A 272,239-nucleotide genomic window follows, 5' to 3' on the forward strand; every position below is an offset into this window, starting at 1 on the left:
TTTTGTTCAAAACTGCTTATTTACCCCATAATGTTAAGTTTTCTCTATTATAAATTTTATTTGAAATAGTAACAAAATAACAGCACTTTATTTACAACAGGTAACATCACCCAATTACAGGAAACATTGGATACTTCAGTAATCTTCTCTGGACCCATAGTCAAGCTTAACAGTGAAATAATAATTTAATAGCAACTAAACAACAAAAATGCCTGCCATTTCTTATTACGAATCCGCGAATTTGCATTCCACTGGAAACCATTTTGTAATGTGAGGTACAGATCCTTTACAGGAGTATGGTTGGACTCCAAGCAGACCTTTTAGGAACACATAAGATCAAGGACCAGGTGGGCCTTTGGAGCTCTGTGGGCGTGCCGGAGAGCGATGGCCTGTGGCCAAAGATAATGCATTGAATGTACGGTGCCATGGTGGTGCCTAGGCTCACGCATGCGGCTCTGCAGAGCTGCACTGCGAGACAACGGGATCGAGCTTGTCGCTCCCTTTGGCTCAGTACTGTTTCAGGCGGAAATTTTCACTATATTGATGGCGGCCAGAGAGGTGCTTCGACTCAACCACAGTAGCAAAAGAGTATTCTTCTGCTCTGACAGTAGGGCTGCAGTTATGGTGCTAAAGTCAGTGCGTACGCGCTCCTTGTTGATAAAGGAGTGCAAAGGGGTACTGAGGAAAATGGCCGAAGTGAGGAATGTCACGTTGGTCTGGGTCCCGGGTCGCACCCCTTAAATACCAATACCAAGATCCTTTACATTGGCAAGTCTAGGCAGGATGGTATCATCCATAGTGTAATTATGGACTATAGGATTTTTTGTGCGGTGGTAAGAATCCACATTACACTTGCTGATGTTACGATGCAATTTATTTTTATTACACCACATAGTGACAATATTGATGTTGGCCTAGAGAGTCATGCAGTCCGGTTTTGATGCAGTGATATAGTTTTAGGTCATCCGCATAGGCAAACTTGTCGCAGATGATCAATAGAAGAAGAATAGAAGAAGATCAATAGAATTGAATAGAAGTGTTCCAAGGTTAGAACCTTGAGGCACACCAAGAATAAGCCCTGATCTAAAGCCCTTATAAGCTTTATAAGAACTAAATATTTCGGTAATTTTCAACTGAATAAGTCTGACCATAAAGCCACTCATACTTATATCTAAAAACAATCTACACATTTCCGTTTCAGTTAGTTTTGGTTAGTTAAATTAAATCTGAACAAAAATACCGGGTCACATACATTGCTTATGATATCAAAGATTATCATCTCCTTTATCGTTATTTTAGCAAAATAAACTTTTTCTTTACTATTCCGGATAATTCACACTACAACAGCAACTACAAGTGCTACTTTTTTGAATTAACAAAAACTGTTCGGGTTCGAGAAACGTGGCGGTCAAATAAATTACCAGAAACACTGAATTAAAAATTTAAAATTTATTTCGTCCAAACAGCAAAGTCACTAACTATTTGCACTATTCACAAGACTAATAATTTATATACTCTTTAAAAGATACAACAAGAAATGTGGAATTTTCAAGCCCTCTTCCCGAGAAGCGGCGCCTTTGACCTCGCGCCGTCCTCAACCTACGTCCGAGTTCTTGGAGCTTAGACGGCCGGGCTCAGACCATTCGGCTCACTCGTCACAATGCGTAAGTAAAAACAAAATAGTTATATATTTAGTTTTGGCTAAAAAGAAACACTTACCTTGGATCACAGAAAAGACTAATTTTCTAATAAAAATTAAGAAGTAAAGAAAATTTAAGTACAAAAATAAGAAAACACCTAAAAATCAGCTTAAAAATTTTACTAACAAAGTGATCCATTGGGAGAAAAAAGCATATATAGAACATTCTTTAAACAATAAAGACAAAAAAATATTTTTGAAAAAAAATTAAATGTGATAAGAAGTACAAAAAACACTAGAAAAAAGATTCCTCACCAACTATCAGATCCAGATTTAAGAAACAAGTCTTTCATTAACTACATTCCAATTTCAAATTCAACATCGCCAATGAGCTACTACTATGAAAACTCTCCTTATCCTCAAGATAAATTTCAGTTTTCTATAGTTTCAGAATCGCAAATTAAAACTAGAGCGGTTGGTCATTATATTAAAGTACATCTGCCATCTTGTAAATATTTGCATCACCCATTCTGTTTTTCCCTCTCTTTGGAAAGTAGCTAATATTGTCCCTCTTCCTAAGATTGACAACGCCCAGTCGTTTAGCAACTTAAGACCCATTTCCATTCTGCCAATATTATCCAACGTGTCCTACAAACTCAAATAACAAATTACTACTCGATTATTCTAAGGCTTTTTCGTCACATTATTCTGCACACTATTTTTAAATACTTAGGTTTTGGGGAGGCATCCGTAAATTTAATTAAAAACTACTTAACAGGGAGAAAGCAAAAGGTGGTCCTGAACTGGGTCGAGTCTGCTTGCTGCTAGACATAAGAAGTGGAGTTCCTCAAGCCTCAATTTTAGCTCCTGCTCTATTTATTATTTTCACAACAAAATTCTTAGATTGTCTCGAGTATTGCAAAGGACAATGCTGATGACAAGCAGCTCTACCACTCGAAATCTTACAATGGATCTTGTTTGACAGCTAATTCGTCACAACGTATTGAAAAGATTCAAAAATGCTACCCGAGGTTTATTTACGGCATCCGTGGCGGAAGACCTATCAGCTACAAGCTGAAGGAAGCGGATTGAACGAATATGAAGACGCGGCGCTTGATCCATCGCTGTTGTCTTTATTTCAAAATAATTAAAACTATACTTTATGACATCTAAAAGAAAAAAGAAAGATGATCGGATGAGGAAAACGAAAATCTGTAAGAGATATTTACCTTCCATCAAACGCCGAAGCGTAGAAAGTTTTACTTATCCATGGATGTATTAATTTGTGGATTTTTTTCCTATCAATTGAAATATCTGTGATTGCTTACCGTGTTCGTTGGGCCCTTATAAAAACTGTCCGCATAGAAATCGGCCTATGTAAATTTTTGACTTGATTATATTTTTTTCCTAGAAACTGTTCATCTGACCCAAAAAATAAACATGTTATTTGGAAGACAATTTAATATGCTTTAGTATGAGTTTAATTTGTCAAGAGTGCTGATCTTTTATATGCGTAGCTAGAGTTAACCAAATGAAACGTGTTCATGCAGAAGTTATAGTGATAGTAACAAACTTGTTATAAACTTAAATTAATTGCCTTTGCAACATTATTCATTTTTAACCATTTGGGTAGAGTTTAATTGTGCTGGCCTGATACATACTACACCCCAAAAATCCGTTCGAGTTATCGCTTTAATCGAAAGTGGACTTCGCCAGCAAGCTGTTGCTCTACAACTGGATATTTCAGCTTAATGCGGTTCAAGTGCAACAACAGCTCCATGAAGTTCAAAGAGTGGTTATTAGTCTGTGGACAGTGAGAGGAAGACTGAAGGAAAATAACCGGATCCCAAAAACAACCGCGATTGGTCGAAAACCTACTCCACCTCATCGACAAGCACGCCTACGTTTTTTCAATCAATCAATGTCGACGAAAAGAAGTGTACCGAAGACCAGGACAGCGATTTGCAGAATGCTGCAATGAAGAACGGAGCCCTTATGGAGATGGTTCCGGCGCGAACCGACCCTGTCAAGGGTGAGGATGTTTGACATCTGCTAGGTATATGCAGGATATTTTATCAGATCAAGTGGTACCATAAGTCGATTACATTGGAGAAGAATTCATTTTTATGCATGAAGTCGGTTTTCTAGTTATGGAGTGGTCAATATGCAGTCCCGACCTCAATCCGATAGAAGATTTATAGGATAAGCTAAAACGGAGAATTCGAGCTAGACTTTGTACCCACACCTCGATCCCAGAGATTATTGTTGCAGTAGAGGTAGAGTGGCTTAATATTCTACAAGAAGCAATAGTGAACTTGATTAGATCTATGCCTAATCGAGTAAGGGATGTTATTAGGGCAAAAGGTGGTCATACCCATTATTAAAAAATAAGTGTTGAGTTGCTAATTGTCAATAACCCTGTTTGTTTTTAGTAATAAAAAAAAGTTAATTTGGCTCGTGCAGTTATTTTACCATGATAAAACTAAAAAGCAGAAATAAATTTTAATCAGTTTAAACTCGTATATTAAATTGTCTTTCAAACAGCATATTATTTTTTGATCTGATCAGTAGTTTGCAATGGTTCGATTTATATGCACGCAATTTTATTTTTCATACCGAGAATATACAAAAATGTGCAACAAGTTTCCTGGTTAGTGTTGTTTTTTGAGTGAGTTTATGATAATTCAGTATTCAATGCAAAATTTTCAGAAAATATTTTGTTAAAGTTGATAAACGTAAACCAGAAAAAATGGATGAGGTAATGATAAGATTTAGCCTCTATTTTCGCTTTTAATGTTATTGCTACAAGTGATAAAAAACACCATTATTATCTGCCATTTTAATTACTGCAGAATCCTACAGCGGTGGCAAGACAACTTTTTCCTCGCGTAAAACGAAAGTTTGTTTCAGAGCTCAGGTGTCACAAAATGCGATATAATTGCTAAACTGATTATAAAATGCTATTTAAAAGCGCGTCCTTATGTATTAATAATATTTATTGGTCATATAGTAATGAACTTCTCTCTCGGGTTGCCGCAGTTTGTCATTTTAAAAGTGTTATCTTTAGGCACTGCGATGGGCTTGCATCGAGCAGTTTTGGGGATTTAGGAGCACTCTCGTAAAATTACGCAGCTGAAGTTACCGTTTTCCTCGAGTAAATACGGTAATTGATTTTCCTTCACAATGTGGTTTGCGTTCATCATCAAAGTTACTTTTGATTGTTTACTCATTATTGATTGTTTTCCGGTAATCCAGAAAAAAACATCACTTCACACTCAATTATGAGAAAATCGAAAAGCCTTAATTGATAAGCAATTAATGAATGAATTTAAAAAAGTCACCTTGTGAATCTCGCAAATATAGAACAAGTAATTGGAGATTTACAAAAATCAAATAGTATGTTACGCAACAAGTTTGATAAACGCCATTTTAGGTACAAGTTTGATTTGGTACGAGCAGGACAAGTTTTTAATAAACCAGAGGTTGAGAAGTTTATCAATGTGTTGCATATATTTTATCCACGACCAGTTTTTAAGTACAATTTTTCAAACCAGCACAAATACACTCACTGAGTGACGTGACGTCTTAATTTGACACTTTGCTAATTACAATTGCGAATAATTCGGGCAGTATCTTTGTTTCGATCGGTTGAAAATATAAATAAGTAAGTAAAAATAATAGATACTACCAATCTTTCTTCTTAAGTTTGACTTAAGTCCGAAGCTCGAAAAATCCTTGTTTAAGTTATAATTGTAAATATGTAATGACTCGGATAATGTCAACTAATTAAACATAGTTCACAAACTCTGATTATTTAAATAAAGATTTTGTGGGATAGTACACAAAATATGCAATATTTGTTATTTATTTTAATTTTCAATGATCGAAGAAGGAAAATAGGGAACTTGAACATAATTTGAAAAATATTGCTTTTATTTTCTGATCTTAATTTGTAATATTGTTTTTGTGTCGCTTCCATACAACAACTTTTACACCACCCAAAAATAAACGTAAATGATATAATTCTCAGCCTATAACCTGAAAATAGGACTATAATATGACGCCGCATCTGTCGAGAAGCAGCAGTATGACGTCACGATCATTCCCGCGCATTCGGTGTCGTTTAAAAGGAATAGCCGGGTGTTAGAACTTGAATTATTTATTGCAACTTGATTATTGGATTTTGACTTTTGAAGTTTGGTGTGCGTTATTTCTCCACACAAACAAATGCATTAAAGAAATAAAAACAAATGTTCAACTTCTCTATTATAAAAAAAAAACTTATTGACGATCTGTCAGCCATCATGTTGGTTGTTGAATGCCACAAGGCCATTGGTTAAAAGCGAATTTTAAATCACGCGCATGCCCAATTTTTTTTCATAGTTCATAGTTTTTCTGCATAGGTCCTTTATTATCGGCATAGACCGAGCGTCTATATCTCTAGTAGGAGGACTACCTTTTATATTTTTGGATTTGTAATAAAAAACTATAAGCTACCAACAAATATGACTATTGCTTCTCAAAATATTCACCCTGATGATTAATACACTTTTACATTCGATAAAACCAATCATGAAAGCACTTTTCCTAAATCGATTCGGACACCTCCAAAACATGCTTTTTAAACACATCAATCGCTTCTTGTGGAGTCAAAAATCGTCGCCCACGTAATTTATTCTTAATGTATGGGAATAAAAAGAAGTCATGAGGTGCTAAATCAGGACTATATGATGGATGGCTCATCAAATCAACGTTTTTAATGCTTAAAAATTTCTTTGTTTGCACTGATCGGTGAGAACGAGCATTGTCGTCGTGGAGAGTGATTCGTCTTAGGCGGCTGGTTTTTCTAATTTCTTCGAAGACTTTCGGCAAACAAATGGTTGTGTACCATTCAGACTATGTTACCTTTCACCAAAGAAAGAGTTGCAATGCGGCCAGTTTTCCTGAAACAACAGGCTATCATTTCTTTCTACGTGTTTCGAGCACGAAAAACTTTTGTGGGCTTTGTCTAGTTCTGAAAGACCCACACAGTCGACTGCTGCTTACTTTCAGGTTCATATGCATATATCCATGATCGCACCGCCATCTTATTTTTTTAGAATTTCCTTTGACCAATCAAAAGAGCCTCTTTTTGAGCTGATGTCAAATTGTGTGGAATCCAACGCGACCAAATTTTTTTAGCGGCCAAATGTTCATGCAAAATTGTATGTATGCTAGTCCCACTAATGCCCAAAGATACCTCAATCTGATGGTAAGTCACATAAGATCCTGCAAAATCAGTATCCGCATTGCATCAATGTTTTCTTAGACAACCACCGATTTTGGACGACCTTCACGAAATTCATCCTTAAGAAAACTACGACCACGACTGAACTTCGAAAACAAGCGATAAACAATAGTATGAGATGGGGCTTTAACTCCAAAAGTCGAATTAAGTTCATCTATGCATTGTTGTTGAGTTAGTCCACGCATAAAGTTGTAAAAAATTATTGCCCGAAAATGCTCCCGATTAAGTTCCATTTTTAACCGTCTCAATTTTTTTAATTTATCACAAAAAACACTCTTTCGCGAAAACATAACTGAGTAAACCTAACCTCAAAATGTCAAACTTCTCTATAAAAACGTTAATGGCCAGATGGCAGGACTAATTTAAGAAAATCCCGGAATATAAAAGACAGCCCTCGCAGCTACATGGTCCAAAACAACAAACAAACAAAATCAAAAAAGAATTTTAAAAATCTATTCAATATAAATTCACACCGTCGAGTAAAAACACCAACAAATAAAATGCAACTCTGGTTGCATTCCCATCGCCTGCCCACATAATATTGTTCTGTACAATTCTAGAGTATATCTAAACACAAATTTAATTAACACGTTTCACCGTTGGACCCAGGTTGGGTCGTAATTGAATGAAAGTAATTACATTTTCTTCATTCACTGAACTATGAGAATTCTGATTCGGACGGATTTCTGTTAATTTTTCCTTGGAAAGCAATTATCCCCGGCGTTGGGACACAGCTTAACTAATCTGACTTGACATTGTTCCTTGCATGTATCTGGTAATCTATGTGCTCAATAAAAAGGTACTTGAACGTGATTAAAAAAGCTTCTTGAATACGGGAACGATATAACTTAATTATGGGAAAGCTGAATACCGAATGATCGACGGTCGGTGATTAGGTCCAGTCTGATTTATCTAATTTTAATTTTTTGAATAGCGCAGGTAGAACTGAAACTTAGGCAACACTGCACTCTCCATGATTATTTTTTCTTAATAGTGTCCTAGTTTTAGACCCATTTATTATATACTTTAATTAAATTATACAAACAGGCTACTACAACTACAGGCCAATTAGGCCAATTAGACCTGTAGTTGTAGTAGTTGTAACATCACCATCAGTTAAACTTTCAACAAGATTAATAAAAATTTGACAATATCATATTGCCTTTAAAGCTAGATATGTTATCAAAAATGCGTTCGAACTAATCAATAAGGTAAAAGACATTAAAATTCCTCCTAAGGCAATTTTAGTTTCCATTGACGTCCAAAATCTATTTCCTAGCATTCCACCGATTGACTTAGTAAACATAATAGACAATATGCTTACTCAAAGTCAACGCTATTATAAAACAAGACTTGTTAAAGAGTTTAATAGCTTGATATGTGTGATATGTTTTGAAATGCGCTTGTTTAGAAGCTAAAAAAGAAGTCTCCTGGCAAGCTTTAGGCCTAAAAAGGCGATGACAGGGAGCAATACAAACTAATAGTTATTAATCCTCAACCTCCGAAATTATATTCTTTAATTAAATTCAAAATAAATAAGAACTAAAAGTTCAGATTTTCACGAAATTATATATTATGACATGCCAATTGTTTCGACAATACCGCGTCTTTATCAAATGTGCATTTGATAAAGACACGGTGTTGTCGAAACAATTGTCATGTCATAATATATAATTTCGTGAAAATCTGAACTTTTAGTTCTTATTTATTTTGATAAATGGATTTTCATCACGTAAAAGCCACCTCAGTTCAATTTTTAATTAAATTACACAAACAAGATATGCCAATTAGGCCTGTAGTGTCTTTTGTAACAGCACCATTATGTTATCAAAAAATATATTAAAATTCCTCCTAAGGCAATTCTAGTTTCCTTTGAAGTGCAAAATCTATTTCCGAGCATTCCACCCATTGACGTAATAAACATAACAGACAATATTCTTACTCAGAAACAAGTCATATTATACTGTAAATATTATATTATATTATAAAACAAGACTTGTTAGATAGTTTAATAGCTCATTTAAACCAAATTTATTTTGAATTTAATGGTCACCTTTATATGGCTAAAGAAGGATTCATTATAGGAAACCCATTTAGTCCACTACTTGCAGAAATTTTCATGGACAATATAGAAAATATTGGATTTAAATGCGTCTCCGTTGTTAAATTTAAATTTATAATCCTACACCAGTAATTAAGTATACTGATTATGTGTATATAGATATCGTAATATTATCAACTAATAAACAACTGTGAAAATCGGAACATTTTTTGTTCTAAATTAGTTGTGTTAGTTGAGTTTTCATCAAGCAAATGTCACCTCAGTTAAGTTCATCTAGAGTAGTTGGACTTAATCAATTAGAAACTTGATAAGTTGAATGTAAATTAGATTTACCTGGATGCCAATTGCCTTTAAAATTAAAAAAATAATAATAAATTTTCTTGAAACTTTACTATTTAGAGTAGGAAGTAAAATACCCAATTATGCACTGATTTGGTATGCATACAGTAGCAAAACATAAGCTCCATTAAACACTGTCGCACAAAGAATATTACATTTATAAGAAACGTGATAAAAGTTATTATGTTATTTAGAGTCATTGTTTAATATCTACCCACTATCTACTATCACATTTTTCATAATTACTAAGACACACAAACGAGACCTAACACAGGAGATGAAATTATTTATGTACCAATCCTAGTTCGAAACACTTAATGTTTTTACAAAAATAATTAAGTTCTTGCTATAGTCATTCGTGTTGAAATCAACTCTAAAGGTTTGATGATTTCTAAAAGTTGAACAAACAAACCACTGGTGTATGTTACTTTACAACTCAATAATAATTAATATTGGTTACTGGAAACTGATTATTTCGAAAATAAAGCTAATGTAACGCGTCCATACACATTTTTTGTTTACATTCTGAGACCCCCCACTGGCGTGAGGAAGGAAGGAACTCGATTACAAATTAATAACTTTGGAAAAAGTGTTTTACATAATAAGGAAGGCAATCTTGAGAGCAGGCCACTAATCTCGACCCACGTCGTAGTAAATCAGCACGCTAATTACTAAGTGGCTGTTTTTAATTGCAAATATTGTAATTTCGATTAGCGGTGCCTTCCAAAACCCCACCGTTGCCTCGTTATGCAAACAGAACACCTGATACCCTTTCTCGAGCTGTGATCTATCGATTCCATGTATTGGGTGGTTGTCGAGCTATACGCTGCCAGAGATAATGGCCGTATGCATCATAATAAATAATAACTAAATCTGTTATACCTGTCAAACCCAAATTATCAATTGTCGTTATGTTATAACTTGATTAATTAAAAAATAATATTTCAAGTTATAGATATTTCCGACGCATAGAGAACACTAGATTACCTACAAATTGTCTAACAATGGATATGCTATGATAATGAGTAGGATAATTTTAATGAATGACACATTGAATAAGGTATTGGTTTGCCCATCATGTTTACCTGGTGAATTTTCAAAAGATCGTAATTTAACAATCACGTTATTAATTAAGCTGAATCGAAACTTAAAGAGTAAATGACTAACTAGGGTACTCCTCGGCAGTACCGATCAATCATTTAGTTATATCCAGAGTGATATGTGATATGTTCGATAACCTATAGACATTGATACATAGATCCTTACGGAAATCTTGAAATGCGCTTGTTTAGAAGCATGACAGGAAAAAATAGCAACTAATAAGTATTAATGCCAACCTCCAAAATTATATTCTTTAATTAAATTACACAAAAAGGATATGCCAATTAGGGCTGTAGTTTCTTTTGTAACAGCACCATCAGTTAAACTTTCAACAAGATTAATACAAATTTTAGAATATAATATTGCCTTTAAACCTAGATATGTTATTAAAAATTCATTCGAACTAATCAACAAGATTAAAGACATTAAAATTCCTCCTAAGACAATTCTATTTGCATTCGACGCCCAAAATCCATTTCCTTGCACTCCACCAATTGACGTAATAAACATAACAGTCGATATTCTTACTCAGAGACAAGTCAACCCTGTTATAAAACAAGTCTTTTTAGATAGTTTAATAGTTTGTTTAGACCAAATTTATTTTGAATTTAATTGCCACTTTTATATTGCTAAAAAGGGATTAATTATGGGAAACCCACTTAGTCCACTACTTGCAGAAATTTTCATGGACAATATGGAAAATATCATATATAAACATCATATGAGTAAAATATTTCTTTGGCGGTATAGATACGTAGATGATGTCTTTGCTTGTTTCACTGGAATGGAAAGACAACTGCAGTCATTTTTCAATCATATGAAGTTCATACATAAGCGTATACAATTTACTGTAAAGACGGAACTAAATAACTCTTTAAACTTTTTGGACCTAACTATAACTAAATTTCAGAACAAATTAGATTTTTCCATTTATCAGAAATCAACAGAAATTTTTAAAAAATAATTAAATATTATAATACAAATAGCATTCAACAATGATTACGAACCCTCTGTGATAGATAAAATTATAATTAAAAAACAGTTTGAAATAACTCTTCATTTCCCAAAATTTTTATCAGATGAGGTAGAGAACACTTAAGAAACGCATTAACGAACATAAAAGAGCGTATAAAAATAAAAGTTCGGATTCTAACTATGCCTTACATTTAAATTCAGAAATACACAAGTTTGAAGATAATTTTGATATTTTACATAATGAAACAAAAAGCAAAAATACTCACTTAAATGCGTCTCCGTTCAATTTAAATTTATAACCCTACACTGATTTATATATCGATGTCGAAATATTGTCATAGCTGTTAAGTAATAAATAACTGTGAAAATCTAACTATCTCTAACTAAATCTAACTGTGAATCTGAAAAATACCTCAGTTCAATTGATAATAAGATCTTTAAACGAGCTTGTGAGAAAGTTTTAAAAATAAAACAAATTCTTTACGCGTTTTTTTTAATTATAGGTTCACTGAATCCATTTTTTTTTAGTTCCTACTTTAAAATACCCAATTACCACGAATACCCACTTTACAACGTTTCATAAAGCGGATGTTTCCAGGCAACGCGTCGCTAAAACTAGCTAACGGTTGCAGAAAAAGCATAGTATACTACACGTTGATAAAGTCTAAAGTGTATACAATTAGTATATTATGCACAAATTTTATAAACGTAAAAGCGAGTTTGAACTTAATTAATTAATTAAAATATATTAAAATTACTTATATTAACACCCATTAAAAATATGAAATATGACTGCGTTGCTCTAATTAATTTTCCGATTATAAAATTTATCTCGGATTTTGTAACGACGTGGTCTCGGATCAATTTCGTAAAACCGATAAAGAACTTTAATACATGGTTGTGTTTTCATTTTGTACCGTAGCGTACTTATTACTTTAAATAAGGCGAGTGAATTAACTCCCTTTATTTAAAATTATCGCCGAATAAACACTTTCGCACCAGTAAATAAGCAAAATGGCAACACGATATTTCTAAACTTACTGGAGGAAATTTTCATTGAATTTAATAAGGCTGAGGGAAGTAATGAAATGCAGAAATGACGCCGACCCCCGACGCTGCGTTACATTCGAGACGTCCGATGGAGACCATATTTTATCTTATTAATTAAATTAAATAACGTATATAATACCTATGTCACGTTGAAGGATCGATCAATAAAATAAAGGTCTACACGGTACTGGTACATTTGAAAAGGGCTATTCAATGGTTCTTTGAATCAAAAATTGCTGTGGTGGAACCTCCACTATCAATGAGCTCAACATTGAGCTTATTGATTGGACATTTTCCGTTTTTTGGTGGGTGGGGGTGGGGAGGGGAGTGTTGCAGTTTTAGCAATACTGTCCTCGATTTTTGGGAAACAAAATATGGCGCTTCTCAGCTGCCATTGTTTTTGAGAAACACGGTAAAACAGAAAATTTGATCATTGCAGTTACCCTATTTATACGTAATTGCTGGGAAATAATTTTAAAAATACGTATAAATATTTACACTGTTGATTGACTTCCCTAAAATATATCAACATTTCGTATTTTACTACGATATAGGCTGTTTAAAATACAAAGGGTAACTGCAACTTTTCTGTTTTACCCTGTTTCTCAAAAACAATGCCAGCTGAGAAACGGCATATTTTATTTCCCAAAAATCGAGGACAATATTGCGAAAACTTTCCCACGGCTGAGCCATCTCACTTCAGAAAAATAAATGATATCTTCATTTTCATTTTCATTTTAGAAATGTTCGATAGTACATTTTCCAAATTTACAACTTTTGCGCAAAGTGCATGTTGATGGATTATGCCATGAAGTGGTAGAGGAGGCTATAGATATTTAATTTTTTCAAGCCTAGCAAACCAGTATTCCGATCCGTCATATTCTTTGCACCGTCAGTTGTCACATTTTTTAAATTTTCCCACTTGAAAAATTTAAAACTGCGGTAAAGCACCATGGAGTGATATTATGCGGCTGTATTTCATCTGTAGGAGTAGGTAATAATAACCAATATGTGTATTTGAATATATTAAGACAGCATCTTGTTGCTAGTGCCCAACAATTAAATATGGGTTGCAATTATCGGTTCTATCATAACAATGATCCAAAGCACACGTCATTTCGGGTCCACTGTTGGTTGCTTTACAACTGCCCAAATGTTATTAGGACACCACACCAATCACCAGACTTAAATGTAATTGAAAATTTGTGGTTGATATTAAAAAACAAAGGACCCAGAAGACTACAAGCCGTTACCGATAAAGAGGGAAGCCTGACTAAACATTAGCAGGAGTATTTCAAATTATGCAGTTGGTTTTCTCTATTGATTTGGTTATATTTTATTTTGCATCATTTAAGCTGTGACGTTAATATTGTACATAATTTAATTAAATCTTTGTTAATTGTTGTAAGTAAGGCATATTTAAGACAAAAAGTAATTCACACTTTTTTAGAATGCTCTTTACTATCTTAATTTCAATAAGTTGTTTGTTTTTTTTCAAATAAATAAAGAGACATTCAGACCAGTTAGTTTTTGTTATAGCGATTGCATCATTTAAGCTGTGAGTCACTGTATAATACCAATAAATTAAAAATAACATTTATTTTCCATTACCTATTGCAGTGAAACGTCATACGGTTGTCAATATGAACGGGTTTTTAGTAGTAAACTCAGTAGCAAACCGGTGCAATGAAAAAATGCTACACTAAGTGAGCTATTGTACTCGCTAAGGAATGGACACTGATTTGCGCAGTAAAATAGACTTTGCACTATGTTTCTGTTAGCGTGTATTTTTGCCACGCTCTAAATTTGTTGATTTTTTGTAAAATTATCTTAATGCTTTGGCGGGCCACGCAAAATTTGCAAACGAATGCATGCGGTCCCTGATCTAGGCCAATTATCCTCGTAAATGCCCAAAGATGAATTCGTAAATTATGCGAAAACTGTCTGGTAGATGGTGGAAATCAGTTTGAGCACTTTTTTTAAGTTTAATATTTTTTTTTTATTCTATTCGTATTTTTTGTAATAAAATAATGAGCTTAATAACAATAATATTACGTTAACTGGAATAAAATTAAGTTAGAAAAAGAGTACTTTTTTTTTAATGTAAAAAGGTACAATAACTATAACTTTTTTTATAAGCGAATAAAAAACGCAATCAAATAAAAATTATATATATCCAGGGTGTTCTGAGTACGCCGATGGATTTTACGTAAGAAGACATATAAAATTCAATTAACTGTTTCACCATGTATCTCAAAAGCAAAGCGAATTGTTAGTGTTTTTTTTTTCCTGAAAGAAACATGGTAACGTGCCAGAAAATATATGGTTTTTAAGGTTAAGCAGGTTATTTGTGTTTAATATTTTTTCACCTTTCTGTTAAAATCAAGTGGTGAGGTTAATTCAATTTTTTTAAATAAACAAATGACAAATGACTGAACGAAATGAACTGAAAAAACTTCGGCTCGTTGGAAATAGTATATTATGCAACAAGTTTGACAAACCCCAGAGGAAGTTTATCAATGTGTTGCATACTCTTTCAATGACCATTACTTTTTAGTTACCGCACGAATACAGACATTAAGTAACTAAAGTGAGTAAAGAATTGGCAAAATTTGAAATATCATCCGTGGCTAAAATCTACCGAAAACATAGGATCCCACGCAAGTCTGTAAATAAAGTACAGGAAATATCCGAAGTGACTTGCGGCTATGGGTAACACAGTTGGCGCCTTAAAGTGACACTTTCCGCCCGTTTTATCAGGTATCATCAAAACGCATCTGCTTTGTGATATGTCTAGTTCTTATCGACGCCGTCAGAGCGGGTTTTTTGATATATAATAACAGAATAATAACTCAATCCGTTCTTACCATAAAACATCAAAGAAAAACATAAGTTTCGACAAGTTTATCCACTAGCTAATGCTAGCACGAAAAGTTTTCATACTTTTTTCATCAATCAACGAATAACTGAGACAAAGTGAAGTGAATACCACACATTATATACAAAAATCGCGCAACGATCATATATTTCAGGAATTATTAGACTTAAAATCATGAAATTTATTATAAGGGGGTTTTTAATTAGGCCGAAACCAATGGATGCATAGGCGACGTTGCCACATTTATATATTTTTTTTAATCTGTTATTAAACATTCTTATTTTAAATAGACAGGGTATATTTTTATTCAATTTTTGTATTGCCCTTAAAATTCTCAGTATTTTTTCATGTAAAATACTATTACTATTAAAAAAAAACTGTACTTATTTTAATAAATGACAATGTCCTAAGGGGTCAGCTCTAATAGTTATTGCTCGAATTTTTGCTTTTATCCACTCTTCTAAGTCAGCCAAGGTGTTGGATTTGGTTTTTGGGTGACCCCAAAGAAAATTTAGAAAAGATTTGTTTCAGGTACTCTCTTACATGGTGAGGTGCCCGTCTTGTTCAAAACCATATGCGGTTACAATCATCGTGTTCGCATATAGTAAAGCTAATTCATAACCTAAAGGGCCATACCACTTATCCATCCTAGTTAGGAACCCCCAATACTGAAATATTTTTTCACATAAAACATGATGAGATAAATATTTTCTTTTGGGTTTGCCCGACCCATTTCCTCAGCAGTAAATTCAAAAAATTGGAAAACTCAAATTCCCTTATTTTAGAGGTATTTTGTTTTGTTCCATATTATAGTTGTTAGGAACCATGTTGTGAGAATATAAAACAATCACATTTAGGTGATTAAAATGTAATGATACAATTATCACTTACTGCAGTTCATTTTGTCATGAATTGCTGAATTACATGTGATAAAAAATAATGACTACTTTCCTGTTTTCATATATTGTAAACTGATTACAAGTTTCAAGTTCATTACAGCGTCACAGAAAAAGTCTTTAAAAAAAATATATCAAAAAATCACTCTATAACTGTTGCTTGGTAAACTGTAAAGAATAATAACTGGATTTGTTTTCTTCAACTTCAAGTCCCATATTTCATCACAAATATCGCCTAAATACTTTTTATGCCGTTGATGCCTATAAAATAAAATAAAACATTAAGTTTTTTAAAATATTTCTGCTCTACTAATCTTCAATACAGGAAAAAAACAGAAACTTACTTTCTTGAACACATATCAACAGACGGAAGAAAAGAATTTTCAGATTCAAGATTGAGAACAGAAGCTAATGTCGTTATAACATCTGATTCTAGATTAACACCTAACACTGCTATAAAACCTGTTAGTTTCTTAAACAGCCCATCTAGTTGGGATCGAACCTAAAAAAATGTAGTCACATAATATAAAACACACTATCCGATTCATTTCATCAAATATTACCTGATTTTCATATCTTTTTCTTGTATTGGAAGATAATTTCTCAACTGTCACAAAGGAGATATCAACAATCCTATCAGGTTCATTTTTTTCAATATACCCTGTTTTGCTTTCAGATCTCGAAATAGGTACAACTGCATGGGTGTTATCATGAAATGCTTCATTATTAGGTTTAAAAATTTTCTGTGCTGTTTCCAGCAATTCGGAAACTGTATACCTCTTTTCCTGAAATCTATTCTCATTCTTAAAATCAACATAATATATTCAGAATAGCTTCAAGGTCTCCTTACCTGTCTTTAGTATCTCCATCGTAACTTTTTACTCTAACAATTCCATGTTCATTGTCACTTAATATTATAACATGAGCCATTTTAACAAAATTTACTTTTTCTTGTATCTCATCATCTCCTACATCATGTACAACAAAGCATCTTATACCAGCATTCCACAACGATTTTTGGATCTGAAATTAGTGTATTAGCCTCGTTTAATATGTGTAATCATAAAAACAAATCCACAATGTGTTACAGCAAATTGTGTAGGAAACGATATACACTAACAATAACCGTTTAATGTTAAAAAAATATAATTTATACCCTTCTGGTTTCCTTCACCAAATTGGAAGAACTAGTATAAGACAATATAATCACTACTGGATCTGTTTTGGGCAACTCTTCCTCTTTTACAGATTGTTGTACTGCTTGCACAATTTTATCTACACGGATGGAGATACCCACGGCGGACTGGCTGACTTCTTTTTTTAACTTATTACCCTGTTCCATAACGCCTCGATAATATGAAATCATTGAATCATACCGACCCCCGCATGCTATAACTTCTTTAACATTGTGTTTGTGCTTCTTTTTTAGATCACAAGAAAATTCGCAAATCATGCCTGAGTATTGCTGGACATTGTATACGAGTCCCGGGGCAACCACAATATCAAACTGCAATAAATAATCATTGGTTAAAGTCAAGTACTTTATATCCAAGAGGCCTGATAAGCTCTTAACATTTCCTGGTTGATACATGTTTACCACTTGCGCATTTTACTAGGATACGTAAAAATTTTGAAATATTATCTCACAATATGTGCAGATCCCATTCAATGTTCAGCAAAAAAAGTAGATATCCCTATTTACAAATAAAATGGCGCAAAGTGGGTGAGGCCACTGTCTTAGCTAATAGCTACATGCATATAGCACTAGATAATATGGCACTATAATACGGTAAAAATTAATGCGCCGCAGGCGGCATTGATATTTGCGTAGAGAAGATAATGTAATTATCCGGGCATGCCTCTACACCTCCTCACCCACAAACTTGCACTTTGCGCCATTTTCTTCCTGAACTATTTTTACACAAGTAACTCATTTGCCTAGGCCATTTAACGATATCTGTGCATATTTTGGCAAAATACTGCCAGAAAAAGGCCGCTTCTGTCAGTTGTTGTACACCGCAAAGTCACTGCTTAAAAGCGAGATTTTAAATCTAGCACATGCGCATGATCTCAAAAATTTTTCATAGTGGCCTCATAAATGTCTGTGTTATTATTGCCTACAGAATTTCACACAGATGCAAGCAGTTTGGGTTATGGAGGAATTCCAGAAACTTGAAGCTCAGCCCAAAGTGGTTTCCGCTTTAGCAAAAGAACTACAACGTGCTAATACCATTCTTATTAATTTTCGTACTTGTTGTGAAATTACCAATTGTAATTCCATCAAGGCAACAATGCTCAAAAAGGATTTATTGCCCCGAATCGCCCAATGGTAGGTGTATTTACAAGACTTCAATTTTGAAAGAGTGTATTGTAAAGGCAGCAGATTACTCCATGTGGATCGCCTTAATAGAAAACCCAATGTACGGAGAATCATACATCAAGATTGGGCCTATAAGGAACAATTAGCTAGCGAAGAAATCCGAAACCTAATACAGCAGCTTAGAAATGGAAAGGCAGAGCGTTATATGAGTACCATCAGAAACCTCCTTAGAGTTGACACCTAGATAAAATCAGAATGGTCGAGCCGACTATAGAAAATATAATTGGTTTTAAATACTACAACGCAAAAATCTACAAATATGACTCCATCGCAACTTTTGTTGGGGATTCAACATTCAACACCTTTGATTCAAGCCTTATTGAAAAATTTGTCGAAATATTTGACACCAGTTCGTAATCGTAGTTTGGACAGACAGCGTGTAGCTGAGAAGCTTGCATCAAGTTCCATTTTGGGTAGCAGGAAACAAAAGCCTAGGGATAATGTTGCATATTGCACAGGGATTCGCAGATGCACATCAGCAAGAGCGATTATGAGTTTTTGGGACAGTATGAAGTTTTGCAGTGCATGAAGGTTATAATCAAGGCTGCTGAGGAACAACTTAGAGCATGGCCCCTATAATAGACTCAATATTGTGATATGCAAGGGATTCTAGAATTCATGAAAAAAGAATGATGAAAATGATTCCAATGAGGGATTATTTTAAAATTCTTTTTCTACGTTTTTGGTCTTTGTCTCTGAAGTAACAAACCAGGTGTAAGATTGCGGTCTTCACAAATATGTCCAAATTAATTTTTCTTTTGGTGTTTGCCTTGGAAGCAGCAAAGCTAGGTGTAAGGCTACGGTCTTCACAAATACGTCTATTGGTCAGGCAGATATTCTTCCTGCTCGGGTTAACTTTCCGCTTTCGATTATTTATATTCATGTAATAAACGTAAATGTGATTGGACTGTATACGTGTTTTAGCTTTTTTTTATTAATTTCTAATAATATATATAACTAAAAACAGAAAATTTAAAATTTCAGCAACAAAAACAACTGCCAATTATTGTCAATAAGCTACAAAAACTAAAAATATTTAGAATACACGTTTTATTGCTAAATAAGATAGTCAGTGGCCAAGTTCTAGCCAAAACAGTAAAAGAAAGTTACTCCTTTAAATTTTCATTATTATAAAATAATCTTGAGTGCACCGGCTGGGGAACTTAATAATAAATTTACTGACCTTAACTCCATATGATTCCGCATTTTGAATAATTAGTTTAAGATCATGTATAGCTTCCTTGGCCATCGAGCAAGCCTCCCCAGTTTTTTTCTTTGTAATTGTTTGAAAATGATTTGACAATTTGGATACTTCATATTCTGAATTCAAAAAATTCATTAACAAATTGATCATGTTATCTGAGAGACCATGACCAACGAAAAAATTCTGAATTTGATATTTGGGTATCTTTTCATACTAAAAGCAAGCTGCAATTAATTGACATTACGCGAAATATTATCTAATGATTTGGCTTTACCTTGTTTTCTAAAAGAATGTTAAACACTTCTTCGTGCTTTTCTTTTATGCCGCAATGTATAAGCACTGCCTTTAATAATTTTGCGTGATTTAACCTAATTAAAATGTGTTTATTTCTGGCACCTGGAAGTTCATTAATAATTTCATAAACTGTGTAGAGCACTTCTGCATCTGACAAAAGGTTCCCTGAAAATTAAAACTAATGTGTAAGCACCAAAGACATAAACCCAATTATCTTGTACCCGGTGTGGGTGTTACAATATCAAATGCGCATTCATAGTATTCCCTGGGCATGAAACCAACAACATTTTTTTCTTCATAAACCCTTTCCACAGAATATCTTCTTAAACACGTGATATAGTACCAGGCAACATATCTTGCAAATGGAACCCTGAAAAATTACATTGGCCTTCAATCAGTACCACTTAGATCACCTACCTAAGATCATGTGGAATTGACACAACATTACCAAAACGAGTCATGACTTTTACACAGGATTCAGTATTTTCATAATATTTACTTTTGGGCATAAACAAAGGTGTAGACAAATGTTCCCCACCATGTTTCTTGAAAATCTATAAAACCTGTCATAAATAGTTGGTTCAATTAGAGTCCTCAATAACATGCTTACTTTTACACAAAGTTCCATCACAAACTCATACAAAGGCCAATATTTTACCGAATCTGAAGACTGATCTTTATCATAAGTAATATCAAGAGCAGGAGACAGAGTCTGCTTCAAACACGCTGATATAAGGTACTTATAACCTAAAATATTATTCTTAAGAAAGATCACAACTAATTGGAAAATATATCCAAAAAATAATAAATGAATGCTCACTTTTTAATTTTGGATCGCTTAGTGTATTGACTACCATTTCTTGTAACTTCCTCTCTTCAAGCACAGGAGGTGGAATATACGGAGACTGCAACAGTTCTTGGGACGTTGGCCGTTTTGAAATGTCATGATTAAGTAGGGCTCTGTGTTTTACTATACAATTAATTTTCAAATTTCAGAATATTTTACATTTTAACCTACCTTACCAGATGAAGAGCACGTTCATTCTTTGGATTAAAATCATTGGGAAAAATTATTTCTTTTAACCTTAATTTACCCAATAATTTATTTCTTTCCATTGCAGTCTTCAGTGGTTTGTAACACATTTCAAAGAGAATTATACCTACAAAAAATATTTTAATAAGGAATAATCAGGACTATTGACAACTACATTTAATTGTCTACATTAAAAACTTGGTAAAATACCAGTAGAACTTATCCAGAATTCCAACAAAGTAAAAAAAAATTGTTACATGATAAGAATTGTCATATACTGTTATATGAGAGGAACTTTTAATCAAACTCTATACACACATTTTTAAATACCTATTTTCCAAATTTGTTAAGAGATAAAGTTTTGCAAATTAAGTCCAAATCTTGCATATTAGTAAGAAACGCTTACAAAAAAACTGAATGAACCATACTACCTAAACTATATATGTCGACTTTTTGATTATATATAACTTTTGGAAGATCCAGAATTTCAGGAGCCACATACAGGGCTGTACCAACTTGGCCAGTTTTGCTTTCCTCTGTAAGTTCGTCTCTTACCACATCCGATAAGTTTTTAGACATGGCAAAATCGCCGGCGGTTGATCGAATAGCAATCGTAGTAGCTAGACCAAAATCCCCAATTTTGACATGATCATGCGAATCCAAAAAAATATTTACAGGTTTGAGATCTCTATGAATCATACCACGTTGATGAATATATGCCAAACCTAGAAACAGATAATACAAATACATTTTCAAATAATATTAGCGAATACCTCCGCGCAAATCTATCAATCTACACAACAGTTAACTATTTGAAGGAATACACTCCTTTCTTATAAATGATAATTAAGTCCAAACTTAATAAATGCCATTTTTTACCGTCAACCATTCCCGTAAATAATCCCCAAACCCTATCCTTATCTAAATATAACTATTTAAGTCAATACCCTCCTTTCGTGTTAATAATAATTATTTCCAAACTTAATAAATGCCGTTTTTTACCTTCAACAGTTTCCCTAAATAATCTCCAAACCCTATCCTCGTCTAAATATAAATTATTGTCAATTGCGGTCCTTAATGTACTTTTCTCACAAAACTCCATTTGAATATACATATAGGCCTCTTGTTTTATTATTTCCGGGACGATCTTAATTTGTTTTGCCGATTTTATAGATGCACTAGATAATTCTGATTCTGATTCTTCTACCGATCCTTTTTCAAATTGTATGCTTTCAGAATCAGTGTTAGAACTCTTGCAGACACTAAAAATTAGAGGTAATTAAAATACAGCAGGACTTCTATCATCTCAGTAACTGAAAAGTTTTTTACCCCATGTGTCCTCGCCAAGCTTCATCTTCACTACTAGAAGAATCATCATCAGACGAACTTACAAAAAGTGCCTGCGATTTACTATCATATGTGATAGATATTTCAAAGTTTTTCATAGGAAGACCTAATTTTTCCAGATCATCAACGAGGGACGTCTATAAAAATATACACTGCACATCATTCTATCCACCAGAGCCATAAAACTAAAGATAAGAACATCACACCTAGCTTCACCTCCCAAACCACATATTTAAGTCGGATTAAATTTTAGTTTGTTTCAATTCTCTTGAGATTTCAATACCATCGGATGTCTCCAATCAAAGTTTTGTGTTAATAACACAAATACAATTATGACATTTCTTTTTAAATATGAATTTCGCTACCACCGTGAAAAGAACTGGAAAACTTAAACGATACACAAAAGATGAACCAGAATTGATTGATTATATTATTCCAAAATACTGGCAACAAAAAAAATCCTAATTTACAAGAAGATGAATTAAATAATAATGTTCCTTTGGTCAGCATTTGTTCTTGAACTAAAATAAAAAGAAATAGTATATAATTTTCCATTTCTTATGAACAGAATATTGAATTCTTGCAATATATATAGTCCGTAGATTGCAATGTTGTATAAATGGCGGAATGGACTTTTATGTTGTATATCTCAAGATTATAAAGTCTGGCAAAAATAACCAGCGGCGCCCGTTAAATAAAAACAGGTAGAATTTTGGGAGGATTAAAAAGTTTTAAAAGTTTTGTAGTATGTTGTATAGTGTGGTTATAACTGGAATAGTTAAACGCGTCAGAAGGATATGAGACTCGAGACTTAGTCTTTAGGTTTGCAAAACCCAAATTTATAATAAATAAATATGGTAACACCCTATATAGTTATTGCCTCTTTCTCTCTTGATTCCAAGAGTCTTGGTGTAATAAAGATACATTTACTTTTCCCTAGCATAGAATATATTTCGTTATCAGTATAGAGTCTACTTCCATCTAGTTTTTCACACTATACACATTATGAGGTATTCCAAATATTAAGGAAAAATTAAAAATTATTTTTCAAGATTTTGATGAAGTCGCCGTGCTTTTCCTCGTGTTCAGTTATTTTCCGACAAAATAAACATATGATTACTTCATTCTATACTTATAATTAAAATTTGTTTTTTAAACACAAAACTGGACATCATAGAAGAACATCCCGCGCGTTTTACCTGGTTATTTTTTAATTCTTTGGGAATGTTAGTTTTTATGTTGGTCTCAGCTGAGGTTGTAATACTGCTATTCATCTCATCTTCGGAATCACCTTTCATAGTCGTAGTCTCTATCCAAGCGTTATAATATCTCACTACATTTTCATGAAGAGTTCTCGATAACAACATAACTTCTCGGCCAATTTTTTTATTCAAAACTTTTTTTTGAGGATTCAGTTTTATCCTTTTTATAGCGTAAAAGCGTCCATCCAATTTATTTTTTACCTAAAATTGTTTTTTAAATGTTTAGATATTATTTATAATTAAAACACCCACTTCAGTAGGCAGAAATAATAACAGAAAGTTAATTTAATGTGTTCTGAACACATTTCTTTCTAAAAACATAAATAATAATGTATAAAGCAGCATACTTTCTATACCTTTAAAACATCGCCAAAAGCGCCCTTTCCTAAAAGTTCCATAATTTCAAATTCAACATCAATTCGGGACTGGCCACCAGTACTACTTTTGGAAAGAGCTGATATATTTTGATGTATGTTAGGAGATATAGAACGATCCATGGGTAAATTTTCAATAACCTCCGCTTCTTGAAAGCTAACTTTGTGTTTATTAAAAAACGAATGATGAAGAAGCTGACTCGCAGTCGGACGAGCTCTTTCGTTTTTGTTCATACATCTGGAAAATGAAAATAATGTACATTATGTATTATCAAATGATAATAAACAATCAAAATTGCAAAACTGCAATATTTGTGTGCAATTATTAATAGGCTCTTTCTTAAGTTTCAGGTGTGTTTTTCAATATGTTCACAGTTGGGAACTATTCTGCTTATATTATATATTATTATTATAATCTTACTTATTGATGTTGCAGACAGTTAAAAATAGCATTAATTATATAGAGATAAAGTTAATTTTTCTTCTATTTACTTTTCTAATAGATCGACAAGCTCAGTCGATAATGTATTGGAAACATTAATCTTCTCAACGCAACATAGAGCTTGCAACAATTTTCCAAAATCATATATGTCAGATTTTTTCCCATAATTTCCATGTACCGTTGTCAATAAATCTGACAAACGCCTATGGATGCTATATTCTGCAACTTTAATACAACCTACAAAACACATTTTATTTTAAAAAACTAGAAGAAATATTTACTAACCTTTATAATCAACCAAAACGCACGAATCTGTAAGATTTTTATGAACAACATTATTTCGATGCAGATATTCCAAAGCCAGCAACACCCCCTTAGCCAAATATCTCAAGCAGTCGATGCCAGGTTCAATATTACGTTCCGTGAACAACGAAAAGCAAGTAACTCCTAAAATTGAGCCTAAATTAATATAACTCTAATCAAAACTAAAAAACGAAGCAGTTTTACCACAAACAAACTCCTTCAGTAAATGAACATTAATATATTCACCATTAATTTCATATTTAAAACCTAGATAGTGGCTCAAATTGACGTGTCTCAACTTTGCAATGTAATTCACTTCCTGGTCAATGCTAGAAAGCTTTTGTGTAAGGGGCAATTCATATTTATTTTTAATTTTCCATACTAAAATCTCTAAGGCCTCACCAGTATCTATATCCATTCCAAAAAATGATACATATTCTTTACTAAAATGTCCTGAAAAATATGTTACATGCATTTAATTAAGCTAGGAAATGGGTCTTTGGCATATTGAAGCCTTGGCATATTGGAAATCGTTTTATCCGTATTTGATAGATATTTGGATTTAATTTAAAACTTACCATAAAAATAATCTCTGTGTAGCAAAGAAATTGCTAAAATTATTTCTGAAATTTCTCAAATGGAAATGAACTTTTTACACTATGAGTATAAATTGAGAAGTCTTCGGGATAGCCAAGAAAAAATAACAATTAAAGATTAAACAACAATTTTAATTTCCAACAATCCCTGTCAGTAATGCAATTGGTCGCTGGTGTAAATAGTCACTTGTAGCAGCAATTTTCAAATTTGGGATACCAATTCAATCTTCATCTTATTAACTGAGTGTTGAAATAATATATCATAAAAACAACGGGTAAATTTATACTGTGTCTGGGTTAGGCGGAAAACTTTTCAATGTATCTCATAATTTTTCAAAAAAACTTCCGCAGGATAATTGTTGTGGTATTAACCACTATTTACAAATCTTCAGCATTCCTCCTGACCTTAACTAACCAAAACTAACCAAAAATCTCTCAACATCTTCTACTTATCAAAGACAATATTCTGTTTGAGATACTAGGAGTTTACAGCATTCCATGCATATGCGGCGCAGGATATATTGGAGAGACAAAGCAAAAATGATTGGCGAAACGTCAGCAAGTTCGATTTCTCAGGAACCCACTCAGGAGGAACCCAGAAGATTTGTAAATAGCATTTTGGGTCTATTTTCGGCCCTTTATAAACATATAAAATAAAACACCTTATACATTTTAACAATTATCCATAAAAGATCATTTCCGGTATGGTTCACATCCGAAATAATTCAAAAAACACCAATACAACAGTTCAGAGTCGGTTTTAATCCAATATAATACGTGCAGACCGTAAAAGAATGATTGATGTCGCATATAAAAACCACATATTTAAAGCCGAAAATGCGGTCACAGAGGTTCCGAGACGTTAATTGCCAGAAATTTTCACATACAGGGAAGAGAGTTTACACCAGCCCTGAAGAGATTGTTAATGCTTTTGGTAATTTTTTTGGGGGTATACAAGACTCAACAACAGATCCCTCAGTTGAATGTATTTTTTAATGCATTTATTACTGTTGATCACTTAACTGATGACACTATATTAAGAGCATCAGCACGAGTTAAGAACAATCTTGTGGTCCTTATAAAGTTCCTTATTTGGTTGTGCGAGATTGCGCACATGCTTTAGTTAAACCCATGTCTCTTATTTTTAACTAAGCCCTAGCAACAAACATCTTTCCAGATGTCCGGAAGGAGGCCAGAATTACTCCCGTCCTAAAAAACGGACAAGCATCTGATATATCCGATTACAGGCTTGTATCGATAATATCGCCTTTTGCGAGGGCCTTCGAGATGTCGCTGCATGATAGTATTTTCTACCAAATGAAACACTCGGTAAACCACAGACAACATGGTTTCTTTAAACGTCGAAGCACCATCAGAAAATTTGGCTTGCTTCACGGAATTCACTGCTAAGGCTTTGGGCCACGAGAGACGAGTGGATGTGCTATACACTGCTCCCTAAATTGAGGATGCTTGGATTTTGTGATTATCTTGTAGCATTCATAAATTCATAAAAACTAACCAAACCTAACCTACCCATGAATACAGATAAATGTTTTGCAATAACATTTTCAGACTGATACTATAACTTTTAATTATCACCTGGATAACGTATTATTAAGAAAATATCTCAATTTTACAGAACAGGGTGTAACATTTGACACAAAACTCTCCTTCAGAAATCATATCGATGAAGCCTGTAGAAGTGCAATTCAGTTGCTAGAATGCATAGTGAGAAATTCTAGAGATTTCGACTGTTATACTATAATTATGCGCGCTAGAAACTAAAGTACCGTTCAACAGTGTAGCAACCAATATTTGGTCAGTACAACACTCAAATCGAAATGCTACAGAGAAAGTCTGTGAATTTTCTTCATTCTCACTTTCAATCTGGCTAGGGGACTGCCACAGAGTGATTTATTACTAAGTTTAAAGTTCCGTCACTGTTAAATGAATGAACGATTGAATGAGTTGCTAAGTCAGCTGAACTTTCATGTTCCTTCAAGGACTGCAAGAGCATAACCAGAATTGCACCTAGTAACTCCAAGAAGCAATGTTTTTGATTAAAAGTCCTCTCTATCAGTTGAGGAAATCTTTTAATGACTTCTACAATGACATTTTTGTCTTAGTCGTTCACAGTTTACCATATTAATTACTAATAAATTTCAAATACTATAATGGATTATATGTTTCACTATTACTTTGCTGGAGTGAATATAGCTGACTACTTATTCTTAAGATGAAATTGTCTTCTAAATTGATGTTAAGCTGTTAGACAATAAAGATTATTATTATTGTAAAGATTATTATTATTATATGATCTGCTTTTTTAAAAATTTTTACTTTATAGCTTCTGTAGTATTTAACTGTAGTATATAACCCAAATTTGGACTGTAGGTAATAGTAGGGTTTATATCTTTCGTTCTAAGAATTTATGGAGTGATATTTTCTCTCCTGAACTTTCCATAGGATGTAATATACTAAATGAATTTGTTTGGCTTTGAAAATTTTATTCTCTTATGGTTTTTAATTTTTCAATATTTGTAGAAGTTTTAAGAACTATTATTTTTTTACTCTAATTCTTATAAGTACTTATTATGTTTACTTTTGCATTGAGTCTAAGAATTTCACTCGTTTTATCATATTTTTGCAATTTTACTGTAGCGTACTTATGACTTTAAATAAAAGTTCTATATTGTATTTTACAAACTACTACAAAGTTATAAAAATTATCTTACTTAAACAGTGGCCTCTTCTAATGGTTCTGCCACTAAATTCCATCAAAACGGTGCTTTTATGATCAGAGTGTGAATCATTTTCCAGGCAAATATGATCCGGACTTCTAAAATTCGTATTTTTTACTCAACAACAAAACATCCATATAATTTAGATTACACAAACATTTTGAGGTTATTTAAGAGGAAAGAGATGATTACTTTTAATATAACACTGAGAAACTGGAGAACTATACTCTGTTTCTTAATGCGAGAGATGCGAGAGAGTCATAAATCATTGAACTGTAAAACTTTGTGGTCTTAGTCGCATTCCGTCGGTCGCCGTTGTACCTATGATTGTCAAGGGTTTCGAGAGTGGCAAGTAGAGGAACAGGTAGTTGACGTATTTGCTTTAGTGTTTTAAGTTAAAATTATAGTTACTTTCTGGCAAGTTGTTGGCAAGGTTTGTTCTTGAAAGGGACTGCACTTTCTAAAAATGAGAAATTTGTTCAAAGCTCTTCGTCATCTCAACTTAAATTTAGCATTCTGAGTGGCAAAAATTGTTGAAATGTGATCGAATATGACTGCAGTTGAAGAGTCAACAACATATCAATATCAGGTCACCCAAGAGACGCACAGGAACTAAAGAAAATGTAATAAATGAGGATGAAAAGCAGAAGAATAATACACTAGTTTTACCTTGGAGAAAATAATGTCTGAAATGAAAGAGGATGATTTCATTCCACCAATGAGTAAAAATAAATTACGGAAAACTGACTAAGTGAATTAAATCCTTAAGAATTGGTATGGGCGCAAGTAAAAGGGCTTGTAGCAAGGCATAAGTAGAAGAATGTAGGACGCTGATAACATGCTAGAAAACACTGTAGAGCCCGTTATTTCTCTAGACTGCAATGACTATAGTTCAAACAAAACATTTTTTAAATAATAATATTTATCTGTTTTCATACTATTCTTACTTCTATTTAATCATTTATTTACTTCATCATAGAATAATTAATATCTCAATTATCTGCTCACCTTTATAATTATAATCATGTATAATTATTATTATTTATTATTCCAATAAATTACCTGTAATAATGCCGCTGCCACATTAAATTTATTCACCAAACTCGTCTTCCTATTGTATGTAAATTAGTGCAAATAGTTGCAATTTATCTGAATTTTACTATATAACCTTTAAGTTGTCCACCCTGTCATTATAAATTTATATTTTGTTTCTCTCTTGCATTAAGAAGCAATGTATAGTGCCTAGGGCAAAAAGAAAAAACATTTTGTTCATTTCTAAAACATTAAAAATTGAATCCCTTCAGATTAAATTTTATAAACAACAACAAAATTAAAACAGAAACATTTGGCAATTTACCTAAAATCAGCAGAAAATTTTCTGGGAATGTTTTCTTCATTTTCATCATCAGATATTTCCTTCCGTATTTTCGATTCGGCCATCAACATTTCTTGTCGTTGCTGAACTTCTTTGATTATATTTTCTTTCTTAAAATAAAACATTATGATACTCTACTATTGAAGGCAAAATATAAGAATCAAGTTTAGTATCATATGTTATAAACCTTAGTATTACTTAATTTTAAATTGATTAACTAAATTTTAAAAGTGGATGAACACTTACACTACGTATCTAAAACTTATTGTATAAAAAATTACATGAAATAAGGGTATTTAGTGCAAATGAAAACAAATAATGCAAAATAATCCTTGTAAAATGTATACAGCTGCCAACAACTTCAAGAATAAATATGATTTGATACAGTTATTATTGAAATGTTGAATTAACATTGTAAATTGAATTAATTTATTCAAAAAATGCATTCACTCTTTTGGGCATCCAATGGTCAAAATGAGGTTAATTCAACTAGTCATGCTTAAAAATGTAAAAAATTGGACAAAATATTTTCAGCAGTTTTGCAGTCATTTTATAAAAATCAATAAAAAATATTCATCCTGAAAAGTGACAAGTATTTAAAGTTAAAAAGAACCTTAATATTGTTATGTTAAATAAATTCCCTACTATAAACGTCTAGTCTAAAAAATTTTATAAAATGTATCCAAAAAAAGAGGACATAACAAAAGAACAGAAAAGTAAATAATGTAAATAATGAACATGGCCTACTATCTATGTAAATTTCTATATGTATCAGCATAAAAATTTCATTTTTAAATATTACCATCCGATTTTGTTCCAGTTCTTTCATTTGCAATTCCAGTAATTGCTTTTCTTGTTGCTTCAATAACATTTCATCATATAAACTTTTCATAGCAGGTTTGTTGTGATTATATAAAAACTCGTGGCCATACTGACACAGCTGGTATATCATTTCTTCCCCTTGTAATTTTTTAGCTTTATACTCAAGCTCTGCTTTCAATTGAACCAGTAAGGCAGAAGATATACCTCTGCTATTTTCAAGTAATATATTGGGAACTCTGCAATATTTACATTTTGGTAATTAAGAATTTGAAAAAGCATATAAGTAGTAACTCATTTGGATAATTTTCAGAACATATAATATGGAGATCCAATTTCACATAAATCTCTCTAGGACCAGAACTTCCTTGAAATGGAGTTAATGTAATTGACAGATCTAAAGGAGTCCATTTATTCCAAGCTGCTTTCTTTCGTTTATCTTTTAGATCATCTGCATATATTGCCTAGGAATATTACAATCTTAAAATATAATTAGAAAAATTCATTGCAAACCTACTTGGAGTGCTTCAAATTCATTATTCTGCCGTTCTATAGTTTCATTTAACGACATTTTAATATAACTAATGTTAATTTCTTAAAGATTTCATTTTTTTTATTCATCCATTTAATACTGCTTTATTAGTGTTTTGCATTTAAATTTGTAAACCAATTTGACATTTTGGGGTTATTCTTCTTCTTTTTCTATGACATCATGCTTTCCAAAAGATTGCCGCCCATTCACAAGATGAGGGGGTATTACTGTAGTCAATATTTTCTGTAAGCAAATTCACCAAACTAACCAGAACAGTGAATATTAAACAATGTCTTCACAAAATAACGAAGTTTATTTACAGGGTTACAATTGTTACATTTGACCGGAAAAAGATGTTTCTGAACCTGGCCAAAAAAAAAACCATTGCTACCAAAATTTATCAATGATCTTCGGCACGAACTTTCTTTGGTTGCTTATCTCTTGTACCATAGATTATAAATTTAGCAAGACTTATACAGCCCAGTCTAAATGACTTGCATGAGCCAATTTGAGAAATAAGAATCAATTCTCGAATATCGTATATCATATGGAAGACATATTTCGTATTATTTAGTTTTTCTAACTGCAGTTTTCATTTCTTGTGCCCAGAAAGTCTTTTTTGAGACAAAACTATGACACTTCTTTTCTGTTTTTATCTAAGAATCTATACGCGACAGGCGTACAGAGGGTAATGATTTTCCGCATGCGCATTGCGGATGCCTCCATATTTCATCCATTAACCTGCACTTTGCGCCATTTTCTTTCTAAACAGCGATTTCCACATACTTAATTACTTCTTATTACTTTTTTTAAATAGTTGCAAAATAAGTTCTTGTATTATCGGCATAGCCCGAGCAAGGCGTTTAATTCTAGTATCTATATGGTTCCGATATATCTCATTCTATTCAAAATCAAAATTTTCCCTTGTAATCGTCCCCAAAAACTTTGAAATCGGTATCCACAGTGTGGATTTACTGTTTTTAGTGTTCAGTGAATGTTTTAAAGTCATAATCATGGTCGGCTCCGTCGTTTTTTCCTGTTCACGCCGGTATGGCGGCCGGATGGATCCGGATGGTCCGAGGGGGAAGCGGAGGAGGCCGTTTTTTGTAATCGGTCAAAGAACCATTTTTTTGTTGAAATTCCATTTTGTATATGTAACAAATCCGGAGGATAATGGATTGGCCCAGACCCTTCTTTTAAGAAGGTATTATTTAGGATATTTGAATAAGGTTCATAATTGTGTAAGCTGGCCGAATGACCTTATGTAGTCTTGGCCATTAGAAGTAAAGAAGAAAGAAGAACCATACATTATTGGTTTAGATTGTTGGTAATTACAATTACATGAGTGCATAATTTTGAGCGGACATCAATTTTTTAATAATATAAACTGTAGGTCTCCGGTGTAACCGCGTTAGGAGTTTTTTTATATTTCTTAATTACAACATTTTTTACTTCCGTCTTTCAGATCTCGGTGCAATCCAATGGTGTCGGTGTGTATTTGAGTTGGCGTCTCTGTATGTGCGATTGCTAAATTATTTTATTCTTTTAAAAATTACTTTTACAACATATTCCAACAGAATATTGGTTGAATTGTTGCTGCCTAAGGTGGTTTCTAAAGGGTTAAAACCAAATGGTCTAAATGACCTTTAAAAACTTCTTCATTTTTATAAATGACTAAAGCAGGTCGTGATTGATTACTGCAGAGATCTTGATCCACAAAAAAAAACAAAATGTACAGCGGGAGACTATTAATTTAATTTTTTGGAAAAGTATTTCCTTAAGGGATGTCTTGCGCACTATTTGATGAAACATTACGATCTGAAACATGTAGAATCAACAAAAGGTTCAATGAATGTTCTTTTTACTAGTATATGATACAGTAATGGTATACAAGATAAACAGACACCGTAATTACGCTAAAATTACATCTAGTTACAGTTTTAGACATGGCTCGCGCATGCGCATATTGAATAACTACTTCGATATTTTTTATGTTGATTTCCAAACTGTCTGCATTGTCAGCATAGGCCAAGCCGATATATTTACTAACTATATGGAAAGTTCATGCACCAACATGCACTTGATGCCATTTTTTATATAGTAATCTGGGCATATTTTGAGAAAGTGAAATCTTTTTATTTTTCCCTTCTAAATATTTTTTGATGTTACGAATGTCCTATGTTATCTAAATAATAACTGACCTGTATAATTACATCCAGTGCTATATAGTTTTAACACACACAAAACAATATTGCCTAATTGTTCCACCTCGGTGGTTAATAATCGTTTGTTGGAATGTTTTTATTTTAAAACATTTTCAACCCTTAATTTTTTTTACGGAATACTTTGTATATTAATTTTTGTTTTAGAATTATTTAAATAAAAAAATGACAGTCATAATTGTGATTAATAATATAACAGTCAACCTCGGTAAAATTGATTAACTGGAAAACTATTCAGCAAAATGTTGCAGGAGAAGTTGAAAAATAAACCAAATATTTTACATTTTTATTAGTGAAACCAGGCACAAATAAATTCTTTTTTGTGAGACCTAGAGTAATAATAATTAAATCCTAAGTAAACTAGATACAGATTAAACTTATACTACATATGTACACGCAAACAAATAAAATAAAATTTTGGAAATATACAAAACTCTAGATTTGAACTGACAACCTTCACTTCAATTTTATAAAATTAGCTTTTAAAATAGCGACTTTCGTTTAAGTGTTCCTAAAATATAGTTTATTAACACGCAATTGCTATTTTAAATAGTAACATAAATTATAATACTTTTTATTCTACTTGTAAATATTTCTTTCCATTTTGATTCAATTGAAGTTTGAAAAATATTTATGTCCTATTTTTGTCATTGGTCAGAAATCACAATTTTCTGCTTTAAAATTCAGTTAAAATTTCATGAAGAAAGTATATCTAACTAAAATTAACCGTTTATTGGGTATGGTTATGATTTCAAATTGGTATATACTAACACTGCCGATTTCATTGTATTTGCGTTTGTAAACTTCAAGGCCATGTGAACCAGCCAAGCAGCTCTTTCGAAAGAAAAAAAAATTGATTAATAATAGTATTAATATTGGTATCTATCAACAGCTATTTTTCAAATATTAAGTTTCGGAGGTTGTTCCTGTAAGAATCAAAGCTCAAACAAATATCCGAGTACCTGGTCTAAAAAGGAAGTCATTCTCATCGACTGACTTTCCCAGGCCTTTAATACGCTTGTGCAACAAACTTGCTCCCTTTAAACAAGTCATATACTGTTGTTGCTTATCACGCGTCCATAATTTCAACATTACTTTTGCAGCAGTACGAGTTTTTGATATATAAATCGTTTCTACCCCCTGCTTTTTGATAAGACTTGTTTCATAGTGACAAAAGTAGTCCAATTGTTGTAAGGGGTCCACTTACCAAATAAAACTCCATGAGCTAAGTGGTCAGTTAGGTAATTTCATAATTTTACAAATAAACCAAAGGTATCTAGAATCTAATATACCATCCTGGGCCACCCAGGTCTACTAATTTCAATAACAATGAGTTACAGCAAACTTAGTGAGGTCAGCGCCATATTCAACTATAAGTAATTTTCTTTGTTATTTGGTATTATTTGATATGATCAAGTACAGTGAAAACTTCCTAACTCAACAAGCTTACTATTGCATAACCTTTTTTGAAGATTTAATGGGATATGGGACTTCTTACAACTACTGCAGGTAGATTAACTTTGGATAATGTGGATATACTTACAGGCTTAGTTTAGCTATAAATATGTGGATGTCTCCACCTATAGCTATTTTATTTCATATTGTCCGAAACTGCTGCTATAAACTACCATTACTATCTAGTTGTTTTCAGGCAGCCTTCTATATCACAAATAACTGTTATTTTTATTAATAATGTGGAGGTTTTAAATTGAGTCAACATTTCAAGCAAATGAAATAAAATAAAAAATTGTGATTTAGCCTATGTATTCTTCGATATAAGTAAAGTAAAAAATAAAATGTTATCAATTATTTCCTTAACAATGAAACACAGTTACAAATTTTCGATTAACAATGTGTTATCTTAACAATCTTATATTACACTAAATACTAACCAGTCTTAACAATTCACACAATTTGCAGCTAAACTTTAAATTTCGTGTTTAGTCAGACAAAAAATAAATGAGCCCCCGCCCCCCTACCGAATGCACAAGAAATGTTTTGCTTATTGGTATGTATTAAATTTTTTGAGCCATTCAAGCTTTCGTTGTTTGTTAGCATGGAAAATAAAACGGCCCTATTCGCAGTGTGAACTAAAAATGCAATGTTAAAAAAATATATCAAATAATATTTGACAAGCCAACATTTCACAAGCTTACTGCGACATATTTCATATGTTCATTTCTTTTTTTTCGGCTAAATTTTTAACTTAATGACTTTCACTTTTTTACCAAATATTTCATTTGTATAAAATTTCTTGCAAGCCTCATTGCGTTAATACTAAAAACAGTTTAGGCCCCTCGCAAACATAGTCACTTGTACCACTGTGCGACAAATAAGCTCGGTTTTTGACTCTGTTTCTCTGTAGTCGGTATTAGTCACAGTTTCGAAATGGAATCACTCGCCACAGTGGCCAAGAATTAGCAAAGACCAGAGACAGACAAAAATATTGTCTCAAATTTAGAAATTTTACTCCTTGTCATTTAAAACATATTAAAAAAATATCTAATCGAAAAACAAGATGCTTAAAAGATTTCTGACTAGTAGATAAATGAATAACTTCACATTGTGCTCTCCAGTGGACCCATTAATACTCTTGTTGCTCAGAAAATGAAAACCAGTACCTTTCGCCATTCCAATTTTAAAGTGCATAAAAATTGAATTGAGCTGAATCAGATTTATTTATTTGTTTGTTTGTTTTTATTCTTGAAATCATCTTGAAGACACAGACAAAAGCTTGTCGTTTTTGAATAAATCCAATAGATATGATATAATATTTATAAAAATTAATTCGGTTTCCGTTTTGTTTAAAAAAATAGCTGATGAAGTCATATCACATTAGGGACATTAAAAAATTCTTACATCAAAAAAAGCGCAATTTCTAATCCTAATCAATGTGTCAAAGCCTATTTTTGAAAAACAGCTTCCTTTGATTTACTGAATTTATTCCAAGTTAGACACTGCATACATTTATATAATAAGCAACTCACAAATTTCGGTTTCTGTGGTTCTGTTGGAATATAAATTCGAATGCATATCCCCAATAGTTGGGATGATTTTCAATTTGTTATAAAAAATAGCAATATCTAAATAATGTTTCAAGACCTAGTGATGACTCGGAATAGAATGAAAAAACACTTTCATCTAGAGTCAGTGAATGAATGCTTTTCTGGAGATTATGTATGGTCCAGATAAAAAGTTGCTAATACCATGTAGATTCGGTTTGTGGTGAGTCCAGCGCTCACAAGTGGTGCATTTGTAAGTGGCCTAAATTAAAATTATTATATTACAGATCACTAAAATAAACATAGGTACACGCGAACCTTACCAACAAACAAAGTATTTCCCTTCAAAGTATTTTTCACAAATTGAAGCAATAAAAAAATTACGTCTTTCGAACAAACTTGATATCAATCAATAGGGACCAATTCTTTGAAACATTTAGTAAACGAACCTTTCTTTCAATCACACAAATATATTACCAATATTTTCTCTATTTACATTCATTTAATAGCCAGTGTTAAGCGGATTCCTGACTCTCATCAATCATGACCCTTACAAAAACTTTTATTTGGTAAATGTTATCTCCAGGAATTGCTACGAATTTTATACAAAAATTAATTCTAAATTCACCACTTTCCTCTAACATGTAATAGTTTAATTTTATCGTTGAAGGCTGCAGAAAAGACAACTTCAATAGGGTCTGATAAAAACAGTAAAATAAAGAGGAAGGAAAAAAATATCTGACGATAAATCGCACCCAAGGATAAATTTAATTAAATAATGTGCCAAAAATAATCATGTTATGCATCATAAATAAAGCTTTGGTAAACTATAACCTATAAAGGGCTTATTCACAACTATGTATAAACTTCCTCCTTAGATTTAGTTGTTTGTACAACATTATAGCAAAGACAAACATTGATTCACTCTCTTTAATCCACGTTGTCTTGAAATATAAGTCGTACGTAACCTGGTGAACCAGATAAAGGCGAAGCACAGAAGGGACACACCGCCTGGAATCCATTTGTTCCGTGCGGGATAACCACATTTGCCCAATACCTAATAAAAAAATTACCAATTGTATGGTTCACAAGTGTGAATAATTTAGTTCAGAGCAACATGTCAACATCAATCTTAGTTTTAGTGTTCCACTTACAAAATGTTTATTGTTTATTATTATAGCATTTTAATTATCATTACTTAATATACCGAGTGCGACTGGCCGGACCTCGTAACTCGCATTTGAGTAATTTTCCCTTCATTATTTGAACAATTAGAGAACCACTAGGTCAATCCGTTAGCAAAGCTTTAAATCGGCCGAAAAATTGGTAAAGTGTCAATAATGCAGTGTTGTTGTATAGATGTTACCTCATAAGTGACGTTTTTTCACAGTTTTTTTGATTTTTCATTTTTGAAAAAAGGATGCTTTCCACTTACGAAGTCCTGGCGTGTAGCACTCAATATGTCTTTTTTAATAGGGCTTATAGGGTATAACACTGAATATCGATTCAGCTTTATCCAAAACCATAAGTAAGTATTTGAAAAAGAAAACCATTTTATTTCCAATTTGCAACCTACACAAAATTCTTACTCACTTTACAGTCTTCTCTGTGGCCATATGTCCGCAAGGATTAAACGCAAATGTTGGTAATCCTGAATCAACATAAAATGCTGGCTCTAACCCCATGAACACTTTAACAACTGGGCCCAGCTAAAAAGAAATCATTTATGGATGTATGGACCGATCAAAATATAATATCAAAAATTTACCTCCAAACAAATGGGACACTTTCTTGCTCCAGAATCTCGATCTTGGCCCCAATCATGCAGTCCCTGAACATGGCCGCAATTAAGGTAGACGTAAGGTTGCTGTTGATTTTCATTTGGAGAAACTCGCCTGGGTATTACTAAGGTATTCAAGCCAACCGGACACTGGGGTCGCCCAGCATTTATTTCGTCTATCACTCGTTCAAGGTCGTGTTTACTCTAAAAAAGGAGTAGGTCATAATGTTATAATATTTTCAACTAGTTGAAATCATACTGGTGTTTTTTCTAAGCCCTCCGCAGACCGCCACAGTAGGGTAGCTCCGCATAAATCAATTAAAGTTCCATCTTGAAGGATATTGGTTTCATCCTCAACCTTAAATGCATGTTTATAGATTATTCTCTTTATTGAAATATTTCGTGATACGTACCACTTGGCCCCTTTGTTGAGCTGATCTTGACTCTCTTCTGGTAAAAACACCACCTCCAACTGACGTTTCCAGCCACACACCACATTTCGCATCTCCTCCACAAAAGCCACCCTTTGGATGCATTACTAAAACGCCATTTGTTGTTTGACCATCAATTTCCCTACCGTTTTCTTGCCATTTACACGCCTTCTCCTAAACGCATTTTTAAATCAATCTGAATTCAACTTTTTTAGAACTACTTACCCCTAAAAAAATATTTCTAGATGTATCGAAACCGGCCGCATATATTCTAGCTATTTTGGGGTTGTTTCGTTCGCACAAGATTCGACATGCAAATCTCGATATTGTACTCTGATTTACTTTAACCTCTCCAGTTTTATCGCCAGGAATTGTGTCCATTACAACGAAATCTATAGCTGATTCTGATGACCTACCTATCTATAAATTAAGTTCCACGTCAACTTTTGAATAATAAAATGTGGCTAAATTGTATGTATTAATTTTGTGGCAAACAAATTTTATTGTATGCAGGTTTTGTTTAAATTTTTTTTGCGACTTTTTCAAGTAACCACATCTAGTTTCTTGGCAAAATCGCTACAAAAATGGATGTTTCAAGTTCAAACTAAATTGGTTATTTGTCAAAAAAATCTATTCCTAGTCTTTCAGTTCTAATTTTTCAATGGAATATTAAAAAGGACACAGTTTTGGTTAGTTTTATTTTTATGATAATATCCTTCATTACCATAATGATTGTTTTAATAAATGGTAGCTAGCTAATTGTGCAACAATTTATCTTGACATATGAAATATTAATTTAATTAGCAAAAGGGGCCACTTTTCGCAATTTTTGCATTAGAAAAAACTTTGGAGGCAGGACACCTAAGACATCTCTAACTTCGTAATATATTGTCTTGTACCCACAGTCTACTATAAAAAAGGTCATGACGTTTTTAGACATAAATATTTTGGCAAAATATCAAAGAATGAAATTAAAGAGACATTTTTCTGTATTTAGCTGGATTTTCTCTGGAACTCCTTTGCGGTTTACCCGTCGGTCTGCACATTCCAATAGTTGAAACGAATTTTGTATGTTTGACGCAATATATAAATCATATTTGAAGTGTTTAGAGAATGGATTATTCTTATCGCGTTCCCAAACCGAGAATATTGATCCATTTGCGATAACGCTCAGGTAATAACATTCTTGATATTTTTTATGTAGACAATTTAATTTGGTATAAATTAAATTTTATTTTTTTCGAAATGTTATAACAATGCTAATGAACTATTAGCAAACAAAATTCATATTTAGTCCATAAAACAAGAGCACAATACAAACCATGCCCCTAAAGAAACTGTTAATATTCCCCCAGTCCCTATCAAAATTAATAATTTTTTTCTAGTTCTTGGGGACAGTGCTAACAACCAATTTAAAGTTATCTAGTCAGAGTAAGGATCTGGACCAATTTTTTAAAGGAATGCATGAGACATATTTCACCTCACTTGGTTCTCTAGCATGTGCGTATATCAGAAAACATGTTTCACTAAATGTGTAAAAATCAACCTTTTCGGCCAAAACTTACTTGAAACATATCCGTGTCTTCATCGTTCATATATTCGACTATGACAGCGTGATTTCTACTGAGTGTATACGATATAGAATGCTGCGTCGTATCAAGAATCGCTTGGGACGAATGAGGCGTTTTGACAACATAATGCCGCGATTTCTTCACGCCGGTTGCTACAGGTCTCTTGTATAATACAAATTTACTACGACGTCTGCCTCTATCACCTTGAGGTAAAAACCCATTATAACTGAAATGTAACCAGGTTTTTATCAAATAGAGCACACCTATAGGAAATCAGAAAAGCAAATAGAAAATCACAACAAATTATTCTTTTTTGGACTATTATACAGGGTTATTCAAAAAGAAAGAGCAGATTTCAAACAGTTATTTTTTCGAAACTACCAAAGATAGAAACATGATTATAACGTTAATGGATAAAGAAAAGTGTAAAATTTATTACGTTAAAAGTTGCAAAGTTCCAGGACGTTGGATGGGAAGAGGAGGAGAAGATCAACTTTATCGTCAGTAGTCTCCCAGTTCTCCAGATCTCACTCCTTGCGATTTTTATCTCTGGGGCTATGTAAAAGAGTCTATTTTTATCTCTTTTATGCCTTGCCCTATGCCCTTGAAGATTTACGACATCGAATTATGTTCCTATCTTTTGTAGTTTGGAAGAAATAAATGTTTGCAATCTGTTCCTTCTTTTTGAATAGCCCTGTATTATTGTAACTAATTAACTCAAACATCAAATCGCTTGAACCTCAGTAAACGCCTTTCATTTTAAATATATTTTGGTAATAGTTGCTGCATTAAATAAGACTACGGCACAGTTGTTTAAAATTCTTCTCTACATCCAACTAATTCAACATAGCGTTGTCACAAATGTCAGAAACCCGACAAAACTGTGGAGAGCCTGCACTTATTTCATAACATCAACAAAATGATTCTAGTTTGGATACCGGAAGACGCCAGACTGACGACATTTATTTAGCTTAATAAAAAACCTTCGCAACTCAAAAAATGACTATTAATGTGTAAATAAAGAGCCCCACAGTGGATAACAAGTTATGATGGAAAAACGATTTTTTTCTTCATACTTTAACACATAGCTGCCAAGTTAAAACGCCTATGCGTTAACCTTCTAACAATAACCATATTGAAGATAATAATAATTTAATGAACACAACAGTTTCTTAACAACAAAAGTAATTTTTCAAAATAATTATTTTCATTTTCATAATATCGTTAAATTCAACTTACCCTAAAATGACTAGTTCTCCATATTTGACTTGTTGCTTCGGCTTTTCTGAATGGGCACCATCCTCTATTACAGGAGAATCCGTGCCATCCGATCTATAACAAAATAAAATAGTATTGTGCGGCGTTTCGGCACTTTTTTACGCATATTTTTAAGGAGTGTTGCGATTTTTGCGACACTGGGCTACTTTATATGAAACCAAACACGCCTGAAATAGAATGGAATTGGAAAATTGAGATTTTGCAACACCATTCGTATCCCGACTGCAGTGTTGTAATGTGTTCCTTTTTTTGTGATGCAAATATATATTTTTTAACGGAACACCCTGTATATTTTTTACCTATTCAAATTAGGATTTTTTTACGATTTCCTAAAATATATATAATGGAATATATTTATTTTTAAAAATAATCACAAAAATAACATTTTTCTACAATAGTTCTTGCTACATCTCAATTAAATAGTTATCAATCATCGCCAGTACACATGGCTGTCAACATACAGCCACTAGAGATATGGAGACCCTACCTATGCTGATAATACAGGGATTTATGAACTATAAAAAAAAATTCGCTCTAAACCAAAACTAATGCTATAAGTTGGCCATGTCAAAATGTCACTGTCAAATTTGTACCTGACAACGGAGTAAATAAATTCATAAAATTTATTGTGGTGTCAGTAAATAAAAAAAAATTAGCTATCAATTTTCATAAAGCTAAAAAAAAGTTTTGAGAAGGTCCAGGCTGTCAATAAGTTTGTACAGCCTAGTAAGTGAAATGTAGAGGCATACACAGAAAATCGTTTACTTCGCTACGAAAATATCAATTCCGCCTGCGGCGCATCAATTTTTAGTGTAATAGGGCCACTATGTTATCTAAAAGCTATATGACCGTCACACAACAATATAGATACTACATATTCCTATGTCACATTCAACCTTCTGGCGTTTAACAACAACAATGGCCGCTGACAGTTTGCATGTGGCATTTTTTGACAGCATTAGAATTTTTCGAAGAATGAACGAGTTAATGACGCAAAGTGCAAGTTGGTGTGTGAAAGTTAGGGGCATACGCGGAAAATGTAGGAACATGCCATAGCCACTTAAAGCGCATCAATTTAACAGTATTTAGGACCCCAATATTATCTAAGAGCTATATGAGACAAACAAATTAAACTGATTTGTTTTCGCTCGACCGTTGCTGTGCATGCTTGTAAAAGTCTGTACAAATGTGACCGAGTGCAGTAGGTTTTCTATGGAATAGAATACGTTTTGGTGGATTTTGTATATTCAACGACAGAAAATATGGTGTCATTTATAATTTTCCTCCAAATAATTGTAATTATAATAATTATAAACCTGAAAACGGTGTATCTAACTCAAAATAGTGGTTACTCTGATACAAAGTCTCCCGTTTTGCCTTCGATTTTTCAGGAGAAAGTTCAAACAGTCCGTTAACTGTTCCGTTTAATTTCTCTAAAGCGCAGCCAGATGCTTTGTCTTGTAGGTATCTAAATATATACACAAGAAATCAAATATTTGCACAATGTGCATGTTTACAACAATAAATAATTTTATAACATTTTATATCTTGTTCAAACAAAATGAGATGACCCAAGTAGAGCAAAACTTGCATTTTACTTCCGCTTCACCCTGAATTTAAATATGCAACTGCAATTAGAAAGCAAAGCGCATTACTTTAAGGTATAGTTTTTGCAAGTATCCAACAATGATAATGAATCGGTACGAATTTCGCCTGTAGTACTTAAAACATTTTTTTAAATAGATAACTGTTGGCTTTATATAATAAAAAGGAATGCTGTTAACATTATTAATTATTATTATATGTGACAACGACCGAATGAACTTTTCATTTGTGCTGTTTTTTAACTTTTGAATTAAGAAATTTGACAAATTTTCATTTAATGTCATAGTACCATAAAACAAATTGCAAATTTTCATTTAATTAAGCATTTTAGCATATTAGATCATATAGTGGCCTTATTATGCTAAAAATGTGCCCCGCAAGCAAGATTGATATTTTCATAGAGGTTATGATTTTTCGCGGGTGCCTCTACATTTCACCCAGTAACCTGAACTTTGATGCTAAACGGCTATTTTCCACATTTAACTCGTTTTTCCAAAATATTTAACGAGATAAAAGCATATGTTCAGAAAACACTGTCGTAAAAATGCCGCATCCACACTTACTGACTGCCATGTTGGGAGTGGAACGCCGCATTGGTTGAAAACGAAATTTTAAATTTCGGCCATGCACATGTTTTTTTTTAGCTTTAGGAAAATCTATACTTAGTATTTTTTTAATTTACTGACACCACCATACTTTTTTTCTACTTTCGTCTGTAAAATGCCTAACACCGATCTAGCGTGCGGGAAGCGTCACTTTACACGTCATTTTCGCTTGTTATGTTTGTTTGCCAATTCTTACGGTCATGTCAGTGAATGTATTCGAGCCATTTTAGAGAGTCAAGATTTTTCAATTTAAAATGTAGTATTTAATGCAAATTCCATTGCATATATTTTTTACGTCATCTTCGAATTAAAATTTAATAGAAATACTTTCGTCACATTATTTTGAGCCACCATGTATACTTTAAAATAATTTTAAATTTTGCATCCTAACAATCATTACAGCTTTTGTATTTACCATTTTCTCATAACTTTTGGAACCAACGGGAGAAGTAACTTTGCTTTATCGTTGACTCGCCCTGTATAAATTATACTAGTAATGTACCTAGAAAGGTATTTTTGATAAGTAGTTGATGGATTGAAACGGATTGTATCTTTGACTAATCGGAGATTTTTGAGAGAATCTGGTTCTGATATTACGTTTAAGGGACTTCTTAACCTAAGGTTAAGCCTAGTTTTTGAGTACTGGATATGTCTAAAAAAGTGTTGTTTTCCAGTTCGATAGTGATCTTGATGTTAGGAAATATGGAGTTCATGTGCTCAGAAGGCATTAATGTTCTGCTAAACAATATGTTGGAACATTGAGGCGATAGAGGCGGGGTGACCGTATTATAGCGTCTAGAGGCGATGATGCTAATAACGTGTCTAAGAAAACATTAGCGACGAAGAGACCAAACCGGAGGCAGGGAAAAATTGAGTGAATAGTGAATTGTTGTGTGTAAATAATTTTAGCTATTAGTAACTTTTGAAATTTTTGACGAAATAAATTTTCAGCTTTTATTCTACGCGGAATGACTTGTTTAACTTCATCGTCGCGTTTGGCGAACCCCAACGATTTACAAACAGTTAACATTATATCCGAATCGAATTATTTTTGCCCAAATATAAGGTAAGCAGATGAGCGCTAATCGTTCCAAAGTTAATTAACTCCACTCTTTAAAATAATTAATCCCTTGCAATATTCAGTATTGTAAATAGCAGAACACCAGAAACATAAAAACATCACGTAATCCAATTAAACAAAATATGTACCGGTAATAATGAAATAAAACGGAAAACCAAGAAAAACCGTACTTTGTTTAGAGTACAGACAATTGTGGTTTCGCCACACATTTGGCGTACACTTGCTACCTTGTCGCAAATAAATAGTACTTGTAATTGCTACCTAGTATCATATTCCACGGTAGGTTTAAGGACAATAGTAGAACTGAATTGGTATCTAATGTTTCACTTCGAAAGTTATGCAACTATTTGCTTATTAACAATTAACAACGCATTGAATAAAAATATTCAATGTTTTTTGCACAATTAATTTGTTAAGAACTTTTAGGTCACAAAAGGATTTTCATACCTTAATTGTTAATAAAAAAAATAGTTGCCCAACTAAGTCCTCTAAGCTATTGTGGAGTTTGATACCAAGTGACAGAAAATCACGTCGATTAATATATAATTCGGTTGGCTGCGAATTTTTAAGTAGCTTCTAACTATAGTAGATAGCACTCTCCGGTTCGCACAATCGAACCCGATTCTGTACTTACTTTATATCAGGACTAGGACAAAACCATGACAATCAATATTTAAAAAAAAAAAAAACGTTTTTAAACATTCACGTATATCAGTTTAATATGTTTATAATAAGACTTGTATGTGTAATATATCACAATATGTAATATTTAAATATTGCGTTCCAATTATATGTTACAAAGTACCAAAACAGTTCCAAAAAATATGTGTCAGACTAGTGCGCTCCCCACCTACACCAATTTTAAAACCTAGTATATCGCAGCTAGAGCTTAATTAAGTAGAAAGTGCACCTTCCACCTATATCAATTTTTAAACCACCTAGTATATCGCAACTAGAACTTAGGTAGGAGATGAAAATTTGCTTTTAATGGCAAATGGTCTTTAAATCGCGAGAGCATTTTTAAATATCTTTGTAAATTCCTATTCCTATTCTATCTGATCCATTATGTCCGTACCTATTTCACGGGGAATTTGGGTAGTACCCCGGGCTCAATTGAGCTCCTAATGGTCTTAATCGACTGCCCCTAGTGGTGCGCAGCTCTTTACATGATTGGAGTTGCCTCTTCTTCTAAACACATGATACTGAAGTGCCTTCTTAGATGGTAATGTCCGCGCACGCTAAGACTGATAGTCAGTCACTTTCGGCCTTAAGGTGTTGAGGGTCCCGCAATTAGAACCCTCGACTCCATCAATCCTGGTAGTCTCAAACTGCATTTCCATCTCGCTCTTCAGCACGCTACTTTTGTAAATATAAATGGAGTCCCATTTTAAAAATTTTGGAAAAAAACGCAAATGTTGCTCAAGTTTTGAACTTAAAAAAATATTTGGGATTGGGATGGGATTTTGTTAAATGCAGCCACAAACAAATAACTAAACCTAATCAAAGTGTCACTGAAATTTTAAAAACAATTGAATTTCGGAGTAAAGCATTTAGATAAAAATCATTGATTATTAGAAACATTATTCAGTATGGTATTTCAAAAAGTAATTTAAAAAGACGCCGAGCAGTCATTTCAGAACATTTGGCTGACACTTTTTAATAAAAAGAAATAGCTTGTTATCTCCTGTTGAATTAAGCTCTCAAAAAATCGTTGCCACCTACAAGATGGGCCAAAAATTATTAGCACTTTAGACGTAATTTAATGATACATTGAAATATCTCTTGTGTGTTCAATTATATTGAAAAATTGATTATTTTTTGAATAAGTCATCCTCTATTATATCGAAAACAAGACATTGTTAAGAACAAACAAAGCGCAAATAGAAAACAGTTGAGTTTTTTTTTAAATTTACATCCATCCCCATACCACGTCAAATTTGCACTTTTGCATATCAGACTACTTTTCAGTTTCCAGTTTTCGACACTTATTGAATGTAGATTTGAATAATGTTGCTCATATTAATTCATTTCTAAAATGCAACAATAATATGCGAGTCTGTAGATATATAAATTTCCTTCTCTATAGCGTTTTAATACAAACAACTCTTGTACTTTTTGATAAAACAAAAAATACATACTTATTATATAAAAGAATTCTGTAATTCCGTAGGTATTCACTAACCAAGCGAAACTGCGACAATTTGCCGAAACTTGTAATAATAATAAAAATATATTTATTTTAAACTGCAAGATTTTTTTCATTCAATATATGAAGTTCTTATTATGATTATCGATGTCAGTATTTTTTGTCATACTTACAACTTCATTTTCAAAACAACTTTTCTTCGCTTGGAGTTACTGGTATCAATTTCGGCCGACACTTCCAAAGAGGCGCTTCGTACTAAAGCGTTGCAACTCACCCTCACAGGCATTTTCTTGTTCATAATTTACACAACCACTATTAAACCCAAAGGCATATTAAGCATCATTTGGGAAATTACCTGCCTTTAAGTTTGGTTTACATCAAAAGTGGGAGAGTCGTTACGAATATTCAAGTTTATACTTGTCGTTCCTCGAAATTCTGTCTCGACAAGTTCCTTGCAGTATAGGTTGTTTTGGCGATGCCTACTTTGAGAGCAATGACTGCTTCTTTATGTCATTTCATTATTATTGTCCGCCTTCAGTGTAGATATTTATTGGGCCTTCATAGATAGATATGATTACAAATGTGCACAATCGCTTACCCGTTGTTTTAGATTCTCAATCGAGGGGATCTCGGAAACGGTAAGAGGTACAGGGTAGTTCAAATAAAGTCAAAGTTACTTTATTGTTTAATATTATCATAGTATTTTTAAATTTAATTAACATTTTATATTTATTTAATTATCAATTATTCATTAACTTAGATAAAGTCTTACGATAGAAAGGCAAAGGAATGAAACAAAATGGAAAATAACTATTCGCGAGTTACCTCGTCAAAAGATGGAAGTGACGAAAGTTATAAAGATGGAAAAATGAGCTCGTTCTTAGCGATTAAGGATATAAGAAACATAAAGTTTTTATATAATATAATATTGATAGTTAAAAACCATACTAAATCAAAACCGCTAGAGTTGTACAGTCCGCCTCAATTTTGATCGCGATGGCTTTTGCCCGTGATTATGGATTACCTGCCGACGGCAATAAAACTCGGGTCTGATAGGTATTAAAGGAAAGAACATTAGGGGCGGACTCTCAGAGGTTTTGGCAATAATATAATTTTTTTTATTTATTTAGGTGGGTATAATCTTAAAAACAATGACATTAAATATATACAATAAATTCACAGCTAGGAATATTTATACTTAATTTATTCTAAATGTCTAAATCTAATGCTGTTTCACTATCAGAGACGAGATTGAGATTAATTAATTAATTAACAGGATTTATGTTGTTTTACATAGAAATCTAAGAGTCCTCAATTTTTTTAATGTGCTGTACTGAATTTTTCCAGCTCTCAATTGGTATGTGATTAATTACATTTTTTATCAAATTTGTAACACTTGGACTTAAAGAAGGAGTAACATTTTCTGCTCTGAACTTTGATTTTACTTGGTTCCACAAATACTCTATGGGGTCAAACATGCAATGCTATGGAAGAAGGCTCAAAACAGTATGCTCAGCCCGTTCAGCGAATTATCGCACACATACTGTACTATAATTGCATGTGAATTAAAGACATTCAAAAGTTGCGCTTTTTTCTAACTGAATTCAAAATAAATATCATTTTCTAACGAATATTCCTGGATTTCAGTTTTGAGTAATGAGTGGTGCTTTGCGCAGGCGGCTGTGGCAGTTTGCGTTATCCATAACAATTTTTTTGTTCTACTCCCGTGTGTAAAATGCCTAATTACACGATCTAGCGTGCGGGAAGTATCACTTAAGTTTCGTACACAAAAGCTAAAGGTCGTAGAAAAAGTATAGTATGTAACACGTTCGGTAAATTTGTTGAAGTCAATCGTTTATTAAACACTCGCTCCGCTACGCTTCGCTCGTGTCAAATAAACTCCTGAGTCAAATGCCGTTTACCGCACTTGTTGCATAATATACTATTAAAGGATTGTTTTGAAACCAATTTTCAAAAAGTTTGGCACTTCTATGCTCGTGATAATTCAAGCTAGAATCCTTAATATTCATTGCAGACACCAGCAAGCAATTTGGTTTCTGACCCAGCGTGTATTATGGTGATGCGCTTTCCTTTATTTGAAGGTCGTCGTCTGACAGTTGTGAGTGGAATGACCCCATCCTTTGGACACAGTGTCGTGTGTTTCATCAAGTTAAATTATGGATCTGGTGTCCAATCTATATATTTTACTTTCTTGAAGATAATTAAATCTATGTAATTAAATCTCCTATTTTGCTGAACTTAAATCCCATTTTACAAACAACTCTACGGAGGGTCCACCGCTTATATTTATATTGACTTTTTTAGTTTATAAAACGTAGGAACAACTTCCCTTTGATAAGGACAATATATTTTCCTTCTTATTAGGTTTTGATCACTATTGTCTATACTCACTCACTCACTGCGTTTATTCATTTTCCACTATTAATAACATCCCTTCAAATTTCTTTTAAAGTTTTTTGTTTAATAAGTCCTCTGCTGATTACATTTTTTGAAACCTGTTCTGCATCAAACGACAAATTCCACAAATGGTCAACACTCAAGAAATATTATCAGAAAGAAAGAAATATACCTGGCCCACCCCTGCATTGACACTCAAGTAAGAAAAAAATTTTTGTTAATGTCGATGACGATTGAGACAGACTATACGGCCCTAAAGTAAAATGTATCCCTAAGAGAAGATCAAGAAGAAGAAACCGAAAATTTGTTTCGTTCAAAAATTTAAAAACAGTCACTATTTACACACTGTTGATTATTTATATTTCCGCATTCGCGGTTTCACATTTTGACTGACTGGTCGGGGAACGGTGCTCGATTTTATAGACCGCACCGCCTTCTCAGGATGGGGGTTGAATATTCCTTTGGCGTTCTTGACAAACGGCATCTGGGATCATGTTGGAGGATCCCTTTCTTGACTTTGTTTAGTACATCTCTTTATTTCGTTTCACAACATATTGGACAGGACTACTGTGATGTGTATTTACGTATTTATTTATTACATTTCCAATTTCACACACGTTACTTTTCACAATTAACGAGCCGTTATGGTATTTCGCATAACATAAAATTCCATCCCACGTCAATTCCTTTAAAGTTGGGTTAATCCTTGTCACACAGTTGGGATGCCCCATTGACGGATATTTTTTGTTACTTGGTGTTCTATGGCAGTGCAAATATGATGTTTTTAAGCAAAAGTTCGCCAACGAGTTGCATTCAAGATCTAAATATATCCAATGTAATGTAAGGAGGGCCGCAACTGTTTCTACGAGAATAACAATTTTGAAATGTTTAACAGCCTATCGTCGGCATTTTCAATATTTATTGTAAATATTCCATTATTTATTATGCACACATTTTTTGCTATTTCCGAAATGTTGATTGCTGTTTATTATTTAGTTTTAATTCTTAAATCATATAATTATTTTGCGATAGGTGCAAACATCTTCTCGTTCATTGTACATCAAAATACATTTTATTAAACTTTCTGTGAATTATTTAGCCACATTCTTCGTGAAAAACGGTCGAATTTTCTAAATTGTCAATTGAATTAATTGACAATTTCATGGTTACCTAAGACTAATATGCCAAATAATTTTTTGTAGTAATTTCCTTTTATTTTGGACTTCTTTAATTGTCGTCCAGAATAGATAAAATAAAATAAATTTCCACCGGTATAATCGCACATTTTGAGCGCCCCTGTGTATTACATGAAACTATTACATGAGACCTCCGTAAACTATAGCCAAAACTTCAGCTCTCTGCTAAGTCAAATAATAGCCAAAACCTCTAAATATGAGTATATAGAGGTATTATACAAAAATAACCAGGAATTTGTGGCGGAACGGAAAATCCAAAAATATACTGGGTGTCGAATTTAAAATATCAAAGTTGATGCTACAAACAATCAATAAGATGTTCTCTAGGTACTTAATTAAGATAAAAAAGTGATTGAATTTGAATTTTAAATCATAAAAACAATAAAATTCTTCGGGAATTTTATTATTTAAAAACCGAATTACTTTTAATTTACCTTCGTTACGAAGTTTTGGTGCAGCTTCCCTCAATATGACACAACCTAGAGGGGTACACACAGTACAACACAAAAAAATAATAAATAAAAAGAGTAGTTTGTTTGAAAAATTTTAAAGTTTTCCAGGCTTCTGTCCATCAGGATATTTCATTTCAAGTATTCTTTCAATTATCCCAGCTGCTGTAGATAAAAATGGCAATACATACATATCTGTTAACCTAATTTGGCGCAGTGCAAATGGATAAATGGTACGCCGAAAATTCTCATTTCCTACGTCACTCTTTCTATTAATTTTTGTTAATGAGCACAATGGAGTGCTCACTGCTCAGATTAATGCGCGGATGAACGAAATATGGATGGATCGAATTTCGATACGTGCAGAAAACAAGCGCCTCTATTTACTGATTTTTAGTTTGCATATTGGATTCAGGACTTTGTTAAGTATACTTAACAGAAAAAATGTCAATTCAAGTTTCAGGAACTAATAAATAGTCCTCCGTTTCAGAGAATAAAAAGAACGTTACTAACTCCAATAGCAATAATGCATATAATCAATAAAATATTTATTTATCCCTGAAGAATTGTTTTGGAAATCTAGTTATCAATATCCTAAACCTAGATACAAAGTGAAGGAAATAAAGAAGGCTAGAGAGGATACAAAAAACAAATGTAAATCAATTATCTACTATTTTCATTACTATTGCCATTATAATGGTTGTTGTGACATTATAGTAAGTTCATAACCAGTTTCATTTTTTATTTGTCCATGGCATGATTGAAGGCGGAAGGTCGATGAAAATTGATTAAAAAATAATAATAATAATGATGTCGACGTTATTCGATCCACAGTTACTCTGTCCACAACACTTATTAACAGATGTGTCGAAAAATTGTTCCCTGGACAAATAAAAAAATATATTAAAAACGAAATTCTTATTCTAATATTATACGCTAATTATTACATTACTAATACAATAATAATAACATTATTGATTCGTTGATGTTTTTCTCCTTCTTTTCCGTTTCAGCTTACCCGGCAGGTTTAGGCTTGATATATAATACAACCAAAAATATAGTGCACTTACTGCTTTGACGTTTTAAGTATTTTACAGTACCTTAACCGCAAACCTTCGCAGGACCGTGGTAAAACTAGTCCCAATAGATGTTTATTCTGCATTAAATAGGTCTTGCCTGAGATGGACCGTAACGAATATTTGTAGAAACGTCAATAGACCGTTTTAAATTTGATTAAGCATTTTCGACCAAGTGGAAATGTTTATTTTAACATCGGATATGTATCGTTCTTAAGAGTTTAATCTAAATTGCGATATATTACGGAGGTATTTGACTATGATCCTTCCAGTAAGTACGTATTTATGTACCTGATTCTCGAGCTTTGACCCTGCGAGGCTGTCTTCACCGGATAGTTCAAAGGGTAAGGGTAAGTACCTGTATTATATTTATCCTACAGGTAAGTTTGAAAATAATTATTTTTGTATTGTGTGTCTATCGATTAACACCATTCTTCTTCATAATAATAAATCTTTATGCTAGGTCCAAAAATGGTTGGGTGGAAGATGCCTTATTTTTGTCTGCGAAACACGTCAAAGATTCAAGTGTGTATAACCGCGGAAATATTGAAGGACTGCTTTGAAAATAAACTGTTGTCAAAACTATAGCCAAATATTGTTATTTTGTTGGATAATGGCTCGTATCATTCAGCCCAAATTAGAAAAATTCCAAATCTGCAAATAAAGAAGAAATTAAAGAATTTCTGTACGAAAATGATTTATATTTTGAAGAAAGCTACACGAAAAAATAACTTTGGGAATTATTAAAAATAAAACATTTTAATAAAGACTACAATAAAATACTAATAATAAAAACAGGATTGAGATGATTTGATCTGAGTTGAAAGCGCATATAAGAAAAAATAAAACTGCACCAAAATTTAGTAATAATACCATAAACCAAATTCGACAAGAGGTAGCTAAAATATCAGTACAAAGCTGGTCTAACTGTCAAAAACGAGTCATAAAAGAAGAAAATATTTATCGAGAACGATTAGTTAAAGTGACTAATACTTTATTATTATATTGAATATTTTTTATATTTTATTTATAGAAATGTAATGAAATAGAACGTAATAAATTGTTACTTTATAGTAATTTTTGTATATATTTGTAAGAGTTGCTCGGAAAAAGATTGAAAACATACTTATATCCGGCTTGTTAGTGTAGATAGATAAATTCCTAGGACGGTCCTGGAATGGCTACGGTTAAGGGTCTGCTCGGCAGGGTATTCTATAAGGGGCTGCGGTTTTGGAGTAATAAACAGTAGGCAAAGTAAATCACGTGTTCTGGTTGAAGCAAACCTGCTTGCGTACTCTTTGAAACTATCTGCTTCACACTTATTTAACAAAAAATCAAAGGCTTAAGAAATTGAAGATTCCACACGCTCTCCATCGTGACGGAACTACTTTTAGGAACTAGGAAATATGTTGGGTTTCTTTCCCAAACTCACCCAGTACAAATAATTTGATCTTCGTTCTTTGTTCTTGTCCGATTTCACGTTAAGTCGGTTAAAGACAAAAAAGAAAGGAAAAAATGCCAGTCCGAAAATTAACCTCAGTTCGCCGCACATGTGGGTCAGCAACGCGCTATTCTTGGAAGTTTTCGAACCCATCTATTCGATTGTATTATCAGACGCCTATCGATAATATGTAAGAATGTTTTATTTCTGGGTATGTCGGAATGATACGCAGAATACTAGGTATATTATGCAACAAGTGTGGTAACAGGCATTTTAGTCGAACCACTTCAACCATTTCCGGTATTTTAGTCACTGGTTTGGGAGCGATCGGATGTTTTCTGCAGATATTACGCGAAATACTAATAAGCTTCTTTAGTCAATCGTTTATTAAGCACTCCCTTCCCTGCCCTGTCCCTTATTTTTACTTATATGTTACCCAAAGTCTACAACTTGAGCATCAAATTGGATTTAGAACCAGGTGGAACAATTTTGTATAGTCAATATTGCGTTACCAAATCTGTGAAGTCGCTCGAAATCATTGCCGAATTCGAAATTTCGAACGATATTGGGCGACGGGTGACGTCATCATTGTGTTAACCAATGAAAATGGGTGGTGATAATGCAATTGCGCGCAGTCACAAAAGTTTCGTGTTTTAGTCTTCAATAGGTCATCGATGATGTCAGTTTATTTATAACTAATATTACAGTATTTCAATGTAACAATCTGTAGGAGTCATGTTTTTGTGACCGTAAACACTAAACAGGGGGTTTTAAAATGTAGATACAGTGAAAGCTCCCATAAGCGGACACTCACGGTTCCATAACTTTTGTCCGCTTATGGGAGGTATCCGCTTAAGTATAAATAAGTATAATATAATGACAAGAGGAAAAGGAAACACAAACTGGCAACATTTTTAAACTAGTTATCTATTTATCTTCAACATATATATGGCGTAAAAATAAAAAAAAACAATATTCCTTAGGTTTTTGAAAAAAGTCTAAAATGCTTGTCTGACGAAATTTCACCATATTTTGCTGAAGGAGACAATTTTCGTAATAACTCTATACATTTTTTAAGTGTTTTTGAACTGCATGGCGCTTCCACTTCTTCTGAGTCATTATTTGGACTACCTTCTTCAAGTGGGCCGCGGCATTCTACAGCATTTTCTTCTGTTGTTATGTTATCGTCTAAGGTCATGAAATCATCTACATTCTGGATTTCTGTTACTCCTAAATGTTTTGCATGTCGCAGTAACTCAGCCAGTGTCGCTAAGGGCAGATCGTCTTCAGGATCGTAATAATCTTGTTCACATTCACTTTTTCTGAATCCAGCTTTGCCAAAACAATTCTTCATTATCGAGGAATTTACTTTATTCCATGCTGTTTATATAAAATACACAGCTTCTAACACATTGATATACTTTATAAGCTTAGATAAACTTTAAACATCTTCAATTTTTGTTAAAATATGTTTCAAAATCAAGTGCCGATAATAAAATTTGAAGTTTTGTATAATACCTTGATCCAAGGGCTGACAAACTGAAGTTGTGTTTGACGGTAAAAATATAATTTTCACAATTTTCAATTTCAGTTCACGAGGATGAGAGCATGCATTGTCCACAAATAAAAGAACATTCCTTTTTTGAATTCCCATTTTCCGGTTGAATTGGAGCAACCACTCAGACATGATTTCTCGGGTCATCCATGCCTTTCTATCGGATTTCCAAGTGGCTAGTAGATCCTTAATAGCAACGTTCTTTAAAGCACGAGGACGAGCCGCTTTCCCGATCCCCATACTGTCATTCCACCCACACATGCTTCTCCTTTGAAAGATAGAGTTTTGTCGGGCAATGCACAAAAAAAGGCTACTTTCATCAGCGTTGCACACGTCTTCTGGTTTGTAGCCAAGCAACATGGACGAAAGTTTTTCCAAAAACTGTGACACATCAACTTGATTTGCTGCAATAGCTTCACCAGATATGCATTTAAAACTAACACTATGTCTCTTGCACCACTGCCCTGAGATTGGAATGTTCTGATTTCTAGCTTTCACAAACCACTCAAAACATCTTTGGTCTATAGCAAAACCTTCCTTTTTCAAAAAACCCTTCTTTTGATTTATATTAGTTCCAGATTGCTCATTACTTGTGACATCTCCCTTATTTTTGGCTATTTCAGCTGCTTGCGTTTTCCCAATATTAAACCTCTTTGGCAAATGACGAACTGAACACTTTCTTTGTCTAAAACTTTAACAATTTCCATCTTTTCCTTTTTTTCGGTGCCATTTTACGTAAAATTATAAAATAACTCCAATATCAACTACGAATCTGAAGACAAAACACAACATTAAATGCAGGCTAGCAAACGAAATGTGTAAATGGGGAATCACCTAATAAAAAACGGGGAATTACCGAATTTTATGTAGATACATTGTAATAAACGGAACTAAAAATCGTCCGGCTATTAGTTTCGCGTCCGCTTATGGGAGATTTTGGGTCACTTTCAGGAAAAATCTAATGTCCGCGTCCGTGTATAAGAGCGTCCGCCTATCGGAATGCATTCAACATTGAAAATGATATGCTGAAATTCGGTTCCAGGAACTGTGTCCGGTAAAAAAGGGTGTCCGCTTATAGGAGCTGTCCGCCAGGATAGCTTTCTCTGATTCGAGCGTTTACAGGGTGATTCAAAACAAATGCAAAAAAACAAAATATATTAAACCACAAAACTTGCTTTTTATAAGTTTGGGGATTTCGGGGTGTTGAAGTTCTCTGAAAATTTTTAAATTAAATTAAAACTTCAAATGGCTGATTCCAAAAGACGAGTTCGGAACTGAGGAAGTAGATTGCGAAAAGTGAATAGCGGAAAATATTGAAAATCTATTACTTAAAATTTTCATTAAATGATAAAAATTAATTTGGCAAAAAAAGAAGTTATGGATGGTTTTCAAATGTACAGTGCATCCCTCATTCTTCATTCTCTGTTCCTTGGTCTTATTCAAATATCTGGACTGGACTACTTTCTTAGAAGAAATTTAACGCGCAATTCATATTGAATGTTACAAATAATAATAAAATATATTTTTAATTTGGTTTATTTACTACCTTATTATTTACTTTTTACTTTTTATTCAGTAAAACGTTGTATAGAAATGACTATATTACATACATATACAGAAACTTTTATTGCGACTGCTAAAGTTAAGTAAGTCAACCCAAAATATGAAACAAAGGCTTTCAGTAGGAAAAATCGATAGACATAATCAGACCAGCAAACCACTGCAACATGAAAGATTTAGATATAGGATATAGAATAGATGCCTATATATAGAGTTCCATTTAAAATGTGGAAGTTGTTAGTTGTTTACAAAAATACATACATATATTTATTCCTTGTAAATAGAGAAATACATTTCCTTTTTTTTTTCTAAATTTTGTAACGGTTCTGAGATAAAGTGGCATTCCATAATAAGCGGGCCACTCGGTACATATTTACAAAACTTCGTCACATATTTATTGGCGTTTTTTAATTTTCATAATTTAATTTTTGAAGGATGGTAACACAAATACTGCATTTTCTTTTACAAATTTCACCCAGCAGGCAATTTAAATATAAAGGTTTTTTCCTTCATTTATTTGCATTGCATTTTAATATCTTGATCAGATTTTTAGTTTTGATTTTTTTAATTTGACATTTTTTGAATGTTAAATTCTCACTTTTTACTAAATGCAATTGTTTTCTATTTTAAAAGAATTGCAAATGAAATAAACTTTTCCTGCATAATAATCGGGTAAATATTTTAATTATGATAAAAATTATTTTTAGCCGTAATAATATCAGTTATAGCTCCCTTCCTCACTCCTACTCACATCAAATACTTTGGGGCCTTAGTAGATGCGAAAGTATGATAGCTAATTAAAATTATTCACCTGCGCAATGTAAAATCACGCGAAATCATGCGAAATCGCGTGGAAATCACTGATTTGCGAAACACTGATACAATTTTTAGCATGGTGGTTAACCCCTCGCAATTTATAATAAAATGAATTTTACAATCATCACCTATAAGCATATATTTTAAAATAATCGGTTCAAATCTGTTTTCAAAAACATTTAACCGGTTTGTTCAAACATTTTCAGGACCAGAGATTAGAGAATGGACCCTTTTTTTTGAAACTGTATTTTCTGAATTTTACCAACTTGCAAATATTTAGGGGTATTGTCATCAACAAATATATATATATATATATATATATATATATATATATATATATATATATATATATATATATATATATATATATATATATATATATATATATATGTGTGTGTTCGAAGTGTTTTCGGAGCGCGAGAATTGAAGATGCCAAGTGAGATTTTGGCGAAACGTCTGCAGGATTCCGGTCGGATGCAGGATTTGCAGGATTCCGGTCGGAGTTCAGCGAGCGAACGGATGATATCCCGGAGTATAGTGTCATTATATATATATATATATATATATATATATATATATATATATATATATATATATATATATATATATATATATATATATATATATATATATATAAAAGGAAAAACAGTCGGTCAGTATTGAATCGGAAGATGTTCAGGTGGGATTAAGTTTTTTCTTTTCATAGAATAAATTTTGTGTTTTCCGAAAAAAATTGTTTACTTTTACCTTTATTACACAGAATATTTGCTTTGCTTAATGTAAAATAATGTCGCTATTAAGAAAATTCTGAAAATCCGTAGAATACTTCAATAACAGATTTCGTATGTAATTATGTGTGACATAAAAGCTTCGCTGGGTCACTTAAATCTTTTCAAGGTAAACCTTGCGTAGTAGCGTATCGTTTACTTATATCCTGCAAATGTAAAAACAATTGAAATACCCGTTACAAGTCTTACAGCAGTCGCGCAATTATTAAATCTGCCAAGGATAAATTCAAATTATTTTTTAAACTTCTTGGCAAAAAAATGCGACGTAAAAGCGCCAGTACAAGTTGTATCCCAAATTCGCTATCTTCTAATAGAAACAATTATCAGTTTGGCATTATTGGACTGAATGATATTAAAAGGATGAAAACGACGTTTAATGATAAAATAAAAAATACAAAAAAACGATGGCATTAAGAACGTTGAATGTTGACACCATAAGGTTACAACTGTAATTCGTTATCTTAGGGCAACTATAATGGATATAGGCAACTTCTATATAACACTTTGGTAACACATTCATTTCTTGACCATTTATAGCTTTATTTAAAACAATTGTGTTGGATTATGATGCTTTGGCTGGTGGGTTCATTAATTTGAGACCTAATGCGAAACAACCGGAGAATCTCGTATTCGATTGTGACATATGACACATATCAGCACATATCGCAGTCATTAATTATAAGCAAATACAATTAATTTTTCATCGTTACTCGTTTCTATTTACTTTTTGAGCATACCATGTTTACCTGCCTTTCTTAATTTTTCAGTAATTGCCGGATTTGGCTTGTTTTGGATTAGAATATAATAAAAATAAAAATTCTTAGTAAAATTAATGTTGAGATATTATATCGTAAACGAATAAGTTTATTATCATTTTTAATGAACTTTGTTAGTTTTGGTTAGTTTAGTTTAAAGATGTATTATTAAGTTTTGGTAAATTAATACAATAAGCTAAAATTATAATTAAAATACAAATCAATAAAGTATAAATATATTGAATATATTGAATTATAAATATACTGAATTGAAAAAATACGTTTTCGGTATAACGATATAACTATTGCATAATAAAGTGGCCCTACTACTTTCCGGGCTATAGGCATTTCACACATTAATCTGCACTTTACGCCATTTTCTTTGTAAATAGCCATTTCCACACATTAACTCGCTGCCCAGAATATTTAACGAGATCCAGACATATTTTGAGCAAATACTGCCGTAATAATGCCACATCCAAACTTACTGACAGTCTGTCAGCTGCCATGTTGGTTGTTGAATGCCTCAAATTCATTGGTTAAATATGAGATTAGTTCCTATATTATCGCCCTCTATATCTCTAGTAGCTATATGGACGTAAGCATTCAAATCAGATATCACAGATTTCGTAGATTTCACAAAGATTTCACAGAATTTTAAATAATTTTACACATTTAACCGATTTAAAAAAAATATTTTTAGGTTATGTGAAAAATTTCTGTATTCTGTAGTAATTAAAAAACTACAATATAAAAAATAGACTTAAAACCTCTTTTTAATAAGTGGTAAAGAAAGAATATTGTCAGTGTCACTGTTAAATTAATAAATATAATTTTTATATATTCTCAAAACGGGCATAAAATATTTGAAAGATTATTTCAAAAATTTCTTCAATAATTAAATACTCTCCATAGAAAAGGACATTTAGCAAATAGAAAAAAGCAGCAGGATTTCTGTTGTCAAAAGAAAACTACCTGATATCTTGAGAATAATTTTGCATCCATGAATTATTAGTTCGCTGGATACTGCAAACAATGCAAATGAACATCTAAGATTGGTTTCATTTTATAGGCCTATAACTAACCAAAACTGGTACACAGAACGTCACCCCTTAAACGCAACCTACAAATAACCTAAAAATATTTATTTAATCACATATTGACATTTTTATAGATTTTTTTTTTATTTTAATGATGATTTAAGTAATGAAAATTACTCAGAACTCTAGCATTTTCAAAATTCGTTATTATTTTGTAAAGATATATCACGGATTTCACAGATTTCACGGATTCCATAGAGAAATAATTAGGTAAAAACCGTTGACAATTTTCTTCTTCATTTTAAAAAGACTACGTGCTCGAACATGAGTAGCCTTCATTAACAATATGATAACAACGGGAATGTGATCGGCTTCACGTAAAATAAAATTCATATACTATTAAATTTCCGAGTAAATGACCAGAACCGTTCTAAAATGATGAAACCAAAATAGTTTTTGCGGTTTACACGCATGCAAAACAAATTACAATACTTAACGGGAACATAACAAAACCAAAACCTGGGCCAAAACAAATATTTTACGCCAAAATAACAGTAACGGTTATTTATTTATTTTTACGAGCTTTTGTACAGGCCGTGCGCAAAAAAAGTCTGTATACTCTCTGCTCTAAAATACCAAGTTATGCCCAGTTAAAATGAACGGAAAGTGTCAGTCAGTTTGTGGTACATTTTAGTCATGGAATTTTGACGTTTGTCAGTTCTGAATATAGTTATTTAGATAGTGGCCACCATACTACGGTAAAAATTGATGCACCGTACGCGGCATTGATATTTTCGTAGTAATAAGTTTCCGCGCATGCGCCAACATTTCACGCTCTATCCTGCACACGTGAAATTTGATGTACCAACCAGGTCTGTGAAATCTGTGAAATCATACCATGGTTTTATAATTGTGTCCTTTGAGCGCTTTAATCTAAAAAAAAAAATGTATGACTAAATAACTATTTTTGCGGAATTTCTGGATGTGACGTTTGATTGTACATCATAAAAAAGGGTCATAAAAAATAATTTCAAAACAAGAATTACCAACATTAATAACTAAATGTGTTAAGATTACTTATGAAGAAATTACCTAATTGCTTTGAAGAAAAAAAAAATAATTTTGAAGAAAAAAATAATATTTCGTGTCTGTTTTGAAAATTTATGGAATTTACAAAATTTAGATTTATGAATTTATTTCATTATTTTTATTTATTAATTTATTAATTAAAAAATGGTATTTTGATACTGACAATACCATTTTTTAGAAAAGATTTAAAATGCACTTTTTATATATAATTTCTACGTAGTATTATTTTAATTGACGCAATGCAAAAATTTTCCACATAAACTAAAAAATATTGCAAAATCCGTGAAATCTGGAAGATCATTTAGAAATCTGTGAAATCTAGTGTAAAATTTTGGATGGTGATTTGTCCCCTGGATCTGTACTTTGTTCTTACTAAACAACGATCTCTCACACACTTAACTCGAAGGTCATTGGTTAAAAACGAAATTTTAAATCTAGCGCATGCGCATGTTGAATAGACTTTCCCATTTTTTTTCAGTTGCTTCATAGGCAGGCTATATTTTTAATAGCTATATGGTTCAGACGGTCAGGTCACTCAACGAGTGTACATTGGTGCTGTTTTGCAAAAATGTACCCAAAAACTAATGGTAGTAGAAAAAGTACAATATGCAAGATGTTGTTAAAGACGGCGTTTATAAAACTTATTGCAGAGTTGCAAAGCGAGTGTTCTTAAGCGTCAAAAAAATTAAGATGACAGGATAAGGAATTAGTCAATTTAACATTCCAAAATCGCGTGCTAGCGTGTCATTCTTGCGAACGCCAGTGTGTGCGGAAAAGTATGAAAACCATGCCGCCGACGAAAATTTTCTCATTTTGCTAGATTTTGCTACATTCTTTGTACCACATTGGTTATTTGCGCTATCGCAAACGTTCTTGCCACTTAATTTATGACTAAGGAGCCATTGATGTTTTGGTATAATACACCTATAATATAAAGATATTATGTTTTTCTGTTAATTATATGACAGTTCTATAACTAATAAAAATACATTAGTTATATTGTTCCCATAATAGATCGATGAGGCGCTTTAAACGCTCATTTTTTCAAATAAACTAGTAGTAGAGTAATGGTAACAGATGTTTATGTAACAGAGCTTGAATTTTAGGTCAAATTTGCACAATAAATTAGGTACATCAGATTTTATAGAGTGACCAAAAAACAAATAAGATCATACTGTACAAATTATACATAGTTCTTATGTTTTTAGGCATAATTTTAAAAAGGTAGTTTTGTTTTTATTTCATCTAATGCCTGGGTATCGTTTTAAACATTTTAACTACGAAATTTCCGGATGTGGCACAGAATGCTTAAAAAATAACTTAAGACTCTTTGAAATCTAATTGTTTGCAAAATAAACTAACCAAAAAATGTAAGCTGAATATCAAAAAATTGCAAATTCTGATATTTAAATATTCAAAATTATTGAATAGTCTTACATTCCTAGGTCGTCTGGTATATTTCAAGAAAACGGAAGAACTGTCACTTATGTGTATAATTTCAGGTTAGAATGAATCCACAAACCCAATCATAAAAAAATTGTCAACGTAGTTGTAGTTTATAACATTCAAAATGTTATCTATTGTCAATAAAAAAATAATTTTTTTGTTGCTTTTTGTCAGTCCACATTTATGATTGCGATAATTGCTTTCCATATCGTATTCATCTTGAATAGCTACCTCATTAAATTCTAAATTTCCCAAAATGTTAATCCAAGTTTCAATCAAAATACGAACCTTTTTACCATTTCTGAAGCCGTTTTAAACAGTTTGACTGTTTTTTTTTCGCACTTATCACCGTTCAAATCTCAAATGCCTCTCACTGAATAAAAAGCTGTCCCAAAAGTCGACCCGTGTTTACTAAAATGCATCGTACAATTTGGACGAAAAACACTTTTAAACAAGAACACTTGGAAACACGATATAGTCACTATTTAGCTGGCAGTTATGATTTAAAAGTGGACGAAGAAACCTCGCTTCAAAAAATATCGTAACACGAGGAACTGAACGACAAAAAATGAATATTGATATACACAAGTTGTTTTCCAAAAACATTCAACTTCTCGATAACAATGGCGCTCGTGGCGCCTGTCGATTTCGTGGTGAACGATTTTCTGAAGCGCCTAGCGACCTCTTGGTTTACTTTTGTAAATCTCAAATGGTATAAAGTTTTCTTCACGAATATTTATCTTTTATTCTTTAAAACCTATGTGAATTGGACAGATTAAAAAGAATAAACCGAAAAAAATTAAGACTACCCGAGGATGGTAAACCAGAGAGAATAGTGACATGACCGATTTATTTCCACCAGTTTGGGGCGAACAGTAACGTACTTTTCCTCCTCCTATCGTTTCGTTTGATGCCTTATTTGTACAGGATAGCTTTAAACTGTTTTGTGGAATTTCTATTACAAAACAATGTTAAGTTACGTACCTCGTACTATGTAACACATAGCCATGTTCGGTAGGTAGGAATCTACGCTTAGTTATCTATAAAACAAATAGCTACTAGATGGCTTTGCTAATAATACAAGCACTTTGGAAACCAACATCAAAACATGTTGTAAGGGACATTCAATATGCGCATGCGCAAGTCATTTTAAAATGCACATTCAACCAATAACATCTTTGCCGCGTTCAATAATCATGATGCCCGCTGACAGTGCGTCAATTTGTCGGATTTCAGTTTTGATGTGGCATTTTTTTGAAAGTATTTTATCCACATGTACCCAGGTGCAATTACATTCAAGGAGCAAGTTAAGTGCTTATGAAGATCGCTGTTGACAATTAAAAGGGCGCAACGCGCAGGTTAGTGTGTGCAATTTAGGGAAATGACATAGCCGTCTAAGACGCGTCAATTTTACAGTATTTATAATTGAACCTAGCAGTCGTGACCAACAGAAGTAAAGAAGAAGAAATATTTATGGTAGCTACATGATGGAAACTATCTTCCCTTGCTTGATCTTTTTCATTATCAGTTATTGCCTTGTATTATATTTAACGTTGAGACTAACTTTTCCTCACGATCATTTTGCAAATACGAACGCGATGTAAGCAGTAATTACCTCTTTTTTTCAAAGACACTTCCACAGGCTTCTATAATACTATTTACAAAATTTCTGGATTCCTCCTGCGTCGGTTAACTGAAACTGTTTTAGTTAAGCTCTGAAGAATCCAAAAGGATGGATTATCAAAACGTTAACATTCAACAAGAACCGACACAGAAGAAATCCAGAAGTTGTGTAAATAGTAAATGGTAATTACTAAACTCGTTTGGTATTTACCGGGCATTCGCTCGAAATTCATTTCTTGACGTTTCCCTATATCATAATCTTTGCAAAGTAGACGTGATCAACCTGAGATATGTAAATGGTAATCTTGGCCATGGAAGTAAACAAGATGACGAAAAATGTAAAGAATAAGAAGAAGAAAAGAATTGTAAAGAAGAAGCGCGTTTCCCGCCAATTTTATTATGTATTTGTTTAGAGTTTTAACCTTTTCTTATATGAGTTGTGAAGTTTGTAGTTCGTAAATTTGTTAACGATGGCTGGATTTGACGATCCGGGTGTGTTTTTCAGTGATAACTTCGCTCCAGAGGAAAATCAGGGTGATGCTCATGTAAATTTACAAGCTGCAAAAAAGAAATTTAAAGAATTTATTAGACAATACCACACGGAAAATTTTGATTATAAGTATAGGTAGGTTTCAAATATTGTTCACTCTGTATTTTTCAGCTTCATAACACATTTTTATTTGTTATTAGAAATGCTCTCAAGCGCAACTATAATTTAGGGCACTACTATTTAGAAGTTAACATTGAAGATGTTGGAAGTTTTGATGAGACTCTGGCTGACAAACTTTACAAACGACCTACTGAGAACTTATCTATTTTCGAGGAAGCTGCCAAAGAAGTTGTTGACGAACTTACGGCGCCAAGACCGGATGGAGAGGAAAATGTGGAGGATATTCAAATAATGCTTTCATCAGATGCCCATGCTGCAAATCTTAGGGCCTTGAAGGTAGATGTTTTAAATTATTTGTTGTTGCTTTAACTTTTTTTTTTCAGTCTGATGTTGTTTCTTGTCTTGTAAAAATTCCTGGGATAATTATTAGTGCTTCAGAAATTAAAGCCAAAGCCACAAAAATCTCAATTCAATGTCGAAGTTGTGGAGTTGTTATTCCAAATTTACATGTGAATAGCGGATTTGAGGGTTATATTATGCCTAGAAAATGTTCTACGTGAGTTACAAATATAGCATTAGTATTGTTCCAACATTTCTTTTTTGTACAGAGAGCAAGCTGGGAGAATAAGGAAATGCCCTGTTGACCCATATTTTATAATGCCTGACAAATGTAAATCAGTGGATTTTCAAATTTTAAAACTGCAAGAATTGCCAGATGGTATTCCTCAAGGAGAAATTCCTAGGCATATTTTACTATATGCAGATAGATATTTGTGTGACAGTGTGGTACCAGGCAACAGAGTGTTTGTTCTAGGTGTTTATTCTATTAAAAAAATTAGTAGAGCTTCTCGGGTATATGTTTTTCACAAACTATAAAGTTAGTTCTACTTTATTGCTATTAACATTTTAGAGAGAAGGAAGAGAAAAAGCAAGTACTGGTGTGAGAGCAGCATACATGCGTGTGGTGGGGATTCAGTTAGATGTAGAAGGGGTAGGTTCCTCAAAATGTGGTACAATAACATCAGAAGAGGAAGATCTATTCCGCAGGATGGCAGCATTGCCAAATGTCTATGAAAAACTGGCCAACAGTATTGCCCCATCAATTTATGGAGCTATCAATATTAAAAAAGCCATAACATGTTTGCTTTTTGGAGGTAATTGTGCACATATGTTTGTCATTATATTATTTAAAAAATTATTTTTCACATCCTGTAGTGATCAAACCCAGAAGAAGACACCATCCATTTTGACTGTTTAATCTTTTTATTTTAGGTTCGCGGAAGAAATTGCCTGATGGATTAACTCGAAGAGGGGATATAAATGTTTTACTGTTGGGTGATCCCGGTACAGCCAAATCTCAGCTGCTAAAGTTTGTTGAAAGAGTTGCTCCCATTGCGGTATATACATCAGGTATTTTTTTTTCATCACAAGCTTCACTCTCACACTAAAATTTGAGAATATTCATATTTGTTGATCCAAATTGTCAATTTTCTCAGTAATGAATCAGTTTGTTCTTCGGATTATATATTATACATTATAAAAATAAATAAGAACTAAAAGTTCAGATTTTCACGAAATTATATATTATGACATGACAATTGTTTCGACAACACCGTGTCTTTATCAAATGTCACATCAATCACATTTGATAAAGACACGGTGTTGTCGAAACAATTGTCATGTCATAATATATAATGTCGTGAAAATCTGAACTTTTAGTTCTTATTTATTTTGATAAATGGATTTTCATCAAGTAAAAGCCACCTCAGTTCAATTATACATTATAAACCTTATGTTTGAAATAAAATTGCTTTAAGGAGCCATTGAAACTTTGTTATCATTCTGCTGGGTCGTGTTTGAAATTTATGGAATGCTGGGAAACATTTTAAAACTTTGTTTGTTTATTTTATTTATTGTCTTTACAGGAAAAGGTAGCTCAGCAGCTGGCTTAACAGCATCAGTGCTGCGTGATCCTGCTTCTCGTAGCTTTATTGTTGAAGGAGGAGCTATGGTTTTGGCTGATGGAGGAGTAGTATGTATTGATGAATTTGATAAAATGCGGGAAGATGATAGAGTGGCCATCCACGAAGCTATGGAGCAACAGACGATCTCTATTGCCAAAGCAGGCATTACAACTACACTTAACTCAAGATGTTCTGTTTTAGCTGCCGCAAATAGTATTTTTGGAAGATGGGATGAAACTAAGGTAAGGAAAATTTGGGCCAACACTTTAGCATTGATATATACATATATAATGATACTATATTTCAATTCTTCAATTTTTAGGGAGATGAGAACATTGATTTTCTGCCCACTATTTTATCAAGATTTGATATGATTTTCATAGTTAAAGATGAACATGATAGGAATAGAGATATGGTAAGTAATCGCGTAAATAGATTTAAATAGAATATTATCTGCGACGGGAAGAAATCAGATATTATTGTTGTAATGATAGTTTTTCATTTTAGGTACTAGCAAAACATATTATGGGCGTTCACATGAATGCTGCTCAAATTACGCAGGAGACTCAGGAAGGAGAGCTGTCATTAGAATTTTTGAAAAAATACATAAACTATTGTCGTACTAGGTGTGGACCTAGACTAAATAAGGAAGCTGCTGAAAAATTAAAAAGGAAATATGTTTTGATGAGGTAAGTTGTACATGGAACCCCCTGTATATTATTGATTTTTGGAATTCTCAGGTCAAAATAAGTGTGTTTTAATAACGTGTAGGATACCTAAACAACATGTTTTAGCCACAACATTCCGCGATGTATACCGTGATGAATACTGACTACATGCAACATATTTTATTTTATTTTTAGATCAGGTGCGAGTCAGCATGAAAAAGAAATTGATCACAAAAATTCAATTCCCATTACTGTACGTCAGTTGGAAGCCATTATAAGAATGTCCGAGGCATTGGCAAAAATGCAGCTATTGCCATTTGCTACGGAAAATCACGTTGATGAGGCTTTGCGTCTTTTCCAGGTTTCTACTTTAGATGCTGCAATGAGTGGCTCTTTAGCAGGTAATTATTACAAGCCTATCAGTATACTATTTGTGCAGGTTTGAACAAAACTAACTTAACTACATCTTCCGATATTAAAAGCTATAATTTGCATTTTGATATATGAATAGTTTCAAATGTTGATGTTAAAAGTTCTATTTATTTTTCTTCTTCCTACTGCATATTGCGATTGTCTGTTTTCTCCACATCTTTGCTCAAATGACTAAATATTTGGGAGGTTATCGCTCCACCTTTTCCTAGGTCTTCCAAGGCTGCTGGTGATTTGTCCCTCCATGTTTTCACTATTTGTTCTTCTGCCATATGATCAATTTGTCAATATTAAAGAAGGTGTATTATATTTTCAATTGTATTTGATCAAAGGCTTTCTGCAAGTCAATAAAACACATGAAGGCTGGTCGGTTGTATTTTATTAATTTTTCTGTTATTTGTCTTATTACACAGATGACATCTGTGCAGGATCTTCCTGATCTAAATCCCTGTTGTTCTTCTGCTAGTGTGATGTATTCATTAATTTTGTTCGTTATTATCTTTGTAGTTAACTTCAGGGAAGTACATGGGAAATTTATGCCCCGGTAGTCCTCGAGATTTTTTTTATCTCTTTGAATAAGACAATCGTAACGCCATTCATCTGTTATTCTATGTTTGGAGAACATCTTCTTAATTAAAGCTGTTAATTGTTGGTTAAGCTTTTCACCTCCATACTTGAGTAGCTCGTTTGTGATGTTATCTTTCGGTTCTTTAATTTTTGAAGTGCCGTTACTATATCTTTCTTTTCTATATCGATGCTATGATGCGATGTTCGTAGGAAACATTGCTTTTGAGAGAATAAGAACAATTAATTACATGCAATGTTTTTTTCTACAAACACTATTAAAAGACCAAATTTCAAAAACAAACTCAGCTGTGATTCTTTCTAGGAGCAGAAGGGTTCATTACGGAAGGGGAACAGGAGATTGTAGCTCGAATAGAGAAGCAATTGAAACGTAGATTTGCTATCGGCACTCAAGTTTCGCAGCAAAACGTTATTCAAGATTTTGTCCAGCAAGGTTACCAAGAGAGATCTATTGTCAAGGTTATCCAGGCTATGATCCGTAGAGGTCAACTGCAGCACAGGATGCAAAGGAGAATGTTGTATCGTATTAGCTAGAACTGTGTGGTAAATACTGTTATTCCATTGATGCTGCGATTGATTCCATTTTCTTTTGTTTTTGGCATTGTTTGCAAATTTTTATTGCGGTACATTTAAAATTGAAACAAAAAATTCAAGCTTAGTGGAGCCCCTCAATCTATGGGAGCTCGGGCATTTCCACTTCAGTAACTATTAAATCAAATAAAGTAAAATAAAATATATTAACATTTGCGCATTGGTATTTTGTTTTACATATTTTCATCAGCATGAAAATAATTTACAGAATTATATATAAGGTGAGTACTTGTTTTTCATTTAGGCGTTGAAAAAGGTATTTGATTGCGTTTTAAAAAAATAACGAATAAGTTATGCACAAATATATCTTATCTGTCTTGAAACAGTCAAGTTTACATAATAATATGCTTTTTCGCATATATTTCTCAATTTTTGTTTATAACAATATCTTAACTACAAGTACTATCAAACATTAAACAAGAGAGAAAAAATTATATAATGTAAGGGGTTTATTAAAGAAATTAATTCGCCATTTTCGTGACTTGGGGTCAGGCGCCCATTTGCTGACCTTGAAAAGTAAAAACTTAAATTTAGTGTTTCGTGTCTTATTTCATATACTTCAATTATACCATCTCTTTACATACATTACAAAACAATTTATATACTATAATTTCTTATGTAGGTAAATGGTTAGTTTTTAAAAATAGTCTGTCTTTTATAGAGCAAACAAACCAAATTCACAACATAATAAAAACCGTTGGAGTAACTTCTTTTTATTATTTTATGTAAAAAAAATAACTTTTAACGGGTAACAATTATTAATATATCTTCTGTACAAAGATGTGGAAAGTAAATAAAAATATTTAAACAAAACTGAACTATTAGAACATCAACCCATCAAGTTATAAGAAAAATTATTAAAAAAAATTTGGTTGCTAACAGGAATCTTATACAGGCGTATCTCAAACGGGCGTATTTTATGACATGATCCTTTTCTTAGATGTCATAGGGAACGGAAGAATGCCGATTGCCTCATTTTGGCATAAGTATCTAATCCATGTAATGAATGAAAATCCAAATTATTTATATAAACAAAAAAATCCATTATTTTTTCTACAATTGCAGAAGTGAGAAGTAGGAGTAAATAAAAGGTATCAGTATGTAAGTGTAACACAAAACTAGGTACGTACTTCAAAGTTATCGTGTTTCTACATATCCAAAATTTAGTCAAAAACAACATTGTTCGCTTAATGTTTTTTAAATGGATACTCCGGGTGATTCTCAACACCTTTGAAGAACAAAAATGTAAAAATTCGACCATCTTCTCCTTTATCTAGCAAATCCAATTTGTCCAGATCCTCTTTTGATAGCTCAAAATCAAACAAGTCCATATTTTCTCTAATACGGTCCCGATTACCACTTTTTGGTATAACGATAACGTTTTGTTGTACAAGGTGCTTCAGTAATATTTGGCCAGGTGATTTTGCATATTTTTGAGAAATTTCTTTGACATCTGGATGTCCTAAGATATCCGGAAAATCCTTCAAGCTAAAAAACAAAAAACTGTGTCCATTGTTTTTTGTTTCAACGTTCGCAGTTAAAGCCGACTACAAATGTCTATATCGCCCTAAAATATTTTTAGTCATGTAAGTGGGTTTGTAAAATATTCTATGCAGAAAATTAACCCTTCGCACATGTATTAATCTTAACTCTAGTAAATCTCATTTTTTCGTTAATCATGTAATCATGATAAAAATGACTGCCTGTTTTATGTAAGACGATAATTTAATTATTATTTATTGCAGAAATTGCTACTCTGCTCACAACTAGTTCCTAAAGTAACAAGGAAATCTCGGGCAACATTTCAGCTTTCTAAATATTAAACCAAGCCAAAAATAGGAATTTCAGTTATCCGTCAGCCAAAAAATATGGAAAATAATTAGTAGCCCAAAAACCGTTAGAGATAGATATAGATAGAAATATGCCAAAAATGACCAGAAAGTGACAGTGGAGTGAAAAATTAAAAAGTTGTCGTTACTATTGATACAAGCGGCAATACTGGTATACTTTTATCATAAACCCAGAGGGATACATTATTGATTGGATCTGAACAATCACCAATTAAAATGAAATTGGTTGAACGTGTGAAATGGTGTTCGTGTAGCCGCACCAACTAGTTTTTACATTTTAGGTTTTTTCTTGTATAATTATTGCTAAAATATATTTCAAATTTAATAAGGAAAAATTCGCACGTATATATTAAATTGTAATTTTTGCAAACCTGTAATTGTATTTTGTACTAAAGTGGGCATTTGCTCCTGGACTTCCTAACGGCGAGTATGCAGTAACGGCAACATTTAGCTTTTGGCAAAATTCCCTCAATTTTTTTTGTTGCAAATAAGCATGCAGTTCCACCTGCAGAACAGAGGGCTTAATTTTTGCGCTCTCGTATATTTTTCTTAGTTGATCTTCATTAAAATTCGACACACCAATTGCCCTGGTGCGTTTCCGCTCGACTTGTTCTTCCATAGCCTATAAATTATAAACGCTTTTTTAAAATGTCTCTTTTTTGTTGGTTTCTTATGTGCAATAATATTAACAGTATATGTGGAGGTACAAAATTATAGATATTTGGTGCTTTTTCATATTGTCGTATTACGTAATTACTTTCAAAACTTAAATTTTTAAAATTTCAATTACAAAATTGATAAGTTTCTTCATTTATAATTATAAAACACACTATTCAATTATTCATAAAATTGTTATATTTAACTAACTCAAACGGATTTTAGGAAGGATTTAAAGAAGTTTTCATTAACATATTTTCTAATTTCTTCTATTTCCAATCAATCGGTTGTGATTACATTTTTCCAGTACACTCCTACAAAACAAGTAAATAAATAAATAAATGAAAATAAAAAATATTTAATATATGCATATAGAACATTATAATGAATATAATAAAAATTTTATGTTGCCAAATGGATCAGAAAATATGACCTTTCTGTTAAAGCGTGAACCATGAGTTATTTTTAAGATTAGAATGAAAAAGAAAATACTGTAGAACATAAAAAGTTTTTCCAATTTTACAATTGATATTTTCACTGCTTTTTCTGAACTTTTGAAATATTAACCGTACACGTAATAGACATAGTTTGGTACGTTAATGGAGTTAGGTCTCTATCAGCCACTGTTGCCTTAGAACAATAAGTTTTAGTTTGAAATAAAAACGTTATCCATAGATTCCTTTTTTAACAGTCAATATAAGGTTTTGCCACCAAACATGAGGACAATTAAAAACCCATAGCAATGAATATTCGTGAAACGGATTTTACATTTTTACCTTCCAAACGTCGACGAGATCGCTGTTTTCTAAACTGAACGTTCCATCCTCGTTGACCAACGGGGTCAGGGAGGCTTCATTGCAGTGAAAACTGAAAGGCATATGCACCAAATACAAGTCGACATAGTCAAGCTGTAGTCTTTTTAGAGACATTTTTAAAAATCTTTCCACGTCAGTTGGTCGGTTCCCAAAATTTGGTAACTAGAAAGGAAGAATTTTTTAATTAAAATTTATATAGTCCTGATAAATAAAATATTTTACTACTTCGTACCGCAAAGTGATAGTTCAAATTGTGTTAAAACCTACCTTTGTAGTAATAAATAAATCTTCGCGCGTACCTTTTCCAGAATCAATCCAACTTTTTAAAGCATTCCCTATTGCATCCTCGTTGTTGTAGTTAAACGCAGTATCTAAAATACACGATAACAACGTCGAATCGCGTTTAATTACAGAAAATCTGCGTTGTATTAAAATCATGTTATTAACCGTTGTGTTTTTAACTGCACAACTAAGAAATAGTTTGTTTTCTACACAAGGGCGCAAAAAAAAAATCAAATAAAAGGTACGTACTTTTCAAATGTATTCAAAATAATCCACGGGTACACAGACCAACAATACAAAATCTTTAAGATTTTATTGCAATTTATGCAAAATTTGACGGATAATTTTAGTAACGGAAAAATCACACTCACATTTTTATCCCCAATGTACACATTTGTATTACAGTTATATACTTTTAGGTAAACATCTGAATTTCCCATGTGTCGGGTATTGACTCTGTTTAGCTTCAGACAGCGCTCTGAAGAATCCAGCAGCATGTTTGAAGAAACGTCAGCGAGACAGACTCAACCCCCGATGCAGGGCAAATCCAGTTTCCAAGTTTCTTGGAAAAATTCATAATATATTTATTCCTCATAAGTTTGAAGTGTTATTTACACACCCACACGGTGGTATTGAAGTGTCCATCACCTCCGCACCCCAGCTGTTATTCAATTTCGAAACACCGTGTATACTTACCTATATGTCTGTATCCACATTCTAGAGCTATCGTCACAGCGTTTTGAACTTCCTCTGGTGAAGCTCTCCAGGTACCCAAACCTATCACAGGCATTTCAAGATTTCCCACTAGTTTCAGCGTCTTCATTTTCAGAGGAAAAAATATCGCCGTTGTAATAATAATTGTTCGCGGCCAATTCTATATACACGAGAGAAAATGTTCTATTTTCAATTCATCCTTTACGCTATTCGTAGCCACAGGGGAGAATAGCAAAATAATCTTGACACTATTAATAGTTTTTTGAAAATGATGACGTTTGGGAAACGTTTGTTGTCTAGGCCATGGTTTGACTTTTCTGTCGCATGCAACATCGATCCCGCGAAATTATCGGCTGACTTTTTCCTGTGTGGAGTAAACGTGGAAACCCGGAGTTGCGTCAAGCTGCGCAAGGCTGAAGCTGTTTGCCATCAAGTTTTAGAAAACGTTTAGATTAAATTCCATCGGATCAAGGTCTATTAAAGAAAGGGCCGTACGTTAACACCGTATTTTTAGAGCACAATATGTTTTGGTCCAATATAAAAATTGAAAATGTAATATTTGTCGATATTTTTGAAACTGTTCAACATGAGTTCAATAATAGTAATATAGTATTGGAACAATAATCATTTATAATCGTGTGCGTATCACGAGAGGCACACTGATTAATAAAAATGCCGGATAGTTTTTTAGGCAGAAAATTAAATCTATCAATTCTATACATTATACAGGAATATTTACTTTTACTGTAAAGTTCGTTTACTTTTAGCGGTTCAATAAATTCACTTTCCATTTTAGCGGAGACGATGGAGCTTTTGGATTTAAAATTTGTGCAGTGTATTTTTCTTCCCTGTAATTTTTAGATTTAGGAAATTGTTGTCGAATAGGAGAGTCTCTTTTATGAACCATAATAAGCTTTGGGTTGGACAATTAGCGACGTTTCAATTTCTGAATTTAATTATATATGTCATAATAAGACGCGCAGAGTTTTATTGCACCATAACATCGTTCCTGGATTCAAAGTCTGTTAAAATCTTCAATACACGCGATTTTTTAAATAATATTAATATTAATCCATAGAGAACAAAATTGCTGCTCGATATTGATCAAGGTCGCAGTACCCCTTTAAAAAACCAACTGTTTCGATGTTTTCATTTAGTTGACGAACAAAAACAGTTAATACGAACTGATACCAACTTTCTAATAAACAAAAAATCCCAGACCTTAAAATTTTATTAACAACTAGCATAATATACATCTTGTTATAAAATTCTTTTAATTTTCTTTTGGCGCATTCATACATAGTAATGTTATCCATCTCGTTTACATATAGCACTTGATTATGGATAATATACTGAAACTGTCTAAAAGCTAAATATACATGCGAATCTACGACATCTGCCTTCCACATTCTCTGCTGTACTAGTCCATTGTTTAGTCAATCCTATTGTCAAAAGACTTTATACAGAAATCTATTTAATGATCATCCAAAAAATAATAAATACAGTTTGTTTTGTGGTAAAGGAAAAATACAAAATTTAGCACGTTTATTTTTTTAACTTTACACTACTTCAATACCTTTGGAATCTTTGAACAGTTTCAGAAATAAAAAGTAAGGATAATGCCAAATAGCAGCCCTACTCTAATTGTCAAAATACAGCAAACAAAGATCTCTCCACCCGGACATATACAGCATGTGACATTTGAATAGCGAAAAAGAAAAAAATTAGCCCTCAAAATTTTCCAAAATAATTTTTTTCCCCTACCACATTAGGTAGTTAGTAGTGGACTCATCAACCCCTAACTTCAAAATACATATGAAGTTTTGACAAAAAACAAACTGTTTAATTTAAAATGGTGCTATTTTCTTTTGGAAGGGAATTGTTCCATCAGAGAGTAGAATGGGTAAAACCCCAAAAACACAAAGTTTGAAACAAATTTTGTGTTTAATGTTGAAGCACATCTGAAGATATGTTTTGATGATCCTACTACTGCAGTTAATTTTCATTTCATTTTAAATTCACGCCTATCAATTTACAGCTACAAAATAAAAAAAATCTGTTGCAAAACCAAATTGTCTTTTGCACAGAACTATTTGTCAGTTCATTGATATTTCTGAACCATTCCGTACATTACGGGCATATTGGCTGTTTGCTGACTGGGCGGGCCTGACCATTGTCCTTGGGGCGGGACCACACCATACTGTTGTCCTGCGGGGTATTGATATTGCTGCTGGTATGGATAATTCTGCATGTAATTTCCATAACCTTGAGGATACCAATAACCACCATATCCATAGGAATAGGGGGCTGCTGTTGGTGGACCAGAAGTGCCAGAAGTTGCAGTATTTATGTCAAGTCCTAATCCTCCATTTTCCTTACCCCAAAAACATTTTACATGATGTCCGTTTATTTCGGTATTATGAATGCTTTCAATAGCATGTGTGGCGCTTTCCTTAGTGGCAAACTTAATAAAGGCATATCCTTTATCTTTGAATACTCTTATGTCAGTTATAGTGCCGAAAGGGGCAAATGTTTTTTGCATCAAATCTTCAGTAAGACCACCATTAAATCCACCACAATAGACAGTGGTGTTAGTTGGTGAACTCTGGTTATACACTTCATCAAATGTAATCTGCTTTTGTCTTTGTTGTGGTTTTTCAGTTCTTGGAGGTGGTGGCTTTCTAGTAGACCAGTTTGTACGAATTGACCGAGACCCAAGCCACTGTCCATTCATTGCTTGAATAGCATTTTCGGCTTCAGCCTTCTTCACAAAGGATACAAAAGCATAACCTTTTGATTTTAAAGTCTGAGGATCCCTAACAATGCGGCAATTGGATATTTCCCCAAAAGGAGCAAAGGCCTCTCTTAACGTTTCAGTCTCGATTTCGGGTGATAAATCACCCACAAATATGTGATGATGGTTTGAGGTATCTGTTTTAGGTTGATTTCCAGGACTAGTGGCCCAATTAACTTTCATTTCTTTATCTAGAAAAACACGTTTATTCATTGCTATCAGTGCTGTAGAGGCAGACTGGTGGTTTGTAAATTCAACAAAAGCATAAGGATCATTTCCTGGTTCTCTAATGATTTTACATCCTTTAACAGGGCCAATTTGTGAAAATAAAGTACATAGCAAGTCTTCTGAAACAGAAACATCCAGATTGCCCACATATAGGGTTTTTGGGTGACTTTCGTCGGACATTGTGCCGCCGGAGAAAAACTGGTACAGTTTTTTCAGAAACACTCAATATTTTTGCCGCACATAAATAAAAACCTATTTCCCCTTCGGGAAATCAACTCTTCCCAGTTATTTTTTTGTGAATTAATTGATAAAGAAAAACAAATTGTAACAGTTAGCCAACTTTTCTTTTCACAGACTAATGTGCTGTCGCTGTCAAAAATAAACCCCCAAACACGAGTATTAAAATTCCCTACAAATATATTAGGCAAGTTACCATTTATGTTGGTTAATGTTTTCTATGGTTAAAGTATAGTTTAAGTTTCCAAATTCGCGTTGCGATCTATATATTATTGCATATTGTACCACAAATGAAAAACTGATGTTGATAGGGTGTATTTCTCCATTTCTAACAAAAAAGTCTTAAGATGCAATACAATAAAAGTCCTTTATTGTTATCATTCTTATTCTGATTATTTTGTGAATTCAATCTTGTCAAACGTCATCAAGTGGAATGAATATGAAGATTTTACGTTTATAGATATATTTTGATTTGATATATATGATATATTTTAATAATTACTATAAATCTAAGTCAGCACAGACATGTTTTATGGGTTGCTAATATAATGCCTTATCCAGAAAAAGTCCTTTAATAAGTTTCTATTTATAAAAAAAAATAAAATAATGGCATAAATTAATTAGGCTATAATAAAATAAATTGTTTTAAAATGGTCTATTTTTTAAATATTTCGGATATACTCTGTTTTTTTGTAGTGTTAACTGTTGAACTTTGAACGACCAAGTTCAAAGGCAGTAGACACCATGCAATCCACGTATTTTTAATTTTTTGATGATAGGCATGATGCAATTTTTTCGATCAAAATAGGTTTAATTATTTTGGTAAAAATTCGATTTTTAAATTTTGATGCAATAAAAAATATATTTTATTTTTTGTTATTGTTAAATTATCAAATTTTATGCAAACTTGTTTTTTTTCACTTATATAATCAACTTGTGTGTGTATAAAGAAAATCCACAATCCCTATACTAAAAGTGAGAAAAATGAGAATGTTTGAACTGCCTCATAAAATCAATATGTACTAATTAATCAACTTATGTATTGTTTAAAAGAAATTTCTGTGCAATTTCATTATATTTAGGAACCCTTTTGGTTTACATATATTGAAATACTGTTCTTTAAACAAATTTTTTATTGAGTTGTTTTATAATAGCTTTTAATTTTCGTGATTAATTTTTGCAATACCCACAATTTTTTAAACCAATTGTCCATTGACATTTTTTAAAATCATATTTGGGAGGTGAAACTTTCATCTGCAATTACTTGTAATAAAGCCTTTTGTATATAGGGTCAATTTACATGTCCGCTATAAACTTTATAAATAAAATAAAATTCGATATTTCTTAAAAATTACAATAATCTTAATGTTTATGTAATTGATAATTACATTAGAGCATGTCAGCTAAAACACAATGTAAAAAGTGGCCCTTCTTGTTATACTGATGTTGGTTGCTAAAATCATATTTTATACAAAATAGTTTGTGAGTTTTATTGGTCCAGTTGCAGTTTTGCTGCTCTCTTCTGAAATTTAAAGTAAAATTACTACAAAATATAAACTAATTCTAAAAATTCTACCCTTAATTTTGCGCCTTGTTCATGCAAAATCCTCATATCTTTTTTGATGTCTTGCAGCTTACTGTTATAAGTTTTCATTTTATTAAACATATCTTGAAGATCAGGAGAACCCTGAATATCCAATATACTCGCATACTCCAAGTGAATTTTTGATAGTAAATTTTCCTGTTGCTCTCTAAAAATATTGGCCCCTAATGATGATTCAAGAAATTGATATACAGTGTTATGGATAGATAGCCTTACACCAATTCATTCAACTGTTTTTGTACACCTGCTAGGGGTGGTTGGTAGGCATTAACCATCCCTTCAACGAAAAGTTTTGCTGGTCCTTTATAAGGATTTTCTACAATTGTTGCAGATGATCTACAACATAGTAATTGCAGCCAATGCTAAGGTGAACAAAAGTATATTACCTTATTTCCGCATATTCCATATTTCAAGAGCAAATTTAGTCAAATACATTAGTTTTGATTAGCTCATTTGGTTGGATCTATGAGGAATATAAGGTTCCCAGTCTATGTCGATCCTATGTCTTGACATTGAATAGACAAATACCATACGAGATTGGTTAGTTTTGTTCGAGTCCTTGTAGTTTATAAAAAAAAAAAAGGAGAAGCCTTTAAAATAAACAAATTATTTTAAATGAAAGAAAACGAAAAATTTCTGTGGCGCTATTACCATTTTCTGAAATTGGACAAAAATTAAAAATAATTTTTCATCGACTTTTAAAAAGGTTTGTTTATTAATAATATTCCAAACACATGGTTTAAATTCATGGATAAAAACATCATAGTTTTCCCTGTTGTTATGTTTGAGTTTATCATAAAATTTGGTAGGACGCCACCAAATTGTAATTGTGTAAATTGATGTTTTGTCTTTATTCACTTTGTTCATTTGTGACTTTGAGAATATTTTTTAAAAATTAAAATTTTTGCGGCTTACTGTAATGTAAATTCTAACGTTACTTGCTAATTACGCTACCCACCGCTACGAGTTCTTTTGGCGCTGTAAAATGAATATTTCATTCAGAATTCTTTTTCCCAGCCGCCAGCAGCAAACGGGGAGTTTATTTAGAAAATGGCGTCAGGAAGCTTGGTGGTGGTATGTGGTGAAGTGACAAAAGAGTGAAAAAAATCGGGTGTTTATTTCGAAAAATGTGTGTGTCTTCGATATAGTTTTAAAACGTAACATTTACTTTATAGTGCTTAAAAATGACAGCCAACATGTATCGTGTCGGAGGTGAGTAGTTGATTATAATTAACCGGCTTTGCTCAAAAGAGCTCTTCCTCTATAATAGTCATATTGTGTTTATGAAGCGTTTAGATACCTATGTTCGGGAATAGCTATTGCCTTTACGTAACATGTAACATAATTCTTAATGTGCTATTAACCCTTTTAAATGCAATAAGCTTACGAATATAAAATTGGCTAAAAAATAAACAACGGAGCTGATTAAGTGGCAAAATTAATTAAAACTGGAATACGTACTTTCAATTTGACACCAGGTACATAGATAAGCCCAGGCAAGAGCCACTCGTAGTTCCTTGTTTGTTGAATTTCGGGTCGCATACTATCGCCTACAATTTTTTAATTAAGTAGGAGTGTGAATTTGCTGGTTTAATATAGTTTAGGTACCATTCTTATGCATCGTCTATCTATAGCGGGTATGCATGTATTACTTAAAAATCATATACAAATGATTTTTTTTTATTGGGGATGATGAACTTGAAATGGTCGGTAAACTGTTTGTTTTTGTTTTGAGGTTGTAGAAAATCATTTTAGATTTTTGGGAAATCAGAAATAGGTGTACCTGGTTGGTGTATCATTGAGACAGTCTATTTTTAAAATGGTCGATGAAATGTTTATGACATATTAAAGATCGGTATACAAATAAATTAAAATTAACCCGGAACGTAATGTAATGCAACCTGAGTTTTGCAGATTACGTGTACTTTGAAACGTCATCGACATCGCCGTTCCAAATCCGACGTATTGAAGAATTAAACAAAACCGCGTCGGGAAATGTAGAAGCCAAGGTGATGTGCTTTTACAGACGAAGGGATTTGCCGACACAGCTGATTCAGCTTGCCGACAAACACCAATGTAAGTGATCGTCAATGTGTGTTTTTTTGTAGACTTAAAATTTCGGTATTGGTTAATATTTATATATGTGAATGGGCCAAATATCTTGATTAGGAGCGATCGATATGCCCGCGACTGTACCTGTCTTGTCACACGGAAAGGCCAACCGTGTGTATGTGTTTCGCGAAATCATGCTACGACTGTACCGGATCAGACCGCGTCGCTATGACAACTGCGAGATGCTTGTTCTTTTGACGGGGCTGTACTTTTATAATTATACGCAAAAACTGGACGAGGCAAAATCGTAGGTAGAGCCCAAGCAAGGCGCTTGTGTCATCTAAATTGGGTACTATTCCTTTTGTGGAGGAAGTTTAGGTAATTATGATCCCTATTACCTTGCACATCTGATCTGATTTTCATTCGAACTGCGCAGCTATGGGGATATTTGAAAAAAACATTTTGGTAATAAGAAGCTTTTCAATTGCTCTAAATAATGTCTGTTAAAAAAAAGCATCCGAAAAACAAAAAATTTTGATGTTTTATATTACTGATTGACGGATTCTAGTTGGTGATGCAGTGGTTATTATACCTGTTTTGTATTTAGATTTAGATGTATCTAAAACGAGATTTGAAAGTTATGGTTAGTTGATTATTTTATTAATGTCATCACATAAAATTTGGCTTATATATTCTACTCACATATGCCTTGTGATTTTGGTAATAAAAAATAATTTCTTTTTTGCGATGCCCCGTAATCTTAGCACTGGAACAGTTATTAGCATCTTTCTAACATAAGGGACTAAAGATAAAAGGGGTAGTACTCTAAAAATGAAAACAGCTATCTTTAAAGATAAGAAAAATAACGTGCAATATTGTCGAAAGTGGAATGGGGTGGATAAGTCCCTAAAACAAAATAAATTTCATTGCTCAATCTAAATGAGGTGTGAATTTACCATCACGAGAATGCATTTTTTTATAAACAATTTAAATCGAAAAATAGTGTATATATTTGATCTTGGAGCATAAAACGTAAACTATTGACAAAATGTCAATACTGATAAGAATCTAAATACCAAATAAACGAACATGGGTGCTATTCAATAACGGGCGTTTTTTTTTTTCAAATATTAACAATTTTATATTTAATTTAATTTTGTAGTTAATAATTCCGACATTTTTTAGCGTTTTTGTAACGCAGTTAATAATTTTGCAAAGCAACTTTAAACTTTCCTGGTTTTTTGGGTTCCTAATTAACAGCATTGAAGTTGTTCCAGTCGTTTCTATATATACAAAATAAAGATTTTTCCATTTATGAAAAATTAACAAGGGGCAGCTGCGAATGCTATTTATAACAATATAAAACTACGCCTACTTATTTTGTGATTGGTATCTTGACACAAAAATCTAACGAACTTAACTTAAATTCGTAGATATGTAGGAATAACATTTTTATTATTTGCAAAAAAAAATCACATCTGAAAGTAATTTAATTGATGCATTTATTTGTCACGATTGTGAATCTGATGGTGTAATCAAATTAGAAAAACCTCATCAATTTTTGGATTTTATGGCAAGGACTAAAGCGCAGAGTGACTCGGAAATAGATTGCGACAATTTGTGATTATTACAACAACAAAAAGAACCTTATCTAGATTGAATGCAATTACAGTCGAAATCGCGAAAATGAACCATCAAAATGGACGCATTATACATCGCTAATCGCGTTTAAACAGTTCTGAACCAAAAATCGATTTTTTCATTTTCATTTCATTTTTATTTTAATCGTACTCAGTTGTTTAGATTACAAAATTAATACATAATCGATATATTGATTTTGACTATATGTCGCATTGTATATGTGATAATCAACGGTTTTTCTATATACGTTTTAAATTAAAAAAATGCATGCGTTTTGCGTCATTCCAGACGTCCATGAAATCAACAAGCGTCCAAGTCTGTTCCCCGTTCTCTATCATACATAAACAAATATTTTTTTATGTCAATAGGGACTGGACTACTCTAGACAGTGTAGTCTCCAACTTGTGACATTCACCGCCGGAAAATATTGGTTTAGTTTAATTCAGGTTAAAGCTCAAAGAGTGGCTTTTCAGTGGCTAAAAGCAGATGCCAAATTCGCTCTCATATTTAGGCTAAATGTTCTTATCGTATTATTAATGATAATATCGATGTCCCTCATACCTTTGTAAATATGGTTTGTTGTCTTACGTGGCCTCATTCACTCGTCCAGGAAATGGCAACCCATGTGACCTTGAATGATAGTATCTCTAGTATTTGCAGCCGTTTATTGTCCCGTACTGTCTTTAGATCCAATAATAAAGAATTCCAATTACAAGTGTAATTAAAATATAAAAAATCGAGTTTTTGATATTTGATATTGGTATTCTTTTGAAGTTACGTCATAATCCACGCGTTTTATGAAGTAAATTAGTAGCGATTAGTAAATATACATTATTTTTTATCTATGCACAATATTGACGTCATTACTGCATTAGTTTACCATAATAAACCGTTATAAATAAATAATGGTATTGAATCGATAGTACACGTAACTGACGACACCAGAAGTCGTCGTTAGATTCCTAAATAATAAACGCGTAGAATACAACTTCCGGACTAGTAATAACTATCAGGCTTAATAGCCCCACCTAGAAATGTACCGCCAATATTTATTTTTTAAGACTTTGGCGCGGTTTAGCATCTAAATAAATAAACAAACGTTTGAATTCTGTTCTGACGCCTATTGCGCTGAAACTCCGTTAAAATTACAGTTGAAATTTCGTTTACGGATACGGAAATCTGTTTATAATCTCCATTATTATTATACAAGGTTAGTCAAAAAAGACAGTCGTTTAACATTTGTGAATCATCTTGAAAGAAATATCGTATATTTGAATTTATTTATAAAAACTAACACACAGTACTAGTGGAGAAATAGTATTATATTTATTAATATCACCGTAATCTATAATAATCTGATTATATACAAAATGGTGGAAATTATGACACGCGAATCAGTGATTTCCACACGGTTTCGCATGATTTCGCGCCATTTCACATGATTGCTCAGTTAAATAATTTTAATGAGGTATCATAAGCTACTAAGACTCACAAATTAAAATCTGTGGTGGGAGCAGGACTGGGGAAGAAGCTATCGCTATTATTACGGTTAAACATCATTTTTATCAAAATGCAATTTTACGAATTTTATACAGGAAACATTGGAATTATTCTTAAACTACGAATTATGATATGTGAAAATAGATCGTCCAGATATAACGGAAAAGGTAATTTCATTTTAAATTCTTTTAAATTTGAGTAAAATTTTTGGTTTGGCATTTTTAAAAGATTGCATTTTTTAGTGGCTTTGCCTAAAATTAGACTTTTTGCGCAGGAATTTCATTTTGTCCCATTTCGCTGAATTGTTTCTACCAGAGGAGAGAGAGAGAGAGATAATTTGAACTGTATTTCAACTTTAACGCCATAAAAAGAGCTGGTATAGGGTCTTTAACAATCAACTCCCACTATAATGAACATGAAATGATCTTGTTTGCAAAACTTGCGTTTTCTTAGTATGCCAAAAGAAAGCCAATTTCGTTTTGGTATGGTGATTCCAATTTTAGCTGACTTATAGCTTATGAAGAAGTTTAGGTTTTAAAAAAATTACATTTATTGAAAATTGAAAAAGTCTCACAAAGTGGTAAAGACATTAAAAACCACTCCAATTTGTTTCCTATTTTTAAAGCTTTAGCAATGCAGGTAAATTACCAAAAACTGCCTGCTGGATGAAATTTGTAAAAGAAAATGCAGTATTTGTTTTACCATCATTTATGAAATAAATTATGCCAATTACATAAGTAAAATATTGTAGTTCTCCATTTACAAGGAGTTTGTATTTCCGTGAATGACTATCAACTTCCTTATTTGAAGCGGAACTCTATATATAGGGATTTTTGAATTACTCGGCACATGGCATATTTTATATATATAATACCTAAATCTGATCGTTTGTGGGAAATTTTGAATTTTATGTCAAAGTGGTTTGCAAGTCTAACTAACTAAAACCTTGGTTTTATATTTCGGGTTGATTTATTGAGTGGTCTATATTGATATTTTGAAAATAAATAAAGACATTGTGATCAATAAATAAGTAAATAAATATAAAAATTTGCAACTTTCACAAAATTGTAGTTTTCGAAATGGTAGCCATAAATGTTTTTTCATTGTTAAAATACTGTACCGTTATGTTTTGCTAATTTTCTGTTTCAAAATTAGTGCTTAAAAGTTTTAATCCCATTACGATTATAATAAAAAAATATACAACGTTTTACTGAATAAAAAGTTAGTATGGTAGTAAATGAAACAAATTAAGTAATAATAATACAAATTAAAAGGATATTTGTAACATTCAGGCATCTTCTTAATGTCAATAGAAACTGCAGTTGTAGAAACAACCAAATATGGATTGCGCTTTCAATTTCTTCTGAAAATTTATTTCAACAATAGCCAAGTTATTAGTATGTATCTTTAATGGTTATGAAGATACTTGAACGAGACAAAACGGAAAGAGAATGAATAATTTGTACATTTGAAAACCATAATATTTTTGATTTGTCAAATTAATTCTTATTTCTTAGTGCAAATTTTATATAATAGATTACCAAGGTTTTCCTCTATTAATTTTTCACTACTTACTTCCTCAATTCCGAGATCGTCATTATTTTATGACCCGATATCTCGCTAATGGCTGGCGCATTTCACCTAATTTCTTTAGAGATTTTGCTGAATTCGGCAATGATTTCGCGTGATTTCTTAGATTTCGCCTGGTTTCGTCGAATTTCGTATGATTTCGAGGGATTTCGCGCGATTTCGCATAGTGAAACTGCAAAAGGTTAAATCTTCTTTGACAGTCACAATTGGAAGACACCTTTAAAAAAAATCATTACTTTTTCCTCGTTGACTGCTTAATTCAATATACACATCTTTCATTTGCGGTTTTAAACATTTGCAGAGCTAACAAAACATTTGGAAATTTAAAAAATTGGGAGTTTATTTCACACGACATTCGAAAAAAAAAATCGTTCTACTTGGTTTTTTGGTTATTTAAAATTTTATTTGAAAACTATATATATGATAATGTCGAAATTTTTGTAATCCCGACGTTTCATCATTTCATCGTTCATAATTTTTTAAAGTGTACTAATTTTTGTCTTGCATTTTTGATTTATTTTGTTCCATTGGAAAATACACAATTCTCAACAACTTATAAAAAAATTATTTCTTTTGTTATTATTTAATGGTACCATATCGTATAATCGGAATTTTACCCAAATTTGATTAATTAAGATTGATTTTTGATGGGCGCGAAACTTGGCTTGATAACTATCTTGTTAGGAGATTCGAAGGTTCGAATTGTTAATTACCTATGTTTTGTAATTTTATATAATGGTTACCTATGTTTTGTAATTTTATGTAATGGTTATAATAGCAGTGCTTATTAGAAATATTCCGCGCCAGACTCCAAACATTAGTCATTTTACGGAAATTTTCCGGAAATTGTAAATAATTAGAAAACATATTAGTATTACGCGTGTTTAAAACTGTTAAAAAGCAATTCGCTTTAGTTAAAGTTTGGAAAATGAAGACGCCAATATTGAACCTTCGATAATTAGCGAAAGGAACATCACAAATATTTTGCCAATAAAATTTTCTCGATTATGTTGCGGGCATATTGATGCGGTATCTGCTTTGATAGCACACGTGTCTACGTTCAAAATATTCTACGAATGACACGAGGAATTAATATACCTACTCATTTCAACACTTTTGAAGCCAAAATCAACTATTTTTGGGTAGTATTTCATCATAATATATTCAGAGTTCATTATATTTTCAACAAGATGTAAGTGTTGTTTAACAGTTTTCACTTTGGCTTTGGCAAATAGTGGCGGAAAATGTGTAATAATTTCACCTTAGTTACAGCCTGTAATGATTACAGTAATATGGTTGAGGACCGTCACCTAACACAATGACACATTTTAGAGACTTTTTATTAAATATCATATGGACGACGTTCGTATTAAAATTGTTTATAATTATAATTAATTAATATTTAATACTTGATTTGAAAGAACTATATAAATGTTGAAAAAATTGCACATGAAACTTAGAACCCAAAAATTAAGATATTTTGTCATTCCTCGAAGTTTAATAAACCAACTATATGTAGCTATAAGCAATGTGTAAAATCGTCGAGATGAATATTTATGGTGTAAATGAGAGCGTGGCCAATATAAAAAAGACACAACAAGAATTTAAACAACTGCCTGCTAGTTAACGCACGTTACTTGGATCTATTTCGCCTTATGCATAATAATTTAATATTATTTAACGTAATATTAAATTAATTTTGTTCAGTTTACGTACGTACTCAAAAAAAAAAAACAAAAAATAATTTAATTAATTAATTAATTTTTAATCAGGTCTCTTAATTATTCTCAAATGTGTATACAGTTTTCGTTTATCTTCTTAACAAAGTTAATTTGTTTACAAGTAAATAACGCTTATTGTTATTATTATTATGAATTATAAGGTTAATTTGAAAAGAAATCGTCGAAAGGAGTTAAGAGTTATATTGAAAAGTATCGGAGGAATGTTAATTAGAAAAACCAAAACGATTAAACATTTTTATCCGCGCGGTGTATTAGAAGAACAAATTCTGGCGAATTTTGATATCTTTCTTATTTTCGAATATACCAGGCTTTTATAAAAAATTGAAAACCATTTTAGTTTTTTTGTAATATGTGTTTAATCTACATTCTGTGAAATTTATATTCTGGCAAGTGCCCTGCAAATCACATCAAGTCTTGGACGCGGAGAAGATAATTGTTTTCAATTTTTTCTTATAAATTTGAGATATCCGTATCTTTTTATATACCGGATGTCCCAGTAAGGGCGACCAGGTACGGTATTGGGAACGCGCATTTTCCTAGAAATTTGATTTTATTTTTTAAGTAAATCTACCAAAAAAAGATGCCGAAAATTATTTCCGAGTTTCTGAAGTGGCCCCCTGGGTTCGTAATTGCTATCTTCAATTTTGAAAGTCGGTTTCTAGAGAAATTTCTAGTGTTAACCGCAGTTAAAGTGCGTACTATTTTAAAGCTGAGACAAATTGAAGTCTGTTTGGTTTAATGCCGTTTACTTTATATCTGTAAGAAAAGTGGTGGAGGTAGATATTCTTTAAGCATCAATTAATCTGAAAGATGCGTAGCGTTTGGTTAGATAGAAACCATACTTGTTTTCATAGCAATCTTGATAATTAGAAACGAATTATTTATGCCAAAAGAGATGTATTCATTTTTTAAATGGTCTTTTACACTTTACTACTTAAACACGTTAATAGTCGCCAACAATTGATTAGTGACCAAGTTAGTGATTAAAACTAATTTTTAGTGAAAAAATAAATGGTGATACTAAGTATTTGATAACGGCCAAGCAAAAGTACTAATGGCAGCTACGGGGTAAATTGTTCCCAAAATCCAACTTTTCATTTATTATTTATTCGCCTGGTTGTTAGGCGCTTATTTTCCTATCTAATGACAAAAAGTCATATCGTCGCATTTATTATTTTTCCAGAAAAATATTTTTTTGACGATTGCGTCAGAAAACACCACCCGGCGGCAAAGAATCGCGTCACTCATGCTTCGATTGATAGTTTAGGAAAAGCCCTTTTTAACCACTCCAAATTTATGAAGATGCGTTTTTTGGCGATACGGACATTTATTTAAAAGAATAATCGAACAGCCCTCACTACTTTCCTCGCAGAGATGGGGCAAACGACTAGTACACACTTTAATCATGAGCAATATTAGAAATGTTTGTTTTAAATTAAAAATGTAGAATAACAGTTACGCCTCTGGTGGCGATTTCAGAAACTCGAAAACAATTTCCAGCATTTTCGCTTGGCAGATGCACTATAATTATTAAGAATTGTTGTGTGTGAAGTTTTGACGTTATTTGACAGCGTATCAATTAATATTAATCAATAACATTAACAATAACTTCCAATCGTCTGCGGATTTGGCCGTTTTTTTTTTTTAGTAATAATTCGCCGGATTTGTTGCTTATTTTTCTCGTTCGAACCCAATCAGCGTTTCCATGTTGTTGTAACTGTTGGTCAGTGCTGCCGCCAAAACATCCGGAATTTCGGCGGACTGCTGAAAACGGTCATATTTGGACTGTGGGTGCATGGTGTGTTGCCGCCGACCGACCGCCCCTTGCTAATGAACCGCTGCCCTCGCGTCCCGTCATCTCCCCCCTGGTCTGCCACCACCTCGACCCCGGTTCCACCCACCATCAGATCAATAGAATATGTAAGAATGCGAGACAACGGTGGAAGCGGGGATGGAAGATTCCGCCGGATGGTGATTCGGTGTATATCCGTCGCTCTTGTTTTTCCATTAGCGAATGGAAAATAAATTAACGCTGTTAGTGCAAAGGGTAGACATACACTGTTTGATGTTTGGATTTCTATACTTACCTTTTGATTTGATTTTCGCATTGATAATTTGATGGATCTTATTATATATAGCCTAGGTCTACAAAAAATAACTGTGTATAACAGGACTCGTCATGTTTTTAATAAAATTCATAAAGATCTGCATCTGCAAACTTAACACCTATTCATTTAAACTGCGCCTCGGCAAAATTGTGAATGCAGAATCGGTTGTTCAAAGAGGTTTCCGACGAATATTTTGGTTACGTCCGTGTTTTGAAAAAACACTCGGTCAAAACATTAGTCAGAATCGAGAAAACATGTTGGTTTAGGTTTAGGGGAGATAATGGAAAACTGATCTCATTCTTAGCGGAAAATAAGATCGCTTTCAAAAAAATATTACATTTTAAGCGAAATTAATTTTAATATTTTTAAATTTTACAATTTAAATTTTAATTTTAAAGCAACGTACCAATCATTCCTGATAGTTTTTTAATTAAATCTTTAAATAGCACCAATGGCTGAACTTTGTGATACTTAGTGTACAAAAACACAATAAATGCGGGCGCCCCATTTAAAATAACGAAGTAACTGTTTAATCTCTAGTTTTTTCAAGTTACTACGACTTCACTACGATACGGAACCATTTTGTTTAACCTTTTCAAAACGCAAAAATGTGTGAGATAAATTGTTATGATCACCCTACTAACTTCAGTTTTCACATGTGACCAATTCAACAAGGTAAGCTGGACTCAGTGACGTTAGCAAAAATTTAACGTTGATTGGCGAGAATATTACCGGCACCTCTAAAACACGTCCTATCACAGAAAAAGGGGCAAGATAACTGGGTACTGTTAGATACGTATTTATTAACGTTTTGTTAATCTCTTATTGGGTTTCTCCTGGATATTGTTAAAATTCATACAAATTTGCATTCAGGATTAACATTAGCTTACCTCACAGTAAGGTTGTGGACCAGTCTATTGACTGGTCAATTGACCGAAATAATTTTAGAAATACCATGAAATTTATATTTATTTATTTATTTATTTTTGGGGATTCCCCGAATAAGTATCGAATTCGGATATTCCTTGAAGAGGGTTATAGGTAAATATCACAAACGCATAATAATTTATTTTTTCTACTCCCGCCTGTAAAATACCTAATTACACACCGATCTAGCGTGCGGGAAGCATCACTTTGCCACGTCAGTTTAGTTTCCCACGAATCCGAGCCACTTCGTACATTTCCGGGATTTTACCGCACGGATTTGGGAGCAATCGGATGTTTTCGGAGATATTTCCCACGCTTTGAATTTTAACGTTTGTCAATTCTGATGATCATGTCTGTGAATATATTTGTGTTGTTTTGCGAAAATGTACCCAAAAACGGACGGTCGTAGAAAAAGTATAGTATGCAACACGTTCGGTAAACTTTTTTTTCTACTCCCGTCTGTAAAATACCTAATTACCCACCGATCTAGCGTGCGGGAAGCGTCACTTTACCACGTCAATTTCGTTTCCCATGAATTCGAGCCACTTCGGACATTTCCGGGATTTTACCGCACGTATTTGGGAGCAATCGGATGCTTTCGGAGATATTTCCCACGCTTTGAATTTTGACGTTTGTCAATTCTGACGGTCATGTCAGTGAATGTATTCGTGTTTTGCGAAAATGTACCCAAAAACTAAAGAAGAAAAAGTATAGTATGCAACACGTTCGGTAAACTTTTTAACTCACTCGTTTATTAAAAACTCGCTCCGCTCGTGTCAAATAAACTCGTGAGTCAAATGCCGTTTACGGCACTTGTTGCAAAATATACTATTAAAATAGATTGATAACACTCTACAATTGACCGGTCAATTGAGAAGTGGTCATCAATTGACCATGGTCAATCGACCAGTCGGAACACTACGTCACAGTCACTACCCTGGTGTGACACTTTAAAGCAAATCTTTAAAAAGGATAAAGTTGCAGTGTGAATCTAGTTGTCAGTTACTGTAACTCCCGCACCCCATCCAAACTAATTTTAAAATTGAGTACAATTTTTTCAGTCTCCTTATAGCTTTGTTCCAACACAAATTTCTTGTCGATTAATGTATTTTTTAGTTTGATGTGTCAAGAAATGATTGGGCAACTGAAAATTACCGGCTTTGACATGATTTCCTGTCATGTTGGAACAATCTTTATATTTTATCTGCGAATAACTTCTCTTAACTCCCTATAATTTTAGTATGGTTTTATTAAAATTTTCTTGGATGCGAATACAAAAGTACGTGACACCGCCGACAAGCTAATTAATTATAGTAGCTATTAATTAATTTTAAAGTTATTTTCGTGATAAATTCAAAATTTAATTTAGGCATCTGAATTATTTAATACGAGGTATTGATCGACGGTTTGCAGGATTCATTTCGCGTTGCTGTGGCACGTTCTGTCGTACTGTTTGTTATTTATAAATATGTAGTTATATTTGTAAATCTTATTGTATTTTTTCCATCTTGCACTTGTTTTTGTTCTAAAAAATTACATCCGAGGTCATTCCTGAATTAAGATTTGAGTATTACCCACTTTTTTTCGAAGTTTCAATTGCGGGTTATCAGAGACCGTAAAAATTGATACACCTATACTGTCTGTTATTCTAACAAATTTTGGTGCAATATTCGGCATTGCTGTTACGTTTTTAAATCAACCAACATCATTCGGATTCGTCACGCACGACGGTGAAATTAAATAAATCACTCCCCGTAAAACTTAACTGAACTGAAAATATTATCCGTAGAAAAAAACAATTAAAGTGCGTGCGCACACTACTAATTATATATATATAACGTCTATTATTTATATCGGTCGATTATTTATGTTCTCGCGCCAAGATCTTCCGAAAAATATCACGTTCTACTTTTTCCTTTTTCTTACTTCTGCTCTCTGTTGAACCGTCGTTTCGAAATGGGTGTCGAACTTTCTAGTCGACTCTCGAAGGGTGTCCGTTCGAACATTCTAATTTTTTTCGTCTTGGACAGGGCCGGACCCAGACCGTTCTGGACGCTGCTAATATGTAAACTATTAATATAAATAAATAAAACCGCCTTTATTTTAAGCTCGGCGAAGGAAATACAAGGGGCATCCAGTGTTAAAGAAAACAAGCCAAATGTAATTCTCGGCTCGATATATTTAACCATTTTAAATCGTGAGGTTTATGACTTACGCGATCTTTTCGTTTAAGGTTGTAAATAAATCGAATACAGGAATCCTGTATTTTCTGTAATTTATATTTTGTCAAAACATTCTAGCAGCGTCTATAGACAAAATTACAGTGTGACAAAAAATACATTTCTTCTGAAAATAATAAATATTCCATTTAAAAAGTACTGCAATAAACATTAAAACATTAAAAAAATACAGCTTACATAAGTAATTGGTAATTTCGTATATGGGCTAAGTTTTTTCCATTTTAAATTCATTTGAATCCAATTTATTTGATTTATTTAATTTAATTTAGATTATTTGGGAGAAGGATTTGTTACCCATCATGTAGTTTTAATGTAGTGGCAACGTTATTGCTTATTCGTTTCCCAGAATTATCCAGGATTTGTCTCTTTCAGGTGCCTTAGATGAATCCAATGGAAGCCCGGTTTCTGATTCTTCCCGTTGTAGCGACCAGTTGAGTCCAAAGCAGCGGCATCAAATGAAGCATAGAGAACTATTTTTGTCACGGCAGGTACTTAAATTACATTATTATTAACAAATCATTTGGATTTGTGCTGTGCGTCGTTTGTAGACCTATGAAAGTTTCTGACTGCAATTAGTTGCTGGCGGCACGCAGAACGCCTCCAAAAGAATAACTTATTTGACCTCATAGTTAGGGGGTTTAAAATTTACATTTATGCTTGCACCAGAAATATAGTGCTTTTACAACTGACCCCTTCATTAATCTTGTCCACTGTTTATTACTTCAAAACCGCACCCTGCCGAGCAGACCCTTACCCGTAACCATTCCAGGGCCGCCCTAGGAATTTATCTACTTACACTAATAAGCGGGATATAAGTATGTTTTCAATCTTTTTCGCCGAGCAATTCTTGAAACATGTACATAAAAAAATTAGTACAAAGTAACAATTTATTATGTTCTATTTCAATACATTTCTACATAGTATCATTATTATTAATATACAAAATATTAAATGTAATAATAATAAAGTGTCAGTCACTTAAAAAATCATCACCATCGCTACTGTCGTCACGTAGTTCAATGATCAACTCCGCCACTAATCGTTCGATAAATATTTTCTTCTTTTATTATTGGTTTTTCACAGTTAGACCAGCTTTGTAATGATATTTTAGCTACCTATTGCCCAATTACGCTCACTAAATTTCGGTGCAGTGTTATTTCTTCTTATATGCGCTTTCAACTCAAACCAGATCATCTCAATCGGGTTAAATATACTATGATACGCGGTTGGTAATCTCAAGATTTCATGTCCCCTTTGTTGTGCTATAGAATCGATTTTGTAGTCTTTATTAAAATGTTTTTTTTTTTAAGAATTCCAGAAGTTGTTTTTTTTGTATAGCTCTCTTCAAAATATAAATCATTTCCGTACAGAAATTCGTTAATTTCTTCTTTATTTGAAGAAGTATTTGGAATTTTTCTAATTTGGGCTCAACGATACGAGGCATTATCCAACACAAAACAGTATTTGGCGATAGTTTTGGCAACCCTTTATTTTCAAACCAGTTCTCAAATATTTCCGCAGTCATGTTTTCATGACATTTTCACCTGAATCTTTGACGTTTTCGGTAGACAAAATTAAGGTACCCTTTTTTCCCTTTGAATTATCCAGTGAAAACGGGGCCAAAGCTCGAGAATCAGGCACATAAATACGTACCTATTGCAAGGATCATAGTCAAACACCTCCGTAATATATATTACAATTTAGATTAAACGTTAAAAACGATACATACCACCTACTTATTCGGAAATATCCCGCAACATCATTGCTTAATCAAATTTAAAACGGTCCATTTACGTTTCAAATAAAAATTTTAAGTTTAGAATAAACGTCTGTTGGGATCGGTTTTACCACGGTCCTGCAAAGGTCTGCGGTTAAGGTACTGTAAAATACTTAAAACGTCAAAGCACTATATTTTTGGTTGTATTATACCTGACTATAAAATGATTATTATTTATGTTAAATTAGCAGGTATTTGAATATGCATAAAAAGGTGGACTTTTATTGAGTTACTTTCCCAATAAGTAGTAGTAGAATCCATCCTGAAATGGACTATTATTATTGTGAAATGCTGACTGGTTATATTTAAATGATATTTTTTTGAAAAATATTATGTTATATTACTGGGAGAAAATCATTTGTCTAATTTTGGTCTGAAGCACTACTAAATAATCTGAGATCGTTGCTAGACGTCTGTCAAATGGTTTATGGGCAAACTTGTTAGTCAATAATAGAGCCAGTGATCAACAATGCGAAAATTGAAATCTTTTTATATTGTATTTTCAAAATTTTCTGTACATGTGCTTTGTTGTGGAAGAGCCACCCACCACTCAGTAATGTAAAGAGCTACATTTAGTTCGCGAGCCACGCTTTGCCGACCTTGAGTGGCTCAGAAGAAATTTGTCTGGAAAATTGCGAGTAATTGTCTTTTGTTCGCTTAGGTTGAGACCCTTCCAGCCACCCACATACGCGGTAAATGTTCCGTCACGTTGTTCAACGAAACCGAGGCCCTTTCGTCGTACCTTAACAAAGACGACATGTTCTTCTACTGCCTGGTGTTCGATCCGACTCAAAAGACTCTACTCGCGGATAAGGGCGAAATTCGTGTAGGTAGTCGTTACCAGTGCGACGTGCCACCAATGTTACGCGAGGGTGAAAGTGATGGGCGCGAACTCTCGGAACTCGAAACCTTAGTATGGACGCCAACCCACAATCTTAGTGACCGACAAATAGATCAGTTTTTAGTGGTTTCTCGCTCTGTGGGCACTTTTGCCAGGGCGCTGGATTGTAGTTCGAGTGTTAAACAGCCGTCGCTGCACATGTCGGCCGCAGCGGCCAGCCGAGACATAACTTTGTTTCACGCGATGGACACGCTCCACCGCCATAACTACGATTTAGCTAGTGTGTTGTGTTCTTTGGTACCGTCGAGCGGGCCCGTGTTGTGTAGAGACGAAATGGAAGAGTGGAGCGCGTCGGAAGCCAACTTGTTCGAGGAAGCTCTGGATAAATACGGAAAAGACTTCAAAGATATCCGTCGGGATTTTTTGCCGTGGAAAACGTTGAAGAATATAATCGAGTATTATTATATGTGGAAGACGACGGACAGGTAAGAACATCGACTTAAGATTTTATTCATTTTATTAAGAACTGTACACCCTTGTAAGATCTTTGTTTATTGGTTCGATTTTGATAATTTTTTTTTGTTAGATAGGTCTCTGAAAAATGCAGAAAATCCTTATGTTTCTTGTTCCATCAACCTGAAGTCATGGTCAACTGAGACTTTTTAACAAAAGAAGAAGTACTATTGGGGATTTTTTTTAAAAATAAATTGGCAACGATTCCTATTCAGGGGTACTTAGAATCCAACCATTTTTATAATGTTTCAATACAGGGTGTTTGAAATATCGTTTGCGCCCCGCACATCGTTGTAAAATCTTTGATTAGGTTTGATTTTGACAGTTTTTTTTATTGGATACATTGATCTCTCAAAAACGCACTATAATCTTATTTTATTACATTAACTAGGAAGTCATGGGCACCTGGGACTAAATTTTTGGTATCAAATGTCTAAAGGGCTATTAGGGATTTCTTTAATAATAAAATATCAATGAATTCTTATTCAGGACTGCATAAAACCTAACGATACTAATTTTACTGAATGTTTGTTTAGGGATTTCGTTAAGAATAAAGTGCCAACGAATTATTATTCAGGACTACATAAAACCTAACTATACTAATTTGCATGAAGTTCGAATTCAGGGTTCTCGAAATATCGCGGGCGCCTCGCTTAAGCATTACTCCTGTAGAATGTTTGTTTATGGCTTAATTTTGATAATTCTTTTACGTTAGATAGATTTCACTGAAATTAAATATGATTAGAGAGGATTTGATATGAACTAAACAGACTTCACAACGCCGTTAATTTTTCAATTAAAAAGGATTTTTAATTCTCATCTAATAATGAAAATAACTGAAATATCAAAATTGATTGGCGTCGGCATACTGTTTCCTTTATAAAACCAAGGTTGCCATATTTTTATTTTGTTTACATTATATCTTTCGAATACTAAGATTTATGCTGCTGTTTAAGACGATACTAAAAAGTAAATGTAAAATACTTTTTTATCATTATTTTTGAAATTTGTATAATGAAAATTTGTAAGAACTTAAAATCATATACAAGGTAATCGTTATTTACAAGGTTTACAATATTTATTTTTTTAAAACATTAAAAATTTTAATCATTGGTGTAGTTACTTTTGGGTAGTCTGTTTTCATTTTCATTTTGAAAAAATCTCTAAAATTATTTGTCGATTTTCCGCTTCAAAGAATTGTGTCAGTTAGTCATGACTTTAGTCGGTGCTATACTATCCAGCAAAACATTATCAATTGTCAAAATTGAGCCATAAACAAACATTCTACAGCTTAAGCCTACTTTATGAAAATTAGTATAATTAGGTTTTATGTAGTCCCGAATAAGAATTCGTTAAAGAAATTCGTAATAGATCTTCTCGATATTTGACATCAAGAATTAGTCCCAGTTGACCTTGACTTTAGGTTTTTGAGAGATTTATTCAACAAAAAAGTTATCAAAATCAAATCGTAATCAAAGATTTTACAACGATGTACAAAATTAAGCGGTGCGTAAACGATATTCCAAATACCACGAAAAACATTGAAACATTATAGAAATTGTTTGGTTAATTGGGTTCTAAGTACTCCTGAATAAGAATTCGTTAGCAATTTATATTTTTAAAAAACCCTAAGATTTCGTCAAATAATGAAAACGAAACTAAATTCACAATGGGTACTAAAATACATGGTACATAAAAAAGCAACTAAAAATTAATACGCAACAAAACAAAAAAAGGAGAAAAAACGCAACCTGCTTTTTATGTTTACACTTTTTAGGCAACGTATTGAAAATCTTAGTTGCTGGAAACATATTCTCTGACATTTTGTAGATCTTACCATTATACAGGGTAACTCACTACTTCACTACAACTTTCTCACAGCACCCTTTCCTATTTTAAATGGTTATTTGATTTTTGGTTTTCCGAAAAAATTTCATTTACTGAATATATGAAAATATACGGAATCTCAATAATTTCTTGGACATCTTTTAAAAAAATATTTTAAACAATGGGCCTTTTAACCAATTTATAATTCTTGGGAATCGTTTTTTAGAAAAAATGGGTGTAACATACAGGGTGCATTTGAAGTAGACAAAGTTTTTTTATCTTTCAATATCAATTTCGAAAGAACACTCTTGTGTTTCCGTTAACCATACAAACGATTATCAGGAATTAAAAATGACGTGATGCACAATCTAAACCCACATTGATTAACTAAGTTTTCTCCTATACGTATTTTCAACGTTTCCATCAATCAAACACTAAAGTTCTATCTAGTTAGGGTTCATTTTGAGCAAGCGTTTGTTCTTCCTTTTATTTACTTTAAAAGAGATCACCCGACTTGGAGCCCTAGAATTTTCTATTCCTCGGGTGTATAAAAGAAGTAGGCCTGTATCAAATAGAAATGAATTATTGAATTATGTTGACGATGCATTTACTAATTTAAATCCAGCTTCACAAGGGCATTGTGCGAATAATACCAGAATTTATTAAGTATTTTAACAAAAAATGTTTTCAATTAATAGTATATTACTTACGAGTTTATTTGACACGAGCGGAGCGCAGCCGAGCGAGTTTTTAATAAACGAGCGAGTTAAAAAGTTTACCGAACGTGTTACATACTATACTTTTTCTACGACCGTTAGGTTTTGGGTACATTTTCGCAAAACAACACGAATACATTCACTGACATCACCGTCAGAATTGACAAATGTCAAAATTCAAAGCGTGGTAAAATCCCGGAAATGTCCGAAGTGGCTCGGATTCGTGGGAAACGAAACTGACGTGGGAAAGTGACTCATAGCAAATCGATATAGTATTAAATTTTGTATTACACCATGCAATAATATACAGGCTGGCGTATTTAAAAAAACGAATTTTTTTTGGATTGTGGATATCGTGTATAATCTCTCTCTTTGTCGGAAGTTCAAAAATGAAATATAATACAGGGTGTTTTATTTGAAATAAGGAAGTTAGGTGATGTGAGGTAGATATATTATTTTTCACAATATTATTTCGAAGCATTGCATCGCATAAAGGTTTAAAAATGAACATTAAAGGCAACAGTTTTTGGTTGAATACGAACGTAAAAATAATATTTTTAAAACGTTTTTTAATTTTTTTCTTTTTCGATAAGTTCAATTCAGAATCTCGATTATTCTTAATTGAAAAAAAAATCAAAGAAAATGTTTTTTATGAGCTGATCTTCCTTATATCTTATAACCTTTTGTGTGTTTGTCGAATTCGACAAATTTTTTTCATTCGTGAATCATTAGTTGAATGAATACTCGAAAAAATCCAAATGAAACATATCACCAATCCAGTTCCTTTAATTTTATAATACTTATACTTTGACAGCATAAGTGTTATTAATGATTATCGAGGTTACCAACTGATAGTTTTCAAATTTGTTTAACGTGCAATCAAACGTCACACCTTTGGACGAAATCTACAAATAATGTTGGACTTTTTTTAGATTAATTTGTTTATCATTTAAAGATAATTTAACTAATGGTAATTTCTCAAAACTCAAATTTTTAGATGTACACCGCTTGTTTGGTCCCTTGTTTTAATCTTTATATTTGTTTTTAAAATAACAGTCAATCAATCTTTATATTTATTTTTAAAATTTCAACACAGATCACTAAAGTGGAAGGAAATCACACAAATATACGAAATATATCAGAGACGGTAAACACAGGTACATGGGATTATAACGTATGAAACATGTCTAGAATTTTTGCGAAGAATTCAAAAATTGTCCACGAATATGGAGTGAGTTTGGAAATGGGTCGTTCTACTAAAAATGGTGGATTAATACTAAGTTGTGGAAATGAAAAGGGTATAGTATACGTACAGTCGGAAATTCAAAATAAATTGGGACATGACTATGAAGTGGACAGACCAAAAATACGTAATCATCGCATTAAAGTTGTTTGAGTTATTGAGTCTGAAGTAGATAGCAATGATGAGGAAATAGTAACAAAAATTTCAAAACAGAATAATTGTAATAAAAATGGCATAAAAATCCTTAGAAGAACGAAGGTTGCTAAGGGAAGATTTAATATTATTTTTGAAGTAAACTTAGATACGTACGAAACCTTAACACACAGAACAAGAAATAATTAATATTGGCTGGAATCGTTGTCCAATTTACATTGATTATGGAATTGTTAGATGCTTTAAATGCTGTAAATATGGTCATTTGGCTAAAGAGTGTAAGGATAAAAAACTATGTCCAAAATGCAGTGGTGAACATGACATAAAAGACTGCACTAGTAATGAATTTTAGTGTCCAAATTGTGTAGCAGTCAATAACAAATATGGTTTGAAATTAAATGTTGAACATACAGCATGGGATATAAACAACTGCATGACATATAAGCGCATTGAACAAGTCCAACGTAATAAATTTGTGAAATAGCAATTAGACACTAATATCGGCTTAAGTTCTGGAGTAGTTTGTCAGGGATATCTGAACAATAAGGACAATATAATGGTTCTCATTAATGACTGGAAACCAAAAGCAGTGTTTTTGTCTGAAACTCATGTATCTGAGGATATTTATTACAGTGAGTTGTGTATTGATGGATACAAGCTGGAACAGTGCGTTACCAATAATAGAAGAACTGGAGGAGTGATGGCATTGATAAGGTATGATGTAAAGTACAAATTAAAGAATGTATCTTGTGTACAGAATTATGTATGGATGTTGTCTGTGGAGATAGTGCTATTTAGGTCAAAATATCTATGTAGTGTTCTATATCATCCTCCACAGTGGAAAATGCTAAATTTTTGGACTATTTTTCAAATTATTTGGATGAACTGAGCGATTTCACGGGAACAAACATTATCATGGGAGATTTTAATTGTGATTTGCTAAAAAATACGTTTTATGGTGGAAAGTTATTGAGTATTGTACGCAGAAATGGATACTACCAAACTGTTAAGTCACCCACTCGAATTACAGACAAAAGTGGAACATAAAATACATCTAACACCAAGAATTAGCGATCATAACATACTGTCAATAGAAATAGAAAATACAAGCAACTACGTCCTATTGGAAGTAAATTACAGATGCATGAAAAATTACAATAGTGACCTACCGCGGCAATCGCTTCTTGAAACATCCTGGAATAATAGTATTACAGATGTAAACATATTGGCTGGTACCTTTGTAGATAGTATATCTAATATAATAAACCAAATGTGTCCGAAAGTAAAATTGTATGTTCAACATAAATTTCAAAACAAAAAGTGGATAACCCCTGTGATAAAAGAAATGATGTATCAAAGAGACTGGTTGTATAAAAGAGCGGTACTTGAACAAAATGATGATACATGGCGTGCATACAAAAAAGAGAGAAATCGCATTGTAAGCTGCATTAAATTAGAAAAAGCCAGATATTTCAAAGATATTATTGATAGAAATAAAACAAACTCTAAAGAAATGTGGAAATATGTAAAAAGGCTACTTCCAAATAAAAAAGGTATACTTCCCGATGAGTTGCAGTTTGGCCAGCGAATTGTTTCACTTAAGCAAGACATAGCTAATGAATTTAATAGGTATTTTATAGACAGTGTTCAAAATATTTTGACTGGAGAAATAAATCAGTTTAATACCATAACTATGCAGGACCTAAAAAAAATAATAATAGAATTAAAAAATGTGACTGGTGATGAGTGTGGTATCTCAAAGAGTGTGTTGATTGATGCCTGTGCAGTTGTTGGAAATCGATTGTTGGACATTGTGAACACCTCCCTTACGAGTGGAATTTTTCCGGAGGCATGGAATACATCAATGGTGTCAAGAGTTTAGACCAATTAATACCGTTCCAGTTTATGAGAAGGTTCTTGAGGTTGTGGTGAAACAGCAGCTGCAAAGCTATTGTGACGTAAACAATATTTTAGTGCCTAAACAGTCGGGCTTTCGCTCCAAACATTCATGCGAATCTGTCGTCGTTAGTGTCTGCGATGATTTCTTGAGGGCCTTGGAGGATGGTAAATTTGTGTTGGCTGTATTTTTGGATTTTTAGCGTGCTTTCGAAACAATAAGTAGAACTAGACTGTTAAGAAAATTGTACAAAATGGGTATTCAGGGAACAGCGTATTTAACAGATACGGTACAAAAAACGAAATATAAAAATTGCATATCTGATTGCATAACTGTAGAACATTGTGTTCCTCGTTGGACAATTTTGGGACCATTGTTGTTTCTTATATACATAAACGATATTGTAAATATTTTAGATGATACAAAAGCGGTATTATTTGCGGATGACACTATGATTTTTATTGTGGGTGAAAATGTGGATGAAATGCAAAGAAAAATGAATGCCGATCTGAAGAAAGCTTTTGAATGACTGTGCAATAATAACCTTTGTATAAACACGGACAAGTCAAAATTTTGTATTTTTGGTAAACGACATAAATTGAGTACATTAAATTTCGACGTAAACATTTATATTAACAACAAAAAATTAATTCATGAAAACGAAACTAAATATGCGGGTGTTATATTTGACTCAAATTTGACGTTTCATACACATGCCGATTTCATAATGAATAAATTTCCTAAAAAGATTAATTTTATATCTAGAATGGGGAAAAATTTGTCAATTGACACCAAAATCTTATTGTATAACAGCCTAGTTGCTCCCCATTTAGAATTTTGTTCCACACTTTTGTTCAAGTTGCCTAATTATAAATTAGAGCAATTGCAGATTGTTCAAAATAGAGCCATGAGAAATATACTAGAGTGTAACAGATATACGCCAATTCAAAGCATGTTGAGTGTTCTTAATTTCTTGTCTGTAAAACAAAAAGTAATGTTTAATGTCTATGTATTTATTTTTAAAATTAAACAGCAGTGTGTTCCCAATTATGTTTGTGAAAAAGTTACCTATTTCAGAGACATTCATTCTTACAACACAAGGAATTGTGGTAATTTTATGTTAAGAGAATGTTATTCTAGTCATGTACAAAACTCTATATTACATAAAGGCCTAAACCATTTTAACAATTTACCGCATGATATTAAAAACTGTGATACTCTGTGTCTTTGGCTTTTGGTTTCCGTTTATCTGGAATTTTATATTTTATATTTAGAATTTGTATTTTGTATTTTTTATGTAGCATAATGCTAAATAAAGATTATAATATAATATAATATACAATTATCCTGAATATGTAACAATAATATTTTAAAAAATTAAGTGAATTCAAACCACTTTTCTGTTCTGTTGATATTTTTTTTTTTACATTTTTTTTACAATTTTCTATAAAACTTAATATTTTATTTTAAAATCTAACGGATGAAGGAAAATTTTTTAAGAGATGGCCTCAATATTTTTTTGTCATCATACCAATTTTTCCTAATTTGTTGAACGTCGACTTGTATAGATGTTTATAGAAATGATTTGTTAGAAAATGACCGGTTTTATTTCCTAGGAGACTTTTTCGCGAGTTGTGGGTGTGTTTAAAGGCTTGTTAATTTTTCAAAGAAACTTCCACAGGCTACTGTAATGCTTTTTACAAAACTTCTGGATTCTTCCTGCGTCGGTTTTTGCTGAGTCGAAATTGCTGACGTTTCGTCAATCATCCTGTTGGCTTCTTCAGAGCTTGACTGAAAACTGTTTTCAGTCAAGCTCTGAGGAATCCAGAAGTTTTGTAAAAAGCATCATCAGTTAAACTTATTAATATATTAGAATGATAAATACAAGATAAGAGTGTACACCGTATTACAATTATATTCAATTGTATTCAATTTTTGTAGAATTCTTTGGAGTTCTTCGCTTAATTCAGAATTCTTTGTAATTTTTCGTGGAATTGTTAGAAATTTCTTCATACTGTAGACAGAATTCCTTTACGGTTTACCCATCGTAAAAATGTTACTTATAATGATTTTCCACAAACTTACACACATAGAAAATGGTCAGTGATTCAGTGATATTTTTTTAAATTCACTCAATTTTACATTCTTGTTTCTTTAACGGTTTATATGTTTATTAGTTTTGTTTTAACGCATTCGAAACTTCTAACATTTTTGCAAAAAGTGCAACTCTAGGAAATACAGAAAATATGAAATATTAGACAGAGTATTATTCGTATAATAATCATTCGAATCAGTGATTAGTACTAAATATAGCACTGAATGTGGCCTTATTTTTAGTAAATTATCACACATCAATTTTTTCGAAATTTCCGAATTTGTGTTTCTGCACTTCAAAAAAGGTAACAAGAAAATAATAAGATTGAAAAAACGCATAATAAAGGGTAGTCACAGTTTCATATACCGTAATAAATCACCAGGTCGCTGCGGAAGGCCTGGAAATCGGCTTACAGGCTCATACAAACGGCCTAATTCAATACTGAAATACGATAGGATAATTTGATGTATAGTAATTTAAGTTTTAATTTGAAACCATAAGAGATAAGAGCATCATTAAATTTGGTATAGTTGCTGGTTTAAGACCTTTTAAATTTCAAGTTATCCGGACCAAGTAGCCCAAAAAACTAAACGCTGCCAATTTACCATGCGGCGTTTTGTCTTTTGGCTGCCACCATTAACTTCTTTTTATGACTCTATATCTAAAAAAGATTCGATTGGTGTTATTCCATTGATTTATACATATATTGCGGCCTTGAGGTGCCACATGATGACGCTTTTACTAATTGTTATATTGTCGCCCAACTTTTATCGAGCGGTTTCGCCAAACGCATGAAATTATGAACTGCATTTAAATTTATTATTTAGAAATGCAGGCGATAGTAAAATAAATCGACAAAACCTAACTTTGTTAAAACATGTTTAAATACTAACTCATTGAAACGCAGACACAAGTATTGTGGCATCGAGATATATACGATTCAAATAAAATCTCCTAAATTTATGAGAAACAAATAAATAATTCAGGTTTTAGTGATAAACGGAATTTATTAATTTTATTAATTTATTAATTGGAACGTGTTTGATTAGAGTTCCGTGTTTTTATATGATTGGACGAAAAGATGGGCGAGATCCGTACTCTTCTTCAGAAACTGAAATCTGGACCGAAGCTACAATTTTTGTAATTTTGTTTGGTAATTTTTCAACTTCAAACATACTATAAACCTAACTATTATAAATCTACTTTAAAGCTACTGTATTTAGAGTTCCCTTATTTTTCGAAAAATTGCCTGTGCAGAGAGTCAAAAATTTATTTTTTTTAATACTTGTGTGTGACGCAGAAATTTAAGAGTTGGAAAAAGGTGGACAAGTCAAGCAAAACCGTTCGCACGGAGTTAGTGTTTCAGTAGTTACATTTTTCTTCTTAAAATTGTCCGAAGATTCAGGTTGTATATTCATAACGATACTAAAATTTTAATTTTACTTTTTGAAACAGATATGTTCAACAGAAACGTGTGAAAGCTGTAGAAGCGGAGTCCAAATTGAAACAGGTCTACATTCCTAACTAGTGAGTTCGTATTAAATGTTGAAAGTTTTGCAACCGGAATGTTTAACATCCATTTTCTAGCAACAAGCCAAATCCAGCTGCCCTAAACAATAATAAAGGCATTTTAAATGGGAGCAGTAATGGGAATACAGACTCTGCAGTATCATTGGGGGGTAAAGCCTGTGAATCGTGTAACGGTAAGTCTTACTCGTCATTCAAATACTATTAAATATAATAAGTTTTTTTAAAATATTTTTTCTAGTCACCGTGTCGAGTCAGTGGTACGCGTGGGGTCCTTCGCACATGCAGTGTCGACTTTGTCAAGCTTGTTGGTCCTACTGGAAAAAGTACGGTGGTCTCAAAATACCAACACGTTTCGGTGACGGTACAGACTTTGAAAATGGTGGCAAAAAACGATCTAGCAGTGACGTTGAAGACGAGAAATCAGTTGCCGGGCACAGGCCGCATCGATGTAACATAGGTGGTTGTGGAAAAGGTGAAAAAGCGTAATATTCGGATTTATTGTAACTTTATTTGACCTGTTTTATGGTTTTAGAGTTCAAATTGAAAGCACATTTAGGGAGGCATTATGCTACCGCTCATGGTATCGCGGTTAGGGCAGGTTCGCCTAGGCCGGTCATGAAGACGCGTACAGCATTTTACCTCTTGACGACTCCCTTGACAAGGTTGTCAAGACGACTTTGTAGGCATATAATGCGGCCACGGCATGCAGCTCGGGCACCATTCTTCCCCATTAACATCCAAGCAGTCAAACAGGAGTGCAGCACACAAATGGTAATTAGGAAGATTAAAAATTATTGTGTTTTTATTTATAAAATGTTCTTTGCCTATGAGTTGTTAGAGTTCTATGAAAAGTGCTGGGAAGCTAAAAAAGAGTTGGTTTTCAAATTTTAGGAAATGCATGCACAGTTCCCGAAAGCACTATTTTCAACTACCTATATACTAATTTATAAATAATTCTACAACTTTTTTTAGAAAATAATAGGCAGTTAGCCAGATACCTTTTTTTCAAGTTTGAATGTTTCATGGTGCTCGTTTTACTATTGTGACAACCGTATCTATTTATCTTTATTAAGCGAGATACCGAGTAACAGTGTAGAAAAAGCGATTGGCCGTATATCCTGTGATAAATATTCTACACTGCCATAAGTTGTATATCTCTTTTTTTATTTCAGGCTGGTAAATCATTGCAAGAACTGAGGCAGCTGTTAATTTATCGAAAAAAAAATCGAGGAAGTGTGACTGCTATAGCTACCAGACTGGGGCGGCCAGGTTCGGCCACACCCCAGTGGTTGATTCTGACAGATAAGGTATTTTTTTCTTTTGCACTAATAACAGCCTTAATTGTCTTTTCTGTAAATTTGCGATTATGTTTTCGTAAACATGAATTTTTTGATGTGTAGGCATTGTTACCACAACCTGATGTAGTCGCTTTTCCTAAACCTCCAAAAGCCCCTGACGGAAGTTTACTGTATGAAAGGGTACCAAACAAACCAGAAGCAGAAAAGATTCCTCTTAATAATATATCTCCCTCACTGAAAAGGAAGGCCTATGAAGAAATGAATGGTATTGATAGTAAGTATTAACTTGGATTGAAAAATATTGGATCTTGTTCAAAATTTGAATGAAGAAAAGAAAAATGTTAATTTGTGTTTAAAAGGATGCAATTAAATAATATATAACATTGTAGAAGATTTTGCTGTTGAGAATATACAAATGGTATGTATAAATTGTAACAAATGTTTATTTTTGTTGGCTTCTATTCTGACTTGGATTGGGATGATGGTAAGTTCACATGTTTTTTTTTTGCTGTAAAACATCACTGTGCATGGCAGCTCATTTATTGGCCCTTTTGTGAGTTATAATCTTAATAAGATACTTGATAAATTCATCAGAAAAGATGTTTAAAATGTAATAAGTGATGATATTTTTAACAAAATTATTTAAGATTGCTCAAAAAAAACTAAGTTTTGTGACATATTTTGAGGAAGTGGTGAACAGGTCTATGCGAGTTCTTCTCTACATCTCTTTGGTACCGCCTTAGACTGGAGTATGCATCTGTGATTTGGTCTCCATATTATGCCTGCCATATAGATAACTTTGAAGCCATTCAGAAAGTATGTTTAAGATCTATAATGGGTATCAAATCAAATACAGGCCTTCAATATTGATACTCTTGAAACCAGAAGATTCCAGAGTGATCGGTTTTTTCTCTTTAAGATTTTGAGTGACTGGTGTTATTGTCCAACTCTTTTGCATATTACATAAGCTGTGATGTTCCGCATACGTTACCAATATGCAAGTTATGGAGTTTATTCACCCGTTACTAGAATGTTGAAAGCGTGCAACTGTCCTTGATCTTTTTGTCGGAAGCCTCCGCTCAATTTGTTCTGATGCATTCCATTTGAGTGTTTCCACTTAATTCTTGTTTGTTGTTCTTGTTTTATTCTAGGTGTTATATTGCTACCTTTCTCTATATTTTCCTTTAATAAATGTGAAAGTTTTGTAAATTTAGTAAACCACAAATAAATAAATAAATAGTAATAAAAGACAATATAATTGAAGAAAAATGGCACCATTTGTCAATGTCACCATTTTGTAGAGCCTTATTGAAAGACAATTGTGCTCCGAATATTACCTAATATACCGGTTAAAAATCGTTAACATATTCAAGGGCGCGAATTTTTTCAATATCTATTTTACTCATCATGATGTTTTAAAAACAAAACACATACAATGTCTGCTATGACTACAATAAACTTGTAGGCCATGCCAAGATAGACAACGTATGCACAACCTAATTTTATTACTGGACAAGAACAGGCATTAACACACGTTTTGTCGTGTATGGTCCTTATCTAGTTGTGTGCGAACCCACTCCATTTAATTTTATAAAGTATCCATCCAAATATCGCTTGAAGACTTTGGTAATTTCTCGCTTATTACATTACATTATATCATTAACAATATAACAAATGAACAATGATAGTTTAAGGTAAGACACCAGGCAGCAACCATTATATCAAGAATTTTTGCCACTTGTCATATTGATCATTGACTATCATCTTGCATAAAATAGTAGTTGAATTGTAAAGATAATTTCCAATCTTCTTTGATGACAATGATCTTGGAGTTATTGCTTTCCAATTTGTCACTACAATATTGTGTCAGTATAACTAGTCTAAGGGAGAAGCAAAATAAGAAAAATTTGGAAGGAAAAAAAAATGTGTTAGTTTATTTTAATGACTCTTACACCTTCAAATATTTGTATTACAGGTGCACTAATAAACCCGCCCTCCACAAAGAGGATGACTAAAGAACCCGTGCAGATCGCACGTCATCCAGTGCCTGCTGTGATGGGACCTATGGGCTCAGTGCCTCTTACAACTGCTACTTCTGCTGACCAGTACCAGGCCATGATGGCCGCTGCGCAGGCGCAGCTGCCTCCAGGCTTGGTGTCCCACGGAATGGTTCTTCCACGGCACGTCTCCCACATCAATGGTAAACCAAAAATAGCACAAATGACCCGCACAGGATCAGGCAGAAAGCAAGTTATCAGTTGGATGGATGCTCCTGACGATCTCTATTTTAGGGCAACAGAAAATAGCAAGTACGTTTTTTTTTTTTAAATAGTTTCTTGTTATCAGTTTAACTAAAATGACTAAATAGAGAGAATTTCCATTCAACACAAAAAATTGTTTCTTAGAACCATATCAAATTATTTTCCTTACATAGGCTTAAAAATGTTCTTATTAATGCATATTGTAGTACTCATTTCTCGAATATAAACGTTATTATTGTTATTAAAGAACTTAGGGAAATAGATATCTAATTGTTGGATATTTTATTTTCAGAAAAATGAGGCGACATGTGTCTTTAACAGACCTACGTAGAGCGGCGAGAAAACCCTGGAGGCCGCTTAAAACAAAACTAGTTGAACTGCAGGTGGTAGTCCTCGATTGACAGTAATTGAGTTTGTAAATAAATATTTTAGAATGAAGAGTGCTCAGTGTGCTACTGCACAATAACGATTAAAAAAAATAGGATTTTGGACTTGATTTACCCTTTTCTTATAGCTCTCCATTAGAAACATTTTATTTCTTTTAATGGTTTAAGGTGGTTTATTTATTTTTGAATACAACTGGACGATATACTTTGTGGTCAATTAAAACTAAATAAAACTGTATGCATCGTTTCAAATATTTTTGGAGAGACGTTTTTGGAGCAGTTTTGGAAAAGGACCTCTTTGAAACTTTAGTTGCTCAAGAACTACTTGGTTCACATTGGACACAGTTTATTTGTATTTAAGTAAAATATTTGGTTCCTAATATGTAGACTATTTTTTCATTGTTTTCAATTCAACTTCACTGAACAGACAAATAAGAAAATAAATATATTACATAGTGATCCTTAAATATAATTTATAAATACATTTTGGGACTGCAATAGAGTTATAACTAGGCAACTCCAGTTATAAAAATTTGTGTCGTATGATTATAGCGATAATCTGCCAATAAATTTTGCAAAGAGATGAGAAAAGTGGAGGGTCTCGATCGCTTGGGCCTTTTTGAGATAGATGAGGCATGGGCTGTGTAGTATTGTTCTTATGTCGATTGAAACAAGTAAAGACTGCATTAGTACATACAAACCACTGTGAATAAGAGCTTTTTTCTATAGCCCTATTCTGGCTTTTCTAATTTGTTGATGTTGTGTTAAAAATATTTCTTTTGTACTTTACAGTTACAGCAGCCAAAAGTCTTCAGTAACATTGAACTTATTTGAAGGACATTCAGTGAACAAATAAAATAAAATCAGTCACTGTACCCTGGTTTAATCAATCAAGATTCCATAATTCCCTTGTTTTAAATTACAAAATATCTTTTGTATATAATACTACAATTGGTATTTTAGTGTTATTAATTAAACAATAAGAAAACTAAATAAATTTGTACCTTTTCAATATAAACATTCCATATTTGGATACTTTTGTGGAGAGGTAATAATAATTGACATCCTGTTCATATGTCTGACGGCTAAGGAGAAAGGAATTTGTATTAACAAATTCTGAAAAATTCTCTGCCTAACAAATACTAGTCGCAACGTAATGTGGGGAGTTTCGACCCTATTTTAATTTCATCAATTGAAAAATGATATTGTTTTGTAATCTACGAGTTATAGCAAAAAATACATAACTCATTTTTCAATAAATATTGTTAAAGAGTAAGATTTTTCAATACGAACATGATGCACACTAAAAATGAAATTTTAAACTAAAAGCCAACAAATTTGTTTTCTAAATTATAAGTCAATTTTCAAAGTTGTGGAAATTAACAATTAGTTGAGATACTTGCATAATTTTATTTTTAATATTTTAAATTTGGTAATGGGTACAAATTTCTGCTATGATTATCGAACAGTTTGAAGCGGGCCTTCGTAGCAAAACATCTTGATATTCAACTATGAGAAAATTTTCGCATATTATTTGTTTGAAACATCTTTTCGAACTTAGTTATTTAAATTTAATAAAATTTAACAAATGTGCATCCGGTTTTAAGTTTTCCTCCAAGCTTGTTACAATTCTCAGCCAAAAATTCTGTTAGCAAATAACACAAATGAGAAAAAAAGTAATTCGGTGCTAAAGTTGTAAATCTAGATCCAAATCCGATCACCTGTAGCAATATTATTAACATATTGTAAACATGATTACACTTTGCGCGTGAAAGAATGGAGTGAAAGAGTAAATATTTGTGATTTAATTAATAAGTACACACAATTTTTGTCGTTAAATTATGCAAGTCTATTCATAATTTTTTTATTTATTAAGAACATTGTTGTACAATAAACTATACATACGTAACTGATATATGCACTTTTTTTTTTCTTTAATTGACCGACAATTTTTCCCTAATTACGCTAGGACTAGGATCAGCTACAAGTGAGTAAGAGTTCTGATTTATCTTGTCTGTTTTGTAGGTGGTAGCCAATTAATTGCGTTAAACCATTTGCATCAAATTAGGACTTGTTCTAATTTCAGTGACTTGGTAACTTATCTTTTTATTGAGAAAGCTTAGGTTGGACGGATTTGAAATAGAAATTAAAAATTAATATTTAAGAATTATGTGAAGTCAAGTTTTATGTGGACATGATAATTCAGATAATCAGTGCAGTCAGGTTAGGTTATTTTTCTATTAGTGATATTTTGTAACTTGCTAAGTTATTTTTTAATATTTTATTTGTTTTTATTTGCCTACAATCTAAATCACAAATCTATGTTTTTCGGTAACCGTCAGTCACATTTTCGTCGTAACATTTTTTTTATAATTTGAAGACCAATATTCAAATCCAAACCATTCCACTTTTTAGATGAAATGCAAACAACCGGATTTAGAGGCCGTTTTAGGTTTTTATCGATTCAGCAAAATTCATACAAATTTGCATGTAAGTATCAGACATCAGGCGTATCCAAAACTTTATGACGCCATGTTTGGTTTTGCATGAACGTTCCTGGTTTATGGGTGATATCCTGTGGGTTCTTTTGCAAAATATACTGGAACCTAAAGGGTATTTTTAAACAAATACCAAAAAGGGCCGAATAGTTGTTTAAAATAAGGAGTAGTTTATTATATATATGTTGGATAAAAAAACAATCATTAAACAGATATCACGCTACAAGTATAGCGGAAAACGGTTTTTATTTTTTATATTAGAAACGAAAATAGATGAAACAATAAAATACTACCGAGATGTTGCAAAAAAAATATTCGGAAAAAAAAATTAAGTGCGTGTTGTCAAACAATTTTATCCTGTACCAAAATTTATCAATTATTTTCTAAACAATTACAATTTAAAAATAGTCTATTAATAAACATTTGCAGGCGATAGAATTTCAATATTAAATTCCTTGCGTAAATCGGGTAGATAAGCAGCGCATTGCTGTGGCCCCTTACCTACCTCCAATCCAGTTTGGTCGAATGGCCTTTAGATTTTGTCCCGCAAAAGCGGTTTACTCTATTTAAAAAAGGAGGAGCGTATCGGTTCTCTCTCTCTTTTAAACTGGTCGTATTTTGTATTGAAAAATAATAAGAAACGCTTTAAAAAGTGACAGCAGCCCATTTTTTTTGCATTGCTTTAAATCCTATATATTTTTGGAAGTGGTAAATTGCAGGGGACAAAATAGTTTCTAAATAAAACAAAATTAAAAAAAATATGTCAATGCATACATTCGCCCTTAAATTTAGAAAAAAAAGAACGATAACAGTAGTCTAAATTAATCTCCTCCACTACGGTTGCTTTTAGCCAACGTTTATACAACATACCACCCTTTATTTTAAACAACGAATCACCCCCTCAAGTTCTTCGCATTTGTTTTGAAACACCCTGTATATCGTCTTTATTATTCGAATGGTGTAAAGCCCCATGACACAATTGTTGACGTTAGTTCTCGTCTGCTTATCAAAAAAAAAATCCCCGTTCAACATAACCATATAAAACGACTGGAAGATTCGCAACATTATATATAAATATCACATTCAAAAGGGTATTGTACTATTGAGACTAGGTATTGTACAAAATGAAATTTTGTGTGCCTGTACTGTTTTTGCTGTTTTTTTTGTCGGTTTCATCCAACTGTAATCCTGCGAATCCCCAAGGTAAAAAACAAATATATATTTGGTTGGCAATTTTTTTTCGGAAATTATTTGTCACTCTATGACTAAAAGTAGCTTATTAATAACATTTGTTCGAATTTTACTCGATTAAACATTATTATTATTATTATTAAACACGCTTCACACTTTAAAAAAAGTTGTTTTCTGTTTTACGCACACTTCTAAATTCTAATTAATTTTTTTTATGTTTTTGACTAATAAACCGATCGGTTGTAATAGTCGACGAAATTTAGTGGACTACAGCGGTCAAATCGTTAAGCAAGTTTCATTTTTTTACCATTTTAGCCTTAGATTTTTATTTTCTTCCGACGAAGATATTATATTATTTTGCCCCATATTAAGCTTTGGCCTTGTAAGAAAGATGGACGAGAGACACAAAGCGAAAATAGAGCCTGAAATTAACCAAAACAAGATTTACAAAAATGTTGATGGTTATTGTTTCTGCCTAATTGACCAAATCGTTTGGTAATTGCGGCATAGCAAAAAATTTAAAAGCAGTTTTAAATTATTCACGCTATATAAAGATTATTCAAAGTATCCTATCTTTTAACACCCGAAGTGTCATTCATGCCGGTTAAAGATTTATGGAATAATTTTTGGATATTTAGACGTTAGACGTAAGCTTGCCCTTATCCTCCCTACTTAAGGCTTCGCTTCCGCTTCGTAACTAAACCTCCCGACCCCCGCGCTCTTAAACAAACCACCCCTTTTCGACAAATGAAAAATCATTAATTCAAATTTTCCATCTGTTTCTTAATTAAATTAAAAAATAATTATAGTAATATAGGTATTTCTGTGAAAGTTTTGCTTATTTTTTGTATAGAGTATATTTTTGGTTTTTCTGTTTTTGTTTTTGTTTTATACTTATTCGTTTGGCATGGATAAGATTTATTATAAAGCGACAAAAATCGATCTTAATATTAGTTTTATCTTTTTTTATCGTATTATGAAATTGTCATGCTTTTTTTAGAACAAATGCGGAATAATTAGGGTTTCGTACATCCACCCAATGGCGCTATTTACATTCCCCTCAAAAGCACGAACCTTGCTTCCCGCTTTTGAAATTTACAAATATAGCTATTATAGTGCACTCACTAACCTGCATTTTGCGCCATTATCTTTGTAAACAACGATTTAAACACTTTATTTAACGAGATCTAGGTATATTTTGAGAAAATATTAAACTTATTGATGATCTGTCAACGGCCATGTTGGTTGTTGAATACTTGTATTTGTTTCATAAATTCCTGTATTATCGGCATACGCAAGGCCATGTGCTTTATGCTAACGATTTCTAACCAAGGGAGTGCGATTGAAAAGACCTCAGTCTCTGACTAATATTGTTTTGAATTCAACATATACTCGAAATCAGGAAAGATGGCGACTACGTCTAAATTATGACATCAGCAAATGCCGTAAGAATATACTTGGTGTCATGGCTAACGTAATCGTAATCTTTCCCGAATTCTAGTTATATGATGGTGAAACAGTGTACCAGAATCGTTAGATTTGATAGCACAAAATTTGACAAACTTTTGTTTCCTGTTTTAGAAAAGCCAGGATACGACGCGACTAATCCACCTTGTCGTGTTGTCTGCAGGTCTAAACGAGTTATGAGTTTTCCAAATGAGAAAAATTGTCATTGTGGTCAACATTTACAATAAATATCAGGAAAAATGGAGCACTACGTCATAATGACGACACCAGCAAATTCCATGATACGCTTCATAATGGAACCATCATCTTTCCCGAATACTATTATATTTAGTTTATCAATTTTTGAATAAAATTTTTTAAATACAATTAAAAATCCACAATATATTTATACACATCCCTAATACGAAAATACTTTCATTACGCGTCGTGATTCTGATTTTTTATTTGGTTGATTTGGAAAACAGACTTGGACAGGGCGACGTCAGGTTTAAATTTCTTTTGAACATTCATTTAATGAACTGAAAATAGGAGATAATATGAACGTAATTTGATTTCGATTTCAAACGTTTATTGATATCATAAATAATAAATTAACGCTCCATTTGGTAAATTAAGGATAATTACACATTGATAAGAACCACTGAAGTGGAAATGCTTCCCAAAGAACGCCATCTGGTGGCGAGGTAAGCAATACAATTAAAAAAAAAACAATGTTGGTATTGTGAATCAAAACAGTCGATTTTGAGATTTAGGGTTGCAATTTCTACGTCACACGGTATATTATCATTTCTATTATATAGGAAAAAGAAAAAAAAACCTTAAAGATGAAGACTGGGAAGTGACCAATTGGAACTCTTTAACGTTAAATTTTCTGTAGGTTGTCTAGGCAGAAGTTTGACTATAAAAGTTGAAAATCTGACGTTTTTCACACAAATAGGTACTTTTCCAGGATCTCGCTAGATCACACAAAAATGCATTTGAAAATTTTATTTATTTTGAAAATTTATTTATATATAGCACATTTTTTAGTCCAATGGATAAATTGAAGTGCAAATAATTGCTGAGGTCGAGTCACTATCTCAAGAATTAAATAATAATTATTGAATCAATTTTAAATTGTGCTGCGTGTTGGTGGAAAAAATTAATTTTTAATAACGAACAAATAAAGAACTAGCAGATGCCCACTTGGTATATGGATTTTTGCAATGGAGAAATGATGGAGTCGTCTAGTACCTTATCGGCAAGTATTTAATTATACACATCTTCTTCGGAAAGAAAGTAACTAACTTTTAATTTGAATGAAGATGACCCTACAAGGAGTCTTCCAATTCTCAACAAATATTGCGAGTCAGCTAGGTGTGTTCAAAGAGTAAGGTGACTATGAAGTTTTATCAAAAAGAATTTATTAATTTTTGTTGTCCCCTTCAAAGTACCCCCACCCCCCTTGTGCCAACGTTTTTTCCACAATTCGAAGCACTTCTGGTAAGCACTTTCTGTTATAGCCGTGAGTTCTTCCAGCGATTTTTTCTTTATATACTCAATTATTCCAAACCTTCTTCCTTTCATAGGTTTCTTGAGTTTTGGGAACAGGAAAAAGTCGCAGGGGCTATATCCGGTGAATAAGGTGGCTGAGGCATGATTGTCGTTTTATTTTTGGCTAAAAAGTTAGACACAACCAACGATGAGTGAGCAGGTGCATTATCATAATGCAAAATCAACGAATTGTTTTTCCACAATTCCGGACGTTTTCTTGGCATTGCTTTTCGCAAACGGCGCATAACTTGAAGGTAATACTGTTTATTGACCATACGACCTTGTGGTAAGCTCTGGTAAACTCGTGATGTACTACGCCACGATAATCAAAGAAAACAGTAAGCAAAACCTTGACATTTGATCGAATTTGACGTGCTTTTTTCGGTCTTGGCGATTCTGGGTTCTTCCATTGGGACTACCAGGCTTACCCATGGTTCGTCACCAGTTTTGATCTTTTTCAGCATATCAGGATCATTATTGATGTCGTTTAACAGCTCTTGAGCGATGTTCTTTCGACGGTCCTTTTGTTCAAAATTAAGCAGTTTTGGAATAAATTTTGCTGCTACACGTTTCAAGCTCAAAATTTCGGAAAAAATTGCCTGACACGAGCCAATAGAGATGCCAAGCTCTTCAGTCACTTCTCTAATAGTGATTCGACTATTTTTCAACACCATTTGTTTCACTTCTTCATCGCTGTATTAACATGCTGGGGCGTCCAGAGCGAGGTTCGTCATCGGTGTCTTCTCTGTCATTTTGGAATAGCTTGTGGCACTTATAAACATTTTCTTTTGCTCGCCATATGCCGTTGTCCACATGTCAAGTGATTTGCAGTACTGTATTGCAGTTTTTATGCAAATTCTTTGTACCATTTTTTTTGACAGCAGAAAATCGCCGAGCACACAAAACACGTTTAACTCTACAAAAAAAAGTAAACGTGCAAACTGGCCGAAACCGTGAATATATGTTCTCGAAGATCGAATGTAAAAGTCACCTTACTTTTTGAAAACACCTCGTACATTAATGACATTATCTCTTAGTAGTCTCAAAAACCCTTGTGGCGCGAAGAATGGACTAAATGAACAAGGAATGTTGAAATGTTCGAAATAGATTTTCTGTTTGGTGGGTATTTAAAGTATAGTAAGTAAGTAAAGTCACTCTTTTATTAAGCACTTGCTCCGCTCGCAAAGTAACCACTATACGCTGGTTACTTTGGTTTCCAGCGAGATACAAGAACAGTATCTTATTTGTATGGAAAACTTCAGAAAATTTATACTCCAAGTTATTAAAAATGATCATCTACAAAACTCGGGAAAACTGTTTCCGACATATGCCAAATTAAATATCCTAACAAGTCTCAAAAATGTCTACAAAATACCTTCTTAAGGGTTTCACCTTGTATCTTAAAAATGAACAGGGGGGATCTTAGTTTATTTCAATAGCAGGACAGAGAATAAGTGGTAAAAATATTGACGTCTAATTTCTCTATTATTTTTTATTTATTATTTTCTGTATTACCCCTTACCCCACCCGCCATTATTAGATTTGTTAATTAGATCATCAATTGTTTAGATGCGCATTATCCGCAATCTCTCTGTATTTATGCTTATGCAGCGTGGGAAATGGTTCTTATTTTTGGCTGCCTGAGTCTTCGAAAAAAATTTAAATTGTGCGAGCTCATTCACTTGCTTCGGAGCAAACGCGTGTAGTTGGCATGGCATATTAAAAAAACAAACTGGCTACCGAGCTTGTGTTTGAGTGTCTACTTGAAAATTGTTTTTAATCTAGTTTGGACGAACAATTTGCGCTCGAATCGATAAGCAAATAGACGCTACTGGTTAAAGATGCGATTTTTGGCCAACGCTCAATATTTGATCATAACCGTTCGCAATTAGTACAACCTTTCTTAATTTTTTCTCAACAAACATGCACCGTTTCGTATAATTTCGTGTAATTTAATCCTCACGTAGCCTGTAAATGAGTTTTTAATAAACACCCTCTTCCGAAAAACTTTTTTTCTCCGATTTCGACAAACAACTTTGTAATAATTGTAAATTAGTTGAGGACTGGTGCGCATGTTTCTGCCTTAACGCGATCAGCGCGTCGCGCCTTCATTTTGAAATTTTCAGCGACCGTTTAAGCTGTGCGAGCGCCTGGAAGTTACATTATACGAATTTGCAATCGTGATTTTTTGAAAACATTTGTGGTGAATTCAGGTGACAAACAGTGCATTCGATAGTTACAATTATTGGTAAGCTTCAAAAAACAATGCGTTAAACGTTGCAGTTGAAAAGCGGAATCGGCACAGTTGAATCCAAAAATAAAATGCTGACGAAGAATATTTCGACTTTTTAAACGCTTTTTATTAATTAATTATTAATTTCCTACGATTCGTTTCTGTTTTTTCTTCTTTAGCTGCATTGTAATTTTGCCAATAATTATGTTATTAACAATTTAATGATAAAAAAACTGCCGCGAAGCAATAAAGAAGGGGGTAATAAAGTTAAGCAATTTTTGTTCATAACAAACTTCTTTTACACATGTCAAAATTTTAAAATAATTCAAATGTAAAACGCAATGCCTTTCTCGATAATAAATAACTTTGAAACGAATCGAGACATCAAAGAGAATAACGTCAAAGATTATTATACACACATGTATGTATAATGATAACGTGTAGGAATGAACAAGCTCGCATACCGGTTAATTTTGGGTGACATTCAAAAGCTAGTTCACAACTTTTTGAAACCTAGGTGATAGAGACATCCTCTTTCTATTCTTTTATAATGGATATTAATCCAGCTCTTTCCTTAAATAAAAAAAATTTAAAAGGTTAAAACCGTATATAACCGATATGTCAAGACTATATATTTTTGCTTCGATTATGCATATAAAAAATAATATATCAGATTACCCTCAGCCCAGAAACGGTCAATATGATTTTAGGGTGAATTTAAATTTGATGTTGCCTAGGCACTGGCTGGTTAAAGTAGTAAATAGCCAGATTGTTCTAAAAGTTAAACTCTATAGTAAACTTCCCACTGAGGTTAAAAAAATATAAAAAGTAGTGCCTTTTAGCAAAAAATTCTATAGATGAATATCTAAATTGCCTCCGAACTTATGCCTGAATTATCTATTTAATTTTAAAACATTTTATATGACATTATCCTATACTGTGCCAATGGAAATAAAAACTTGTCTTGTCTTGTCTTCTAGGGTGTATCCGCCCTTCAAAATCTAATCTAAGTGGATGATCAAACCGTATTTACTTTTGTACCTCTTGTTTATGGTTGGTCGAACGGCAGCAGTTTAACATAGCATGTAATAAGAAATACAAAACTTAATTCAGTTTAAAACAAGGATAATTTACTCAAGCAAAGAAGGCAACGACTCATAAACAAATTGCTTGTCGTCAGGTTTACTTTAAATTTCCTTAAACTCAACAACCACAGCCATTAAACTTGCTCCAATTTTCCCTTATAAACTAATTTGTCCGTATTAAATTCTAACGAGGGTAAGAATTTTAGCATCGTATCCAGAAATTGGCATTAATTTATTAATCGGGGACTTGCTTATTTCGCGTTGAATTAGTTAGAAAGCTGACAAGTATAATCATTTACTGAGAAACTAAAGGAGAAAACTAGAACTTATTTTAATGAAATCTACCTTAACCTTGTAAAGCAAACAAGTTAAGCTTAGCTTAATATTTTGATTTTACTTTAAAAGAATATATAAAATGTTAAAATGACGCCTTAACTTGAAACACGTGAACACGTGAAGTCAACTTGTTTTTGTTTCTTAAAGTGGTTCAATTTTCTGGAGTTTGATTTATTGTGCGGCAATGTTACAACTTAAGCATTCGCAGAAAATTCTATTCTATGTTATAACTATATACGTCATTAGACCTAGAGTCGTACTCGAATGATTTCCGCGTCATCTTTGCTTAATTTTCTTTCCGAATTCCTAAATTTACTGCTTTCCTGCGAGAGGTTATGGATTGGTATAATTCACCTTCCAGTCAATGTTTAAAGTTCCTATTTAATTTATCTTTATATATATATATATATATATATATATATATATATATATATATATATATATATATATATATATATATATATATATATATATATATATATATATATATATATATATATATATATATATATATAAACCTCGCGTATCGGTATTATTATTATTATTATTATTTTAAACTCTTATATATATTTTAACTGTTTCGTTAAATTTGTGTGTATTATGTGTGTGAGTGCCGTATACAAATCATTTTTTGTTGGACTTTTATCTTTTATCAAGGGTATGACTTTTTTATTCTCATAGTTGGAAAAAACCAAAACAATAATATTTCTAGGCACTATGACAAAACCAAATGCTTTTAAAGTATAAACTTCCATATGATGCTACCTCTTCAATTTTAAGATTTGTGTTTGTCTCTTTCTGGTAAGGTTCTTTGTAATTCCGTTGTGTATATGTAAAAAAAAAGAACTGTACTATAACGTAATTTTAGACTGTACCCCTTTCTGAAGAAGGTCATAGAAGACCGAAACGTCAATATATGGACAAACAAAATTTTAACCGCTTTTAATACAAAGACCTATAACCCAAGAACCAAAAGCTAAACATAAATATAGAGAAGGTCTAAGAAAAAACAAAATATAAACTATATATATATATATATATATATATATATATATATATATATATATATATATATATATATATATATATAGTGTTCGAAGTGTTTTCGGAGCGCGAGCATTGAAGATGCCAAGTGAGATTTTGGCGAAACGTCTGCAGGATTCCAGTCGGATGCAGGATTCCAGTCGGAGTTCAACGAGCGAACGGATGATATCCCGGAGTATAGTGTCATCATATATATATATATATATATATATATATATATATATATATATATATATATATATATATATATATATATATATATATATATATATATATATATATATATATATATATATGATGACACTGGGGCCAGTGTTCGAAGTGTTTTCGGAGCGCGAGCATTGAAGATGCCAAGTGAGATTTTGGCGAAACGTCTGCAGGATTCCAGTCGGAGTTCAACGAGCGAACGGATGATATCCCGGAATATAGTGTCATCATATATATATATATATATATATATATATATATATATATATATATATATATATATATATATATATATATATATATATATATATATATATATATATATATATATATATATATATATATATATATATATATATATATATATATATATATATATATATATATTGCATCAAGTAGCACTAAACAGCTATAAACCGATTCCATCACGGGTTTGTTTTTTATATTTTTTTTATTTACCTTCTTTATGCAGGTTTCTTGGTGCATAGAAATCAATGATTATTTTTCCCATTCATGGATTTTAGTCTATTAGTCTAGGCGGCTTTGGTTTCGGGAAGAAGTTATCCAAATTATTCGCGTTCGTATAAACATTAAACATGCCTTGTCAGTGTGAAAAAAAAAACCGAATTGTACTTTTAATCTCTTTGCCTTGTACCCTTTTATTTGTGGGAGCCTTTTCCGTTTTTTTTAAGTTTAATTTTATATGTCTATTGCATTCTGGCAATTGGTCGTTGCTGGGAGCAGACGTATTCGTACATTGTGATTCCATAGTCAATAACTGGCGGGTTATTAAGCCTTTTGTGAAGTGGCTCTATTTCGCCACCGAGTTTTGCGTAAGTTGGGCATGGTAATTTTCATTTTATTATTTTATTCCCTGAACCGGGTAAACCTCCAGAAAGGCCACAAAGAGGCACATGATTCGGTAAACGAGAACGACCAGGGAAATACACTTTTGGACGAACCAATACATACAAAAATTTGTTGCGTACCTTTTGTTGTATACTGTATACTTTACAAAATACCATAATTTTCGTCCAAAAGAGTTCGTACACAGAATAATACCAGAATCCTTAATGTAAATTATTCAATTTATCGTTTAACTACAACTGAAAGAATAACAAGAAATGTTGTAAAACAATAGCAAAACTAAAAATCTTGAAAGAAACTTTAAAGAAATTGTTACTCTGTAGAAGATATTTTTCTGTAGTCTTTAAAAAACACTGCTTTTTTAATACTTTAATGTATTAGTTGCAATTTGTATTAGAATCCGGTGTATTTTCCTTTTTTAACGTCGATTTCCTTTGCGTTTGGTATATTGTTTACCCACCGACCTAGCGTGCGGGAAGCGTCACTTTACCACGTCAGTTTCGTTTCCCACGAATCCGAGTGACTTCGGACATTTCCGGGAATTTACCGCACGGATTTGGGAGTAATCGGATGTTTTCGGAGATATTTCTCACGCTTTGAATTTTGAAAATATAGTATGCAACAAGTGCAGTAAACGGCATTTGACTTACGAGTTTATTTGAAGCGCAGCGGAGCGAGTTTTTAATAAACGAGTGAGTTAAAAAGTTTACCGAACGTGTTGCATAGTATACTAGTATACTTTTTCTACGACCGTTAGTTTTTGGGTACATTGTCGCAAAACAACACGAATGCATTCACTGACATGACCGTCAGAATTGACAAACGTCAAAATTCAAAGCGTGGGAAATATCTCCGAAAACATCCGATTGCTTCCAAATCCGTGCGGTAAAATCCCCGAAATGTTCGAAGTGGCTCGGATTCATGGGAAACGAAACTGACGTGGTAAAGTGACGCTTCCCGCATTCTAGATCGGTGGGTAATTAGGTATTTTACAGAGGAGAGTAGAAAAAGTGTATTAAGCACCACGTTCGGTAAACTTTTTAACTCACTCGTTTATTAAAAACTCGCTCCGCTCGTGTCAAGTAAACTTGTTAGTCAAATGCCGTTTACCGCACTTGTTGCATAATATAGTATTAATTATCATTAAACTGTGGGTAACGAAGCTGACGTCCTAACATGATGCTTTCCTCGCGCTTGATAATTGCATAATTGAGTATTTTAGAGGAGAGAGTAGAAAAAATATTTTTTGATATGAAAAACTTTTTTTATTTTCTATTCTAAAATTCCCAGTTATGCACTGATCAGGCATACGCAAAGCATCGTTAACAACGGTCGGACGTTTGCGGTGCTTTAGTCACGGGTTTGGAAGCGATCGGATGTTTTCAGTAGATTTTAGCAATGTTGCTCTTACCGTTGCCAATTTTGATGGTCTTGTTACAAGTCACTTAGTGAATAAATTCGTTCTGTTTTTCAGTTACTCTTTTAGTGTCATTTATCAAACTTATTCCATTATTAGTAAGTTTAACATTTCAGCCAAAAGCATCCCACACACAAAGACTTAATCCATTGCTGGTCTTTGTTTTTTTGCTCTTTGGCTGTACCAGCAAAAACTGTTTGTCAATGACAAAAACCTTTCAACTTATCCACTGACTTTGCCGCCGCTGTGTCTGGATATGATATAGCTAACATTCATCTTGACAAATACTTTGTATTCTATAACCACAAATGCGCGAAAGACTGGTTATTGCAGAAAGAATCTCTCAGCAACCATGTAAATTTTGTATTTTTTCTGACAAAATTGCTATCTGCATTAGGATTACACTTTTTTGCCATATTCAATTAAAGTTTCTCTTATTCTTCAAATGTTTGTTGACGTACTCATTTGCTTCCCCTGAAACGGATACGTATCCACGTTTTCAGTCATATTATATAATTTTTGTTTAAAAATAGCTCCTGAAATAAACTGTGCATTTATGATAACAAGAAAATCAATATACTTTGCTGTGGCGGATAAAATGTTTACACGAACTTTTATATGTGAAGCTCGCAAATGAATAGGTAAAAAAATATCCTACTTAAAAAAAATTTAACCGCATCCGGACATCCAATGCAATCATGCAATCTCCTTTTACTACGCTCTAAGTTTCTAGTGTTCCTTTGTTCGTTAAATGAGTTACGAATGAGTCTGAAATAAAATAAAGTTCGTTCGCGAAGGTTATCTCAGTAAATGTTCTCGGTAAACTTTAATTATTTAAAGCACCCAGGAGGAATTCTTTTTCTTAGTTTACGGATTTTATATGCTATGCGGCATGGAATATTGTGCGTAAAATACAAGGTTTTCAAAATATTTTATTTTTGGGATGTGTAAAGTTCTGTTAACTAGTAACTTTTTAAAATTACTTAAATACTATACAGGTTGCTCGAAAGGCATTTTGTATTTTATGATAAAAATAAGTGTATATTTGAATGGCGTTTACCATATCTAAACCTTAAGATAAAAAAAAATTGTCAAAATGTAATCCAATTTTAATTTCTCATTTACGTAAGAAGTATTTAAAGTGTGCAATCGAAATCTACAGTAAAGACGTTATAAACGGCTTTCCATCTTATACAAGGTGGTCAAAAATTTGTAGTCCATTTGGTGAGGTTTTGATGTGAAGTATTTTATAACTGCATTGAGTTTTTCATAGGTGCAAATTCTATTATTAAGACTAATAGTAAAAATACCAATTCGTGGCATGTTTAACAACGAACTGATGCCGTAACTAGTATACTATACTATAAACAATAACATAGATAATAACTTGAAAATTAATTAATTTTTCTTTATATATACATATATAACACTTAAATATTATTTTCTTGAAACGATTGCTAACCCTAAACTTGGGGACTATAGGCTTGAAAGGATCTCTAACACACATATTATCTGGTGTTGTTGGAAGCGCGATGATTATTTTTTCCATTCTTGGATTTTAGTTTAGGTGGCTTTGGTTTCTGGAAGAAGTTATTTAAATTAATCGCTTGCGTATACACATGTCTGGTCAGTGTATTGTACTTTACCTTTTTCCCGTCTACCCTTTTATTTGTGGGAGCCTTTTTCGTTTTCTGTCCTGTTTTTTTTTAACCGGCTAAACATTCAGAATGACCACAAAGAGGTACATGATTCGGTAAACGAGAACGAACAGGGAACTACAGTTTTGGACGAACGAGTTCATACAAAAATTTGTTTCGTAACCGAATATATGTTGTATACTTTTTGTAAAATCACTGCATGACGAGAGACGTGATCATCAGAACTGACATATAATAGTTTTGTCTATGGAACTTGAGAACATCAAAATACCGTCAGTTTTTAAAAGCTCCTGAAAGCATCCAATCATTCTCAATGCGATATGGAATGATATTATAGTTGTTCTAATGTTTAAGAAGATTTTTAAATAATACACGAAGTTTTTATTACAAAAAAATTATCTGATATTTCCAATTTCTATAAGCAAGCAAATACAATAAAATTTTTAAATATTAAATTAAAAAAATATAAGGTTCCATTTAAATTTTAATCAAGTTATTGCCAGTTAAAGTTGTCAATAGATTAAGATGAATTTTTTGCCATATAAGACGGGAAGTTTTTATAATTAGATATTTATAATACTGTTACACTTTACTGTAAATTGCCCCGATTAACGCTGTCTATATTTGAGAAATTAAAATTAGAATACGTTTCGACAGAACTCAAATTATTAAAAAAAACCTTAAGATTTACGTATGAAAAACACACACTTTTTTTGATCCTACCATACAAAAATGCTATAATATATTGCCTTTGCCTCTAAATTTCACTCACTAACCCGCACGTAGCTCCATTTTCTTTCTAAACAGCGATCTCCACACACACAACCTATCGAAAACGAGATAATTATATATCTATTAGCTATATGGTATCCATTATGCGAGTGTAAATTGCGTCGAACTTTTCGAGCAGAATTTCAGAAAATTGAGTGTCCTACAGCCCATACACAATGCAATTATTTTTTGTACTAATTCTACAACAAGTGGATTTGACAGTTGACACAATAACTCTGTGACATTGGATCGTTTGGAAGTTGACCGGAGACAAAGTTGTCGTATAGTCTGTCTCAATCTTCATCGTGTTGACTTTCGACGGACACTTCCCACTTTAAAGATTTTATTTGTTGCTGGGTAAAGCCATTAACAAAAAGAGGTATTCTTACTTGAGTGTCAATGCAGGGGTGGGCCAGGTATATTTCTTTCTTTCTGATATATTCCTTGAGTGTTGAAGATTTGTGGCAGTGTAAAATAATCGTTTTTACTGTGCGTTTCAAAAAAGGTACTTTACGAGAATATATAATGGCCCGTCGAAATCATTTGTCGCTTAATACAAAACAGCTTGTAAAAAATGTATTGATTTTCAAAATCATCATATAGACAATAGTGATCAGTACCTAATATTGTCTTTATCAAAGCGAATTTGTTAATACCTTGGATAAACTGAAAAAGAAACTAGAAGAAGATGAAACCGGTATAAATATAAGCCGTGCCACCCTCCAAAGAGTTGTTTGTAAAATGAGGTTTAAGAACCACAAAATAGACAAGAGGCAAATAGTAATGGAATTACACATTACGCACTAGTAGATTTAATTATCTTCAAGAATACCAAATAGCCAAGAAACCAATTTCAGCTTCTTTCAAAAATTGAACTGCCAAAACCATAGCTCCTCCTTCAACAATAAAGCTACGAGAAGCAGGATCACGCAGCACTGATGCTGTTAAGCCAGCTGCTGAGCTACCTTTTCCTGTAAAGACAATAAATAAAATAAACAAACAAAGTTTTAAAATGTTTCCCAGCATGCCATAAATTTCGAACACGACCCAGCAGAATGATAACAAAGTTTCAATGGCTCCTTAATGCAATTTTATTTCAAACATAAGGTTTATAATGTATAATTGAACTGAGGTGGCTTTTACTTGATGAAAATCCATTTATCAAAATAAATAAGAACTAAAAGTTCAGATTTTCACGAAATTATATATTATGACATGACAATTGTTTCGACAACACCGTGTCTTTATCAAATGATAAAGACACGGTGTTGTCTTTATCAAATGATAAAGATACGGTGTTGTCGAAACAATTGTCATGTCATAATATATAATTTCGCGAAAATCGGTACTTTTAGTTCTTATTTATTTTGATAAATGGATTTTCATCAAGTAAAAGTCACCTCAGTTCAATATCTTCAAGAAATTAAAAGATCCATATTATACCGTGATGAAACATGGTTCGATACACCCGACAATTATTATCCGATTCCGAACTTTTTGAAAATTGGTTTTAAAACAATCATTTAATTTTTTAAAGCTTATTCCGAACAATGTTATTGTCATGGATAAGGCAAGCTACCACAGCCGTCTGCTACGCAAAGCATAGGCCTCATCAAGTTCAAAAATTGAAATCCAGAAATATTTGTTAGTATATGATATTTATTTTGAATTCAGTTACTAAAAATCGAAACTATTGGAAATTTGCAGTGCAGCATATTATAAAAATTGAGGATTCTTAAATTTTTTTACAAAACAACATAAATCCTATTATAATTAGTGTCAATTACGACTCTGATACTGAAACTGAATTAGATTTAAACATTTAGAATAAGAATGTAATTATGTATAGATATTTCTAGCCATATGTTGTATATATTTAATGTCATTGTTTCTTCTTAGTGTAATTTAATAAGATTCTACCCACCTAAATAAACAAAAAAAATATATTATTACCAAAACCTCTAAGAGTCCGTCCCTAATGTTATGTCCTTTAATGCCTATCGGACGCGAGTTTTATTGCCGATTGTGACCGACTATACCATATTATCAAAAAGGTCATCAATTATTTTTAGTTTCTAGAACAGCTGCTAGACGGCACAACTAATGCAAATAAGAAAATGAGATTCTGTACAAAATTTTGACTGGGGAAGTCATGGTGGGCGAAGGGAAGATGTGTTTAACATATCTTGTATACACACATCTTACTCTACCCCTCTACTTTATTTTAACTGGACATAGTTCGAATTGGTTGAATCAAAAAACATGCGAGCTAATTTCTAATAGCGCTTTTACATTATTATCCCGATTTTTATGGTGTTAACTCCAAGTGAAGATAATTAATTTTCTTTTGACAATAAACCTGTTTGCTCTTTTTATCTTTGATTAAGAAAAAAATCAATTCAAGTTAAACTAATATTGAATTATAAATGATCATTTTCGTCGCAAAAACGAGATTTTTTTTCGTTTCAATTGCATTTATTTTGCATTAGTAATTATCGAATTATTAACTAATGTACAAACGTAAGTTTTGATAGTTGTTCCATTTAAAATAACCATTTTCGGTATAATGTAATTATAACAAGTTTAATAATATATATAGTCTTGCCGTATCAGATCAACGAAGTTCGCTGTAGAACACTTCTTCTGTAAAACAAATTTTAAAATAAGCACAAAGATTATTTTTATTCTTTATTTCTGTTTAGGGCCGGTCATTACTGCAATGTTATATGCTACCACAAAGAGTTATAAAATATAAAACCAACTGGAAATCCGTCGTTTGTAAAGGCTGTAGCAAATATTTCCTTTAGTGTTTTTTGAAACATTCGGAGCAGTGGTTTTCCATTTACGGGCGTTTTTCCGGGTCGTGTTCCTCCTAAGTTGAGTCTCTTAAGTTACGTGTCTGTTTAAACCATATTGGTGCATTCTTCTCTAGTTCACATTACTAAACAACCTTATTTTTGGTTTTGCGAGCTGAAAGTTTCCTTATATATGGAAATTGTCCCAATCGGAACTTGACTATCTAATAACTATACGTTTGATAAATTTTAATAAATTAAATGATGGCGTATGTTAAATTTTTAGTTCTCATCTATCATTTTTATGGCGTCTTTTTGTTTTGATTGAATTGATTTAACGGTTGCGATATGTGAGGTTAAACTAATTGTGTATTTAGCGCGTCCATCACTATTCTATTTATTTTATTTATTTACTTTATGCTCTAAATTTTTCTCCTATATAAGTTTTTGCATAACCATTTTTAGAGTCCTTGACGTGTTTTACTAAAGAGTCGAAACGTCTGCACAGAAACTGTGAACATTTCGGATCTTGTTAAACCCCAAACTGGGTTAAAAAACATCAAAGAAAAACTGAAAAAAACAGTAGAACCTTGATTATGCGGGCCAGCCGGGACCGAGCCTTCGCCGGATAATCGAAAACACGTATAATTCAAAGTTTTTTTTTGTATTATTTTTTTAAATTTATTTAGATAAATACATGTGTCAAACAAAGAGAACAAACGTAATAGAAGATACAACATACATGTAACAAAAAATAAAATATAGTATATACAAAATGTATACAAAATGTATACAAAATCACTTAAAGCTGAAGTACATGAATGTCATTAATTCCAGGCTGGTCTTCAAAATATTGAATAAGTTCGCAATAATTATTCTCATCGTCACTACTTTTTTCAGAACTTTCTTCAGAAGTCTTGTTAATTACGTTATCGTCATTTATGATCTGATACCCTGCTTCCTTCTCCTGTATTTATTTATTTCTTTATTGTCTTATTGTCTATTTCTTCCAAACCATTTACTTGCAAGGCTATAGATGCTATGTTTTCGACCGATAGCGCACCTTCATTTAACTGATTATTATCTCCAATAACGTCTTCATTCTCTGTATCTATTAAGGTTATTATTTTATAAAATGATTTTTTAATGTTGGTTGCCTTTACTCCATTCCAAGCACGAGCCTCTTTCAACTTTAGACGTTTCCAAAATTCCACAATGTCACGTTCTTCCAAAAGTTGAAGCATAAGATCTTTTCTATAAAGCCTTTTCATTGTCTTTATAACCCCTTGGTCCATTGGCTGGGCAATATATGAATATGTTTCCATCTTCTGACTTAAGTTGCTCTACACTAGGATGCGATGGAGCATTGTCCAGTAACAGTACACCCTTTGGTGGAAGATTTTCTTTTTGATGAGCTCGAAGTTGGGGTATAAATTAAAAAAAAAACACTGTTTAAAAATTACTCTATCCATCCACGCTGCCTTATTATAATAATTATTATTACCTTATTATAATAATAAACGGGCAGTGTTTTTATATTTTTAAAAGCCGTCGGATTTTTGGATTTGGATAACAGCTGACCTGAGCTTATGCGTTCCTGAGGCATTGGCACAGCACAAAACTGTTAAATGGTCTTTGCTTGCTTTGAAACCTAAAAAAAATTAAAAAACATCAAACAAAATATGTGTTTGTATGTAAAGCTAACCTGGTGCACTAGTTTCTGAGCCTGCAGCAAGTGTTCTTCCTCTTATTGCTTTCCAACAAAGTCCAGTTTCGTCCCCATTATACACTGGCTCAGGTTTTAGGTCGTGCTCCGTCAAAAGATTTTTAAAATCATAGCAAAATTCTACCATAGCAACGTCATCAGCACTTAATTTCTCCCTTTGAACAGGCAATTCTCGTATTCGATGGCGTTTTTTAAATCTGTAAAGCCAACCAGAAGATACCGAAGTTGCCTTGCATTGCTGGTGAAACTCTTCCGATCTCTTCTGCAAGAACCACCTGTTCATACCATCATCAAGTTGTCGAAAAGTAGACCGTTTTAGTGATTTTCGATCAGAAATAGCTTTAGCACTATCTGCTTTAGCTACAAAGTTCTGTAATTTGGCTTTTCTCTTTACAGTGTCACGAACTGTTTGTTTTCCAATGTTATACTTTTTAGTCAACACAAAAACACTTATGTTATTTTCAAATTGCCTTAAAATTTCCATTTTTTGCTCAATATTTAAAACATTGCGTTTACGCATAGCACCGGTACGTTCCATTTTGTGTCTCTGTTTACGTTTAACTAACTAATCCAAACTAACGAGCCGGTCGATCAGCAGTCGGCAAATATAATAGGTTAAAACATGGATTCTCCGACATAAATTAGGGATTCCCCGAAAAGAACGACACAGTGCATGCAGCGTCCATGCGCTGCCAACCTCTGATAAATTTAAAACGGCCACACTGGGGCAGGAGAGCTCAAAACTTGGCATAAATTCTCAAACGTAGTAAATATTTAAAAAATGACTAATTTCATATAAAAAAGTTGCCTATAAAAAGAAATGTTATTCCAAAATCTATAATAATAGTGCACATATTTAAAAAAAATGGGTATATTTTTTTGTAAACTTTGTGTCATAATAATGTGGCTCAAAATATACTGTTAATATTGAAATCATGAATATAATAATTATTATTAGTCATCATAATCATCACTATTATCATTAAAATCATGAATATAATAATTATTAGTCATCATAATCATCACTATCATCATTATCATTGCTGGAAGACGGGTAGATGTCATCACTATCAGCATCATTGTCTGAGTCCAATGGTTCTTCGTTGTCAAGATCTTCATTATCAGGTGGGGGTGTAGATACTAGTAAATCCAGAGCTTCCCTTGGCAAACGTTGATGTTTTTTTGTCAATATCTTCCTCTTGCTTGCTATTACAGGATCCTCATTGGATTTTTTACGGCTACATTTTTGGGAATAGTGTTCTCTATATCTTTTAAAATCCTTGGTTCGCGCTTCTCGAGCCTCTTCGGTTAATTGGCCAATGGATAGTAAAGCATGGGCTATTATTTCGGGCCCATGAATGAGGAATTTGTGGACTGTGGGGGGCATTTCCGCGGGCTTGCCACTTTTCAATTGGAAGTTTATATGATAAATGTAATAGATTCAAAAAAACGGATCCAACCGTGTAATACTGATATCCCGAATTGCAGGTTTTCTGTTTTTATTTCTCTGTTTACCATTTTGTCAATTGAATTGAATTCTTGCGATCTTGCTCCGCAAATATAGCATTGTTGTGTAGGGCGTTACATACTTTGCCATCGATCATTGCTAAAGTAAGCCTATGAGCGACTAAAATTGATTTGCCCCTGAGAGATAAATCAGTGCTGTTTAGTGTATCTATTTCTTTATCCACTCTACTTTTTTCAGCTAAAGACACTTGCGTTGATTCCTTAATGAATTCAATTTTCACAGGTCTACAGTATCGTGTGGATGATGGACAAGAATTCTGCCAGATCACTAATGGGTTCTTACTATGTTATAAAAACAGCTGAATCACTCGATTCAGATCCATGAAACGCCTGCTTATAAGAACTATGACCTGAGCTTCCATCGAAACCCCACTTCGTAATTAAACAAAGCTTTTTTAGTTGTTCGTCATTGAGTAAATTGATATTACCTTGTATAGTTATCAATAGGCGTTCTGCAGTATGGTTGAGCAAAGCTTGTAACTGAACTTTTGCTGATACCTCAGTTACTTTTATGTGCTCCTGATTTGGATAGCATTTTTTCTTTTCTGCTTGCACAACTTTATAAGAAGGAAATTTTTCGGGGTCGCACTTTCTAACTAAGCAACACTGGTGTCTTGACAACTTGGCGTCCACCAATAAAGCTAGAGCATCTTCACCTGATATTAGACGACATTTACTTTCTTCCATCTTCATGAACGCCTTTCTATATTTACTTGCCCGTTTTGGAGAAATTGACATGTCCTGCATTAATTTTGAGGCCTGTATTTGTCTCGCTACCCTTAAAGTCATCTGGGTTGCATACTTCAATTCCTCGAGTGGATTTTTGGGCGACCCATTTGTTCTGGTGTTTTTATTGCATAATTTAGAAAAGAAATAGAAGTATCCAACCAATGTTGATTATTTTTTACAAATTTATCCTCCACCCTGCCCGCTTTCATCCATCTGCTCTTAAATTGTGACTTAAAATGCGACAATCTTTGATCAAGTTCTTTAAGATTCTCCTCAGGACATTTTATCCTTTCTCTATCAAAAAATTAAACTTTTCTTCTACGTTTCTCTTTTCAGAACTTTTTAAAATATTGTAAAGTTCCCTCCGAACAATGAAAATAACAGCTGAGCTCGCACCTGCAAGTAATAAAAGCAATAAACATTGAGGTTTTTATCCGTACGAAAATATGTACTTTTCAGAAGCACTGACTTTGCCTATTTAAATGGTTATTTTAAACAAAAGTGCAAAAAGGTTGCAACATTTTAAAGTTTGCCTTAATTGTCTAGATAGTATAGATTATAGCCACACCAAAATGAAAGTTTGAACGAACTTGGAACCAAACTAAACCTCTAACCGTTTCTTGGGAAATCGATAAGTATCAGCCTCCTCACATTAAATAATTACAATTTTATTTTTAAAACTATTAATATTTGCAACAAAATTATTAACACTGCAAATTATAGTACTCACCTGAACTAGACGGCTCCATCATAAAAAAGTATACATTTAAAGAGTTTTTTTTCACGGCAAACTACTTTTGACTGAGCGTGGCAAGTAGATATAGCGCGCTATTGGCCTAAGATGTTTGTTTTATTGTAGGCATATATATATATATTAGGAATACGAATAACAATATGGCGATTTTCTTATTGATATTTCATATATTTACTTTATGCCAAGTTTGGAGGTCATTGGCCCCAGTGTGCGGCGCCCGAAAAAGCCGCAGCCCGGATAAAGCGCGCACGGATAATCGGGGTTCTACTGTATTGTATACGTGCAGCCTACCGTAAATTGGAAAAACAAGATAGGTTTCCCTTACATAGGTTCTACGCGATGAGTTTAGATAAACTATGTCTGATATTTCGTAACTTTTTTATTTTTTTGGAATATAGCACCAGGTACCAGATATGATTTAAATTCGAGCTGAACTTGACAAATCTCTGCTATATCGAGCATTTGTCGCACAACAAATTTATCTTAATTTAATTAATCTACCTTTATCAGTCAAGATACTAACGGAATGTTTTATAAATATAACTACCAACAATTTTCTCGTAAAGTGTTTTTATTGCGTTAGTCAATTGGATTGATTTGTGGTTCCAAGTCCCAAATGTGCGAGGTAAATATTAATACATAAATCGCATATCAGAGTTTATAAATAAGTAATTAATCTTACCTATAACCGATTAAGTTTATAAACAAACTTTTAGATAATACTTAAATTTTATCACAAAATTACATATATGCTTGTAAAGTTCAAGGACGTTCTCAACGAAGGACAAAGAAAAGTAAATTTAATGTAATACTTGATGTAGATCGAATAAAAGTGAATTGAAGTTTGACAATATATTTTATTCGATAATGCTGAAAAGTGTGTCCATTTAAAACACAATATATCTGAGTATGGTCTTTTAAGTAACCCGAATACGTCAGCACTGATAAAGTTAGCAGGCAGACCTTATTGTAGATCAAACTAATAAAAATTAACTTATCTCCTTCGCTTATGGAAAAACGCTAGTATAAAAAAAATGTCATTTCTCACGTTTCTATGAATATAATATGATATATTTATTGGCCATGCTTTAATACGAACTTTTTTTCTATTCTGTTCATTGGTATAATTCTGCAGAGTATTAGGGTTTCAGATTAGTAGAGCTGCTATGAAATTCGAGGTATTTTTGTACTTAATAACATTCTTCTTAAAGTTAAAAGACTCCTAGCAGTTCCGGAAATATTCGGGAAATTTTCATTAATATTTTAAACATGAATTCAAAACGTTTTAGTTATTTGTGAAAACACAAATAAATCAATATTTTTAATCCATATTAAAAAAAATGGCCTTGATGACTTGGATAGGTATAGGTGCAATGCAATTTTTCTGTAATTAATAGTCAACTTTTGAAAGTTGTAGCAAAGAGATGCAAAAAGACTAAATGGTGACCCAACATAGACTTAAGCCACTTTAATTGTTTGGTGTTTCATATTAAAATCCTCTTTATCCAGTTTAGGTCAATTTATGAGTTTTGTCTGTAGTTATCAATTCACCAACATGGTGAAAATGGTGTATCAAAGGCGTCTTGGTAGGATCAGGCAAATTCTATCCTCATTTTTTAAATAAACACTATACAGAAATTAAATGATAATGAAGTACGTTCTTCATCATCACTATTTTATTACTTATCTTAAAAAAACGTGAACATTACCGCTTAGCAGCAAATCCTGATGCCTTAAACTGAACAAATATACTTATAAGTGCCCTAAGCAATATATCAGGTAAGATGGTATGTGGTCAAAAATGACAAGAAAGCTTAGTTATTAGTATCAGATTTACAATAGTGACCAAAAACTAATTTTATTGCACAAAGTTGAGATTCAGCACTTTTCTCAAAAAGCCTATAACCGATTGGCATTCCCAGCATCCCCTGGTTTGGATCATAATGGACATTAAGTAGTATTTAACAATCTGAGTCTATAATTAATATTATATCTTAATATCTTTAACTCAAACGCCGATTTATTTGTTATCAATAAAGATGAAATCTAGTACTAGTCCTAACTAAATATAATATTAATAACAGTTTAATTTAATGTTCTCTTTATCCATGGTTGTTGTTGGGATAAGGTTTTTTAATAATAAAAATTCTTTAAATGTTTTAAATCTTTGTTAAGAATCTAAAATACACACAAATATGAAATATTTTATCTAAAAATATTTGCATAACTTAGTGATATTTTTAATAAATTTTTAAAGAAAATACAAATATGAAAGAACTGCCAGTAATGTAGCTGGAATTTTACTTTTCAATGGAGTAAAAATTGATATTATTAATTTGTAAGATTTGTGGCAAAGCGTGATATCATATTTAGAGAGAATATGTTTTATGTTTTCAGTTAAATTATTTATGTATGGCATTGCAAGATTTTCCTAATTAATATTATTTTCAGAGAAATGATTTTAAATTTTGTTTGATTTTTGATAACATTTCTGCCACATATTCTGAAGAAGAAGAGGAAATTTTAGAGCACGATTAGAATTATAATTTAGATAACTTCCTGGAGATGTACCTTTTGTATGCAATTTTGTTTTTATGTTATTATTATTAAAATTTCTTATTAAAGTTAAGAAAACTTATTATTTTATCTTTTTCAATTTCAATAGTGAATTGTAATTTAAAATGAAAAATATTAAGAATATGATTAACATGATTTTTAGTATATCTGTTTTTTGTTTGTGACTGTTTGTGACATTAAAAAGTAAAAAAGTTAAAAAAAAGTATATTCAACATTTTGTTTAGTTTGCCCAAAATATATTTAATGTATGTAATATTTGTATGTATTTTAGAATCTTGAATAAGAACCGCATTGTGCACGAAAAGTTGAATTAAAATTTTAATGATTTTGCTGTTATTGAACAACCTCAACCCAAACATCTCAAGCATTATATAATAATTATAACTACAAGTGTGCCTCGTTTATGTAAGCCCATATTTCCCCAAGCTGTTATATACTAGAATCAAAACGAAGCTTTAAAAAACATTTCGAAAATCGCCTCTTATATAGATAAAGTTTTGGATTTGTGTAAATAAGTAAATGTTTTGGTTTTCGAGGCTGCGAATATAAATAACTCACGAAGTTTGCGGCTTAATAAGATTTACACCGTCTATAAATTATTATCCATTTAAAATAGTAAAACTCAAAAAAGAGACAAAACTAAACACGTCGGGATCGGGCTTTAAAATGGTTCCTCTTAAACATACAGTGTGACAGATTGGCAAATTCGACTAAACTAGATTTAAAATAGTTATACTTAAATAGAAACATCCATTAAACATTAAGAAGAAGAAGTACATTGGTAAGGTTGGCTATTTCGAATATACTTATTTGAAAATATTGTTTTAAACAATTTGCTTTCAAAGATATTAAAAGATCAAAGATATTAAAAATGTATTGTAATATTGAAATAACATAAAAGTTAAAATGTCCACACTTTAACCTATATTTAAAGATAAAAATGTTTGATTTTAGCAATAGTGTGCTACCACTTTGTTAAATAGCAGAAACTACATTTCTCTTGAGATATTGGGTCTTTAAAAAATGCATATGAAGGTACCCTCTGTGTCTTTTCTAATTACTAACTTATCGAGCAGCCGATAACCATTTCTTATATAAACTTTTACATAGAACGCGGAGCCAATGCCAAGTCAAAAAGCTATCGCCATCTAATGGAATAGACAACCCTTTGTATTATTTTTTATTTTGATTGAGAATCGTGTGGGATTTTGAAAAATGTTTATTTTTGTGAAATTGTTTTTGATATACAGTCTAAAAATTTTACGTTAAAATTAATAACCATTTATCATATTAACTTCTCTCCGTAGAACTACATGTAATCGATTCTCAAACGCCTTCTTGCCTAAATCTGAATGAATAGACATTTATTGAGGTGTTGGTTATAAAGATTAAGGGTTATCCACTATAGTTTAACCTCAATTGGCTTTGATGACATTTTTTTTATGAAGGTCTGACCATTTAATAAACTCACCACATACTAGACACCTACAGCTTTTGAGCAATTTGATTCTTAATTTAGGTATGTTATCTTAATTGCCTGCTACTGAGTTTATATACAGCTGCATTGTTTCTGTTAATATACCATGTATTGTCATATCGTTCATTTTTAAACACATTTGTTTAATGGCGCTTCATAATAATAACCAATGTGTCGCTATCAGCACAGTCTGCTTAATTAACTGCATTACATGTTTATACACCCACGCGAACAAACTTTCATTACACACGTACGACCTTAATAAACATCCCCATCAAGTGGTGGAAAAACGTTTAATTTGAATGAAACCTATTTTAATTAAGCGTTAACTCATAAACCATAAAATTAATTTTAGCGTTCTCGTTTTCTTTGTTATTTAGTGAAAATAAAATTGTTGGCCGGGTTTCATTTAGATAGTTACTTTGAAAATTATGTGTGGCCACATTTACATTTCATTCTATTTGCGACAATGTTTAAATATAACTGGGAGTAAGTCACCCATGAAATTTTTATACGTTATGATCAAATTTTCTTTCTTCCTTTCTCCGTTAATATATCTACAATCACACATTTGTAATTGTTTTCTTTGAATCAAAACCAATTATATACGTAAATTTTTTATGGCATTATTTCGAGAAAAAATTTACTTTTAAATTAGTAAAATTGTATAAATTTGGACACTAAAAACCTTTTTCATGATTTTTCAATATTTATGATTTTTTACCCAAAATGTATGTGCGACTGTTAGTCAAAGGCAGATTAGCTTTTTTATGGTTAATTTGTGTTCTACATTAAACATTCTAAAATAATCATATAATGGATATAGAGTCACGGGTTTTTCGATAAAATCTAATCGCTTTTTTTGTGTTTTAATAAGTGAAACTGTAACAAAATCGTGAGCTTATAAGGGTATACCTAGGAAAGTTTCGAAAGAAATAGGAAAAATAATAAGTTTTGGAGAAGGTCAAAACAAGGAAGAGAAGCGGAGCACATTGGCACACGTTGGCAGTGGAACACTTTTCATATACTACTTGTGCCCCTGGAATTGTGTAGAAATGGATTTTGATACAATCCATCTACGAAGTGTACCACAGCATATTTTTAGATAACGTGGTGCCAAGTGCATATGGGAATTGGTCTGGCGACCACGTTGTTGCTATTTAAAATGGCCTTGGCCTTAATGGCATTTCAAAATTTGCCACATTGCCTGGTTAAAATCAAACACTTAAAATATCAATAATTTTAATTTTATTGATGCGGGATTTTGAAGCTGCGGAAATATGCATTTAGTTCAATAAACATTACCAATATTTATTTCACTTTTACGACTTCGATAAAAGTAATATAGGTCGAATTATTTTTTTATTGTTTCTGGTCTCGATTGAGAATTATTAATGGCACTGGAAAAAATCAGTCGCAACGCCGAAATTAGATTTTTTTTTTTTTCTTGACGATGCCCGTGTAAATAGTTTTTCTATTTGAGTTACGAATTTAAATGTAGTTAATGCATGTGACGGACAAAACAAATACTGAATACGGTTATTTACTTGGGAGTGATAATTACTCTAAATTATCATTTCAAATATAAAACAAGGACTCCATGTTAGGTAGCGCAAAATGTTTGTTATTTAAGTCTAGAGCATTAATATCTGCAAAAAACTTATTCTAGAGAACGAAATTTTCATAAGGGTAAAAATTAGAAATATATCGCTTTTGGTTATTCTTGTATTTCATTTTTTGACGTAAAAGTCTATTATGTAGTCAGGTTTTAGATATGGAATAAACATGCGATTTTTTAAGTAATTTAAATACTAAAACAGTATTGCTGAACAGAAAAATATTGATATAGTCGGTACGATTTGTGATGGCATAGTCGGCAATAAAATGCCAGACAGAATAAAATAGATGGCTTCCACGTATACTTCAATAGGTCAGAACATTTAAAAAAATATACTATACCGTATAAAATATAATTTCCCATAAAATTATTTAGATCAGGACCAAGATTGGAACGACTCCTACCAGAAAATGATTCTTCGTCTACATTAATAATAAATGGTGGTAAAATCTGTTCATAGATATAAGAAAGTGACTAACTGATACGAATTAAGGAAAGACTCGGACAAGCTGTAAGAATGAAATATGGCCGAACAGGTCCGTACTTTGCTTAGAATTTAATTATTTGAGGTTTTGTGAGGAAAGAGACTAAACAATATTTATTTATTTATGTATGTATTTATGTTTAAATCCAAAATAAAGTTACAAATTGTTTTTATTACCTACTTAAATTACTTAAAATTATTCACATAATATATCAGTATCACTATCGATATCATCGCCTGTTCTAATTATTATTTGTTCTATATTATTTGCAATATGAATATACGATTGTTCTGCTTTTTCTATATGTGTAACAGAATTTGCCCAACTTTGTGGAGGGATGTTAAAAACTTCGGTTTCTATGAGTTTGAGGACATTGGTGTTAACACGGGGAAAAACATTGTTACGACGAATGATAGATTTCAGTTGGTGCCAAACGTGTTCAAATATGCATAATTATCACAGACGTATTGCTTTTGTCGGTTCAAACTTTGTAGAACCTCAATTTATTGCTTTTTGGTATAATCTTCGTGAAAATAAATGCCGTTATTATACATGTAATTTTGGATTGTTGCTTTTGTGTCACATGAGGAAGGGGTTTTAGTCAACTGTCTACTGTGATAACTTGCATTGTCCATTACAATGACGCTATTGGGAAGAATGTTTGGAATTAGTTTGTTTTTAAACCAACTTTCAAATAAATCAGCGGTGGTGTCTTCATGGTAATCCAGCGAAGAATCTTTAATATTTTACGCAGGCAGAGAAAGTGCATTTGGAATCCAACCATCTTTAGAGCCAGCCTTCAAAATAGTTATTCTTTTACCTCTTTTTGATGGCGCGTTTGTTTTACATTTATCAGTTGAGTCAACCCACGCTGTATTACACACGAAATAAGAATGATTACTAATAAACTTAAACTAAGTAGTATACCAAACCAAAGAATATTAAACACAGGTAGGTATAAAATTATTTTCTATTACGGACCACAAATTTACCTGAATTTAAATTCCGAAACTTTAGGTAATAATCTTTTGCATTGTATGTTAATGACCACCTTTGGATAATCCCATTCAAAAGCAATTGGTCACTTTCTTATATCTATGAACAGACTATACCGTTATGTCAAGTATGTTCTCTTTTTCCCAATATTCGTTATCCAGTTTTCTTTGATAACTGTCAGCTGCTTTCCAAACAGATACTTCTGCAGTATCATCGGGCCTTGCCTGACTTACAATATATAAGAGACAGGCAGTTATCGTCGCTATATCCGCGAAACGCACCGATTTAGAAGTCTCCATTTTTCTCAACTACGCCCGATCATTCGTAAATAAGGTTTGTCGTGAATTGGAAGCATCTCTTGGCGATGTACAAACTGTTGCCTAAACCCAAAACAAATGAGGATCGTTCGGACACTGCGCAAGAGGCAACATGTGCAAGGGATCTTTCTCGAAATACTTTCAAAGTCCACGAGGGCATCTCTCTGAGGGTCTAATCCGTCGAGTTGTCCACGAAGACCTCCGCTACAAGTCCTACGATATGCACAGGCATAAACTCGAGATCAGAGACAAGACACAATATTGGTTGGCCAACAATTTTTATGACCACATCACCCCAAAGTTATGGCCACCTAGCTCCTCAGATCTTAATCCCCTTGATTATTACGTATTTGGCGCAGTTGAGCGAGGGACCAATAAGCATCCCCATTATCCTATTTCATCGCTGAAGAAGCATGAAGAAATTTGCCGCTAAAGGGATTTTATTGAATAATTATATAGTCTAAGAGTCAACTCAGGTTAAGGTAAATATCCTAGGCACCCTGTATTCAAATACAAGTCTGACTGAGATAATCATTTTCAAGGAAATAGTCCCTAATCCCTTCACCCTGCGTCCTTACATGGTCTTTCACGTATTCCTTTTCCCAAAAGTTTTCGGTTAAAATTTTTTTAGGCAACGACTTCGTATTTGAGCGTTGAGTGTCCATATTTCATTTCCGTAACACAAGACAGACTTTACCATTTTATACTTGTACTAGAAATAGTACTGTCCTAATATGTTTCAGAAGGTGCCATTGTTACAATTAAAAACCGCTGGGAGACGAGATACCACGTTTGACTAAAATGTATATAAATCTTGTCATTGTCTAATTCTTTTTATACAAATCCAAAAAACAAATTGTTAACGTGGATTTTTTTTATTTGTAATTTATTTGTTGCAGGTCATGCGATATATGGTATTTATAATACCTTGCCTGCTTGTTCTACAGCCAATTTGTTGCGAGATGAGTTATATTATGGACGGGTTCAAAGAAAACACAACCACAGTCCCCTACCAGTGTGACACATTTACCCACGAGGAAGATTATGAGGTTCACTGTTACGGGAAGTATTTGACTGAAATCCCGAGAACTTTGAACACATCTCTCAATAAGCTAATTATTACGGATTCCGATTTAAAATTTCTCACGCGAAACTCCTTCCAAGCATATGCAAACAAATTGCAAGATGTGTAAGTGGTATTTGCTTAAATGTATTCCCAATTAATCACATATAACATCTCCAAGGGCGAACGCTTTTTAACTGTGAAAACAAGAAACTGCCGGTTACGGAAAAACCATCTTAATAATAATGCCCTTGTTGGTAATCTTGGTGCTGCTATGCAGTCCAAACTTGATAAAACTTAGAAAAAATTAATTGCTACAACCATATCAACCTGTTGTGTTCGTTTTGATGTTGTTCTAAACCTATTGTTATTAATTTTTTATTTGCAGGACTTTATCAGGTCTTCGCTATATTAGAGTGATCGAGGAAGGAGCGTTTGCTAACATTCCGAATTTACGCACAATGTAAGCAATTATTACACAATGTTTTCCAAGTTTTGTAATTTTGTTTTTTTTTTTAGTTACATATACAATGCTCCAGAGTTAAAATTTTTACACGGACTGTTGAAAGACGTTACTTCTACAAATTTTAAAACTTTGTAAGTAACTTAATTTAAGAAATCTGATAGACTAATTTTTGTGTCACATAAGATAACTTCGTTTTGTGTGAGAAATTTTTGAAAAGCAGCTGGTTAAGTGTTGTTTTTTCGACAAATTTGATACAATTCGCACTTGAACCTGTCGTGCTTATCGTATGACGAACTAATTACGAGCAGTTGTTTTTATTTTTGAAAGCCAATAAATGAACTGAATTTTCAAATCTAATTGTGCACCCCTATATATATTGCTGTCTATTGATACGCCACATGTCGTAATAATATTTGCTTTTTTTTTAAACGTCATTCTTCAAAAGTTTGACAACAGACAATACGATGGATGACACACGAAAATTAGGGAACTAATTATGTATTTATGTTCCAGGAGAATTGTAAACACTGGACTACATGATGTTCCGGACTTTATTCATTTGCCTCCAGAAAACACGATGTTTTTGCTGTAAGTACTTCTTGATTGATTGAATTATATTTACATCCATCCACATATATATTAAGGGAATTTAATTGGCATGGACAATGATTAAAAAAAATAACAACGAAAAACAACTTCAAAAGTAAATTACATCGTATAACATAAAAAAATTCTAATTTGGACTTAAAAAATGACATAATTTCTAGGTACTATAGATACTTGAATTTTGAAAATGAATATAACAATTAATTATATACCTAAAAAATACATACAATACACACAGAAAATGGGTTACAGTTTTTTATTCTTTCCTGATGTTTTTCGCGTTTTATTAAAATTGTAAAATTTTAAACAAAATGTTGTATTTTATGAAATTCAATTTTATTACTTTTTAAATAAAAAAACAGTACAACCTAATAGTAATAATAATAAATATTAATAAAAGTATAACAAGTTTGATAAACACCACTTTAGTGACGAGTACGGGGGACAAGTGAACAAGTTTATCAACGTGTTGCAGTATACTTTTTCTACGAGCTAGAGCAAAACAGCACAAATACATTCACTGAGCGAAATGTCACGTTACGATCAGAACTGATAAACGTTAAAATACCATCCGTGTCTAAAATATATCAAAAGTATTTCATAACTCCCAAGCGCTGACTAAAGTAGCGGAAATCTCTCAAGTGACTGGTGACCGTATGTAAAGAAGCTGACACCTTCTACATACTCGATCGGTTCATATTTTCGAATAGGAAGTAGAAAATAAATAGAATATACCGCTGGCCTTATTTTTCACTCCTTCGGTCTTGTTTCAGGGACTTGGATCACAATAAAATAGAAAAACTTGAATCAAACTCGATTAAAGTATCAGCTCTCCAGGTGTAAGTAAATTTAATACGGTTGCGATTAATTTTTTCTCTAATTCATTTTTCTTCAACTTCCGGCTTATAAAAAATGGTAACAAGAATTTGGTTTAGAATTATGAAATAAAATGAAGACCTTTTTAGTTGTTTAACCAATTTAACAATTTATTTTAAACAACTAACCGTAAATTTAATTAAACGTATGGGCTTAATAAATGTACATCGCATTTTGTAGGACAATCAATTTCAACAGTATTGTAAAAATTGAAGATTACGCTTTTAACGGATCTCAAATAGGAAGGCTGTAAGTTAAACGTAATGAAAAACGCAGATAATGCTATTTTGCTTTTCTTGCTTTAGACATATTCGTGCTAATCCTAAACTCACCGAATTAGGAGATAACGCTTTCAGTGGAATGCAAAATCTTCGGGAGCTGTAAGTAATGATAATATAGATCTTAAATATTTACAAATAAGCTGCACAAACTAACCAGAATTATTTGTTTTAAATGTGCATTTTTGTTTTATGTGCGTATTTTAGGGATTTGTCTCAAACCTCTATAAAGAATTTGCCGTACGTAGGCCTAGAAGCTATCGAGACGCTTAAAATATTGGACACTCCTTCTCTCCAAACGGTTCCAAGTCTCTATGATTTGTCAGTAAGTATACCCAATGTCCGTTAAATGTTTTCACTAAACAATATACTTGTATAATAAGCTGCATTCTTATTCCTGATCAGAAGTTGTTGTTGTAGGGTTTAAGAGTAGCTAAGTTGACTCATCACTTCCACTGCTGCGCGTTTAAGTATCCTCAACAACACAGTCCATCTAAGCATGCCGCATACCAAGAGACCATGCAACAATTTTGCATGCAAGCCAAAGTAAACGATTTTAAAAAAAGAAAAAGGTCGACGGACTACACAAATTAGTAAGTAGTTTTAAAAGAAGATTATATAAAGTAGAGATTTAGAAGGTGAAAGTAAAGTGTTAGAAGTGAGAGTAATTTTAAAAGAAGTATATACAGTCAGTAGTGTGTCACTAGTATAGTGGCAGTTTTTAAGCTCCAAGTTTTATTTTCGGTTGTTATGGAATGTAGTAATAGTTACTGAGGTGAAGGTTTCCAAAATCTAAAATAATACTCAGGTAATCAATTAATTTAGTATTAAATTAAACATAGGACCCGTTTCCAGTTTAACCAAGTACAATGTTTTATAAAGAGTGACCATAATAAATTTACTTAATTATTTATTATAAGAATGAATTACTGGGAAATATTCTAATGTATGTTGCAGCAAATTTACTCAAGGAGAAAATGACCGAAATTTGACAAATTTCACTTCGCCGTTAATATCCAGTACACTTCAAGCTATATACAATAGAGTTCACGAAAAACAAGTTAAAGAGTTAGCCATTACTCCACTGCGGGGACAATTTATTGGACACCAAAAACCCAGAGAAGAAGATAGCTTGGTTGATGAAGACGTAGGAGTTTTTCATTCACAACCAACCAAAATTAACAAAACCGCCATTGACATATTTTGTGGAAATATTACCTTCAGGTTAGCAGCATTCTTTCAGAAACAGTGTGACCAAGGGAAACGAAAAACGACACTGTATCTCATTCTTATAATAAATAACAATATATCGTTTAGAAAGTCAAGTTTATAAACAAAGTTTTTTTTATTTTATCTTATCTTTTTAGCATTTTTAGTTTGTTTCGCTTTAACGAAAGAGCTATATTACAATTTTAACAGGAAAAAGTGAAATCTTAAAAAATAAAGTTAAAAATTTAGTTTTTCTCTTTCTAAACAACATATTGTTAGTTACTTTTACCACAGTATGTTACGGTTCTGAATTTCCCTTGCAGAAAACCTTTGATAATTCCGAACGTAATTACAAACAAATAAAAATTCAAATACAATCAACGAAGGTTTATTTCTTGTACACAATGCAAAAAAATGTATTGAAAATTAAAAATAAAAACCGTTAAAAGTCAAAAATATCAATATCCTAATATTTTGGCACAATCTCATTCCTCACCCAACTTCAACCAGTAGTAGATGTGCAATTTCCTATTTTCTGAACTGAACAGTTTTAATTTTTTCATACCTGTTTTGGCTTCAACCAAGTATTTCTATTAACTTTCTCAATAATTGTTTCCGCCCATATCTTCTTTTTGCCACATTCGCTAAGCAAAAAAGAATTTTATATAAATTCTTATTTTCTTGACCACGCCACTAATAAAACAAACTGTCGAAGAATTGAATTTAGTCTGCGTAAAACTTAACTGAACTTAAAATTAATTTCTTAGAATATAAGAAAGTAGCTATTTACACACCACTAGTCACGATACACACTACCAATAATTTATATAACCCCTCTGTTTATATTTGTTGACTATTTTTATTTCCGCCCTTCTCACGGTTTACCTTTTCGACTGACTGGTTAGTGTGCTGCGCTCGTATTAAACACAGCATTTTCCAGCATATACCCGAGTCGTCACATTACATTACGTTACCATTTTAGTTTAGGTGTAGGGAGCTAATGGGAAACTTATTCTGATTTTTAACTTCGAAAGATTGTGTAAAAAAAATATATATTCAGTTGCCAGCTCTAGCGGTTTTCTATTTTCAATTTTCAGTACATGTTTTTAATAACAATAACAAATAAAAATAGTAGACTTTTTTCGGGTTGCTCAGTCTTCTAGGGTTGTGTGGTAGAGCACGCTGTTTAAAACGAACTGTGTGATTTAAAAGTAATTCATTTCTTGTATATTTTGGTTTCACCTTTTCAACGTTAACCAATTGCAAATACTGTTTCTCCCTGCTTTATTATTTTACATTGATTCTAGGTTGTTTTAGAAAACAAAACGTAAATTGCATTCCGGAACCGAACGACCTGAATCCATGCGAAGATATTATGGGTTTTACTTGGTTGAGAAACGCCGTATGGCTGGTTGTAATATTAGCTGTGGTTGGTAACGTTGCAGTGGTGGCAGTGATAATGCTAAGCAAAACCGAAATAAACGTTTCTAGGTTTCTCGTTTGCAATTTAGCATTTGCCGATTTTTGTATGGGACTTTATCTGTTGCTTATCGGAAGTATGGACTATCATTCGGTTGGAGAGTATTTTAACTTCGCTTATAACTGGCAGTATGGTAAGAATAAGTTTTTCGGAATACATGAAATAATAAGTTCATTTACTTAGTTTAAAACTGCGTGCTTTCTCTAGTGCTTATCAAAAAAATTAGGCAAGATTTTGTAACGATTTTATCTCTAATAACAATATATGATAACCATACTATAAATTATAAAACGTCTTGTTGCCGTAAACTAGCATTGTATCGATTTTCTACGTCAGTGTCAAGTGATATTTCTAACTATAATTCTTCTTTTTGTTATCATAATAGAACACTTTTAGAGAATGTACGGCTTTCAGGAAAAATTAATTTAGAATATTTTTGTATTGATTTGGCGATGATGTAAAAATAATATTTATTTTCTAATATTTATTAGTTGATTGATGAAATGTTTCATCAAACTTATTGACAAAAAAATTAATGAAACCAAAACAGTGCTTTCTATAGTGTTAAAGATCTGGTTGGTGGGGAAAATGTTCCCTCGTAAGCAACTAGCACATACTCGCTTACTAAGACAGTCGTAATTCTGAAAAAATTCTTTTTATGTTTAACTTGCCATAAAATGCATTAGTTAGAGGAATTTCAAAATACGTTTTAATTCCCGACTTATCTACGATAACGCACTTTTTATTTCGGAATCCTATCGAATCGGTAAAAAGCGAAATTTTTAAACCACCCTGTATAACAAGTCTCTTATCCAAAAATAATCAGAAAAGAGGACGGAGGAGTACCCCATTTAAAATATCAAATGTTTAACCTATCATCCACTGTAAATCAGTCTATATAAATGTTTCGCTTAATTTGAAAACTTGTAGGAGGCACGCATTCTCACATAGACTCTGCACGGATGCAAATAATACTGCTTTTTCAAAAATCCAACAATTTTCACAATAGTTTCTTCCAGCTAATTGTTCATCTTTTAGTTTTCTCTTCAACCCTTTCATTTAACTCTTTTTGAACCTGAACCTCATAAGAAAAACTATTTTTATTTGATATGTCATGCATTCCTATATTTTCAATCTGGTTTTACTATATAACAACTAGATATATAGAAGCCATGCCTAATGTTGATAATTGCTAATAATAAATATTAAGATAAGCTATTTAATATGTGCGTAATAAGACCTAGCGGCGTTCAACAACCAACATGGCCATTGACAGATGGTCAATTCCACAGTTTTCAGTTTAGATGTTGCATTTTTATGGTTAAATACTTTTTTGAATATATCTAGGTCTCGTTAAATATTCTGGACAAAAAAGTAATGTGGGGTAAAATTTGAAGGGCTTGTGCGAAAGCTCATTTTAATCTATACGTAAGAGGACCACTATGTTATCTAATAACTATATCGATAATCGATAATTTTTACAGGCATTCTGTAAAATATACTATGATATAGATATATTGGAAAGAAAGTGTCAAATTAATATACACCGATTGTGAAATTTTTGGTAAAAACTGGTAAAGATATCAAAAAATCACCTCAATTTGCTCTTTATTTGTACTACATAGATTTTATTGATGTTACAAACTATAGAAATAAATAGTTCTTCGAATTTCGAATGTCCTACCATTTATTACATAATTATTAGGATAATATTCGCCCTCTGCTAACTTGCAATTGTATTGTAGGTATCGGTTGTCAATTTGCCGGATTTTTGACAGTTTTTGCTGGTCATTTGTCAATATTTACCCTGACTATTGTCACCATGGAGAGATGGTTTGCAATCAAATACGCTATAGATTTGACGAAGAGGATAAGGCTAAAAACTGCTATTAAAATTATGTTTTGTGGATGGATCTACTCTATTTTAATGGCTAGCTTTCCGCTTTTGGGCATTAGCAACTATAGCAGCACCAGGTATGAAAGTCGATTCTTATAAACTGTGTCCATGTTCAAAAAGCTCAATTGGAGATTCAGAAAACAATAAAAGCTACAAATTATTTTTATCCTTAATAAAGTTGATAGGTTTTTGTCTCTTAATTTTAACGTTTTCATTTTCATTGCCTTTTTTCTCCGCTGTATTTTCTTGCAACTTGCAAAGATAAAATATATTCGTAGGTATTATAGTAATTGAAGTACTATCTGCAAAATAACCAACATTATTTTAAACTAAAATTATTTGAAATGATTGGATACAGCGAAGAATCTGGCAAATAGCCGAAATAATGTAATGTGCGTTCAATTTATAATTATTTATCTTGATAACATTTTAATTGGCTGTAACTTTTTTGTTATTAGAAATATCAGGGTAAACAAAAAAATAAAATGTAGGGTTACTAGAGCAGTTTTTTTCAAGTGACATATAAAACAAAACACTATCAATTTTCTTACACAATTACCTACATCTTATTTTTTTAAATGGTACATCCTGTATATTATGTATGTGTTTAATAGAATATCTTATTTCGATTACAATGATTTAATACATGTTTTCGACGAATCGGAAAAATAGGAAATTTTTATATAATTTCAAAGAGTGCCCTGACTGACAAACATTTGATATATTAGTAAACAACTTTGGTGGTTGAAATATTGTCTAAGTCATTATTGTTGAAATAGTTTTTCGCGAATTTTGCATCTGTGAAAGGAGTGATATGCTTCAAGTATACTTTTTGAATAATAAAACTGCAACCGTAGCTCCTCATCAGTATATTTGATTTTATCCAGAGCGCCGAAATCCTTCAAAACAGATATTTCCAAGGCTGGCAAAGAAATTTGCAGAAAACGGTAACGTAAGTGCTAAAAAGGTATGCCAGAATCATAATGTTCTAAATGAAGAAAATAAGGCAAACATATATAAGAGACAGTCCACTCAGTTTTGAAAGAATACAAATATTATGCGTATAAATTTCGTAAAACTCAAAAACTAAATGCACAACAATGTTAAAGGAAGATGTTGTTTTGTTGGATTTTTTTAAATAGCCATAATGAGAATAACAATGTTTTGAAAAACATTTTATGGACTAATGAAGGTTCATTCACGACAAGAAAGTGTTACGCGGAAATACGCGAAATTGGTATTTAAATAATCCTAGGCAAATACACGAAATAAAAACCCAGGGGTACCAATCAATTAATGTATGATTATTAATGATGATATTTATAGATCAAAAGTTAACTGGTGATCATTATTTGCAATTCTTTGAGCACCAAATAGAACAATATATAGAAGATTTACCCCTAAATATATCAGAGCTGATTATATGGCAGCAATGTCGTGGAACCTCGGCAAGGGATTTCAGAGGCAATCAATCTGTTAGGAGACAATCCGGAAATGCAAGACATAAAATTAGAATGTATGAGAGATGTGTTCAGGAAAATGGTGGTCACATAAAGCAGTATTCAGAAAAGTTAAAGAATTTTTTGCTTTAGTGTGTCTTTTCATTTTTGGTGTTCTTGTTCTACTTTAATTTGTAAATAATTATTTTCACTGCAGTCAGTCACGGCGCTCTTTGAAATTATATAAAAATTTCCTATTTTTGCCGATTTGTCAAAAACAAGTGTACTAAAATATAAAGTGCGTTACATCATTGTAATCGGAATAAAATATTCTATTAAACACATGTATAATATACAGGGTGTTCTATTTAAAACAATATGATGTAGGGTTTTTATTTATCTTAGTATCCCTAAAAACAAAAAACTTACAGCCTATTAAAATGTTATCAAGATAAATTGAACACACGGTTCATACTGACGCAAATTAATTTATTAGAATGTTCCTTTTTTTTCTCCACTACGTATTAGCAATTCTTATTTTTTCTCATCTTTCTTTATCTTATCTTTTTAAAATCTAAGTAAAATTAAAATATCTCTCGAAATTTAATAGATCTTATACTAAGTAAGGGTTATAATTTAAAACGGTTCACCAAAAAATGTTTTTCTGGACGCTGTTGAATTTTATGTATCTAGATTTCCAATATTTTATCTTTTTTAAGTTTAAGATTATAATCAATATCTATTACTTCGAATTACGATTTAATTTTAAGAATTATTTAAGCTTTTGGCATTTTTTATGTCTTCATGTATTATGTCATTTGAAGTTTTTAATGAGTTTTTTGATTTGTAGCATTTGTCTTCCTATGGAAGTGAAATCAGTATTAGACAAAGCTTATCTATACAGCATATTGCTGATCAACGGCATTTCTTTGGGAATAATCGTATTTTGCTATGCACAAATTTACTTCAGTTTGGGCTACGAAACACGCAGGGCGAGTCAAAAGGGCGAAATGACTATAGCCAAAAAAATGGCTCTCCTTATATTTATCGATTTTGCCACTTACGCACCGATAGCGTTTTTCGGAATGTGCGCGCTGGTTGGGTTCCCTCTGATTAATATTACCAAATCGAAGATATTACTGGTATTCTTTTACCCTCTTAACGCGTGTGCTAATCCGTATCTGTACGCGCTTACGACGTCGCAGTACAGGAAAGATTTATGCTTGATTGTGTCCAGGTGAGTCGTTTTAATGAATTTACACAGCGAAGGGACGAAATATTTTCTAACCAGGTGGGGCTTTTGCAAGAAAAAAGCGCAGAAATATAGTTTGACGGACCATAATTCCGGTGGTAAAGCGCCAGCGTTATTGGGTCATTCGGAAATTAGTCATTGCCACAACTGCAGAGATAATCACAACGGGGACCTCGCCAGTACTTTTTTATAAAAAAGCGTAACGTTTTCCCAAAAGTTCCTACCTCACGTCAGCTTTTTGTCTATTTGAATAGGTATAATCGCTTTGTATACGAACTAAACGATGTGATTATTATATTTTTCTAATCCCGTCTGTAAAATACCTAGTCACCCACCGATCTAGCATATATTCCCCACGCTTTGAATTTTGACGTTTGTAAATTCGTGTTGTTTTGCGAAAATGTACCCAAAAACTAACGGTCGTAGAAAAAGTATAGTATTCAACACGTTCGGTAAACTTTTTAACTCACTCGTTTATTAAAAAATCGCTCCGCTCGTGTCAAAAACTAACCAAAACTATTGAGTCAAATGCCGTTTACCGCACTTGTTGCATAATATACTATTTTCTAATCCCGTCTGTAAAATACCTGATTACACACCCATCTAGCGTGCGGGAAGGGTCACTTTACCACGTCAGTTTCGTTTCTCACGGTTCCGAGCCACTTCGGACATTTCCGAGATTTTACCGCACGGGTTTGGGAGCAATCGGACGTTCATGTCAGTGAATGTATTCGTGTCGTAGAAAAAGTATAGAATGCAACACGTTCGGTAAACTTTTTAAGTCACTAGCTCAGCTGCGCTACGCTCGTGCCAAATAAACTCTCGGATTAAATGCCGTTTACCGCACTTGTTGCATAATATACTATTATGATGATACTCTTTTTTTACTATTTCAAAAACTTGTAGAGCTAGTAAGTTAAGTGGTTGTCGCTTGATCGGTTATCATGTGTACTTACGAAGGAAATTTGTATACAGGATGGCTCAAAGGGGTTGTCTTTGGACAACGAAGTCAAAGACAAAGATGATTTTGTTTATATTTCCCTATAACCTCTTCTGGCATTTAAAATAATTTTAAAAATATATATAATTGCAATTAATCAGAATCCGATTAACCAAAAATGTGCCTTCGGCTGTGAAATAGATTTAAGTGCGGAAAATTAAATAGTAATAAATATTGTATAAATCGACAAACTTTTGAACTGCAGGAAACTTTATTTATTCATTCATTTCATAGGCATATAGGAATAAAATAGGGAAATAATTTGGGTTTGTCATTTATCAGCAACTTGGTTCCTCAAAATAGATTTGATTCAATTTGCTTGTAAGAACCCCCAGATTATAAACGAATTCATTGTAGATTTCGTTCTATGGTTTACGCCGTGTACCGTGTAGTTAGTACAATATTATATATTTCACTCAGTTTATCCTTACAAAGTGATAGGTAGCTTCTCATTTTTTTTGAGATTGCGGACCCTCCTAATTATTTAATTATAAAACGATTACGTATGGTATTTCTAGCAAAAGTCGCGAATTTTCTCGTTGATTTATTTGTTAAAACATTCCTTTAGCCGTATTATTTCTACAGTATTGCACATAATATTGTACCTATGCTAAATATTGTATATTAACAATGATGCATTACTTCATTGTACATGTTTGTATTCTATCCCCAATATACAATATCGCCAGTTGAAATTTTATTTTACAAATGCCAATTTTTTGTGAGACAAAGAAAAATACATACACGAAAATAAAATAGTTGATTAAGTTTTATAAAAATTGATTGTTTTATTCTACAAAAAAAAACAGCAACCGAGAACCGCACAGATACACATGGAATAATAAAATATTGGCACGCTTTTAGTTATAAAAATTGTTTCTTAAAAAAAAAAATTAAAAATACCTCTAATCACTAAATTACATTACATTTACATTTAAAATTCAATATTTTGACTTTTACTAGTTTTACTTATTTTACGCAAATCAAGGTTCCTTCTTGAAAAAACTTGAAAAACACTTATGTCTATTTAGTCGATTATTTCAAGAACCGTTAATTTTCGAGTCATGTTCAAATTGAAAAATTTTGTAATTTTTTCCTCTCTTTAATATTGCATCTTTGTTCCTTTTTTTTTCTACAGACCTGGATTTTTACAATAGCCATCATAGCTACGGGATTGTTTTTCTTCGGCGCATAAAAAAAAAACAATTTTTTTTTAAATGATTAGACATGTTCTTTATGTAAAGTTACATTTTAGAAAACAATAGTTATTGGTAGTTAATTGGACTATATACTATCACGACGGCTATTCTCCTGTCATCAGAAAGCATGTTTGAGTCATTTTAAGTCATTTATATACTTTTCAATTTTCAAAGAAATTTCGACGGGCTACTGTACTCTATCGTCAGTTGTTTATAAATCCAAGTTGTTGACGTTACGCCAATCATCCTGTTCAATTTCACCAGTTTCAGTTTAGCTCTGAAGAAGCCAACAGGATGATTGGCGAAACGATAGACAGTTTGATTTATAAACATGCGACTCAGGATGAATCCCGAATATTTTTAAATATCATTTATATACTTTTAAAAAATAAACTAAAAACCCGAAAAACCAAATTAACAGTTCCTTCAATATTTGACTATAGATAGTCACATATAGGTGTTTATCATCATGTATTACAGAAACAAAAATGGTTTATAAATACTGTAAGCGCATGTTAAGTGAGCACCTTTAAAACGAACACCCTGTATTGCAATAAGTTAAATAATAAATATTTCTGTTAGTCAACTCTTTCGAAATTGGAAATGAAATATATGATATATTTTTTTTTCAATCGGCACCTACTAGTCAATAAACTGATTTTTAAACTAATGACTTTTTTATAATTTGTTGTTTTTCGAAAATAATACAACCACATCAAAAACCAAACGCATACGAACACCGGGCACTTTAATTCTATTGATCTTGTATCCCAATTTGTCGCGTTTGTCAAACTAGTTTCCGTCAAACTTGTTTACATCGTAAACTTTTCGTCAATATAATTGTTTTCATTAGGTTCGATTTTTGGTACAAAATGAAGGAAATTATCGCATCGGGATACCCCCGGTCCATTTCCATTGGCGATTGAGGGTTCGAACGGTTTATTCGAATAATTTCCTATTGGTTCCCGATTAAGATTGGGTCCTGTATTTGAGTTATATTCGTTGTTGGTTTTGTCCATCAGCGGCATATTAAAATTAAACGTTCCCTCGGAATTGTCAGTTATGTTAGATTTTTTCGCTAATTTTCTGTCCTTTGCCCTTCTATTCTGAAACCATATTTTCACTTGACGCTCCGTGAGGCCCAAGATGGCCGCCAGTTCCGTTTTTCTCCCTATCGTGATGTACCTATTGTTCATACTAAATTCCTTTTCGAGTTCCATTCTTTGGAATTCTGTGTAGACCATTCGATACTTGTCTCTTGTTCTCGTAAATTTCTTCTTACCTGTATCTGAAACAAAGCGTTTTGTTTATTTAAGTGTTGTGTTAATAGACAGATTTTTTTGTTACTTTTTATTTCCCATAATTTTTTTCAGTCAAGCGCGAATTAAAAACATACGAATTGTGGAAAATTATTATTTTTTCTATTTGTATGACAAAGTACTGTAAGCATATCGCTTATTTATAACGATTTACAATTTTTTTTTTCTACTCCCGTCTGTAAAATACCTAATTACCCACCGATCTAGCGTGTGGGAAGCGTCACTTTACCACGTCAGATTCGTTTCCCATGTATCCGAGCCACTTCGGACATTTCCGGGATTTTACGGCACGGATTTGGGAGCAATCGGATGTTTTCGGAGATATTTCCCACTCTTTGAAGTTTGACGTTTGTCAATTCTGACGGTCATGTCAGTGAATGTATTCGTATTGTTTTGCGATAATGTAACCAAAAACTAACGATCGTAGAAAAAGTATAGTATGCAACACATTAGGTAAACTTTTTAACTCACTCGTTTATTAAAAACTTGCTACGCTGCGCCCCGCTCGCGTCAAATAAACTCGTGAGTCAAATGCCGTTTACCGCACTTGTTGCATATTATACTATTTTCTACTCCCGTCTGTAAAATGCCGAATTACACATCGATCTAGCTTTATCTCACTGGTTTATTAAGCACTCGCTCCGCTCGTGCCAGATAAACTCGTGAGTCAAATGCCGTTTACCGCACTTGTTTCCTAATATACTATTTTAATTATTTTGTTTTATTTTACTTTATTTGCTGCATGTTACTTGGGTTTCATCAATAACTGGTGACATATGTATTTATTACTTTGCACTTTTAATTATAACTTGCTAATTTAATGGGGAAATTTAAGCAATTTTGGGAGAAAATGTCTCCTATTTTGTTCTGATTTTTGAAAATGGATTGTAATGTTAATGTCATTCCTTTTATCCATTGATTTAACTGTATGCAGTTCCCTGTATCATAACCCTGCAAAGAAAAGGAAATATTGCTGTGCTGACCGTAGGTAATAACTATTGTAGCAAAAAATTAAATTGCAAATGTAAATTCAGGTTAGAATTTACGTTTGTTTAAATTATCTAATAATTAATCTATTCTGTTTCCAATAAAATATATTTTACATGCCAAATAAAATTAAGAGTAAAAACCATTATTTTTTTAAAAATAAAGGCAAATACAAAAGCTGTTTAGAATAAAAACTTGCCCATCAGTGGCAGTAAACAAATTTTTATATTGGAAATATAACAGACATATTGCATCATGAATTGTTTTGGGAACTGATGACAAACCAACAATTCGTTTTAGCGAAAAGAGTCACTAGCGAAAACGGTATCAAACTTAAAACATTAGTAGCTAGCGAGATACTGAAAGTGGTTCTTTATAAATTGTGAATTTGTAATGTTTCAGTTTAGCTCTGAAGAACTGAAACTTGTGGAACTAAATAGTTTCAGTTTAGATCGGCAGTTCGGAAGAACAGATCTGCAACTTGTGAAACTGAACATTTATTGAACTCATACCTTCGAAACAAAAAAAAATGGAACAGGAATGAGTTATTTTATGTCCAGTAAGTTTAAAGTGTAAATTTAGTAATGGTAGTCAGCAGTTCTTTGCATGCATATCTTAATATTTGTACTTGAAACGATTTAAAGTTTTGCCTCCTCAAAACAAGCCGATGTTTATAAAGTAAGGTTAATAAAGCACGATCACTATTAATACTATTACATTTTTATGAGGCGTCCGAAGCCTTAGCTCCCAAGAAAAATGAGCTCCCCAACAGGTGGCTATCTTTTTCAATCTAAAGCAGAAAAGATCGAGAGGATGTTGCCCAGAGATTAGAATTACCATTTTTTTAAAATTAAATGCATAGTATAACAAACATATTTTACCGGCAAAGTATTAAAATTAAGACATTCTACATACATATAGAATGACAGAAATATATAAATGATTTTTATATACTTTGTCTAGGAATTTCATACAGTACCTATTAATTTTATAGAATGCCTTTGTAAAATTGGGAAACGTGCAAAATAAGAGTTGTATTGGCGAAAATTGAGCCACTGCGTGTGTTCTATGAAAAAATAAAAAAGCGAAACTAACTTAACAATCGCCTTTGATGTGGGATATATTATTGAAGGGAAGTAGATTTTCGCCTAGGATAAAACCGTTTGACTCAGTGTGGATCAGTATTTGCTTCTTTCCTCTTTAATTATAAGTAGACTGATTTGACCTAGGACAAACAAGTTTCGTCTGAAATGGATACTACTTAAGATATAGAATATCTGTAGGTCCAGACAATTATCAAATCCGTGTTCCATAAAATATTTATAATATATTTCTTAAATAGAGTTTTGGCAACATATAGAGTCTCCTTCTTAATGTGGTTTCTATATGCCCAGAAGCATACTCTTGTAATTGCCAAAATAATTCTATATAATAAAAGGAAACAAGTTATATTCATCTGCAAAGCAATTTTATATATATGGGATTGAAACTCTGTGTATGACTTGGGAAATAGCAATGGTAAATTTCTACTTACTCGAAGGTTGATCGCCGTTTTCGTCAGTTTGATTAAACCCTTCAAATTGTTCGAACTGTTTCACACCTCCTTCGTCGTTCGGTTCTTCCTTCGCAATTCCCATATGCTGCTGCTGTTCCTGCTGCTGTCTCTGGTGTAAAGCAGGAATTCCGTGAACAAAATCGTGGTACAATTGATGGTTATACCATATATGACTTTGGGGTGCTTCGACATTTCCGTATGGATGGTTTTGAAGCTGGGCGCCTTGGTGCGGATAGTAACCACCGGCGTACCACATGTGGTTGCCGTGTGTTGTTTGCATTGGCATTTGACCATGATTTTGGTTGTAACACGGAACCATCTGAGGAACGGTGCTAGACAACTGAGGCACCGTTAAGTTCGGAAGACCGCCGATCACTAAATAAAAATATTTGGGAATAACATTCGGCTTTTGGGAGATCAAAGTAAGGACTTGGGCAATAAATTGCTCCTCGGAATTACCCCTAATATAATGCAAATTATCCTGAAGTAATTCGGGCGTTCTGCCTTTGTCAGGCTCCTTTGAAAAGGTTTTGTTGTGTGTATTGCAATGTTCTTATGAATGTAGTGATTACCAACATTCGAAATCGGATATTTTCAAAATCCATTATTTCTGAATTGCTTAAAATTCGAATCTCGCTATTGGAAGTTTTATGACTTTATTTCTTAATTAACTCTGAGCTTAACACACCCCGGACACAAAAATTGAAAGAAATAAATGTATATTATTAGTATTCTATGGACTTGAACAAAAAAAAAAGTGTTTAAACGCAAAACCATGATGCATTTAATTATATACAGAAAACGAAAAATTATATCCCAATCAAAGTTGCACTTGTCAACGTACTGTATATTACATGTAGAAATTATACTTAGTAAAATGTAGCTAAATACAATAATGAACAAAGATTAAAATATTTTATAATTTTGTTGTATTTTTTTAATTTGCACTTCCACTTCAACAATTTTCGAAAAGTAAAATTATAATGTATTATTAACACCATGTTTTTGCAATGGTAAATAGTAGAAATAATCCGGGTTGCTTATGGTTGTTAGATAGAAACAGAAACTCATTATTCTGTCATAAGCTTGGCGTGAGAACTATTTATATAAAGCTTAATGATTATTATCGATATAAGTACAGGCGACAGATATTTTAAAACGGCGAATTTTAGAAATATGGCAGCGTCAATTGATCGTAAAATAAATTTAATTTCCTGTCAATTAACTTTTCCCGTCAACAGTTTAATTATAACTATTATCTTAATGAGCTCGTTACACTCAAAAACAGAATTAAATTGATTGCTGTCCGCACCTTCAAGCATTATTACGAAGGGTAGGTCGTCGTAATAATCCTTAATAAAATGGAGAAAAATGTTTTCTCTTCGAAGTTTTATATAACTAAAAATAGAACTTTATTTATGCATGTCATAAAGATTGTTTAAAACAGAACTGAACTAATAATGTTGTGTTTTTTGGTTATAATTTTTTCATTAGAAGTAACTCTGCAGAAATGTTGCCATTTCTTCGGTTTCAATTCTAAAATTAATACAGACTGCTATTAATATGGTAAGTTCTTTAATTTACTAGAAAACCGAACTTCTGTAGGCGATTCGTGGAATAGCTACCTACAAGACCAGCTACAATAGTTTAGAATGGTTAGGTGAACGTTAAAAAATATAAAAGAATATATGAAGAGAATTTATAGAAACGTTATTTTTTAAAATATTGAATATTTTTCTGCTTGCCAAAGTTTATTTCAAATTTCTTATTATATATATATATATATATATATATATATATATATATATATATATATATATATATATATATATATATATATATATATATATATATATATATATATATATATATATATTGTCTGACAATGTATTTTTACTATTATGTAAATATTTAGAAGTAATACAAATATAAATTTTGTTGAGAATTTATAGAATCGTATTTCTTTAAAACACCTTGAATGTTTTTCAATTCAATTTCAATACCAAAGTTCATTTAAAATTTCTTATACTTTTTTTTAAAGATTTTAAAACAATTTATATTTTTATTATTTCTTAACGTTTACCTAATAGTCAGACAATAATCAATTTCAAACCAAATATACTTTTATACTTTAGGAAGGAGGGACAATGTTATTGGCAGTGTTTATGTACAAAGGTTTCTAAATAAATAAGAACTAAAAGTTCATATATTCACGAAATTATATATATTCACATGACAATTGTTTTCGACAACACCGTGTCTTTTTCAAATGTAATATGTAAAAATGTAATATAATATACATTTGATAAAGACACGGTGTTGTCGAAACAATTGTCATGTCATTGTCATATATAATTTTGTGAAAATCTGAACTTTTACTTCTTATTCATTTTGTTAGATGGATTTTCATCAAGTAAAAGCCACCTCAGTTCAATTTTTGAAAGAAGCTGAATTTGGTTTCTTGGCTATTTGATACTTCAAATTGCTTCTACGTTGGCAAAGCTATCTGATGAATTGGGAGTCTTCATGGCTCATGTTTGTAAAAAAAATTATTAATATTGATATTAATTAATAAACAGAAATAGCAAACTTAAAGAACTCATGGCTTTATATAATATCAATACAAAACCTTATTTAATAATAATAAAAATCGCTGGAAATAGTGGATCTCTGTGAAATTAATGAACCGGACTTGAGATTTTTTTTATTTTAAACACGGCAACACTGCCTTGATTTTAGAGCACTGGAGTACCTCAACTTGCATGAACCTGTATAGTATGAAATCAATTTGTTCATGTTGTCTCAATGTTCATTTAATTACCAACCTCTCCCCGAAGTGCCCCGTATAGCAGCGTTTCACAATTTAAATGTAAATTCTTGGAAATCGCTGGGCAGCATTTAAATATCAAGTCGTTAGTTCAATATTAACGGGGTCCGAAATAATGGGTACGCCCGAAAACACCGAGAGCTACCCAACGGGGCAATTAGAGTATCCTGGCAAATGACCTACAAAGTTCAGGCAACGTTGCAGGTATAAATAAGAACATATATTCGTAAAAAGCAATCCGTCTTTGTTGACTTGACGTGAAAAGACAAAAAATCATAATACACTTTTAAATGTCCATTAGCAGAACATAATTCATGTCATCACTTTATATTTATGCCAGGAGGAGCAAAAGCAAAAAAAATTACATATTTTGAGAAATCTGCCGATTATAAAATATTCAGAATACGTCAGATATACATATAAATGCATAAATGGGATAAAGGCGTGGCCCGATAGTAAAATCAAAATTAACTTACACATAATCCACAAAGACCACAAACACAATCAGTGCACGAAATCCCCGGATTTACGTTTAAATCATTCAAATGAAAAATTCGTTTGTTGATTAGTTGCTTCCATGCAATTATATTTCGAACAGAAACGACGAACATAAAATGCGTATTTTAGAGTAGCGAGTAGAAAAAAAGTTTTTCATAAAATGGAACAAAAACTCACTGAATTATCATATCGGTGAACATGTGCACGGCGATCAGGGCAGTATATATGTATTAAAAACAAACGGTTAAGCACCTAGGGAAAGGAAATTATAAATAAAGCAAAATTTTTGGTCGTTTAAATCTTTTTGCTTGGATAAAATACGATAAGCTAGGTGCATATACATAAGTACATAAAATTTTAATATAAAAGAGAAGCTGAAGAAGGTATTATACCCTTGAATTTTTCGCACACAACAATACCAAATAGTTGAAAATTGATCCATTTGTTGGACACAACAGTAAATCTCCTAATCTGACACCTCTTGCATCAAAGGTCGTGTTGCCTAAGCTCATTTGCATACTAATATGTCGGCAAGATATTGGTAAAAAACTAAAAAAAAATTTTTAATGGTCTTTTGCGAATGTTTTGATTGAAATTGAAATTCTTTATAAACCAAAAGCAATTGCATTATGCCAAAAATAACACTTTTTGAAAACCACATATTTTGGCCATAATATTCCGTGACGTGTAGCGGGAATTAACCCCCCGTATTAAAAACCCAACAAATTATAATATTCAGTGTTCTATTTAAAGTACTCTACCAAATACTTCCGTTATACCCAGAAGTGTCGCTGTCTTAAAGATAATTGAAATAATAAAATTTTCCGTTATAGATCCAAAATGTTTAGTTTTCAAGAAATACTTTCTTAAAATTTCAAAAGAGTGAGTGGAAGGCACCAACCTCGCCGTCTTCCACATTAATTTAGTGTGGAAGCGCACAATTTTGTTTCTTTTACCGTAAGTACTTTACTACCTACAATTTTATTAGAATACACAGAAAGAATAAATTCGTTAAGTGAAACAAATTTTGCGTCCACCTTAATAAATGTATGTTTAGATGGGCGAGTTAAAAATCTAAAAAAATATTTGTACATTCTATCAACATAGACACGGACACATATCAAATAAAAAAACTAACTTAACTAATGTTGATAGTTATTTGAATTAAAACGGGATTTTTTTGAATGCCATGGCTATTTGGATTAATAATTGATAAAAATTGAGAGAACTGGATACTTGTATACTTTTTCAATTTGCTACGTGTTTGCTTCAAGTACATTGTGATTTAATTTTCCAACTGTAATTTATATCTGACATTAGGAGATATTTAATTTAAATATATTACGTGTAATTAAACTAACTTTCAAAATTATTCCAGTCATAATTTAATCAACATATTTTAAGCTCAAATACTAGATCACATTGATGCATAAATTGTAATATTTAAAAGGAAAATGCCATTAACTGACACTAATAAGACAATTTGTTGAAGGAAGTTTTATTACTTCAGTAACGGATAATATTTATGGTAAAATTAATATATTTTTTAATATTATTTCACTAAAATTGTCGTTTCAAAAAAAAAAGGTAATTCAAACGCTTTTTAAGAGAGTCCTTTTCTTCAATTATTATTGAGAATAATACGAAAAAAAATATTTTTCTGCTCCCGTCTGTAAAATACCTAATTACACACTGATCTAGCGTGCCTAAAGCGTCACTTTAGCACCTCAGTTTCGTTTCCCACGAATCCGAGCCACTTCGGACATTTCCGGGATTTTACCACGCTTTGAATTTTGACATTTGTCAATTCTGACGGTCATGTCAGTGAATGTATTTGCGTTGTTTTGCGAAAATGTACCCAAAAACTAAACGGTCGTAGAAAAAGTATAGTAAGCAACACGTTCGGTAAACTTTTTAACTCACTCGTTTATTAAAAAGTCGCTCCGCTCGTGTCAAATAAACTCGTGAGTCAAATGCTGTTTACCGCGTAATATACTATTACGATTCGAATCACCTCCGTAAAAATTAATATTTTTTGCTGGTGGGTTAAAAAATCGTTTAGACAGTAGGGAAACGCGTATTGGTACTCTGTTTTCATTATTTCCTGAGTTATAAGGTATGTTTTCGTCAGTTTTCCCATTTTTACTAATTTGCAACTAATATATAAACCAGTTACATTATTGCTTTTGGCTCTCGAGAGATGATTTTATTTGGTTTAATTAAGTCTTGTATAAATTCATCATCATAAACTGGGTTGAAAAATAATAATTTCTGCAGTATAGTAGTAAATATTTTATTATTAGTCTTTGACCAGTTGGTTCCGCTGAATAGTTACACATAACATGACAACACCGTCACAAATAACAAATGGAAATAATCCAGATCACTTTCGAAAAGGAACTAATTTCCCATGAATTGTTACTTTAGCATGTCAGCAAATTTATTAAGATTAAAAAAAATATATATCTCTGCTACCCTGACGGGGGACATGGCCTATGGTGTGGCGAGTATAGTATATCCGAAAAGTTTAAAAAAAACCTGCCGACGAGGATACAAAAAATTCTAGCCAAAACGCTTTTGGCGAATAATACAAAAATCACGTACACTGCTTCCGTAAAAATATATTGCATTGCTTTGGGGTACAATCACTTCGCGGCAACCCTCTCTCCCTACTTAAATCGGAAAAATGGTGTTATTTACTTCCAAACCCCGATTCCTGATCATCACGAAACTTGTACTCCTTCTTCAACGAACCATACCTTCGAATGCTGGCTCTCGAAGACGGGGGAGAGTATACATATTTTTTTAAAGATTTTCGTTTAGATCTGTCCTTTCTCGACAAAACCAACCCGTACGCACCCTCGATTAAGTGCTTCGGCAGTTTGTCCTCCCTCGGATCGTTTGGTCTGATGTCCAAAGTAAAATCTCGTTGAGATTTTAATAAGAGAGCGTTCTTGTGTAAAATGAGCATAACTTTCGGCGGCACCCATCTTAGCAGTTTCGAAAACAGCATACTTTCCAAATGCGCAATTAAAGTTGCTTGACGCACCAACCTTTCCAGATCGGCGGTTTTCTGAAGACCCTGAATATCACTAACTGCCAGACCGACTAACAGATTTGTTAAAATTACCGTCACCAGCAAAACGAAAATGAGGTATGCCAAATGAGCGGTATACGGATATTTTACCTCGACATTACCGAACAATACGTCTTCGTATTCCAGCTCGCCGGACATCATGATGATGACCTTAATCAACACCCACTTTAGATCCTTGAATGCGGGGTAATTGGGAAATATGACGCCAAAACTGAGCGAAAAAGCGATAAACAGGCAAAAATAGGCCAACATAAATTTGGAGAAATTAATCGAGACCCTAGTGAACATCTGTATGTACAGTCCAAACGTCGGGAATCGGCCCACGTTCATCATCAATTCGACCCACGCTAAAAAAATACCAATTGCAGCGACATGATGTTGCCAAGTGTAAACGTATTCCCTGATGTTCATCTGATAAAGTGGTTGCACACAACAATAAACGCTTACTATGATGGCCCATTGAAGCCAATTTTCCCATTCCCTCACGTAAACTCTCCAGCTGTGTAAAATTTGAAAACATTCCTTGAAAAGTAGGAGGGTGTTTAGGAAAAGTACAAGGTAACCTACAAGGATCACTTCGTCCCCCGCGTCGCAAGCGGATACCACGTTCGCCTTTCTAAATGACGGGCAAAATTTTAAATATACGCCGATGATGTACGCTGAAAAGAGGACGACGAAAAGGGCGTGGTAAACCAGACTGAAAGTGAAAAATTTTCGAATTTGGCGCCACTTGAGATGAAGGAAAGTTTCGCACAACGGGTGTTGCAATATTTCCTTATGTCCCACTTCGATGAAGTTGACCAGCAAAGAGGTTTCTTGATTTCCCATTCTCGGTACCAGAATTCGCAGGTCGAGTTTCAACTGACAATCCACGTCACCCAGATCGTGTTCGTTGAGCCGTATCGAATTGTCGAACCTGAAACAAAAATAAGAACCGTTATTTATAAATTTTAAGTTTTTAAATACAAAATTACCTTCATCTTATCCGATAAAAATTGGTGGTAGACACCGATACATTGTTCAGAACAAAATGTGCCGCATATTTGCTTTTAAAGGCTGCTTTTAACTTTTGACGCGTAATAATAGTAGTTTTTTTAAATATAAACTTTACTAAACAGTGTCGCAAGCCAATTCGAGCGACTCCGGTACTTTAATTAGTTGTTAATTACAGTGGAGTCGCGATTGAACACACAAATGGTATCATTGTGCTTCGCGAGACAGTGGAGCGGTCAACTCCGATGCAATGAACCGCGACGCACGTCGTTGTCGATCATTATTTGCGTATATTTCACATGCTATCAGGTTCAGTTCGGAGTAGTGCGTTTAACTGTGAAGTCTTAAACAGCAAATATGTTTCAAAAAAGGAAGTGTTTGAATTTCAAAGAAAAAGGTGAACTGCTAGAATCCCTGAGTAAAGGTGATTGTGTGACTCTGCTTGCTAAAAAATATGGAATAGCCAAGTCAAATGGCTAAGAAAATATCGGAGTTATTCTTGACCTAGATACCAAATAACAACAACAATCATCGACGTTGCGTTTCCATAATTTTGGTTTTAGATGGCAGTTGTTGAGAGCTTTTTTTTTCGAAATATATTCGCAATGACTAGTGATAATGGAGAACCCCGTATATTTATTTTTATTTTCATTTGTTTATATACAGTATATGCAATAAACAGGTCCATACTTTGCTTAGAATTTAATTATTTGAGGTTTTGTCAGGAAATATACTAAACGATAATTATTTATTTATGTTTACTCATATTACTTAAAATTATTCACATAATATATCAGTATCACAAAACAATAATTATTTATTTATGTACGTATTTATGTTTACTCATATTACTTAAAATTATTCACATAATATATCAGAATCACTATCGCTATCATCGCCTGTTGTAATTATTATTTGTTCTATATTATTTGCAATATGAATATACGATTGTTCTGCTTTTTCTATATGTTTAACAGAATTTGTCCAACTTTGTGGAGGGATGTTAAAAACTTCGGTTTCTATAAGTTTGAGGACATTGAAGCTAACACGGGGAAAAACATTGTTACGACGAATGGCAGATTTCAGTTAGGGCCAAATATGTTCAATGGGATTAAATATACAGTGGTAAGGTGGAAGGCTTAAAACTGTAAGCCCTAGAATTTTTGCATAATTATCACAGACGTATTCCTTTTGTAGGTTCAAACTTTGTAGATCCTCAATTAATTGCTTTTTGGTTAGTAATCTTGAAAATAAATGTCGTTATTATACATGTAGTTTTGGATTGTTGCTTTTGTGTCACATGAGGAAGGGGTTTTAGTCAACTGTCTACTGTGATAACTTGCATTGTTCATTACAATGACGCTATTAGGAGGAATGTTTAGAACTAGTTTGTTTTTAAACCAACTTTCAAATAAATCAGCGCTGGTGTCTTCATGGTAATCCAGAGAATAATCTTTAATATTTTCCGCAGACAGAGAAAGTCCATTTGGAATCCAACCATCTTTAGAGCCAGCATGCAAAATAGTTATCAGTTGAGTCAACCCAACCCTTTTCCGGGGTATCATAAGTTTCGATACAGGTTTCATTGAAGTAAATAATTGGCCTTTGTTGTTTTCTGTAAATCCTAATTTTTTCTAGATATTCCAGACGCCATTTCCGAATTCTAAAAGATTTCATTAAAACTTGCCTTTTGTCAATTTTTTAAAATCTAAAACCCATGTGTTGAATACACTTCCATTAGGTAGTTCTGCCACATTTAATACCAGTTTCATCTTTTTCAAGCCTCCTAATTAAGATATCTAATGTAGGCACGCTTTGTTCCTCGTATAACTGGTAAATTTTACGCCATATTATATCTTGATCACTTTCATCTACACTCGAGAAAATGTCAGCATCGCTTCTTTTTTTCCTCGCTGAAATGGGATTATTCACAATTTTCCATACAGTTGATGTTGGAATTTTCGTCAATGTGGCCGTTTCTTCTAAAGATGCCTTGCTTCCTGGCACCACGTTCAATGAGAGTCAAATAAACATTGTTTATAACTTCCTTAGTCTCAATAGAATAGTGTTTTCTACATTTGGGCGGGAGCATGTCCTGAGATACACTAGACTCGCACATATTTTGCATAATTCGCACATGGTGCAACACAAGCTGTATTACACACGAAATAAGAATGATTACTAATAAACTTAAACTAAGTAGTATACCAAACCAAATAATATTAAACATAGGTAGGTATAAAATTATTTTCTATTACAGACCACAATTTTACCTGAATTTAAATTCCGAAACTTTAGCTAATAATCTTGTTGCATTGTATGTTAATAACCACCCTTGGATAACCCCATTCAAAAGCAATTGGTCACTTTCTTATATCTACGAACAGCCCATACCTCTTTCTGAATTAGCACCTAGCGAAAATCGAAATGATTACCTGGCAATGTACTTCGGGATCACTTCCGGTGTCTTCTTAATGATAAAATTTAGTACAGTAACCCCGCCTTTCGTCTTGGCCGTGACATCCCCGCCATATTGCAGAAATAAAATAATACAGTTGGAGAATTCGTTTAGGGCCGCCAAATGCATCGGGGTGTAGCCAAAGATGTCGGAGCGGTTGGGATCTGCTCCAGCAGATAGGAGAAGGCGTACGCATTCGCAGGATCTTTGAACGTTAACTGTAGAACAGTGTAAAGGTGTGCGACCATCGATATCGGGAGCATTTGGATTTGCGCCTACGAAATACAGAAAAACATGTCATTTTGATAACATGAATGTTGTTTCATATTTACTTAATGGATGAATTTTGGACTAATTTCCTTTTCTTCTCTCGAAAGAAGGGGTAATTGGTACGAACCGACCCGTTCGTTTTTCAAATGCAAGCGAATTATAATTAGAACCGCTCTACACAGGTGTACCGGTTTTTTGGTTATAAACTGGTAAGAGAAAAACCATTTTTTCGTATTTCTCAAACCGCGCTCGACCTGCGTAAAATTAGCTGCAAACTCTCTTCAATAATGAGAACAAAACGGTTCGAGAGTGATCCCTGTTTGAAAAAACCTGAACATTCTCGAGGTAGTTCCAGTTTAAGTTGTTTTCGTTTAATTTGTAAAGGTTTTAAAGGAAAAATCTTTGAATGACTACGATGACTGTGAATGAACAAAACTAAGCAAAAAGTTATTTACTTCGAGGAATAAACGGTATAACAAAACGGGCACCGATCATAATAATAACCTATTTGTAATATCAAATGAAGAAAAAATAAACAAAATTCTGTGTTTGGATTAAAATAATATTTATTGTTAAACAAAAACAAAAAAGTTTAGTAAAACATTTTCGTGTACCCACGACAATTATTTTGCAAACAAAAAAAATGCAAAAAGTTATTCAATGTTTCAGTAATTCTAAATTTCCTTTAGAATTAGTCGTGAATGTCTGCATATTTATAGCAGGTGCATAGAGAACTAGAATTGCACTTGACAGATTAGGTGTTTATTCTTTTTTCCAGAAAAAACTGAACTTAACCTTTCGTGCGTTTAACTTGGCAAGTTATCATCGCAAAGGCTTGTAAGTTACTTGAACTGAGGTGGCTTTTACTTGATGAAAATCGATTTATCAAAATAAATAAGAACTAAAAGTTCAGATTTTCACGAAATTATATATTATGACATGACAATTGTTTCGACAACACCGACATTTGATAAAGACACGGTGTTGTCGAAACAATTGTCATGTCATAATATATAATTTCGTGAAAATCTGAACTTTTAGTTCTTATTTATCTTGTAAGTTACGCTGAGAATGCTAAAACAATGTTAATTGAACATCTTGGCCAGTAATAAACCTTGAATTTCAAAGCGTAAAGCTTTACATCCAAACAAGAGGCTTTTGGTTGCACAAACTCGAACAAAGCTATAAATATATCTCATTAATTGCTTTCTTTCCGAAATACAGAGTGTCAAATTTATTTAATGTTATTTATGTATTTAATGTTAAATTTATTGTGAAATTATATATTTAAAAAAAAAATATTTTGGATATCAGGTATTACTAAAATCTAGAATTAGAAATTAGTCAAAGATTCACGCTATAAAGTTTGTTCAACTATCGACTGTGTCAAGGTTTTGTAAGTATAATTGGGGAGTTATTTATGCAATACGTTTCAATGAAAGTTTTCTAGAGGTAATTAGAAATCTTAAAATATCTTCAGTGTGGTTTGATTTCTATGATTAATTTTATTCCGAATCACAACATTTTTTAGTTGATCTAAATGAAGCAATACTAATGTAGTTTTCAATGTCGGCTAAATGTCCGAACGCTGTAGTCGAACATTGCTAACCTATCTTGAAAGTTGTGGTACACTTGACGAATAGCAATTTTCAGTTGCTGTTAGTGTGTAGTTGCTTAAATCTAATTAAAACAACATTATTTCGAAGATAAATAATGTTTGTGGTCCGTAGTTTAGGAATTGTTCACCATTTACATTTCACATTGTCAATTTTAACTCGTTGGTCCCGAAATTTTTTCTTATAGTATTTTCTTGAAAATATGATAGTTGTACATCAAAACAAAGTATATTTTGTGTATATTGAAATTTGGTTTCAGTACGTAACCATTAGGAATGTATCCATATTGTAAGAAGTTCCAGAAAAAAGATCAAAACTTTATTTCTAATATAAAAAGTTTTTGATGATATTCTCGGAAATATTTTTTTTGATCTTTATATGGGGATCTTGGGTGCTGTGACAATAATATTGTCCAGATCATCATCATTATAAACAGAATTATTATCTGAAGAAATATCTTCTGGCAGAGTGAAAAGATCATCAGCTGCCATACTGTCGAAATCACTGAAGAAATATTTCTCTTTTCCTAAAAAAAAAAGTATCTACCATTTTTTCAGAAATGATTTCGTTCTGAAGAGTAGTTGTCACTGAGCTATTCAGTATTACCTCAAAACTGTACTAGTACTATTTATTTAATGTACCTAGGCACAAAAATCTTTTCTTTGATTTTTTGTTATCTATTAGCAAAACTTGTGAGTGGTAATCTCATACTAATAATCATATTTCACAATAATATAATAACGAAAACCCTCTTACTCTAACAAAAAAGCAGAAAAATCTCATCAAAAATATCATCTCACTTTATGTTTGTGGTCGGCAAGATCTTCGAAATATGGTCAAAAATAGAGTCGATTCTAGTATTAGGTGTTTGGATGACGCGTCTTACGAGAATACCAGTAGAAAATAAGTAATAAATATTTTAGCATTTTATTTTAATGTAGAAATGTGTTAGCTAAACAAACTTCTCAAACAGTTACAAAATTTGAACCTAAGAACTTAGTAAATGTCATTCAATGTAATATAAAGTTTCTTCATAGACACAAGAAAGTGACTAACTGGTACGAATTAAGGAAAGACCCGGGCAAGCTGTAAGAATGAAATATGGCCGAACAGGTCCGTACTTTGCTTAGATTTAATTATTTGGGGTTTTGTTAGGAAAGATACTAAACAATATTTATTTATTTATGTATGTATTTATGTTTAAATCTAAAATAAAATTACAAATTATTTTTATTACCTATATAAATTACATAAAATTATTCACATAACATATCAGTATCACTATCGCTATCATCGCCTATTCTAATTATTATTTGCAATATGGATATACGATTGTTCTGCTTTTTCTATATGTTTAACAGAATTTGCCCAACTTTGTGAAGGGATGTTAAAAACTTCGGTTTCTATAAGTTTGAGGACACTGGAGTTCACGGGAAAAAAATTGTTACGACGAATGGTAGATTTCAGTTGGTGCCAAACATGTTCAATGGGATTAAATATACAGTGGTAAGGTGGAAGGCCTTAAAACTGTATGCCCTAGATTTTTTGCATAATTATGTTTGGAACTAGTTTTTTTTAAACCAACTTTCAAATAAATCAGCGGTGGTGTCTTCATGGTAATCCAGAGAAGAATCTTTAATATTTTTCGCAGACAGAGAATGTTCATTTGGAATCCAACCATCTTTAGAGCCAGCATGCAAAATAGTTATTCTTTGACCTCTTTTTGATGGCGCGTTTATTTTACACTTATCAGTTGAGTCAACCCAACCCTTTTCCGGGGTATCATAAGTGTCGAACCAGGTTTCATTCAAGTAAATAATTGGCCTTTGTTGTTTTCTGTAAATCTTAATTTTTTCTAGATATTCCAGTCGCCATTTCCGAATTCTAAAAGATTCGATTAAAACTTGCCTTTTGTCAAATTTTTTTAAATCTAAAACCCATTTAATAAACACATTTAACACCAGTTTCATCTTTTTCAAGCCTCCTAATTAGGATATCTAATGTTGGCACGCTTTGTTCCTCGTATAACTGGTAAATTTTACGCCATATTATATCTTGATCACTTTCATCTACACTGGAGAAAATGTCAGCATCGCTTCTTTTTTTCCTCGCTGAAATGGGATTATTCACAATTTTCCATACAGTTGATGTTGGAATTTTCGTCAATGTGGCCGTTTCTTCTTAAGATACTTGCTTGCGGGCACCACGTTCAACGAAAGTCAAATAAACATTGTTTATAACTTCCTTAGTCTCAATAGAATAGTGTTTTCTACATTTGGGCGGGAGCATCTCCTGATATACACTAGACTCGCACATATTTTGCATAATTCGCACACGATTCAACACACGCTGTATTACATACGAAATAAGAATGATTACCAATAAACTTAAACTAAGTAGTATACCCAACCAAAGAATATTAAACACATGTAGGTACAAAATTTATTTTCTATTTCGGACCACAATTTTACCTGAATTTAAATTCAGGTAAAAAAAAAATAATCTTTTTGCATTGTTTGTTAATGACCACCCTTGGAAAATCTTATTCAAAAGCAATTGGTCAGTTTCTTATATCTATGAACAGACCATACCTTTCGTTAGCAACAAATTCAATGTTTCCGAACATTGCGACAATGCCGCCAAATGCAATGGTGTTTGATGCTTTGCATTTATTGAATTCAAAGCAGCCCCCGCTTCGATGAGCAAACGGGTAGATTCGACGTCACCTTGTTCTGAGGCCAAATGAAGAGGAGTCAGCTTTTCGCGGCCACTTTGCACGTTTACCGCCGCTCCGTACTGAAGCAGTAGTTTAATAGCCGACGAGTTACCCAAAGTCGAAGCGACGTGAAGGGGCGTTTCGCTGTATACCTACAATATTGTTCGTGATAGAGAGTTCTACAAAGATGAAGTATCTTTAAATCCGTCATTAGATGTTAACAGAGCGGCTTCGAGCTAGTATATTTTTGACAGCGAACCAATAATTTAACTAATGTCCAAAAATAATTAATTGTTGATAAACACAAAATAAATGAGGTCCAGTGGAACGATGGAGTGTAAGCAGTGATGATAATAAGGTTGAGAATATTAGCCCAAGTGTCGAGCGGTAAATCAATTACCCGATACATCCTGCTGGATAACTGACGAGGCTCTGGCAACCACAGCGGAATAACTGTTTTAACAATAATTAAGGATATGTCTTTCTCAGATGGTGTTGAAGGTAACGGCATTCCACAACACTTCACCTTTTCCCCAGGATAAGTATCTTATTATGTCAGAAAGAAATAGAGAAATGGCCCTCAGTCCCGGGCAGACCTTAGATAGTCAAAGGGTGCGAAGAATTCTCGTTTAAGATCGTTTTAGATCCGTTATAAAATGGAGCTGTGTTATGTATGGACGATATTACTTTATGGCATGGAAACTTGGACCCTAAAAACACCTTCCATCAATAGGCTAGAGGCATTCAAAGTGTGGTCACTAAGCAGAATGCTCCGAATTTCATGGGTGGATCATGTTTACAATGAGTAGGTTCTCAGAAAAGCTGTCGTAGAAAGAGAGCTTTTTAAAGTAATTAAAAAAAGTAAAATTAGCTGCCTCGGCCACATACTCAGAGGGACAAAGTACGAAATAACGATTTAGGGCAGGAGAGGTGTCGAACGTAAGCAGATTTCCTGGTTGCGTAATATAAAACATTGGACAGGTATAAATGACACTGGTACGCTTTCTCACGCTGCTATCAGTAGAACCTTGTCTTTGAGATAGTTGCCAATGCACTACGTGCAAGGCTCCAATAGCATGATAATTTTCAAGCCGTCCACTTCAAATTTGGTTACAGGTCTACAATGATTTTGATGTTTGAAAGATGCTTGCTTATTTGTATATTTTTGAGTACCCTTTTTCCAAAAAACGTCATATTTTGGCTCTATCAAGTCATTTATTTTTGTTATAGCTCTCTATATCTATACTCTATACTTCTTGCATGAATATGTTTGTTCCATGATAGCCATGATAGTTATGAAATGAAATGTAATTTGGATAATATTAGATTTCTGTGCAAAGCACCACAGTTGACGCAGAATCGGCAATACAGCGTTGTAACCTGCTTATGCGCAGTTTGGTTGTATTGGTAGTCGTGCTACCGTGTTCACGGCTGTTGTCTTGATTGTTGGATATTTCTTGTGTTATAGAACGTTTAAATATGGAAAGAAGACATTGTGTGAGCAGTCCAAATAACTGCTGTCATATCTGTGGTAGTTATGTCGTAGTAGAGCAAAGGCAAACTATAACTTATTTTGTGAAAAATGTATACCACGGTTATTCTGGTGCCAAAATTGTGGACCAAGACGAGTCCTGGCTTCTCATACAATTTGTTCCGTTTCCGTTGAAGTATCAAGAAACTAGCAAAAAGGTAGGAATAAATGTTAAAGATTTGGTGTTCCTATGGTATGGCGACAGCCAAGGAATCACAATGATGATTGTTATTTTTGTTCGTGTAATGTTCAAGAATTGAACAGAAAAAATAAGAAACAAATTGTGTATCCCAATATTACTCTGCTATTCGACTAGTTCCTCATGTGCCAGATGTACCGATATCTACCGCCCCAAAAGAACTAGAGAACGTCATATCCCAGATGTCTCAGATTTCACACCAGATTTTAGAGAACCTGAATTGTTTAACCATAAAAATTTAATCTATAGGTATATATATTTTTAAAAATTTTGATTTTAACATTTTTTTTATAATAAAAATTTTAAGCACTTTTAATTAAAAAATGGATTAAAATATCTATGCTTTAAGAATATATTAACGAGTTAAAATTATTTGTTTATGGTCGCATTGTTAACTAACTTTTAAGTTAACCAATGAAAATTTAACGGATTTCTTGGTAAAAAAAAATATATTTTTTTATCGGTCACATGCTTTATTAGTTTAAACAAAATGAATTTATTTATGACAGCACGCCGGGCGTCGAACGCTGTGGAAGCGCCGTGCTGCGTCTCGAACTGCATTGAAGGTTTTGTCAGTGATAATTTAAAATAATAATACATAATATGATTATAAAACAAATTTTATTATTATTCATGTTATTTTATTATAATTATTATTAATAAAATTTTGTTATTAAATTAATTTTTATCATCATCTGTAATTTTATCTACTTCTGTCTCAGTCGTATCAACAATAGGATCATTATTTCCAGGTTTATTGCATGTATTTTTACGTATCTCAGGTTCGCGTCCCAGATAAATTGCCCTCTCACAAGAATTGCACATATAATTTCCTATAAAGGCTCTGAATTGGCAAGCACGATGAACTGTACTTAAAAATAATTTTTTAATCACATAATTGTGATTTTTTTTATTTAACGGATTGCAACATTTATTCACTCGGCCCATTTTAAATCATAGAAAATATTATTATTACAATTAAAAATTATGATACACAAATATTAACCAAAAAACACAACTCAACAACATTTCAGCTTTTATTTTTAATAATTATTTCATGCCTTGCGTATAAACTTATGTCACAAATAGAGAGGAATTACTTCTAAAATGATTTTGTTATTTACTTGGATACGCGAAAAACAAATGACAATCGTAACGGGGCGGTTTTTCTTTTGTTAACTAAAGATGGAGTGTTGAGTAGTAAATTTAAAAATAATAATTTACTAAATTACCTAGAAAAAATAAATATAGACCACATAAGTTTTAAAAATTTAAAGTTAATTATTTATTGCTAAATTTACGCTGTTTAGCAAAAATAATAAAAAAAAGTTGATAGTATTCCTTATGACATTGTTATAATTATTATGTTATGTTATTTTATTATAATTATTATTATAATAAAATAACATAAAATAAAATTTGTTTTATAATATTTTGTATTATTATTTTAAATTATCACTGAAAAAACCTTCAGACGCTAGGCTGTCATAAATAAATTCATTTTGTTTAAACTAATGGCGAGCAGCGAAATTTTCTACCGGAATCTTAAACTTAAATGGATAAAGCATGTGACCGATAAAAAAAAAGATTTTTTTTACCAAGAAATCAGTTAAATTTTCATTATTTAACTTAAAAGTGAGTTAACAATACGACCATAAACAAATAATTTTTAGTCGTTAATATATTCTTAAAGTATAGACATTTGACCATGGATGCTGAAAATTTCATAAATTTATCTCTTACGGTTGATTTTTAATCCGTTTTTTAATTAAAAGTGGTTAAAATTTTCATTTAAAAAAAAAAGTTAAAATCAAAATTTTAAAAAATCGTTTGGGTTATCAATTTTTCATCATAAGTACATATATATATATATATATATATATATATATATATATATATATATATATATATATATATATATATATATATATATATATATATATATATATATATATATATATATATATATATATATATATATATATATATTTCTAGTTTGTGAGTTCTTGGATCCTTGTGATTTTATATATTCTTAAGAAATGGTTCTTGGGTTTTTTTTGGTCCTTTTTTAGTGAAATTAAAATAAGTTTCCGTTACTTGTGAAACATTTTATTTTTTGTGACGTTTCGGCCTTCAAGACCTTCTTCAGACATTTAATTTTAACTTACAAAAATGTATTTTTAAATAAAATTATTTATAGCCCGGATGTACGTTTCTTCACGGTAGGACAACGGAGTTTTTTTTTTCTAAAGCTTTTTTTTTTGTTTGTGTGAGATTCACGGGTTAATGTGTCTCTTTATTTAATTAAGTCGTGATAAATTTTGCTGAGATTTTTTGTGTCAGTCTTAGAGTTTATGGCGTTTGGATTTTTTTGGATCTCAATCATTTCATAAAATTCCCGTCTTTTTGTGTGCCTTTCTCAGCATAAAATTTTCACACTTTGAAAGTCAAACGAGTGCTGATTCTCCCTGGAATGGCTCGAAAGAGCAGTGTTATTTTTTTTGTCATATTTATGGCTGTTTAAGCGACTTTTTAAGTATTGACTAGTTTGTCCGATGTAGACACCGTTACAATTTTGGCACGGTATTTGGTACACCACGTGGCTTTTTTTCTCGTCAGGGATTTTTGATTTTAATTTACTAAAGTTTTGTTCTAATAGGTTATAACCTTTGTGTGCCACAGTAATGTCGTGTTGTTTGAACACATTGCACAAATTTTCCGATAGCCCTGGAACGTACGTAATTTAATTTAATTAAATTTTCATGATCAATGGTAAATGGGGGTCCACTTGACGTGATCTTGCTTACGTGGCGGCACATTAAGCTTTTACCGAGATCGCAAAAAAGAGTTATGTCAATATTTTACCCAGTAAGGACCGCTAGTGTATTGCAACAATATTCCTGGCTTAGTTTCAAAAATAGGAAATGTGCCGTATATAAAACAAGAATGGCGCCTATTTATTGACTCAAGTAAACATAGTTTAAAATGCGTTTTATTGCACACTTTTATTGACATCTTTTGAAGAAAATATACTACCAAGAACATCAGTGGATGCTTTGTGGTGACCTTGAAGTGTTGTGCATGCTCTTAGGACAACAGGGGGGTTATACAAAATTTCCAGGCTTTATTTGTGAGTGGAATAGTCGGACAAGAGATAGACATTGGACTCAAATAGAATGACCCTCTAGAACAAGCCTTACACCTGGTAGTAAAAATGTTGCCCTCAAAAAAGTTTTACTGCCTCCTCTTCATATCAAACTTGGTTTGATGAAGCGGTTTATTAAAGCTCTAGATAAAAATGGACACTGTTTCAAACATTTGTGTGAGAAATTTTTGTTGGGCCGCAGATTGGAACATTATGCAAAGATGGTGAACTACTGTTGGATGTTAAAACGGGATATGCCCTTAAAAACACATAGCCGAACGTCCGGACAACGCAGCTTTTTGGCAACGAACAAAGATTTCACTCAAAAAAGTCTGAATAAAAAAATAAATTATTTTACAAATCGTTTTTCTTTCTTTAATATTTGCAAACAAAACTTTAAGTGCTACAAATAAATGCACAGAATTTAAATAAAATCAAAATAAAAACATTTCTAAAAATGTTTAATTTTGTAGACCTGTGGTCGTTGTTGCTATACTGTCCAAATTATTAACCTAAATACATATTTTGAATGATGTTACTAAATAATGAAAATGTTTTTAACTTTATTTTCTGTCTGTCTATTGATTAAGTACCTGTGGTGTGTTAGGTATGGCCCCATTCTCCAATAACTCTTTAATGCAATCTGATGCCAAATTTTGAACAGCATAATGCAACGGGCTCCTTTTCTCTAGTCCTTCATTTACTCTGGACCCATGTTGGATAAGGATTCTCAAACAGTTTAAATGGCCCATACTTGCTGCGCAATGCAGTGGTGTAACACCCTTCTTTTGTTCCCACGAATTCACGTCTGCTCCGTACAGGATAAGGAGTTCTACGCATTCGGCATGACCGGCATAAGATGCGAAATGTAAAGCTGATCTAAAAAGTAAAGTCGGTGACTATAAATACTGAACGTATTTAAGATATTCAGCGTAACAACAAACAATAATATAAATCAAAAAATCAGCAAAAGTTAGTTGAGAACAATATATCAAAGGTAGAAAGAGTTGAGGAAAGTTTCCCTTGCTCAATACAATGGATCTAGAATCTATGTACCGCTATATCTTTACAAGCAAAACGTAGGTGTAGTGTTTTACAATTTAATAGGCAGAATTCCTCACGAACTGAATTGATTCGGAGTTTAGCGTGAAAAAGACGTAGATATTCAATCTAATAATATAACGAACATTTAAAAAACCTCCGACAAAATACGATTTTCAAAACACTTTCGGGATTTTATTGATTATACTTCTTTCATGTTATTAAAAAGTATACCGTGTACAACGATGGATATTTACAATTCATTTGCCAAGACCCTTACTATTAATATCACACGCCGGTTAAGTCGCCTAAACAAAACGCAATGTCCGTACCTAATGTAAACCGTTGCATAAATAATAATTTCCAAGGCAATAAAAAACACCGAGGTTGAATATTCTTTCACAATAATTACATTACAATTCATTTTATTTTCAGTACCGAATACCGATTTCAAAGTTATGAACTGAAATAAAATTTATAGAGAAGGTTTATTTGATCTTCAAAATTTTCAAAACGTCAAAATCTTGATATTATACTAATCTGGCTAAAATATTGTTAAGATAGCCACACATACGTTAATATTAAGGAATTGATGGATTTTTTGTTGGTTGGTTTATAAAAAATCAATTACTTATGTGTGTGATGTTTCGGCAATTTTATTGTCTTGTTCGGGAGTAATAAGCATGATTTTTCCATCTAGTAGAGTCGTGGACCGTTATTTAGATCATTCATCACGTAGAAGACAACGAACATTTTTAATTTACTATTCTACTGCATATCTTATTCCACAAAATTATCTCTTTTCGTTCTGAAGAAGACAATAAAAGTACCGAAGTTGGTTTTCTATAAACCCAGTCCAAAACCCGTGGATTTGCTAATGCCAGAAATGAGTGTCAAAGTATTATAACAATATTATTAATCCTTTAATTTTTAAAATATATAAAAGTTATTTCAAAACTGATATTTGCAAACCGTAGAATATATTTCCTATAGGAAAGCATTTCAGTAGTGACTCTCTTAAATCGTATGGACGAAGATTTTGTTGAATTTGATAAGTTAGAAGTTGAGTTACAGTCTTTTGACCTATTTACAAAGATATTCGAATTAGTCAGAAAATTTTCGATTTTGTTTTAAGGGTTTTAACGAAAAAAATTTTTAAGTATATTTCCAAGAAAATATTATCAATTTTATTTCCGCTTATGCTAGACAAAAAAGAAAGCACCCTATATTACATGGAAAATGCGATCAAGTTAGGCAGTTTAGAAAGGTGTTTCAGGCTATTTTATTAAATGACTTTATAACATAAATCTGCCATAAATATTAAAGAGGTGCGGATAATATTTCCATGATGTTTTGCTTGGTTTTGAATTAAATCAATTTAAACGAAAAAAAAATGCAATTGTTGCGTACCAACCTTTTTTGACGATCTACCACATTTGCCGAAACTCCGTCCTGCAGAAGCATTTTCATTAAATTTACTTTTCCAAACCAAGAGCAAAGAAGTAACGCAGTTGTCTTATTTTTCTCTGCCATGCCCTTTTCATCATCGTTCAAAATAGAAGTGCTTAGTTCGTCAGCGTCTGGAAGTGTCTAAAACAAATATTTTACTCAAGAAATTTTTACCTAAACTGTTAGTAAAAATATTAACTGTTTGAAAATTAAGGGAACCTTTAAATTATAAATCTAAATAGCTATTGTCGCTTCCCGCAGATTGAAATTTGCGTTATGGAAACAATTAAAGAAACTTTGCTCTTGCTCCAAACAACAATATTTTCTGGACGAAATATCATTCGATAATATTTTTTTGTTTTTATATAATTTGTTATGAGTTGTTTTTATATGACTTTTGTCAAACAACACCAACAGCACATTATTCATTTGAAGTCATATTTAAATACTTACGAAGTTTGTAAACCATCTTAAATCTATTGAAGTTCCTTCGCATTTCATCTGGCAAGGGAACAACGAATAAAAATTTGGTACCATAACTTATGCATCGTAGAGCAACAGATGATACTATAAATCAAAATAAGAAAACTTATTCATTAAATGTGGAAGCAAATTAGGGGGAAAATTCATTGGCACAAGAGAATTGTATGAATTAGATAACAAGCGCCCTCTAGGTTGTTTCAAAATTGAATCTATATATTATATTCGGAATCTTCACGTTTGAAAACGTGAATGCCTACACTGAATTTAAATAAATATCCGTATTCAATGCGAAATATTTATATTTTTCACAAAATTAAAATTTACATTTTCAACAACCTGTATCTTTTTAACAACTAACATTTTCCACCACATTTTTTGAACAAATCGTCTAGTTTTCATTTACAGCATCACTTGATGCTCTATGGCGAGTACTTTTAATATTAATTTCACAAAAGATCACTCAAATCCACCTCCTTAGATGAAAAACTAAAAAAATATCTTATTCCAAGAAGCATTTATTATTTTTATAATAATTATTATTCTTGTTAATAATAAGTAATATTGATTCGGTACACTTACAACAATTTTATTAATGTATTTTAGATTTAAAAATGTTTTAACACTTGTAGCGAAAATATTGTTCCTGATCAATTATATAATACTATATATAATATATGCAATATATACATACTATATATTATATATGCAGAGGGGCCCATAACTTGCAATTTAATTGACGGAATTTGTTTTGTTTTGTTAGATGACAGTCGTCAGATGGTTAGAGTTTTATTGTTAGTTGTACCCATATATCTACTAGACATATAGAGGCCGTGTCTGTGCTAACAATACAGGAACTCATGAAGCAACTATTTAATTTTTTTTTAAGATCTGTTCCACGTGCGCATGAGCGAGATGTAAAATTTCGTTTTTATCCAATGGCAGCTCTAATGAAAAATTCTGACATAGGACTCACAACACTTTTTACAAAACTTCGGGATTCCTCTTGCGTCTGTTTTGGCTGAGTCGAACTTTTGTTCTTAAGATTTTTTTATATTTTTTCAGATTCTTAGCGGGCTGTCCCGTACATTACTACCAAAATTATAAAATGCGCATCTCTAGTATGGTAAATTTTCTTCAAAATAACCACAATAAAGTGGAGTAGGATACAAAACTCAACATCTTCCATATCAATAGTACGTTGTGGGTAGGTATTTTGTAACCAAGCAAGATCATTCGGACCTAGCCAAGAGTGAATCCTTCGTGGGTGCGAAATTTCCAAGACTTGATTACTAGCATGTCAGTAACTCGAATATAAATAAAACTGCTAATTAGTAGATTTAAATACGTGAGAGAATTCACAAAACAAAGTTCAGTTCCAACCAACTGCCGTCTCGTTTCATTTGCTTTGGCGACAGATGCATTTTGCTTTACAACACGCCTACACTAGAATCTCGACACTAATGGACGAAATGAAATGATGCGGCGCCTAAATTAACCCGCGAACAAGGAAAATTCAAAAGTAAATTATGTACAAATTACATTAAACGCAAACAAATAGTCGGACGATGCATCCAGGAAATTCGATATTATTCTCACAAGTTAAAGATATGTATTGTCATCTAAACTGATAATTTTATTTAGAGAATTCCTGCTGTTATACACATTATTACTAATGGCCAATGATAAGGGAGGTTTTTATATAATTTCTCTGTTTTTTACCTGTGTGGATTATTTGAGAGTAAACGGTTTGCTGAACGGTAAATTGTGAACTCATTTTAATCGAGTGTTTCGATATATTTTGACTACTTTTGACAGCGACAATCAATGATAAATTCCTTTACGGTTGCAGTAACGTATTAAGCAATGACCAAAAGATTTTTTTTTGCTAAGTAAAATATTTACATAAAATAATAATAACTCACCTATTTATTATGTGAATAAAGTTAGGCCGAAGTGGAATTATGGTATAGAATATGAAAGAATTCCAATTAAATTCCGCGGACATAATACTTTTCGAAAAAATGATGCTGCTATTTTCAGAACAATCGTTTTTTTTTCTACTCCCGTCTGTAAAATGCCAAATTACACACCGATCTAGCGTGCGGGAAGCGTCAGTTTCGTTTCCCACGGATCCGAGCCACTTCGGACATTTCCGGGATTTTACCGCACGGGTTTGGAAACAATCGGATGTATTCGGAGATATTTCCCACGAATTTTGAGGTTTGTCAATTCTGCCGGTCATGTCAGTGAATGTATTCATCTTGTTTTGCGAAAATGGACCCAAAAACTAAGGGTCATATAAAAAGTAATGTGCGCAACACGTTCGGTAAACTTTTTAACTCACTCGTTTATTAAGCACTCGCTCCGCTCGTTCCAAATAAACTCGTGAGTCAGATGTCGTTTACCGCACTTGTTCCATAATATACTATTCTAAATATTAGAAAATACTTAAGAATTTAAAATTTCTAAGTATTTGTTTGAGCCTTTTCGGATGTTTTTTAAGAAGAAAAAGATTGCTTCACATATATTTTTTAGGATTATAAAATAAAATTGAGTAATTAAAGAACTGGAACACCCGTCATTTAGATAAATGAGCATAAATAAGAAAATGATCCCATTGTTAGCCGTCTTTTTCTATTGTAAAATTTGCCTCGCTTTTCCATTACGTCGTTCCTATTCCAGTTTAGATCAAGTTCCTTGCTCAATTAATTTTAATTCGTAAAAAAATATAATATAATATAAAATAATTGCACCCATATATTTAGTTTTTTTCATGCTATATCTAATTTGTATTTCTGTTGACAAAATAAATTGTACCGAAGATATAGTTCTTTATTTACCCTCTTCACCGTTTGCTAGCTACGTGCTGGTTAATTTGTTACCATTAATTCATTCCATATGTCTTCTGGATTCCATATTTCCTGGACGGGTATTGGCCTGGACCTTTGCTCGCTGTCGCAATCGGAGGCAGAATCCTCTTCGCTAGAAATACTAAAGGAATTTTCTTCTATGTCGATATCAACGTCTGCCCATTTTAAAACACCCTCCCTGTTGTACATACAGGGTTTGCCGTTTATCTCAAGCTTCACCATTGGTTTTTTATTACTCATTGTGGTGATTCTAGGAAAACAGAATGAGAATTTTCTAAATCATTAACTAATACGATATTTTTGCTAATTAGAAAATAGTGACGATATTTAGAATTTAGTCAATGTCCATGTATTTTCAGTATTAAGAAGATGACAGCTACAGCCTCATCCTCGCAAATATAGCATTCCGGATACATAATTTGGCATTTCAATATTACATAAAATAATTTGTCCATCTAATATTTTTAAAGCTAATAATTTTCTTACTGTTTACAAAACTTCTGGATTCCTGCTGCGTCGGTTTTTGCTGAGTCGAACTTGCTGACGTTTCGCCAATCATCCTGTTGGCTTCTTCAGAGCTTGACTAACAGTTTCAGTCAAGCTCTGACGAAGCCAACAGGATGATTGGCGGAACGTCAGCAACTTCGACTCAGCAAAAACCGACGCAGGAGGAATCCAGAAGTTTTGTAAAAAGTATTACAGTAGCCTGCGGAAGTTTCTTTGAAAAAAAAAATAGTAATTTTCTTTATCTTATTTTGTGTTTGTGTAAGGGGACTCTTCTATTTCAAGGAGAAAAAATCAAAAAATTAAAGAATAATGTGTGGCAAAATATAAACGAAAATACTCCGTGGTTTCGTATGGGATTAAAGACTTATACTTAAACATTCCAATAAGCAATTATTTTAGTTAGAATTTTATCATGCGTTTGTGTTATCTAATGTTAAAACATTTTTCTGCCTGTTTTTGCTTTTTATTTTCTATCTCAAAAACGAAGCGAGACACTAAAAAAAAAAGGTTTAAAAAAACACCCTGTATCTTGATAGCAGTCAAAGTTGATATTTTAGTTTTAATTAATTTTGATAAACAATGGATAAACAGCCTTTTTGTACTGTTTTTCGCTGACGTCACCCAACTGAACACAGGAAATTATTGTGAATGCCACCGAATTAAGGATATAAAGGCGACCTGTAATTTTTTTGGAACTAGGTGTAGAATTAAAAATATTTTTCTGAAATGCGTTAATTACAACAACGAATATATCTTTATTTAAAAAAATCGATGAATTTTTATCCAGCCACGCCTTAAATTAAGTAAATAAGCACGCAGTTGTCAGTTGAGTGTGAGTGGATAGCCAAAATAAAAATTCGTGTTTTCATTTCAAATAAAGCTGATTTAATTTGGAACTAAAAAATATTTTGTATCAAAAATAGAATTCTTAATTTACATAAAATTTCGCAAGCTAAACAGATGATCTGCTGAACTATGTGCAAATATACAGTAACTCCTAGGTTGTTTACGTTACCACCTTATTAATCAGAAAACAAGCAACGATAGAGACCAGAACAAACATAATGTTCTTTGAAATGAATAAAGTTTACCTAGGAAGCTTAACGTATTAAACAAACAGGTGCGGCATCGAAAAAACAGCGTTTGTTAATACCGAATTTCAAACAGTGGATATTTTTCATATTAACAAAAAAAACTATTCCTATTCAAACCACGTTTTACATTTATTTTATTGATTAACATTAACATTACTTACTTCGTTAATTTGTAAATAATAAACATAAAATAAGTGCTTTAAAGTATTTTAAAAACGAGTGGCAGATAAAGAACAGAATCGGGCACTCGAATTTGCACATGTTGTGGCCTTTTTCGCCAATATTCAGTTTGCGATAATATTTCTTTGCAAAGTAAAATGGTTCAGATGGTAATGAAATTTAAAATAAATGTAATGTAATATAAATGTGAAATAGCTCAAAAACGGTGGTGATGGTATTATGCATGATTAAACCCGAATTTCCACCTTCTCATAAATATTTTAACTGTAGTTAGTTATAGTTATAGTACTATAGTTATATGGTATGTTATAATTGTTAATAAGTACAGCAAATTCCTAATTCGATTTTTTTAAGTAACCAATTAGATGATCACAGAACTACAAATGTCTCGATATGAATATGCAGTGTATAATATACTATATAAATTTATGCGACTTGTACGAATTTGAAAATTGTACTTCAATACTCGCTTCAAAACGATAAAAAATAACTTCGGAAATTTGTATATAATATATCAAAATCATTATTTTTAAATAAATTATATTCGCAGCATTTAGGTCTTTAGGTGTCTAAAAGAAATTTCAGTTTTTGCAGAGTAAGATTCTGCGAATGCTATAACATAATATTTGCTATCAACTGTCAAAATCAAGACAAAAAAGTATGTACGCAAATAGCAATAGAAAACCAACGTTCAAAAAAGAAGACAAGAGAAGTTTTTAAGTTTTCAAGTTATCTGCTAATAGATGTCATGTGTATGATTGATTAAATTTGGAAAATACATTCCCTAAAACCGAAAGTCATTTAAATATCGGAATATTCTTAAAATAAGAATATTTCCAAAACAAAAATTAAATCTTACATCGTTCTTATCATACCCAATACGATTTCAGGACAAATATAGATCAATTTATAAAAAATAGTTCCTCTGATATACAATGTTTGCAATAAATTAATAAAACTGTGATGATTATTATTAGTTTAATCTGTTTAATCTTGATTTGGTTTTCTAAAATGCAATATTGTTAAAAAGACGACTTACAATTTCTGTAATCTGTATATAAAAATTTAGATATACTTTATGACATTTAATTACTTTGCTTGCTTATTGTTTAAACTAGTTAAGGCCAATAAATTATGAAAACGTTGCCTATTATTTAGAAAAAATTATTGAAACTGAGAAAACTCTAAACCTAGCACAAAATATTTAGTAAGTACAAGAACGGACCCTTTTTTATTTGAATCTAAATTTCTGTTAAAGATGTGTTACCTGTATTATGTTTCACCTCAAGCTAAAAAAATAGCAATTAACCACAGCTTCATGAAACAAGGGCACAAACATCTACGCCACCGGTCGAACATATACGGTTTAATTCGATTGACCGTAAGTAAAGCTCCCAAGTGAAGCTTTTGTCCGCATTCGCAAAACTTGATCTATTTTTAAGATTCTCGAAAAAGTGTAAACGTTAAAAGTTCCATAAACTAAACATGCAAGTGATTAAGAATAATGCAAATTGGAACGGTATATAATATCTCCAGTTTCGTTTTTCATACTGGAAATTTGCTGAAGAAAAAAGAAAATAAATAAAATGTATTTGTTTAGTTTGAGATGCGAGTGCCACCGGATACATTATAGATATTTATACTTTCGGCAAATAGCCATACTCTATTTTAACTTCTCGTAATATAATGCGCTAAAACGCACATATTTCTCTGCATTATAAATTACATAGTCACCATTTTTTAAATATACAATTAATAAATTGAAAAAATACTAGGCAGTTTCAAAACTGAACCATAGTGTTTGAAGGTTTCATTATTTTCTGTAATTATGGTCTAAAGAATAATAAAGATTGTTAACGCAGTTGAACTGTGTTAAAAGTTCTCATGATGTTTTGATTCTCTTCAAGGAGTTTCCTAGCGAACAACGACGCGCGCGCGACGAAAGTACCGGGAACTGAAGTGACAGTAACAAAGTTTCCTTTTCTCCACGAAATTAAGAAAACTTGCATCCCCTTCGGAAAGCGGACTAGCTTTAGGAGATAACAACTCCCAACCTCTAAAAGGTTAATAACAAATATCTAGTTATGACTCTCAAGGCTTATACCAGGAGAGTAGAAAAATGTAGAAAATTAATTAACATCCGTTCACCGATTGTTAGGAAAAAATGTTATTAATTTTTGCAATACAATTACTGCAATTAATTTTTATTTATCTAATTTAGATATTTTAAAAAGACAGATTAATTAGGGGAAGATGCAAATATTTGACAACCAAATATTTGCGATATGGATTTTTAGCAACTCTAGTTTTATATAATGTAAATAACAATTATGTATACAACAGTTTTGTAAGTTTTGTAAACGAGATGGCGTTGGGTTTTCTTAGGCCAGATTTTACGAAGATCATTTTCGTGAAGTTTTATGATGCTAATATGTCGGCGTCCTTTCAAAGAGGTAACTTGCTAGCGTCCAATATACACGGGAAAACTTTTACATTCGAGCATCCTAGCGTCCTTATGTATATTTTTCATTTATTGCGCACATTTCTGAGCATCCGAGCACCGTTGGTTGTGTATTAAAGTAAATATAAATAGGTATCGTCTCCAGAACACGCTTCTCCTTTTTAACATGACGGTGCACAGTCGAGCGGGTATAAGGCGATTCATATTTTCGCTATATTTTGAAAAATACTGTGTTGCGAACTGTTTTATTTTTTTATTTTATTATATTTGTTTTTCGTCTCGGATGACTGATTCCCATATTGATGACAGGTAGAGACCTGAGTCGCGGTTAAGATTGTTAGGTTGTTTACAGATTTCTATAGACTCTCGGATTTTTCGTTGATAGAAGAACTGATTACATGCAAGAATTCTAGTTGTTCGGTAACAGCTGATGAGTTTATTTGTCTTAGTCGTAAGGCTCTTTCGTGTTCTTTGAGCCTAGTTGATATTTTTCGTCCGGTTTCTCCAATGTACTCTTTGCCGCATATGCATGGAATGCTGTTAACTCCTGGCATCTCAAATGGAATTTAATCTTTTAGGGATCGAAGAGGTCGAGAGATTTTCGACAATTGGTAAATCTGGTTTTGACGTTATATTTCTTTAGAACTTTTGATATGTGGTCAGTGATATTTTGAATGTAAGTGGCAAGTGTAGGATTGCTTTCGGCCTCATTGCTATTGGAAGGTTGTGGTGAAGTGTATTTTTTGATGGAACGCTTAATATTTTTAATGTGGAAATTATTAGAGAGAAGAGCAGAGGTAAGGTGTTTTAACTCTGGGTTCAGATAGAAAGCTGAGACCTCTAAGAAAACACTATGGCAATATCTAACATATTAAATTTCAAAAGTTTTTACGCCGCAATTTTTGAAACACGATTGCTACGGCACTTTTGACCTCCTTACGAAAGTTCTTATCTTAAAAGTAACAAAATATTAATAAAAGATGTTATAAAACAGATTATATAGATATGCCTATTTATAACTTTGATTGTCCGGTGTTTTCTTGGTAAACCCCCTAGGCGCCAAGCGAGCTCCTCCCTATAGCGTTAGTTTGTTGGCCGGGGGTTCCTAAATCTAACGGGTTCCCGAACACCCATTTGCAACCCAAAGGTGATGTATCTATGGTCCGACATAGACTCCTACCCACCGACACACCACCCAGTTAGTTCCGGGAGCAGAGCCCTGGTACAAAGTGTCAAGTCTATAACCGAGCTCCGACCCGTCGTGAAAAACGTGGGTTCTACCCTTCTGTTGGCTACCTGCAGCCCTGTCGAGACCATGAACTGCACGAGGTCTCCCCCCTTCTATTAGTCGCCGCGCTGCCCCACAAAACGTGGTGGGCATTACTGTCGCAGCCAATCAAAAGAGGAAAATTCGCCTCCTCACAGTAGGAGACCAAGTCACTGATCTCCTGCGGAGGGCAGCTGCGATCGCCTGGAAAGTACGCAGAGGCGATTATTACCTCCCTCACGCCGTCCCGAGTGGGGGATCTGGCCAGATTTGGAACCAGGTCCCTGGACGTCTTGTCCCTTAGGAAAAAGGCCTTCAGCCCCCTGGTTAGTATTCAGGCCCTGGGACCGCCCTCTGAGGAGTCGACACTATGCAGCCCTCCCAGAAATAAGCCCCTAACTCTTGATTTTACAATCCAGGGCAATTGGATCAGTATGAAGGATGTACCGCCCTCCAAAATTGTCCTGCATAAGTGGACCATTGCAGCCCTGCTGTGTTGCAGATTAATTTGTAATATCCCCGTCAAGATGTTGTTACAGGAATACCACGTGAGCGTCACGATGCTAGCCTCAGCCCGAATCCGAGCCAGAGGTAGCACATCCCTCAGCTTCCGCTTCCTGACTGGTAGACCCTGGTAGGATCCCCACAGAAGCTGTGAGTGCCGCCTCTCCGACAGGCCCCTCAACCTCCATGGACGAACCTTCTTCGAGTGAGCCCCCCGCGGCCACCTCATCCCCCTGCGGCATCGGCGCCGCCAGGTTCACTTTAACCTGAGTCGCCAGGCAGAAGAGAAGTGATGGCGCTTGCCGATTTCTCGTGCACGCCCACCACCAACCTTGTGCCCCTTGCGTCCTCCGTTCTCTGCCAGACCCTCCAGGCACGGCAATCTAGGCCATTCTGAGCTGCCAGGCAGCGGACTAGTGCCTCGTTCGAGACACCCGCCCCCAGACCCGGAATCCAGAACGCCGCCCTTCTTAGTCCCAATCCTTCCGGATCGACCTCCACCAGGTTTGCGAGCCCCCAGGCCCTGACGTTGATCAGCTCCCTGCGAACCCACTCCCTGGTTTCTTCATCCATCATCTCGATCAGGATGTGGCTCCTCCACAGCCTAACCGAGCGTATCCGGGGAGGGGTGGTTTGCCCCCCCGCATAATATACATGCTTACGCGGAGATTAAGAGACCCTATGAACCGCAGTAGGTCCTCGGAAGACAGGTCAGTTTCCTGACCTCTGAGACCCACCACCGGTTCAGGCCCCCCGCCGCCGTTTGCGCATAGGACCGAGAGCCTTTCCCGGGCCCAGCTCCGATGACGGCGTGGCGGGATTCCTTGGCGCCGGAAGAAAGCCCGTCAGCGGTTCCGGAACCGTCACCGCGAGTCTCTTCTTCTTCGCCATCCTTTTTTCCGCCCCACTCCTATGTCTATGGCGGTGTGTCGTCAAGGTGACGTTCCCGGTTTGTACCGAGCCCTCCACCCCGCTATATATATATATATATATATATATATATATATATATATATATATATATATATATTGACCTCGAGTTGATGCATTATACACTAACTTCTTCTAATCTAGTGTTGTTTTTGAACGCGTACATGAGAGATAGAGTCGTCGATAGATACGTCAAGATGCGAGGAAGTGGTGCTCCGTAAGGGACTACCCTTGCATCTCTCAAATTTTCTATATTTATTAATGTTTTAATTAGAGGGGTCATCAAATTGTTAACTCCTGGTGTAATCTCATCAAATCTCGACAAATATTTTTGTGTTTGGTTTTGCTTATGCAGCCGATTTTCAATAAATATATTATTAAGTAAGAAAAAGTACAAAGGATATTTGTAGCCTTAAGTGTGATGGTGTGGCGGCTCGAACCACACATTACAGCTTTAATTAGTAGTAGGCACTTATGTATCACTAGAATTTTTATTTAAATTATCCAAATTGGCTTTAACATTCCTTCATGGGCAGTTAGAATATGTCCAGTATTCCACCAACCATAAAAATTTTGATCAGAAATCCACTCTTTTAAACAATGGTATTATATTTGTAGTGATATCGATGTCAATGATCTATCACCTCAGTAAGATTTTAGGTAATATAATTTGTTTCGGTTTTGAGTTTTGTATTTTATTTCTATATTTCTTTATATGGTGCTTTTGATTGAGTTTGTTTATACTATATTGTTTATTGGTATATATTTGGTATTTTTGTTATTTGTTTATGTTGACCTGGTTACTATTATAATAATAATTATTATTATTATTATAACCGATATTCATTGTTTAATAATATGATATGAAAAAAAATACCATCGCTATAATAAATGAACGATGCCTAAAATTATATCAATACTAAGAATAACTAAGTTGAGTGTATGTTGTATTAGTGTAATTAAGGAATTGAAAGTTAAAAACTGAACAGGCGATTTTTGAAATGTTTCAATTTTTAAGATTGTTTTTTCATATTGGCGTTTGGTGTGTATTAATTATTTGACATGTTTTATACTATTAATGATTTAAACTGTTTTTGAACTTACCAAGAAAATTTTCTGGTTGAAATTTGCAAAATAAATATAGTGTAAGTACCTACAGGGCAGTGCGGTTTTTTCATATTCACCTCTCACTGTTGGGATCTCTGAAACAAAAGTAAATACAGGGTACTTCAACTTTGGGCAGAGTTGCTTAACGCCGATGCCAATAATATTCCATTATAAAATTGTTATCCTTGACGCTTTCCGAAATATGGGGGAAAAACTGAACCGTTTTCGATTTTATTTTTTTAGTAATACCCTTTCCAATTTTGAAAAAATCTACAAACGCGTCCTCAATGGAACTTTTGCAGTTTATTTTTTTTATCCAAGTCAAAAAATGAGTACCTGATTTGGTTTTTCCCAAACCCTTGACTTTAGCTTTTCTTGTAGATGTACCATCGTAGATTTTGTTTTTTCAAAACTTATCTACTTGAATAATAATTTGTATGCTGTTTTAAGTCAGCAGGGATTCAGTAGGTATTATTTATTATATTTGATTGTAAATTAATTCAATTTATTGTTTTCCACAACCACCTTACTTTGTCGTTGTAATTGTGCCGAAAGCCTATTTTGAGCAACATTGCTAATAGCAATAAAAAAAATTCTATACATTTACACATATCAGACAGAAAATAGTCCTCTGCAGCAATGGGCAGTTGATTTGCACAAACTGTTAGTAATCAGAAATATAAAAAGAAGATGAAATTTCTGTGATTCTAACCTTGACTTTCATGTTTTGTTTGCAGTCATTATAGGACTAAAAAATATGTCTTTAATAATATTTAATAATTCTCAATTCTTGATAAGCTCCAAATTGCAGAAAGTCAAAAAATTCTATTCTATAAATGTTCGTAGTCATTTTGATATAATTATTGCAGGAGGTGGAATGGTTGGAACAACACTTGCTTGTGCCTTAGGTAATAATGTGTCAACAATAAATAAGATTTGCATAAAACTATTTTCAGGAAAAAATAGTCGACTGGCAAATAAAAAAGTGTTATTATTGGAAGGGAGCTCAAAAAAGCATTGGAAATTGCCCGAGAACTATAGCAATCGTGTTGTCTCAATCAATCCAGGTACTCATAAGCTTCTGAATGATATAGGCGCATGGAAATTTATTGAAAAATTAAGATTTACTGCTGTTAAAAGATTGGAGGTTTGTATTTTCTCTTGGATAAAAATATGGTAAAAATAAATTTCTCATTATTCATCATTAAGGGTATTCTGTACTCTTGTCTATTGTTTTGGACTGATCATTAGTAAATAATTAATTTAACATCTTAAACCACACCATCTAGTATAGTCAGAATCTGTTGTAATAATTTAGGGTTTGTCTATTTTGATATTTTGTAGTTCCATTTATTCTGCTAGTAGCTTTTTTTATATAAGGGAAAGCTATCATTTATGTTTACCACAAATCATATGAAATAATAAAAAATAAACTAATAAGAAGTAACATGAATTCCAAAAATTTGTTACTTTTAGGTTTGGGATGCAATATCTGATGCCCACATTACATTTGGTGATTCAGAAGAAGACAATGTTTCATATGTAGTAGAAAATGATGTAATTCTGCAGTCAGTGAGTGAAGAAATCAAGAATGTACCAAATGTTAATGTCATGTATGACTCCAAAGTGAAAAAATATGACTTGCCAATACTTACAGAAAATGTGGTGACTGTAACTATGGACAATGATGATGTGTTCACTTGTGAATTATTGGTAATTATAAATATTTATAATTAAATTTAATCGTCTGGATGAGCACTAAAATTGTGACCACAGATGAATTTTTCCAACACATTTGATGCTCAATAGGGATGTTGTCGAAATGTTTATTGCTATTTTTGTCAAGGAGTCAAATAATTACAATTTTTGCTTTTTAGTTAATTAAACAAATTTAAACTTTTTTCAATAGCAAAATTCAAATTAACAAAAGAATCTTATTTTAGTTGGCATGTGATGGGGTGCAATCCTTAGTACGAAAGTCTATGAAGACCGATTACCTGTCATGGAGTTATAACCAAATGGGTGTTGTAGCTACACTGAAATTAAGTGATGTATGTAAGTTCAGCAGCTTTGGTAAGAAGTTCCTGATTTTTGTGAAAATCATTTTATTTTATTTTGTTTTTTGTTTTTGAGTTTGTTTTTATTTGTATATTTTAAAATTTGATTACTAGTTTTTTAACTATTATAAATTCTCGATCCTATATAAAATTTAAAACAAAATTATTGCTAAATTTTGAAAAGAAGGTGATGAAAATAAAAGTAAATGTAATTCTCTGTGTTTAGGAAATCAAAAATGAAATAGCTTGGCAAAGGTTCTTACCTACGGGACCAATTGCCTTGTTGCCTGTAAGTACAAATTTTACCTTTTTTCATAAAACTTACAAAATTTGTTTGTTTTAGTTGACAGCTGATCAGAGTTCTTTGGTATGGTCTACCACTCCAGAGCAGGCAAAGTTACTCTTGAACCTCAGAGAAGAGGAATTTGTTGATGAGCTTAACAAAGCCATTGTAAGAAAATTAAAATAATTATATTATTTTGCTTTTTAAAACATTTTTTAAAAATTCAGCAATAGACTTCTTGTTCAGCAATTATAGAGATTTTCGTGGCTACCCAAATGTTTTGATGATAGTTTTTTCTTTTTTCTTTGATATTGATTTCCTCTTTCAATATTTCTTAATGATAATATTATTATTAAATCTTGCAATTTAGAGTATGCTTTCAATATTGAGTTGTATTATGGCTTTTTGGCCGTATGGTGTTGTCGATTTTTAACAACAGATTCAACAGGATAAAAATCATCCTCCGTAAAATTGAATAAACAAAATTTTATCCCACCAATGATTCTTGGCTTCACTTGTATATGCTGTACAGATATTTTTAAACACATCCAATTAAGACAAATATTTTAGTGGCAGAAGTATGATCACCATAGTGTCATTCAACAGGCTTCAAGTCTCTTTGACACATTATTGCGCTTTTTAAACTGCCCATCCGGCGGAATTCGCCAAATTCCTCCAAAGATTTGTGGAATAATAAAGGAATCCAGAGCTGCATTTCCATTGGGATTTGGTCATTCTGCGCAATATATTGGACAAGGTGTGGCTTTGATTGGGTAAGTTATAAAATTATTAAATATGTTTAATTTTAAAATTCTGAACCAACTGAAGGGCCTGCTAATAGTTTTTTTTTATAATGTTATGTAGTGTTTATTCAAAAAAATTTTAGTGATGCTGCTCACAGAGTTCATCCGTTAGCTGGGCAAGGCGTCAATCTCGGATTTGGTGATGTTGTATGTTTAAATGAAATATTAGGTGAAGCTAACATTTCTGGCGCAAATTTGAGTAAGTCCCTATGTTGTTTTTTTAATTGCTTGACAAGGTTTCATTAGCTTTTCCCTCAAAACGCTTTTTTTTTCACAGATGACATGAGTTACTTGAAAGATTATGAAACAAAAAGACAACAGCATAATGTCCCAACCATGCTCGCCGTTGAAAGTTTGCATAGACTATATAATACTGAGTTTACACCTGTGGTTCTCTTGCGGAGTTTAGGATTACAAGCCACTCACGTCATAGAACCTCTTAAGGTAAGCAATTGGTTTTAGACCTATAAACAACTTTACCCAGATTTTCATAATTTTAGAAAGCAATTATTTCACAAGCCGCTGTCTAGCATCTTCTTATACCAAACGTTGAAAAGAGGTATTGCATGGCTGTGTTCATAAAAGGATGCTGCATCATTGAACCGAAAATAGAGTCCCAAATCACTGATTTTCATAAGCAATAGTATATCTTACAAATTACAGTTAACATGAACTAAATGCTTGAATTATTAAATAATTTTTTGACTTCTAACTTGAATGTAAATATGTACTATGGAATAAACTAGCCAACTTAATTACAATTGACCACTATGAATACTCTGTTTTTAGAATATTTTCTCTACTCCCTCCTCTAAAATACACAATTATGGGCTCATCAACAAACGGAATGTGAAGTTAAGAGGTCAGCTTTGTTACTCACTGTCGCCAGAAAATTCGAAGATATCCTGTATTTTAGTTACCGGTTTTGGAGGCCCAGATATTTTCGGTACAAAAAGTAAAGTTTGCAACACATTAATACATCAACACATTAATACATTTTTTCAGTCACGAGTTTATTAACCACTCAGTCCGCTAATGCCAAATACAACTCGGGACTAAATTTATGTTTAACAAACTTGTTCCATGATATTAATTGTTGAAAAATACTAAATAAATAAATTCTGAGTAAATAAATTATATTTTTCAATCATAATTTCATATTGTTAGAAAATCTCAGGAGATGGAATATACTCGTGATAAATAGGTACTGAGTCCTAATTGATTTTAAGAAGAGAGATTCAACATATGTTGAAACCCCTTAAATTTTTGAACTACAGAGAACTTTAGTTTTAGGTATAAAAGCCTAGTTTTAAGTTTGTAATATAAAAAAAATCAAAAAATTAATTAATAATGCAAGATTAGTGCAAGTTCTAAACAAATCTAAATAAGCCTCGTAAGGGTAATGTTTTTACCATATTGCCTTATTTATAGACCTGTACCCTTCCAATGTCATTTACAAATTTCCTAAAATTCTTAGTTTTTCATTTGACTGTTAAATGTGGGGTAGTTAATGTTGCTTATGTAAAATTATACGTTGATCAGCCTGGCGCAGTGTCACTTTAAAAAGTCACCTTCATTAAACACTGTTGCTAGCCTCTTTGAGCATTTCATGTATTTTAGTCATAGGTTGCGACTGATCAGATATTTTCGATAGATTTAACGCAATGTTTTCTGATTGTCACGTCACTTACACTCAGTGGTGCTCTTTTGCAAAAACTATATATATATATATATATATATATATATATATATATATATATATATATATATATATATATATATAGTTAGTGTTGCTTATGTAAAATTATACATTGATCAGCCTGGCGCAGTGTCACTTCATTAAACACTGTTGCTAGCCACTTAGATTTAACACAATGTTTGTCAGTTCTGATGGTCACGTCATTACATTCTTTTGCCAAAAAACTTTTTGCATAATATGCTATTAAACGCTAGCAACAACCCTTTTGAAAGTATGAGTGCATAGACGGAATTGCACAATCCCCATTTTGTCTGCCTGGAATAGAGAAAGTTTTTTTTTTACAATTAAGAGTAGATAGTATTTTAGATACTACTACGTAAAGGGAGTTTTATGAGAAGATTTTTAAGCGATCTGCTGACGAAAAAGCACACTTTCTATTGAAGGTCTTAAGTTTACACTTTAAGATATTCGAATTCGATGGCTTTTGCGAGAGTTTATTTTATGTTCTTCTTAAATTTTTGCTAATAACTAAATTAACCAAACTAATTTTGTTGAAAAAAATCATTACCAGAAGAAGATAAAGTACACCATATTATAAAAAAAATACTTTACTAATTCGAACACCCCAGTGAAGCCGTGCTATGGACTAAAAAAAAAGATCAAATCTGCTCATAAATGAATGCAAATCTCATTAATTTTTTCAAGGAAATCAGTGACGTATCATTCGCTGTCTATGAACAAATAATATTTGGATTAATTATATCGTCACTGAACTGGTTAAATCGAGATTTTTTTTTTGTGAAAATTAAAATATTTATCTAGAAACACAACGTCTAATTTTTATTTATTCACTTACGTATTTCAGAAAAAAATTAGAAGACTGTTCTTTCTACTTTTACAGTTTTAATGAAATAACATAACATCCTAACAACAAGATAAATAATAAACGTTTCCTATTTAAAGAAAAAACACTACCTACACCAATTTTCAACAAAATTGTCTGTTAATAAATTACTGATAATCTTTTTTAAAAAAGGTAGAACATAGGAACCAGATAAGAAGTTGTCCTCCGCCTTGAAAGATACACGCTCCAGCCTCAAATTTCCGCGCACGCTTTGAAGTACACCTCCAGTGTTTGTTTTTAAATTGCAGGAATCTCTTCCTTCATTCAGTTCTTCTGAACTGGGGTGCGACTAAGATGCTCCCATAAGAAAAAGTGAAAACTATTTAAATCTGAAGACCTAAAGGGCCATGGTTGAGGTCTACCGGGATCTACTCATTAATTCTGACAGGAAAAAGGGTCCAACAAAGTAATTTCTAGCAATTGCAGCGCCCAAACATTTACTGAAAACGTTGTTATATATATATATATATATATATATATATATATATATATATATATATATATATATATATATATATATATATATATATATATATATACAGGGTTTTTCACTTAAAACTCCGCACGCCAATAACTCCAAAACGAAAAGAAATATTTAATTTATGTAAAAAGTAGTCAAAGTGTGGGGTCAAGTAGATATTTCCTAAAGTTTAAAAAATTCGACGCCTGCAAAGAGCTGGGCGTCGCGACGCGTCGAAAAATTATTCGATTGCAGAGACTTTGGAAATACGCGCATACAAAAATACATATTATTTAAAAACTTTTTTGCTATTTACTCAAACTTATTTACTTTACCCGTTTCTAAGTTATACCGATTTAAAGTAAACATTTCTTGATTAATAAAAAATGTGATTAACGCTTATTTTTACAAGTATGCCATGAATGTTGGACTATGGCAACCACTGTTATCGCAGTTGTTTTAAGTGCAATTACAAACGTAAGTTGTTATTGCTGTATCAAAAAATTGTCACATTTTGTCACAAGAAATATCCAAATTTGTTCGGTTAAAAAAAAACTAAGAATTATTATGTGAAAATGGTGCAATTTAGCAATGAGGAAAAAGTAGACATGTTACTGGTGTTTGGAGAATGCAGATGCAATTGTAGAGAAGCAAAAAAAGTTTACGCACGGCGTTATCCGCATAGAAGAGTCTCCGATGCAAAAACCTTTTCAAGTTTATGTAAAAACTTAAGAGAATATGGCAGCTTCATAAAACCTAAAAGAGATAGGAACAGGACGGCTACAAATGTTGAAAATACTGCTGCTGTAATTCAGCAGGTTGATAATAACCCCAAGATATCCCTATCAGAGATAAAAGAAAATACCGGTGTTACCATAAGTTCTTCGTGGAGAATTCTACATAGAAACTCTTTTCACCCGTACAAAAGTAAACTAGTTCATAAACTAGAACCAGGCGATTATGCTAGAAGAATGTATTTCTTAGCGACATTGTCCGATTTGTATAGCCAAGATGCAAATTTTCTCTCGAAAATTTTATGGAGCGACGAAAGTCGATTTCAAAATAATGGAATCGTTAATAGACACAACTGTCGTTTTTGGTCCGAAAACCATCCTCGTTGGATTACAGAAAGAGGTAACCAACGAATTTTTAGTATCAATGTTTGGTGCGGCATATTAAATGGATTCCTTATTGGACCTTACTTTTACGAAGGAACTTTAAATGCAGATCGCTATTTAAGATTTCTTCAAACTACACTTCCGGAACTATTAGAAGAAGTGCCTCTTGACACTAGAATGAATATGTGGCTACAGCAGGATGGAGCGCCTGCACATAATGCCCAAATAGTAACGAGGTATTTGAACCGAGAATATCCCAATAGATGGTTTGGTACTAATGGACCGGTAAGGTGGCCGGCGAGGTCCCCGGACATTACACCACCAGATTATTTTGTTTGGGGCTACCTAAAAAACGTTATCTATGAAGAACCTATCGAAGATATGGCTGATCTCATTAACAAAATTAGTGCAGCGTGTGCCGCTATCACAAGAAGGACTCTCCTACAAGTGACCCAAGCTCATCTGTTAAAAGTTTTTGATAGTTGTGTTCGAGCAGATGGACATAATTTTGAACACAATTTTTGAAATGTCTTATGTGGTTAATTGCAATAATAATTTTGGTTATTAACTTGTAGGTATTTTACTGTTTTTTCATTTATTTATCATGTTATCAGAACTAAATCGATAAAAAATAATAAATAAAATCATACTAAAATAGTTGAAATCTATTGTTTGTAATTGCACTTAAAACAACTGCCATAACAATGGTTGCCATAGTAACTAACATTCATGGCTTACTTGTAAAAATAAGCTTTAATCACATTTTTTATTAATCAAGAAATGTTTATTTTAAATCGGTATAACTTAGAAATGGGTAAAGTAAATAAGTTTGAGTAAATAACAAAAAAGTTTTTAAATAATATGTACTTTTGTATGCGCGTATTTCCAGAGTTTCTTCAATCGAATAATTTTTCGACGCGTCGCGACGCCCAGCTCTTTGCAGGCGTCGAATTTTTTAAACTTTAGGAAATGTCTACTTGACCCCACACTTTGACTACTTTTTACATAAATTAAATATTTCTTTTCGTTTTGGACTTATTGGCGTGCGGAGTTTTAAGTGAAAAACCCTGTATATATATATATATATATATATATATATATATATATATATATATATATATATATATATATATATATATATATATATATATATATATATATATATATATATATATATATATATATATATATATATATATATATTATACCACACAAGCCCTCATTCATTCATACATAAACACACATCAAAAATCTATAATCTAATAGAAAGGTTTAATGTATTAACAGCCACAAAGAACAAATGATATTCGCATGCGCAGTCATATATCGATTTTCAACAAAAAAGACCTAGCAACGGTCAACACCATTTTATTTGTAACCAACGTTTTCCACACCGTTAACTCGTTTTCCCAGATCATTTAACAAGGCCTGGCCATTTTTTACGAAAGTACTGCCCTAAAAATGATACATTCAAACTAAAATCTTGTTTTAATTATCTCAACGATAAAAACTGTCAGGGGTGAAATCAAATCCAGTTACTTCAATACACAGAGAGCAAATTTAATGTATAAATAATAAGTTATTTTGTATAAACTAAAACTTCCCTAGCGTGCCAGTTAATAATTTTCAAATAAAAGCGAAAACGTTAATAATCAGTATTTTAGAAAAATGTATAATATAAGCCATATAGTGATTACTGATATGACAGTCTGAACAGTTATTTAGATTTATGCTCATAATAAAATGTATTTTATTTAGTTGTTAATTGGGGGGGGGGGGGTAAGTGTCCACGCATCTAGTGGTAATTTCAAAAATCTTAATTACAACTATTACATTACACTTCTTGTTCATTTTGTCAACTATGAAAACTAAAAAACTTGAGGAGATAGAACGAAAAATTTTCTTTTTAAACTGTTTATTGCGGAATTTTATTAACATTATTTATTTTGCTAATTGATTTATTTTAATTAACAGATTTCTTGTATCTCTTTTAGACAGAGCAGCTTTTTAGACATATAACCAGCAGAAGTTAGATTTTAAGCTAATTTTTAAACAAATTTTTTAATATAATTGCGACTTGTTATTGTGTAAGTTAACTATTAAATCAATAAATATTAATTAAACTTTATTGTTTAGATTTACATGGGTATTGGTATGAAATATAAAGCGTTTAGATATTTGATCTTGAATTCATTTTAGTTGCTTTTTTCAGTTTCAAGCAAATAATGTTTTTTTTAATAAAAATCCCAATCTCGTCCCTTAAATAATGCATTTTTTTTAAATTGTCAATTTTCGTGGTATAAAAAGACCGAAATGTTTTAAAAAACTAAACATTTTGTTTTTAAAAGTTGTTTTTAAAATTAAAATTTAAAAATGTTTTTGTCTCGCATATAATTACAGACGGGTGTATAATGAAAGTTCATAATCCCAATGCAAGAAACGAGAGAAACGAAGATGTTTGTTTGAAGTGTTGAGTAGAATTCGGGAAAAAACGTCTGGTAATTTTTTCTGTCAAATTCCTTGCAATTTGGTAGTGGAAACGTGGCAGTATTTACTTGAAAAAAATACACACAGAAATACATGCGGAAATTGCATCGTGTCTACTGGGCTTAATGAAGTTAGATATAACTTTTTTCAATCAGTTTAACTAATGGTCGGATAAAAAACTGTTTCGGTAGAAATCGCCTTTGAATATTAATTTTCAAAAGAGGGTTGCTTGATGCAAGGGGAACGCGAAACCATTGGAAGGGACAGGGACAGCTGACAGTAGAATATAAAAAGGATGAACAAGCCAAAGGGTCATCTTTCCTTACGTACCGAAATAAGAAGGGATTTAAAACACGTTTTTGTGTTTTATAACAGTACCTTAAAGCAGAAGTTTCAATAGAAGACATTTTTTTACGTTTGGTATTTGTTTTTTTAAAATCTTACTTATACAGGGTTTCTCACCGTAACTGTTCGTTAGATGTTTCTGGGATTAGTCAAAAGTTTGAAATTCTGGGACCGTTCATATAAAAATATTTTCAAAGTCACATGACTTCCGGTTACATCGGAGAAAAAAAGTGCACGAAAGTCATGGCCATTATATAATCTAATAGCTTTACAAAATGTGGAGTGGAATATAAATTGCTCGACTCGATACGTTAAAATTACATTTTTTACGTTTTTTAGTGTTTTTGTCTTAATGAACTATCAGTTTAAATATTATTGAAACGTTAAAACTCACGATTTTTTAACGTTTAGGAGTAAGAATTTTAAATTTTTAAATAATGACTAAATTTCAAGCAAACCCAATAAAAGTGCCGTACATCTGCTTTTTGAAAGCTTTTACATTGCTATGTGGCTTTCACATTTCAGTCCACTTTTTGTGAAGGAAAATAGACAATTTCATTATTCCTAACTTCGAAAGGAAATGTAACTTTACTCATAGCAAGACATAATTTGACAAAATAAATAATGTAAATAAAATACATTTGATAAAGACACGGTGTCGAAACAATTCTCATGTCAAAATATATAATTTCCTGAAAGTCTTCTTACTTATTTTGATAAATGGATTTTCTTCAAGTAAAGTTTGGTTAAAATTGTGTTATAATATCTCTATTTAATTTATCTGATCTGATATATCATAGATGACATGTGTTCATCGAATTGAAATTACAAAACTGTCGTGATTGTGAGTAATACACATTGTTGCATTTAAGAAATTAGATTAATAGACAATCACAAAAATTCTTAAATAAATAGTTTACGTAACTGCAAAATCTGTATTTTTAGTTATTACTATATTTTTCAAAATAATCAAAAACAAAAATGTTTGGTGACTTATGGCACTTGGCAAATATGTCGGCAAACAAAGAATCGTACATTTTCTCCAACGGTACTAACTACCTATTCCATTGTTATATTTGTTTTATTTTTAAGTACCAATAATTCTAAAAAAATCATGAATTTATTATATTTATTTATTTAAAAAAGGCGCCGGTTCAAACATCATTATTTAACCACGTAGACAGTTTTTTGAAATTTGACTACATAGTTAACACATGACCATTGGCGAACGAAACTTTGAGAGAATACTTTCGAGCAGAAGCATGACGCCACCAACACAACTAAAATATGTGAACCGAAATTTCCGTAATGATTCATTCAAAATATGTATAAGATATATGTAAAAATATTTTCCCAGACAAAAAACTGCAGTAACACAGTGAAATGTTAATTTAGGGATGGGATAATTTACTCCTTGATCAGGACTATTTTGCACTAGTCGCGTAGGAATATATTTCCATCACGGAACCGTCATTGACCTACGTATAAATAGCAACCCCTCTTTCCCACCGCGTCATTAGTCCCGAAGCAGTTGTTATTGGAGTGTGTTGCAGTGTTCAAATTGTGGTTGTGAGTAGCTGTTTCCAAGTAGGTTTCTGAAATTCGTCCATGTGGTGATTTGCTTCCGGAAAAGAGCAAGCAAGGTGTGTTTTTAACTGTAAAAACTTTTTTAAATTACCTATCGACATATTATTGACTATTGTTTCGCTCTTACACACTAATGGGCGTTTCGGTGAACCGCTCCACCAAAACGTCAGAGTTAGCAAATTGGATTTCACAAATAAAAGTCAAAAAGACAAATTTCAAGTGTCAAAAGCGAAAAAATTTCTTTATTGAGGCTATTTTGTCAAATGCATTGTCGCGCGCCGAAACCGAACTTCGTCAAAGACAAATGGAAAGGAAGCTAAGATGGCAGCGTTTAATGTCCAAGTATGCCGTAGATGATAGTTCGAACATTAATTGGGATATGAAGACGTATGAAGACATCACCGCCGATATTGATAGCTTTATGAATCAATTGAAAAATATGAGAGTTCCTGTTAAAAGTTGATAATAGTATTATGTAGAAATTTGTTCTATTGTAAAAGGCTGTTACACTGCGTTTTGTTCTGTGATATACTATGTGTAATTTTTTTATTGCAGTGGGGAATCCGACTGGGTCAGAAGGTGCCAGAGATAGAAGCCCTTTTTGGTTTGTAAATGTTTAGATTAAATTAAGTTCTTGTATATATAAAATTAATTAATAAAATAATTGATTTTTTTTGTGAATATTGACTTCTTGTCCCAAATGTACCCGGTACTAATTTGTTTTAACTTTACATGTGAGCAAGAGGGTCCTGAACAAGGTGGTCACCCTACCATGTTGATTGAGAACTGTATTTTGTTTCCCTTATGTTTGTCGAATGCACCAAGGTTGTAGCTGCTCTAAATTCTGCACTGCTTGCATATGAGGAGTTCGTGGGTTCTCGTCTTTGCTGGAAAAATGGCAATTAGGATGAGCTGCCTCGACAAAATGGTAAATTGGAGTATATATATGCATTTGATATTCTGGTAGTTTAGTAGTATAAACTGACTGGTCTGACAATTTTCATCTATTGCCGATTGTACAAAATAAAGTGGTTGTTGCGTTGTTGCGGTAAAAGCTGTATACGTGAAATTCACGGTAACAGTGACTTTTGCATATACTGCACTCAAGATTATAATTTTCATTGTGTATTGTGAGCTATCTACCAAATATATTTTGAATTGATCATAAAAATAACATATATATCTCACATGTAACTTTAAAAAAAACTATAAAAAATTCATAGTCTCTGCGAACAATAAGTGAAGAAAATGCTTTCTTAATGGTTGAGCTCCCATTGAGTTACGGCATTTTCCATCCTTGTTGTGCAGCGCGTTTATTTTCTTGCTACTGAACGTTGTTCCTTCATGTTTGATATTTTCTATAGGTTCCAAATGGTATTGACAAGTTCAGTCGACAGCTTGGCCAATACCATCAAAACTATTTGCAGCTCGAAAAACACAGCTAACCCGACCTTTTCAAGGAAGGAGACGCGGTGTTCAGAATACTCCCCATTTCAATAACCATTTAATCTTATCATACTGGCTGGCGAAGTATAAGAAACTGATGCCAACAGCGGTATCCACTTTTGTTGTCCTGTGTACATCATTTTGGCGGAGAGTGGATGAGCTATTTGCCTTCCATCGAGATCGTTATTTATTCCAAACCATTAGCAAATTCAAGATTCCACTATCTCTAGCGACTACAATGTGGAAAAACTTTCCCTTGGTAAAATATGCAGCAAACACTTCAACCGTAAGAACGATATCTTTTGAAGATAGGGTTGAATGTTGGCCAAACGGAGTCCTGCTGGCTCAGCTGCATATCAGGTACCTATTTATTTTATAAAGTCTTACTTTAAACCTTTGAGATTGCAGTATGTATGTTCAGTGTTGTTTATGTATGTAAACTCACATGTTTAGTACTTTGGACTACCTAAATAAAATTTTAATCGGCGCAAAGTACTTAACTTTCGACTGCTAGAATTTTAATTCTCTAAATCATAAATAGCCCCCGACGTTTGTTCGAATTTTGCATCTTTTACAGAAATTACCGAGTGTTTTCTGTTAATTTTCTTTTTATAAGTTGAAAATAGTTTTATCTGAATTTATAATTGCCGTTATCACAGAGCAGATTATTGTTTTATTCATTTCAGAGGTCACTAAGTAGATAACCTATATCGATCCACTATAATCATGGTGAACGAAGGACAATTCATTTTGGTGTTTGGTCGCGGAGAAAAAAGTCCTGCCGAGGATTCTTTATTTTAGTGCAAAACAATGCAATTTAATAAGATCAAAAATGCGAAATTCACGTATATTTAATAAAACTAGTAGATTTCCAGCAAGCAGTAACTCGGTGCTCTCGTGGCTGCGAGAGCGAGAACAATTCATTTTAAAAATTATTTTGCAATGTCGTATGTTCTGTTAATTTCAGAGGTACAAGAAACTCTCAAATTAATTTCATGAATTTTGCGGATATGAAACGTAGGAAATACTTCTGAAATACTATACATAGAGAAAATTATAAACAATTTAAAAATTTTAAAATCAATCGTTAAAAATTGAAAACGTAATTCACTCGTTTTTGTTAAACCTCTGAAACGAAATCAAATTTGACAAAACGGCAATATTAATTTACAAAAATGCAACTTCTGAGAGAAGTGTGTGATGAAAAGTAATAGTTCTGCAAGAAATAAATATTTTTATTAAATAATCGTATAATTTTATATCCTGAGCTATTAAGTTTGCATTAAAACAAAAACCGTAGTAGCGCACAAAAAATTTTGATGCACTTTTAAACCCCGACCAAATATCAATTTATTTTTTCCGCTGCTGTGATTATGGTGTTAATAGTTTTGAATTCGCGAAGCAATATGTTGTGATATTTTCGGTAGGAAAAAATCTTTTGTATTGGATCAATTTCTTTTTCAAAAATTATAAAATGGTTTAAAGTTTCAGTTTACCTTTTCAAACAAAAAGACAGTGGCCTATTATGAGAAACCCGGTACTTAAAAATAGGAGAGAATGCAAAATATGTATCCAAATTCAATTTTAAATACTGTTGGAAGTTTTCGATAATTGTAATATTTTCCGATAATTAATTGTACAAATCAAGTTACTATTCCTACAAGCTCATATGGATAATTTTTTGTATATTATATGTCTATTTGTTGTGTGCAAAATATTTAATGACAACCATAATTCCACAGACGACTCATTATATTATATTGTGGGTTTTTGATTTATTTTTAGACAAGAAGAAATATAGCTGAACTTGTCTTTAGAGCCTTATATCATGCGGTGCCAGCCATTCTCATTATGATTATTGGAATGTTTACCTACCCCCTTGCGTTTTTTATCGAAGCTACAGGAATAATTCGTCTTAGCGCCTTAAAACAACCATTTCTTGACAACTAAAACGTGGTCGGCATTTGTTGGGGCAAACTCGTCGTTGAACGTCGTTATGTGGTGTTTCTTCAGTCTTCGATCCTTGGTCAACAAAGCAGATTCTTGGTGGCGACGCCGAGTGGAGTGCGGAACACAAGGTTACGTTCACTTTTGGTTTTGGATGCGCTGTAAAATGTTTTAGGTTGGCGTTTCTTTAATTATTTGAATTACATAGGCATAAAATCAATAATAAATGCCCATATGGAAGATTTTGCAGATCAACATGCAAGAAAGAAAAAAGAAATGAGTCCCATATTCGCGCTCCATATTCCAAAAATTTCGTTGTTTGCCTAAATTTCAGAAAATGTAATTCTAACCAAAATCACTACAACTACAAGACAAAGTCCACTTATCAAATCTTGTCAAATTGTATTTATTATTGGTGAGTATGCCGAACTTGCGCTACTAGTCGTTTTAAGCAGAAACGCTGTATCGACAATACTAAAGAAGAAAAACACAAACAGAAAGGTGGGGGCTACCAATGACCGAACGTAGCATTAAATAATAAATTCAATTCAATTTGGTTTACGCTAGGTACATTCATATTGGTACAATTTGCTTAAAAATAAATTATATCTGCTGAAACAAGATATGAGGAGCCAAGGAAACACAAGAATGATGAAGATTAAAGTAATTTTCGAAACATTTATTCAATTCAGCAAATATTCGCAGTAAGTAAAGTATTGAGATTGTATTTGTAAGTTTTAAAGTATAGAGAACTGTGATTGGAGCCCAGGAAATTTTGTTCACTAAATTCAAACGAGTAAATGTTGTGGGGTTTGTTTAACAGACAGAGAGTTTTTGATTTGGCTCTTTGGATATTACTTGTCTATTGTCGAAACTATCACGGCGTTTGAAAGGGAGATCTCGTGTCGCAAAGAAGAATTTAGTGGTATTCCTCCTAAATTTTCCATCGAGATACTAAGTTTTTGTTCCAGATTTGAAGATAGCAACAAGATAAGAAAAATGTCCTTTAAAAATATGTATAAAAAAATTAAGCTCAGAAGATTGAGATTTTCTGCATCACTAAGTAACATTCCAGGGAATCTAGTTATTGCGAAAAGCAGAAGTTTTTCTCTATTGGGATAAAAAAACCGAGTGGCCCTTTCGTTAATAACGTATTAAATTGTTCTTGGACATCGTTTTTAAGATTATTTTCGTAGGATGATTCAACCACTGCCGAGCGAAAGAATATTGCATACTCCCCCAGTCAGGGTTACTAACCATATAAATAAAATTATCCAGCCTTTGGAATGTTATTTGTGATATTTTTTATGGACTGAAGATACTAAATGCAAGTAGATACAAACAACAGCGGGTCTCTGTTTATTATGGGCACACGAGGTTCTTGTCCAGGACTGAATAAAATGGTTATTATTTTCGTACCAAGTAAAAATGTAAGTGTGGGGATGTTAAATTTATAAACATCCCATTTGCTCCTGGTATAATGAAGTTAATATTGCAAGTAATCTTTTTATAGGCTAATGCATACTTCGTATTTGAATTTAATATTTGACACACTCAACAAAAAGTTCTACTTCATTATTGCCACACACATATTCAACAAGACTGTTTTGTGTACGAATGATTTTTAAAGCTGCCGATTAACCTGTTCTGTCTGTGGGTGGGATATTGTCTGTTCTAGATTTAGCTTTTTAATTGTAACACTGAGACTAATCACCCGGTACATGGGACTGTAAATTTATCAAATAGACGTTTCGTGCAAACAGTTCTGACAATTTAGCAAATGAATCAAAATCAGAGCAGCAAACATTTCGTTTTTTAGAGTTTAATTTGCTGCTAAAACATGCAGATAATCAGGAAAAGAATGCCAGCATCTCAAGAACACGTTTTGATACAATAAAATCAAGAGTCCGGACGGATCGACTTCAATGACATTTCTTGCAGTATTTATAAAATTATAGACTATACAGCATTTTTTGTTTGTTCATGTACACCGAAGTAATAACAATTGTGGAAAGAAAAAGTACGTTCGAGGCACTTGCATAGATTTTATTGCTGATAATTTATCTTAACTTGGAGTTTCTTTTGGATCTGAATTTACTAAAGCGCAAAAAAGTACAAAAGGAAGAGTTTTTGCCATGTTGAGCAGCAAGTAATGGAAAATTCGCTTTGGCGCAGACACTAAGATCTTGTGTTTTAGAATGTTTAAAGCAACAGCTAGGAAACACTGAACAAACCCGCATCGTTGTTGTATTCTTGTTTCACGCCAGTTCCCGATGAGAGTTTTTTTATTTGGACACGAACGTGTGCTCTACTTCCTATGGATTTAGAACTGCATGCGGGTTGGATTTCCCAAAACCGCTTCATAAAACTAATTTACAAATTTGTTTTGAATATGCGGTTAAAAAATTTATTTAAGGTATAGGTACAAAATGTGTGGACCATTTGTGTGCGTCGTAGAATAATTGGTCTGCAGTGTGACGGAGACGCCAATTTGACCTATTTATTGAGCAAGGCGGGCACATCATCTGGGTGGGTACTTATTGTGTGTCTCACTGCACACAGCAGAACTTTTATTAAACCTCGCTTGCCAGCGCGACGATTGGAAAGGTTTTGAGTAAGATATTTAGGATAGTTCTCAATCTTTTGGCTAGACCAACCCACCAAAGCAAAAAGTTAAAGATATCGTATCATGAAAGTCAAGTACATCAGGAGGTATGTTTTTTTCCAAATTGCATGATTGTACATATAGCACAAATTTCAGCATGGAACCATATTGCAACAACATTTGAATTATACAAATAGCGGCTGCTGAAAAAAATTATTCCATATGGAACCCTCTATTAAAATTGCTTGATACCTATAATATTAAATAAATAAATCGGCATTATAAAATATTTAAATAGCATCTGTAACGGCTACAGCATTGATATTGAATAAATTTTGAAAATACACTCGTACAATTCGGAAGAAGCTCACCAACCCAACAAGGAGGACAGCGGCAGTTTCAGGAAAGAGAAGCAAGTATGAACAAACGACAGTGTGAGAAGAAGCGGGGCAAATTTGACGAAAAGAAAAGCAAAAATCACCGACGAGGCAACTTGGGGACAAGAGATAGCCAATGTTGCAGCTTCCAACTGACTGCACAACACAGAGGCGACTGATGAATCAAATCAGTTTATGATCGGGACTTTGGAACGCAGAGGTTTACTAAAAGAAAATTACGGTGGCTGCAGCAAGAGAGGCAAAAAGGACCACAAACGAGCCAACTCAGTAGAAAACAATATCACCGGTGTTGCAGCTTGAATAAGACGGCACTACTTTGAACAACTTCTACAGAAAGAAAATTCAATAAAAGTTTCCGATGAAGAGGACAAGCGAGGCCATCCTACAGATTAAGAAGGCTACATAACAGAAGATAAAAAGTAGGTACGAAAAGAAAACTATTCAGCGACAGGAAACCACTGAACAGCAGTTGAAGATGAAGAGGAGCAACGGGGAAAATCAAAAGAAGAAGAGGTCATCAAAACGAATTAAGTAATTACAAATTGCGGAGCTCCGGCGTGCAGCGTGCACTTTTGACAGCAGTTTGCAGAAAGAAGTGTGGCAACTCAGGAGAAGAGGAAGCGATCATCAAAATTGTTCCCCCCAACAGCACGGCACCTCCTTTGTCGGCATTTACGGAAAGAAGAAGACATTTTCAGGTGAAAAGGACCAGCGAGGCAATCCTGGAGATCACCAATGATAGGAAAGATGGCTACCGAACAGAAGACCGACGAAAAGAAATTATTGAGTGACAGAAAAGCTACTGAGCCGCAGCAGAAGATCAAGAGGAGCATCGGGACAAATGGGGAGAGAAAAAGATCATCAAGACGAATTAAGAGATCAGAAATTGTGTAGCTCCGGCGTGCAGGGCAACCACCTTTGACAGCAGTTTGCGCACACAAGACTCAAGAACGGTTTCAGATGGGGGCGACCGATTAGGCAAATCAGGAGAAACTCAAAAAGGGAACGAATTGATCGGAGACCATCGACATGGTGATTTTGGTCGGGACCAACGAAAAGAAGACTATTGACTAAGATCAAAACGAATTAAGAAATTACAAATTGTGGATCTCCGGCGCGCAGCGTGCACTTTTGACAGCAGTTTGCAAAAAGAAATGTGGCAACTCGGGAGAAGAGGTAGAGATCATCAAAGTTGGTCCCCCAACAGCACGGCACCTCCTTTGTCGGCATTTACGGAAAGAAGACGACATTTTCAGGTGAAGAGGACTAGTGAGGCAATCCTGGAGCTCACTGAGATGAAAGAAGGCTACTGAATAGAACAACTGAGCAACAGCTGAAGATAAAGAGGAGTAGCGGGACAATTGAAAAGACTGCGCAAAGAAGACTTAAGAACGGTTTCAGATGGGGGCGATCGACTAGGCAAATCAGGAGAAACTCACCAAGAGAATGAATTGAACGGAGACCATCGACACGGTGATTGGATCGCGACGTAAGCAACTTCAGAAAAGGAGATTCAACAACAGTTCAGATGGAGACGACCTATGAGTCTAATCAGAAGGTCACCCGGACGAATAAAGAGAAGATTGGCAATTTTGGAACGTGATGGTATGGAATTACCTTTGACAGAAGTATATTCAAAGTTGTTATTTAATTTTTCTTTTACATGATAATTACAATTAATGTTTATTTTATTAAAAATCGCTCAACCACGATTTCAGATGATGACGGCCAGGGCTTGAAACCAATACAACAAGGAGGCAACTCTGGAAAAGAGATAATCACGAACGTGGCAGAAGACCAACGTCTTTTGGCAGCATTTACGGAAAAGAAACTATTCAATACTAGATACAGAAAATAACGGCCAGAAGAAGAAAAGATCTTCAGTTTTGTAGCTCCGACAGGATGGCACCTCCTTTCGCAGCATTTACGGAAAGAAGACTATTTAAGACATTTTCAGGTGAAGAAGACTACCGAGGCATTCCTGGAGATCACCAATGATTGGAAACAGGGCTACCGCACAGAAGACCGACGAAAAGAAACCATTGAGCCACAGAAAAGCTACTGAGCAGCAGCAAAAAATAAAGAGGAGCATCGGGACAAATCGGCCGAAAAAAGATCATCAAGGCGAATTAAGAGATCAGAAATTGTGTAGCTCCGGAGTGCAGGGCAACCACCTTTGACAGCAGTTTGCGCAAACAAGACTCGAGAACGGTTTGAGATGGGGGCGACCGACTAGGCAATCAGGAGAAACTCACCAAGGGAACGAATTGATCGGAGACCATCGACATGGTGATTTGGTCGGGACGTATGCAACTTCAGAAAAGGAGATTCAACAACAGTTCAGATGGAGACGGCCAACGAGTCTAATCAGAACATCACCAGGACGAATAAAGAGAAGATGGGCAATTTCGGAACGTGATGGTATGGAATTATCTTTGACAGAAATATATTCAAAGTTTTTTATTTCATTTTTCTTTTACATAATAATTATAATTAATATTTATTTTATTAAAAATCGCCCAACCACGATTTCAGATGATGACGGCCAGGGTTTGAAACCAATACAACAAGGAGGCAACTCTGGAAAAGAGATAATCGCGAACGTGGCAGAACAGCAACGTCTTTTGGCAGCATTTACGGAAAAGAAACTATTCAATACTAGGTTCAGAAAATATCAACCAGAAGAAGAAAAGATCTTCAGTTTTGTAGCTCCGACAGGATGCCACCTCCTTTGGCAGCATTTACGGAAAGAAGACTAGTTAGCGACATTTTCAGGTGAAGAGGACTACCGAGGCATTTCTGGAGATCACCCACGATTGGAAACAGGGCTACCGAACAGAAGACCGACGAAAAGAAACTATTGAGCGACAGAAAAGCTACTGAGCGGCAGCAAAAAATAAAGAGGAGCATCGGGACAAATCGGCCGAAAAAAGATCATCAAGGCGAATTAAGAGATCAGAAATTATGTAGCTCCGGCGTGCAGCGCAACCACCTTTGACAGCAGTTTGCACAAACAAGACTCGAGAACGGTTTCAGATGGGGACAACCGACTAGGCAAATCATGAGAAACTCACCAAGGGAACGAATGGATCGGAGACATAATGACTTAATCGCAACAGGAGCAGCTTACAAAAAAAAAGACCAACAACAGTTCAAATGGAGACCACCGACGAGGCTAATCAGGAGATCGCCGGGACGAATAAAGAGAAGATCGGCCATTTTGGAACGTAACGGTATGGAATTACCTTTGAAAGAAGTATATTCAAAATTTTTGTTTAATTTCTCTTTTACTTAATAATTATAATTAATAATTATTTTATTAAAAATCGCTCAACCACGATTTCAGATGATGACGCCCAGAGTTTGAAACCAGTCCACCAAGGAGGCATCTCTGGGAAGGAGATAATCGCGAACGCGACAGAACAGCAACATCTTTTGGCAGCATTTACGGAAAAGAAACTATTCAATTACTAGTTTCAGAAAATAACGACCAGAAGAAGAAAAGATGGCAACAACATCGCGAACGTGACAGAACAACAACCTCCTTTGGTAGCATTTACGAAAAGGAAAACTTGGCAATAATAGCGTCAGAAAACAATGACCAGGAGAAGAGAAAATCATCAATTTTGTAGCGCCGACAGGATGCCACCTCCTTTCGCAGCATTTACGGAAAGAAGACTAACGACTTTTTCAGTTGAAGAGGACCAGCGCGGCAATCCTGGGAATTACCAACGAGAAGAAAGGCTACCGAACAGAAGATAAAAACGAACGACGAAAAGAAGACTAGCAGCAGCTGAAGATCCAGAGGAGCATCGGGACATATCGGGAGAAAAAAAATCGTCAAGGCGAATTAAGAGAGCAGAAATTCTATGCCTCCGGCGCGCAGGCAACCACCTTTGACGGCATTTTGCGCAAACAAGACTCGAGAACGGGTTCATTTTCAGGTGAAAGAGGAGGAGCAGCGAGGCAATCGTAGAGGTCAGCAACAAGAGGAAAGAAGGCTACTAAACAAGATGAAAAGGACCAACGAAAAGAAAACTATTGAGTGACAGAAAGCCACCGCACAGCAGTTGAAAATGAGGGGCAGCGGGGAAAATCGAGAGAAAAGATCAAAACGAATTAAGAAATTACAAATTGTGGATCTCCGGCGCCCAGCGTGCACTTTTGACAGCAGTTTGCAAAAAGAAATGTGGCAACTCGGGAGAAGAGGTAGAGATCATCAAAATTGTTCCCCCCAACAGCACGGCACCTCCTTTGTCGGCATTTACGGAAAGAAGACGACATTTTCAGGTGAAGAGGACCAGTGAGGCAATCCTGGAGCTCACTGAGATGAAAGAAGGCTACTGAATAGAACAACTGAGCAACAGCTGAAGATAAAGAGGAGTAGCGGGACAATTGAAAAGACTGCGCAAAGAAGATTTAAGAACGGTTTCAGATGGGGGCGATCGACTAGGCAAATTAGTTGAAACTCACCAAGAAAATGATTTGAACGGAGACCATCGACACGGTGATTGGATCGCGACGTAAGCAACTTCAGAAAAGGAGATTCAACGACAGTTCAGATGGAAACGACCGACGAGTCTAATCAGAAGATCACTGGGACGAATAAAGAGAAGGTCGCCAATTTTGGAACGTGATGGTATGGAATTACCTTTGACAGAAGTATATTAAAAAAATTTATTTACTTTTTCTTTTACTTAATAATTATAATTAATGATTTTTTTTTAAATTGCTCAACCACAGCCAGAGTTTGAAACCAATTCAACAAGAAGGCAACTCTGGGAAAGAGATAATCGCGAACGTGACAGAACAGCAACGTATTTTGGCAGCATTTACGGAAAAAAGACTATTTAACGACATTTTCAGGCGAAGAGGACTACCGAGGCATTCCTGGAGATCACCAATGATAGGAAAGATGGCTACCGAACAGAAGACCGACGAAAAGAAACTAGTGAGCGACAGAAAAACTGCTGAGCAACAGTAGAAGTTCAAGAGGAGCATCGGGACAAATGGGCCGAAAAAAGATCATCAAGGCGAATTAAAAGATCAGAAAGAAATTGTGTAGCTCCGGCGTGCAGGGCAACCACCTTTGACAGCAGTTTGCACAAACAAGACTCGAGAATGGTTTCAGATGGGGGCGACCGACTAGGCAAATCAGGAGAAACTGAGCAAGGGAACGAATGGATCTGATCGCAACAGAAGCAGCTTACAAAAAGGAGACTCAGCAGTTAAGATGGAGACCACCGACGAGGCTCATCAGGAGATCACCGGGACGAATAAAGAGAAGAACGGCAATTTTGGAATGTGATGGTATGACAAGTATATTAAAAAATTTTATTTAATTTTTCTTTTACTTAATAATTATAATTAATATATTTTTTTTTAATCTCTCAACCATGATTTCAGATGATGACGACCAGAGTTCGAAACCAGTACACTAAGGAGACAACTCTGGGAAAGACATAATCGCGCACGTGACAAAACAGGAACCTCTTTTGGCAGCATTTACGGAAAGGAAACTGTTCAATAATAGTTTCAGAAAACAACGACAGAAGAGAAGATCGTCAATGTGATAATTTCAACAGGATGGCACACCTCCTTCGCGAGGATTTACGGAAAGAAGACTATTTAACAACATTTTCAGATGAAGAGGACCAGTGAGGCAATCCTGAAGATCACAAACGAGAGGAAAGAAAGCTACCGAATTGAAGATAAGTTCCGACGGAAAGAAGACTATTAAGCTATAGAAAAGCTACTGAGCCGCAGCTGAAGATCAAGAGAAGGGTCGGAACAAATAGGGAAAAGAGAAGATCATTAAGACGAATTAAGAGATCATAAATTGTATAGCTGCAACGCAACCACCTTTGACAGCAGCAAAGAAGACTCACGGACGGTTTCAGATCGGGGCGACCGACAAATCAGGAGAAACTCACCAAGGGAATGAATTGATCGGAGACCAACGACATGGTAGCTAAGTCGGGACAGGAGCAACTTGCAAAAAGGAGATTCAGCAACAGTTCAGATGGAGACGACTGAAGAGTTAAATCCGAATATCACCCGGACGAGTAAATAATGGAATATGATGGTATGAAATTACTTTTGACAGAAGTTTGTTACAAATTTTTATTTAATTCGTCTTTTATTTGGTAATTATAATTATTAATTATTTTATTAAAAATCTTTCAATAACGTTTTTAGAAGATGACTACGATATTTTAAAACCAGATCACCAGCGAGGCACCTCTGGCAACAACATAATCGCGAACGTGACGGAACAACAACCTCCTTTGGTAGCATTTACGAAAAGGAAAACTATTCAATAATAGCTTCAGAAAACAATGACCAGGAGAAGAGAGAATCATCAATGTTGTAGCTCCGACAGGACCGCACCTCCTTTGACTGCATTTAAGGAAAGAAGACTATTTAACGACATTTTCAGGTGAAAGAGGACCAGCGAGGCAAGAGGAAAGAAGGCTACTAAAGATGAAAAGGACCAACAAAAAGAAGACTATTGAGCGACAGAAAATTACTGAGCAGCAGCTGAAGATCCAGAGGGGAGCAGCGGGACAAATCGGGAAAGGAAAAGATCATCAAGACGAATTAAGAGATCATAAATTGTAGTAGTTTATGCAAAGAAGGAGCAAGACCGGTTTCAGATGGAGACAACCGACTCGGAAACTCGCCAACGGAACGAATTGATTGGAGACTATCGACTTGGTGGCTTGATCAGGCTTACAAAACGGACGCTCAACAGTTCAGATGGAGATGACCGACGAATTACGAGAATATCGGCAATTTTGGAATGTGATGGTATGGAATTAACTCTGACAAAAGTTTTAAAAAAAAAATTTATTTGATAATTATTAACTATGTTATTAAAAATTGCTCAACTACATTTTCAGATGAGAACGGCCAGAATTTAAAATCAGATCGTCAGCGAGACAATTTTGGGAAAGAGATGATCACAATCAGGAACCTCCTTTGACAGCATTTACGGAGAGAAGATTATTCAACGAAATTTTCACGTGAGAGGAGTAGCGATGCAATCCAAATCCGGGCAGTACAAATCTGAAGATTTAGATCACCAAGAAGAGAAATTAAGATATCTCCAATTTTGAATCTTGGATAGGACTAAAAAAAATCATCACCTTTGCTGGCAATTCGCGAAAAAAAAAGGCTCTGGTCAAGATAACCGGACAGGCGTCTTAGGAGAAGAGATCACCAATGTTGCAGCTTCGACCTGAAGACACGGCATGGAGACCACCGCCGAATGAAATCAGTAGATCACCGGTACAAATTAAAAGAAATCAGATTACCAACGAGGCAACTTTTGAGAAAGAAATATCACCAGTATTGCAACTCTGATAGAATGGCACGAAAGCTATTTAATGACAGTTCCAGGCAAAGAGAACTAGCGAGACAATAGACTTCACCAAAGGGGAAAGAAGGGAGGCTACTGTGCAGAAGATGAATAGGATCAACGAAAAGAAGACCGACTATTCAACGACATTTTCAGATGAAGACTACCAATATTGCAATCTAGTTCACCAACGAGAAAAAAGAAGGTTACTAAACGGAAAAAAATCACCACCTTTGGCGGGAAATTAATTGAAAAAGGACTATCCAAAATGACTCGTTAGATGAGATCACAAACGTTGCAGCTTCGACCTGACGGACGAATTAAGTCAGTTAATCATTGAAACGAACTAAGCTGAGATCACCAATTTTGGAAAGCGGATGATACAACATATATGACGGGAGTTGTGTACTGAATAAAATGGAAGAAAATTGTTCAACAACAGTTTCAGAGTATGACAGCTGGAAAGGCAAAAGAAATCACAAATGAGAGTTTTATAGTTGGCAGTTGGGATAGGACGGCACCAACATTGACAGAATTTTACAGCAACAAGACTATTCCATGACAGTTTCAGGCGAAGAGAACCCGCGTGACAATCGAGGAGACCACCTACGAAAGGAAAGAAGACTACCACTGAACAGGAGATGAACAAGACCAACGAGCTGCAGTTTCAGATAAAGTTACCCTAAGCTAAGCAATCCATGAGAACATGCACTTAACAACGGAACAGATTGGCCGGAGATCATCGACAAGGCAGCTTGGTTGGGAGAGAAGCAGTTCATAGAAAGGTTATTCAACAACAGTTAAGATGGAGACGACCGACAAGTCAAATCAAAAGATCATCGGGATGAATTAAGAAAATATCATCAAATTTGGAAGAAGATTATATGAAATTACCTTTGATAGCAGTTTATTCAAAGACAATTGCGCAACAACGTTTATCAGATGATGACGACCCTAGTTTAAAATCAGGTCGCCAATGCGAGGAAACGTTACTTTTCAACAATAGAAGAAGACGCGCGATGCATATCTGAAGATTTAGAACATGAAGGATACAAATTAAAATGTCTCCAATTTTGAATCATGGACCGAACTTGGCCCCCCCTCTGCTCTGGTGGTTCACAACAAAAAGTACTGTCAATCACATTCTCCGGTGAATACAACTGATAAATCGAAAGACGAATATTGTAGTTTTGACATGACGCCACGACACAAGGCACCAACGAATAAAATCGGTCGATCAACAGAATCAATTAAGAATTTACCAATTTGGGAACCTTTCACAGCAGTCTAATATATCATGGGAGCCAAATCAGATTATCAAGAAGGCAACATCAGTATCAGGTGGAGAGAGTCAGCGAGATAATCCAGGACATCACAGACAAAAGGAAATAAGGCGGCTACTGTATAGAATATGAGGAGGATCAACAAAAAGATGATTGTTCAATCACAGTTTAAGATGAAGACTACCAGCAATGCAATCCAGAAGATCACCAATGAGTGGAAAGAAGCCTACTGTACCAAAGATAGAGTATCGAGGGAAAGAAGACTATTCAACGACCGCTTCAGATGAAGACTACCAGCAAGGCAATCCAGTAGATCACCAACAAGAGGAAAGAAGACTACAGAACAGCAGTTTAAGGTCAAGAGCATCAGCGATGCAAATCAGGAAAAGAGATCACAAATTGTAGAGCTCCGGTGTGCAGGGTAATAATTTTTTACAGTTTAATTTTTTGCAGTTTACTGAAAAAAAGTTCAAAAACGGTTTTAGATGAAAGTGACTGGTCAAACCAGGAAAAACTCAGCAAGAGAACGAAATGGCCCGAGACAATTGACATGCCAGCTTGGTCGGGACAGATGCAGCTCACAGAAAGGAGACTCCTCAACAGTTCAAATGAAGAAGACCGACGAGTGAAATGCGACGATCACTGGGACGAATGAAAAAAACTAAACAAATTTGGAACGGGATGGTACGGAATTACCTTTGATAGCAGTATATTAAAAGAAAATTTATCAATGACGTTTTCAGAGGATGACGACCAGAGCCCAACATGACGGGATATTTAGCATCAATTTTTCAAAACAAGCTAGCAGTTTTAGAAGAGCCAAAGAGGCACCAATGTGGCAACTCGGTAGAAGAGATCATCAATGTCCTAGCTGTAATAGGACTCCACGTTCTTTGGCAGCATTTACGGAAATTTGACTATGCAACGACATTTTCGGACGAAGAGATTACCAACGAGAAGTTAGTGAACACTAGTGGAAGATGATACAGATGGGATATGCAAATCTGAAGAAGAGCAGTAGTAGATGAGCAAGAAGACAAATTAAGACATGTCCAATTTTGAATCTGCTTGCAGTTCACGAAAACAGGATTATCAAGAACGTTCTCAGGTGAAGACGAACAGAGAGACTACTCAGGGGAAGAGATTACCAATTCTGAGAAGAAAAAAGAATACTCAATGGCAGTGGAAAATAACAGGTGATAAAAATCTGTCAAAGAGTAGATCATCAAGAACACAAATTAGGAGATTGTCAATTTTGGATTTTAAGCGGTATAGAGGGGCAGCTTACAAGCTCTAAGATTAATTGAATATTGTTGCTTCAGATAGAGACGGCTATCGACTCAAATCAGATCACTGGGACGAATTAAGAGAACACCGATTTTGGTACCTTTGACAGCAGTCTAGTGCGAGAAAACTCCTTCCTCAACAACAGATAAAGACCACCAAAAGGACAAATCGTTCACAGCAAAAAAACTATTAAACAACAGTTGAAGGTGAGCGACAACGAGACGATCCAGCAGATCAACGAGAGGAAAGAAGAGAGCAGTTAGATACCCAGTGAGAGACGAATATCGATAAGAAAAGATCATCAACAAATTGAACAGAGGGCTCACAAGAACGATTTCAGATGAATGCGACTGCGCGTCGAGAAAATCAGGATAAACTTACTCACGAGACCAACATTAACAAGTTTGGAAGAGGCGGGATCACCTTTAGCAGCAGTTTCCAGAAAAGAGACTGGACCAATCAGGTAGCTAGAGCTAAGCAGGAGTTTATAAGAAGAAAAGTATTAGTCTACTACTAGCTTTAGAAAACAACCCCAAAGCATCCAGAAGAGATCAAATTGCATCACCAGCAGGGCGTCAACCATCTTTAACAACGGATTACAGAAACAAAACTATTCGGTATTAGTTTCAAATAGATCACTAACGAGAGGGCAGAATCAAACTGAAGATGAAAAGACGAAACAAATCCCGAGAAACTATATCATCAAAAAGGCCAACTAAGAGATCACTTAAAGATAAACTTTGGCGAAGACATCGCTGCAACAGAAATGGCAGTAATTAATTTTTCAAAATTATTTAGCCTTATAACTGTTAGTCTCAACTACCAATTGTACAAGGTTAACGCAAAAATTTCGGCCTTACATAGATGCAGCTCCAGTATCACGATAAAACTTCGTCTTCTTTTAAATATATATCTTCGTAGGCTGCGAAAAGAAAATTGAAGTCTTGGATCAAATAGTTTTTTATTGACAGCATTTTAAACAAGACGTGTCCGAAAAAATGTCGCAAATAACGCAAATTGAGTATAGAGCAGTCATAAAGTTTTTGACAAAAGAAGAGTTAGCACCTAAAATTATTAAAGAAAGTTCTCCTTCGTATTCTGTAGTGAAAGAATGGACAAAACGTTTTCCAATGGGGCAGGAGAGTCTCTTGAAGATGATTCAAGAACTGGTCGACCAGTAGACGTCATAACGGAAGATATTGTTGCCATTGTGGAAGAGGTGGTATTGACTGATCGACGTTTAAAGGTCAAGAAAATCTCGGAAATTACTAAGCTTTCTGATAACAAGTGTTCTTCGAATCCTGCATGATCATTTAGGTATGCATGAGTGCAAGATGGGTTCCTAAAAACCTTTCGGCTACTCAAAAACAACGCCGTGTCGAGTGTGCGCGGCCTTTTTTGCAACTCTGTGGGTCGGAACCGAAGCGTGTGATAGAAACTATTGTTATGGGAGATGAAACTATGGTTCTCTATTATGACCCTCTATCGAAAAAAGAATCAATGGAGTAGCGTCGTAAGGGTAAAGCACATCCAAGAAAATTCAGAGTCTGCCAGTCAACAAAAAAGGTGGTGGCCGCGATCTTTTGGGATTGTGAAGGAATTCTTTTGATAGATTTTAAAGAAACTAATACCACTATCAATGGTAAATATTACGCAACATTATTACATAAATTGCGAGACTGCGTACGAGGAAAACTGTCCATACTGCTGGTGTTGGACAAGCTGCCATTTTAGAGTATGGGTTCCAACATCTTTCCTATACTCCAGATATGGCCCCCAGCGACTATTGTTTGGATATTTTTAAAAGGACTTGCGTGGACGGCGGTTTAACGACGAAGTTGAGTTAAAAGAGGCTGTTTTAGCTCACTTTGCAGACAGGAAAAAAATGTTTTTTGAAGGGATTGAGTTGTTAATAAAGAGATGTAATAAGTGTATTGAAAATTAATAAAAAATTGTTACTCTACTTTGTTTCTTTCTGTAGTCTTTATGAAATAAATACTACTTGTTTTTAATACATTTAATAGTTCGATCTAAACATTACATGCACGGCGAAGAGAAGAGTTGTACCGTTACATTCAAAGCTTTTTAGTAACTGAATGACCCAAGCCTAACTTTGTCCTTTCGTGGGACTCTAAAAGTAATATAAGACTAATAGTGTTTACAATATGGGAACACGGGGTTGAGTCCCCGATAAAGGACGCCTCGACCTATTTGTGGGAATCTTCTTTTTCCAATATGAAGTTTATTAAGAATAAATATCGCAATCGACTTACAGATGAACATTTGGATAATTGTATTGGAACGGCTGTACCAAATTTTACTGCAACCATTAAAAAAATTATCGATGAGTCTGACTGTCGGCCTTCTCATTGAACGTGCTTTTTTATTTCTCAATGTTTATGTTCATGATAGTACGTTACTTTTTGTTGTTATTATTAACTATTTTTAAATCTTACGTGACATGCCGTTGTGACTGGATAAAAATTTGTGTTTATTTTTAAAACACCTGTTCGGTTATCTTTTGAACGGATTATCATTGAACATACAATGCAACAAGATTATTGTTATTAATTAAGGTAATAATCTTGTTGCATTGTATGTTAATGACCCCCCTTGGATAATCCTTTCAAAATCAATTTGTCACTTTCATATATCTATGAACAGACCATAGGAATGTAGCTATGAACAAGTACGTACTAGTAATATTAGTTATTTTGTTATTAGTTTATTATTAGTACCTATGTATTATGTGTTACCAATTCAAGTTAAATAGTAAAATAAATACTATAATGATAAATTAACTGTGGATTATTTCATTTACGTTGCGTTACGTGGCTTCCGTGTGGGTAGCTCACTGTTTATTGCAAAATTAACAAAGTAGCTCAACACATTGAAGAGGTTGGCGACCACTGGTCTAACGAAACAAATCCCGAGAAAACTATATCATCAACAACGCCAATAAACAGATCACTTGAAGATGAAAAGGTCGAACGAAACAAATCCCAAGAAGACTATACCAACAAACAGGCCAATTAAAAGATACCCGATTTAAAATCTTGTGCGGGACGTGACAGGAACCCCTATCGCCTTTGACATCAGTTCACGAAACGAAGACTTTTATGAAGACTATCATAGAGGTAACTTAGAAGAGATCGCCAATGTTGCAGCTTCGACTTGACAGCCACCAATTTTGTCAACAGGACAGAAAGAAAAAAAGTGCTGAACAGCAGTTGAAGTTGAAGAGGATCAACGGTAATCTGGAGAAGAAAAATCATCAAGAAGACGGATTAAGAGATCACAACATATGACGCTCGGAACACTGGAAAACGATTTTACAAGTAGATAACCCAGAAATCAAATCATCAAATCATAAGTGGCACCTCACTCACATCAACGGATTGGGCAGTATCACCTTTGGCATCTCTTAACAGAAGAGAGACTTATAAATAGTTCAGATGGAGAGACGACCGACAAGTGAAATTATCTCAGTGAGACTAATGAAAATCACCACAGTTGGAGCCAGGTAAAGTTTACATTTGGCAGCCGTTTGGAGAAGGAAGCCCACTCGGCAATAATTTTAAATGACGATAACCGAACAGTAGAAAAGAAGTTTATTGTAAGAAAACTATTGAACCACAGTTTCAAAGGAAGAGGGCCAATGGGACAAATTTGGAGAACAAAAGATAGACTAACCACCAACAATTTACAAGAAAACTCAACAATTTCTCATGAGAATACCGACAAGGAAACGAAAGAAGACTACTAAACAACAGTTTAGACTCGAGATTGAGAAGCTTATCCACGTAATCAGTTAAAAGACACATGTTTTGAAACTTGCACCTTTGGTGCCAGTTTACGGAATGAAGACAACTATTCTGCAATAATTAGAAGTGAAAATTATCAACGAAGTAAATAAGATCACCAAGGAGAGGAAAACCGAACACTGAATGTCAATCAAACAAAACGGAACATCACCAATGAGATGAGTCTTTTGGTAGTCGAATACAGAATGGCATCGATTTTGGTATGAGTTCATGAAATAGGTTACAAGCAAACGATGACAATTACAAAATTGCGCTTGGAGGTGTTCTCCTTTGGCAATTATTTGAATGATGACATCAACCAATACTTGCGGATGTGGCTTACCCAACTAAGTGATTTGCAACTTGGAAAGGATTGTCCTTAGTAGTTTTGCTCCAAGACACAAGAACTTCCAACATTTTACGAGGACTAGCGATGCAAATGTAATATTGGCTGTTCTGAGATAATACAACCACAGTAAAATACCAAGAGAGAAAATATGAAAGGAACTAATTACTGGTCCAGCGGTGTGGCGCGAAGTAAAAGATACTAGTAAAATATGGAAATTCTTTAAAAAAAAACAGGTTTTGGATTTCAAAAAAAATGCCACGTCCATCGGATTTTTTCCTTGAATAATTTTGCAGCAAATAAAAAAAAACAGACATGGTCAAAAAGTTAAAGTCGATATCAAGTTCCTTTTTCTAAGTGGAACACCATTTTTTCTCATTTTGCTATTTCGAATTTTGGGTCAAATTTCACGCATAATTCATATAGCATGCCCTCTTATTTTTTATAACAAAAAAAAAACAAATTTAATTTTGAAATGAAGTTCTGAAATTGTCACAATTAGATTTCTGACAGAGAATTCAAATTTTAATTTTTATTAAATATGGAGACAAAACGAGAACTCAGGAAAAAGTTTATAATTTGTTTCAAGCAAAATATCTAAAAGATCCACAGTGAAAAAAATTGAGTGCAAATTTATAAAAACAGGCATATCAAAGAAATTATTTTATTAGGTGTTCAAAATGAGCGAAAATAATGTCTGGAAGGAGATAGCAAAAAAAATGGAGCCAAGTTTGTTCGTTAATGTTAAAATATTAAGGGTATTATTTTGCACTGTAATGATACGAAATTTAATAAGTTGTTGGCAATAGCAAATTTTACAAATAGCATGTTGATGTAAAAGATCGTTTAGGTATAGCTACATCGTCCTTAAAATAAAGACTAAAGAAAGAATAGTTTTAAAAAACGCTATAAAATATCATTTATTTTTCCGCATGAGAACAATAGTATCATGTTTAGCTTCTTAAAACCATTCTGTCTTGCCAATCCAACTGGCCTTTAGTCATACAGTCTTTAAATGTCTCTCTAACCAAACTAACCAACTTTTAGTATCAAAATCATGTTGCTCTTTTCAGAATTTGTAGCAACAGTATTTTCATTTCCATCCCCATCCCATCAAAGTCATTTCGAGTCAAATTATGTAGCCATTTAACTGCTATATTGGGATAAAAAATACCACAAAAATTTGACACAATAACCCAAAAACATTTCGTGCCCTACATAATCTATAACTAAACGCTGCCTTGCAAAATCTTCTTTGGCTTGATTTCTGGTATATGGTTTCAATATACTATTGTTTTCCATTTTATAGTATTACTAAATATTCCGCTCTCCTCCTTTGCCGTGAGATCCAACAACTACGGACACAAACTTGTATTTGGCATCAACAATACTGTTGAAAAATAGTCTTTATAGTTAAAGAGTCAGACTTTTTAGGGCATAATATACGGATGTGTTTGCCATCTATTTCCCCCACAGAGTTTGGGAAATTCCATATGCCCCAAAACTCTCTTGATATTTGCCTAATGGTTTATTTGACGGGTGCAGGCAATAAAACAGAACCCAGTCTTTTGCAAATTGCTACCATAACATCTTTGTTTTTTAGAACCATAACTAATATATCTGAGAATTCAGAGGAAATGACTATGCTACTAGTCAGAATGATAAAAGTCAGAATATCGGGGATGTTCAAGGAGTTGAAAATGATAATTCAGTTCTATCGGCTGCCAGTTTTGCAAGTACTCCTATGACGATGACGTTAACATTTTACAAAAGAATAGCGATGACAGTAAAAAAATCGATCTATCCCATCTTATCCCTAAAGCCAAACTCAGCCGTCTAGAAGTTGTTAATGAATTGGAAACAAGAAGCCGCACAAGAAAAAAATATAAAAATAAAAATCAGGGACGTCAGTCTCAGTGCTGCTGTCATAATCAGAGATATAATTTTTCAGTAGAACAGAACTCTGTTATTGAAAATTTAAACTTTACCAACAGAAGAGGTCGAAGAAAGTCAAGAATAAGATAATATATAAAAACAGTTGCTATACATTTTTTGTGTATCTTTTTACTTTCACTTATGTGCAGCAAAGTTACTTTTCTATTGAATTTCTATTCTTAGTTATTTACTTTTCTCTGAGAAACGTTTATCTTTAGGCCCTCAAATAAACTTACTACTTACATAAATAAAAAAAGCTCTTCCTTTAGTTACATTCTCAATTTTCCTTTGGGAGATATTGGCCTCTTAACCCAGGGAGTAGATGATTTTTTAACAGCTGCTGTTCTTGCATTTAACACAAAATCAAATTGATTTCTATTTAAGCGAAAATAGGCGTGGAATTTGATTTCATTATCTACGAGATATCGTGAAATTAAATTGCTGAAACTGGGGTTTTCTCTGAATTAGCACCAGAATGATTGCTTCATCATCTTATAATGGAATGGCCAACACAAACTTCATGATGCTTTGCATCTAGAGGCACAAGCAAAACGACTCAAACGCACCTTCTCTCCATAAGACTTATAGGATATTATATATGAAATAGATGCAACATTTTTCGAAGAATTCAAAAATGTCTTAATATACACGGTGTTCTATTTAATATAAAATTATTACTTTACACTAAAATACAAAACTATTGTGTTACCATCAATGAACACGTCGCTGGTAAGCAAGCGCGCGTACCTAATCTATTTGTTAGTTAAGCTTTACCGAAAAAAAAATTGGGATTTTAATTTTTTTAAATCTTATTTAACAGCGCTGAAAAATACTTTAAAAAATCAAACTAAACAGTGGGTTTTCAATTCTGCCTATATTAATGAAATTAATAACTTGGTTTTTTTTACAGTAATAATTTCATGGTCTAACCACTTTTTTTCTTAGTAACCAAAACTAAGCCAAAATATTGGTAGTGTTTTTATATAAAATCAAATTCAAATTATCCTCTAAGTTTAATAATTTGAGACACACACACATTATTTTATCAAAAACAAAAATTGATAAAAATTGACTTTAAACAAATTTGGTATTACCTTTTCTGTATTTACACAAAGCAAACTGATAATAACTAACTTATAACAAGAAGGTACAAACAATAATCAACTAAATATTATTTGTCCATGTATTTGATAAAAACTATGAGACTTAAAAAACGTGTAGTTAATGTCTTGTGCGTTGATATATACAACAGGCGTCGTGATTGTCATACCCTAATCTCCTGGCATGTTTTAGAATCTCATTAGCTGTTGATGCTAATGGCATAGGCTGACGAAGCCTATTTGACATTTCTAGACCAAAAGTCACCTCCCTCTGGAGATTTTGAAGGGGTTCTTCGACTTTTGAGAACTCTTTGTTGACAATCATTTTTGCTTTACCTGTAAAAGTATCAAATTTTATAATTATATGTTTTTTTTCATAAAGTTACTTACTATCTAAATATGGACTGGCTAGATTGGTCATGCTAAATATAGGTAGAAAAGCTGCAGGTTTTATTCCACACCGATCGGCCATTGCAAAGCCTTCGCTCAGTGCAGCGAGACATATCCCACGCATAACTTGAATTATAAAGTTAAATTTTGCTGCGTAACCAACATCTCCCACGAAAAATGATGCCTAAAATATTAAAACCTGTTACCCAGTTGAATGATAATATGATAAAAACTTACCTTTCCCATTGCTTTGAAGCACGACTGGCAATCCATATAAAGTTTTCTGTTTCCAGCAGTAATAACAATAAGTGCAGCTTTTTCAGCTTCATATTTACCACCCTGAACCTTCAAATTTTATTATTTGTTAAATATTATTAATTTAAAATCATTTGGATAAAAACTTGAGTCGCATTAAGTCAAACTACTAAAAATTACTCAATCTTTTATAAAATTATTTTGGTTGAGTTGTAAAATGAGGTTAATATTGAACCGGCACATCCTGCATCATCCGCAAACATTAAAAATAATGTTTGCGTCAAACATTTCATGTCAATTACGATAAATATGATACAAAATCTTAGATTGTTAATAGGTCGAAGGACCGACATGATTTACGGGTCCCAAATTAACTTCTATAGCTGCTACAACGCAACCAAAACAATTTTATAGAACATTCATTCCAAATATCACTTTAAAATTCAAGATTCGCGAGCTGGGAAACATCACAAAAGAATAAAAAATTGTAAAAAATGCACTGTGCAATGTGACATTGACACTAGCCTATAATTGAAGGTACAGAGATGATTTTTATACATCAATAAAAAATAGGATCATGAACTTGAAGATTTAGCGAGTTTGTGAATAACAAAAACCTTTTGTGGTGGTGAAGGACACTGGTTAGTCACTTTCTTTGATAATTCATAATTCCAATATCTAACTAATTGCGTTTGAATTTGTTGCTCAGTAATGTTTGTACCCAAAATTATTCCAGTCATGTTGGCAGCCAAAGTAATAAGACCCTCAATCAGTTTTTTTCATATTTGAACATATTTACTGGTACTAAAATCTTCTAATACTACTCGGGGTATCTGTTACTTACAACTTGATACGAAAAGAAAATGGCGTCTGTGCTAGAGAAAAGTACATTTGGTTTCTGTGACTGTTCAAATTAAATGGTTACGTGATAGTTTGTAATTGAATATTTGCCAATTGTCTTGCCAGTTGAAAAATGATAAATAAATAAACTTTTTACTTATTACCAGTGCCTCCAAATATCTGCCATTTTTATTTCTTATTAACTCGGATATGTCCTCTGAAGTTTCCGGATCAATTGCAGTCATTTCAACATAGTCTTTTCCATTAAGTAGTTCATCATTTTTATCAGCTATACCAAATTCCTGTATTATATGTTTGGATGAATCTGGGTCTGATAAACAACTGAAAATGATATCGGAATTGCGTACCTAAAAACCAAAGATTAGTTTAAGAAACCCAAATAAGCAGTTTACCTAAATTATGTAAAATTAACCTATCGACAATTGTAAATTTGTCAACTATTTAAACAAAGTTTTTTTTTTGTAAACTAGTTATTTCAGAAAATATATTCTTCAATTTAATAAAGGCAATAATATTGCTTTAAATGGAAAATTTACTTACCACTTGCCTTGGTGTGTTACATATACTAACTGAACCAATATCTATGTAGACTTTTAAGTCATCAGTGTTCCAGGAACTGTTATTCCAAACATTAACTTTGTGGCCTGAGGTGATCAAATTTTTAACAACACCTCTGCCTATTAACCCCACCCCAAGAAAGCCGAAAATTTTCTCTGATGTTAAAATACTTTGAGTCTCTGGTGAATTTGGGGTAGGTGAAGATGACACAGAGTGGGGTCTAGAATGCCCGACTGTTGAATTATCATCGTTATTGTCAGTGTCCACTGATAAAGAATTTCTGAAAATGGTACATTATATTATTATTAAATTACACATCCAATATCCAATAATTATTTACACTATGTAATGACAAGTGCACATAAATATATTAGTTACTTACCTGACCTTCTTCTTTGGAGAGATGCTATTCTTCTCAGATAAAGGCCTCTTAACCCCAGTCCCAGACTTTCTAGGCTTCTTCTTTTCCTTTACATATTTAAAGTAATTTATAACATAATCCGGATCTTTTTCTAATTCTGCAATATTATGCTCTAATTCTTCAATGCCTCTTTTAAATTCATGAGACTTATAACCCTTTTTAAATTGGTCTTTAAAAGGCTTAAAGTGACGCAAATTTTTCTCCTCAATCCAAGAATAATTGTGGGTCCCAAAAAAGTACACCCAGTGACTAATTTTTTTCGGTTTCTGTGGTGCCTCTGGATCTGGCTCCACAATAATGGCAGGCCAAAAGGGCCAGGCTGCAATTTTTTTTTTATTTATTTTTTAGTTTTAACCTTATAAATTAATAGAATATATAATTTCAAAAACTTTTTCAAGATTACTAAAACTAATACTCACGGTTAAGTTTAGCCCAAACAAAATCCTTAACTCTAAATTGTTCTTCTGATTCCATTTTATTTTATTTTTTACAATAATCAACTCTAGAAAAGTAACACAAAGGGGCCGGGAAATATTCACTTGGACCCTAAATATTTCTGTTTTATTTGATCACGTTCTTCAACTGGAGGTAAATATGGTTTTAATCCCTTCCTTCTTCTATCTGCAGATACTTTACTCTATAAAAATAAAAAATATAAATATAAATAATTAAAAATATAGTTAAAATTTTAAAATAATAACTCTGTGAAAATAATGTTTTCCAACTAGTGGAACATATTACAGTAAAATGATTATGTTTTGAAACATTCTATTCCAACTAATTTTGCTCCCAACAAAGACTTAAATGAAAAGATTATATTTAACTCCAGAAATATTTGGTCATTTGGCTTGCAAAGCTAACCTTTCATAAAGCCCTGCAACTGTATGTTTATTATAAATACTTAGTTCAATTATTTTTATCCTGTAATCTGCAAATTCATTTCAGATTGTTTTTATAAAACTTAACAAAATTACCAACCCAGACCCAAGCGTTCTTAGATTTGTTTACCGTTTATCGTTTATCTAATGACTTACCCAGAATGCCTTGCATATTTTGTAATTATCAATTTCTAATTGACACAGAGATTTGTCGAAATTATTATCATTAAAACATTTATACGATAACATTTGTTCGTTCAAACACGGATTATTCTTCTCTGCATCTTTATTTTTCATTTCCCAAAAAAAAACTGAATTATAAAACTCTGGAATAAGAAACTAATAACTTATGAAAGTAAAACATTTAATTGCAGTTTCCTTCTTTATTAACTAACGCACAGAATATAACTGGTAAGTTTAAATTTGGGTTATCTTTTAATTCAATGATCTCGTTGTCCGATCTCTATCTCCTGCTCATAAATGAGTTTGCCATTAAACATAGTTCCAAGTAAAAAGAGAAAAAATATCCCAGCGCCGTTTGTTGCGGCAATTAGCTCTAGAATTATTAGAGTGAGCAAAACTTGAACACAATTGAAATTAAAGAGCAGTTCTTTCTGTGGGGCTGCAGAAAAACTAACAAAATGCTAGTGCCAGTGGTTACGACTCAAGCACCAGCTCCAACTTGAATTCTTGTGGAAGTGGAAAACAGTTGTGTGAAAGTTGATTTGCACCTCGACGTCAACAATTTGGCAGAGGCAGATGCTTAAATATATTTCATTAGTGGAATTCGCCTCCTTAAAAAATAAACGGAGCGAGAACTCCAATCCACCTTAAGAATTCTGTGGAATAATGACCACCAAAATCTGCTCATAAATATTTATTTTATGTGGACCTTGTAGAGAAACAACTGCTCTTTAATTCTCGAGAACAGATGTTATATAAAAATTTTATGTAGCATTTAATAAAGAATTTTTTTTAAAACCTCTCGGTTCACACGGTTTTCAACAAATCTACTTAATAATACACTCGTCACAGCAGGTGTACAGTTACGTCACGTATAGTGACATATCAAAAATGATCCGTATGTCTTAGCTATATTCTTACCATTTTTAGATATAGATTTCAAACAAAAATGCTGCGTCAATTCACATCCAGTAATGAACTAGATAAAGATGTCATGCAATAAGCTATGACGTAACTGCACAATTGCTTTGGATGGACTTTACAATATATAGATATACCATATACCTACTTTTTGTATTAACTATATTTTTTTGTTTAGTTTAAGCTTTTAAAGATAAAATTTTGTTTTATTTTAATACTTATTCGTTTTGTTTTATAAAATATGATTAGATTTATTAAAAAGCTACAAAAAATTCTAATTTCATGATCATAAAATTTTCATCATTTTATGATGACAATTTAAAAACCAAACACTTTTGGCAATTACAGACTTTTTTCATATTGTATATCAGAACAAAAAGGAAGAGACGTTCGTGTATATATTTATTAAGAAATTTTAACAATTAAATATCGCATCGATTTATATCAATAGATGCACAAAAGGTAGTGATATAAAAATTCTTTGACATAGAAAACTGGAAATACAGTAACGTCATTTGACAAATCACCATAATTATGAATGAAAAAAATAATCCCAATTCAGGTTAAACATTTTGAATGGTTGGTAAAACCGAAAATATTCCCAATTTTCCAGTGTTGATTTTTGTTAACAATTATCTTTTCAATTTAATAACTACAAAGGCTTTCAGATGCGTACAATGTTTTCAAGCTATTTTGCTACAGATGCAAAAATTCAACGGAAAGGAAAAGTAAACATTTTGAGAACTATTTCAAATGTCTCTGCTATACAAAATAGCAAAAATATTAATTTTAATGCATTTCTCAAATGTTTTTTCAACAGCAAATAAATAGATTTGTTTGCAGCAAATTATTCTGGATATAACGTAATAAATATTTTTTTGCGAAATATACTTCACACCAATCAAAAAGTGAAGAGAAAAATTTTGGCCGATATATATTACCTTGTCCGACAAATTTCTTCAGCAAATGTTCCCAAATTTAATATTTTAGCTGATGTTACCAAACAAACAAACATTTTACAACCAAGTGTCTTTAAATCGAAGTCTGAACAAGATAAAATATATCAACCACATATATAATAGGTTGGTTCATTACCTTCCCCTTTCTAATACAAATCACAACATTTTGTGGGAATATATTTTAAATAGAAATATTTAGACATTACTTTGTAGATAAGGGATTGCTAAAGTCTCTATAAATTTTAGATAAACCTGGTTATTTTTACTTTTTTATAATGATAATTGTATCACTGATTATAAGAAATACATTACCAATTCCGCTAATAACTGCAAATTAATAAGATGTAGCAAATCCTGTATTTCTTACGATCAATTCAACAGCTGTGAAGTGAGCCTAAATGCTTAATATCCATTAATACAGTAATCTTACGTGTTATGTTTATTCTATTTACCAACCCATTCTGGATGAGCTAAAAATAAATAAAGTAGATTTTTTACTCCAGTACATGATCAACTGTGTTCACAGACAACACATGTACAAAACTTCCCACAAAATTATTCTGAAGGAGTCTCAATAATATTTGGAGGGCCATCACCCTGTCCATGGTGACCAGATACTTCTTGGCAGTCTTCTTTTTTCCCTCCAGGTGTTAGTCCACCATTTCCAATCATATTATTAACAGGAACATCTCCATTGTCAGTTTTCACAGTCAGAGAGAGGCCCTTAGTCTTTTTGTCTTTTGAAGATTTGTTGGGATTTCGTTTTTTGTTTGTTTGAACTCGTCTGTTCACCACTGGATAAGATGGCGGACCCTGTTTTTGTTGCCCTCTACCTCTGCTATAGTTCCCAAAGGCTTTTCCTCTTCCTCTATGCGCTAATGACATACCAGCGGGCAATAGCTGATTTGGTCTCATACTTGAAAATCCATAATTGGCACCCCAAGATCCCACAACTACACCAGCAACTTGTAATTGCCCGCCTCGAGAAGGAATTGGTCTACCTCTCAAGCCAGGAGATGTTCGACTAGATGCCAAGGATAGAGTTGGCAAACAATGTGGAGGGGGAATACCTTGTCTAAGCATTGGGCCTCCCGGAAAATGCGGCAGTGGAATTTTAGCAAATTTAACATCGAGCCCTTCGAGAATAGCTTTTCGCATCCGTTCCACTTTAACAACTCTCTCAATATAATTATCACAAATTTCAAGAATATTTTTTGCATGAGAAGATCGTGCAAAAGTGTAGTGAAACAATTTTCCATCAAAATACAACCACGGACAACACATCAACCAAGGCAAAGGTGCTCCACATGCATCATTTGCTAGAATAGCCATTTCTACTCCCTCCATGAAAAGAGCCGCTAACTGTACCCCACGACTTGATACAACATTAAGTGTTAATTCTTGAAGATGGTGCACATTCATTAAATTTGGATTAAAGGCGTGGCATAAAAAAGCATCCAATTCATTTCTCCTCATGATGGGCCTATCTTGCGACATTATATACCTTAAGACACAGGCCATTATGAGCATATGCTGTGGTACATAGGCGGTGTTCAAAATAAGAGGTGTGTCCGAATTCAGGCAAGACAGAAAAGCGCGCATACGTCTACGTTTATCATCAACTGATGGTCCAAACCATAACCTTTGTAGTGTTGGTACTGCCCATGGCAAAGGCTCAGCTCTAATTTCTTCAGGAAACTGATAAGGGTTTGACCGACTATATATCCATTCTTTAACTACAATATCTGGTTGTGGCATATGTTCCGGTAATTCTCCATTCTCTTTCTTTTTGGTATGTACATATCTTAAGTGATGCAAGTTAAACAAAACTGCATACACTCTTCGTCTAAGTGGTTGATATATATCATGAATTGGAGGAAATTCCCTATTACCCTCATCTTCCATAAGGCACGGTAATCTAACTTCTTGTGCACTTAAGACATGCAAAATCATTGGAGCCATTAAACCTTTCTGATGACGAAGAGATGCAGTTCTAAGTACATCGGGGGATACAGACGGATTTACTATATTTGAGCTTATTAATGACTGAGACTTCTTATGTGATTGCTTGGGACAAGTTGATGCACTACTGCCATCCATGCTATTACTAACCAACATGTTCAATTTGGCACTAGATGAACTTGTACAAACAGGATCATTGGAACTTAGTGAAGATCCATTTGATAAACCATTAAAACGAGTTATGTCAGATGATAAAGATGCTTTATCTAGTATGTCTGTGGCCCTATCTAGAATACTGTCTAGGTCATCAAACTCACTTGATATTATAGTGTTAGCAGTAATTAAATTATATGTTTCCAAACTCTCTAGTTGTTGCTCCTGTGTTTCTGAAGCAAAGCCTGAAGTATCCAATCCTTTTAAATCATTATCATCTTTTGAAATATTATTCTTTTGAGCTGGTGGCTTTGACCTTGGTTTTTGTGGAGCGCAATATTTTAGGAACCCACTAGCAGTACCATTTAAATAGTACTGAACAGACTGCCTCAATTTTGAAGCACGTTTATCTTCAAGGGAACCAAACACTGCAACAACTAAAGAGTCCAAATTAGTAGGAGGTGGTAGCTCGCGAACAAAATCTGCCAGAGTTTTAACTGTAGCTTCTGATGAATTTTCTGAAGATTTTGATAAGCCAATCTTCTTATATATATCTTGTAGATTGCTCTCAGGTAGCAAAAAGTTGCCGAGCAGTGCCGCCATGACACAAATCTGCTCCTGAGTTACATTTAAAGCTTTTGACAAAACACTTAACATATATTCTTTGGTTTCAATAGAACCTTTATATGTCAATTTTAATTGTTCTGATGAAAAGTAACGGGGTGGATCAAAAGCAGCATATTCAGCATCATCAGCTAAGAGACCATGAAAGCCATATTCCCGGCAATAAGCTATTACTTCCTGATGATGGTCATCCATTGTACACATCACAATGATGCCTAAATGTCTAAGTGCCATTCGTAAAGCTGATCTTAGACATATAGGAGCTGTCCACCATATTTTGGGAGGTGGGGTAGCCTTTGTGTTAATATGCTTTAAAACCATACCCACCCGCTGCCGTATATTTGCTTGTTCAGCAATCCACTCATCCATACGACATTGTTCTATTGTTCCGTTAAATACCACAGCCAATTCTATATTTCCACGATCCGTGGCACCAGTTAGTAAAGATAGAAATTGCACCATACGGTTCCATTGTCCTCCACATGCCCAGTCGGAAAAATAACCTCCATATAGCCTATCTAAACAATTTTCAGCATCTACAATGAGTTTGAGTTTATTTCCGATAGGCCTAATTCTTCGATTAGTGTTATGAGGTTGCTGCCTTTGACTGACATTTCTGGCAACTTTTAATAAATCAACAGAAACCGATCCCCCTTCCAAAGCGATGTTTTCTAAATACTTTTGTAAATCTTGGACTCCCATAATGTATATGAGTTTGCTATTCCGACTAAATTAAAAAACAGATATCTTCATTTTTGTTCCTGAAGCCCGATGAAGAGCCAAAGTCAAACTTTTAATAACGTTTTTCCTTATTAACATATAGTTTCAAAGAAGATGTAACTGATCGGAAAACACTGCATATGAACTATAATTGATTCTTAAGTAAGTAGATTGTATGAACAAATCCCGATAAAAAAATAATAGAAAACAAAAAATTCTGGTCGGCCAGTAGGTAATACAATCACAGTAGCCAACTACACGACAAAAAGACATATTCCAAAGATACAAATTTAGAATGTGATTTTTGTCGATATCAGATGTTTTTATTACAATACTTGAAAAAATCAAGTTTTGTAGTATTTGTGTTTAATTACAGGTTTTGTGGAAAAAATTCAATGCTTCCAAATAAATTCATTGTTGCAGTATTTTAAAATATTAATTTGAAGAACCACAGAACGTAAATGACTATTTAAAACCGTTTAGATGGCAGCACTGCTAATGTAAAAAGCGCAGGACCAGTTTCAGATATATTTTATACACAAAAAAAATGTATTGACTATATCCAAACACCTTTATTAATAGAACTCAAGTGTTATCAATGTATGTAATGCCGTGGGCAATACTTGGCACAATTATCATAAATCATATTCAAATCAGACAATTCTTATATTCGAATAAGGCTGATGGACCAATGCCCAACAGACAATTTGTTTTAAAAATATATGTTTTAAAATGATTATTATAAAGCAAATCAATAAACAAAAATGTTTAAAACAAACTGTATTTGAATGTAACCTAAATTAGTCCTAAATGTTCGAGAACTGTACAGAAATTAATTTTAGAGAATACAAAAAATAATACAATTAATATTATATATTGGAACTTATACAGCACTTCAAACGTTCAAACAGAAATCAATTTTAGAGAATACAAATATTAATTTAATTAATTAATTAATACTTGAACGTCACCATTTCCGTCACTATTTTTTTTGGGATTATCGATTTATCTTATACACCCGTAAGCAAATTCCATGAAATGGTTTATTAAACAAAATAAATATTAAGTAGGTGGTATTGTTCTGCAAGCGAATAAAGCCAGGTGATTTGCAATACAGCACTTGCTTGCAGACCTTGGTAGTTTCATTGTGCCTTCGCCTATACATAATGCTTCATTCCTTCATCGCTAGGCCAGTGCTTTCGTGTATAAGTTTGGCCGCCCAAATTTTATTATAATAAAATGCCAGTGGAAATTAGTATATTATGCAACAAGTGCGGTAAACGGCATTTGACTCACGAGTTTATTTGGGTACATTTTTGCAAATCAATACGAATACATTCTCCGAAAACATCCGATTGCTCACAAACCCATGCGGTAAAATCCCGGAAACGTCCGAAGTGGCTCAGATCCGTGGGAAACGAAATTGACGTGGTAAAATGACGCTTCCCGCACTCTAGATCGATGTGTAATTAGGCATTTTACAGACGGGAATAGAAAAATATTTAATTTAAACGTCCCAACATTAAACAGTAGTGCTTATTTGTATTTTATTTTTTAAATTAAAAAAACAAAATTTCACCACAATAATCACATTAAAAAAAATTGATTTGTGTCTATCACCAAAAAATAACTATTTAAAATTACGTTAATTCTGAACAAAAATATATATGTAGAAATTACTTTGTGTCGACTGCGCTTTACTCGATACAAATTTACCACTTCTCTGGCTTCGAGGAAAAGTGGAGGATAAATTGCTTTGCTGCAAAGCAAACATTGAAGAAAAGACCAAACTATAATCCATAGACCACATAATATTATGACATATAATGTAGAAACTGGTTGACATTAGTGTCGTTTGATGTAAAATACTGTTTTGTATATTTGTTATCTGAAGTGATAGAGGTGTATTGCCTATAAATTTGGGAAATAGTGTACATCTTATGGGGATGTATATGGATTTGTGATATGTTTTTCCATTATGTGTATTTTAATACGGCTTCCGGATGTCTTATTATCCACGCTGGTAACCAAGCCAGATGGGATCGGATATCCCGTATGAGATAATTGCAGGAGCCGTTAGAAGCCGTTAGAAGAATCGGTCGTGATTTTATGACAGTTTATTTCGAATTTGTTCCACTGTTTTAATATGTTAATTCATTGCACATCCGTTTCCCTTGGACGATGATGGATTCATCCAGTCCCTTTTATTTAGGGCACCCTTCTTGGTTATTCATCGAAAAAATGACCGAATGATCCCAGCAGTTTTGGCTAATAGAAGTAAAAGAAGAAGAATTTTTATTATAGGCGTTAGATGAGAGCATTGCACGCGGTTTAACTTGGTTCGCTCCCGACAGAATCCCTTGTATTCGTCCCCAAAAGTTTGATATCGGTCTCCACTGAGTGGATTTAGTGTTTTTACTGTTTAGTCAAGGTTTTAAAGTGATAATTGTCGCCGACCCCATCATTTTTCCCCGTTCACGCCGGTATGGAGGCCGGATCCATCACCCTCCAAGGGAAACGGATGGTCCGCGGTGGATGTCGGTTTTTTTGGTATCGGTCAAAATTGTTTTTTGCTAGTTGAGCAAATATTGGTTATATTTCCTATTTGTACGTGTTGGTCTATGACCAAAGGCGAAGATTCTCGACGAAAGTCGGCAATGGGCAATTGATCCTGGCAGTCGAGCCCAACAGTATTGTGAAACGCATTATTGTACTTGTATAGGCGTTAGATCCATGCTTTAACTTGTTTGAACGTCGTTCCTTGGGTTTAATGAATATGGAATAATAATTAAATATTTTCCTATTTGTCTTAATAAATATTTTAATGTAGTTAGAACTTTTACGTTTCGTTTGCAACATGACTTCGGCAGACGTGTATAATGATATGATAATGTAATTATTCCTAGTATTTTTTACAAAAATTAGATTATTATACCTTGTCAGTTCTTTGTAGCTATATTACTCCAGAAAAGTTTTACATAGAACCGAAAGGTAGCGATGAACTGTTGTTAATAGACAGAGCCTCTGAAGTGCCAACCGTGCAACGAAATTCTGGTCAAATTCCCGCCGCTAACAGCCGGAAAGATTTTTGTGGCTTGCTAGGTTCCATAAGTTTACTTTCAGGGAGATACCTGATTATTGCAACCCAAAGGGATTTACTGGGTTATATTGCTGGTCATTCAATATGGAAACTAGTGAAAGTAGAGTTGTTGCCTTACTCTCGAAGCTTGTTGCATTTAAGTGCAGAGAAAATGTCCGATAATAATATTTATTTGAGTATGGTAGAAAATGTTTTTAGCACACCTAGTTTTTATTTTAGTTACAGTTACGATTTAACACATTCTATTCAAAGATTACATGATATTAGTCCAGAATTTTGGCAGCTTTCTTTGTTAGAGAGAGCAGATAATAGGTTTGTGTGGAATGGATATTTACTGGAACAGTTTCGTGCCTCATTGTTTAAAAAATTTTCTCTTCCGATAATACATGGTTTTGTTTCTATTAATAATTGTGTGATAAATGGGCAAAGTTTCACGTGGGCTATTGTTTCAAGACGAAGTATTCATAGAGCTGGAACTAGGTGGTTTAAAAGAGGGGTAGATCTGGATGGTAATGTTGCAAATTTTGTGGAAACTGAACAAATTGTAGAAACTATAGATGGAGACCGGGCTAGTTTTGTTCAGGTAATTTGTTAAAATTATCTAAATTCTGTGTGTGAATTCATTCAATTAAAATTGATTTTTTAGATTAGAGGTTCTATACCGTTGTTTTGGTACCAGAAGCCAGACTTGCGTTACAAACCCCCTATAACACTAGATCCCACTGTTGATCCCCAAGATCAACAAAGTGCATGTTTACGTCATATAGAGTCTTTAGCTGAAATTTATGGAAGGCAGGTTGTTATGGATCTCGTTGATCAAGTAGGCTCGGAAGGTATCTGACAAGATATATATTTCCTATCATGTAACTTTTTTTTCAAAAATCTGCCTTTAGAAACAGTTCTTTTAAAATATACATTTCTAAATTATAAGGGAGTTAGTTAATCAACTGCAGTAGTTACTCTATCTTAAATTATTGCAGGCAGACTTGAGAGGGCATTTAAAGATCTACTTGGTGCTTTGTCCCATCCTTCTGTAAGATATGAACCTTTTGACTTTCATGCGGAATGCCGAAAAATGCAGTGGCATAGACTCTCCATTCTTATAGACCGAGTAGCCTTAGATCAGGATGAGATGGGCTTTTTTTTAAGATTTAGGGATGGCACCTTATCCTCCTTGCAAGAAGGTAATTATTGAGAGGATTGACATGTATTTTTTCATTTTTTATTTTGGATAATTAATTATTTAATGGATTGCAGTGCTTTGTTATGTCAATTATATCAATTCTGGAATTTTCTATATTAACTTGACTTGTCTTAAGTATATGGAGATTAACATTTTGTGTTTCCACCATTAACTTCTATATTTTGAAGATAATTTCTCGGTGGTAGCAGACATTTTAATTTTCCGTTATAAAAGCTGTGAAGCTTTTTGGCAAAATATGTACTGATTTAACACAATTTCCAAGCACACTTGAGATCTGCAGTAAGTGCAGTGTCAGAAAAAAATATTCTAATATCTTGTATTAAAAATAGGATATATCAAAAATTGCAGTAGGCTTTGGACACGTATTTTATAAGTGCCTTAGCGATCACAAAAACAATTTTTAGAGCAAAAAAAAAAACGATTATTCTCAAAAACACAAATTTTATAGGGTCCCCTATATATTAAGTTCTAGGCAATTGTTTCAAATGTGTTTTAAGAAGCATGTATTTAAAAGGCAAGAATGACACCTGCCACATGGTCAATGTGCATGCGCATTAAAACAGCTCTTGCAATCCATTGCTGTTTCGTGGACAACTTTCAGTTTAACTCCACGCGGTGGAGCGGTTATACGAGAACACTGGGGTGTAATATTTTACAAATAAAAATGGGGATTTTATTCATAAAAACCTTTTTTTTTATATTTAAGTATTTTTTTATAAAGGGCAGTGGCAAATTTTAAAACTAAATTTTTGATATTAATAACTTTTGTAAAGATTTTTTTAAATTAACCCCGATTAAACATATGTCATGTGTTACAAATTCTATTTACACAAAATGTGCAATACATAATAAAAGTTGAAATTTTATGCAAACCTAAAATTAAAAATAAGTTGTCAGGTTTTGAAATTTCTATTGTTTTTCTGTGACGGGAATAACTGCAAACTGCATTCTTTTTTCTCGCTTTTAGCGTGTTGTAGATGTCTCCTTTTTTTCACACGTGTTTTTAATTTATGGCGTTAATTTAAAGAATAATTTCGTTCGCAGTATCATTTAACATTAAAATAAAATACTTCATCTCAGATAATTTATAGCAAACTCAATTTTTGTTCAAGAAAACATGATTCAGCTCTACTGTACTTGGTCCGCTCCAGGTGAAATTTTCCAGGGAAAGGACTAAATTCCCAGAAATGTGTGTCTCTTATCCGTGATTTTTGTTTTACCTATTCTAGGCGTGTTTAGAACAAATTGTATTGACTGTCTGGATCGAACAAATGTGGTTCAAAGTATGTTAGCTCATCGAAACTTGGAAATTGTACTTAAAAAGTTCGGTATACTTAGTTTTGAAGAAAAATTGGAACATCACCATTCCTTTGAAAGTCTTTTCAAATATATATGGGCTGACCATGCGGACCTTATTAGTACTCAGTACTCTGGAACAGGAGCTCTTAAGACAGATTTTACGAGAACTGGTATGCAGTAACTTTAATTATTTTTAGGTACTATACTAATATTAAAATTTGTCTTTAGGGAAGCGCACTAAACTTGGTGTTCTTCAGGACGGTATCAATTCCCTTATACGTTACTATAAGAATAATTTTAATGACGGTTACCGACAGGATTCCATAGATTTGTTCTTGGGCAATGCCAAAGTCATATCACCTTTGTCGCCACCACCTGGGTGGCGATATATTACATTCCCATCAGTTTTGCTATTTGCAATGGCCATGTTTGTTGCTTCGGTAGTATTCCCTTCGGAGTATTCAACAGAATGCCTATTATATTTGATGTTTTGGGGCGGAATGATGGTAGCAACCGCTTATTATATTTTCCAGTATGGTGTTGAGTTTGTTGACAAGCCAAAGCTTACATAACGTAAACTAAACATAATTTGGAAATAATAATTTGTCAAAATTTATTTTTGTAATTTTGTGGCTTGTAAATTTTAGTCAATTTTATTTTATCATCGATTTCTAATGGAACTTATAATTGTTGTGGATTTATCAAACTGTGCAGTTTTTACGTGTAAATAAAGTCTAATTGATTGAGAGGGAACTATGTTCTGGTTTATTAAATTGTTTTTATATTTTAATGGTTTATGTGAATTGCGAAATAAGCCTGAATATTTAAATCACTGGAGAAATATGTAAATCAGGAAATGCTCGTATGACCTGCTGTACTGGTGCAAGAGTGGTGTGCTAAATGTGGAACAAGGCAGGCAAAAGTTTTCGTTAAATAAAGATAGAACTATGACGGTTGTTGTTATTCCTTGCTTAATATATTTTTTTTTTATTCCATTTCACTGTATTCCTCCTATAAGTTCGGTGATTTACTACATCAAATGTTTTTTTTTCAGTCAATGAAAACTGCCAGTACATAATTTTTTTATTTGATTTGGGTGTAAAAAGTAGTACTGTTTTTTTTAAAGCCAACATACATTTCTCGTCTGCCTCTTCAATTTCAGAAGTCTTGATATACTTTTTTTTATACTTAAAAATATTTTTCATTGTTGGGATAAAATAAAAAATACTTCTAGATCTTATATTTAAAAAACATATTGTTTGCACAATGCTCTTAAAAATACGCTTTTCCTAAGATTACTTGCTTCTCTTTGTATTTCTTCATTATTATTAGAATTTAGCTCCAACATACCAATAACCTGTACTGCAGCCTTTCGCCTCTGAAACTCGCCCCTTCTATTGTGAATGTAAATCAAAAATTCCAAAATGTTAGTATCCCAAAAACAATGGTAGTAAGCATCAACAGCGTCATTACACGTCTTTTGTTCGCTTAAAATTCTAAAAGCAAGTGTATAATCAGGTTCTTCTAGGAACTGACAAAGAACTGCAGCTTGAGTAGAACAACCCATTGCTTGGCAACATTTGATCATTCGCCGAAATACATGATCGTCATTTCGCACTGGAATATTAAAATAATCGCTGCAGATAAGAAGAGACTTCAGGTAAAATGACAGAGAAATTTTATAGTTTCCATTAGCTAAAACCAAGTATAATATGGTTATCTAAATATTAACCAAATACTACAATTTTTTTAATTTACCAAAATTGATATCGCCTAGGAGTCTTAGCCAATGTATGTTTGTGGGATAATCTTTTAACCCATGTGAAAGTACTTCTGATAGCATCTCGGATACTGCTGCTACGTTATAAGAACTAGCACTAAAATGACAATTTTTAATATAATTATAATTACTTAATAAGGTGACGGATATAAATTTTAAATGAAAGTAAATTTAATAATGAGATTTTTTACTCACTTGCTAATTACACTAGGCCATAAGTTCGCGTAATCAACTTGTAACTCCAAATTGGTTTCATCTTTTACAATATTAAACATTTTGGTGAGCAACGATATGACAACAGTCAAACACCAAGAATCTTTCAGTTTGAAAAATATGGACATTAGGTTATTTTTTATATTAGAGGAGTCAAGATAACCCGAATTGCTTCGTTTTGATTGGGATGAGTTGGGTGCAAAAACTGGCAACACTAAAATAATAAATAATAACCAAACAGATTAATTTATTATTTATAAATCTTCTGGGTTCCTTCTGCATCTGTGGAAATTTCTTTGAAAGATTAATTTATTTTATATTAAGATTTCTAAAAAATATTCTCATTATGTTATCTGCAATGAAGATCCCAGAAATTATAAAATTTCAACACTGACTTACAATTACAGTAACTATAGAACGGGGTGGCTAAAATACCAACAGCAAAATCACCTTTTAAAGAAAAGTACAAGCATTCAACAAATATTTAGAACACTGCAATAAATGTAAATATACTAATCTTCATTAATATGTTTCACACTATCAATAAGAAAGTCATTGGCGAATGTGTTTTAGCTAGTTCCAAAATTACTCCCTACATGCAATAAATAATGAAAAAAATGAAAACAGGACATAAAAGTGAGGGGAGAACCAACTGAAAAATAAACATTTCTAACATTTTTTAGAACCCTATTTTTAATTTATAGATGCTGGATTGATATTAGCCTTTAAGTATTTCATTCATAATCCTCTTAATGTATAATTAAAGGCTTTTAAAAAAAATTAATGGCCATCCCAACCACCACTTACCGATTTCCCAGAGATTTTTTGAAAATTTTTTAATTCCTTTATTTTTAATAACTTCGTGACATGCCTGAGCGATGGCGGAAGTTATTTCGAATGTGCTCCATCTCTTCTCATAATTTATAAGAAACTCCCATCTTCCTAAATTCAGCAAGCAAATAGCACATGATTCAATAATTTCAGTTCGAGGTATCACAGATTCATTGGTATGTAGACAAGTTTCACAAGCATTGGCCAAGGCATTTTTATCTTCAAAATAAAAACTCAGGTTAGTGTAAGAATATTAATAAATAAATTAACGATATTTTTTAAGAACAATGACTTATTTCAAAGATGTTATGCTTTCACGGCCAGAAACTACATTACTAAATATTTCCGGGCTTTTGAGCCGTGGTCCCGAGATTAAACTCGACGTTTCGTCTACAACTGCGGTAGACATTTTCAAGAGCGGCGATGCGGTAACGGTCGAAGTGTTCTTCCGTACTGCTCTCCGATGACTGGTTGGTTGACTGGAAGATCTGCCGTATTTAAGCGCGCTGTAGTGGGCGTGACCTCGGTGGCGGGCTTGGGTTGAGCTTGTCTGGGTAAACACGTTGTTTTGTTGATGACCTGAGTCCATGTTTTACTGATATTGAGACCTTCTTCTTTTCTATTGAAATTATTCTGAGATTTTTGAATTTCAATAGCTTCTCTGATAAGACGTGGATAAAAATGTGGTGTTTTGTCCAGTACCTGCGTGTCTTTGAACATGATACGATGGTCACCTTTGTAAAAAGCATGTTCTGCCACTGCTGATTTTTCCGTGTGTCCAAGCCGGCAGTTCCTTTTATGTTCCTTTAGCCTAGTTTCAATGCTTCTCTTTGTGGTACCTATATATACCGAGCCACAGGAACACGACCTCAGGTCAGGTCTGCCAAGGATACAAGGGACGCCTTTTCTTCACCAGGGATATACCGCATTCCGTGTTCCTGTGGCTCGGTATATATAGGTACCACAAAGAGAAGCATTGAAACTAGGCTAAAGGAACATAAAAGGAACTGCCGGCTTGGACACACGGAAAAATCAGCAGTGGCAGAACATGCTTTTTACAAAGGTGACCATCGTATCATGTTCAAAGACACGCAGGTACTGGACAAAACACCACATTTTTATCCACGTCTTATCAGAGAAGCTATTGAAATTCAAAAACATCAGAATAATTTCAATAGAAAAGAAGAAGGTCTCAATATCAGTAAAACATGGACTCAGGTCATCAACAAAACAACGTGTTTACCCAGACAAGCCAACCCAAGCCCGCCACCGAGGTCACGCCCACTACAGCGCGCTTAAATACGGCAGATCTTCCAGTCAACCAACCAGTCATCGGAGAGCAGTACGGAAGAACACTTCGACCGTTACCGCATCGCCGCTCTTGAAAATGTCTACCGCAGTTGTAGACGAAACGTCGAGTTTAATCTCGGGACCACGGCTCAAAAGCCCGGAAATATTTAGTAACGACTTATTTATTAGAATTTCATGAAATAGGTTATGCCACTCTGCTAATTTACTTTTAACCAGCAGGAGATACAAGTTTTCAGTTAAGTAACAATTGACAAAAACTTACCCACAGAAGCTCTTGGCCAATCTTCCCAAAACTGAGTAATCTGGATTAACAGTACCTCCCAATTTACCATCCTAGACAACTTAGATACATTGCATGTTGCAGTTTGCAGTTCTTTATCCAATACAATTAACAATTCCAAAGCTAGATTCCAATTTTTGTTTAGGAGGTGTTCTTTGGACTTAGCCAGTAACACATAGGCATAATCTTGCAATAAACCTAGCAATTGCACTGCTATTTGTTTTTTTATTATTATATGCACATTCAAATTTAACTTGGAATTTTGTTATTACATGCAACTTGGTAAAATAATGTAGTAAGAGTGCTGCGACAAGAAGAATATTTTTTGGTGAAACTGTCTCATTACTTGACTATTTAAAACTTCTTTATTTATGAAGATGATAACATGATTCCCTATACAATTGCTCAAAAGTGCAACACATAGCAAAGCCTAGCATATGGCATCTAAACATAACTATTCAAATCAGAATTTTGTTTTCAGTGTTAATGCTCTATTCAAGCGGCATGGCCAATGGCGTCATTGGTGTGATATCACTAATATCACATAATATTAAATTTCAGGTTAAAATTGAATTTGCTTGATAATTACCTCTGGGAAGGGACTTAATTACACTCTGCAATGGAATTGGCAACTGCCATAATGGGTTGATTTCAGAAACTGATTTACCTAAATTCATAGCCCCCATTTTAAGTAAAATATCCTTAATTTCTTTGCAGTTATAAGTTGATATTAATTTTTGCTGCAATTGCCTTAAGTCCATTTTTGGTTTACCTAAAAATTTATAATTCAAGATCTTCAGAGTTTCTTAGTTTGTAAGATGATATTTCATCTTACACAAAAGATATGGTTTTGTCTTAAACTTACGCTTTTTGGTAGATTCAAAAAAATTGAATTCACTGTGAAACATAAGGTTGGTGACATCTCTGTCATTTTCCCTTTCTGTGATAAATTGCATTTCAGATTTTTGAAAAATATTTCCTAATACTTCATTGGATTGAATTTTTGACAACAATTCTGGTACTTCCTCTTTGATTATAAGTTCAAAAAGATAATTCTTCAGTAGGTTTCTGTCAATTTCTTGATGAAATCGCCAGCTTGTCTGTATGGCCTGAAAAATTATGATTGTACTATAATCTATAATATAATATTGCTTTCTGTACAGTACCGGTTTATTATATTTATTATTATTATATTATATTATAACAATTTGTTAGTATTTACACAAAAATGTATTTATTTTGAGGTTTTAAGTATAACTTACACTTTTTCATGATTTTTATAATAATGGCCTGGTAGGCAGTTTTATTTTAGACACATTATAACTACTACCACCCTAGACTAACACCAGTTATGGAAGACCTTTCTGTACTTTCTTACTGTGTCATCTAAAGATTGGAAAAACAAGCTTCCTTTGCTACTTTTTGTGACAGGACATTTATTTCTTACCACATTCAAATTGTTTTCTGTATAGGTTTGTTTTATATTTTTTTTAATGAACAATTTTTGATGTGATTATTTACCCAAATAAGTGTTTCCATATTCTTCACATTTGTTAAGGGGTATTCACTTAAAAACAGTTTCTTTTCAAGTGCACATCTTACATGATTCAAAGCTTTAACTTTGAAAAGAAGATCCCTAGCCACCGTGAAAGCTCCACTGGATAGAGCTCCTTGAATGTCCAACTCAAGATTGATTCTGTGAATCAAAGGTATTTCGCGTTCAATATTATCTTGTTGAAGTATACCAGTTATTCCCTAAAATCTATCATTAAAAGAATTTATGTTAAGTAATATAATATTTTCTCACCATGTACTGATTTACAATTGAGTTACTTAATTGTTCCAATAAGCTCCGTTTTTGAGTATCAACAGTTGGGTCGCAAGCTCTAACAAACACTTCTAATACTGCCTTGTCAAAATTTAGAAACCCATTGTTCTTGTCCAAAGTATTAAAATATTCTAAACATTTCAGAAAATATTCTTTGGCTTGATTATAATCTTCCTGATAAAAGTAAAATGTTCCTAAATCATAACTAATCTGAGCACCAAATTCTTCTCTACAAGAATAATAGAAACAATATTTCCGAAGGTATAAGAGGATAGAAATTATTTTAAAAACTATTTAAAGAAAGGAAATGTTTTTCATATGTGTCAATAAGTGAAGGAAACTAGTTATATTTTTTAAAGTATTCCATTTTTCAGAGCTATAAAGTTTAATTAATAAAATTGGTTGTACTTGAAAGATGATTTCTTCAGATGTCACAAAATTTGATTTTTTAATTTTTAGTAAATTTTGAACTGGCGCAATTTACATAACATACTTTGTTATTGACTGTCCCTTACTCCAATCAAATTCAATATTGTCATTTTGTTCAGTGGGGGTGTTAAAACAGTCGAACGTTAACATGCATGGTATATCTTCCCACTGCAATGCATCTATCAGGAAGGTTAGAGTTTTCTGAATATTTTCATGACAGCATATAATATTTTCATCAGCTGGAGACATATCATTCATGCTGAAAGAAATAAATATTAATAAAAGATAAGACTTCACCAAAAGAAAGCCAACTTTTTCTTAAAATTCTACAGCCTATCAGGAATTATTTATGCTTTAGTCCCCGCAAAAAAATCTTTAGGTCAACTAGAGAATTCTGGTTACTTGTAATAATTTCACATTAGAGCCGATATTTATCAAGCAAATTCATGTACACCCAAGCATTTTTTTACTGTTTTACCAAAATTGATCTCCAAATGCAATACTGATCAAAATTAAAGAACACTCACCCATATCTTTGTTGCCAGTTTGATGTCACCCTATGCATTGATGTATTCAGCAGCCATCTATGAAACAATAATAATGAAAACAAAAACTGGGGAGAGGCAGTTCTAGTATCAGTTTGCTCAATATTCGGAATCTCCATAACAGTCTGTTCTTCACTGGTAAAATACATTAGGTCCTGTAGCAAATTTATCTGGGTTTTAAAAGGTAAGGTTCTTATTTGAGCTAAAACATGTAAGAAATTCCTTAACATATTCTAAAATTAATTACTATACAAACAGAGATTCCAGTTCAAATATGCAGCAACTTTTAATGACAATATTTTCATGGCTATATTTTTAGCGGGATGCTTAACTTTTAAGTCACTTGCTTCTGAGTTGATGGTTTCTGGATTTTCAGATTCCAATTTATTGCAAAGAGTTAAAGCCATTACATCGTGGAATTTTGTTATCAAACCAGTTGGGGAGGGATCTTAAATTTGAATACATATTGAAAAAATAATTATAGAATAGCAAAATATTATGGTAATTGGGTACTGTTCGTTTCCCTAAAGTACCTGAATTTGGTTTTTGCAAGTGTTTCAACAATAAATTCTTATCCAGTAAAAATTCAAAACCTAATACAGTGTCTGGAGAAATTGGGACTGTCCCCGGCCTTAATAAATCCACGTCCATTTTTATTTCAAAACTAAAGGAAAACAACTTTCAGACAAGCATTCGGAAAAAAAATGAGGTTAGTTTGTTCTTCTTCTTTACCTTTCTTGATTCAAATTAAAAAAATCATTCAACAGAAAATATATTTTTTTCTGTAGTCGTCTTCACTTAAAACAAGTTTTAAGCGATTTTTGTTTAGAAGATTATATATAGTTGTGTATTTATACTGTTATCTTTTCATTTTTAATGCAACCTGTCCATAGGAAGCAAAAGGAAATGAATCCAAAAATGTGAGTATCTTAAGTATTAGGTATAACTACAAAGCCTTAAGCTATTGTATAAAAGAGAAAGTTAATATAAAACTAAATAGATTTTAACATTACAGATGGTTTAGAAGTCAATATATCTGCTATAAATAGATGACACAAGTTTGCCATCTTGGCACTTGTACAACTAAAAATATAATGTTCGTTATTATAATACCAAATGTAATTGAATGAACTGCATTACTTCACTCACCCACTTGTTGTAACAGTGACATAATAAATGAAGTGAAGTAATTCTTTCGTATTAATAACCACTAGAGTAAATTTGTGGAAGTTTGCTTGCAATGGGTGAATGATCCGTACAACTATTTATGGAAGAAAAGCTTGAAGAAGAATTCTGTGTTCTTGTAAACTGATCCTCGACGGAAGTCGGCAATGGGCGAATGATCCTGGCAAACGTGCCTAACAATTTTTTTGTGAAACGCATTAATGAATTTTATTTTAAAGTGCAAAGGAAGAAAGAAGAGGATTCTGTAGTGTAAACGGTTAAATTAAAATATTTGGTTACAATAAAAAGATTTTGAGTTTTAGGCAAATATTAAATATTTCACTGCAAAATGAATACTAGCAGAAGAAAAGACGCAGACAATGACCAAGTGAATGAATCTGATAATTTAGACTCAGATGATGAACTTAATTTTTCCGATGAGGACGGGCTGAATGTAGATGGGATTTATATACCTGCACCTTTAAAACCTACTCTTTCTTTCGACCCAACCGGTCCACGGTTGTTGATAACAAAAATTACCAATAATTTCTTTAAAAGTTATGCCAACGAACAAATTTTAGGACCATTTCATAAGGTTAAAAGATATTTTGGCTTTATGCAAGGGTTAATCTAGCTGAATGCCACTTTTCAGTGTTTTAATGCCATAGTGGGACCTAATGGTAGCGGCAAAAGCAACGTGATAGATTCATTATTATTTGTGTTTGGTTATCGTGCTACAAAAATTCGGTGCAAGAAAATTAGTGTCTTACTACATAATTCAGAGAATTATAGAAATGTTCAGTCATGTACAGTAGCAATCCATTTTGCTCTTGTTATTGATAAGGTATGGTGGATGGCATCTGGATATTGTTTAACATTTTAATAGTTTTTATGTAGGAAGGGGACAAATATGATGTAGTTCCAGGAAGTGAATTTGTGGTGTCCAGAACAGCTAATAAAGACAATACATCATTTTACTTATTAAATGGAAAACGAGTTCAATTTAAGGAGGTGGCAATCCTGTTAAAAAAACATGGGATAGATTTAGATCACAATAGATTCTTAATCTTACAGGTAATTACTTATATTAAGAAAACTATAATAGCTGGACCAGATTAGTTATTTTAACTGGAAATAAAAGTTACATTTTATTTGTTACGAAAGGGAGAAGTTGAGCAAATATCTATGATGAAATGTAAAGCAGATAAAGAGGGAGAGTCTGGAATGTTGGAATATTTAGAAGACATAATAGGGACTTCCAGATATAAGGTAATTTATTTCATTTTCACATGCATGTTTGTACCTGTACATCTTTTGTGCTTGTAGAAGGCACTTGCTCAGGTCAATGAAAGAGTTGAAATACTAGGGGACCGAAGAACAGAAAAATTAAATAGACTAAAGTTAGTTGAAAATGAAATGGAAAAACTTCGCAGTCCAATGGAAGAAGCTGTTGGATTTTTGAAAATTGAAAATACAGTTGCCAACTGTAAAAATTTTTTGTTTCAAAAAAATATGTATGTTATTTTATGAATTTAATGGGGTTTTTTAAATGTGATTGTCTTTTTAGTTTTGAGCTAAATGAAAAGGTTGAAGCACAGCAAATGTCTATGAATGATGTCTTGGAGGAACAAAAAAATTATACAGAAAAGTTAGAAAAGCTTTCCAATTTACAAAATGAGAAACAACAAATAATGGATAATATGGCAAGGTAATGTAAATCAGAAAGTTTTTTTTAATAATAAATGACTCAATGTTCCCGAATAATTAAAATATTAACAGCATAAAAGCAATCTATACCTACATGGTTTTATGGGTATTTTTAAAGAGTAAATGTCCGGCTTCACAAGAGTATAGAGTGGCTCTCTGACTTTAGGCATGCGGTGAAAATGCTTTTCCTATCAATTCAAATTGAAATTGAAAATTAAAATTTTCATAAATGTCATTAAAATGACTAGTAATGACTTCTATTTTAAGGTGTATGCTGATGATTTTAAAATCTATAGAATTCTTAATGATCCCTTAGACTGGCAATCAGAGAGCAGATATATAGGTTTTTGGTTGGTCCATTGAGAATAAATTTAAAGTTGAAAGTTTGGAGTTTGGTTGGCGAACAATTGGCAACTATATTAAGTTTGGAAAAAGTTCAAAGGAAAGACAAGTTTTTAATTTTCCTGAAACTTAAATTCTTTCTAGAACAAAACAGAATTAAGATGTAACTAATGCAGTGTCCAATGAAAATATAGGATATCTCATAGGTGTCCCATCACTAACTCCCTTGTTTTACCTGGTATTTGATTAGTTATTATTTCATGATAGGTTCCTTCAGGTATCCCTATAGTAAATCCCAAAAATGTTTAAGATGTAACATTATTTTGAATACTATAGATATTGTGTTGTACTTGAAAAAATGAAGATTTTGAGCGTTGAAAATGATTTAATTGGCTGGAAAATGTTGTTCACCTTATAATATCAGTTTCAAAAGAATGATTCTTGTATTTCCATTTACCATACAGGTGATTGTTACAAGTCGAAAGTGATAAAAGTAATCTTTCAAAATTTAAAAAATAATCAAGATATCAGCCGTTCAGAATCAGTTACTTCAGTTAGTTAGTTACTAATATTACGTGGATAATTGGGGCACCTACTTCCAACTTTAAAATTGAAAAACGAGACTTAATACTGTTTGCCTCTTTGGTCCAGAATTTACAGAATATAAGTAAAATTATCTTTTTTCTTAAAATGCACTTCATATATTAGGAATGATGCGAATTTTAGTGTCATCAAAATCATACAATTTCAAGCGATAAATTGTAGAAAATATTCACTCATAAACCTAAAATTCTAACCATTTCTTCTGGTTATATAAGCTTAACGTGTGGTAGACAGAAATTTTAAAAAAGCATAATCAAATAAATGCGACATATTAATTAAATAATTAATTAATTAGTTAAAGTGATTTCTATTGAATTTTTTCATTAAGGGTTTGTGATACTTTAAAGAAGAAAAAGGATGCGTTCTCTGTGGAATTTAATCAAGTAGAAAAAAGGGATGTTCAATTGCAGGAAGATGGGACTAATAAAAGCAAAAAACGCAAACAAACAAAGGAGCTTATAATTCAAGAGAAAAACAAGCTACTTCAATTGGAAGCTGTACCCGAACAAAATGGAAAAGTATTGTTTGTTTGTTTCTATTATTTGTCTTTCCAATGTAATTACGATTTTAGAAAATTAAAGAAGTGGAAAAAAATATGATGCAAGCCATTGAAAATATGAAAGAATTGGAAGAAGAAAAGGATGATCTGTTGAAACAATTCCAGATTGAAACAAAGTGTCTTCAAGAGCAGAAGGAAGAAATGCAAAAGGAATTTGCAGTTTTAAAAGAAGTGGTTGATAAAACGAAATCTGCTGTTAGTATTTATTTTGCTTGTTACTTATGTAAAAATCGTTTTCTTTTGTAGTTCAATTTAGCAGAAACGGAATTGAAGGTTTATATTAACAGTGAAGAAAATGAGAAATCTAAATTAGATAGTTTAAAAACCCTTTATGAAACATCTCAGTCCACCATTCGAGAAAGAAGCCAGGAAATAGCAACTCTTAAAACTAAAATTCCTAAAACCGAAAATTCCTTAAAAGAGGCAACTGAAGAACTGCATCTAATAAAGCAAGAGGAAGCCAAATTGGTGCAGGAAATAAGGTCAAATAGAATGTCTTTGGAGGAAGGAAGGAGTTCAATGCAGGCATCTCGATCTAGCGGAAGAGTTTTAGATTCCTTAATGCAAGCAAAAAGAGATGGAAAGTGTCCAGGACTCTTTGGAAGATTGGTGAGTTTTTTTACTTGAAATTATTTATTTGGATAATGTTAATATTAATCACTATAAATATTATTACTTATTAGCGGTCAAAAATTATACAATATATGTTTTTGGGTATTTTAGTTTTCGTTCGAAAATTTGTTATTTGAAAATCTTAACACTTAAAACACCTCTTATGAGGTTACAAAAGATTCGGCAGTTCAGTGTTTTTGAGCTGCTAACAGATTTATAACGCTGATAATAGGAAGTTCTAATCAATGAATAAATTTATTCATTGAGAGTTAAATTATTTTGTTTGAACATTTTTTAAAATTATTTTGAGTTTTAAAAGAAACTTCCACAGAATACAATTTATACAATACAAATACAAATTACGTCGAATCTTGATGCATCGAACTTGCTGACGCTTCGCCAATCATTCTAAAACAGTTCAGTTAAGTTCCATTCATTTGCAATCGACGTCGGAGGAAGAGTTTCTCAGTTTTGTGTTTTATGCGTTTTTCTTATAAAATTTGGCGTTTAATTTTGTCAAAATTTTATATATGTATTCGGTGCCCGGGTAAGTATAATTTTTTTAAATTTTTAGGGGGATTTAGGGGCTATTGATCAAAAGTATGATGTGGCAGTATCAACAGCTTGTGGAGCGCTAGACAACATCGTTGTAGATACTGCAGATTGCGCTCAGTGGTGCATTGAATTTTTAAAGAAACATGACATTGGTCGTGCAGTTTTCATTGCTTTAGATAAACAAGAACACTTAAGACAACAAGCTAATACCCCAATACAAACGTAAGTGTTTTTTTCCAATGTGGATATGTTGAATGTTAAAATCTGTGGAATTTTTTTCTATTGAATTTTTAAATCGTGGCCTTCATCCTCATTTTGAAAATTTGTTGGTTTCAAAATCTAAACCAATTTTTTGCAGTTTTTTTTTGGTTACCCATAGTGATCTCAGAACCCGGAAATTCATATTGCTGCTTCTATATATGTTTGGGATATGTTTCCCGTTTTCTAAAACGCGATCAGTAACTAGGCGTGTAACTTTTGGGAGACAAGTTAGGACACTCTAGTTTCATATACCATTTATCGAGAAAAAATAGTTTTTAAATAACAAACAATATGTCTAAAAAATATGGCTACTTTCATGCTGCCGAATGTGACATTTTCTAACATTTTCGCTTGTTTCGCCGTTTCTTAAATTAGATTTATTCCTGTGAACTTGTACAATTATTCCATCCGCAACTTCAAAAAAGGGAAGTCTGGGAAACATTGAGTTTCTCACAGGGTCATCGTTGCTATCAAGCTAAAAAACTGGATATTGTTTTGTACTTTCGTTTTAGTCCCGAAAATGTCCACCGCCTTTTTGATTTAATAAAAGTATCAGACGAACGAGTAAGGACAGCTTTTTATTATGGTCTGAGAGACACTTTAGTTGCAAACGATCTTGATCAAGCTTCCAGAATAGCGTACGGAGCTAGAAGGTACCGTGTTGTCACCCTCAAAGGTGATCTTATTGAAACTACAGGTTAGTTAATCAAGTACTATTCCAAACTGACGTTTTAGTAGTGTTTTTCAGTGTTTATACACCACATTAAAATTAGATGCATAAACTAACATTTTCTTAGGAACAATGAGTGGCGGAGGCAAGAGAATGATGAGAGGAAAAATGGGTCAATCTGTAGCAGTGTCGAACATTGACCCACGCGATTTGGACAGATTAGCTGCAAATGTGCAGCAAATGGAGAACCATGTTAGGGAACTACGGCAACAGCAAGTAGATCTGGAGACGCAAATAAATACGTGGCAAATTGAGTTGAAGCAAATGAAAATTAATCTTGGAAAATTTACTCAAGAATTGGAGGTGTGTACTGGTTGCGGATAAATTAATTTATAAACTGTGCATTATATTTGTTTCTTTCAAATAGAGTCTGAAACAGCAAGAACCAAATCTGGCAAGGCAACTAAAGAACCAAGAAGCCAATGCAAATGCTAATAAAGTGGACGCCGCTCAAGTAGAGAAGCTAACACAGCTTGTGAAGTTGAAGAAGCAAGAGTACGATACAGCTACAGAAACTGCAGGTTAGTGGTTGCAAAACCAAATGATGATAATCTACAGTTTTCTTTCAAGAGTATAATTGATTCCATTCTACCAGTCTTGTCAATGTTTTTCTACAGTCAACGAGCAATCTCGAGCTCATCTTTACAGATCTATAAGCCTGGCAGCCTGTCCCTGCAAACATAGATGTGATGTCAGAGTATCCTCTATTGACGTCCTTGTGAGCTCATACCAATATTGCATAGATCTTTGCCTGGAATATACTGGGATAGATCCTCAGAGGCACAGATATCTGTGCTCTGGGTGTTGCGATTTATTCGGTCGCTCTTTCGCGATGCCTCCGAAGTTTTACGGGCACGCGAAGACGCGAGTATATGTCTTGGGGGGGGGGGAGCTCCGCAAAACTGAAGAACCAGGTGCCGAGCTATGTCGCGCTAAGGAAACGACATCCTCTTATGCCTGAAGATCCGCAAGTTCATGTTGTTGGTTTTGAAATAAAAAAAATCTCCAAGAAAAGTTTGGCTAAAAAGTAGGCAGAACAGTTGGCCCACAAATAGGTTATGCACACGTCAAATAGCTTCAACGACTTCCAGAGGGTGGGGGTGGGGGTTGTAAGAAGTTATGCCAAAAGTAAAAAGGGATTGCTCCTTTAATGATTCAACTAAAAAAATTAAATAAAATTTGAAATTCTGGGAATTGGGAATGGGACCACTGCCGCACCCACAATCTGAGACGAGTTCTAAAACAGAAAAAGCACTCCCTGCTTCTGTATTTGTTTTTGTTCGTGTACATGACTATCCATGAGGCACAAGAATATTTTCTCCATCACAGTCATCCTTTATAGGGTTTCTCGTTCTGTACGGTGTTTGAGAGAGTAAGGTGGTCTCAATTCTATTTCCTTAAAGAGGACATGTTTAGAGCAATATTGATACTTCCAAATAAGTAGAAACTCTTAAACTCTTTTATTCTAAATAGTTACCAAAAGTTGAAAAATGTTATATTCAAAAAAATTAAACAAATTGTTTCTACATTTAATAAGATAGATACTGTAGCTTTTTGCATAAAATAAGATTTTTTTAAACAGTAGATGGAAATTTGCACAAAAAAATGCAATGCAGTTTTAAATTTCTCAACCAAATTATTTTAGAATTGCAGACATTTTAAATAGAAAAGCACACTGAACTCAGAGAGAAATGTTAACTGCCGTGCGTGCTGAAACAAGTGAGATTTAACCTTTAAAGTTTTGTTTTTTTGGGGAAAAATCGAGAAAAAATATCATATTCAAATAAATTACATTAAAATTTGGTTTTGTTTCATGGTAGGTGCTTTCCAAGTGAAAGTTGACAAAATATCCGGAGAAATTAAAGATAAAAGTAAAGGCAAAATTCAAGTTGAAAAGGATATTAAGGAATGCGCTAAAACCATTGAGGGTTGCAAATCGAACATTACTAAGCTGAAAGTTGCAGTAAAAACCGCAGAAAGGTAAATATACGACAAAAAAAACGGGCTACATAAAACTGACCTCAAGTTGGCTTTCTCGTGAATTTGATAATATTCATATTAATATTTACAAATCTTCTGGATTCTTCCTGCGTCGGTTGTTGATAAATCAAATTGCTAATCTTTCGTCATTCATGATGTTGAAGAAGCCAAGAGGATGATTGGCAGAAGATTTAAAAATAGTATTACAAGTAGCCTGTGGAAGTTTTTTGAAAAATTAACAGGCTCGTTTGATTTTAATTATTTCTTTAAATTGTCGACTGGTTTCCCAGTAACAGGATGCAACTAGGAGACGAAGTTTTTTGCCCAAAAATTCGAAAGTTCTGTAGATTGCAGCAACGGTGGAATCACATTGGAGCATGATCTTTTTTGAGCGTTTTGAAAGCTCCGCCCACACCATCACACAACCCCCATCATGATTGCGCTTTGGGGAGAATTTGATCTGCAAGAACTTGTTACAAACCTTTTTGATGAAGTAATTTGGGTACGACCAGGACACACTAGATATTAGCCTTAATTTTTAAACTTTATTAATTAAATCTTTATGTTATTTTTTAAGATCTCTATTAAACTTTGAAACAGTTTAACTCTGTTGTAACTGGCTTCGATGGCTCAGTAAAGCGAAAAAAAAAAAGAACTCAATTATACAAAAATTTAAGTAAAGAGAAAACGCTCCTCTCAGTCCCTTATCTTGATGGTCTTCGGGTGAAACGGGGCGAGCGTTCCCTTCTTGTTCAGTTACTTGTTTCTCAAGGTAAAAAATAACTGGATAACGGTACTAACACCTATATCGATCGGCGTACGACTTCACACCTTCTGTAGTTCGCGAATTTTTGTTCCCGCGTACTTTAGACTAATTTATAAGTTTACAGAGTGTGAAAAATTTTAAAGAAAAAATAGGCAAATAAAATATACACTTTGGACGACACACACATAGACAAGATCATGCTTCAATGTGATTTAAGTTTATGCTCAAATTCCAATCTGAATAAAAATTTGTGATGTAGCATCGTTACAAAAGAATCAATTCACAATTTAAAAAATGATGAAGAACTTTGAAATTGGAGTTAATTTTTAATGGCCGATTTTTTTTGCCGGCGAATGTGGTTAAAATTAATAATTGTTGCATTCGTTAGAAATTATGCAATGACAAAAGACAATATTGCTCGTATGGAACAAGAACTTGAAGATTTAGAAAAGAGTTTAATACAAATGAAAGAAGAAAGAGCTGAATTGGAAGAACAGGGGCAAAAATTATTGATGGCCGAGAAAGAAATTACAAAAGAATTAGAGGATAAAAAGAAAGACTACATAGGTAAGTGATTGTAAATTTTATACTAATGAATTGAAATTATATTTTATTTTATAGAAATTCACAAAGAAGTAGATGATATCAAGAAAAAAGAGAACACTCTAAAATCTGAAAAAATTGATATTGATGAAAAATTGAAAATACATCGGAAAAAACTTGATGATTATAATACTAGTATCAAGGCGTGGCAGGCGAAAGTAAAAAATATTTTTGATATTTAAATGTTTTACTATTCTTTATCTTTCAGTTGGGTACTTTACAACTTCACGACATTCCAAATGAGACGGTACCAGAATTAGAAGAATTTAATCCTGAAACAATTAAAGAGAAAAATGCAGAAGACATAGAAAAGGAATTGCAGGCTGCAGAAAATCACTTAAAGACAGTTAAGCCAAATCTTAATGCTATTGAGGTGGGAATGTTATATGCGGAATGTAATTTATCAACATTTGCTTTATGCATGTAGGAATATAAGAAAAAACGGGAAGCGTATCTGGATCGGACGAAAGAACTACAACAAGTCACAAACAAAAGAACAGAAATGAAAAATTTGTATGACAAATTGAGGTCTCAGAGGAAGGAGGAATTCATGAATGGATATAATATTATCAGGTTGAAGTTAAAGGAGATGTATCAAATGATTACTTTAGGAGGCGATGCTGAATTTGAAATGGTAGACACTTATGATCCTTTTACGGAAGGAATACAATTTAAGTAAGTAATTTTTTTAAATTTTAAATGAACTTTTTGGTGTTTTATGTAATGACTACACTGAACAAGAATATCTTGTTTTTACATTTTTTAGTAATTAAACATCTTGTTTTTCCATTTCTTAGTAACTGAAAATCCCAGTAACAACTAAGTTAACAAACTAGTAACTGACATCAACAGTATTAAATTATGCAAGGGTAGATCTTAAAAAGAATATTAATAAATATTTAGGATTTTTACCAACAGAGTTTGTTAAAGATTTACGGGGTTACTTTATTACGTATTATTAAAATCCTATTATAGCTTTTTGAAGATTATTGTTGACAACTTCGTAAAATCCTAAGTTTAATTATAAGTTGACCTTTGTAAACCTATTGAGTGGAAATTTGGATGACTTAGAATACACAGCGTTTTGGATTTTTTTCGATAACTAACTAACTTGATAACAAACTCTAAGTCCTATCCCACACATGGCGGAATTTCCGAGCGGAAAAGTACTCTTCCGCTTGAACTAACCCACATAGCCGGCGGAATAGATTCCGCTTCCGCCTTTGTCAGTTTCTCTTCTTCCTAGAAGCAAAAACTAGTCCATCACCTTACAGTTAAGGAATGCAAGTTTTAACGTAAATATGTGTTCTTCTCCGTCTTCTTCAAGTAACTATTAGTTCCAAACATTGACGATTATCCTGGCTATAACGAATTTGTTTATGGCTGCTCTGAACAATTTAGTGTTTGTTTTGGAAAACCATGTTCTTAATTCTTGAACCCAGGTCTTTCTTGTCATAGATTTTCCATGGAGAATATCCCTAAGAAGATGGTATTTGTTTTCGTTTCGCATTATATAGCCCTGGAGCTTTTTTTCTTTTTATAGTTTTTCTCACCCCCTTCCTTTGCTCATTCTTTCCAGTACCGATTCGTAAGACATTCTCGAGATCCTCAGAATTTTCCTATATAGCCACATTTTAAACCTTGAAGTCTCTGTAAGAGAGTGTCGAGAAATCGTAACATCGAAGGATTTTAATCTTTATGGCCAAATTGTTTTGACATTTTGATAAAGTTTGTATTGATTTTTTTTTATTCAGCATTTAATCTGTTGAGGGTGGTGATTTATTGTCGTTCCCAAATAAGTGACACTTCGACACTTTCTACGAGATTCTTTATTTATAATCATGAACTTGGTTTTGCTTATGTTCATTTTTAGACCACATCGTTCACTGGCATCGTAAACATAAAACGTCAACACTTGGAAGTTCCTGCATGCAGCGGAAAACTTTTTTCCGTCGGAATAATTTCGTCCTCTCCAATTTGGGCGTTTCTTTATTTTATCTACTGTACTGATGTGCACTAACGGATCCCATGCGGACTCCACCCACGGAAATTCCGCCGTATCTGGGATAGGACTAAGGTTTCAAAAACGCTAACAGCTGATATAAGAAGGAAATTATTTTTGTAACTATCTGTAACTGCGGGGCTGGTAAATCCCTCAAAAATCTTTTGATTTCGTTAAAAAAAATTAATGCAGTTTACTTCGAAATGAGAAAGTTTTATACAGGCAGGTTTTCGTGATGATTTCCATGATAAAGGTGTTAATTTAGTGATGTTTTGCCATAATACCATACCATGCATTTAATGAATAGTATTTTAGATGGCTTCACTGATATAAAGTGCGTGAAGTTGGATCACATAATGTGAATAAATGAGTTTCAATTTGTGTTTCAGTGTAAGACCACCTAGAAAAACTTGGAAGAAAATATCAAACTTATCTGGTGGCGAAAAGACTTTGTCATCTTTGGCACTGGTTTTTGCATTGCATTATTATAAGCCTTCGCCTCTTTATGTAATGGATGAAATAGATGCCGCTTTGGATTTTAAGAATGTCTCAATAGTTGGAAATTACATCAAGGTAAATACTTTTGCGTCCATTTTTATTTGATAATTACGTTTTTTCCTTTTTTTCAGGCGAGAACAAAAAATGCACAATTTATAATTATTTCACTTCGGTCAAATATGTTTGAATTATGTGACAATCTCATAGGTATTTATAAAACCTACAACACTACAAAAACTGTATGCATTAATCCTCGACTGTATGAAAATAAGAATTCGACTGAGGGTGTCCAACAAAATGCAGCAATTGATGATGACGCAGTTGACGTGAATATGCAAGGTAATCTAAACTCGGCCCGACCTACTGAGATGACAGAGTCAAATTTGTCGCCACGGGGTGATAAAACTAAGACTCCTACACCCGTGGAGAGAAATACAGCACTGGATGAAGATCTGATGTTCACCACACATCTACACGAGAACCAAAGTACAACACCACCTCAGCGTGACGAGAGTAATACAGCGACAACTCCTGATTCATTCATCGCACAAACACCAGAAGATTCTATTTCAAGTCCAAGTAATAGTACAATTAAAAATCTTTTTGTATCGCCAACGCAGGAGCGTACTCCTCAAACCCAGTCCTTCCAGTGAAATCCAATTTTTAATTGAAATTGAATAATTTTATATATACATTTTTTAATTGAAATTAAACTTTTTTATAATCATGTTTACGTTTTAAAAATTTCAAGATCCATTATTTTTTTTATCACCTGCAAGTCATCCTGTATGTTAAAATTTAAAAAAAGGTATTGATTGTAAACAAATTCAAATGGGTCCATCCAATACTCTAGTTTATTTATTTAAACTCAAAACCAAAGTATTCCCGAAAGTTTGTAAAATTTCCATTTAGGAAAAGTACAAAATGTTTAACGAAATAGGTGGAGGCAAATAGTTGATGTCACGTTGAACCGTAACTGCTAAATGACTGGAATTTTTCCAAGCTATGGAAATACAACAACGACTTTCGTACTAAGTCTGGTCTGATGTTATATAAAGGGTGCGTCTTAGCCTAAAATAAGAAACTCCAGTAAACGGAAATAATTGCTAGTTGCAGGAAGAAATGTAAACAGCAATATTCAATTAACATTATTTGTACTTCTGGAGTACTTTTGGAAATTACTAAAAGATTCACTACAATTACCAATTCGTTTTTATATGTTCCAAGAACATGCTTTTCTTCCAAAAAATGCTGGGCCACTGATAATCCACTTATTGTATAGCAAGTGTGATACACATCTCGAGGTTTACCTGGTTTATCTACCATTCCACCTTGCGCATGCTGGCAACATATTAATATGTATTCTTGGAGCGCTCTTTCATCAAAAAGATGATCATGCGGAGCTAAATCATCTACAATCATTAAAAAATTGTCCCATTTTCTAATTAAATTTCATATTAATTTACCTTTGGCTAACAAGGTATAGAGCAAAGGAAACCCTCCGCCTTGCCAAAAGGAATAACAACTGTCAACTAACTTATTTGTTCGTCCTTGAAAGCCACCTTCTACTCTCATTTGTTTTTGTACAATCCACCTCTGGAATAATATTCAGTTATTCATTTAGTTCACAAGGGAATTGACCGTTAAAACTTTAAATTTGTTAATAATTTTGACCTTTCTATTATTAAAAAACTAGCAGTATGGCGTCTTCTGCGTATTCTGACGTATCAAATAAAATAAACTTTCATTTTAGAACATAGAACTTTTTTACTTATTTTTATCTGCTGAATATGGTATGAAAGTTTCACTTTTATAATTCGGACCGGACCACCCTGTACGCTTTAATATTATTTACCCCATATTTTAAAAATTGAAAAAGAATTTCTCTAAAGAAAAAATACTGTAGGAGCTGATCGAGCATTCAATATAAGCATCACGTCCTATTCCTTAACTTAATTGCCTAATAAAGATTTCTTTGAGCCTCCACAAATTAGACGAAGTGGAATCGGGACTGCGGAATGGAGGCTCTGTGTCTGTGTACAGACAAGCAATGCCGCCATATTGCTTTTAGAGATATAGCCGATGTCTATACCGATAATACAAAAACTTATGAATAACTATAAAAAATAATCGAGATCGATTAGACATGCGCATGCGCGAGATTTAACCAACGATGGCCATAAATTCAGGTAAGTGAAATGTAGAGCGCATCAATCTTTACTGTAGTTGGGTCACTATATTATCTAATAGCTATATGCAATCCCGAATCTAACAAATTTAAAATTTTGATGGTAGTAAAGTAGAACTGAGCTAGTGTAAAATACACCTAATTAGTATATAAGTTTGTTAAATTGTCACCATTTTAATTACATCATTTACCATTAAAGCTTGGTTGTCGCACAAGTGACCCTTATTTAAAATAACTAAAGCTGCTAATCCACAAAATGCATACCCTCCATGAGCTTCTAACCCAGGACACCCAGAAAAACCACCCTCATAGGTTTGGCAACTACAACAAAAATATTTTAATGTACAAAAATTTATCATACAAAGGGGCCAAGATAGACATAAACTGCAGATAACACGCAAATTTGGAATATATACTTTATATATTGCTTGTTATAATGGGCCTCTTACATGCCTTATATTTGTAAATACCATTTACATAGTATAATAAAAAAACAGTACATATTTAAAAAATCAAATCCCTATAAATAATTTAAAAGGAGACCTCAAAGAAGGTCAGATATACATTTTCTAATTGAGCTATTGAAAAATACTGCTAGAGAGACCACATTCTATCTGAGTAATTTTATCTCATCATCATTGTTGATGCTGATTTTGCAGAATCATTTGCAACCACAACATTCTTATTTTGTCATTCTAAGGTACATAGACATATATGTAAGTAAGCTATAAATATGTATCGATTTGTTTATGCAAGGAGCCCATTCTTCACGTGTTATAGTTTAAATTATAAAATAATTATACTGAATGAATGATAAACCTTATTATCCATTCTGCTGTATCTCGTACAAGTTCAGTAGTTAAAATTCCAGTTAAACTTGCAACAGATAAGGCACAGTAAACACCTCTTATATCAACCTCCCCTCCATTGTGCATTGCAAAAGACCCATCTGATTGCTTTACACTCATTAAAAATGCATAAAGTTTTTGCCTAAAAAAAGACAATGTAATTTACTTTCTTCAGGGAAATTTTCTGGCAAAAAATGACAATTCTCAATTAAACTATAACAAACCAACCTGTCAATGATCCTGTATGCCTCATGTGTTCCTACTATCACTAGTGCACAAACTGCTGCATAAGTTGGTGCCAAATGTGCATATTGTCCTGGTCCACCTCCAAACCCACCATCTGGACTTTGACATCTACATAATGCAATACTTAAATTAAATTTTCTATTTTTATCATTATTAATTGTCAGTTAAGGAATAAAAATTCAGAGTTTAATTAAAGAAATGTATAAGAGTGAAAATTAATATTAAAATCATAGAAGACACCATTAATTAAAGCTGTTGTGTAATAAAGGAGTCCATTGAAAAATATTAAATTGTTCCTTTATCAATACCTACTTTCTCAAAAATTGGGCGATCATGGATTTTGTAACATCGTCAACACGAACACCCATTAGAGATAAGGGATGTAAAATCCAGTAACACAGCCATGGTCGACTAGCGTCTAGACTCTAAAATACCAAATACATTAGCAGTTGCGAATACATCAGATATTAGGTACCTCATATGCTGATGGAAGACGCGATAAACAATCCAATAAAAAAAATTTGTGGAGTTCTTTATGAAGTTCTGGGGCATTGGATTTAAGTAACAACCGTGAGTGAAGGTCTTCAAATTTCTTGTACACTGTCATTTCAACGTGAACCTAATAAAATTGTTTTATTATTCCCTTCACCAATACGTGCAGTCTAAGAGGGATTTTCTAACAAAAATTCACCAAAATAAATAACAACCTGATCTTCGGTGCTTTTAGTACGATCGCTATTTGCAAATCTTAAATTACGTCTAATATCATCAAGTCTTCTAAGATTCAGAATTTTTTCCATTATTAAAATTCCTAAATTTAAGTCTTTAAAATAACCAAAAAGTATACAAATCAAAACAAATAACGATCATTAACCATAAACATTGCTGTTCTGTGACGATCGCTCCATAGCATAAATAACGAAGTATAATCCATATGTAAATACAAATAAATATAAATTAAAATCAAAAAAATCTTTCTCTTAGGGGATGGGTAGAAACAAACTGTAATTTTTAGGTAATAATACACTTTTACTTAATATTTTTATATTTTAAAGATTAAAGTTGGTGAATACTTTTAAGTTTTATATCTTAGGTGCAGCTGGATAAAGAAATTAACTGGTATTCTTTTGCATTGCGCCTCGAGCAATATTTAGTAAGTTTTAAAAGTTTCTTTAAATGTTCCAATGATGTCGCTACGTGAGACCATTAGCTAGGCAATTACATATTCACCATGTACTGATACATACTCCCCACTATAAAATTCTTTTTATTTCTTATCCCCCTCCTGAGTGACGAATCTGGCACGGGGTCGCTCGGCTTATTTTTTTATATTGTGTTTACGGGTTTTGACGGGAGAGACGGTGGCACCTGATCAAATATATTTACGTAGTTATTTTTATAAAGTGTTAAAATGTGCCTCTTCGTGACTTTAATTCAGTGAAAGAAACACTTTGTGAGAAATTAAGTGCTTTAAAAAATCAACATGATTGCCAATGGGCACGTAGTAGGTGACGGGTCGTGGGATCTCAGAGTTTTTGTTACTGATCTGCAGACAGAAAGACAAATTCGTGTTAAGGGAGATGTCCATATTGGCGGAGTGATGTTAAGGCTGGTAGAAGATTTAGGTTAGTTAACGTTACAGTAGATTTTATTGACAATTCTCGGCATAATCAAAACACACTTTCCATTAACTATTATAAATAAACTTCGGATCTCGTTTCGCACTGCATACTATTTTTTTATTATTTTACCAAAATACCGTTAATACCTCATGAATGTCAAGTACAACCTCAAATGGAAATGTAAAGTGATCTAAGTGGGCGTTAATTATTGTTTTGGCATCTATTATTGGCGGAGTTCGTGACGTGAATGCAGAGACCAAATGTATATTTATTTTGCGAAGTTTAACAAAAATATCCAAAAATGTTAATTGATAGTTAAGCTTAGTTTCGTCGTTAAATAAAAACATCTGATACTTTATATAAGTAGGTGTGCGGCAACAACTCCCTAAAATGGAAAATGTTGTAGTCGATGGTCTGTTTATTATGGGGTGACGCCTAATCTCAGAACATTGTAAAAATATAAAAAAAACTTAAAGGCATGAGTTGTTTGGATCCACTTACACTTTTAAAATATTGTATAGCTACACCCACAGGATGTTTGTATTTTGATGGACAAATATATTTTGAATTTTATGTCAACAGTGACGTTGTTGGTTGGTCTAAATATCGAAGTCTTGATATGTTTACATTAAATAAATACGCTCTATTAACCCAACGCAAAAGATGTTTTATTACAAATTTTGCGTTTTACCTACGTATCGAAGCATGTCTGAAAAATATCATTTTAATAGTCTATGCACGTAACATTGGAAAAGCAAGCTTTCAAAAATAATTTAAAGGGCCCTGAGCAAGATCCATTTAAAGTTAAAACCTGGCATTCTTTTTTTTAAACATTCGCGCAAAGATGTGTGTGGGTAGCCTTTAATTAGATGTTGCACGGTACCGTAGAAGCATGCAGGTTTTAATTGGGTCGGTATTGTTAATTTTGCATCGAGCCCCTGCCTTTTGTGAATTATATTTGGTACATTACTTTATCCATATGCGAGAGACAAGCATAAACAGTAATAGCCCGCGCGTTAGCCCTAGTAGTTATTAACTAACTCTGATGTTGATCTGTAGCTCTTTTAGGAGGCATTTTTCCCCATGTAGTTTTTTAATATTTTTGGGGGCAGTATGCCATTCCGAAGTTTTCCAATAAACGCCTGGGGCAAACACAATTTTTCTATTTTTTAAATATATGTCGTGCATTCAATAAAATGCGCTATTTTACTTCATATTTTAATCCACTCGTTCTTGATGTAGTCGAAAAATTTCAAAATTTAATGTCGAAGGGATCGCACCTACGGCATTTACACATTATACGACCACTTTTTGCTCAAATTTTATAACTTCTTGTCAAGGAATAAATCGGAACTTGAACAACTTCCATATCATTTTCATGTAGCTTTTTTGGTTGGGTGTGGCATTTATACTGCATGCGTGGAATGTGATTCGTTCCTGGACTACTTTATATTAATAATAACTACTATAACGTTTTTGGGACACATGCAAATTGTCCTTGAATTTCTCTTAATACTTCTACTGCCGTAATTCACTTTTTGCCTTAAGGTTTTCAGATGGTTTTAAAATTTGTAATGGATGACAATTTACAGTTCGTTGTTGGGTGCAATAACTCGGAAAGGTTAAAAGGAAATGTGCTGGAAAAACCAAGATGCTTTTCGCAAAAAAGTTTTGTTTTTACTTTTGTAACATTTTAATTAATTGATAATTTTTATGAAGCTACTTACATCGAGAGCAATCTTATCGCAATCTTATCGAAATTAAAATTTGCTTAGGTTTACTGAAAAGTCGATTTTAAGTAACTCTAAGTACTTTTGACAAAATTCAGTTAATTTTTAAAAATTTGAAAATAAATAGGTTTTCGAACTTCCCGATAAACAAAAAATGGTGGATTTTTTTTTATTTCGAAAGTGACTGTGTACAAATAAAATCAACTTTGATATCTCAGAAGTAGAATCTCAAAATGAAATGGTATACTTCCATTAATTTAAAAGCAATAATATAATATAGATATGTGTGTATGTATACAGGGTAGATTGCTGTTGCGGGATTCTTTTATATATTTTATATAGAAAAATAGTTTGAATAAAATTGCTGTATGCAGTGAAAATTGTTACCATTATACAAAATATCCCGTAAGACTCTCGCAGCACTTAACTTCGTCATTTTAAATGGATCACTCTCGGTATTACGTCAATTCTGAATTTCTGACAAAAAATTATAACTGGATTCTTCAGGCTTCCCTATACGCAATCCCAATAGCGTTCTAGAAATCTTGATTATTTTAAGTTTGTAAAGACTGCCTTTTAACCCGTTTTCGGTAAAGTAAATTAAACGCATTGTCAACACGTCACTACAGTATTCTTTTAAAACTAGGAAAAACTTCGAGGTTTAATTGATTTTTATTAGAAAATATGAAATAATAAGAGAACCATTGAAAATAGGTATGAGGAAAGGCACAGCCTTATTGTTGAGTAAATAATTCATTGTTAAAAAGGTATATATTGCCAATGAAGGGTTAAAATTGAAAAAAAAATATTAATCCACTTACCATCAATTCTCCTCCTAATTATATATTGCCCACTCGTCTCAGATTGTAAGGACCCTGTAGAAAGACTAGACTGAAACCTATTTTTTTTTTCTCTGGAAAATCAAAATAAATATTTCTCACAATCTAGTAAATAAATTTATTATTATTATATTAGACTATAATAATTAACATGAATATGTATATATACAACTGTAATGTAAATGGTTTAGCCAAAACATATTAATTAAAACTAACTAACAAATTATGTAATCCCTGATGCTTTTAAAACGCAAAATCAGAAATATGTGACAAAACGGCTTTATTACAAAATTTAGGAAAACTATGACTTTTATCGCAGGGCATGCCGCCACAAGAACTGCAATGTAAGTTGCTAGTCCAGATTAAAGCAGTTATTTTCATTGAAATCGTATTAAAAGTAAACTCAAGAAACCTACATTGATGCTTTTCTAAAATTGATAATTGGATTCTCAGGTCGGGATTTTTACATACAGGATGGTTTACAATCCAAGCTTTACTCCAATCTAAGATTTGAGGATTCCTTGTAATGCATTGCCAATTAATGAAAAAAATATTTACCCTTACTGAATTCTGAAATCCGGGTTCTTTTGCTAGTTTTTACTCTGGCCCCTCTTGCTGGTCCCTTCCGTCTTCTTGCGATGATTGAATTTTGTGTACCAGACCGAAATATACCCGCTTGAATAATTCCGTGGGCTTTTTGGTGAAGAATTCTCAAATGGTGGTTTAGGACCCGCAATTGTGCACGCAACAGATTTGATTTAATGTCGTTGCTGACATTTTTTTATCTCTTTTAATATGAGTCAGTAACTCATCTCTAGATAGCTCTCAATTTCATTTGTTGATTGATGATTGTTGATTTGTTAAAATTTTGTGGCGTTAGCCAAGTCTTGCAATTGCGCATTGGTCTAATCCAACTGGTTTGAGAAATATAAATTCATGGGTTTGGCAATGGCACCTACTAAATACGCGATGTAAATTTTTTTTGCAAGCACCAATTTCTGAATTCACTTTTGGTGGTTAAAGTCCCTCTACACTGCTGGTCTAAACTTGGCGCATTTCCTTTCTGTAATGACATCATTTTTGGTTATTTTTGTTTATTCTCTGTCAGCTGACAGAGACAAAACATTTTTGAAAAAAAATCACTGTGGTTTATAACAGTCAACGCCGGTTTTGGTAATGTATCTTTGATTGTATCATTAATTTGTTGTGCTCTTTATAAATTTTTGCAAGATGTCGCTAAGATATAATCAGCAATCATAGCTAATAGTTTTGATCAACTAAAAAAGGATGAAATCTATAATGGAACCCTTCCGCAAATTGACAGTGTAATTGAACGAGCTTCAAATGCAACATAACTTAGCCATACAGCAATCATAAATATGGGTTTAGATTAGCGATCATTGTTAAAATATAAATAATATACGAAATACTTTATTTAAAACTAGCGGAACATCATTCCAGAAAGGTAATACCTCATCATAGTAATTAGTCAGTTATTTAATTTATTGGGCTATGTAAAATTGTCTGCGTAAACATGAAATAAATGAGCTAAAGATTGCTAAAAAATCTGATGTTGGAATTCAGGAATAAATTCATATTTAATTATAACTCACGTTTATAATCATTTGATTATGTAAAATTCAAAAACCAAAAACAGTAACTCGTCTATGAACTAACTCTCTTTCGTTTTGGTACGGTCAAAAATTGTTTCTTTTAAACGTAATTTCTGTTAGGATACAATGATTATTTACGCAAAAACGAGACTCGGTATGGCCGAAATGCTGACTCAGTAAAAAAAAGTTTCTTTTCTGTGAACGTCGTAGCTTAGCAGCGTCGCGTTGCAACTTCAGGATCGTTAAAATTTGGGACGAGGCTGTGAGTATAATTTCTGGCAGAAATCCATAAATGAAATAATGACCACTGTTTTAATTGCAAGCAGTAATTTCGTACAAACAACTTTTGCATTCAAAATTTTTGTTTATTTATGGAGATATCAAAAAGCGCCGCACTGACCTTTATATACCGGGCGTCCCAGTAAGGGCAACGAAGTACGGCACTACGGAAACAGGGCATGTCGCATACGAGAGATGGCTGCCATCTTGACCAATCAATACGCTGTTTCTGTGTCACACTGCCCCCCCCCCCCCCTAATTAAATACTACGTGCTATAAGCTACAATTAAAATGTAGTGGACTATTCTGTAAGTAAAGTGTTAAGTGTTAAGTTTCTCACAGAAATTTTACGTACCGTTCGTATGAACTTTACTGATTTTTACAGTTTTTATATTAATATCTTGCCAAGACCAATTGTAAACAAAACAAAATTGAAGATTAGGACCAGCTTTTTCTTGCTGATACAATCTTAAAAATTTAATCTTATTATACTTGGATGATTTTTCTTCCAATTACAGTCTTTTTCTTTAAATACACTACTTAATGGTCAATTGTAAAAGTTAAATAAACAACATAACGTTTTAAAATTGTGTTTATTCCGTTGTTTATACAATACAATAAAACAACTCTTTCTGTCTAATGTACACAGTTAAGTTAAAAAGAGACAACAATAGCAGAACCGATCGGAACGATAAACGAATAGGTTTAATGGCAACTAGTAAATATTTTTTTTGAATGGTACGAAATTTAGTAATACGATAATTTGATATTATTTTTAATTTGTTAAATTGCGATTTTTTCGTGACGGTTGTAGAAAAAGTATAGTATGCAACACGTTTGGTAAACTCTTTATCTAACTCGGTTATTAAGCCACTTGCTGTTTATCGCACTTATTGCATAATATACTTTATCTCACTCGTTTATAAAGCGCTCGCTCCGCTCGTCCTAATAAACTCGTGACTCAAATGCCGTTTACCCCACTTGTTGCCTAATATACTAATTACAGCCTCGCTTACATATTTGAATGGAACCAAAATTACCAAAATAATCTTCGCGATATTAATAGCGTAGCAGTATGTAGATTTGGTTATAGTTAAGAAAACTGATCGAAAGTAAATATGCATATCGTCAATAGAGATTGGAACACTTTAAGTAACACGAATGGCGTAATGTAATATAAAACGCCCACCGTTAAATTTATAAGAAAAACTGTGGGCGATTATTGAACGTATTTAACAGGGTGGGCGACCAAATAGAATGCGACCCCGATAAAAAATAAAAAGTATTATTTGTGGTGGGATGTGTAAATATAAACCTTGCTTTCGATATTAGCATTCGCAAAATGCTTATTGCAAACCCGATACTTGATTTTTTGAATAAAAAAATTATTTTTCGTCATATTGGAAAAAGTACAGATTAGTCCAAATGGTTTTCCGGTCTTAGTTTCTTGCCTATTATTTTTGTATTTGAAAGTTCTGGGAATTTATATTTTCTATCGGAAGTTATTAACAAAAAATAAGCGCGATATTTAAGTTATTTTAAAGATTAAGATTACCTTTTTTCTAGTTGTTAATACTTTACGTAGCCTAGCGGAAACGGGTATAATCCCGAGTATTGTTGAGAAAAATAACGTGAGAAAGTTCGACAGTTATTAAAATCTGGCTTAGATAACCCTTCTATATATATTTTACACTAAAAGAAACCAAAGTACCGCATACATTTCTATTTATACAAGTTTTTTCTCTGAGCTATTGATTTTACGCAAAAAATTTCATTTTCCTTCAGCACTTGGATGCTTATCCTACCTACTTACCAGTCGTCCGTACTGAGTGGCAACTGGGTCAGTTTTTTATAATATTTTTCAACAGATCTAAAATGTTGCTGTGCTGGATTGTTGAAATAATTTGTTATAATCAACGCGGCATCTTGGTTATGTCAAATCCTTGTCGATGTACCAGCTTTTTTTTATTATGCATTTTTGAACGGAATCCGTAATACTTTAATTTAGACACATTTTTAGCGCAATTATAAAAAAACCGTTTTTTTTTTTCGCACATTTGCCACTATATTTGTTATCGAATCAAATACATCCAACCAAAATAATGTTAATAATAATAAACTACCATAGAATTAAATAATGTTAATCACAAAAATTATCAACTAAAATTGAAAAAAAAAATGGAAACAAAAGACAAGCGTATAACCAATTATTCATCTTCATGATGGTGATAGGTAAAAAAATGTTGAACGTTTTCGTGCCTACTTATCAGCTATCTAATATCTCAAGCGGAATTTCATGAAGTCATCACCGGAAATATTGTGAAACTTATGTTTACCGAAATCGAACGGGCAAATATAATTTCGTCATTGCGATCGAAACTTCCAAATTTTCAGCGATCATTTTTTTAAAAATCATCACGGTACATTTGGTTAGTTTTTAATTTTACCCAGGTTTAACCTTGAACATACTAATTAAAATTGTTGTTAAAACGGTGTAAACCAAATGCCCGGAAGAATCCGTAAGCAGAATACGAAGCAGTTTTGGCTGGTTGAATTCTCAAAAATAATCATTTTAGCTTGAATTTTACTTTAATTGTTCGTATTTTGTTGTCCATTGTTATCGTACCGTGAGTTCAATTTATCTTGATATCATTTTAATTGGCTATAACTTTTTTGTTTTTAGAGATATCCAGGTAAACAAAAAAACAAAACGTAAGGTTAGTAGCCAAGTTTTGTTAAAACTGACGCATAAAACAGAACACTATCAATTTTCTGACATATAAGCCTTTATATTTTAGTCCACTCGTTTTTGACAAATCGGTCAAAAAAATAGGAAATTTGTATATAGTTTCAAAGAGTGCTGTGACTGAATGCAACAACAATAATTATTAACAAATTAAAGTAGAACAGAAACACCAAAAATGACAAGACACGCTAAAAAAAATTCCTAAACTATTCCACATTTCGAATACACCCTAATTGTATGATGTTTTGCATTTAGTAACGTTTCCGGATTGTTTCTTAACCGAAAAGCACCTAACTTAACTAACCAAACTAAAGTAGTTAATAACGGTATTAATACAAAATAATATTCAAATAAGGAAAGTAGGCAAAATGTTTATATTTTTTGTAATGCACTGGCATTAGTCGAGAGCGTGCGAATAGATTTTCAATTCCTGGTTTTATGGATGTACATAACTTTTTTTGCGATTGCAAAAGCACCAAATATGTACATGTAAACTCCAGTTTAAACGATACCAACTAACTCCTAAAAATGGAAAGTCGTATGTCACTTGTCGTGCTTTTGCAGCTTGTCGTGTCGTCTCCCATTACACCATTGGCTATTTCGTGTTACTTAAAATACATCGTTGCCAATTTTAAAGAGGTTGCCAACACTTTTTGCAAGAAAGGTGTGTTTTCTTCATTATTTGCAGACCGTCTGGCAACATCGCCTCCAATACGGTTTTGCTTTGTTTAAGTAGAAGCGGTTCAGGGTCGATTTCATTATCTAAATGGAAAACGACACCAAACATGACCTTGCCCACGTCAACGAACCCTTTTCTTTTACTTTCTCGCCCTTTTTGGGCAATCCCGTTTGAACATAGAGAGACGCTTGTGAGGCCAAAGTTTTCAAGATTTTTTTCTATGAATTTTAATTTGATAAATATTGAGCTAGTTTCGATGGATTCAATGTTTGTGTTTTACAACGTTATCATTGTTCGTTAAATTTTACTTACAAAAGTATCTTGTATCTTTAGTCGTCAGTATCTTAAAAAGCCGTCATGAACAAGATTCCGTCCTTAGTTTTGCAAATTGCCAACCTTAAAGCACAATATAAAATGAAAAGAAATTAGAAAATCTAATCAAGATATTGATAGATCAGATGGCTATATTCCAACAAATGAAAAATAATATTGATAATACAACGTTTATAATTCTTAAGAAAAAAATGAAATATAGTAAGTAATGTTAACCTAAACATAAATAACATTCGTAAATATTTGTCGTTTAGTTGTGTATTAAGTGAGTATATGATTTCGATTACATATTTGTAAGTGTAGAAATTATAACTCTCATGGAACGAAAAAATTG

At 33.0% G+C, this 272,239-nt stretch overlaps 19 protein-coding genes and 1 long non-coding RNA gene across 45 annotated transcripts in view; 9 read left to right on the forward strand and 11 right to left on the reverse strand.

Moving 5' to 3' along the window:
* Window positions 1-16,287: 16,287 nt before the first annotated feature.
* Window positions 16,288-31,073, reverse strand: LOC132702374 (eIF-2-alpha kinase GCN2). 3 transcript variants are annotated; one of them, XM_060670963.1, is made up of 25 exons: window positions 30,915-31,073; window positions 30,692-30,861; window positions 30,381-30,636; window positions 29,561-29,688; window positions 28,198-28,301; window positions 25,071-25,319; window positions 24,849-25,010; window positions 24,614-24,800; window positions 24,104-24,359; window positions 23,685-23,948; window positions 22,468-22,622; window positions 22,141-22,400; window positions 21,570-21,863; window positions 21,124-21,265; window positions 20,926-21,065; window positions 20,716-20,852; window positions 20,523-20,659; window positions 20,327-20,475; window positions 20,086-20,270; window positions 19,791-20,024; window positions 17,384-17,734; window positions 17,078-17,250; window positions 16,791-17,019; window positions 16,572-16,729; window positions 16,288-16,488 (listed from the first exon to the last, which is right to left on the reverse strand). In XM_060670963.1, exons 1-25 carry the CDS (start codon window positions 30,966-30,968, stop codon window positions 16,362-16,364), a joined length of 4,701 nt encoding a protein of 1,566 aa, XP_060526946.1. In that variant the 5' UTR covers window positions 30,969-31,073; the 3' UTR covers window positions 16,288-16,361. The 3 variants fall into 3 exon arrangements, with proteins under 3 accessions (XP_060526946.1, XP_060526951.1, XP_060526960.1); XM_060670968.1 differs by having other exon boundaries at window positions 30,692-30,877; window positions 30,915-31,038; XM_060670977.1 differs by lacking the exons at window positions 30,692-30,861; window positions 30,915-31,073 and having other exon boundaries at window positions 29,561-29,684; window positions 30,381-30,511.
* A 2,369-nt stretch (window positions 31,074-33,442) lies between these two features.
* On the reverse strand, window positions 33,443-62,905 carry LOC132705407 (protein pellino). The gene is made up of 9 exons (XM_060675985.1): window positions 62,568-62,905; window positions 41,175-41,267; window positions 39,930-40,161; window positions 38,590-38,784; window positions 38,347-38,538; window positions 38,193-38,291; window positions 37,922-38,137; window positions 37,747-37,862; window positions 33,443-37,210 (listed from the first exon to the last, which is right to left on the reverse strand). Exons 1-9 carry the CDS (start codon window positions 62,576-62,578, stop codon window positions 37,084-37,086), a joined length of 1,281 nt encoding a protein of 426 aa, XP_060531968.1. The 5' UTR covers window positions 62,579-62,905; the 3' UTR covers window positions 33,443-37,083.
* A 1,390-nt stretch (window positions 62,906-64,295) lies between these two features.
* LOC132704815 (DNA replication licensing factor Mcm5) lies at window positions 64,296-68,872 on the forward strand. The gene is made up of 11 exons (XM_060675086.1): window positions 64,296-64,527; window positions 64,593-64,848; window positions 64,896-65,068; window positions 65,121-65,364; window positions 65,423-65,666; window positions 65,785-65,922; window positions 66,438-66,718; window positions 66,799-66,891; window positions 66,984-67,165; window positions 67,340-67,545; window positions 68,463-68,872. The coding sequence occupies exons 1-11, from the start codon at window positions 64,373-64,375 to the stop codon at window positions 68,690-68,692; spliced, it is 2,202 nt and encodes a 733-aa protein (XP_060531069.1). The 5' UTR covers window positions 64,296-64,372; the 3' UTR covers window positions 68,693-68,872.
* Window positions 68,873-69,187: 315 nt separating this feature from the next.
* LOC132704823 (1,5-anhydro-D-fructose reductase-like) lies at window positions 69,188-73,916 on the reverse strand. Of its 2 annotated transcripts, XR_009619330.1 has the most exons (6): window positions 73,050-73,916; window positions 72,339-72,442; window positions 72,033-72,233; window positions 70,971-71,221; window positions 69,880-70,237; window positions 69,188-69,257 (listed from the first exon to the last, which is right to left on the reverse strand). XR_009619330.1 is itself a non-coding variant. In XM_060675099.1 (5 exons), exons 1-5 carry the CDS (start codon window positions 73,174-73,176, stop codon window positions 69,937-69,939), a joined length of 984 nt encoding a protein of 327 aa, XP_060531082.1. In that variant the 5' UTR covers window positions 73,177-73,915; the 3' UTR covers window positions 69,276-69,936. The 2 variants fall into 2 exon arrangements, 1 of the variants encoding a protein (XP_060531082.1); XM_060675099.1 differs by lacking the exon at window positions 69,188-69,257 and having other exon boundaries at window positions 69,276-70,237; window positions 73,050-73,915.
* A 370-nt stretch (window positions 73,917-74,286) lies between these two features.
* LOC132697598 (nucleolysin TIAR) lies at window positions 74,287-76,473 on the reverse strand. The gene has a single exon (XM_060663154.1). It carries the CDS (start codon window positions 76,267-76,269, stop codon window positions 75,169-75,171), a length of 1,101 nt encoding a protein of 366 aa, XP_060519137.1. The 5' UTR covers window positions 76,270-76,473; the 3' UTR covers window positions 74,287-75,168.
* A 975-nt stretch (window positions 76,474-77,448) lies between these two features.
* LOC132708141 (uncharacterized) lies at window positions 77,449-79,552 on the reverse strand. 2 transcript variants are annotated; one of them, XR_009619843.1, is made up of 5 exons: window positions 79,538-79,552; window positions 79,391-79,479; window positions 78,316-78,487; window positions 77,903-78,265; window positions 77,449-77,848 (listed from the first exon to the last, which is right to left on the reverse strand). XR_009619843.1 is itself a non-coding variant. In XM_060680280.1 (4 exons), exons 1-4 carry the CDS (start codon window positions 78,333-78,335, stop codon window positions 77,816-77,818), a joined length of 348 nt encoding a protein of 115 aa, XP_060536263.1. In that variant the 5' UTR covers window positions 78,336-78,471; the 3' UTR covers window positions 77,452-77,815. The 2 variants fall into 2 exon arrangements, 1 of the variants encoding a protein (XP_060536263.1); XM_060680280.1 differs by lacking the exons at window positions 79,391-79,479; window positions 79,538-79,552 and having other exon boundaries at window positions 77,452-77,848; window positions 77,903-78,077; window positions 78,146-78,265; window positions 78,316-78,471.
* LOC132708125 (metastasis-associated protein MTA3) lies at window positions 78,639-110,175 on the forward strand. Of its 3 annotated transcripts, XM_060680255.1 has the most exons (13): window positions 78,650-79,141; window positions 79,844-80,005; window positions 92,102-92,217; window positions 94,168-94,832; window positions 104,247-104,318; window positions 104,379-104,494; window positions 104,560-104,793; window positions 104,854-105,092; window positions 105,494-105,628; window positions 105,722-105,893; window positions 106,074-106,103; window positions 107,595-107,928; window positions 108,173-110,175. In XM_060680255.1, the coding sequence occupies exons 1-13, from the start codon at window positions 79,114-79,116 to the stop codon at window positions 108,279-108,281; spliced, it is 2,412 nt and encodes an 803-aa protein (XP_060536238.1). In that variant the 5' UTR covers window positions 78,650-79,113; the 3' UTR covers window positions 108,282-110,175. The 3 variants fall into 3 exon arrangements, with proteins under 3 accessions (XP_060536245.1, XP_060536238.1, XP_060536253.1); XM_060680262.1 differs by lacking the exon at window positions 106,074-106,103 and having other exon boundaries at window positions 78,639-79,141; XM_060680270.1 differs by lacking the exons at window positions 78,650-79,141; window positions 79,844-80,005 and adding an exon at window positions 82,729-82,832.
* A 6,924-nt stretch (window positions 110,176-117,099) lies between these two features.
* Window positions 117,100-147,429, forward strand: LOC132698753 (lutropin-choriogonadotropic hormone receptor-like). Of its 3 annotated transcripts, none has more exons than XM_060664987.1 (14): window positions 117,100-117,203; window positions 140,474-140,763; window positions 141,026-141,100; window positions 141,157-141,234; window positions 141,617-141,691; window positions 142,483-142,548; window positions 142,766-142,834; window positions 142,891-142,965; window positions 143,071-143,188; window positions 143,284-143,456; window positions 143,821-144,087; window positions 145,390-145,501; window positions 145,564-145,685; window positions 147,298-147,429. In XM_060664987.1, the coding sequence occupies exons 2-13, from the start codon at window positions 140,477-140,479 to the stop codon at window positions 145,660-145,662; spliced, it is 1,494 nt and encodes a 497-aa protein (XP_060520970.1). In that variant the 5' UTR covers window positions 117,100-117,203; window positions 140,474-140,476; the 3' UTR covers window positions 145,663-145,685; window positions 147,298-147,429. The 3 variants fall into 3 exon arrangements, with proteins under 3 accessions (XP_060520970.1, XP_060520977.1, XP_060520986.1); XM_060664994.1 differs by lacking the exon at window positions 117,100-117,203 and adding an exon at window positions 132,696-132,729 and having other exon boundaries at window positions 145,390-145,505; window positions 147,298-147,319; XM_060665003.1 differs by lacking the exons at window positions 117,100-117,203; window positions 145,564-145,685; window positions 147,298-147,429 and adding an exon at window positions 132,696-132,729 and having other exon boundaries at window positions 145,380-145,422.
* On the forward strand, window positions 147,375-150,333 carry LOC132708239 (lutropin-choriogonadotropic hormone receptor-like). The gene is made up of 3 exons (XM_060680419.1): window positions 147,375-147,526; window positions 149,739-150,125; window positions 150,180-150,333. The coding sequence occupies exons 1-3, from the start codon at window positions 147,375-147,377 to the stop codon at window positions 150,331-150,333; spliced, it is 693 nt and encodes a 230-aa protein (XP_060536402.1).
* Window positions 150,334-150,341: 8 nt separating this feature from the next.
* Window positions 150,342-160,503, reverse strand: LOC132698769 (homeobox protein Hox-D4-like). The gene is made up of 3 exons (XM_060665014.1): window positions 159,504-160,503; window positions 156,180-156,575; window positions 150,342-153,627 (listed from the first exon to the last, which is right to left on the reverse strand). Exons 1-3 carry the CDS (start codon window positions 159,505-159,507, stop codon window positions 153,152-153,154), a joined length of 876 nt encoding a protein of 291 aa, XP_060520997.1. The 5' UTR covers window positions 159,508-160,503; the 3' UTR covers window positions 150,342-153,151.
* A 765-nt stretch (window positions 160,504-161,268) lies between these two features.
* On the reverse strand, window positions 161,269-184,583 carry LOC132698738 (transient receptor potential channel pyrexia). Of its 2 annotated transcripts, XM_060664965.1 has the most exons (7): window positions 184,442-184,583; window positions 181,406-181,643; window positions 178,006-178,181; window positions 176,144-176,429; window positions 170,551-170,827; window positions 166,051-166,348; window positions 161,269-163,538 (listed from the first exon to the last, which is right to left on the reverse strand). In XM_060664965.1, the coding sequence occupies exons 2-7, from the start codon at window positions 181,631-181,633 to the stop codon at window positions 162,218-162,220; spliced, it is 2,586 nt and encodes an 861-aa protein (XP_060520948.1). In that variant the 5' UTR covers window positions 181,634-181,643; window positions 184,442-184,583; the 3' UTR covers window positions 161,269-162,217. The 2 variants fall into 2 exon arrangements, with proteins under 2 accessions (XP_060520948.1, XP_060520957.1); XM_060664974.1 differs by lacking the exon at window positions 184,442-184,583 and having other exon boundaries at window positions 181,364-181,444.
* Window positions 184,584-190,148: 5,565 nt separating this feature from the next.
* Window positions 190,149-193,560, forward strand: LOC132701151 (ubiquinone biosynthesis monooxygenase COQ6, mitochondrial). Its single transcript, XM_060668865.1, has 10 exons — window positions 190,149-190,350; window positions 190,399-190,589; window positions 190,919-191,155; window positions 191,386-191,493; window positions 191,726-191,788; window positions 191,843-191,950; window positions 192,353-192,555; window positions 192,669-192,784; window positions 192,863-193,029; window positions 193,086-193,560. Exons 1-10 carry the CDS (start codon window positions 190,200-190,202, stop codon window positions 193,113-193,115), a joined length of 1,374 nt encoding a protein of 457 aa, XP_060524848.1. The 5' UTR covers window positions 190,149-190,199; the 3' UTR covers window positions 193,116-193,560.
* A 7,530-nt stretch (window positions 193,561-201,090) lies between these two features.
* Window positions 201,091-220,726, forward strand: LOC132708152 (uncharacterized). Of its 13 annotated transcripts, none has more exons than XR_009619857.1 (14): window positions 201,091-201,241; window positions 201,741-202,113; window positions 202,550-202,991; window positions 204,417-209,186; window positions 209,300-210,002; window positions 210,117-210,814; window positions 210,928-212,891; window positions 212,988-213,666; window positions 213,780-214,391; window positions 214,484-216,645; window positions 216,710-216,908; window positions 216,968-217,420; window positions 217,547-220,648; window positions 220,712-220,726. It is a non-coding gene; the product is annotated as an uncharacterized LOC132708152 (long non-coding RNA). The 13 variants fall into 13 exon arrangements; XR_009619855.1 differs by having other exon boundaries at window positions 210,928-212,220; window positions 212,329-212,891; window positions 216,968-220,648; XR_009619848.1 differs by having other exon boundaries at window positions 210,928-212,220; window positions 212,448-212,891; window positions 216,968-220,648.
* A 142-nt stretch (window positions 220,727-220,868) lies between these two features.
* On the reverse strand, window positions 220,869-228,467 carry LOC132708151 (cytokine-like nuclear factor N-PAC). 3 transcript variants are annotated; one of them, XM_060680289.1, is made up of 8 exons: window positions 228,159-228,202; window positions 227,600-227,817; window positions 227,142-227,499; window positions 226,742-227,039; window positions 226,345-226,548; window positions 225,323-225,430; window positions 225,086-225,269; window positions 220,869-225,031 (listed from the first exon to the last, which is right to left on the reverse strand). In XM_060680289.1, the coding sequence occupies exons 2-8, from the start codon at window positions 227,652-227,654 to the stop codon at window positions 224,817-224,819; spliced, it is 1,422 nt and encodes a 473-aa protein (XP_060536272.1). In that variant the 5' UTR covers window positions 227,655-227,817; window positions 228,159-228,202; the 3' UTR covers window positions 220,869-224,816. The 3 variants fall into 3 exon arrangements, 2 of the variants coding, with proteins under 2 accessions (XP_060536272.1, XP_060536271.1); XM_060680288.1 differs by having other exon boundaries at window positions 228,042-228,182; XR_009619844.1 differs by lacking the exons at window positions 220,869-225,031; window positions 225,086-225,269; window positions 225,323-225,430; ... (1 more) ...; window positions 226,742-227,039; window positions 228,159-228,202 and adding an exon at window positions 228,215-228,467 and having other exon boundaries at window positions 227,359-227,499.
* Window positions 228,468-229,551: 1,084 nt separating this feature from the next.
* On the reverse strand, window positions 229,552-233,852 carry LOC132706427 (constitutive coactivator of PPAR-gamma-like protein 1). The gene has a single exon (XM_060677773.1). It carries the CDS (start codon window positions 233,560-233,562, stop codon window positions 230,677-230,679), a length of 2,886 nt encoding a protein of 961 aa, XP_060533756.1. The 5' UTR covers window positions 233,563-233,852; the 3' UTR covers window positions 229,552-230,676.
* Window positions 233,853-236,310: 2,458 nt separating this feature from the next.
* On the forward strand, window positions 236,311-240,157 carry LOC132702576 (phosphatidylinositol-3-phosphatase SAC1). Its single transcript, XM_060671313.1, has 6 exons — window positions 236,311-236,472; window positions 236,534-237,263; window positions 237,327-237,513; window positions 237,661-237,864; window positions 239,114-239,353; window positions 239,412-240,157. Exons 1-6 carry the CDS (start codon window positions 236,438-236,440, stop codon window positions 239,753-239,755), a joined length of 1,740 nt encoding a protein of 579 aa, XP_060527296.1. The 5' UTR covers window positions 236,311-236,437; the 3' UTR covers window positions 239,756-240,157.
* A 257-nt stretch (window positions 240,158-240,414) lies between these two features.
* Window positions 240,415-247,108, reverse strand: LOC132702565 (integrator complex subunit 8). 2 transcript variants are annotated; one of them, XM_060671299.1, is made up of 13 exons: window positions 246,934-247,108; window positions 246,657-246,848; window positions 246,383-246,602; window positions 245,920-246,114; window positions 245,406-245,655; window positions 245,201-245,353; window positions 244,464-244,707; window positions 244,188-244,370; window positions 243,581-243,796; window positions 241,984-242,226; window positions 241,159-241,390; window positions 240,942-241,060; window positions 240,415-240,878 (listed from the first exon to the last, which is right to left on the reverse strand). In XM_060671299.1, the coding sequence occupies exons 1-13, from the start codon at window positions 247,049-247,051 to the stop codon at window positions 240,427-240,429; spliced, it is 2,817 nt and encodes a 938-aa protein (XP_060527282.1). In that variant the 5' UTR covers window positions 247,052-247,108; the 3' UTR covers window positions 240,415-240,426. The 2 variants fall into 2 exon arrangements, with proteins under 2 accessions (XP_060527282.1, XP_060527272.1); XM_060671289.1 differs by having other exon boundaries at window positions 245,120-245,353.
* A 622-nt stretch (window positions 247,109-247,730) lies between these two features.
* On the forward strand, window positions 247,731-259,552 carry LOC132702412 (structural maintenance of chromosomes protein 4). 2 transcript variants are annotated; one of them, XM_060671013.1, is made up of 21 exons: window positions 247,731-247,834; window positions 247,888-248,159; window positions 248,217-248,408; window positions 248,462-248,638; window positions 248,729-248,833; window positions 248,891-249,078; window positions 249,132-249,272; window positions 250,545-250,734; window positions 250,788-250,970; window positions 251,022-251,384; window positions 251,962-252,164; window positions 252,716-252,900; window positions 253,001-253,236; window positions 253,301-253,454; window positions 254,754-254,913; window positions 256,068-256,246; window positions 256,301-256,440; window positions 256,491-256,655; window positions 256,710-256,957; window positions 258,674-258,857; window positions 258,914-259,552. In XM_060671013.1, the coding sequence occupies exons 2-21, from the start codon at window positions 247,914-247,916 to the stop codon at window positions 259,433-259,435; spliced, it is 4,161 nt and encodes a 1,386-aa protein (XP_060526996.1). In that variant the 5' UTR covers window positions 247,731-247,834; window positions 247,888-247,913; the 3' UTR covers window positions 259,436-259,552. The 2 variants fall into 2 exon arrangements, with proteins under 2 accessions (XP_060526996.1, XP_060526989.1); XM_060671006.1 differs by having other exon boundaries at window positions 247,800-248,159.
* Window positions 259,553-259,622: 70 nt separating this feature from the next.
* Window positions 259,623-262,939, reverse strand: LOC132702428 (protein farnesyltransferase subunit beta). The gene is made up of 9 exons (XM_060671023.1): window positions 262,772-262,939; window positions 262,540-262,683; window positions 262,377-262,489; window positions 262,047-262,172; window positions 261,790-261,960; window positions 261,162-261,291; window positions 260,249-260,378; window positions 259,986-260,194; window positions 259,623-259,853 (listed from the first exon to the last, which is right to left on the reverse strand). The coding sequence occupies exons 1-9, from the start codon at window positions 262,862-262,864 to the stop codon at window positions 259,743-259,745; spliced, it is 1,227 nt and encodes a 408-aa protein (XP_060527006.1). The 5' UTR covers window positions 262,865-262,939; the 3' UTR covers window positions 259,623-259,742.
* Window positions 262,940-263,352: 413 nt separating this feature from the next.
* The window catches only part of LOC132708087 (unc-112-related protein-like), a 33,634-nt gene continuing 24,747 nt past the window's right edge, over window positions 263,353-272,239 (forward strand). The window contains exon 1 of the mRNA XM_060680196.1: window positions 263,353-263,689. Within this exon, the coding sequence (XP_060536179.1) occupies window positions 263,548-263,689 (142 nt within the window). The 5' untranslated portion in view covers window positions 263,353-263,547. The remainder of the gene's footprint in view (window positions 263,690-272,239) is intronic.

Source organism: Cylas formicarius, unplaced genomic scaffold (genome assembly GCF_029955315.1).
Source record: "Cylas formicarius isolate icCylForm1 unplaced genomic scaffold, icCylForm1.1 PGA_scaffold_10__41_contigs__length_53128322, whole genome shotgun sequence".
Lineage (NCBI taxonomy): Eukaryota > Metazoa > Arthropoda > Insecta > Coleoptera > Brentidae > Cylas > Cylas formicarius.

What these genes read in the sequence shown, in the direction of transcription:
- LOC132701151 (XM_060668865.1), top strand. Translation starts at nt 190,200, where the DNA reads ATGTCTTTAATAATATTTAATAATTCTCAATTCTTGATAAGCTCCAAA. An exon ending in TGTTCACTTGTGAATTATTG is followed by an intron (nt 191,156 to 191,385) that starts GTAATTATAAAT and finishes ATCTTATTTTAG; the next exon opens with TTGGCATGTGATGGGGTGCA. An exon ending in GACCAATTGCCTTGTTGCCT is followed by an intron (nt 191,789 to 191,842) that starts GTAAGTACAAAT and finishes TGTTTGTTTTAG; the next exon opens with TTGACAGCTGATCAGAGTTC.
- LOC132698769 (XM_060665014.1), bottom strand. An exon ending in AAACGGCGATCAACCTTCGA is followed by an intron (nt 153,628 to 156,179) that starts GTAAGTAGAAAT and finishes GCTTTGTTTCAG; the next exon opens with ATACAGGTAAGAAGAAATTT.
- LOC132705407 (XM_060675985.1), bottom strand. An exon ending in CTAGAAATATTTTTTTAGGG is followed by an intron (nt 38,539 to 38,589) that starts GTAAGTAGTTCT and finishes AAATGCGTTTAG; the next exon opens with GAGAAGGCGTGTAAATGGCA. An exon ending in AGGGCTTAGAAAAAACACCA is followed by an intron (nt 38,138 to 38,192) that starts GTATGATTTCAA and finishes CTCCTTTTTTAG; the next exon opens with AGTAAACACGACCTTGAACG.
- LOC132708141 (XM_060680280.1), bottom strand. Translation starts at nt 78,335, where the DNA reads ATGGAATATGCGGAAATAAG. An exon ending in ATGGAATATGCGGAAATAAG is followed by an intron (nt 78,266 to 78,315) that starts GTAATATACTTT and finishes ACTATGTTGTAG; the next exon opens with ATCATCTGCAACAATTGTAG. An exon ending in AAACAGTTGAATGAATTGGT is followed by an intron (nt 78,078 to 78,145) that starts GTAAGGCTATCT and finishes CAATATTTTTAG; the next exon opens with AGAGCAACAGGAAAATTTAC.
- LOC132702428 (XM_060671023.1), bottom strand. Translation starts at nt 262,864, where the DNA reads ATGGAAAAAATTCTGAATCTTAGAAGACTTGATGATATTAGACGTAAT. An exon ending in GCATACAGGATCATTGACAG is followed by an intron (nt 261,961 to 262,046) that starts GTTGGTTTGTTA and finishes GTCTTTTTTTAG; the next exon opens with GCAAAAACTTTATGCATTTT. An exon ending in ACAGCAGAATGGATAATAAG is followed by an intron (nt 261,292 to 261,789) that starts GTTTATCATTCA and finishes TTTTTGTTGTAG; the next exon opens with TTGCCAAACCTATGAGGGTG.
- LOC132708151 (XM_060680289.1), bottom strand. Translation starts at nt 227,654, where the DNA reads ATGGAATCAGAAGAACAATTTAGAGTTAAGGATTTTGTTTGGGCTAAA. An exon ending in TGTTTGGGCTAAACTTAACC is followed by an intron (nt 227,500 to 227,599) that starts GTGAGTATTAGT and finishes AAAAAATTGCAG; the next exon opens with CCTGGCCCTTTTGGCCTGCC. An exon ending in GCAGATATTTGGAGGCACTG is followed by an intron (nt 225,431 to 226,344) that starts GTAATAAGTAAA and finishes TAAAATTTGAAG; the next exon opens with GTTCAGGGTGGTAAATATGA.
- LOC132702374 (XM_060670963.1), bottom strand. Translation starts at nt 30,968, where the DNA reads ATGTCGTTAAATGAAACTATAGAACGGCAGAATAATGAATTTGAAGCA. An exon ending in GATGGAGATACTAAAGACAG is followed by an intron (nt 17,020 to 17,077) that starts GTAAGGAGACCT and finishes GAATGAGAATAG; the next exon opens with ATTTCAGGAAAAGAGGTATA. An exon ending in GTTGATATGTGTTCAAGAAA is followed by an intron (nt 16,489 to 16,571) that starts GTAAGTTTCTGT and finishes TTTATTTTATAG; the next exon opens with GCATCAACGGCATAAAAAGT.
- LOC132706427 (XM_060677773.1), bottom strand. Translation starts at nt 233,562, where the DNA reads ATGGGAGTCCAAGATTTACAAAAGTATTTAGAAAACATCGCTTTGGAA.
- LOC132702412 (XM_060671013.1), top strand. Translation starts at nt 247,914, where the DNA reads ATGAATACTAGCAGAAGAAAAGACGCAGACAATGACCAAGTGAATGAA. An exon ending in CAGGACTCTTTGGAAGATTG is followed by an intron (nt 251,385 to 251,961) that starts GTGAGTTTTTTT and finishes TTAAATTTTTAG; the next exon opens with GGGGATTTAGGGGCTATTGA. An exon ending in GCAGTAAAAACCGCAGAAAG is followed by an intron (nt 254,914 to 256,067) that starts GTAAATATACGA and finishes TGCATTCGTTAG; the next exon opens with AAATTATGCAATGACAAAAG.
- LOC132704823 (XM_060675099.1), bottom strand. Translation starts at nt 73,176, where the DNA reads ATGAAGACGCTGAAACTAGTGGGAAATCTTGAAATGCCTGTGATAGGT. An exon ending in ATCTCGTCGACGTTTGGAAG is followed by an intron (nt 71,222 to 72,032) that starts GTAAAAATGTAA and finishes TATAATTTATAG; the next exon opens with GCTATGGAAGAACAAGTCGA. An exon ending in AGTACAAAATACAATTACAG is followed by an intron (nt 70,238 to 70,970) that starts GTTTGCAAAAAT and finishes TTTGTTTTTTAG; the next exon opens with CTTGAAGGATTTTCCGGATA.
- LOC132702576 (XM_060671313.1), top strand. Translation starts at nt 236,438, where the DNA reads ATGACTTCGGCAGACGTGTATAATGATATGATAAT. An exon ending in CTTATCCTCCTTGCAAGAAG is followed by an intron (nt 237,865 to 239,113) that starts GTAATTATTGAG and finishes TACCTATTCTAG; the next exon opens with GCGTGTTTAGAACAAATTGT. An exon ending in GACAGATTTTACGAGAACTG is followed by an intron (nt 239,354 to 239,411) that starts GTATGCAGTAAC and finishes ATTTGTCTTTAG; the next exon opens with GGAAGCGCACTAAACTTGGT.
- LOC132698738 (XM_060664965.1), bottom strand. Translation starts at nt 181,633, where the DNA reads ATGAGTAATAAAAAACCAATGGTGAAGCTTGAGATAAACGGCAAACCC. An exon ending in GTGGTAGATCGTCAAAAAAG is followed by an intron (nt 176,430 to 178,005) that starts GTTGGTACGCAA and finishes TTTACTTTTTAG; the next exon opens with ATCAGCTTTACATTTCGCAT. An exon ending in GAATTTGTTGCTAACGAAAG is followed by an intron (nt 166,349 to 170,550) that starts GTATGGTCTGTT and finishes TGTATTTCGTAG; the next exon opens with GCGCAAATCCAAATGCTCCC.
- LOC132704815 (XM_060675086.1), top strand. Translation starts at nt 64,373, where the DNA reads ATGGCTGGATTTGACGATCCGGGTGTGTTTTTCAGTGATAACTTCGCT. An exon ending in ATGCCTAGAAAATGTTCTAC is followed by an intron (nt 65,069 to 65,120) that starts GTGAGTTACAAA and finishes TTTTTTGTACAG; the next exon opens with AGAGCAAGCTGGGAGAATAA. An exon ending in AATGAGTGGCTCTTTAGCAG is followed by an intron (nt 67,546 to 68,462) that starts GTAATTATTACA and finishes GATTCTTTCTAG; the next exon opens with GAGCAGAAGGGTTCATTACG.
- LOC132708125 (XM_060680255.1), top strand. Translation starts at nt 79,114, where the DNA reads ATGACAGCCAACATGTATCGTGTCGGAG. An exon ending in GCTTGCCGACAAACACCAAT is followed by an intron (nt 80,006 to 92,101) that starts GTAAGTGATCGT and finishes TGTCTCTTTCAG; the next exon opens with GTGCCTTAGATGAATCCAAT. An exon ending in CAGGTCTACATTCCTAACTA is followed by an intron (nt 104,319 to 104,378) that starts GTGAGTTCGTAT and finishes TCCATTTTCTAG; the next exon opens with CAACAAGCCAAATCCAGCTG.
- LOC132702565 (XM_060671289.1), bottom strand. Translation starts at nt 247,051, where the DNA reads ATGGACGTGGATTTATTAAGGCCGGGGACAGTCCCAATTTCTCCAGAC. An exon ending in TTGGCCAAGAGCTTCTGTGG is followed by an intron (nt 242,227 to 243,580) that starts GTAAGTTTTTGT and finishes TTTATTTTGAAG; the next exon opens with ATAAAAATGCCTTGGCCAAT. An exon ending in AAAAAATCTCTGGGAAATCG is followed by an intron (nt 241,391 to 241,983) that starts GTAAGTGGTGGT and finishes TTATTATTTTAG; the next exon opens with TGTTGCCAGTTTTTGCACCC.
- LOC132698753 (XM_060664987.1), top strand. Translation starts at nt 140,477, where the DNA reads ATGCGATATATGGTATTTATAATACCTTGCCTGCTTGTTCTACAGCCA. An exon ending in AAAGTATCAGCTCTCCAGGT is followed by an intron (nt 142,549 to 142,765) that starts GTAAGTAAATTT and finishes CGCATTTTGTAG; the next exon opens with GACAATCAATTTCAACAGTA. An exon ending in ATGCAAAATCTTCGGGAGCT is followed by an intron (nt 142,966 to 143,070) that starts GTAAGTAATGAT and finishes TGCGTATTTTAG; the next exon opens with GGATTTGTCTCAAACCTCTA.
- LOC132708239 (XM_060680419.1), top strand. Translation starts at nt 147,375, where the DNA reads ATGGAGAGATGGTTTGCAATCAAATACGCTATAGATTTGACGAAGAGG. An exon ending in AGCAACTATAGCAGCACCAG is followed by an intron (nt 147,527 to 149,738) that starts GTATGAAAGTCG and finishes TTTGATTTGTAG; the next exon opens with CATTTGTCTTCCTATGGAAG. An exon ending in TTATGCTTGATTGTGTCCAG is followed by an intron (nt 150,126 to 150,179) that starts GTGAGTCGTTTT and finishes TTTTCTAACCAG; the next exon opens with GTGGGGCTTTTGCAAGAAAA.
- LOC132697598 (XM_060663154.1), bottom strand. Translation starts at nt 76,269, where the DNA reads ATGTCCGACGAAAGTCACCCAAAAACCCTATATGTGGGCAATCTGGAT.